At 40.6% G+C, this 288,358-nt stretch overlaps 7 protein-coding genes, 1 long non-coding RNA gene and 1 other non-coding gene across 15 annotated transcripts in view; 6 read left to right on the forward strand and 3 right to left on the reverse strand.

Annotated features, from left to right (window-relative positions):
• Window positions 1–1,396, forward strand: part of LOC120558908 (EBP cholestenol delta-isomerase) — a 1,859-nt gene extending 463 nt beyond the window's left edge. For 2 of the 4 annotated variants that reach the window (XM_039800260.1, XM_039800259.1), the window contains exons 2-5: window positions 12–318; window positions 415–451; window positions 535–665; window positions 778–1,396. In XM_039800260.1, the coding sequence (XP_039656194.1) occupies window positions 12–318; window positions 415–451; window positions 535–665; window positions 778–998 (696 nt within the window). In that variant the 3' untranslated portion in view covers window positions 999–1,396. Of the gene's footprint in view, window positions 319–414; window positions 452–534; window positions 666–777 lie in introns of all 4 variants that reach the window. The other 2 variants (XM_039800258.1, XM_039800257.1) reach the window with 1 other exon arrangement.
• A 1,065-nt stretch (window positions 1,397–2,461) lies between these two features.
• Window positions 2,462–2,534, forward strand: trnaf-gaa. Its single transcript has one exon. It is a non-coding gene; the product is annotated as a tRNA-Phe (tRNA).
• A 209-nt stretch (window positions 2,535–2,743) lies between these two features.
• On the reverse strand, window positions 2,744–5,632 carry fkbpl (FKBP prolyl isomerase like). Its single transcript, XM_039800238.1, has 4 exons — window positions 5,495–5,632; window positions 4,533–4,700; window positions 4,118–4,410; window positions 2,744–3,632 (listed from the first exon to the last, which is right to left on the reverse strand). Exons 2-4 carry the CDS (start codon window positions 4,696–4,698, stop codon window positions 2,967–2,969), a joined length of 1,125 nt encoding a protein of 374 aa, XP_039656172.1. The 5' UTR covers window positions 4,699–4,700; window positions 5,495–5,632; the 3' UTR covers window positions 2,744–2,966.
• Window positions 5,633–26,759: 21,127 nt separating this feature from the next.
• Window positions 26,760–45,741, forward strand: LOC120558898 (protein Wnt-2b-A). The gene is made up of 7 exons (XM_039800237.1): window positions 26,760–26,852; window positions 29,183–29,288; window positions 30,427–31,074; window positions 33,924–34,144; window positions 40,035–40,312; window positions 42,144–42,408; window positions 44,453–45,741. Exons 3-7 carry the CDS (start codon window positions 30,893–30,895, stop codon window positions 44,680–44,682), a joined length of 1,176 nt encoding a protein of 391 aa, XP_039656171.1. The 5' UTR covers window positions 26,760–26,852; window positions 29,183–29,288; window positions 30,427–30,892; the 3' UTR covers window positions 44,683–45,741.
• LOC120558923 lies at window positions 45,279–60,168 on the reverse strand. Of its 2 annotated transcripts, XR_005639206.1 has the most exons (5): window positions 59,964–60,168; window positions 54,381–54,632; window positions 53,523–53,568; window positions 52,665–52,775; window positions 45,279–45,368 (listed from the first exon to the last, which is right to left on the reverse strand). It is a non-coding gene; the product is annotated as an uncharacterized LOC120558923 (long non-coding RNA). The 2 variants fall into 2 exon arrangements; XR_005639207.1 differs by lacking the exon at window positions 52,665–52,775 and having other exon boundaries at window positions 45,289–45,368.
• LOC120558882 (putative helicase mov-10-B.1) lies at window positions 59,499–73,142 on the forward strand. 2 transcript variants are annotated; one of them, XM_039800210.1, is made up of 23 exons: window positions 59,499–59,522; window positions 59,667–59,706; window positions 60,570–60,787; window positions 64,699–64,792; window positions 65,077–65,224; window positions 65,684–65,906; window positions 66,335–66,421; window positions 66,833–66,992; window positions 67,088–67,242; window positions 67,491–67,658; window positions 67,849–67,955; window positions 68,100–68,299; window positions 68,599–68,702; window positions 69,288–69,385; window positions 69,475–69,570; window positions 69,777–69,882; window positions 70,691–70,808; window positions 70,900–71,091; window positions 72,015–72,083; window positions 72,185–72,310; window positions 72,547–72,635; window positions 72,729–72,833; window positions 72,947–73,142. In XM_039800210.1, the coding sequence occupies exons 2-23, from the start codon at window positions 59,689–59,691 to the stop codon at window positions 73,029–73,031; spliced, it is 2,766 nt and encodes a 921-aa protein (XP_039656144.1). In that variant the 5' UTR covers window positions 59,499–59,522; window positions 59,667–59,688; the 3' UTR covers window positions 73,032–73,142. The 2 variants fall into 2 exon arrangements, with proteins under 2 accessions (XP_039656144.1, XP_039656143.1); XM_039800209.1 differs by having other exon boundaries at window positions 59,516–59,706.
• A 1,490-nt stretch (window positions 73,143–74,632) lies between these two features.
• LOC120558879 (putative helicase mov-10-B.2) lies at window positions 74,633–86,647 on the forward strand. The gene is made up of 23 exons (XM_039800205.1): window positions 74,633–75,037; window positions 75,139–75,241; window positions 76,201–76,382; window positions 77,036–77,132; window positions 77,268–77,409; window positions 77,546–77,798; window positions 77,902–78,015; window positions 79,536–79,719; window positions 80,087–80,229; window positions 80,322–80,498; window positions 80,882–80,994; window positions 81,148–81,344; window positions 82,475–82,572; window positions 82,767–82,864; window positions 82,957–83,055; window positions 83,163–83,265; window positions 83,353–83,470; window positions 84,084–84,275; window positions 84,423–84,494; window positions 84,577–84,702; window positions 84,776–84,864; window positions 84,985–85,097; window positions 85,203–86,647. The coding sequence occupies exons 1-23, from the start codon at window positions 74,898–74,900 to the stop codon at window positions 85,262–85,264; spliced, it is 3,015 nt and encodes a 1,004-aa protein (XP_039656139.1). The 5' UTR covers window positions 74,633–74,897; the 3' UTR covers window positions 85,265–86,647.
• Window positions 86,648–86,829: 182 nt separating this feature from the next.
• Window positions 86,830–109,024, reverse strand: LOC120558914 (rho-related GTP-binding protein RhoA-D). Its single transcript, XM_039800269.1, has 5 exons — window positions 108,889–109,024; window positions 94,496–94,651; window positions 91,132–91,252; window positions 88,962–89,092; window positions 86,830–88,777 (listed from the first exon to the last, which is right to left on the reverse strand). The coding sequence occupies exons 2-5, from the start codon at window positions 94,649–94,651 to the stop codon at window positions 88,604–88,606; spliced, it is 582 nt and encodes a 193-aa protein (XP_039656203.1). The 5' UTR covers window positions 108,889–109,024; the 3' UTR covers window positions 86,830–88,603.
• A 14,239-nt stretch (window positions 109,025–123,263) lies between these two features.
• Window positions 123,264–209,798, forward strand: LOC120559772 (chemokine-like protein TAFA-2). 2 transcript variants are annotated; one of them, XM_039801769.1, is made up of 5 exons: window positions 123,468–124,030; window positions 168,036–168,136; window positions 198,630–198,779; window positions 204,057–204,181; window positions 208,875–209,798. In XM_039801769.1, the coding sequence occupies exons 2-5, from the start codon at window positions 168,037–168,039 to the stop codon at window positions 208,884–208,886; spliced, it is 387 nt and encodes a 128-aa protein (XP_039657703.1). In that variant the 5' UTR covers window positions 123,468–124,030; window position 168,036; the 3' UTR covers window positions 208,887–209,798. The 2 variants fall into 2 exon arrangements, with proteins under 2 accessions (XP_039657704.1, XP_039657703.1); XM_039801770.1 differs by lacking the exons at window positions 204,057–204,181; window positions 208,875–209,798 and adding an exon at window positions 202,059–203,626 and having other exon boundaries at window positions 123,264–124,030.
• The last annotated feature ends 78,560 nt before the right edge of the window (window positions 209,799–288,358 follow it).

The following is a 288,358-nucleotide window of genomic DNA, read 5'->3' on the forward strand; positions in this document are numbered from 1 at the left end:
TCTTGAAACAGATGATGGATTCAGCAACTGGAGTTCTTCATCCCTACTGGCCACGGGACCTTTTGATTCCCACGTATGTGGCCAATGACCGATCTATGTCAGAGATTCTGGCGTTCCTGTTTTCTGTGTCTGGGGTGTTTCTGCTTGTGACCTGGCTGATCACGGGCCAGAAAGGGACCACTGGCAGGGTGGGGACATGGAGGCGTCTGGCTGTGTGCTGGTTTGCCGTTTGTGGTTTCATCCATGGCGTCATTGAGGGATGGTTCTCACTGTACTATGATATTATTCCAGGAGACCAGAGCTTCCTGTCACAGCTGTGTGAGTACAAACAAGAAAAAACATGTTTAGAAAAGTGTATAAACTGTGATGGTGCAGTCTATAATAGTCATTATGTTTTATATTTTTCTCTTACAGGGAAAGAGTACTCAAAAGGAGACAGTCGATATGTAATGTGAGTTCATCTTTGCACAGAACTATGTTGAACATTTGCATAAAAAATAAAGATGTTACTAATTTGACCCTGCATATTTCTAGAGCGGATAACTTCACTGTCTGTATGGAGACTGTGACTGCATGGTTATGGGGACCTTTCAGCTTTTGGGCTGTGTTCGCCTTCTTAACTAACAAGCCCTACAGATTTGTTCTGCAGCTCATCATTTCATTAGGTACAGTAAAATGGTGTAATTACTACAAAAATCATCAGCAGGTTTTCAGAATCTAATAAATTGTTGTTTGTCATATTTACATAATGGGTCTTATTACATAATTTGATTCCAGGCCAGCTGTATGGAGCAGTGCTTTACTTCTACACAGAGCACAGAGATGGTTATGCTCACAGTGAGTTGGGACACCCAATCTACTTCTGGTTCTACTTTGTGTTCATGAACGTGCTGTGGATCATCATACCGCTGGTGCTCATTGTGGATGCATGGAGACAGCTGTCAGCAGCCCAGACACACACTGACAACACAAAGTCACACAAGTCTAAGAGGAACTGACAACAGGAAGAATTGTTGTTAAAAAAAACACTATGTTAAACCTGAATTGGGCCAAAAAAAGGTGCCCGTACCCTAATTCAGAAGTTGCATGACATGATCATGGCATGTGTCTTGGATATATTTATATTATATAATAAAAATTAGAAGTAGGGTACTCATTTGGACAAAAATCAGAAGTGCCGATGCTCAGTACTGGTGAGTACTGGCCCATTTCAGGCACGGATGTTAAAATTTGAGGCAATAGAAAGGATTAATTACATGTGTCATCAATGGTTTGTCATGTGGTAGGCCTACCTGTAAACTAAGAACTTCATTTTCAAGTGCAGCTTGTTCTTTGTGCATCTGGCTTTGTGGGGCCTGGTGAGAATAGCCAAATAAATCATCTTTTCTCAAAACCATCTTCATTTTCTTTTTTACATATTACATAACTACATAAATAACTTGAACACTGACTTAGGTGATATAAAGGACCTCTTTCACATGGAACCCATATTCAAGAATTAGGTTGAAGTATTTGTTTTTGTTGCTTACATGACAAAAACAAAGACGAAGACTGTCAAGATTCTCTTTTGTGCGTAGCCACCTTTATTTAATCCAATCAATTGGGTATGTTGTAATGTGTGTAAAAACTAACAACAGAGTGAAAAAATAAATTATTTCCCCATACAGGCTCAATAAAGTAAGCCTATCACTCTTAATCCACTTATAAAAATATAAAAGATCGTACATACGATCACGTTTATTTCATCCTATAATGTATAGAAAAAGACTATAGCATTGTAATGTGAAAATGTATTTTATATTTGTCTTTTGTGAAACTCAAAAAGAAAAATAATATAATAACTGTAGATCTAAATGCTTGTAGTTTAATTTGATACCAGCTCCAGAAAAGGAGAGAACCAAAGTAATGTTAGTCATGTGTGGTCGTTCCATCCTTTGTGCACTAGGCTACCATAAGTCCACAGATGGACACTCACCGTTACACTACTCAGTATACATAGGCGCGGGAAGTAGGGGTGCTGGAGGTAATCAGAATAAAATAAAAGTTGTTCACAAAAAATGAAGTCTCGTGATTGTGTGTTTTATAAGTCAGTATGATGACTGAACATGTAATGATTGGGAGAAGGCCGCATGCACTGTGTAGATTTGCTAATGGTAAAGGTGGGTGGGCATAGAGCAGGTTGTTTACATCGTACTGATTCAAGATCAGTTTTCTAAGAACGAGTTGAGATTGAAAGAGTGGAATTAATTTGTAACAGATCCCCGGTCAGATTGAGAAAACAACACTGATTTTATTGTATTTTACGTTATATTGGTACGTTTTAAACATGAACAAGATACCAAGCTCGGCGAGTTTCCGTCCTGTGAGGACATAACCACCACGTTGTCTACATAATTTGCACCACATGTAAAAGATGGATGGATCTTTTCTTTTACATGTTAATATATTTCAACTACGGTACGCCGAAATAGCTCAGTTGGGAGAGCGTTAGACTGAAGATCTAAAGGTCCCTGGTTCGATCCCGGGTTTCGGCATTTTGACTGAACACACTTGGTACCCGGGTACCGGTGTGGAAAGACCACTGACATTGTGGGGTTGACTGACAAAGCCTGACACCTACTGGTCGATTAGAAGAACTACATTTATATTTTTTTAGAGTTTATTTAATGTATTGCACAGAGAGAATACCACCGTGATCTCATGCACAACTTATTCCTAGAAAAGTTCACAAATTGCTCCAAAATAAGTTTTTGACATGTGGTTTTTACTTTGAAGTTACATTCAGGCATCTCATACACAAGCAGCATAGAGTTGGGAGAAAAACATGCATTCACTGATTAATGGCTTTACTTTTGAGCTCAGGTAGTGGCAGTAGATGTATTTCCATTTAACGGTGACTCATGTCATGAGAAGAAACATACCATTCTACAGATAACATTCTATAATAAACTGATAATATGTAATCTTCAGCTGAACATTTTGCTGAGTCTAAGTCCCAACTGTGCATTTCTCTCTTTCTCTTTACTTGCTATGTCTTTAAGTGCCTTCAAAGCAGCAGGGGATTCTGGCTGTAGCTCCAGCAGTTTCCTAAACGCCTGCCGTGCTTCCTCCAGCTCATTCAACATCTGGCAGGCTTGGCCCATCCGGTACCAGGCTTTAGCGCCACCCAGTTCCAGCTGAGTAGCTTTAGCCGCACTGGCCTTAGCCCGCTGTGGTTGTTTCAGTTTGAGCTGGCACAAGGACATGTTTGAGTAGAGCTCTGATTTAATGGTTTTAAACTCATTAGCTGAAGGAAGTTGTTTTGTTTCATCACCACTTTTTGTGTCTTTCAGCTCCTCTGCTTCTTCCTCTTTTTTCTCCACCTCTCTAACATGGCTATGGAGAGTGATGAGAAGTTTGAGGGCCCGGCTGTAGCTGTCTGCTGCTCCCCACACATCCCCACTCCTGAATCTTACTCCTCCCCTCACTTTGTGTGACTTCACCCACTGCCACTTGTCACCAGGAGACATCTCCCAGGATTCCTTGCCTGGTGTGAAAGATTTGAGTTCAATTGTGGCACATAAAGGCAGGTTTTCCTCATCGGGATGGGAAACTGAGACATCTGGTCCATTTCCCACAGGAGAAATCAGTACCTTAGAAGCAAAACAGGATGATTAGACTGGCTGTATACTTTCACATGCTGGAAAATATTTTTATAAAGTCTGGAATCCATATTCATATTTATGGTTTTAATGTTAGGGAGCACTGGCAAATTGGGACCCAATTTATATTTGACCTCATTAAAATATTAGTAATAATATTTCCAATGTTTTCATTTTCAGGCATTGAGGTGACCTGATAGCATAATCTGGCATGGCCATGTCATAAAAAGGCCTACTTAAAAGTTCACCCAACTTAGATCATTTACCCCAAACACTATTCAGGGGGAAAACCCTCATTCACCAGTGCATCTAATCTGTCGATATACTGTCACAATATTGCAAATGTCATATACTCTTTACATATGTAAACCAAAAACCATAATGATTATAGTGATGGATTTTGTCAGTTTTTACTCTAACCAAAAGTTGGCATGCAATGAATTGAATTATTATTCAAGGCCTCTCTTCACCCTTACCTCACATTTCTCTCTCGCTCTCATCCCCTCCACACATGCTTCTGTGATATCGCACTGACCCTCGCCTAGCCTCAGTGTTGTCCAGTCCCCCAGTGGGACCTGCAGCACAGAGTCCTGACACCTTGGGAAGGCTGTGGCCTCTGTAACCTCAGTCACTGATTGGTCAGGTTGGACTGGCAGCTTCTCATTTCTCTTTTCAGATGCTAAACTCTCTGCCTTATCCATGTTAGCTTTGAGCCGCACTCGGACTCGACACAGTGAACCCAACCTTGGACAGTAACTGGATGAACATGCTAGAAGAGACAAAGGGACATTATGTGAGCTATATTTCTAGATAATGCATTTCAATTGTACAAATATGGACTGAAAATTGATAATTTATATTAAGGAAGAAAGTAACAGAAACGCATCATACATGCATCATCTCCAGAATAAGAGACGGTCTGTCGACTCCCTTTGTGTGTCAGCTTTTGCTGGACTTTCCAGAGGCCTCTTGGACACACCGACACCCAGGAGGTGACCTCAACGCCATCATGATCACCGTTGCCGTGCAGTGTTTCAAAAGGGTGAACAGCATCCATTCCTGCAAACATAAAAATATTAAGACATAAATAAAAGATTATCATATTTTCTGTTCAGACATCTACTTGAATGCATTATCCTGAGGGAATGTACAACTCTGATACTTATAGTTGGTACATTTCACATACACAAGGCAAGATTCTCTTAGTCCTTCCCAAACCTTAACATTTTGGTTGAATTCAATTTGTACATGGATACATTAAGTCGTATGACAAATGAAAAAAGCGAACGCTTATTTAAAAAAATAAAAATTCTGTGGCCCACGATGATGGGATATTGACTCTATTGATGCTATTGTTTATTTATTATTTCTAGATAACCTGTTTGTTTTATTTAATTTATTTGCTTCTTCATATTTCATTTGATTGGTATCTACTTTTTTAACACACTGGAATCTTTAATTATATAAGAATGCCTGACCTGCGGAACGTCTGTCTGTTCACAATGTTCAATAAAAAGACAAGAAAAGTATAATCCAGGCTAGTCTGTTAGCACTCAGAGTTGAGTTACAACCATGTAGTTAGCTATTGTTACATTACCAAGCTAATGTTAGTTATTATTTCATATTAATTATTCAATAGAGAAAGTTAAGTAACTTGCAGTAAAACAATGGGTTGTTGGTAGTTTCAGCGTGACCGTAGCTACAACATTATAATAATAATAATAATAATAATAATAATAATAATAATAATAACGTTAGCTGGCAAGCCGCAACTGAATGTCCTTATTCTACATAACTTGAGCTGTAGTAACGTAGCTAGTTAAATACTCTACGTAATTAAAGGCTTATCTTACCTCATACACAAGTCTGACATGAAGTATTAGCTATCCCCTCAATCGGTAACAAATAAACTGTCAGATGGTCAGAAGATATACAAACGCTTTCGTCTTTTTCGCCTTCTCCTTCCTCTACTTCTTCGTCTGTGTAATGCATGGTGTAATGACGGCTGCGAGGCCAGCTCGTAGCATTACCGCCACCCACTGAACCGGAGTGTAAACCTCGTGTATTTTCCTATTAACGTTTTATGCATACGTAAAAATAGCTTTACCAGTTTGTCATCTAATTTCTTTCAAATAAATAGTACATCTCTACACATTTCCTTTCACCCATCTTATCGTCTGTCCTCAAGCTTGCTGCTCAGGAGACAAACATTATTTTGAAATGGTAGCAAATAAAGAGAAAGTTGCCTATACAGTAAAAACATCCTGAAACACAGACTGTTATTGGTCTTAACTCTTAGTGAAGTTGATTTCTGCCGCAAATAATGTTTTGTTTGGGTCACACATGTATTCCTTTTTTTTTTTTTTTTTTGGGGGCTTTTCCGCCTTTAATTTTTGACAGGACAGCTAGGTGAAAAAGTGGAGAGAGAGGGGGAAGACATACAGCAAATTGTCACAGGTTGGATTCGAACCTTAGACCTCTGCGTGGAGGCATAAACCTCTCAGTATATGTGTGCCTGCTCTACCACTGAGGCAACCCGGCCTACAGTAATAACATACAGTATATAGCCCACTCTTTTCTCAACACATGCAAAAATATCATGTCTGATTTTTTATATGCAACGTGAATGTAATCTAAATCTGTTTAGCGTTTTGTGTGTCAAATGATCTTTGAGCACATTCAGCACAGTCAACATTGTCAATACTTGAAGACTACAAGAATATGCTTAAAGGTGGTTTTTATTGATACTTGGTGAATTATGGGCCGACAATGTAGTGCAGGCGAGTCACCAACTAATCCGAGTCAAGCCTTGAGTCCCCAGTGTTCAAGTCCAAGTCTGAGTCATCAAAGAAGAGTCCGAGTCGAGTCACCAATACCTGAGCTCGAGTCACAAGTCCAGAGAATAGCGACTCAAGTCCAAGTCCAGGACTTGGGTTCTCCATCACTGCCTATTACATATAAAAGTAGTCAGAAACTTCATACTATTTCATGAAAGCTCGAGGCTGACTTCCTAAATCCTCGAGAAAATGGGTTGTGTAGCTCAATCTTTGACTCTCAAACACGCATGCACGCACACACACACACACACACACACACACACACACACACACACACACACACACGCACACACACAGTTTACATCTCTCTCTGTGTGTATTGACCTTTGACTTGGTCCACTCGTGTTTGAGGCCTGTGTGTTAATCTGTCCTGTCAGAATGAGTTAGGCCTCTATCTTTTGAACACTAGAGACCATTAGGTCTATCAGAGGAATACCCCACTGAGCAACCAACGTGTGTGTGTGTGTGTGTGTGTGTGTGTGTGTGTGTGTACAGGGGACAGACAGAAAGGAAGGTCATCTGAGATGCAATCTATCCTCTTATATGGGGCCTGTTTGACCCTTAATGGGTATGAGACGAGGTAATAAACTTGCTACACTAATGAGATTGCATCACTGGATAGCCATGCATATTTTAGTATTACGTATATAGAGGTGAATCTCATGGAAGGCTTCACAAAATCCTTTAAAAAGTTCCAAGTGTATCCTTACATCGTGAAACAATGAATTAAATAGATTTCCTTCCTTACACTGAAAGCCACCATGACAGAAATCTCATCAGGAAACTATATATGCTTGTAAAATGCTGGACAGAAAGTTATTGGCTTTGTATGACTGTTGAGTTGTTGTCAGTGTGTATTGCAGCTATATCAGTGTTGGTGTATATGTCACTCGATAAGTTACAAGACATCGCAGTACAGGAAAGACAAACGAGGTTGAGATCGTTTATAAAAATGTCTCTGTGATGCTCACAAAAAAGGGTTTTTATAAGTAAAAAATATATATTCATATATAGATTTGTCAAGTAATTATTTGATCTACATGAGACCTTTCTGTTTTTTTGTGTGACCACTACGTTTGTTTAGGTTGTCCATTTTCATGTCCTGCTGTATGTCAGTAGGTGGCAGTATTTAGCCATGATCTAAATTTGTTGATCTGACTCATAAAGCAAACTGAATAGAAATGACATGCCCAGAGGATGATGATGTTGTATGATCACAGCTTGCTAAATTATACTAAAAAGAATTATGTAGCCTATATGTGATGGGTTTTTTCTTCGCACTGTGTTGCAAAATAATCTGTTCAGTATTTATCTTGGTCACAATTTAAAACAAAAATCTAAGGGATGTTGTTACTGTGTGAGATGTTATGTATTTGTTTAAAACAATTTCTTTCAGCCCCTATAGTTATCTGAATTTTTAAACTCCCAAATATAGATCACTATTGGCCTAAAAAATCCGGTATCGGTCTGGCTTTAGTTCAGAATGTGCAGAAAACATTGTGATACTAAAATAAAACATATCTCATCTCTTCCCAGTAATATACACACGACATAACTTGGAAAGGTATACTTACATAGAGTGTGCAATGTAGTCAGTATCACTGGCTGGGTGATGTAACCCAAATGTTCATAAACTTTAGCAGATTTGCAGCATGTGCATCATAACGCTTGTAGCAAACAGTTACTCCCAAACGTACTGTGCACACATGCACTCAGCTCCAGCCACATATGGACAAAAAGAAAAGGAGAAAATGTGTTTTATCTGGAAGGAATAAGAGAGGATATAAGGCTGGTCCTCAACTGTGTCTAATCCTCTGGAATAAATTAATTTATAGAGATAACGCTGATGAAGAAAACTTTTTTTGAACACCTGATATTTTAACACTATTTATGTGAGGGATAGGCATAAAGTAGATATTTATGAAAAGAATGACTTTTTAGTTTTTAGTTTTTTAATTGAAATGAAAGTAAACATAATGCAAACCAAAATAAAAGTCTTGAAATATATATATATATATATATATATATATATATATATATATTTAAATTTAGGGTTAGGCTTAATGTTGAAAAAAAAATCTTTTGGCATTTTGTGTATTTAAATAAGAGCAAGGATAAGCATTTGTAACACACTTTAATTCAATTGACTGCACAAACTAGAGTCCAATCAACACCTTTCTCTCACAGTTTGACAATGACAGTATTTATTCCAGATCTTTTGTTTTGGATTGTAGATATTCAAATGTTTGGATTAAAACTGACTGTCTATGTTTTTAACATTGAGATTGGGCAAACATTTGTTGTTTTCTAGTTATCCTATTTGTAATATAACTCACAGTAGTTTTTCTGTTGTTTTTTCCAGTGAGAGCATATATTGCCATTTTTCAGTTGAGCACTTTCTCCACATACTAATGACTGGTGAGTGTATTAATGTAGTGTTACAACAAATACCCAAATCTTTGTATTAAGGAATGGCAAGCTTTCACATTCTAATGGCACTCCTAATTAGTGCTGAATTAAATGCAGGTGCACAGAAAAGGTAAGCCAATAAAGGACATGCTATATTAAAATAAATAGTATCAAATGCAAGATATGTTGACTGCTACAGGTGCTTAGTACAGTAATACTAGTTATACAGTAATTGTCACAATTTTTTTAAATTCACTCTTTCAAAATGTTTATTTTTTCTAATTGTACTACATTTGAAATTAATTTTCAATTAAGTCTCTAGAGCTTTAAAATACTTTTGACTGCCATTATACATTTATGAGAACAAAATGAAGCAAAGTGTATGCACCTCACAATCATCCTTCTAGAGTCTTCCCAACATTTCTCTCAATATGTGCATCCCATACACTCCCTCAATAATTGTATTTATGATATCAATATGTGGATGTCAGAGAACTTCCTACAACTAAATAAGGATAAAACAGAAATACTTATCTTTGATGCTAAGGCTCAGAGACAGAAAATTGCGGCTCATCTCAGTTCTCTGTCTCTGGAGAGCAAAAGCGAAGCCAGAAATCTGGGTGTAATATTAGACGGTGATTTAAACTTTAAGCGTCATATCAATCAAGTCACAAAATCAGCTTTCTACCATTTTAAAAATATTCCTAAATTAAGGGGCTTTCTGTCAAAAGCAGACTCTGAAAATTTGATTCACGCATTTATAACAAGTAGATTAGATTACTGTAACAGTCTGTTCACCGGCGTCTCGAAATCAGCTGTGCAGCGACTACAATTAATTCAAAATGTGGCTGCATGTGTTCTGACAGGAACAAAGACGTTTGAACATATTACACCTGTCATTAGACTTTGACTATGGCTCCCAGTCAAGGCTAGAATTTACTTTAAGATTCTGCTCCTAGTATATAAAGCTCTCAATGCACCTCAGTATATTAGAGACATGCTCGTTAGATATGAACCAGCGAGAACCCTCAGATCCACAGGCAGCGATCTCTTAATCACCCCTCGCTGTAACTCGAGAGCAGGGGAGGCTGCTCTCTGTGTCTATGCCCCAATGATATGGAACACCCTGCCAGTGGAACTGAGAGAAGCTTCCACAATGAACACTTTTAAAAAACGGCTAAAAACCTTACTTTTCACAAAAGTCTATGAATAATGAGTTTGTCGCTGTTCACTGTTGATCTTTGGTTTGTGTGTGTGTGTGTGTGTGTGTGTGCACGTGCGTGTTCGATATATGTTTTGTATATTTTACTCTGTATAATTGAACAAAGTATTATTTTATGTCGCTTTTGTACAAAGCACATTGTGTTACATTAACTTGTATGAAATGTGCTATAGACATAAAGTTTGATTGATTGATTAAATAACTGTCTCACACACAAACTAGAACCTTCACTTATTTAATTCTCTTCAATGTGTTACCCATATCATCTCTATCTCCTATCTTCTCCTCTCCTTCCACCCCCTTCACCTTCCTCTTGGCTCCCTCCGAGTTCCCAGCTGGCCTCTTGTGAAACATCCCAGTGGGTAAGTTCAGAAGCATATATCCCAGCGATGTTCGCCAGAAGGAATGGTGTTGCACCCTGCCAGAAGTTGGACCCAACATGCGTCATTCAGGGAAAAGGTGGAGTATGACAGGTGAACAAAATAGAGCAATGTTCCAGATAGAAGAAGAGGAGATAAAAGGGATGGATGGATGGAAGTGGATTTGGGTGGAGACTTTTCCCACGAGGATAAAGATGGACCGACCACCGGCATGATCACACAGCGGAACTAACTGAGAATGTAAAGCCCACCACAGAGACTATCAACACAATTTACTGGCTGAGAGGCAGAACGAGAGAGAAGGTGATACATTGATATACTTTCCTTTTAATTAATGATATGGTAGCCATCTTCTTAATAGGAATAGACAGCAGGCTACAAACCCATTCCACCCACCGCAAACACTAAACATTGAAGCTTTACTACCATTCTGCCTGTGTTGGTGTTTGTTTTTTCCTAATGAAAGAAGCTCGTCTGTAATCCCTCCATCACACATTCCCTAACACACACACACACACAACCTCCACGACCACACGACGGGGTGTTTATCCCTCACAGCGAGAGGGACCGCTCCACATAATGTTGTCCGTGCATGTAGGTGTGAGCGTGTCATGCACTTTAACTGTAGCTAGTTTTTCTCCCTCTGGGCTGTTTGTTGTTCATAGTTAGACACACTGACAACAGGGTCAGACTTCACTATGTAAACTCAGTATAACGGCAGAGGCTTTATTCTAAGTGGTTCCCTCACTCAGCATTTGTAGACTAGATAAAGTAAATTATCATTAAGACTCCTCCGCTGGACTGTGCTCAAAAATTAAATGTTGAATTTGAGCCAAACAAGCTCAAACCAAAACCTCAAACGACAGCATCTGACATCTGAATTACTCCACCATTTCCTGTTGTATTGTGAGGTGTATTTGGCCAAATGCTGTACTGTACCAATGAGCTGCCAGTCCAGAGGAGTTTGATTTATTGAGGTTTTCAGGTCAAGTGGGGATCAAGGCTGATCCTGAGGCTAATTAGAGCTACTGAAACGATAGGGTCAAGAGAGACAGCTCTAGGGAGGGTGAAAGTTATCACTCTACCACTTGTGGCACCAACACATGTGGCATATTGTATCAATCACTGTCATGTGAGTACTGCATTAAGGCCGATCAATAAAAAAGAAGAAAGCCTTTCTTGGTGCATGGCCTTGTAATTCAGACTGGTTTGCCAGCAAAGTTGCATAAGCAGTGAAGTATGAATTTTCTCTTCCATTAGCAGTGATGGAGCAGAGTCTGCCAGGTCAGGGCCATTCATCTATATTATAATGTCATGATGAGATTGCTCCAACTGCAAGGGGAAAAAAGAGGTTCTCAGTTCAACTCCCAGGGTAACAAGACATCATAGTATTGCATCATTATGTGTTAGATGCAGTGTAACATGCACAAAGGCATGTTACACTGCATCATGCACATTTAAGTCATGCTCTCCTAAAACTGTTAAGCCCATGATTAACTGTGAAATGGGGCTGCTATTAAAAACTATATGACTGATGTTTTTTGAGGACAGAGAGGGAGCATTAATGATGTTTCTGCAACATCAATGCTCAAGCTACCATGGGCAATAATTCTAACCTCCTTTATAGCTTTCTGGATGAACACAAGAGCACCTTCAGCAACAGACTGTTACCACTAAGGTGCACCACTGAATGCCACAGGAGATCCTTTCTCCTTGTGGCCACAAGTCTATACAACTCCTGTCTTATTGCTGGACAGTGACAAAGATTATTATCATGCATAGTTGTCAAATATCTCAAACTCAATCCCCCATTGTTAACTGCTATTCCTGCTGTTTTAATTGCATGTACTACTTTCCGGATGATGCACCTTTTAATAATGCTCATACTGCTTAATTTTGTCCTATTTCTTCTTAAATTATACTTTTTGCTTTCGAAAATAGTAATATTGTAACATACAGTACATAGATGTACCTTTCTGTACAGTGTTTTATTGCTTGTAATTTGTAACATAGTAGTCTCGCATTGCCAGATCCATAGCGCTGCAGAGGAAGGTCTGGCTAGTCCACACAACATTCTGGAATAGGAGAAAAACATGCTCTGGTTTATTGTCATTTCTTTAAACCAATAACAATTGTCGTTAAGCCATGTGACACATGGCCGGACGCAGGTACGGTGCCTCTGCAAAATAGCCTTGGGAAGGAAGGAAGGAAAAAGAGCTATCCTATATTGTCTGTTTTACCTGCAGCTTTTAATCACCAAAATATTGCTGTTAAAAAGTTTTAAAAAATAGAATTTGCCCCCAAAAGATGGTCTGTATTCTCACACCGTACATTAATAATAATAGTTATTTTTGTGACAAACCAAACAGAATCCCCTGGCCTCTCTTACTTTAGTGTGACCATATGACATGATTAAATCTGCTCCCTCCCACAGACACACAAACACACACAAAGGGTGCAGCTATTTTGCCATTACTGAACACATTTAAAACACAGCATGCTAATATGTGTGTGCCTACCAGCAATAAAGGGAATCTGGCATTAAGTGCGTTTAAATGTGTATTATCTGGAGCATAAACAGAGTCCTTAACTCCATTATGTTGTTTCTCTAGGGGCCAGTTGTACAGTCGGACCTGAGAAGCTTGAGTAGGAACCAACTGAGGGGAGGAGATGGCTATCGGAAGCCACAGGGCAGATGGGGGGGCCATTTTTATCGATGCACACGCTGTAATAAGGTCTTCCTGTGAGGGAGCCTGAGGAGTTTCTTTTGACAGAGCTTTCATGTGTTCTTTTGCTGTGTTGTGTATGTGATCAGAGAAAGTCACTGTGGGCCATTAGGCCTCCGCACGCATGCATACTAGCACACATCTGGATATGCTTCTCCTTGAACAGTCATACCTACATACAGTCTGGCAGTCCATGTGACCTTTTAATACCTCTTAGATAAAGCCAGTTAGCTGGTATATACCACCACCATTGAGTAACCGCCATAAGTACACACACACACACACACACACACACACACACACACACACACACACACACACACACATACACACACACACACCTGCTCATGTCATGTCAAACTGCTTGCACGCTATTATATCCACAAATTCCCATAGATGATAAATCTATGTGCTCGCTCTTGTCAGATATCTGCAGAAGATTATCCGAGAATATCAAGCAAGTAATCTCTGTGCAGCCGATCTACAATCAGCTGATGCAGCCTTTGAGCAGGTTTGATGTTAACGTTTGGTTGACATAGCCATAAAGATTTTACAGCTGTGTTTAGGAGAGACCTTGTATGTGAGGCTAGGAGGCTTAACCTAAGAGATGTATCAGCTGCTCAGAGTTAACTCTGCACAGGTGAGGCACACCCACACTCGCATCTTTCTTAAAATGTGAGTTAACTCACCGCGGGTTGAGAGGGAGCAGGAGAGGCAGAGATCGGGAGAAAGTGCGAGAGATAGGCAAGCGAGAGATCAGCTGGCCAGTGAAAAGAAACAAATGTCAGGAGTCAGAAATCGCCTGGCTGGCTGTGATTTATATATATATCTATTTATACATATAGGAGTTAGGTTTGGATCAGGGTCTGAGGTACATGGAGGGGGTGAGGGGCTTTAACTCAGACAAGCTTCCAGTCAAAGTAGCAGTTAGCAGCTCCTTGGTCTGTTAGCTGTCATGTGTGTCTGTCAATTACACTTGGTGGTTTCATGCAGCAATCTCAACAAGCTGCCTGTGGTGGGACAACCGCGTCCATCAGACAAGGGCCGTATTTGGGTGGAGGTAAGTTGCCCACTGGCCAGTGGCTCGAAGAAATAGCATACCAGCACTGGAATGTCTTGGATATAGTAAACCAGGATACTGACTTTTCTTATTTAATGTGGATATTGGCCACTAATGTCGTCCACCACAATATGAGGAAGGAGCTATTGAGCAAAGCCTAGTAAATTAAATGCATTGAATTGTATGTGCATATTCATATTCATTTAGACAGTTGTTAAATATTTTTTGTGAAGCCTGATGTAAGTATCCCAGAGACTTCCCTTCTGGTAGTACTCTGATGTGTCTACTACCTGTGGCCTAGGTCTCTGTTCCATACAGTAGAGTTGGAAGAACAACCTTTCTCACGTGTAAGTCCCAGGTCTCAAACACTCCTGAGTTTTGCAAAGGCCTCACCGGCACAGCTGACATGATGATGTATTTCTAAATCTCAGCTCTGGTGGGCGACATCTAGCTCACCCAGTAGAGTGTGCGCCCCATGTAGGCTGAGTCCTTCACGGTGGCTGTAGGTTCGAGTCTGACCCACCGCCCATTGCTGCACGTTGCCCCCCCCCTTCCATTTCCTGTCTTCGAGCAAAGGCTATAAAAGCCCAAAAACATAATCTTTAAAAAAAAAAAAAAGTCAGCTCTGGACAGAGGAAGCTGCCAAGGTAGGGATCCACGTTACAAGGCCAGTATTGTCAATGTGTATTACTGGAGGGGAATCAGTGGCATGCGGTGGCGGCTAATGGAGAACTTGTGTGTTCCTGATGTTCAGGGCCAGTCCAAGGAGCCTATATGCTTGAGCATATGCAGCAGGGATGCTGCAGATCTTCTTCTGAATGGGCAAAATGTGTTACGCTACCCAAGAGCAACTTAATTTCCTTAGTATGACTTTCATTGGGGAAGTATCAGTATCAATACCTTCCCTGAAAGTGCCGTTTCAGTTTCAGTATGCAAAGACTTGTCTGACCAAAGATATAGGGCAGTGTGAGGAGAGGGCTAAGGCAGAAAAGGGCAGCCCACCCATTGCAGTCCAACATGCGGAGGGCAGATGTACATGCGGGTGCACAGGGCTCCTTTCAGAGTACAAACGGTTGCTCTAAATAAGACCCAGCTGATGTTGCTGTTTTCTCCTCAGACCCAGCCCTCTCACTCTTTGGTCCTCCATCTCTTACTCATCTTTGTAGGCCTCTTTTACTAATCCTCTTGCACCGTTTGACCTTTGACTCTGTGCCCATACTTTTTCTCTCCCCCCTCTTTTGTTCTGCTCGGAGTGGGTGAATGTGTGGCAGATCTCAGGGGAGCAGGTAAAGTATAAATCTATAGTAGTTCTGACATCTCACAGTCTCTGGTTCCCATTTGGTCTGATGCCCTGCAATCAGTCACTCCTCCGCTCTCCTCCTTCCCTTTCTTTGCTGTTCATTGTTCTCATTCTGGAGACATTTATAAAAACCTTGTGAAATTCCTCATCTTGAAAACTGAATTCATATCATGTGCTTCACAAACACCCACGTCCAAATCAATGATATCTACTCTGATCATATCTCCTTTGTAATTTATTCTGCCTTGTAAGCAGCAGTGTTAAATTGGCATACAGTTTTAATGACAACATGAGCAGACTAAGCAAGTATTGTTACTGACAGCTCGCAGCAGCAGCACCGGGAGGGGGGGACAAGTTCCCGCTCCGTTCTTTCATCTCCAGTCATATCAGCTTGATCAGTGAAACCGCTTAATGTGGACATGTGTTTCCCCTGCTAACAGTCTGCTACAGGGCACAGATGCACACATACACACTGAAAGAGCAAGCAAGCGTCTGTTTCAAATTCCACAGAGAGCAGGTCGATAAGGCAGTCTGCAAGATTTACAAGACCTTTAATTTGTCGCTTATGCAACACCATGTAAATTCTGTCACAGTCTGTCATTTGGGCTATCTTGTAGTGCAAAAACTCCTCTTGTTGCTCAATCTGACTACATGAAGATGCCATAATATATGAAAAGGAAAACTCACAAAGTCCCTGGCCTGGCCAAGAAATAGTCCAACACATAACCCAGCGTAAGGCTACAACTTGTTGTGTTTATACTTCAGATTAATCAAACAAGATATATTTGAAATAGTGGACTTTAGAGATGCTGGTAGGCAGATTTGTTTTACCTCTGGACAGAGCCTGGCTAGCTGTAGAGCTGTAAAGATTAGTTGATTCATTGATTAGTCAATTGACAAAAAAAATGATCTGCAACTATTTCGATAAAGTTATTTCTTGGAAATAATAATTGAAAATTCTTTAATGTCTACTTCATTTCCTTGTAAAACGGCAGAACTATGTCTGTGGCTTGCATGTGAAAAAACTGCTAATATAAAGGGTACATTAAAACACATCATATAACATCCAGACAGGGCAAAATAAACAAAAATGCCATTTTGTCTTGTATGAAAGTAAATTCAATATATTTGCATTTTGGATGCAAATTACATATTTGGCTCTTTTGCTTCACTTGACATTTTCCTGATAAAATAATGAATCTATAAATCGAAAAAGTAATCAATAATGAAAATGACTTGTTAACTGCATCCTTAGCTAGCTGTTTCCAGTGGTGCCAAGAAAAGCTAACCAGCTGCTGGCCACAGGATTGTGTTCAACATATCGACAGAAGAGTTGTATTGATTAATCTAATTCTCAACAAGAAAGCAAATAAACATATTTCTCAAAGGTGTTTCTTTAGACAACTGCAATTTTGCAGAATAATGAACTATTATCACAAAAGCTGCTGTTTTAAACTGATGCACAATAACAGAGCTCATCCATGAGCAATGTTATATCTGGGAAGAAGAAAGGGATGAATTGTTGATGGTGCTGGGGTAGAGCTGGATGATCGAGTGAGTTTTGGGATGATGGTGGGGGTTAAGTGAAGGCGGCAGGATGCTAAGGGAGACTGAGTGAGAGAGCTGTAGGAGAACGGAGAGACAGAAGACCACCAAAGAGGACCTCAGAGTTGGATTAGAAGCACATGGTAAGACGCCCAGGCATTGCAACATTTGTGTGTGAGGATCAGGGTTGGTGGGGAAGGTCAGATGTAAACCAGGACACTCCCAGGGGAGTCCCCCTAACCCTAGCCCTATTTCCATTTAATGCTACTTTATACTTCAACTCCACAACATTTCAGAGGGAAATAGTGTACTTTTGACTACATATATTTGACATCTTAAATTACTAGTTACTTGTTAGATTAAGAATTTACATTAAAAACACATAAGATTATAAAATACAATGCACTGCAGAGCTAAAATGGCCAATTTTAATAAAACAAAAAAGCAGTGTCTTCTTAGGGCCACTTATCACCTTCAGATGTCTATAAGTTGTTAGCAGAGATATTTCCCCTCCAAACTTCTGCGATGGTTAGATCTGAAATATCTTTTGTGGCTCAAAGAGGTTGAATTATCCAACATTTCCCCCAAAAGCAAATAATAAAAAATATTTCAAACAAATTTGTGCAGCAGAACTTAATTTTTTCTTCTATTCTACCCCGTCAATCATGCAACCCTTCATATTTATCTTGGAACCCTTTGGAGTGGCTGACCCCTGAGTTGTGAACCAATGGACTTACAATATGTAAAATAGTTGAAATAGCTCCACCTCCACCAGTTACAACAGATGCATTATATGCATTGATGCATCAGTATTAACAATAATAATATAATATATACTACTATATATTTTCTGCTGAATGACTACTTTTACTTTACATATTTAAAACATTAGGCTGATAATACTTTTACTGTAGTTGGAATTTAAATGCAGGACTTTTACTTGTAATGGAGTATTTTTTACATTGTTTTATTGCCACTTTTTCTTACGTAAAGGATTTGAGTACTTCTTCCACCACTGCAACAGGGCGAAAGAAGGAAAACTCTCTGATCTTCACCATCTACTGAAACCTGGCAGCAACAAGCCAGGAGATGCTTCCAGGCCCTTAAAGCAGTCCAAAGGCTGATCTCAGCCTCAGTGTATCGCAGCGTAAGTTAGATCTCCAAAGACCACAAGAGGCCCGTCCATCACAGTCAGAGATAGTAGAGTTTACTGAGAGCTAACATAAGGGCAACATTTCACTCTGACAGTCCAGGACAAGTGCCAGCCTGCTGCCAAGGATATGCCAGCTTTTACTGGACTGCTTCAGTCGGCCACAACACAACTATTGTTAAAATATAGTGTGAAATCTGGTGTTCTTCACCAAGAAAATGTTTTCATTTGGATGCGGATAGTTTCTTGAAGCTTTTTTGACATGGGCTTGGCAATCACAAAGACTTATATGGAGCTGGTAAACTGGTGTCACTATTTCATGCAAGGCAGTGTGTGTGAAAAAGGCTTCAAATAATGCCATTGCTCAAACATTCAAGACAAAAGCTTTGAGTATGTTTGCGTACTGGTGGTATTACGCTGACATTTCACGCTAATATCGCCACAAAAGTTATTGAAGTGCTGTCCATCCCACCCAAGCTGAAATAAAGCTAGCTCTTCTGTCCAGGATTTAACATGGCAGGAAATTGAAGGCCAGAGACACACTCACAGTGCTGCAGAGTTTTTCAGACATGCCTGCTGGGCTTGGACGATCACACAGGATGAGCTGTCTTTGACCTCTATGACACGTAGACACAACCAGAACACCATAAAATTGTAGAAATGATGTTACACTTCAATCTCTAATGAGGAGAAAAGTGTGATAGTCTTAGACAAGAACTTACTTCTTCATTTGCTTGCCTGAAAACCACAAACAGTTTCTTCCTAATGATGTTGTCAACCAATACACTAATTACACACCAATTACAGACCCCACAGCACACGCTTCAAGTGTGTGTCAGCAATCTTAGAGAGCTCTTACCAGCAACCAGAGATGGGAAGTAACGAAGTACAAATACTTCGTTACTGTACTTAAAGTGATGGTTCGGAGTAATTTCATCCTAGGCTGCTTTGCACTTTGACCTCGAGCCAAACACCGCCCCATTAGCTTTTTCCCCTTGTTACAACGTAGGTCGAGTTAGCGTTTTCAGCTAGTTAGCTTAGTGCAGGCGCTAATGGATCCAAAGTTGTATCTCGTAAATAACCCCACTAATAATGCGCGGATTGATACCAAACGTCCACACTAGTACAAATATGTTATTTACTTTTAAAACGAGGCATTAGAAAGTTTGTAACTACACCAGAAGTATATTTAAATAACACTTGCCTGATAGATTCTCCTCACGGCTGCTATTGCGCGAGATCCCGCGAGATCCCGCGAGATCACGCACAGAGCACAACATATATTGAGCCTGAATATACAGACGAGGAACTACAAGTAATGGAGGAGAATCGGAGAGCTGCAGAAGAGGCGGCGGAGATCGCGGAGGTCCCAGACACACCTAACAGATGTGCAGGCGACTGGTGGTGTAGCTGTGGACAATGTCAGCCCATGGCTACAGAGGAAGAGTGTTTGTGTTGTCGGGAGTCGGACGTGTTTCGCCAATGCCTCGAAAACTCCGAGGCATGCTGTCTCACAGCAATGGATGACTATCCTGCACTAATAAACCCCGCTGTTGTACGGACATTTTTTAACGTACCCAAAATCAACTGGAAGAGAAGACCTGTTCCAGAGGGAAATGTCTGCTACAGACACGGTAGCGCTTCTTTTTTAGCGTCTCGAGTGGCGTTGTGATGTCCATTTTGAGAACGACAAGCCACTGTTGTAGAAGCTCCGGGTCTTTGTATCGAAACGGCAGATCATAGAACGACTCTGGATGGAACTTTTAGCTTTTAAACCGCAGCTAAGATATATACAACTGTGTGGCATCTTGTCCTATCGCCTCACGCTGCTGCAGTAGCTGCTTCTGCTGTTCGTGTTCACTCGCTTCTTGATTCTCCTTTAGCAGTAGTCTCTTCCGGCAATATATGTTGTGCTCTGTGCGTGATCTCGCGGGATCTCGCGGGATCTCGCGCAATAGCAGCCGTGAGGAGAATCTATCAGGCAAGTGTTATTTAAATATACTTCTGGTGTAGTTACAAACTTTCTAATGCCTCGTTTTATAAGTAAATAACATATTTGTACTAGTGTGGACGTTTGGTATCAATCCGCGCATTATTAGTGGGGTTATTTACGAGATACAACTTTGGATCCATTAGCGCCTGCACTAAGCTAACTAGCTGAAAACGCTAACTCGACCTACGTTGTAACAAGGGGAAAAAGCTAATGGGGCGGTGTTTGGCTCGAGGTCAAAGTGCAAAGCAGCCTAGGATGAAATTACTTCGAACCATCACTTTAAGTAGATTTTTCGGATATTTCTACTTTACTTTACTATTTTTTTTTGTGGCGACTTTTTACTTTTACTCCTTACATTTTAACACGAATATCGGTACTTTCTACTCCTTACATTTTAAAAATTGGCTCGTTACTTTAGTTTTGTACAAGAGGTTGTAATGTCGGAGAATAGCGCGGACACGCCACAGAAAAAAAAGTGAGAAAAAAAGAGAGACTGCTGTCCGGAGGATAATCAGTTGAGATGGTGTGTGTGCATCCTTGAGAACTCTAAGTCGTATAACTTATGTTGTCAGTTCATGTAAGCCTGTTGTTGTATTGGTCTATAGTTCCTGCACAGTTAAAGTAGGTTAGCTAGTGATTTAATTGTTTGTGTTCTTCACCTGTTAGCTAGGTTTCACGTTGCTACACGCAACGTCATTCCCAAGCATCAAAAGAGAGAAGTTGTCCGTGTTTTACAGACACACCTGGGGGGGTGGCGAAGTTTGAAACCAGCATCAGCTTTAAATACGGTCCTAATCTAGTCCTCACTAGCAAGTTTCTAATAATTTCACTGGAGTTACCGTTATTTTTCACGTGATCAATACCGAATTCAATCTAATTGGATGGGAATATACTGTAGGCTACGTTGCATGTAACGCACCACTACAAGACGACTCGACAGATTCGGCCGCATTCTGCATTCATTTGCGGCAAATAATTGCAGCTTGATGGTGGTAACGTTAGCACTATAGTATGGACGGCGACATGATTGAAAATGAAGAAAACAGAGATCCCAGAGATTAGGCAGACAAGCAGCAAGACATTCCCAATCATCCCTGGCCTTATCTGAGAGAGATGTTTGAGATAGGCTAGGAGGCATCAAGTATGACTCCTGGCCAATGTGCTGTGTAACTCTAAAAGTATGGGGAACTTTTTAATTAATCTATGTTTAGTAATTCATATTGTATCCTTTATTTTCTTTCAATATTTGAGCACACATACATGTAGATTCCTTTAAATGTTAAGGGGACGATTAAAAAAGAGAAACTGGATCTGTGAATTCTCACAGAATCACAATTGAATTCATATCTTGCTACTCAGTCAGAATCTTATTAAGCTGGAATCCCAGTCTCTGTCACAATAATCATATATGTGATGATTGGCAGACATCCATTTAAAATGTAGACAATGGCATATAAAGAGCCTGGTTTTTATGTCCACTGAAGTTTCTCATCTTACTCTAGTAACGTGTGTGGTCCAGGTAGCTTTGCATAAAAAGTGGTTGTCATTCGCAAGGCTACTTTTACTTTTATACTTTAAGTACATTTCAAAGCCTGTAATTTGTTACTTTTACTTAAGTAAAGAAGTTAAATCAGTACTTCTACTTTTACCAGAGTATTTTTTAACACAAGTATCTGTACTTCTACTTAAGTACGGGAAGTGAGTACTTTTGCCATCTCTGCCAGCAACGATGATGATGATGATGATGACTTTTGATTTGATTTTGATAAATGAGTCACAATTTCATTTTACAGCCATGTGTCACGTAGTGTACGCATATTTGTTTGGACATCTGGGGTGTGAAGCTATAGTCTGGTCACTTGTTTGTCTATGAGTATCTGTTTATGTCTCGTAAACGCTATCTTACATCCTGTTGATGAACTCATCTTAGCATCCTTGTTTTGAACAGTAGCATGCATTCACATTATTTCAGTGCTTGTTTTATTTGACCAAAACCCAAACATATTAATTTTGCTATCATATATGACAAAGAAAAGCTTACAATTCTGACATTGTAGAAGCTGCCTGGAACTAGAGAATATTAGATTTCTTTAGCCATGCTAGCAGAGTGGCTCTTGGGATATCGGTCCGTCCATCACTTTGGCCTAGACTGAAATATCTCAACATTTAGACAGAGTGCCATAAAAAGTATAGATATTCATGGTCCCCAGATGAGGAATCCTTTGGTAATCCCTTGATTTTTTTGTCTACCATCCCGCCAAATTTCATAGTGTCCAAAACTTTTGTTTATGAGACAAACTAACAACATTGTATCATCTTAAAATCAGCATGTTAGCATGCTGACGTCAGCCTTTTAGCTCCAAGCACAGCCTCACAGTGCCACTAGCATGGCTGTAGGAAATGCTTTGAAATGTGTTATGTTATGTTCACAGTTGCATGATACATTTTGTGGTGGTTATTTTTACTCTTTTTTCCGAATACAATTTGTTACTACAGACAGAACTATGAGACTTTTTTATAAGTCTTTCTATTATTGACACCCCCCACTCTCAGTCAGACATATTAGCAGGGGCCCGGCAGACAGGTATCCACAGGGTTTTATGGATTTAATATTTTGTGTAGAGTCTGTATATGGGTTGTTGTTACTATTTGTGCCAGTAGTACTAGTCCCTGTCTGAGTCCCTTGAGTCTGCTGAGTTCACTAGTGTTGGAACTGGAGAGACTGGGACTGGTGGGGGTGACCACCATGCCGGAGTCCTACCTCCCAGTGTGTGTGTGTATGTGTGTGTGTGTGTGTGTGTGTGTGTCTGTGTGTGTGTCTGTGTGTGTGCGTGTGTAGAACAGAATGCCTGGGACTAAACCGCATTTGATTTTTATACGCTAGTGGCTAACAGGAGCCAGATGTAGCTGCCTCCAGGGAGCTTAGCATCGAAAAAGCCATTTATTTCTCTTTTTCACTCTCTTTAATGAGATGTGGGCATGCCTGTACATACGTGTAGTGTGTGTGTGTGTGTGTGTGTGTGTGTGTGTGTGTGTGTGTGTGTGTGTGTGTGTGTGTGTGTGTGTGTGTGTTCAAATAAAAGCAGCCAATAAGCCACAACAAAATGTTCTGGTATGACTCAGCTTGCTTGTTTAGCAGTGTCAAAGACAGGATGTCTCCTGTTCTGATGACAGAGCATGAGAGTGAGAAGATCCCTGATTTCATCACATGAAGATAAATCAGAAACAATAGATCATGGTGTCAGAGCTATGAGGACTCGCAGTTCTTTGGATGCTCAACCTGGCCCTGAGACACAAGAAGATTCATGAGGCCTAAAGTGAGAGGTGAAGTAAGAACTGAGCACACACACTCACACAAAAACAGACAAACTAGATGGTCAGAATAGTCATTAACTAGTAACGTAAGTAATTACTGCAACACAGTTTTCAGACTGTTCCCTTCTGAACATTTACATAGATGAGTATTGAAAAAGAGAGCAGAAAGAAAAAAAAAAACATCGATCGAGAAAGAGGGGAGAGTGTTAATTGAAAGCGAATGTGTCTTTGCTGGCTGCTGGTCAGAGATGGGCCGGGGTCCCAGTTGGCTTCCACTTCAAAGGCCCTACCGGCCTGTCTCAAGCGCACCTGCAGCCGGTTAAACCCTGCTATCATCACTCAGGGCGTGGAGGGATCTCTCTTACAACTTCGAGCCCTCACCACAAAGCCTTCTGCCAAAAGGCCATAATGGCCGGCACTCAAGAATTCAACCTAAAACACCAGGTAGCCCATACAACTTTCACTACAGAGTTGCGAGTGAGAAAGCGAGTGCTCACAGAACATTCACAGCTTGGTTCCTGCAACCTCAACTACAAGCTCTATGCCATCTCCGTCACAGGTCACACAACCACCACAATACAGTCTGAACTGGGGGTTTCATGGACCTCCAAATATATACAAATTAGTAACAAAGAGAGCCATTAAGGAAGTACTTTTGCTCTGGTCTTGTTATGTTTAATAACAAATTTGTAGAACAACAAAAACTGTATGTGGACAAACGTTTGAGGGGAAAAAGTGTGCATCCACTGCAGACTGGTTTAGTTTTCACCTGCATTAAACATTTGGCTAACAATCTCTGATGACCATCAATGATTGTTTTTTACTTCTCTCACAATATGCAAAAAAATCACCTTCTGGACACAATCCAAACCCTTTTTTCTTTTCCTTTTTTGAACTGTTATACTGTAAAATGAATCTTGTTACCTTTGATTTAGTCTCACATTGCCAGACTTTACTATGCAGCGCTGCAGAGTAAGGTCTGGCCCCTCCACACATACACTCCTGGACAGTAGAAAAAAAACACTGGGTTGTTTGAATTTCTTTAAACCAATTAACAATTGTCTTGGGCGGCGCTAGACTCTGGTCGCAAAGACGGTAGCTCTGCAATATAGTCTTGGGAAGGAACTTGTTTTGGTGAAACATTTGCACATCGCAAAAGAAAACGCCACATACAATATTAAATTAACTGTTCACACAATACAGTAACATGAGCGGTTTAAATTAGCTGGATACATGGTTAGCGTAATTTGCTCTTACCAGTGTATCACCCTGTGGATTTTGTCCATAGCAAATCCCCGCCAATCGGTCCCAAAACATCCCAGTTACATTTTAAATGATGTAAACATTAAGGGTGTAAGAAAAAACCGATACACTTGAGTATCGCGCTATTTTATTTAGCAATACTGTATCGATTTTATTTATTTTTTTAAGTTTATGTGCAAAAATATTCATGTAAACCAGTGGTTCACGTTTATGTTGTGTTTAAACCCCCTACCGCTAGATGGCTATGCTGAGACACACCACTAATGTCCTTGCCTAACAGTGCCTAGCAGTGCCTGACTTTTTGCTAGAAGCTAACAATGTAGCTATGGCTGAACTTTGGCCTACTTTAGCATATAAAAATTAGCTCACTAAGACTTTGACTTTTATGCACATCATGTCTTTTTTAAATATTAGTTTTTCTAAAATTATACTTTAAAAAATATATCGCCTTACGCACAGTATCGAAATATATTGCAATATGTTGAATTGTGACCCATGTATCGTGATACGTATCGTATCGCCAGATTCTTGCCAATGCACAGCCCTAGTAAACATATTCTTTGTAAATCTTTACAACCATTCCCTGAAAGAACCAAGCAGGCCTGCCTTGTTGCACGATCCAAATTTTCCTCAGAACATGCCCATTTTTTAGCATGTAGCTTGCTAGCTCAAAGGTTATTTTTGTTTCCCGAACGAACGAAGTTTTGACAGATGTTCTAGCGATTATTCAGTAAATGAACTGTCATCAATCCAGACTACCTTTGGTTAAACCTGCATTCACAGATTTTTGACCACTTGATTGCAGCGCAACAAGCAGTTAACACAACAGTGACTTATACCTCATAAAGTGTTAAGAAAAAGTGGTCCATTTACACATTTACAGATTGTATAGAGCAGACATGGAGCAACATTAACATTCATTCTGAGTCATGTTTCTGGCCACCTGATGAATTAAAGTCCAACAATCACTCTCTTTTTAGCTCTGTTTTTGATCTCTGACAATTTATTAGGGAAATATCTGGCTCTTTAGCTGCTATTGTAAATACTACACTATGTTCACCAGCTAATCGCTAACTTTGTCTGCATTTGGTGCTGGGCAGGTGTTCAGTGGGTTTATCATAGCTTTTCTGCTGAGAACAGCTGCCTGAGCTGTAAGACTAAACCAAAACAGTGAAGGTGAAGGCCGTAAAACTAAAACAATGAGGAAAAAGACACTAGAGATGGGAGGAACTGCAGAGTCGGATGATAATTTTTGTCGCTACGAGCGTCCCCTTTCACAATGTAATAATTTGATTCATTGTTGATATGAAAATATTGAAAAGCAGCTTTAGCAATTTATTTTCACCTACATGCTTTGCCATTCAACTATTTTGAGTTTGAATGGGAAGATTGGGAAAGGCTAGAAAAACATTAAATTATTTTTTTGTAAAGAATAACGCCAGTAGAGCTGTTGTTAGTCTACAGTTTTTGACTGTATGGCATTATGAGAGTATTGTGCTGACAGACTGAAATGATTACAAGCAGCCACCCTGACAAAAACAACTCAAATATTTGCTTGCATTAGCACAAACTCAAAAACACTATTGCGCACACACAAGATCCTCACCTCATGACTTAATCCTAAAATAAATGGTTAACCTTGTGGGGATCCGCCTCCAACATGAGAAACATACCTGGCATGGACTAATTATAATGCTTTCATTACACTTTTTTCTCAACTCCTGCAAAAACATGGGTAGCTGATCTTGGTTTACACGGCAAATCACTTCTCATACTGTGTAAAAAGTAGAAAGGCGGGAAAAAAAATTCCCTTTTTCAGAGTTCAATTTACTGATTCACTGTTCACTGTGTTACCTCAGCTAGCCAACATGTGACCAGCTGCCCATGACCTGCAGTGTACGTCACACAGACAGTTCCCTACTCAAACAGGAAACCACTCAGCACAAACTCAGTTCCACTTAGAGGGAGCAAGGAGACACTGTTCTGTAAAAAATGACCAGCATCTATAAAGGTAAATTTCATTTCTCTATAAAATGTAAATATTCTAAGTGGAAAAAGGAATCAAAGCAGTCTGATAAAAGTTTATCTCAGTCTATCCAATCTAACATGAATGATGTATGCCTGATTATTTCTGTCTGTTGACCGATTCTCTGTGTGTCATTGTCCAAGTCTATGTATTGCCAGTGGAGCGTGCCTGTTTTCTCCTAAGAAGTGTCTGAGATGTGTTAAACGTCAAAGAGGCCATGCTACCCCAGATATCCCTTTGATGTCATCTGTATCACCTGCTCTTAAGCCAGTCTGTGTGTGTGTCTATGTGTGTGCGTTCATGTGTATGCATGCTCCAAATTTGTCCAGCATGACCGCATCCTCCAGCGACATACTAAACATTCTATTATAGAGTTATCACCATCACATCTACGGACACTTAGTGCGTTCACAGGAGCTATAAAATCTATTAATGACTACCCTGGGGATAAAGAAAGAAAGGGTCACAATTACGCAGATCTTAGCCCATAGAGGCCAACCATGATGGGTACATACTGTAGCAGCAGTTAAGGACGTTTTGCATCTGCTCAAGCACAAACTTTTCTCTCTACATGCCTTTCGTTGCACCCTTTGCATCAGGGGGAAATGGTTGACAACTGGCCCCGACACCATCTCTGAGAGCTAGCCAAACGCTTTAGAAGATTTTGGAGTTCCAGTGCCGCTGTGTTTGTTCAAGGCAGTTCATCTCTGTCGGCAGATCTAAATTTACAGGACAATAAATTATCACAGATCTGGTTCTCTGGCTTGCACGCATGCATGTGCGCAGACTTGTGCACATGCACATTGTGGCTTTTCTGTCCCTGGAGGACAATGTATTTTTAGGGTCTGTGTTGTATTCTGACCTTTCATTAGCTTTATAGATAATGCTACTGGATTCTCAGATGATTATTATCCAAAGAGCCAGGCCTGGTCCTTTTATCCTCACGGCTACTTAACACGCAGAAATTCAGAATTCAAGTCAACTTTATTTATATGGCCAAATATCAGATATCACACACTTGCTTCAAGGGGCTTTACACACCCAATCTTTCCTTAACTTGCTTCAGCTGATCTCCTTTTTGTCTCTTCCCTTGTTCATGTTCCCTGGGACCCACCCAGTGTTGAGTTTGCTACTGTGAGTCCCATCAGTATGGGGACTCTGCCAGGTCTGACGACAGGCTGTCCAACTCTGCACACAGCCTGCCAGGGGATGGGAATACATGCTGAGCTCATCCCTGGACTGCATGACTGGTGACAGCCCACAGCATAATCCCCACAGGGGACACATTACTGGGCCATTAGTCCAACTCTTCCACTTACAGCGCATGCCTCTTGCTTGCTCTTGGTTCATTCAACCCATTCCCTTTTCTTCCTGCAACTTTCCTTTCAGAAATAATCCTGAGTGATTATAATATCAACACAGAAATCAATTGGATTAGTCCAAAATCGCTGCCTCTATAAATCTCACCTTTATCCCTACTTCACCCCAGTGCAGCATTTAAACATAGCAACCCCTGTCAGTACTTTTCCTCTGAGAAGACGGTTGCCAGATTGGACCTCGTACATCAGGGCAAACTTTTCCTCCAACTGACAAGAAGGCGTTTGATTCTGTTATTGTTTATGAGGAGAAAGCTGGGGTCAAGTTCACAGGCTGAAAGAGAGAGAGAGAGAGAACGAAAGTCTGTCCCAGCTCCAGCCCCATGTGAGAGAGAGTATAGCTCAGCCGTGTTTGTGCTTTCCTAATTCCTTTTGATTTAGCAGAAAATTGTGAGCTAAGCTGCAGTGCACACATATTAACCAGAGCTGAGCTACTTTGCCTCACCTCGCGGCCTCCTACAAACCTGTACCCACTGTAGTCTGTGTGTTTGTGAATGTGCCTGTCCCTGAAAAAACTTTTAGAAGTGTGTGTGTGTGTGTGTGTGTCTGTGTGTGTCCCATTTTGACAGCAGCCTGCCTGCCGAGCTCTAAACAGAAATACAAATGTCTCTAAAAGGAGCTTAGCTTTAACAGCAGCTTTGGCATAAACACTAGAGCTGTTTTCTCAAGCTTTCGTTGAAATAGCAGTTTGCGACATCTATAGCTAATTCTAATAGTTTCAATTCCGACAGGGATTTTCCCGATTTGTTTACTTGTTTGTTAGCGTTACTGGGTCAGCTGAATCAACTGTGGTATTCTTAATCCAATATCACAAACTCCATGAAGAAGTTCAAGTCTACGCTAATATGTGTGAATTGGTGTCTGTGGACAAGTCAAGCAATCGTTTTTTGAGTTTGTGAAAGATCTTTGGATACTTAAAAGTAGGTTTTAATCTGTCAGGAGTCATTCAAGGACAAAGAGAAATATCAGAGATGTGATGATGGATGACAGCTCACTGCCAAGCATGAAGATAACCTAAAGATGCACACACGGATGGGAAAAAAAGGTAAGGATGGTTGCTCTCCAGGGACAATACTGTGTGTGTGTGTGTGTGTGTGTGTGTGTGTGTGTGTGTGTGTGTGTGTGTGTGCGCGCGCGCTATATTCAAGCGCTGTCTCAGCACTCTCTCTCTTACACATGTGGTTCATATTTAAGCCATAGTGCTGTTCCACTGGACGATTTGGCTCTGTTCTCCCAGTCCCACATTCCCTTTCCATTCCTTTTTTCTCTGACTTTCATTTCTTCTGTGCTTTAGGTGGTGTACAAATATTTAAATAATAATTTATTATTATTATTATTTAAACAATGTCATAGATTTACTTACTTTATATATTTATCAGGGACAGCACTCATTATTTAATATTAATATAAAATGTTTAGGTTTTGCCAAAAGACTTATTTTTATTCACCCAGATTTATGTTAACATTAAGATCTACAGTATGTTTTGCCATAATTATGTAAAAAGGTGTTGGCATGAGCATGAGTAGAAGTTTAGTTTATTATAGAATCCCCATTAGCTGTGCCCTTAAGCACACCTAGTCTTCCTGGGGTCCAGTAGAAGAAGTAAGTACGATCACATATCCAGGTAATATGATGTAGATCTACATCATATATCATATTGTTGTATGTTAGATAAAATAGCTGTGTGATTACCATATCCACATATCTGTGGCTGCAATTAACAATTGCATTTCCAACATACTGGTGCATGAAGGGCATTTGGTCTCTAGTTCTAAATGATTGCATTTTGCAGCATTTTACATTACGAATAAAAAACACCTTTTTGGAAATGTTAAAGAAATCCTTAAAATGGATTTTTTTTTAATTATAACAATTTCTGTCAGTAGTTACAGATGAACTAATCACATAAGGACCGTCTAGCCCTTAACAGCATCTTCACTCCTCACACGCGCGCGCGCGCGCACACACACACACACACACACACACACACACACACACACAGGAACCCCCCTTTCTCCATCCATCCCTCTTTAATATCTCCTTCTAGTCAAACTCTGTAACCCCTGCATCTGCCCAATGGGCGAGAGGAGCCGTTAGCAGCAAGCCCTCCCTCATCTCTCTCTCTCTCTCTCTCTCTCTCTCTCTCTCTCTCTCCCTCTCTCGGCTCTGACTCTGTCCACAGCGCACTGATAAAGGAGAGGTCTGGTGCGAGCATCCGACCCAGATACAGACTCACCCAGCTGACAGAACTGCAGCGAGTCTCACATCTGCCAACCTTTGGCTCCACCTGTGATTCGGATCATATCTCTGCATCTGAACTAAGCCAAAACTAGGATACGTGTTTGTGGAGCTGACCGGAGAGGTGAAATAACGGACACTTGTTGCTCATCTCGTTAGGTAAACCTCCTGTCGGCAGCCAGAAGTGCTCAGTGAAGAGTCTGGTGCGCACATGGCACCGAAAACGCGCTCTTCACACTCTTGACAGTCGCGCTATTAATATGGAGCCACACACTACATAATGAGGCCTACCTACTGAATGGGTGCTTAACCTACTTCACATCAAACCTTGTCTGTTAAAGCCGGGCTTTCCCCCCTGAAATTTGATATTTGTTTGGGAAATTTTGGTGCATGGTAAAAAGCGCAGAGCCATGCTGGGTTTAAACAGGATTCTGAGCCTCCGGGCTGCCCGGATTCGGAGCTGTGGTCCTCCGGGAGCCAAACTCTCACCCCGGTCTTCTTCATGCCAAAACCCCGGTGCCAGTTCGAGGATTTACTGTGCCTGTCTGTTGCTGCTACTACTGGTGACGCCTCGGGTGGACTCTTCGTGGTGGTGAGTACATTACACCTACAGGCTACCTGCCTGCCAATGAGATTAATGGGGTCCGATATTGAACATAGTTTTGGACGAAACAGTTAAGTAAATTGTTATTATTAGGCTATTAACTAAATTAAATCAAGGGTCTAACTTTAAAAGCGAGGTATAAGGAAATGGCACACGATCCGAACATTAATCATTGATCTAAATCATTTGAAACGGAGCTGGGACTTCTGCCTATAGCTTCAAGTCTTTCGTTAGAAACTTCAGGGATTCAAACTGCCAACGAATTTAACTTATGATGACCATTTTAATAACTCTTGCAAAAGCGAAAGCCGTTCCAATTAATTCAGAGCAGAGACTTTCCAACAGCAGACAGACAAGGCCATTATGAGGGTTTGTTGATTTATTATCGCGGACTCACTGTGTAGCCAACAGTTTCTCATCAATGTTGCTGCAACATTGATAAACTATATTTTTCTAGTTCTTATTAGTATATTTTTGCTGCAAAAAAATTTAAACGCATTTGAGTTTTTATAGGCTAATATTTGTCACAAATGAGTGCATTGCCTTGTCAATTTTATGGGGAAATGACTGCAAAGAGAAACAATTTATCGCTTAATTTAACTCAAAATTATTTGCTCCTGAAAAAAAGATTAGGAAAAAAGGAGCATTAATAGTGAAAATAACCTAAATTATGAGTTTGTGAGCGAGATTTCAAGCTTCTGTTTCTGAAATACATTTTCTCTTCGTGTCAGTTTGTTGGCCTGCCATATTGAGCAATAATAATAGAGCGATAAATGTAATTTATGTCGACGCTGATGGCTGAGCGCGTGTTCAGCTCAGCTGGGGCCTGCATTCAACAAGGCAGAGCAGTCATTAACTCACCAGGTACCACACACACACACACACACACACACACACACACACACACACACACACACACACACACACACACAACAACACACACACACACACACACACAAAACATCTCATTGCCTGCGCAAATACGTGAAAATGTCCATGGGTGTGAGTGTGTTTATAGGAGAAGTGTCTGTGTGTGGGCGGGTATGGGGGTGATGGAATGCCTAATAGTTTGTGTAGATTAAAAGCAGTTATGGGGAGTAGTGGGAAGAGTGTGTAGAGGCTTTGGCTGCGGGCATTATTGGCTTTGAGGGGAATTTATTGCAGCAGATACAGTATCTAATTGTTTATCACATTTCTGTGGGTGTACAGTAAGTGAGCATATGGACAGATCTGGGGCTTTAACGGGGAGGGGGGCAGGGGGGGAGGTCGCAAAAATGATTAGAAAAAAGCATGTATAGTGGAATACAAATACATTGTAATAAATGCATTATACAACCATGAAATTAGATTTTCTTTTGTAAAATATTAAGAGCACCCACCATTTCCAAGTATTTATCAAAGGTAATAGTCTGAACAGGAACAATTAGTGTGCATGTCTTTGCCAGGCAGCTGCAAGTTTGACTACTGGCGTAACAGAAAAGTGAAAAGACTTTGCTTATTTGCTGCATCTTTAGCACATTTTGCAGGAAAAACCAAGACTTAAGTGAAATGATTTTAAGTGATATGAGAAAATGATCAGGTTATTAGTCTTTTTTTTCAATAGGGCTTGAGAAGATGACAAGGCAGCATGAGGCCAATGTAATATCAGCTGTGTCATCATAAGTCAAAAGAAGCCTTCACTATTTGTGTCCTACTTGTCTTTCTCGATTCACAGTATAGTCGCAGGACTTTACAGCACTTTGTTTTAGACCTGTTGATAATGATTTACTATCCTATAAAATCCACAAATCCTCCTGACTCACAGAGAGAAAATTAAGTGTGAATTGCTGCTCTGGATCTTTCCTTTGATGAGCACTCTGTTCTTCTTCCTCCACTCTAATCCCACTCTGGGGAGCAGAGAGAATCCAGTCTCCATCCTCTCACCCAGCCTCGTAAAACACGACCACAAAAACTACACGCTCCCTGACCTCCATTCGCTGACCCGCCAAAATCCCTGCAGCCACCGCGCTGCAAAAGGTCTCATACACACGATTAGGTTTGGAGTATATTTTGGGTAAACTCAACGCACCATTTATCTTGATAGGATACTGTCGGAGTCTGTTTTATTAGGGCACAGAGAAAGATTGGAAGAGGCATGCAAGATAACTGTGAGTAAGATGAGCATGAGAGCGAACATGCAAAAGAAAGAAAGGAGTAAAGTGCGTAAATGGGGTCTTAGTTTGACAGGGTTATTGGAGGCCCCAGACTTCGTGCTCTGATTTGTGACAAGACGATTTCAACTATCCCATTGGGAACCATTTAAACACACATACACAAGCAGGTCTTGTGGGGAGAGGTTAAGTGCTTATTTATTTGGAGAGCGGAGTAAATGGTTTCCACTCCCCTCCTGCTTGCAAACCTTAAACTGTTAAGTGTAGTGAACTCTCACTCACAGAGGATGGTTACTGCAACTCTCCTAACTCGCCACCTTTGAGTATACTGCATGTATAGCCTATCCACGTGTATACACATACCATATGAGAGCGCCTATATGTGCTAATTAATTGCAATATCCCATCGGTCACTTCTGTACATTGTATTCCACATATGAATCCTTCTAAATGAAGTTGGTGTGGATTCAGTTCAAAACCTCCGAGATGTCGTGGCCAGGTTGGCTCAGTGGGTAGAGCAGGCGCACGTAGAGAGGTTTATGCCTCGACGCAGAGGTCTGGGGTTCGAATCTGACCTGTGATGATTTCCTGCATGTCTTCCCCTTCTCTCTTCCCTAGCTGTCCTGTAAAATTAAAGGCAGAAAAGCCCCCCAAAAAAACCCTCCTTTGTGTTTCTTGCATCTTTAGGTACATCGGTGCGCTGGGGGCCCGTGTGATCTGTGACAACATCCCAGGCTTGGTGAATAAGCAGCGGCAACTCTGCCAGCGCCACCCAGACATCATGCAGGCCATCGGCGAGGGCACCAAAGAGTGGATCAGAGAGTGCCAGCACCAGTTCAGACACCACCGCTGGAACTGCAGCACCCTGGACCGCGACCACACCGTGTTTGGACGTGTCTTGCTACGGAGTAAGTCCATGTGGGTGTCCACATGTGTGCCTGTCTGATTATTACTGACTATGTGGCCAAAGAGTAGAGATACTGATCCTGAATCTGAGCCCCATCTGCTACTATCTCACTCCTAATTCTAATCCGTCTTCTTCACTTTTACTGCCTTATCTCTCCTTTCTCCTCTCCGTCCTTCTCCCCTCGCTCTGTTCTTTCTCCGATCTTTCCATCTCATACTCACGTATGCTCGTGCTCCGTGTTTATAGTCGCTAATGGACTGTTGTAATGCCTTACGCCTCATCAATAAACACATGGGCTTTGAGACGCGGTCTTGTCGTTTTGTTTTTACACTCCTGCCAGACCTCTCTGACAGATTAATGCCCATACACATATGCACACAGGCACACATCCATGTTACAACATATGTATTTTTCTTCATACTGTATATGTATGAAGGGTTTTATAACAGCACAGTCTGAATCATGAATATTTATTGAATAACAGAGGGACAGTAGCTCTTCAGGTGTCTCGAGCCAGCTGGTTATTTTGCATGAAAGATTAAATGATGACTGTTGTATAAATTGACAATGCCGCATTATTTCGCAGTAATACTGCAGTACAACGGAATTCTGAATGCAGAGCATAGATGCAGTGATGCACCTGTAAGTCACTGTTGCATGCAGTGCAACAAATGCAAAATTGCAAAATTTTAGGAGTTATGGTTGTGGAGTATAATTTCTTTTGACTTTGTTGCTTTAGGAGTAAGGAATAATGGTAAATGCTTTACAGCAGTTCATTTTAGTGAATCTGGATTAAGGTTGCACAAAATAAGGTGCTAGTCTCCACCGACTTAGTATCTGACATGTTATGGTTGTAAAAAAATAGCAGATATGAGATACAGGCTGCATATGTGTGTCTGTGTGTGTGTGTATGTGGAGGACAGGAATAAACAGTAACGCAGATGTAAATATTTAGTGAGATATTCTCCCTGTCAGACAAAGCACAGGTTTGAATGATGACCAGCAATGCCCTTCTCTATCCTCCCCAACATACACCCCCTCAACAGTACCCAGTGCCCCCTTCTCCTCACCCCAGAGATGACATTCCAGTGAATACAGAGAAAGCAGGTTGGATCACGAAAAACTCCTCTGGCCCAAGCTGGTTCAGATAGGTCTGCAGAGTGAACCTTATTTTCAGATACAGAAGTGCTCCACCCTTAGTCTAATCAGTACTATATCAGTTAGTTTTGTGATGTAATTTTAAAGTGCTGGTACTTGACTATTTCCCATATGTAATAATAATAATAATGTAATACATTATTTATCCTAGCCTTCAGATTATGTTATACTTTGCTAAAGCATTTAAATACTTACAAATTGAGCTTGTGATCAAACTACAACAATTATGTGTTTGGGCATGGTTAGAAACAGAGAAAGTTTAATAGACAAAGAAAAACAAATGTACTATGCACCTTTTGATAACAGGTAACTGTAAGCGAACCTGATAAAAAACAAGATTATGTTTTTTTATTTTGTTATTTCCACATACAGAATAATCGAAAACGAAATATTTTCAAAAAGAGACCACGCTTTGCGTATAGTTACGCATGTGAAGCGCAGCCTGTCTAGACTGCCTGATTAAAATAGGAGCTAGGGCTGGCCGATGTGGCCTAAAAATGAAATTTCAATTCAAGCTTGGGGACGTCAAATGTGTAGGAGATGAATGACTGGACAAACACGGCTGAAACGTGTCCTTTGTAGATAAAGTCTAATAATGGGTTTTTAGAATTGACATTTCAGCCTGATTGTGGTGCTAAAGGAAAGCGCAAGTTGGGTTCCAAAAAAAAGTAAAAAATCTAGGGAGCATGAATGTGATCTTTATTAGATGTTGATGTTTCTTGTGTGCAAGTTAAAAATAAATTGGCTTGTTGGTGGCACAAGACAAAAACGTTGCATGGTCACCAAAAACATCAGGATTCATGCTCTGGGAACCAGAAATAGCAGCAAAAAAATAGAAACCGTGTTTGAGATGATTTGTCATGTTTTAAAGCATTGGTATCAGATGGTCATCAATGGGCCAGAGGGGTGATCATGAGGAGCCATTCAAATCTCTACCAAAGTCCATGGCTGATAGCCACTTAAATATCTTAACAGAAGTGTTGTGACCAGGGTCATAGAGACATGGACATTATGGGTGGGGTTTAAAAATGTATCCAGATATGAACTGCGATTCTTACCTTCTATGATTCTGAATCAACTCACAAAAGCAAAAAAAATGATTTATAATAAATAATAAAGTTGATGAAACAAAAAAACTAACGCAACTGCAAGAGCACAGTGCAGTGGCCGGCGATGGACAGCATCTACCTTTGCAAGATGAAAATGTAGTATTTTGTGGATACTTTGTAATAACAATGGCTTTACTCTGAGCTAGAGGCTGTTCTCCACTATCATCGATTATTAATAACAACGCAGTGGAGCTCTCAGCTACGTGTAGGATTCCCACCCCCTTGGGACATGCTTGCTTTTACTTTACAATAGTTTTTTCTTATACCGATACCAGTAACGGAAATACCTCAGATATTGCCTAAAATGCTGGTATTGGTAAGTAACCAGTGAGTAAGTGCAGCCTTCGATACTGTGAGCCATAACATCCTGCTCACCAGACTCAAAGACCTCGGTATCGAAGGTACTGCACTCAGCTGGCTCCACTCCTACCTTTCCAACAGATCCCATTTCATCTCTCTCCACAACCACACCTCTGCCACAGCCACAGTCACTCAAGGTGTTCCCCAAGGCTCCGTACTTGGCCCCCTCCTCTTCCTCATCTACATCCTCCCTCTTGGTCAGATACTCCACCACTTCAACCTGGACTTCCACTGCTATGCTGACGACACCCAGATCTACCTCAGCATCAAATCCCCCCACAATCCTCCCCTCTCCCACATCAACTCCTGTCTGTCAGCTATCAAAACCTGGATGCAACACAACTTCCTCAAACTCAACAGCGACAAAACAGAATTCCTTCTGATCGGCTCCAAATCCACACTCAGCAAAACCAATAACCCCACTATCACCATCGACGGCACCATTGTCTCCCCATCTCCCCAGGCCCGCAACCTTGGCGTTATCTTTGATTCCACCCTCTCCCTTGAGCCTCACATCCGTCAAGTCATTAAAACCTCCTTCTTTCACCTCCGCAACATCGCCAAAATCAGACCCTCTCTCACACCCCCCGCTGCTGAAAGACTCATTCACGCCTTCATCTCCTCCCGACTGGACTACTGCAACTCACTTCTCCTCGGCATCAGCTCTACCAACATCAACCGACTCCAACTGGTCCAGAACTCAGCCGCCCGCCTCATTACCTGCTCCAAATCCTGGCACCACATCACTCCAGTCCTAAAACAACTCCACTGGCTTCCCATTTCCCACCGGATCACCTACAAAATCCTGGTCCTCACCTATAAAGCCCTCCACCATCTGGCCCCCTCATACCTCACTGACCTCCTCTCCCCCTACCAACCCTCACGGTCCCTCAGATCCACCTCAGCCGGTCTCCTCTCCATCCAAAAGTCCAACCTGCGCTGTTTTGGGGACAGAGCCTTCTCCAGAGCAGCTCCCAGGCTCTGGAACTCCCTCCCCAAGAGATCCGCGCACCTCTGAGTCCCTCACCATCTTCCAGTCCCGCCTCAAGACCCATCTCTTCACCTCAGCCTACCCATAGTCCACCTGCCCCCTTCCCTTTTTCATCTGTATCTTGTTTTGTTCTACTTGTTTTGTTTGCTCGTTTTGTTTTGTTATGTTTTTATAATCTACCCTGCCCTGTAAAGCGACTTTGAGTCCATGAAAAGCGCTATATAAATTCAATTTATTATTATTATTATATTATTAACCGAGTCTATGCGCCGTTCCGATACCAAATCTTAGCCCTGAAAAAAAAATCTGTTATGACTGACTGCCACACTAGAAAATAAAAGATATTCTATGGCATTGATTCTCTGTATGTATTTGTTTACATTTCACAAAGGGTTTAACCTGAGCCAGGCCATACAACAATAGTCATGTTTCCATCAACGTATTTTTATGCGCATTTTGAAGTATCGCATTAGAAAATGTTGATGGAAACGGCAAAATAAGAAAAAAAAACATCCTCAAATTCACAAAAAAGTTGTTACGCTCACTTGATGTGGTTTTTGCCTTTTTCGAAAAACAGTTATTGCGCAAAATGGGAGATAGAAACAGCTTTGCCGAATAAGTTGTGACGTAGCGAACGTGTAACTCACATGACTATAGTCCCGGTGTCCATCGGATGGGGATCCAGTGCGCCGTACACTTGTGGCACAAGGTGCGTAGTGGAGTTAGCCTGTGCCTCAGTCACGTCGGGTAAATGGACCTTTTTCACAGCAGAGATTTTGACTTGTCATAGTAGGAAAAGCACAGCTGAAATTGATAACCTTAACAATCGCTCAATTCCATCAAGTGTCTCAGTAAGCTATTTCAGAGAGTCAGCATGCACAATACCAGGGCCTCTCCTAAGTGGAATGCAGCCATCATTAATGGTGTTTAATACATCTGTGCTTTTCCTACTATGACATGTCAACATGTCTGCCGTGAAAAAGGTCTATTGATGAATTGGTTCAACAGCTTAAATTGTATGGCCCTGCACACCGCGTATACACAGTGGTGAACGGTTGTCTCGCTGACACCAAATGTCTCTGCCACAACCCTGTATACTGCACAGGTGGCCAACTTGTACAATGCTACGTCTCTCCATTTAGCCAAAGAACTTAGCTCTTTGATTTAGCAAGCGGGTTTGTAATCTACAACAATGCATAATGTCAACTTGTGACAAAACTACGCTTTGCGTAGTCTAGTTTATTCGCTCTAAACCAGTTGATGGAAACGCTTCTAATTCGCATTTTCTTTTTTTTTCTTCTTTTTTGCGACATTTTAAAGTTTTATAAGTCGCTTGAAAATTAGATGGAAACATGACTAATGATAGCAAAAATGTCACTACCATACAGGTTTAGTAAAGAGGTTAAATAATAATAATAATTATAAATATATTTCAACATACTGGTATCGTCCAATACCAATACCGGCCAAGTTAAAGGAATTCAATTATTAAATTATTATTATTAAATTATCGGAATTGGTATTGGGAAGAAAAAAATGGTATAATGGTATTGAAAAATCTCTACTTTACATGGAGCTGATTCCATACAGCTGATTAATTTATACTCACTGGGGAAATTAGAATCTAATTTCAGGTGCATCATTTTCTCCTATCTGAAACAGCAAGCACGTTTTTTTTAACTTTAAGTATGGAGGCACCAAGTGAACACCATAGGCTGTGACTAAAGACAGACAAGTTCTTCTGCCTCTAGCTGTTGTCTTTTGAGGCTTCACTCCCACGGGTGCTGCAAAAAGCAACTGTGACTAAACACTATATCTAATTCTCTATGTCTTTGGCCACACAATAGATGAGTCATATTCTAAGGATCTAAAGAGAACAGAAAAGCACAGCAATGGTAAAAAATGCTGTCATGACATCTCCCTGGTGCTGATTAATGGGGTATCACTGTGTCTGTATTTAAACAATTTATGTGAGCAGAGGAGAGCCCCGCAGCTGGGATTATTTCCATGATAATATTTAAACAGAGCTGTCCTATACTTCACATCAGGCCTGATATGCCCCCGTCAGCTGCATCTTCATGTCCTGATGGCTCACGCCCAGGCCTGGTCATGGCATTATGTGTATCTGTGCTAGCATGTTAACATGTGGGCTGCACAGTTTTAAGTCTTTAGATTGTAGAGAATCTGTTTTATTGCATGATACGAGTAACTCAGTCTAAACTCTAAGTTTCTTTTTTGCTTATGTGCTTTCTCTCTCTGTCTCTCTTTCTTAGGCAGTCGTGAAGCAGCATTTGTCTACGCCATCTCCTCAGCAGGAGTGGTGTATGCGCTCACTCGCGCCTGCAGCCAGGGGGAGCTGAAGACGTGTAACTGTGACCCGCACAAGCGTGGACGGGCTAGTGATGAGAGAGGAGAGTTTGACTGGGGTGGCTGTAGTGATAATATCAACTATGGGATAAAGTTTGCCAGAGACTTCATAGATGCCAAAGAGAGGACTGTCCGAGATGCACGGGCACTCATGAACCTACACAACAACCGCTGTGGCAGAACAGTAAGTGTGCAATTACAGCAGAATCAATTTAGCCAAATTACAAAGCATTTTTCACCACTTTACCTTGCTGTCAAACAGCCCTCCACAAAGGGAACAGAAGCCGTTATAGCGCTCTCTTTAAAGCCACCAAACTCCTTACAGAAACCGTAATTTTACCTCGCAGAACACAGGAGACCTTTTAAAACACCAAAGTCATACAATAACACAAACATACTGACCAATCGAGCCAGCGTTAGACCAGCAACTCCTGGGTTCTGTGGGGTAAAATGACTGTTTGACACCAGACTCAAAGGAGTCTGGTGGCTTTGAAGAGAGCACTGATTTATGCAACGGCTTCAGTTTCCCGTCGGAAAGAGCTGTCTGACGGCAAAGTAAAGCAGTAAAAATATTCTAAACACTTAAACCGATTTTGATATTTTTAGGTGGTCCTTTTTTAGGTGGCTAAAATACGTTTTGCTAATGCCCCCTTTCGTGCCATTACTCCTGCCTGCTTCTCATGCAACCCCATCAAAAGATCAAAACTGTCCCTTTAATACAAAGTGTAAATGGTTTGGTATGGTGTCTGAGATTTATGTTAATTATTTTTTATGTTATTGGTGCTATCAGCGTGGGAAAACACATTAAGAGAATTAAACAGCAACATCGCTTTCCAGAAAGTGTCTCCATGTCACTGGGTAATCCAGAGACTTCACTGTCAAGTTTTAATCAGACTATCAGTAGTTTAGATGAAAACAGTTCACAGAGATCTGTGGATTATCCAGGAACGCATTTTAAATTTTTCAATGCTACAACAAAAATCCTTTCACCTTCATTGTATCGGAGTGGAGTCGGAAAAGTCAGAGGTGAATATCTATATTCAAATCTCGGCAGATGAAGCCAAAGATTATCTAGGAGACTACAAATAGATACCACAAGAGGTGCATTAATGCGGGGTACACACCACACGAGAATCAAGCTTATTTTGGGCCTGATTTTTGGATGGTTCTAAAGATTATCTTGCCAGATTTTCTTGTGGTGTGAGATATGTTACCAGTGTTTTTGACATCCTTACAGTCCATCCTGGCCACACCAATTTCAAATCACAAATTTTAAACATGTTCAGTATTTACGATCTGATATCCTGTTGTATGTGGGGAACGGCGAGGACAGCCTAGTACGCAGTCTAGACTTGTTTTACCCGGGCCGGGCTTCTGCGGGAGAGCCGTGCTCATACGGAGCTTATACAGCAGATCACAAAGGGAGAAAGAGGGTGGAGGGAATGGGGAGTGCTAACAGCGCTAACGGCTACACTGCAAACAGGGCATTAGTTAGCTCCATGGTTTGCTTACACTCACCTAGGCGACCTGACTTCCTGGGAAGATTTCATCATAAACCGTCCCGACTGGGGAGGCGGCGTTATCAGCGGGTAACCACCATATGAGCACCGATCTCCTGCAGAAGCCCAGCCCGGGCAGTGTGCTACTCTAAAGTCATGTTTGATCGAGGGAGACTTCCAGTTTTGAGGTTAGGGAATCTGGTTGTTAGTTTATGTGTGTGGTGTGCTGTTCTGGCCAAATCGTTGATCTCCACACACTATAGGAACCAAACGGTTCAATCTGTCATTACGTGTCGTGTGTAAGGACTGTTTTAACATTTGTTAAGATTGGAAAAACATCTTTTAGTGTGGGCCAGTGAGAAATATGTTTTCATGAAATTTAAACTAACCCTTTACCCCTTAAACCAACATTATGCCTTAGCTCAACATTTTCACATGTACAGGTACATGTAAAACCAAATGTCATGATGGCTATAACAACATACACACAACCCGCACTTCTCTCTATGTATTTAGGCAGTGAAGCGGTTCATGAAGCTGGAGTGTAAATGTCACGGTGTGAGCGGCTCTTGTACGCTGCGGACATGTTGGATGGCCATGGCAGATTTCAGGAAGACCGGTGACTTCCTGAGGAAGAAATACAACGGGGCCATCGAGGTGACGATGAATCAGGATGGGACAGGCTTCGCTGTAGCGAACAAAGCCTTCAGGAAGGCCACCAAGAATGACCTGGTCTACTTTGAGAACTCTCCGGATTACTGCCTACAAGACAAAACAGCAGGTAAGACGACAAAAAGGAGAGAAGAAGAATAACGTGGATTGAACTGAAAGACGGAGAGAGGCAGTTTCTCATGGGTGTTGATGGATTGCCCTGACTATGTTATGTTTTAGTGGTGTTATGTGTATGTTGTGCATATGTCCATGCATGACTAGTGTGTTTTTGTGTGTGAATGTCAGTGTGTGTGTAATGGTAGTCAGACAACACAGCAGGCCTCCCGTATGATGTCGGTGGAAGCTAATATCCTTGTACCTTGGGGACATGATGGTTTTGTGACCACCTGAACTCTATCAGTCTCTGTCAACACACACACACACACGCACACACACTCTCTCTCTCTCACACACACACACACACACACACACACACACACACACACAACCCCATGGTCAAAGGATGTGTTGATCAACCTTTACACAGTGCACCTAATTAGTTATGACTGTTTCTGATTGGCCGGTCAATGAATACAACATTGTCGGAAAAACTTTTACAATATTTGGCACACCTCCATCAGTCATAAGCTCTGTCCAGTTCCTCCTCGTCCTTGCTTCCTTTGTCTACCTCTCTCTTCGTCCCTTCATCTATCCTCCCCCTCTTTCTCACCTTCCCAGTGGAATCCACAGCCTAGGGACACAAGCATCTAATTTAAAAAAAAAAATCACTTCTTTCTGTCTGTCACAGTCTCTCCCTCTCTGTCTGTCTGAACTAAGCGTAGCTGGAGGGCAGAGTGGGCCTCAGAGTGTGAGAGCCTGTCTGTCTGTCACGCTCCACTGTCCATTTAACACACACACACACACACACACACACACACACACACACACACACACACACACACACACACACACACACACACACACACACACACACACACACACACACACACACACACACACAGTGGCTTCAAAGGGAGCAATGGCTTGGGAAAAGCAGTGTAACTATAGGCCACTCTACCAACACTGCATAGTTGTGTGTGTGGGTCTGTTGTTCTATGGGCAGCTTGTTGTGATAGGTAGCAGTTCAAACAGGGAGCTTCTCACACGAAACACCAGCACTAATCTCTGTGGGGATGACATTCACATAAGACACAACCAATATGCCACTGCATTAAGTAATAGCCAGATTGGTAAATACTACGATACACTTAACAACGGTGACTAGCATTCTACTGTGGATTAAACACTGAACCAGATTCACACACACTCCCAAGTCTGAATGCAGTATAAACATCACCAGTCAAAAGGTGGGCTATGAAAACGGACAGAAGGGCCAAATGGCGTAGCTGTTTTTCATACAGCAAAGGTTACAGTTAAAGTTGTTGAAAGATAACATTAGAAGAGAGTGCATCCATATCAGGAGGGATAAAGTTACAATGACATGTAAGAACACACACAGTGTCCACACTGGATACATTTCATGAAGGTTCAAATTGTAATTGCAAGTGATATAATAGATACCCATTAATGTTAGAATAGGATGGTAACTCATGAACACATTTCTTTTCAGGGAAAAAAAGTGAAAGTAACCCTCACTTAGAGATTGCATTGAGTTACAGACTCATGGGACAGCAGCTAGCCATGGTGTGATGTTAATACTAGGGCTGCAAATAAGGATTGTTAACCTGCCAATTCTTTTCTTGATTTATCGACGTATAGCCTAAAATGTCAGAAAATGGCAAAAGGTGTCCATCACAATTTCCTAAAGCCCAAGGTAACATCTTCAAATGACTTGCTGTGTCCAGCCAATAGTACAAAACCAAAGATATTCAGTTTCAGCAAATCCCCATAATTGAGAAGCTAAAACTAGGTAATGTCTGGCTTTTTGGTTTGAAAAAATTACCTAAACTATGAATCAATTATGAAAAGAGTTGCTAACTAGTTTGTTTGATCGACTAATCGATTAATCAAGTAATAATTTAAGGAATTATTTAAGGAAAGGCTCTCTATAGTCCCGCCAGTGGTTGTTTTCAGTAGAAGAATTGGCAGAGATATAACATAAAAGTAACATAAAACTAGTTTTAGTTAACCTCTATCTTTTGTGCTCTGTGCAGGCTCCCTGGGCACGGCTGGGCGGGTCTGCAATAAGACATCACGCGGCACAGATGGCTGTGAGGTAATGTGCTGTGGGCGGGGCTACGACACCACGAGAGTGAAGCAAATCACGAAGTGTGAGTGCAAGTTCAAATGGTGCTGCGCTGTGGAGTGTAAGGACTGTGAGGAAGCGGTGGACATACACACATGCAAAGCTCCCAAACGAGCTGAATGGTTGGACCAGACCTGAGGAAACGCCCCCTCTGCCCCCTGTTATGCAACCCCTACCCCTTTCCCCTTTCCAGGACATCCTGTGGAACATGGCATTCTGGGAAAGTTTGTCTGAAAGTGCTCTGCATCTCCGCCCTCCCCTGCCCCCAACTCGGTTCATCATTGCATGGCTTTTCTACCTGTCTCTCTGAAAGCACTAGAATTCTGTACCCATCAATATGAATTAACAACCATTAGCCCCTGTTTCTGAATGGCCCTGTGACTGAACTGCTGGGATCAGATAATGAACGGTGAAACCAGTGAACACTTTGGGGTTTGGGTGGATTGGGCTTCCATTTAAGATTCAGTCCAGGCAGCCTTTTTTCTAGCGTGTGGTTCTGGGTTAAAATGGTTTGCTGCTTTCCTGATGCTTTAAAGACACATTTTTACATTAACTGAGCCTACAAACGTATCCAGTATTATAACAACAACATCATACACTCACATAACTTTCTTTCTTTTTTTGAGGAAATACATTTTAACTACCAAAAACTTGGTTGGACTTTGGGAAGTAGCTTGACAAGTGCACTTTGAGAAGTGGACATCTGGGCGCAAGTTTGGCTCTGTGTGGCCAAACAGTAGTCCAAGCAGAGGACTACCAGAAGACAGGGAGATGGACACTAGATGAATAAATCGACAGATGCATCATTGGGACTTTGAATGCAACTGTAAAAAAAGAGAGAGAGAGAGAAAGAGAGAGAGAGAGAGAGAGAGAGAGAGAGATTTATTTAAATTGTAAAGTGTTGTTTCATTTCTCATCTGCGGATGAGACTGCACTACATTGGCTGAAAAAAGGTGAGAGAAAAGAACACTCCTACTATTATGATTATACAGTGTACTCTAGTTTTCTTTGTGTAAGACGACAAACTGCTGCTGAGAAAAAAAGAAGAAAAAGAAGATGGCCTCAATGGTCATTCAGTCACACATAACCACAACATCAGACAGATTTCAATTCTCTGCTCTCCAGCTTGCTTGTATAACATTGTGTATATTGCCTTATCTAAACAGATGTTCATATGAAATATATGGTGAATCAGTATGGAGGAATCTTTGTTTTTTGTTTAGACAGAACAGCATAGAGGTTGAAGGCAAGAAAGCGACTAGATGCAGACAGGGCACAAGTGATCAGTGTGACCGAGAAGGACAGTGAGTAAGTTCCCGTTGTACTGCTGTCATAACCTGCCATGTTATTCCCATGACACACACACACCATCGCTTCTCCTCACCAGCATGAGTTAAAAGACACTGGGGCAGTACTAATACAATCTATGTCGGTAACAAAAGGCTGATTCTGTGTGAGTTAGGGTGGGGTGTGTTATATCAGTCAAGGGGAGGAAAGTGTTTGATTAAAGGCCCAACCTAAACCCCCAACCCTTGCTGGCCTCATCCCACCCCTCGCTATGTGGAATTCCAGGTGGGTCCCAGGCTAATGACTAGATGGCTGTAATTACCCAGGGCTGTTGATAGCTGGTGATTGGACATGGTCGTGCCACAGAGGACCTAGTGTGGGCTCCTGCTGGGACCACATTTAATCAAAGGCTTCTTGGCCGGCTTATCAAAGCGAATACTTTCCAGCAATCTTCTCTGCCTCAGCCCCCTCTGCTCCCCAGACTCTCAGTCCAGTTCAGTCTCTGTTACATTCGAGCCCAGAGACTCCTGATAACGTGAATTTAAAGGGATATTGCACACAAGTGCAATCTTAAGACAAAAGTAGTGTGTATACACAACTGCATGGATGCCATAAGCATGTATTCATTGCCTTTTTACTCAGCAAGCCTGTACTGTCTTATGACACTTCTACATTTTTCTGTGTTGGTCAATGTGTCCCAATGATAAGATCACCACTCCTTGCCCAGGCTTGGGACAGGATGCAGCCATGTTCAGGCCTGACTGGACACACCGATGGCATGACACAGGAAATGCAAGGCATCTGCCCTGGAGATACATTGGGACACAGGAAGCAGACACAAACGCACATACAGCAGCTGAGATACTATAACAGAAAATACTAAACTGATCTTCTGAGTCCCTTCAATCAATACAATGTCTTTCATGTGATTCTGCTTAACAGTATAATGACTGTTTTTAATTGACTAATATCATGATTCCCCTTTCAGTCTATTAACTGCCCCAAAAGACCCCTTAGAACATCCTAGACAAGGTCTTTTAATAGCCAGCGGAGGCCCAAATCGTTAAATAAGATAAGCGTTATTTTTCCTCAGGGTAATATTATTAAGCAATTCCAGTCAATGAGACTATTCTAGTGCCAGCTTTCTGTGGTAGAGTCTATCTGTGTCCTGGATGCCAGGCTGAGAGCATTGCAGAGTTTCACAGGAAAACCATTAGTCTTCACAGCTGGCATGCAGCAGTAGGTTTAGCTATACATGTTATTGCCTTTGATAACATTGCATTCACAAAGGTAATTACTGGGATTTTGGAATGGGAGTGGCGATATTACTAAAAAGAAGTCAGACGATCATACGGGTTTTAAACAAACCCGTAGGTTAGACAAAGTTATTTTGAAGAGAAAATATAGGGCACACGTGGCATCCCTTTTTCAGATCTCAAAACAGAATTATCCTTTTAATTCCAGGCTAAGTAATCTGTCTGGGATCAAATCACAGGCACAAGAAGTTCAGATCAAACTCTAGTCAGGCTGAATTTAAATATTTGTCATTGAAATGAAAAAGTTGCCCAGTTGTATGATACTGGCCCTGTAGTGTTAAATGTCTGGTAGGGTCACACTGACATTACACTTCTGTCCCATTCACTTATATTGAAGCCTATACCTGCATCATAGCACAGTATCACATAATGTTTCCATATTTTGTTGAATGGAAACATTATGTGACCGTACCTTTACACTGACACGCACATTGTGACATTATCTTTAGATTGTTAGCCATGCAGGCAGCCCAATCATATATTTAACATCATCACAGTTATTCTCAACTGTGTCACCTGTTTTTAACACTTCTAATCTATATTCTCTCTCACTCTTGACTCCCCCTGTGCCTCGGTACTGACAGTTGTGTAGATTTATCAACCTTATGTCAAGGCTGTAATGCATGTCAGCCTGAGCTCTGGTTGCCAAATGGCAACAACCCTGAGAATAAAGGATAAACCGCATTCTGATTACATACACAAACATGCAAGTGCACGCACGCAACACACAAAAAAACACACACACGCACACACACACACACACACACACACACACACACACACACACACACACACACACACACACACACACAGAGCCTGGAGGTACATGGAGAGGACCAAGACTGTGTGTGAGTTGACTTTAACATCTAAAATCCATCTTGGACTGAGAGATGAGACTTGGACTGTGAGATGGTGAGATGGTGAGAAGGAGTCACATGGATGGATGAAGGGGAGAGAGAAATGTATAGGGTTACCTAGAAACCTGGCAGGCATGTTTATAAACAGATCTTAATCTGAGCAGAAAGAACCGCGTTCCTCATAATTCATCATCATTACTCGCCCCACCTGTCACATCCTTCTGACTGCCTCCCTCCTGCTTCTTGCCTCTGATACATGCTTCTGTCTGTGGGGATCTAGCTAGAGACCCCACCAACAATTGCCTTTTAACATTCACCTTGGGGTGGTCCGGGTGTCAGCCATGCGATCTGTTTCGCACACATATTCACATGTACATAGCTGCAAGCTAGGATCGGACCCCCTCAGTACCCCTGGGCTTACCTATCACCTGTCTGGTAAAACCCTCAGTATGTTAGCAAGCCTTTCTACTCTGTCACTCAATGTTAGTGACCAGAAGGTGCATGCAAACATACAAGTGTGTATGTGTGGTGGGATCAGTTTACCCCCCCAGGGCCAGTAGAACCTGGATAATTTTTTCCCTGGAGGTTGGACGGGAAGTCTGGTCGAGGTCAGGGGTCATAAAGTTTAGGTGTATCAACAAAGAACCTTCAGCACCATGAACGACCACCACAGATCCGTCGCCTGTTGACACCTCCTAAACAGAAACGGCTTGCTCATGTAGCTAAGTTCTTCTCTGGCTGGATAGCAAAGAGGTGAATTTATTTAAAAGAACACCTGCTCTGCTGGATTAAAATCTGGCCTACAGTGTAGCTCTGAGTTTTCGTTGTCCGGTAATTACCGAAAAAAAAACTAATTAAGAGGACTGAAAATTCTGATTCTCTCCAGTCAGAATGACCGGTGGGAATAATTCCCTCTGCACAATTGGAATTGTGTGCCATGGCGAAACAGGGAAATATTATGAATTACATTACAAAACCAAGCAGAAGACAGTCTAAGGAAGGTCTAAGGAATTGCCAGCATTGGAATTGGAGGCTTGACTTTCTCAATTGCCTGCGAAGTGCTTATTAGAGATTATGGTGAAATCTATCCGGAGTGGGTCAAACTGGCTGAGGTAGCCTGCGTAATTCGCATCTCCAGTGTGCCTGCAGAAATGCATCAAAACAGCGCAGCGAAGTCGCCTGGGGGACGGCAGAGGTCTAATGCACATCGTGAGTTGCAGAAAGACAATTGTTTAAAATTATTTTGATTCAAGTCGGCACTTTGTAATTTTATGAGCCAATTTGTTTGTACTGTAGTTTGTACTGTTTTATTTCCTCTGCCTAGCAATAGGCCTATTTTAATTCAGATCGGCACAATGTTATGTGCATTGATTTAATTTTTTTGGCCTCTCTGCCTGTAGCAACTGGCCTACATTTAAATAAAAATAGTATAAATCTACATCCCTTGATGATATTATTCCTTATATAGCCTGCCTATTAATCGTTTTAAGCGCAATAAACACGGAAAATATTTGACCAGAACTTTTCCAATTTGATCGGTAAAACAAAACCTCACAGGTCACATGACTGGCGCAATTTTTTTTCTAGCAGAAACACTGGTATAACTGCCTACAGTGTCAACTCTTCTATTGATCTTTCGCTCTGCCTCTATCATTGGGAGGGTGTCAGCCATTAGGTATTAGGTGGTGCAGCATTGTTGGTAACAGGTTTGGGTTGGGAGGCTGTGGGAGCAGTAGGAGGTGCAGATTTATTAGGGAGCACAGACTAATATTTACGTGACCTGCCAGGACCCAAGGGGTGTAGAGACAGAGAGGGAGAGAAAGTATGAGTATCAACTGCAGCGTCTGCATTAAGGGGAAAAGGGGATTACGACACAAAACAGTTATCTCCTGAGACCTACAGCAAAAAGTGCCCCCTTTGCCCTGTCATTTCCTATAATGGTTCAAAGCAACTCATTTTGATAGCAATCCCCCCTATAATACCACAGCAACAACTACAGTTCTATTTTCCAAGTAATTTAAAAATATTGGTCAACAGGCAACTGGTTGCCAAATCAATTATTTGATCTGGCAAGTTGCTGAGTAAAAGAATAAAACTGGAATTTTTCTAACAATTCCCCTTTATTGGCAGAGGAGTATTTCAGCACACACTAATCGTTGCATGTAAAATATTTCCAGCGCTTCTATAATTGGTCCAACAACTGACACATACAACCACAGGCAGGTTGACCTCAATAAATTTTCTGTGAGTAGAACGCTTGTGTGACTTGACACAGCACTAATTTGTCATCCCTAATTTATCTGTGATATAACTCACTCGATGGTAGGCCACAAGTCAAGCTTAGCATTGGATAGCAGAATATTCTGCAGGTTTCAGCTAACAAACCACCTCTATTAGGCCAAAGTATAAATAGTGGCAGTGCTTAGTCTTAGTCGGACATTTAAGTTAGTCGCGGTGAATTCTTCACCGTACAAGGTGTGGGCTGCAATGTGACGAGGTTTGTATACGCATGTAACAGTGTGAGTGTGTTTATCTTCCTCCTTGTGTGGGAATTTACAGACACACCTCGCAAGGCACAAACAACGGTGACCTGGAAAAATAGTCGAAATTCCACCAACATACCAGGGAATCTGGGGGTTTGGGCTGACAATACACACACACACACACACACACAATGGGAGACAGAGGTGTGGGAAACAGGAGAGATACAGGGTCAGGGTCAAATTGTGTAGGCCTCACAGACATAGATACCAGTGAGTGATACCAGCTGACACACACTGATGCTGACACTAACAGTGATACCATGGCTACCTGAGTGGCATTGATAGATATAGCGCTGAGCCATCCCAGCGTGCACACACAATCAAACCAAAACTCAGCTCATCCCTGTGACTTTTAATCAGCATATGCTGCACCAATGGGTTGTACGCTCTGTCTCTTCAAATCAGAAAATCAGTGTACCAGACGCAACTTTAAAGGGTCTAAAAATTGAAAATAAAAATAACATAAGACAAAGCTTCTTAAGTTGAAAGTGGGTAAAAGCTGAAAGCATCTACTGGAGTGTCTACCTGAACTCAAACATGTTCACAACTGTGTGTTTATTGTTGCTTAGAGTGGAGAATATGTGTTTACCACATCACTGGAGCCAACGACCCACTCCCTGTCTCCTAGAGTCCTCACCTTGAAAAACACAAACCACTAAAGATACACACAAATTCACTGGTATAACGAATCCCAAACTCACTTCACACAAACAAACACTCTCCATGTGGAATGTGGGAGACTGTCTTGTTTGTGTTTTGAGGTGCAGTTTTCCCCAATGTTCATTTTCCTGCTCATCTTCCCGGAATATACTGTATATTCTCGTTGGCACTTAAATTAGCCCAGGCATAGAATTACAGAAATTGTGGATTATCTTTAACTTCATATGTCTTTTTCACAATCAGTCGGTTGATGCCTACAGCCCAGTGCAACAGTAACAAGCCTCCACACTACCCCTGACTGGGCTTCACCTTCTACCAGCACTGAGACAGCCCATCGAGAGCAAGGACACAGTACAGTAGCCTCAGTCGCTCAGTAAACAGTGGTAAACAAAGCAAGCGCTCGGCATGAAATGGAGGAATACTGTGCACAAAACATTTACACAGAGCTGCCACGGGAACAATATCATTTCAGTTTTACAATAAAGTGCTGGTGTAACAAAAACAACAGAAGGAAACTCATCTGTCCCTCTCTCTGTTCAGGGTGACTTGCTTATGCTTCGGCCGCCCACTCTCTGTAAGGAGATAATTCAATCAAGTCTAATAGAGCTTTCACACAGGCTTAACCCAGCTTTGATACTAATGCTACAACACCCAAATCCGGAGTCTGAGCTCATATATCTAGAATTTTATTCTATTACATGTCAATAGATGACATGTTTTACTGTTACTGTTAATATCTGGACTTTGTTAACACATATTTTTATTCCAACTGGCTACTTCAAATTAGAGAAATTTGAAGTAGCCAGGGACAAACCACACCTTGTTTTGGCAATATCAGTAACTCCAGCTAACTACGGATAATGTTCTGATTCACCTCAGACTGGAAAACTGCTCCTCTCGAGCAGAGACTGTGGGGACAGGCAGCAGCACCAACTTCACTGTACTAGGTGTACATTATAGATCATACAACCAACACATGAACATATGTGACAGGACATACAGTACACACGCATGCACACTATATGCAAACAACCATTTACACCAGGTGCACACACATACATACAGAGGTTGTGAAAACATAAATCACTCTTTTATGTTGCATAGTCTAATGAAACCCCTTGCAGGAAAAAGCACACTTAAACTAGTGTGTGTGTGCTTGTGTGTACACTTGTGCATGTGTGTGTGTGAGTGTGTGTGTGTGTGTGTGTGTGTGTCAAGTACGCCGGGGCAGCATGATTTTAATCTCACAAGTCACAGTACCATAACGATGCACAAATCTTCATTATTGGCTTGGAGCTCTGTCTCTATCAAGTGTTTGAACCGGGATAGTCTAGGGGAGAGTAAACAACAGTCTAATGTGTTTATCGGACACTAAAGCACACACCAACAGCTGTTTACCACACAGAGAGCCAAGCCGCAGACAACAACACAAGTAATATGTAATCTGACGGACTTACATGCTGCAAGGAAAGGTGATGTTGAAGGGTTTCTTGGATTGGTTGGGGGAATCTGACTATATGGCCACCCTGAACAGGAGTAACCACCTGCCTGCAATGCACTCTCTCACCCTATAGTTTAGAGGCAAAGCGGGAGAGTGAGGGAGAGAGAAGGAAAGTTGTGTATGTTTGAAAAGCCTCCTACTCGTAGTGAACAAATCAATAAACATGATTCGACTTCACAACAATACACCACGCCAGACTAAACAACATGCAGATATACATTTAGGAAAACCTATAGAAACAATCATTATGAGTATGCATACCGTGCACACAAAAACCCACAGCAGATGTCATCACCAGGACTATCCATCACAGTAGCAGCCTCTACCCTTGAAATATCAGTGATTAACTGATTATCAGTTCATTAGGTTTTGTGATCTAGTCCTACAGTCCCTTTACAAATGATTAATGTTGGTAATGTTGCCTTTAAAAAGAGAGTTTAAGAAAGAGACTTTGTATGGATGAATTACTAAAAACAATGTAAAATACAAATACAAATGAGAGCTCAATTACCGGGATAATACATATACTATATACTTTACAGGAGGATGACAACAATATAAAGCAGCTACGCGTGAGGTCTTTGCCCATGGGACAAACACAAATAGATGAAATACTGCAACTTGCCTATTTGTCCTCACAAAGAAACAACAAGGAGCATCGCCAAATGTGGTCTGACGCACTTTGCATGCTACATTGGCTGGCTCTAGCATTAACTATTTAGGTTTGCACATCTTCAGTGTCAACATTGTTTGTGTGTCTTGGCCAAATGTATGCGTACATCAAAATTCCCTGGAATAGAAACTTTATCCTTACTTTATGCATCCTTGTGTCCACGTTCCTTTGTTCTCTGAGTCATGATCTGAAAATAAATAAAAATAGAAGATACAAAAAAAGAAAATAGTTAGACATGAGAATTAGATGAGACAGTTGATACCACTGTCATGCCCACGCAGTAAATATGAAGCTGCTGCCAGCAGCAGTCTGTTAGCTTAGCACAAAGACTGAAGGGGGAAACAGCTAGCCAGCTGTGCAAAGGTAACAAAATAAATCAACCTACCAGCACCTCTAAAGCTCAACAATTAACACCTTATATCTTGTTTGTTTAAAAAGTACAAAAAACGGAAGTGTAAAACGAGATGTTGTGGTTTTTGCGTGGGTTTACGTTCTTGGCTGGGCGCAGTAACCTCCTGGAGTCTCTGCTGGTTATGGAGACAACGAGACCCCACGTAAAACCATGTAACGTTTCTACACTTCGTTTTTTTTTAACAGATTAAACACACAAGATTAGTATAGAATAGCATTTCATGTGCTATTTAATCTCGTTTGTTTTATCTCATGTGCTACTTTTAGTGTTTGTTTATATTATGTGTGTGTCCATAGTGGAGCTGGACAGTTGCAGTATTTCAAACATCTATGTGTGTTTGTCCCTGGCAGACCTCACGCATTGCTGCTTGCAAATATATATATGTTTTTATCCTTATATAATGCTTTCATTGAACTCTCATTTGCATTTTAGATTGTTTTTAATCATTCAGAGCCATCTCTCCCTGATAGTGTCTTTAATGTCCACTCAGAATTAGCGGTATCTTTGGCGGTGGCATCAATAACTCTGTCAACATCATAACCATCACTATCAACTGTCCAGTCCGTCCTCACACACACGATCATTACCTTGAGTATCATGAAGCACTCTGCCAACTGTAAGGAAGATGTATAGTTGAGGGGGTCTAGTGTGGGACTGAGCCCAGAGGAGAGAGGCCTCTCTGGTGTGAGGAGGGCTGGATGAGTGTGACTCTCAGCCCTGTCTGGATCCAGGAAAGAGTGAGATGCGAGAAGGGATGGTAGGAGATAAGTCCACTTCAGCAAGCTCAATGTGACACTTCAGTACAGGCACAGCTCTCACCCTGAGCACTGTCTGTCTGCCTGTCATGACAGAGAGAGAAAGGGACTTTGATAAATTCAACTTAGATCAATATGCTTAATTGATTGATTGATTCATAAAGTACAATTGAAAAACTACTCACTTTAGCATAACTAAAGTGATGCATTTTTGGTCTGGCTAGTACAAAATACACAACAATGTGGCACTGATGCGATATCAGCATCTAACAAAGGTAACGTCACTGAGGCCAGTTCATCAATGTATGTGTGTCTGAGCATGTATGTGTGTGCGTGCAGGCTGCAGGCACAGTGACAGAGACAAGGTGAATTGGTGTCTGAAAAGCGAAAAAAAAAAAAAAACACACACACACACACACACACACACACACACACACACACACACACACACACACACACTCCTCCACTGGCATCCAACCAATCGTGTTGAGAAATAACTCGACCCTTAACATGGACAAATAGGTGTGGATAAGGCCTGCGTTGGGTCTGCTGAAAATTGCCGATTCATCACAGATTTCAAACAAACAGATTAGAAGAAGACTGTTGTGGTATTCAAATGGATTTATAGGATTTGCCCGTGTATACACTCCGCCGTGCTGTGTGAGATTCACAAGGGTATTGCGAGTACTAGAGTGTGTGAGGGTGCCAAAACAGTGACAGGCCATTCTTCTGCAAACAGCTTCTCAACAAACTCTTATCTCTCTTTGCTTTCTCTCTTCTCATCCATTCCCTTGTTTCTTCCTCTCCTGGAAGAAATGCCCTTTGATTACATTTCCATCACAAATAATGTATACGTGCTACATTTGTCAGAAAGGCAAAGTTATAATAGGACCTTTTAACTAGCTATCAACAGTGCATCACCAGAAAACTGGACACAGTTATGTGCTGATGCTTCTATGGAAAAGCAGTGCTATGAGTTTGAGTGTGTGTGCCAGTGTGTATGTGGGAGGGGTGGTCCTGTGTTTCCAAGTGACCTCAGTGGCCCAGGCTGCCTGTCTATTAGAGCAGGGGCTATTAGACCATCAGAAAGTGGGAGCATCCCCTCTCGCCATATTGATAAGATCAAGGCATTCCGATGGCCAGAGCAGTCATTACCCTGCTCTCTAGCCCATAATGTCCCTCCATTAAAACACCCTGTTGCCATGGAAATGCAGCTGCGGCCGTTTAAGTCATTTCTTGGCTCTGCTGTCTCTCTGGGTCATTGACACACAACACACAATGCATCGACATGTCGTCAGATAAACAGTTACACATGCACACACTGGGGTCATAGCCGCCAGGACAGTGAGATGATCACTGACACTGAGTCACTGTCGGCGCAGCAGGGCTGAGAGAGAGATGATCGTACAGTAAGACAATCTGGACGGCTGAGTCACCATGCACTCTGACAGCATTCAGCTTCAAACACAAACATGGGTAGGCAGACAGATAGGAGGCTGACAGAAACACACACACAAACAGACACATGCACACAGCACTAAAACTGATCAGGATAAACAAACACCTCTGGTTGTTCTGCAGATTTTGTGTCAAACAAACCCGACCCCCTGTTCCTCTAATCCTCATTTGGCCACTTACAAACTTTCTACAGTCATAAGTAGACACCTCCTACGCTCAGATACACATACACACAAACTAACCCTTCTTAAACTATGAAACTCCCAACCAGCATGATGACTTAACAAACCATCTAGTGTTGCTCCTGAGGAACTATTGTGTACGTTGTATAACACCTAATTTAGTCCCTGTACGTTGCTCTTTTTATACATATATATTTAATATTATGTCATTTTTATTTGTATGCACCTACTAACAGATTTCTGCACAGCACAGTTTGATTGTACTTTTGCAATGACAATAAAACATTCTTAAAATATATGTCATAATAACTATCATGGTAATTATCCTGTCCCCATGAAATCTTCCCTCTGGTTACTGTTTAATGTCAGAACATAAAACACATTAAATCTGATTTGACAGGTTACATAGGTCTTCTACTTTTTTTTAGTTACTGTATGAAGAGTGAAGAGACCAAATTGAATAAATTAACTTAACTTAATTTATATAGCACCTTTCAAGACTACAAACTAATTACCTGACAAATAAATTACCTAAAAATATTGTAGGCTACCATTATGTAGAGCTTGCTAAAGATGTAGACAGTCTACATTTTTGAAATGAAAGTAGGTCTACGGTAGACCTACTTTCAACCTACTTTAGCCAATAAAGTCTGCTTTAACACAGTGAGCAAAACTTTGACTGTGTTGCCCCCTAGTGGCCAAAGTTCAAATACAAACAAAAAACTAAACTAAACTAAAACATGAGTCAAACATAAACTAGCTGTTTAAGACTCATTCGCCATCACAGTTCCTTCCTTTAGTGCCATCAGGATCAGAATTCAAATGAGCTTTCTTGTGGTTTTTTACGCCCTATCTCATGGGTAGATGCAACCAATTGTTGCTGTGGTCCCTGCTGTGGCAATAGGTGTCTCTACAGATGGCCAATGTAATTATTGATAACAGACACAATAGGTAATCAGTGATTACTAATCCCCCTATAATAAATATTACAATATAAGAGAGGGAATTTTTTAACATATTTCCAAATATGGTATGCTCATGAATATTTAGATGAGCTGTGCGCTGATTGGTTTGAACAAACCACATAGAAACACATTGGAAACGAGACAGCAGGTCTCATATTTCAGACACTGCAAAGTTATACATTGTTTGTCTACTATTTCGTTATTAAATTCACTTCTGAGACTTTTTTATTCGAGAAATCAATTATATAAAGCTCAAATATGGGCCGTTATACAAAGATTTATGGCTAATTGCAAATTTGGACGTGTCGGACTTCAGGAGCTCCACACAGTCTGACGAGAAAGCGGCAACCTCCATACCCAGTGAAAGTCACCGTTTCTCGGTTACTTACTACCGGCTGCCAGTTGCCGGCATAACTAGAGTACATTTACAGTTAGAATTTTGTCACGCCACTTATATTACAGCTACCCCAAGGTCATATAAAGCTAACAATTGTGTCCGATTTCAATTTAATGCATTTTGTGAACGTGGGTTTCGATGGCTGCTAGTGTCCCTTCAATCCTATGTGTACAGATCGCGGCTAGTTAGCTACACTTTCGGCATCACTGGAGTATATTTGAATTTCGTCACGCCACTTATATAACAGCTCCCTAAGGTCTTAACAAAGCTAATTCAATTTCAATTTAATGCATTTTTGTGAATTTTAGGGATCTCCTTAGGAGGAGCTGCTAGCTATGCTATGTGTCCCATTTAATCCTATGGGAAAAGATCGTTGCTACACTTTCGGCATAACTATCATATATTTACAGTTTGAATTTCATCACGACATGTATATCACTTGCCTGGCTGACACCAGACCCTTCTCAGTTGTAACTGAGAGTGGGTCTGGGAAAGGTTCATTGACAGTTCATTTCCAAAGGGGCGTCACCAACGGACGCCGCTCAAATGCCTCTGGGTGCATTGGATAGTCCAACCAATCAGACCAACAATCCGGGTGAAGTTGCGCTTCGGTAGCCGTCATGTTGAATGTAAACAAAAAGCTGCTCGCCATCGCTGCGCTATCGTCGTCGCGTAAAGCCCGCCTCAACGGTTGTGATTGGTGCCTCGATTTTGGGGACATTGGAAATGGGTTCGATTTTGGGGACATTGGAAATGGGTTTGAATGGGCTCTTTGCCAGACTGACTTGCAGAGCAAATCTCAAATTTGCCTGAAGTTCGTCAGGGTTTACCCAGGCTAGTATATCACAGCTCCCTAAATCTTAACAAAGCTACTGATTTCCATTTAATGCATTTTTGTGAATTTTAGGGATCTCCTTAGGAGGAGCTGCTAGCTAGGCTATGTGTCCCATTTAATCCTATGGGAAAAGATCGTTGCTACACTTTCGGCATAACTATCTATATTTACAGTTTTAATTTCGTCACGATATGTATATCACAGCTCCTTAAGGTTAACAAAGCTAACATTTTTGTCCGATTTCAATTTAATGTATTTTTGTGAATTTTAGAGGTCTTGTTAGGAGGAGGCAAGCTAGATAGCGCTCATTGATAGAGCTCCATCCAGTTCACTCGCGGACAAGAGGCGTTTATTTCCCCGATCGTTTGTTTAAATAACTCAATACACATATCCATTATAAGATTAACTGGAACTTGTGGTAAGAGATTGCAGGAGTAACAAGCTCGCTGACCGCGCCCTCACTCACACAGACCGGCCATTTAACAGGAAGAGGGGAGCTGCAGGCCCTGGAGCTCTGTCAGGGCAGCGGTGTTTGGTAGTCCACTAACCCATAAATGGTGACTTTGCGTGAGTATCGAGCACCGTGGGCTGCCAGCCGTGACGGAGCTCCATCTACCTCACATCAGGCCGGTTTAGCCATAAATTTTCGTAAAACGGCACATATTTGACCTCTACATAGTTGTTTTCTCGCATAAAAAATTCTCAGAAGTGAATTTAGTGGTAAAACAGCAGATGAACAATTTCTGAGATCTGCGGGACCTATTCAGAAGACTAACTGACCTCAGATCAGATAGTGGCCTATGGAAATTTTGGGGCGTTACAAAGATAGAAGGTAGAGCCAAATAAGGAGGAGTTGAGAAGTTAGATATCCCTTACTTAAATATACTATCTCTTTATTTTAAGAAAGTTTCTCATTATTTTGAGATAATAAGTCATTATTTTAAGATGCAAACGTACAGCTAAGTAATTATTTTAAGAAAGTTTCTCAATATAGATAATGATGACTTAGCTAAAGGATCTTTTTTTTCCCCATCAAATTCGCAGAAATGGGATTCCATACATTTGCGACTCCTAACCGTTCTCTGACTTAATACATCCATCCTATGCTATGCTCCTAACCATAAACTAAAACTACTCGTAAGTAAACATCAACCACGACTTGGAAAACATACTTCAGCACACCTGTTGAAATTGTACAAGCTGCAGGTGCTAGGATACACTCAAACCGGAATTCTGTTTATCTTTAAATCAAATCTTTAACTTCAAATTACTTTTCCCCAGTCTCCCGTGGTGCTGCTACATTATGTTCTCCGCCAATAAAGTAAGTTACTATACCGATATAACGTTGTTTGCTACATAGTAACGCCATATTACCGCCGTTTTCTGTGGTTGAGGTCACTGTTAGCTGAAGTTGAAGTTGTTTAAGGGCTAACCTTAGTAGGCAAAGTTAACATGCTATTTATTTATAAATATGAACTAGGTAGCTAAGCTAGCTAGCTAGCTAAATGTTAAACTTACGTTACACTAAACTGTTGAAACTAAATCACTGACTAAACCTGGCAGTTAGCTTATACTTACCATACACCCAATTATTTTGTTTTGTTTATTAACACTAGCTTCACTCTTTCTGCCTCATCTGTGCCAAGCTCAAATTCCTTAAGTCAGCTTTCTTCCTGTGCCGCCTAGCGGAACGCGGATACATGTAGAAACTAGCCTAGCTAGCTAGGCAACTACCTAGCTAAAGTTACTTGACTTGAGAAATATTTGTAACGTAGCTACAATGAGAGTGAAGTATCACATTACGTTCAGGCTTGATACCACAACTTGCATTCATTCCCTAACTTTTTTTAAAAGTGGATGAATTTAAATGGATACATGTAGGCCTATGTTTATGCTAGTTAAGGCTAATACTATTTTTAAATCTATTTAATGCTATTATGTTCAGTCATTGTTTGTTTTCTGTTCTGGAGTAATGTGCAACATTATTTTTGGGGGTGCTCTAGTTAGGTATTTTGATGAAATGTTTAACATCACATATAACACAGGCCTATAAAAGCCAGAACCTAGGGGATCACATTACTGAAGGAATGGTAATGCCAGCACATAGGACTGAGTGATTTTGCTATAATCACAACTTATCGTTACCTCAGACAGTAGGTTAATGGTCCTTTCTGTTTCCCCCAGTACCATCAGGACCAAATTAGCTTACTCCACTGCAAATGCAGCAAGCAGCTGCAGATGTCGCCTGCAGCTGTCCATTCTGTCCAGAATGCAGGACCAGGAAAATCTGGTTACTTGAATGGGCCACAAAAGAAATTCAGTGAAGAAGAACAGATGGCTCAGCAGGCCCGCCAAAAGATTCAAGCTCGTCTGAAAATGGCAAAGCTATTTCAGCAATACAGGTGAGAAAACCTTCAATTGGAATTCTTAAGCTCAGACAGATTCAAAGCTGTAATTACTGATATTCAAATATTCAGCTTTCATGACATTATATGACCAACGTTTAAATAAATAAATAAAGTAAAGTTCAAATTATCTTTTTCTAAATGTATTTAAAGTGTGCACAGGCAGAATATGACAGCGCTGAAACCTGATTGTTGTGATGTGAATTTTTTTAATTTAAAATTTGACTATTTACATGTCCAGATGATGGATAGTGTTGGTTACAAGAAAAATATCAATAATAGAAACAATATGATCATTAGCTCTACAGTACCAAGCTTCTGGCTTTCTCACAGTGCAACACTTTGCCGCTTGCTTTCCGCTTTGCTTACATTCCTCTACTGATATCCTTGTGTTTTCTTTTGCTAAATGTTATGGACAGCAGATCCTGGATACTTATAAATCTGTGGGACATTAATTTATTAAAGACACAGAAGGCTACAACCATAATTTCATTTTATTTATTTTTTTGGGGCTTTTCCTCCTTTAATGGATAGGACAGCTAGATATGAAAGGGGAGAGAGAGAGAGGGAAGACACGCAGGAAATCGTCACAGGTCGGACTCGAACCCTGGACCCCTGCGCCGAGGCACAAACCTCTCAGCACATGCGCGCCCGCTCCACCAACTAAGCCAACCCAGGCACCTACAACCATCATTTTTATGAGAATGATACCTCTTTACCATGGACTCATACAGTTGACAAGAGAATGCTAACACACGGCTAACTAGCACCAACAAGACTATTAAGAAACAGGTGCAAGGTCTAAGAATTAGAGCTTAGATCGGGCCCAAAAAATCAAGCCCGACCCTACCCGAGCCCGTGCACGTTGTGTCCGAGCCCGACCCGACACATTAACTGTAATTATGAGCCCAAGCCCGATTTAAACCTGACAATTTTTTAATACGCGGGTTATAACTGACGTTCTCAACTACAATTCCGAGTTGTTTGAACTGCAGAAATCTGTTTAGAATTATCTTAATGAATAATGCAACAACGACGAAGCATGTAAACTGTGCTGTTTGTTTATTCAGAATGGAATGGATCGCAAATGGATCCGAATGAAGAAACGTAAAAAAAATAAAAATAAATAAATAACCTCGACCCTAGCTCCCTCAGCTGAATAGTGTGGGTAACAGATCAAGGCAGCAACATAATCAAAGCCCTGGAACCATATAGGAGACTTTCTTGTCTCGATCACCTAATTAATACTTTCTTTCGTCACGGTCTGCATGCTGACGCACTGGCCGACAACAGTGCTGCAGATGGGGGAGACACGATGTAGCACAGTTTACCTCAGTGCAGGACATTTAGCCTACCCAGAGCTACGGGAGAAGCTGGAGAGGCATAGCTTTCTCCCCAACGAATTAGGCTAATAAAGTAATGATTAAAAAAAACATAAATGCTTGATCAAGGGCCCGGCCCGGCCCGAGGATAGCAGCGGAAGTTCGGGCTCGGGCAGAGAATCTAAACTCTATTAAGAATAAATAATTTCCTGGTATTTGGGATGACAAATGACAGGAAGAGCCCAGTGCCCTGAGATTTGCGATGCTACTGGTTGGCCTGCACTGCCATCCAGGCAGGGCACCAACCCTTGTGCTTAGTAGGACACAGCTGTGGACAGATGCAAAAAGAATTGGCAACAAACCTCCCCAACAAGCAATGTACAACTTGAGAACAGATTTGCACCACTGTTGCAGGACCATGGATCTCCATCAGATGACATGTACGTATATCCTCTCATTCTCAGACAGCAGGGTGACAGTAATCCTTAAAGCAAAAGCCTACAGGGAAAGCTAATGGCTGGGCCTCAAACTCTGATTGTGGGTGACTTTGCTGTTTAACAGTATATGACAGAAAGAATCCCACATATTCTGGCTGCACATCCAACTGTGAAAAACATCATAGTGCACATTCTGTAGGGACCACTGAGAGTGTGAAAGAGCAATCAGAAGTACTAAAACAACTCTTTACTGATCAATCAAGTGATGACAAGAGCCAGCTCCCTAAATACTGAGGTGTTTATCAGTGGCCCTCTACCACCAGTCAGAAGAGGAGTTAAGAGATACAGCAAGTTGTTGACTCTGAACACCTGGCTATCAACTTTATGTACCGTCCATACAATGAGTGCACTTTATTGACAAATTAAAGTGTTTCTAGGATTATAGACATCTTTTAGGGCAGATGGTAACCTGAAATCAGAAGTAAAACAGTCTCCAAACAATTTGACTTCCTGCGTCACTAATCTGCTCCCTCCACCAAGGACAAGAGACAAGATGAATCAATACAATGACGAAGACATAACACGCCAGAAACCTTGAAGGGGAGCCCCCTTAGCCCTCACCTGAAGAGAGTTTAATCCCCCCTCCTCGACAGCTTCAGAATCATCCTCTGTCTCCCCAGCCTGATGAAAGCACAGCACGTCTGTTACCACAACTGATTGTGTGCAAAATACAGCAAACTCTTACTGATATCTGTTGAGTCCAGTCCACAAGGACGATGGCACTCGTAAATGTTCCCAGGACAAGCCAGGACCCAGTGTGCCACTAGCTTTTTCTATTCCTATCTTGATATGCAATAGAAAGTGAATGGTGCACCCTGCTCAGTCATCAAATCCAACTAATCTGTTAACATATTCCATGCCATGTTCAGTCTGCTCAACCTGGCTGTATAATAGTAGCTCCATTTCCACACCCAGTTCTCGTTAAGTCAGCCCCTCCAAACTTTTTTTATGAATGTTTTTCGGCCTGAAAGGAAAAGTGTTAGTGTTGCTGCTATATTTAAAGACAGCAGCAAGCAGTTATCATGTGGTGATTTTGCCTCCTTTGAATGCCTTTGCACTGTGTTGAATAGCACACTTAAAACCCTGCTGTGAAGAATTTACAGATATCCAAGGTCCTGTCAAAGTTTTGTTGACAATTTAACTGCCCTGTCTAAAAGACAAAATTGTAGGAATTATGTGGTCTTTTTTAAACTTTTCATCTGTTACTGCATGTAACACACAATACTTTTTTTATTAACATCTTTCCTGAAAGCACCTTTATGGTTTGTTATAAGCAGATATGAGTTATTTTCCACATGAAAAAGGAATTTAATAAAAATTCACTTCAAAGTAAAAATGTTCTAACAGCTCCCATCAACTGTTATGGCGTTTTTCCATTACATGGTACCTGCTCGACTCACCTCGACTCAACGCATTGTGCGTCCGTTTTCCATTGCAGATTTTAGTACCGCTTCAGCATGGCTGGTCATCATAGCGGCGCCGCAGTAAACTGCCGTGACTTAACACGATACACACAGAACGTCAAAGGTGTGTTGTTGTCACAGCCAGAAGACACATTTTGTTTCAAATGAAGCTGGAGGCAGCAAAAAAAAAAAAAAAAAAAAAAATTTGGCTAAACTATTTAAAAATGGCGGGTTTGTTCAGGACCCCCCTCTGTCGCTTTCACGTCACCTTTTGGTATCGCCTCAGCTCGCTTGGAACCTCGACTGAGTTGGTACTAAAAAAAGTACTTGTTGGCAAGTACCAGGCAAGTCGAGTCGAGGCGAGTCGAGCAGTTACCATGTAACGGAAAAGCGCCATTACACAGACATAAAGTACTGATGTGGTTAAGGGCTGTGAAGACTGAATGGTTTCTTTCTCAACCTTTATTGTGCGTCTGCTCCTCTACTGTGCTTGCTGGTGTTTACACTGATTCTACCTCTACCTTCTTTAGCTGATCTTGGTTTAGCACCCAAAGCAGTAGGGATAGTGGCCATACACCCTAAACCCTCAAGTGTAATCAAAGCTTTGCAACAGAAGTACTGTACGTGTTTGGCACGTCCACTTTATGTAAAATAGTTGTTGTATTACTTGTTGTTCAACATCACAGGGCTCAGCTGATCTCCAATAAACATGATGTCACCGTAACCTCAGACCCTCCGTCAAAGGAGGAGAAGATCTGCCTCACTGTGTATGAAAACAAGGTGAGACTAAGAGGACTAAGAAGCCGTGCTTTTTAATGACCAAGCTGAGAAACCTGTGAGATTATTTATTAATATGGTATTATTATGTTGTGGGTAGCAAGGAGTCGCGTGTGTGTGTGTGTGTGTGTGTGTGTGTGTGTGTGTGTGTGTGTGTGTGTGTGTGTGTGTGTGTGTGTGTGTGTGTGTGTGTGTGTGTGTGTGTGTGTGTGGATATGCATTTCCATTATGCTCATGGCTGCAGTGATAACACTGACAATTTGCATACAACATTTCCTGCCCAACAGAAAGTTGTGCCACTCACTGTGAAGAACTGTGGTGTCAAAACGGTCACTTTAACTTTTTGGGCTTTTGACCTCGTGAAGAACATTTTCACTGTCAGAGACTGTCATGGAGACCTTATCCAGACTACGAAGCAACTCCCTCTTGGACCAGGTATGACGAAAACACACACAATCATATGCCCCACGCAATTTTGCATAATTAATGGATGTGTCATTTTCTATCCAGTTGAGACAAGTCACTGTTAATATCTGTTCAATGCCTTTGCAAATGCCTCCAGTCATGTGTTAGGTTAGGCTCAGTACTATAGAAATATGACTATTATCGTGATTTCTTATCATCTAATAAATGGAAAAAGGCACATTTTTAGATTGTCTCCAGCTTTGAAATATCTAATTGTATTCATTACTGCATAATGTTAGCCTGGATGCCAGCCAAATTTAGCCCCGCCCACAACATTCGAGGTCGGGAAGTTCGGTCTGGACTTGCTCCCACATTCACATACTTGCTCACATTCTGACTAGAATCTGAGTATGACCATGTCAGGCTAGCATAATGTACCTGTTTATAACTAATTTCATCACCTTTTTTTTCCTCCTATGCTCTTTCTAGGAAAGTCATACAAAATCAAGGTCCATTTCGACTCTGAGCATGCAGGCTTCTATGAACAGTTACTGGTCTTTCAAATTGAATCACACCAGCAGTCCTCAGATAAATTAGAGATTATGCGTATCTTGGAAGTCATACATCGGACATCATTTAATGAAGAGCCCCTCCCTACAGCCACAACCTCAGTGAGCGACCTCCAAACAATGAATTGGACACCTGCTGAAGGGTATAACAAGTTATTATCATGTAATACTCATGTTATTTATGTTAGTATGTTGATTAAATTAGTGTATGAAATCATCCAGTAGAGTATATGTATTTATTTATTTATTACAGATTTGATAATTTTAAAGGTCCCATGACATGGTGCTCTTTGGATGCTTTTATATAGACCTTAGTGGTCCCCTAATACTGTATCTGAAGTCTCTTTCCCGAAATTCAGCCTTAGTGCAGAATTCTAGCCACTAGAGCCAGTCCCACAATGAGCTTTCCTTAGTATGTGCCATTTCTGTGTCTGTAGCTATTGAGGAGGAGGAGGGGGGAGCAAGGTGGAGGGTGGGAGTGTGGCCTTGCAATACGTATTGGTCAGTAGTATTATTATTAGTCATCTAAGTTATTACCATCCTGTGTTCTGTCTTTGGTTTTCCACTCCAGTGTTGGATTGACATGGCTTAAGCTTGTGGTGCCTTTGAAGGGTTATCCGATGCCCGATAATATGAAAGACCCCAAGAAAGCTGACATGTACGTATTTTCACGTGCACATACACCCTAAATTGGATGTGAACATAATTTGTACCAGATTTTATTTAGTGTATTAAGGTAAACCAATTAAAGTGTTCACCCAGCATTGTGGCAAATTGTAAATATTGAATATATGATCACTGTCTTTATTATTCAAGTAAAGGAAAAGGTGTCTATCATTAAATAATGACTCATATAGTAGTCTCAGTCCACCTTAAGCAAAGAGCTGGAAATGTTACATAAACAGTGGGTGGAAATACTACATCTCAAGCTAACTTGCCTAGGCTGATCTGTAGTAAGTAAAAGGCAACAGGAAATGCCACAATGAGCCATACGCTTTCAAGGCAGAAAACACGTCTGCTGTGCCTGTAGAAGTTATTCAATTTTGTATATCTCACTGGGATCTTTTAGGGACCTGGAAAAGATGCCTCTGAACTGGGGGACCTACTGCCGGAGGTTCCAAATGCTGCTGCATGTGGAGGAGCTCCAGTTGAAGACAGATATTGAGAAATTCAACCAGAATGCGACCATGTGTAGACACAAAAGCAACGCATTCCTTCTCATTCTGCAGGTGATGTGCCTCACACACACAATAAAACATAAAGACTGACAACTGCTATTGTTTTGGCCTTTTGGAACTACACATACATTTTTTTTTGTCACCAGCTTGCAGGTGTCTATAAGAACTCACCAATGAGGCTGTTGGGGAACAATGTGCTGGTGACTGCTTTAAACCAGCCAGGAGTTTTTGAAAATAAAATATACAATGGCTGGGTCCATCATGTGGATGCAGAGCATGTCTACCTGCAGTTCAGTGAAGCGTAAGAACAGTCACTTGTTTAAAAACAAGAATGGGTCAAATGGGATTCAATGATGAATCCCTGAAGACACTGCCACAAAGATTATTTTCATTGTTTGGTGGCGTATTTGTCCAATTAAGTCAAAATGCACACTCATCTTTGTATTGCTGTAGATTAAAATCAACTAAATAATGAGATAGACGTGTATAACTGCATGCTGCTCTAAGCACCTAACTACCACACATAATTACATGTAAATTTGAATGCAGGTTCCTGAATTGTTTCAAGGAGGGCACGAGGTACCAATTTAACTTCTATCTCGGCCGTATGCCCCTGCGTATCCAGCATAGAGCAGTGCAGCTGGCATACACGAGCAGACTGAAGGAGGTGCTGTTCCCTACTGGACGATTTTCTTCTCACCATTCACATCTACACAGGTCAGACTACCTTAAGGTCAAGAATCCAGGGAAAACATTGAAAACGTGATCAGACAAGGTCATACTTAAGTATTGTGTGCCTTTTATCCCATTGGTCCCTAAAATTCAGTTTTCCCTGTGCATGTAAACATACCTGCATGTTTCTCAGCTCTGAAATCATTCATTTGCACCTATTTCTCCCTGTCCTTAGACTGATAGAACTTGGGGACAACCCAGAGCAGCAAAAGGCGGTTCAACACATTGTAGCTGCTTCCGCAAAACCTGCCCCCTACCTGGTATTTGGTCCACCTGGCACAGGTACTGTGTGTGTGTGTGTGTGTGTGTGTGTGTGTGTGTGTGTGTGTGTGTGTGTGTGTGTGTGTGTGTGTGCATCCTGATGCTTAAGTATTGATTTGTATCTACAGTAATAATAAATAATGTATATTTACATGTATTGGTCAGGCAAAACAGTGACTTTGGTGGAAGCCATCAGGCGGATAGTGGAAACGCAGCCCTCATGCAACATCCTGGTTTGCGCTCCTTCCAACAGTGCAACTGATCATCTCTTTGAGAAGATTCTGGAAGGAAAGATAGGAGAGCACGAGGTGTATCGCTTGTTCGCCCTAAGCTGCCCTGTGAGAAATATTCCCCAAAATATAAAGGTCAGGATTCTTTTCATAAGAATACATCATACATAAACAAACCTGGACATTAGCCTAAAGACAACACACATATTTGGCTAGAAGTCACATTTACCACACTCTCAAACAAGGATGGTTTATGAAGATCCACAAAGACATATCAGTACATAGTAGTTCTCCACCCCCATCAAATATCATCATAATTTTTGTTACTATGTTTTTGAACTTTTAAGCAAGTAAATCCTGACTAATTTAATTTAGGCTCTGCATATCTATGTGTACTGTGTGTTTTTGTCTATATTAATGCGTATGTTTTCTAGTCTTGCTGCAACCTGAACCGCAAAACAAACACACTTATGATGCCCCCTAAAGAGGAGCTGATGAAGTATAAGATCATGGCCACCACCCTGCTAACTGCAGGAAGGTACAGTACATTCTTACATGTGTTATAATTCTCTTTAAATAGCCAATTTTTCACAACAGATACATATTTTGACATTTTACAGTGTTGCCTGTATCACCCTACTGGCTAACACAAGCAAAAGCTGAGCTATAGTTCAATTTAGCATTATAATGAATTGAATTTATATAGCGCTTTTCATGGACTCAAAGTCGCTTATTATGTTGAGTGTAATCTTTTATACATTGAATGTTTTTCAAACTACATCAATTCTAATTACTTCAGATCCACTCGAAGTACAATTGTCAATTTAATGCAACTTTCTGTGCAGTAAATATTTACTTAGCAAGCCTATTTCATGTGAACATGTCATTCCCTATTTAACACTTGTGCAGTTGTTCTTCGAGTGCTTTGTTTTGGGTCTGTTATGCTCACAGACACCTTACATTACATTCATACAAGTTCCAGTTTACCTTAAAGCCCAGTTCAGACTGCTAAAACTTAAGAAAGTTAGAGAACCCTTGTATCAATAACTGCAATTCCTTTACCTAAATATTAATTTTCTCTCTCTCTCTCTCTTTCTCTCTCTCTCTCTCTCTCTCTCTCTAGGCTAGTGACAGGAGGGATTCCTGTAGCTCATTACACTTATATATTTGTGGATGAGGCAGGCCAGGCTACAGAAACAGAGTGTATCGTCCCTATAGCAGGTGACGAGCAAGCTGAGCGTGTTTAACATTACAGTATTTAATATTCTGTATGAGAATTAATGCCCTTAATGTTTCTGTTTGCTCCAAAGGTTTACTGAAACAGAAATGCCAGTTAGTGCTAGCTGGAGACCCTAAACAGTTAGGCGCCATCATCACATCCAGAGTGGCAGAGAAACATGGCTTGGGTGAGCACTGTGTATACCTTTTTATATATACTGTAGGTCAAGTGTTTGATGTATCAAATGTTTATTTAATGCAAAATCAGAGAATAATAGCGAAAGTTGAAGCAACTAACTCAACAGATCCTGAACTAAGTGATCACTTGCTCACTTATGTACTATCCATTTAATGCCTGTACCTAAGGAAGTTTAAAGACATTTATTCTGTGCAGGTGTGTCCCTGTTGGAGCGTCTGATGAACGATATCAACCTTTACAGGTCACATGAGACACACGGGTTCAACAACCGTTTTGTAACCAAATTACTGAGGAACTACAGGTGTGGTAGTGGTGATGCTTACATTTGTTGCTTTTTCTTCTTGCAATTTTACTTTTAAATAGGGTTGGGTATTGTTTGGTTTTTTTCCGATACCGGTCCTAAAATGATACTTTTCAAACGGTGCCGGTGCCTAAACTTTGCGTTGATACTTTAAAATAAAGAAGAGCATGGCATGTGTATTGCTAATGCCATATGGTCCGATTTTAATTATTTATTTAAAATGTAATAACAATTACTTATACCAAAAACTTATTTCACCAGTCAACTGCATTTGACAAAAAGAACCACTAGATGACAAAAGGGTATTTTACATAACATTGAATGCACCACCAGCTTCCCAACTGTAATTGAACGTACCATTAAGGCCCGTCTGTGTTGTTTCTCCAACAAATCTGAGAGCATCACCAGTGTCTATGGTGCAGCTACTCTCCGGTGTTGGAATCCTTTCCAGTGAAATACTGCCACACTTTACACCGTTTTAACCATATTTAAGCCAGCTATTAGCTAACGGTAGGCTATCGTTACCTGCTGCGAAGTGTAATGTTAACTAGCGTCACATGCAGCGATGCTTCTGTGCACCAGAGCACCAGACCAGATAGCAGGGCAGGCATATAAGTGGCACAAAAATGAGGTACCGAAATCTGTGTTGCTATTTGGCCCAGTCGTTTAGGAAAGGGTTTCGGTACACAACCCCACTTTTAAACTCTCTCTGTGATACCTCCATTCACTTGTCCATGCATTGTCTAAACATGTCCCTGGTTCACTTTTATTTTTTTAATGAGCTTCTTTCCTCTTCACTCACTCTCAGGTCCCATCCTGCAATTCTGAAAATTCCCAATGAGCTCTTTTATAATGGAGAACTTCAGCCTTATGCTCATAAAGAGAAATGCAATTCATACCGCAAATGGGAACACCTGCCCAGAAAAGTAATGTCCACACACACACACACTTACACACACACACAAGGGGCAATCCTCTCTCTCCACCTCTCTTCTAATTTGTTTCTCCTTGTCTCAGGGTTTCCCTTTGATCTTCCATGGAGTGGCAGGTACCAATGAACGTGACGCCAGCAGCCCCTCTGTTTACAACATGGCAGAGGTGGAGGTGTTGAAGGAATACTTAAAAACTCTCGTTGATCATCTTAAAAGAAAGGGGGTGACCAAAATTCAACCGAGAGAGATTGGCATCATTGCCCCATACAGAAAACAAGTGAGTATGTTAATACAATAATCCATGGATATATTATTAGACCTGGATATGGCACTGCAAGTCAGAGGCCAAGTGCCATACAACACAAAAATAATCCCAGATGGCCCAAAGTACATTTTCCCTATAGACCTCAATTATGAAAACACATAGTTAAAACCGCTGACAGGACACCTGAAATGGCAAGCAATGTCAATTATTATTAATTATTACTCTTTGTATTATAAAACATTTATGTGTCATATTTGTAACACTTTTCCAGAGCCTCGAAAAGTTGTTTTTTTGTGATGATATCACCTCAGTATAAAGTCTATGAGACAAAGAGACTAAGGCTTTTTACCGTACGTGCAGTGCAACTTTACTACGCAATCTATGCAATTATTAATTTTAGCAATACAACACTGCTAAAGTGATAGTTGCATATGTCACGGCATAACCACAACCCTGGAAAAACTTGATAATATCGTTACGTCTAGTGGCTCCCAGATTTTTGGCTGCCTGTGCAATTGAATACTCGGCTTGCCAGCCACAGGTAAAGTGGATGGGCCTATCTGTCGTCCTTTGGCTCTGCTGCTCCGCTCCATTTACCCGACCAGCTCAGTTCTAGGTCTGGCGCTGATCAGCCTCGATGCTCCGTTTACTGTTAATTTGTAGACATTTAAGATGCGGACAAATAACATTAATGCAACTTAGGGGGGAAGAGGATTCCTTCCTCACGTCATTCAGAAACACATGTCCTTCCTCTCCGACTGTTCCTCCTACAGCTCTGTGATGCAGGTAAGCCACACCCACCTCAGCCTCGCAACCAATAGGTGGATTGTGCCTGGACATATGTAGGTTTGAGTTTGATCAAACCCTGTAATGACCAACACTTCATCTGGTGAGGGTAATCCTGTTAATATCATCCTATTTTTGTGTGCCGACAGGTGGAGAAAATCCAGAATGCCCTTAAGACAGACAAAGATCTCATGAAGATAAACTTGGAAAACGTATTGGTATGGAGATAGAAAGTGATTTGTGGTTTGTTGCGAAACATGTTTGAGAGACATTTTTGAACTGCATTAATAAACAGACCTTACATTTATATTTTTCATAGGTTGGTTCAGTGGAGCAGTTTCAGGGTAAAGAGTTCAACGTGATTCTGGTGTCTACGGTGCGCAGCAATCCCAAACTGACTGCACACAAGCAAAGATTCACTATAGGCTTTGTTGATAATGAGAAGGTGAGAAACATTACACAAACACGCAATAACTCAAGCAATATATGATGTTCATGCAAGATAGCCATAATAAATTAGATGCTCCTTTTAGAATTTTGAGCACCTTGCTACAAACACTTCCATATCAATGAGAAGAAATTAATTTCCATGAAACTACTAATGTCCACAATGGTCGAACCAGCAGATCAATTCACGGACTAACATTTATACACGCACGCTAACTGAAACTATCTCCTCAGAGGTTCAACGTGGCAATGACACGAGCACGAGCCTTGCTGATTGTGGTTGGAGACCCAAGAGTCTTGAAAACTGACAAAATCTGGAACAAGTAAGGCATCCGTCTAAATCTCTTTTAGTGGAGAAGGATGGTTTGGACAAAAACACATCTAACTCTGACTCATACACTGACTTCTCTTTTTAGATTCATCTATTACTGCTTCCAACAAGGGGCTTACCGTGGCATTATAGTCTCTGATGCAGAGGAAGAGGAAAGTCCATTGACTGATGTACACTCACCGAGCCTCTGGTAATATTCACACATACTCACACACACATTTGAGTCTTTCTTTTGTCCGAAAATTGTCTTGAAGATTAATGGATGTTTGGGTTGTCTTTCCACCTTTGATCTACACCCCACAGTGAAGAAGGACTCAACAGCAGCTGGACCCCTGTTGAAGGAACCAACAGACCTTGCACACTCATCTCTCTCAGCTCTAGTATTTAACATAAAAATAAAGTGGTTGAGAAATTGAGAACTAAGTGTGCAGTTTACTCAGGACAGAACTGTCTGTCTTAAAGCATATCTACAATTGTATTTTATTTAAATTCTACAAACATTTTTAATGGTACATAAATAGAATTAGAGTGATACGTTTCCTATTAGATTGACTTTGTAAGTATCTCCTATCTAACAAATCTAACAACATCATTAGAGAGTTATGTTAAACTGGGCTATAGATATCTTTAATCTTGTTCAGACTAACCTAAAATGAACAAGATTGCTTCACAAAAATATAGACTGACTAATTTTAAGACCAAAACGTTTGCAGGAAATTCTGCCGGATGCGTGTCTTTTCGCCAATGTCCGTTTCCTTCTGCTTTCTTTGTGTTGGAATTTTAAACTCTGCATAGGTGTGGTGGCATAATTATCCATGACGATGTACACTAGCGACGGTGTAGTCTATCCACACGTTAGAGTCACACAACAGTCTCCTTCGGTAGGTTATCCGTGGCACAATCCACTCGTCATACAAGGGGAAATTTGTCTTGGGCACAGTGCTTCACATAAAAAAACATCACAAAAACAACATGAAAACATAAGAGACATTTGACTATTTGAATTTGTGAGAATTGAGGGGTGAGAAGAGTCTGGATCTGATGAGTATGTTGACCAGTCAGGATTTAAAAAGTTCCCATTGGAAGGCTCTTTAGTTTCTTAACTGGTGAAACTGGCTCTTAGAGGTGAGTAATGATGTTCAATGATGATGATGGATCTTTCTCCAAGTGGCACTAACAGCTCACACTGGGGTGTGATCTGGTCTTTCCATCTTGATGGCTCTTAAGGGATCAAAGGTTGTTTAGGTCAGTGGTCTGCTTTTTGTGATGGTGTAGGAGAAAAGGGGTTCTTCTTATCTCGATCGTTGCTGTTTGCAGGATTTTGTAAATCTGTGATGTCATGTTGGCCAGTATTCCAGATGTGTTGAAGAAAGAGCTGTAGCTTAAAGGTTGTGCTTTACACTACTTTGCACTATTTGACATTGACAACATGGCAGCTTAAAAAAAAAAACTGTAAGAATGAATAAAGAACTTCTGAAGATGTATACGTTGCGTTTTGGGGTATTGATTACCAACTCTCATCACTAGATAAGAACAGATTTTTCCCTTTCCATGACAGATCACTATAGGACTGTTGTTTGGGACCATGCCCAAACAGAAGTACTGCATAAATGTGTAAACAGACAATAGAAACTGCTATAAGTTATGTCTTAACCTTCTCTTATATTGTGATGTTATGTTGAAAACATTCTGACCTTTCATCCATAATTCAAAGACCATGTGGGCTGGATATTTTATTATTATATTATTATTATTATCAGTAGCCAGCAATAATGTAATAGTAATGCACATCTCTGATGTTTGTTTACAGACTTAACGGAGGACATTATACAGGCTAAAATAACTAGTCACGTAAAATAAAACCGGAAGTTATTATTGCTGATCTGTTCGCTGGCTGACTCATTAAAACAAATGTTTTTATAGCTCTCTTGTGATCAGATGTTTTTGCAGTTTCGCTTTGCTCATGTGGCGTTACGGCATATCAACTCGTTAGGTTTCGTTTCCCCGGACTGGCAGGCTGTGTGGGTGCACCTGCTTTAGCCATCGGAGCTTGACCGCCTCCGTGTTGCAGCTCCATCAAACCGTGTTGCAGCGCCATAAAACGAGAAACACCGCCCGTGTGAACTGTCCGGGGATAGAAAGGGAACCGTACAACCTGAGCGATATATTATAACCTCTTTGGATATATTGTATCCATACTCAGTCCGGACGTTTTCTTGTTTGAACATTTGTTTGATCGAATCAATCTTCGATCATGGTTAGAAAGAGGTTATCTATAGGCATATGCTGCCAAATTGGAGTCGAATTCTTTGAGTTTCTAAAGGAGAGTGATAGAGCATCCATCACAGACAGATTGGAACTAAGAGACATTTACAACAATGAGTTCAGGAGCAGGTGCGTTGTTCTATGTTATGGGGATATTATAAGAGATCTGTGTGTACGTTTGAGAGCTTTTATGTTTCCGGAATTAAATGTTCTGTGTTTTTTTATTTTAGAAATCCAGGAACCAAAGATCCAAACTTCGGTAACGTCCTTCATGCCTTGAAGGTGTCCAACAAAATAACTAGACGAAGAGACACTATTCGCTTCAACTCCACGGTATGCACTTCCGCTTTACATTTTAGGCACCTATAAATCTTATAACTTACAATTTACAATTTAATTTACAGCTTTTGAAATGATAATGGAGTCAGTGTGCAATCTTTAGCTGTCATCAGCTGTTTAATCGAGATCAGTGTCACTTTAATGGCACACTCTATTTTACCCTTGATGGCATACTTTTTCACAACAATTACAGTTAATAATAATAGCCTAATTATATATGTATATTTGTTATCACTTTGTTTAAAGTCAATTTACCCTAGCAATAGCATTTTTCTAGCTGTGTTCAGATAAAGTGGAAATACAAAATTGTTTTATATTATCCGGCTCATGCTTTGGTTTAAGTTGGTGGCACACTGTGAAATACAGTATGCAGTATTATAATATAATTTAAAACCACTTAATTATATTACTAATAGTGTAATTGGTCTAAATTATGGGTCAAATCACACATCTGAGCACTCTAAATAGTAGGTCACATGCAACAGTGATGTCACTTTGCACCCAGGTCAGTGTTACAATGTAAAGTACAAACACAAATCTATCTTTTTCAAATCTTGGTTCTAATAAATATTTGAAGCCAAGTTTTCAAGGGCTTTAATGTTTGAAACCGACATCATCGATTTGTCAGTAAAGCAAGGGTTTTGCCTCATAGGCCCCAATGACAAAATCACTGTTTGTGTTACAGCAGGGCGGTGTCATTTTCTTTGAAACAGAGATTCTGGTCTAAGAAAAAGCCCTTTTGAATGTCTTGAGACAGAAAGAAAAGAAAGTTTGCTGTCACATTTATTTGCATTTATATATATATATATATATATATATATATATATATATATAATATTTATATGGTGATTAGGTGCCTAAGGATACCATTATGTCCACTACTAAAATCATAATGGAGGACACTCAGTGTTCCATCCGAAGACAAAATTGACATGAAGTGATCCTCTGCACAGGTAACAGCTCTTTTTATGGACCAGTGGCACTCACCAAGGAGCAGTCGGCCAGAACCAGTCCAGAGTGGAGCGGCCGGTCCCAGGACAGTTCAGACCTTCACCTCAGGAGATCAGGCAGAGACGGGAGTCCGCGCCCGGAGGAAACTGGCCAGTCTTCTGATGAACAGACTGAAGACAGACAAGTAACAGGCCCAAATAATGAGTCATGACACTCCTCTTTTGATAATCACGCCCCCAAAAGCCTTTTCTGTGAGCGTGTTTGTTTTTACCTCTGCTTATCATCACTAGAGTGCTGAAAGAGCTGCTTATCTTTACTGTTCTTTTATTAATTTTTTGACATCCTCTACTATTTCTTTCTACACCGCAATCCTCTCAAATCAAACATGTTCAATGATTTTTGTAGGCAATTCAATACAAGAGAAAACTGAAGTGTGTTATTGCTTTAGATTTATTGTTTTAAAAAAAAAAGTCTCAATCAACAAATAAATGGTCCTCTTTAAAATCCAGACCCACAACAACAGGCTTAATGTACTCATGTGGCGTGTAGCAAAAGCAGATAGCATATGAAAATAGCATGGGTAGGGTTGTAAGCATAAACTGCAGGAGCTAAGATGGTAGCAAGCTAATAACAGCAGTCCACAAAGTTGTCAATTATACAGCTTCTCGTCAAATGCTTTTCTTTCATCAACTTCTGTCACTGGCCCTGCATTCACCTTCTCTTCTGCCTTTATTAATTCTCCTAAGAGTACATTTGAAATTAGGCTCTGTGAAGTAACACACCACTACTCTGCCTTTTAATACAGCGTATCATCAGCTGCTCTTTGTGCCCCCACAGGGCTCAGTTCATCTCTGACAAACATGGCATCCGCATTGACTCCAAACATCAGTTTGAGAACGGGAAACTTTGCTTGCGCGTTGAAGACACTTGTGAGGTATTAATGTTATGAAACTGCAGCGTTCTCATGATGGTCTCATGATAATCATCTGCTGAAAACACATAAAGCCATTGTTTGTCGTGGTGATACTTTAAGACTCTACTATATATATCTGTTTTGTTTTTTAAACAGTGCGTGGTAAATCTGAATGTGGAAAACACTGGAAAAGAACCTGTGTATTTCACCTACTACACCCCACTGCACTGGCTCAGGGACATTATTCTGAAGGATGAGCACAACGTGACCAAGAAAAACCCTCTGTGTCTGCAGCCAGGTAATGCAGACATCACAAACAAGTATACTTTCATTTGAATTTATGATGCCATATTTTGCACCACTGAGAGAAAATGTATGCACACAACAAACCACTATGATTATACTAAACATCACCTGTTTTGTTCTACGCTCAGGTGACAGCTATGAAATCCAGGTTCACATCCGCTGCAGTTTGGTTGGTTTCTATCCAGCTACACTGGCCTTTGAATTCAAACCAGACCTGCAGCCCTCCTCCGCTGCTTTCCACATTGTGCGCTTCATTGAGGCTCAGTGTAGAACTGCCTTGGGACTGGAGCTGGCACCTATAGCGCCCTACAAACCCCGCTCCCTCCCTGCCTGGACCCCTGACGCTAATTTCACGATTGTGGATGGACAACGACCTGAAGGGTATCAGTGTTTACTCAGCACACTGTTAAATATACAGCAAATGTAACATTGAAATGATGTACTGTATGTCTCCAACCTTAACCATATTGTCCCCTCTTACCAGGCTGTCAATAATGCAGCTACAAAATGTGATTGAGCTAAAACAGTATCGAGTACCAGCATACATGAACCAGCTCATCCAGTTGCTGAAGCAGTCTACTTATTTCTGCGATAGAAGGTAAATTCTGTATAATTTTTATATAATTTCATTTCCAGCTATAGGTAAATATTTAAAGGATAACTGTTTCCACCAAAATGGCCAATCTTGCAATTCAATATCTGCTCATTGGGACTATCGCTTTATGAAACATATTATTATGTTAAGAGACTGGTTAGGGAAATATCGTGGTCTTTGCATTGACTTGAATACATACAACTTGATTATTAACATTCAACCAAAAACAAGCTCTTTCTCTAACCTTAACCAAAGACACAACACCATCAACCCAATCACACAGCAAACACTGGGCCTCGGAGCCCTTCTCTGTCATTGGATTAAGGACTTTCTCACTAACAGACCCCAGCACGTCAGGTTTGGCCACCACTGCTCCTCCACCATCACTCTCAGCACCCCAAGGCCCAGCCCTCTACTCTCTGTTCACACATGACTGCACCCATCCCACAATTCCAACATTCTCATAAAATTTGCAGATGACACAACCATAGTGGGACTAATAATTGACAAAAATGAGAGGTCTGGACACTGACAACCTGGTTGCAAACACAACAACAACCTCATCATCAACACAAAAACAAAAGAAATCATTATTGACTTAAGGAAAACCAACAACAACAAAAACCACCCCACAATGGCCTTTGCATAAATGGAGCGGAGGTGGAGAGGGTCACAAGCTTCAAGTTCCTGGTCTGGTCCCAGTCTACATCACGGAGGACATGACCTCGAGCCTGAACACCACCTGCATCATCAAGAGAGCCCAGCAGAGACGGTTCTTCCTGAGGACCCTGAGATGCAACAGGCTTCCCCAGACACTGCTGATTAGTTTCTACCGCTGCACAGTTGAAAGCATTTTACCATATTGCTGTACTGTGTGGTATTCTAGCTGCACTGCTGCGGACAAAAAAAGACCTGCAGAGGGTTGTGAAGACAACTAAGAAGATGAGGGAGTCGGTTCCCCCCAGCCAAACCTGTGCGACATCCACTCAAGCCGTCTCCTCACAAGCAACCCCTCACCCTGGAAACCCCTTCTTCACTACCCTCCCCTCAGGCAGACTGAGAGCCCCAATTGTCACCCCAGGCCTAATGCAATGATGGACTTTATGCATTAAAGACAAAAACTTTTGTATTCATTGCTTCCTATATTTCTATTATTATATTTGAGTATTTATATATATCAGCATACTAGAGTATTTATAGTATGGTTAATGTGTAAGTGGTCATGAGTGAGGTGTGTGGGTGTGAGCATATATTTTATATTGTATTTTAATGTTGCAAATTGCATTGCTCCAACTAAGTTTTGTTGTGTAAAGCAATGACAATAAAGATCTATCTATCTATTTATTTATCTAAAGTGGTTTTGTTGCTGAAACCCAACCATAGATTCAAGATGTGAACCCTGGTCTTCGGTGTCACAGTCCTGTGCTGTGTATGTCCACTATCGCCCTGATCATAGATATAACACAACAACCATTATATATACACTGCCATACAATTAGTTTCTTTTCCTTTGGTCTGTTTAGAAGGGCCTTGCTGGAAAGTCCCCTGAGCTGGGAGAACTACTCCGAGAGGTTTCAGCTGCTGCTGTATCTGGAGGAGCTTCAGATGGAGGTCGACATCAAGAGATACAACATCCCCAACAGTGAAAAAGAAGAACACGCCGTCATGGTCAGAGATCGGGTCAACAAGAAACTTCTCATTCTGAAGGTTAATATGTGCTCGCCGATTCACGGATAAAACAGACTAGTACATATAATAATGCATATAAATTACAGCAAAGTAGTTTTAGCCATATAAAGCTAGCTTTAGTAATGCAACGTCGTTGTGCAGATTTAATTTTTAAAAGACACCTATGTATACTGGCTCTGGTCTCCTTCATTGGATGTGCAGTTAACTGGCAAAAGTGTAATCACCATAGAAATAATGGATCGCTTATATTTCTATGGTAATCACACATTCCTGAGACCAGGTTGTGATATGCATTATGATAAGAAAACAATACAGTAAAAAGACAAATGATATCTTGCATTAATCTGCATATTCATGCCTTTTCTTGTTCTCATTTACCTGCCAGGTACCTGGTGTGTCTGAGAACCGCCCGTCCGTGCTACGAGGGGATTCACTGCTGGCCTATCCTGCAGGAGAAAAAGGGGAGAAGTACCGCGGCTACGTCCACAGTGTGCAGCTGGACAGCGTCAAACTCGGCTTCAGCTCAAAGTAAGATCAAAGACATTACCGTAACATACATACAATAAGTGAAAATATTGATTTATTTTACTCATTCACACAGTTTGTGAATCTGTTTACAGATTGCTGGATCGCTTTGTAGATAACATGAAGTTCAATGTTGAGTTTACTGTCAACCGCCTGACTGTGCGCGTTCAGCACAGAGCAGCAGAGCTGGCATCTACATTCAGACTGGGAGAGGTGTTGTTCCCTGCCGCACCTGCCGACTCCTCTCAGCAACCTGAGCTTCCTCAACTCAGGTTAGGCACGCTAGCATTTAGATTGTATTTATCTTGTACAATGTGCTAGCTGGCTATTTTACAGCACCAATGTCTGTAGTTTCCCTCCCTCTACATACTGTATGTATGAAACATATGATCACACTAGAAACTACTCAAAATCCATGCCAGTATAGAAGAAATGGCTGTGCAAACGTGTCCAACTGACCCTCGTGCCCATTCACCTTAGTGCATGTGGAAGAAGCTTTAAAAGATTGACAGTGTTATGCTAACAATGCTGGCCCAAAACCTTGTGTTACCTAGTCAGAGTATGTGATCCACTGTGCATTTAAACATGGCGGCTTACTCTCGCTGTTACTCAGCTCTGACGTCATACCTCTGTTCCTCTATCTTCCTGTCAACAGGCTGTTTGATTCAAAGCTGGAGAAAAACCCAGAGCAGTATCAGGCCGTACAACACATTGTGGCTGGCTCATCCAAACCTGCCCCTTACCTGGTGTTTGGCCCACCTGGAACAGGTACAACAAGTACCAGCATATTACTTTTTCTTGGTCTTCAATAGAGCTGCACTGTTTAAGCGATTTAGGTTTGATCTGTTATCCTGTAAGCTGCCCACAAAACCAGACATTCAATGCACTTGACTTGATTTTGATGGTTGTTTGTCTGTTGAGGCAAAACTGTGACTCTGGTGGAGGCGATCAAGCAGATAGAGAAGACCCAGGCCTCCTGCCACATCCTGGCCTGTGCTCCCTCCAACAGCGCTGCTGATCTGCTCTGCATGAAGATTCTGGAACACGTGGATGAGCATGAAGTGTTTCGCATGTACGCCAGCAGCCGAGACCCAGAACATGTCCCTGAAAAACTAAAGGTCAGTGCTGGTGCGTTCGATGCATAATAATAATAATAATAATAATAATAATAATAATAAATTTAATTTATATAGTGCTTTTCAAAGACTCAAAGTCGCTTTACAGGGGAGGTAGATTACAAAAACAGTACAAAACAAAACAAAACAAGATTCAGGTACAGATGAAAAGGGGACGGGGTGGGGCTAGGGATAGGCAGAGGTGAAGAGATGGGTCTTGAGGCGGGACTGGAAGATGGTGAGGGACTCACAGGTGTGGATCTCTTGGGGGAGGGAGTTCCAGAGCCTGGGAGCTGCCCTGGAGAATGCTCTGTCCCCAAAACTGCGGAGGTTGGACTTTTGGATGTAGAGGAGACCAGCTGAGGTGGCTCTGAGAGACCGTGAGGGTTGGTACGGGGAGAGGAGGTCAGTGAGGTATGAGGGGGCCAGATGGTGGAGGGCTTTGTAGGTGAGGACCAGGATTTTGTAGTCGATCAGGTGGGAGATGGAAAGCCAGTGGAGTTGTTTTAGGACTGGAGTGATGTGGTGCCAGGATTTGGAGCGGGTGATGAGTCGGGCGGCTGCGTTCTGGACCAGTTGGAGTCGGTCGATGTTGGTAGAGCTGATGCCGAGGAGAAGTGAGTTGCAGTAGTCCAGTCGGGAGGAGATGAAGGCGTGAATGAGTCTTTCAGCAGCAGGGGGTGTGAGAGAGGGTCTTAGTTTGGCGATGTGGAGGTGAAAGAAGGAGGTTTTAATGACTTGACGGATATGAGGCTCAAGGGAGAGGGTTGCAGGCCTGGGGAGATGGGGAGACAATGGTGCCGTCAATGGTGAGAGTGGGGTTATTGGTTTTGCTGAGTGTGGATTTGGAGCCTATGAGGAGGAAAATGGAGGAGGATGCATGACGTATGTTTTTCCATGTGAAGCATTTCTTTGATAAAGAAAGTAACTGACATCCATTCACACTCTCATTCAATTAGTCACAGTTAGATCTTCTACCCTCTAGTGGACTTTATGATGCATAGCCCTGTCTCTATACGACAGAACAATATTGCTGCACTTCCTGGTGCTTTATGCATTTGATACAGTTGTATTCCCTAAGTCTTTTTCTAGCCTCCAGGTTTGTGTACATATACATTGTGGTATTTTTACAGGCATGCTCTAACCTGGTAGGGGACTGTTACCTATTTCCTGCTAAAGAGAAGCTGATGGGGTATAGGATCATGGTCACCACCCTGTTAACCGCTGGAAGGTAGTGAATGACTGACCTTTGCTCACCTGCATGACACCATAATAAAAAAAGTTGCATTTCACTGTTGCATATTTCAGTTTTTCTCATCCTGTTTATATTCTCTGCCATCCAAAATACTAACAGTCAACTTGTTCTTGTCTACTGTTCTATGGGAGAAAGTTTTCCACCATGCGTGTACTCTCTGATCTCTGCAGGTTCGTCTCAGGAGACATTCCTGATGGTCATTTCACTCACATTTTTGTGGACGAGGCAGGACACGCTGTGGAGACCGAATGTTTAGTCCCATTGGCAGGTAAAGATAAACAAACAGCAGTGTGGTTTCTGTAATTGTATTGAACTTGTTTTATGTGTTGGTTGATTTTTTGATTGATCCGTGGGACAAAGGGCTGCTGGATGCAGAGTCTGGTCAGGTGGTTCTGGCTGGAGACCCCAAGCAGCTCGGACCCATTCTCAGATCCCCTTTTGCGCTGAAATACGGCATGGGTGAGTACAGGCACACTCACATATACACTGTCCTGTTTATAACACTGTAGTTTGGATAAATGAGGATACCTAGTTCTGGAGTTTTTAAAAGGCTCTGCTGTCTGCAGGAGTGTCCCTCTTGGAGCGCATGATGAATGATTTTGCTCTGTATCAGAAGGACGAAGGTGTGTTCAACAATCGCTTTGTCACCAAACTGCTGCGCAACTACAGGTGTGGTACTAGAGGTGGTTATAAGTCACTCTTTACAGAAATCATGTGTTTGATTTCAATTGATTTGATTTTGTTTATCCTTTTCAGGTCCCATCCTGCCATTCTCAAGGTTCCCAACGAGCTCTTCTATGACGAAGAGCTGCAGTGTTGCGCGGATGAAATGTTACGCAACTCCTACTGCAGATGGGAATACCTTAAGAAGGAGGTAATGCTTCTTCTTTTAGCACACGCTAATACTCTACAGTGCATGTGCGAACTGATCAAGCATTCAAAATGACCAACGATACGTCTTCAACTCAAGACTTAATTATACCTTTGTCATTTAATATATAATGGAGCCATTTCATTCTCATTCTAGAGCTGAAACAGTGAGTTTTATTTCGATTTATTAGTTGAAACATTGTTTTAGCAAAATGCAGAATATTTCCTGGTTCCAGCATCTCCACATTAAGAATTTGAGGATTTTCTTTTTATTATGTCAATTTAAGTTGCATTTGGTTTTTAACAGTTAGTTGGGTGGGGCGGGGGGGGAAGCAATTTGAAGATGAGAACTTGGGTTCTAAGAAATTATGTTGGGCAGTTTTTTCAACTATTTCCTAGTCTATGCCGTAGACTAAACAATCAAAATTAAAGAGAAAATAACTGGCATACTAAGAAATAAAGAAAATATTTGTTCTAACTTCGAACTAATACTCACTTTCAGGTGCGGTTTTCACCTTTTTGATAAAGGATTTTCATTGAAGGACAGTGCATTTAACATCTTGATTTTAATCATTTTCTTAAGAATTTATATAAAATATACCTCACATACCTCTCAGGGCTTCCCGGTGATCTTCAAAGGCGTGACCGGTGTAGACGAGCGCGAGGCCAGCAGTCCGTCATTCTTTAACATAGCAGAGGTGGAGGTGCTGATGGACTATGTGAAGAAACTGCTGCAGACACACGCCAAGAGAGGCCTGGCTACCATCTCACCCAGAGACATAGGCATCATCGCCCCCTACAGGAAACAGGTCCAAATGAGTTCAACACACAGAATACAACAATGTAGCTTCTTTATGTTGCAGATTACTTGAGGCCAAGTACAAATGAACAAACGTTGAAGTGGAAAGTCATAATTAGATTAAAAGCTGAAGCTGTTTTTTCTCTTTGTCACATAGGTGCAGAAAATCCGTAAGGCCCTCGAAAAAGTTGGGAAAGACTTTAAATTTAAGGACATGAACACCCTAAAGGTAACAAAATAATGAACTTACAGTAAGTAAGAAACAGTGTCTAAAGTGTGCATACATATGAATGTTTGTGTGTGTGTCTCAGGTTGGTTCGGTGGAGGAGTTCCAGGGTCAGGAGAGGAGAGTGATCATGGTGTCTACAGTTCGGAGCAGCCCCAATTACGTAGAGATAGACAAACAGTTCAACCTTGGCTTTGTCAAGAACGAGAAGGTATACAACACATGCACATGCACTGTGCATATACACACTAAACATGATTCTGACACGCTCTTTTCTTGTCCAGAGATTCAATGTGGCTGTGACTCGAGCTAAAGCCCTGCTGATCGTGGTGGGAAACCCCAGGGTGCTGAACACAGATCCTACCTGGGCCCGGTATGTGTCATATGGCTGCTTCAGATTACTGCTGTCAGCATACATATATTCACATTTACATTTAAATTCAAGAGATCAATCCCTGATAACATTATTCTCTCCCTCCCTGCTTATCTACAGGTTCATCCAGTACTGCCGAGATGAAGGAGGCTACGATGGTTACGAGCACGTAGAGGAGGACGAGGACGTGGTGGAGAGACTCTCTCTCCTCTACATCAACATTAATGTTCAAGGTGACAGACGCGCATTTTTTGTTTTCATTAGTATCCCCCTCAAAATGATTTATTTATGTTAAAATTGTCCACCTTGTTTTCTTTCTGTGAATCTTTTCATGCCAGTGGAGACTGCAGAGAGCGCCGTTCAGCAGCACCTGGACCCCGAGTGGAGGAGCGACCTGTGAGGGAAAGGAGAACACAAGCTTCCATCCGGATTCATATTTGCATCAAAGTTTTAAGACAAGGTCTCTAAATTGGTATTTAAATTCTCATAAAAAAGGGCTTAATGGCACCTTTCCATGTGATGTTATTGTCTTTTTAATGTGAGCTACTGTATTTATAAACTTGACCAAAGACCACAAAGCACAAGGAGCTGATTCATGTTAAGAGCAGACAGTTTCTCTCCGGCTACCTCAGTGGACTGCACTTACACCACTTGGCTTCAAACAGCTGCAAACGCTCCTTGTACATAGTTAAAATCACCGCTTATGATTTGGAGACTTGAAGCTTAAATTTTAAGCAAACAAGACCATCAGCAATAAGATTGGCCATCTCTATATAGTCATTCTTAATGCCTGTCCGATTCCCTGCATAATCAGATGAAACGATTTACAGCATGCACTTTCACTTTCCCAGTGAGTAGTACGTTGGCCAGTTAAAAGGAAGCAGAAGGAAAACATTTTTTTTTAAGTTGTATTTTGTGGCTGATACCCAGGCAAAAACACAAGTCAGCCACAGTCAGTCATTTAACAGATGGAGAGAATTTGAAAGGATTCTAAACCGATCCTGAATTGGCCATTTTCCTTTTGTACGTAATATGTCTCTATTATTTATGAAATACATTGGGAGACGAGTTTTTAATTAATGTTGGTGGCTAAATCAGTTTGGCCACAAATAGATACATTACCAAATCGCTATGCTTCCTGCAAACAGCCATTGCAAAAAGAAAAATAGTATAAAAATATGTTGCATCTTTCTTTCACTCACTTCCAAAAGGAAAGCCCGCGCTAGCCAGATCAAGATGAGGCGGTGGTGCTCATGGAGACACTGCCACTGTAGTCCAGGGGTTTCCAAAATCAATCCAAAATAATTTCACCAACCAAAACTGTCTCAGGGTTATTTCATTGAATCGCTGCTCTTTTAGACTCATGAAGTTGTATGTGTCGTTGGCCTGTAACAGTTCTTACATAATTGTCAAATGGTCTACATAATCGCGGTGTCTTCGTTTAACCACAATTAATTGCTAACATTAGCTAAGGTCTTAAGATGTATGACTGGTAATCGATTTTGTTTAGATATGCCAAAAGATGTATCCTGGAATTAATTCAAAACTTTCATTTATTTAAAAAAATACATATTTTTAAATTTGACGGAGACAATTATATTGTTAATCGCAATTATTTCTGAGACAATTAATTGTACAGCAAACTTTGGAATAGTTACAGCTCTACATTTGTACTGTTTGTCTATGTATCCACTTATTTTGAAATCACCATTACACAATGCAGGTTTTTAAATGATTAACCAATTTAAAAATGTCTATTTTTATGTTTTGCATTTTCTGAAAAATAAAAGCTATTTCAAAACAAGTCATTTTGCTTATGGTAAAGGTATACAAATATATAAGAATAGGATTGTAAATGCATTCATAAAAAGATTTTGCAAGATTTAGTTTTGATTAAAAAAAAATAAAACAAAAAAATGAAATGCAAGCTAAAGCAAAAGCTAAACCAAACGAGTTACGATTACATAGTAATTCAAAAATACTTTAATAACATGTTTCAACACATCCCACTCCTGTTTATAAAGCGTCATCACAATCAACATTTTCTCTTGAATTATGGTGTTTGACATACATACATAGAGGCACTGTCCAGAAATTAGCCAAAGCCCACCACATTCTGATCTCTATGGATCTGAATGTACTGGCTAAAAGGATTACCATAGTTGTAGCTTATGATGGTGGTAAGATCAATGCAGGGACCACTACATATACTAACAGTGTTCAGGGCTCTTTGTAAGTCATGTCTTTGCTCCAGCCATGATACAGAAGCACACACTAACTATATCAGAGGGCTGCCTGGAAGAAGATGAGGTGGTTTGAGGATTCCGTAACTTAGTGATGACAATACACATCTGGAGAAAGATTAATTATAATCATTGTAGTCACTGACAAAGTTGGATCTTACAATTTTCATCACAATTCTGTTGAAAAAATAAAATAAAAACCGTCTCAGCTCTGAGCCCAATCACACCACAGTTTATTAGTTGGCCCCACTTCAATGATCTTTAATGGCTGCTCAGGAGAAAAATGTTGACTGGGCTACGCTCTCAGATATAAAACATTCCAATCGCATTTCAAGGAATGTCCCTTGTGTGTAGTGTTAAATACAGGCCTTACACAACAACAAAGCCCCAATTTCAAATGGAGTAGCTTTCAAAGAGAGCTACTGAGCCAAACTGAGGAGATGGCACATTGGTAATGACAACCTTTAAACGGTCACGCAGGCAGCTGGAAATGTATTCAAACTTTTATGGACGGAATAGGCCTATAATCTGAATATTAAAATGGCTGTATACAGGAGTGCATCCATGAACCTGTAAATTCAGTACACAGCAATGCATAATGACTGTATACTGGAGCTGAATCAACAGTACAGAGTTCAGACAGGAGGGTGTTTTGGCAAGACGTTGGTGATAGACAGTGGTAGTGACAAGTCTTGTCGGAGCCAGTGTTGGCGTGACTGAGAGTATTGTGTCCATGACAATAGACCACTGTCTCCAGTGCCGGCTTAAGCTATCGCCATAGAAAAGAGACGGAGCAAGGTGCAGTCCAAAACCTCTCCATAAAATAGTCGTCGCAGCTTCAATTTATCTAGGTTTCAGTGGATTAATGCAGAGTGAACAGGCTCCTAATTTAGTCCTTTATGTCAGAATAGAAAGCTGGGGGGGGGGAGCTCTGCTGACTCAGCACATGCTCAAATAGGATGTTGAGGGTGTAAAATTATCAGTAATAGTGGTGTGACGTGGGTTTCCTGACAAACTGATTTATAAAAAGGACACTGAGGGGTGCATGCAGGTTGAATAGAAGCAAGTGCCATACTATTAAAGCAAATCTAAAAACTATCTTGCCATTCACTGGACATGTGACCTACAAGACCCTTCTCTGTAAACAATCATAACACAGACATGATATATTTGTAAAGTATATGCACATATAAATACAAACATACATTCATATAGGAGGAAGGGACAGGTCCTTCACACAAACTAGTAACTAGCTAGTGGAGGGAAACAGCAAACAGAAACAAAGTGAGTAGCAGAGAGTTTAAAAAATAAAAAAAAAAGCTGATTTGTTTTGCTTTTAAACAGGTGTGTCAGTCTTTTATATTCTCCTGTGGTATATCTGCATCTGTGAAGTAAGTATAGTCCACGGAAGCCATTGATTTAAGGTTTCTCTATAGTTTGCTCTGTGCGTAGGGAGTCCTCCCTCAGGTGCTGATTGGCCAACAAACTCCGTCCCCTCACAGTAGCTGGCAGCCTCCCCTCTTCTTGCGCTTGCGGACTTGTAGCGCTGCTCTGGTGGCCATCTCAAACACCTCCCGCACGCCATCCTTTGTCTTGGCGGAGCACTCCAAGTAGCCAAAGGCACTGATGCGGTTGGCCATGTCTCTGCCCTCCTCAGATTTGACAGGCTCCTGGAGGTTTAATGCAGACAGCGCGTTAAAATGACGCCACAGACAGACACACAGACACACAGACACACACACACACAGACACACACACACACAGACACACAGACACACAGACACACACACAGACACACAGACACACACACACACACACACACACACACACACACACACACACACAGACACACACCTGTTTCATCTTGGCCAGCTCCCTTCGTGTGTGTTCATCATTCCTCAGGTCCTTCTTGTTACCCACGAGAATGATCGGGACATTGGGACAGAAGTGTTTCACTTCAGGCGTCCATTTCTCGGGAATATTCTCTACAAGAATAAAAAAAAAAAAAGTCATGTCACTGCACAGCAATTCCCAGACGTTTTCCCTACAAGGACAGTTGGGAGATTGAGAGTCCTTGCCGTTTCCCTTGTGACTGTACAGACAAACATTGATACATGGTCGAGCCTGCAAGACAAAATCTGCACCCTCTAGAAGGAGATGCCATACTGTGATAGAGTAGGCGTGCGCCATCTGTCGCGTCAAATATCAAAAACACTGGGAGAAAGCCCCAGGGCTGAGGTCTTACTAAACAATACATTTTCTTCATCGGTTTCATTTGGTGTTTCGAGGGGGAAGAACACAATGTAGCCTGAAATACATGCGACACACTGTATTCTGCGTATGCTTCCAGAAAATGCAGTCATAATCTCGAACCCCACACAGCAACAGCTGCTAGGTTACGGTCTTCAAATTAGTTTGTTCATCTTGATCCCTTTTAATGTAAGCTGGCTGACACCAGACCCTTCTCAGTTGTAACTGAGAGTGGGTGTGGGCGAGGTTCATTCACAGCTCATTTCCAAATGGGGCGTCACCAACGGACACCGCTCAAATGCCTCTGGGTGCATTGGATAGTCCTTCAACCAATCGGACCAACGATCGCGGTGACATAGCAGCGACAGCGGCATCAAAGCGTTGCTGCGCTTCGGTGGCCATCATGTTGAATGTAAACAAAAGGCTGCTCACTGTCGCTGTGCTATCGTCATCATGTAAAGCCCGCCTCAACGGTTGTGATTGGTGCCTCGATTTGGAAAAATTGGAAATGGGCTTGAATGGGCTCTTGGCCAGACGGACTTGCAGAGCAAATCTCAAATTTGCCGGAAGTTCGTCAGGGTTTTCCCAGGCTACTTTGAATGTGAAAACTAAATTAAAACACATCTAATAAGTGCCTTTTAAGGCCGAGACACACCGACCAGACGGCCGACCCTCAGCAGAAAAGGCAGTTGGACTGATCAGTCTCCCCGAGTTGGTCAAAAAAGTGCCTCGGAAAACACCAAGCCGACGAGACGTAATACGTCTCCATAACAGCAGCGGCACTAATCTGTATTGTCACCCAAAAATGTAAACTGCTTAGTGTGTCTCGGGCTTTAAGTGCCAGTGTCTATTAAGGATGCATTGACCAGAAATAATATACAAAATATCAATATTGGATATTCTACTGTCTATAGGTTGTTTAATCAACTTCTAATGGACTTTAAAAATGCAATTTTGTACTGTATTTAAGTTCCAACTTCCCTTATGTGTTCAAATTGCTGTAGCTGAGAAACAGTCATGTCTAAATGTAGAATTACTAAATGTACTAACTAACCCAGAGCAGGAGAGCTGACTAAGGGCCAACTGTGATGCTCGTCTTGATGGCAGCAGCAGGATTAATTACAACACCTATAATTTAAATCATACTCATGTACACCATGTGAATATGCATTACGTTTTCATAAAATGGATCATTAATTGCATGACCTCTGCACAGAGGCAGCAAACAGGGAAATGTAATGGAAAATACATAAATTATTAAAAGGGTAAAACCTATAGAGAGGATCAGTGCGGATTTTACTGCACTGACAGATGAGCCCTCCTTGTAGTGGAAAATGTGGACATTTAATGGAGCATTTGCTTTCCTGTACAAAAAATAATTTCTTAGCCTTTTTTAATGCAAATAGTTCTCTACATTCAAAGGGAACCCCCTTACCAGGTATTATTTGCCTATATTGTGCATCAGTACAGCTCTGTATTTTCTTTGCATTTTCTTTTTTGTGGACTGAATCCACGAGTCAAGCTTCTTCTCAATTGCTTAAAAACTATTTAAATTCTGTATAAACTGAAGAAACATAACCAGCTGCCTTGACTCTCTGAGGTACCACGCCAGGTCAAAAATATTTCAGGTTCTTTCTGAATCACTGAAACCCTGCTGTGACATCATTATGCTGCCCTTTAATTCCAGATAAATTACTTTACCGGGATACAACAATTTAAAAACAAAAATGTTACTTGCGGTTTTGTGTGGGTAGCAATTTGTATGCAGCCTTACCTAAACTGTCGGGGCTATCTATGGAGAAGCACATGAGGATAACATCTGTGTCAGGGTAGGAGAGAGGCCTCAGTCGGTCATAGTCTTCCTGGCCTGCTGTATCCCACAACGCTAACTCCACCTGAGGAAAAGGAAGAAAAAGAACGTGTTGACGCAAGTGGCTGCCAGCAAAAAGTGCAATGTAAGTAACATTATTAAAATAAGGCAGGATATTCCCACTTCATCGACAGCAGGATGAAGAGGGGAAAGGAGATCAGAGACCAATAGAATATGGGCAACAAGAATAGAGGCAGAATAACTGGAGAGAGGAATTTAAAGCGGATTTAAAACAATTCAGGCCTAAAAAGCAACTCCTTAGAGAAGGGATGTCAAACTCATTTTCACTAAGGGCCACACTGGAAAAAGAGAATCACACCAAGGGCCAGACATGTAGTTTATTGACGTGCTTTTGCTACTGCATGTCACTTTTTAAAAAACATTTTGGTAGCTTTTTTCCTCATTTTTGTTCCGACTGTTTTGTGGCTTTCTTAGACATTTGTCACCTTTTTGTAAATTTGTTGATTTTTCCAACATTTTTGTACGCTTTGTTGCATTTTTGTTGACATGAAACCCTACAAAAGTCATCAAAAGAGTTCCTTAGCCATCATAGAATTTAGCAAATCAAGCAAAACAATGATACCTTTTTTTTTTCTTTTTTTTTTAAAAGCAACACTATGTAACTTTTCCCGCTTCGGTCCCCCTACAGGTTGTCTCATTGGAACTAGTAAAGTTACATATACAACCTTTCATATTCAACCTGTTTCACAGCCTGAATATGAAAACTCTCTGCTTCTGGGGGAATTCCTGAGACTCAGAGTTGGCAAATCTGCCATATTCTGCTCTGAATGTCAGGTAATTGCAGTTTAAAAAACACTTAAGTGTGTTTTTGGTTTTGCGCACAACTAGGCGGGCCAAAATGTATTGTGAACCCAAATTGATATACGGGCCCGATCTAAATCTGCAACACTGCCAGATTTGGCCTGCGGGCCTTGAGTTTGACACATGTGCCTTAGAGGTAGAGATGGTTCCCACAGGATTTTCTTAGGCTGTTAATCAAACTGTTAGCAGTCCCAGAGTGCCTGACCTGCTCTAGATAAAACAAATGCCCAGCTCAGCGAGGTCTGTAGCACATGCTAAAATGCAACCCCAAAATATCAGATAGGAACATCTTCTACACTGTAGCCTAGAAGTGTCATAGCATGCATCATGTGGCTTTTTTTGTGTGTGTGGCATTTTAGGCCTTTATTTGATAGGAGAGCTTAGACATTAAAAGGGGAGAGAGAGAGGGGAACGACATGCAGCAAAGGGCCGCAGGTCGGAATTGAACCTGCAGCTGCTGCAGCAAGGACCCACGCTCTACCAGGTGAGTCAACCAGGTGCCCCGCCATGTGGCTTTTGGCTGTATACGTCTCCTAAATGTCTGTGGTCTCTTAGCTTTGACTGTAATCTTGACATCCTGCAGTAACCTCACCCACATTACAGTCACAGCTGGAGAACTGTGCCTGATACAGCTGAGAACTGGAGAAAAAAAAAAAAAAAAAAAGAGAGTAACTGCAGTATGTTAGCACTCATTTCTTGCCAAGTCTTGCTTGTTGGCCGACAAACTACCAGACTGGCTGGCCACACTGTCTTCTGGCATTTTCCATAATATGAGACAGTGGGCTGAGCTGTACCACATCTTCTGTGTAGGAAAGTAGGCACCACCACACCATGACAAATCTGTGTCAATATCTGCTTTTGAGTTCCTTTACCACTAGGTGTCTCTCAGGAGTTGGCCTCATCTATTTCGTTTACCACCATGCTGTCTGTCTGAACTTGTCTTTTCTTGGTTGTTGTAACCACAATTAAATATAATCAAAGAATGATAAATAGGGGGCAGCTGTAAGGTCAACTGTGACACTGACTTTTTAAGTAATAATTCACTGAACTAAATGCATTTTTATCTTTTTTTTTTTTTAAATCTTTCTACCACATTTGGGAGGCTAGGGGTACAGTCAACTATGTATTACACCGCACAGGAAACAGGAAATGGGACATTAGTCATGATGAATGAGGGGGGGTTCCAACACTGAGCAGGAAGGGGGCACTGATCCATTTCCTGTTGTTGGCTGGATGTCTGCTGCTTTATAACAATGAAAAGAGCCAAGGATTTGCTTACAATCTGCACTTATCCACATCGGTCTTGAGGGCACGTGGTTCTTAACCAGCAGAGCCAACAGGGTCACATTTTAACATTACAGCGGCAGTTTTAGTCACACAACCCTGCTTTTTATGAGGAATGTCTTATTATCAAAATATATACTCACATCCTTAACTACAAGTAAAAGTCCATTATCAGCTAAATGTACTTACAGTATGAAAAGTATTAAGTACTCGTTGCAGTAAAATGGCCCATGTGACGGATATATTATCATATGTTACATTAAATTGTTATTACTGATGCAACAATGTGTGCGGTAAGCAGCATTGTAGCTGGCCGAGCTGCAACTAGTTTTAGCTCCTTTATTTTACAACCAGGTAGTGATGTCCAGTGGTATCCAACATATTTTATACAACCTAGGGGTTGGACCTCTAAAGGGTCACAAGACCGATTAATGTCATGAGGATTTTTCTGACTTTTCTCGTGAAATTGTGTTACAATTTACTTGAAGAACCAGATTTACAGCTCTTTAAATGTAAATGACCTCCCACATCAAGACTACATAAAATATATAGGCCTAACACCACCGTCATCAAACATTAAGCTCCGATAAGGTTGTGTGTGAAGCTCATTTTGTATGAAAACATGCAACCAATTAAGACACAGACATGACAAGAGTCCTTTTGCATAAGTAATGCAGGGGTGTTTACAAACCTCATCAAAATGTTTGGGGAGAAGCAGAGCATGCACCGCGGCTTGCTGTTGGTGTGTGGGATTAGGTGCCGGCCAGGGCGGACCGGGCCACCATGCTTTGACCGTGCGCTGGACAATAGATTACAGCTGTGCTTCTGTGTCAGGGGTGGCACAGTACACCGGCAACCAGTGTTACAATAATATAGTTATAGGCCTATATGCCACCCGCCAAAAGGGCTATTAAGAGTGACTGTGTTACCCGCCACTGCCTCTACCCCGACCCTCATTTGGGTAAATGGGTAGGCGGGTGCTAATGCCAAGCCCTGAATGTAATAGAGTAGAAAGCACAATATTTCTCTCTGAAATGAAAAGTATAGGCTACTTAACTTGTTACCTAAATACTGTACTTGAGCAAATGCACTTAACCAATTATTCATAATCAATCTAATCAAAATGAATAAAAAAAAGTTACATTTCAAATATAAAAAGTACCTGTTTCCCATCCACTTCAATGTCAGCGATGTAGTTCTCAAACACAGTGGGGACGTAGACCTCTGGGAACTGGTCCTTACTGAAGACGATGAGCAGACAGGTCTTCCCACATGCACCATCCCCAACTATCACCAACTTCTTCCTGATGGCTGCCATCTACAAACAGAATACACTTTGATTAGGCTATATATATTAAGTGAAATGCATGAGAATCAACCAGACAATAAGTCAACTGGTGAGAAGCAAGTCTCTTCAAAAGAGAGGAGGGACATGAAACAATACAACCAGAAATGGTAAGAGTGAGAGAGCGAGAAAAAAAACAAAGAGATGATCGAAGTCTGTTTCGGAGCCGCACCTTCTTCCCTTTCCTGTGTGTGAGGTGAAAAACAGAGTCGGGCTGAGGGATCAGCACTGGTCTGGAAAAGCAGTGGGAGGGAAGGGAACAGGAGGAGAGCCAGTGTTGGTAATGCTGCTGCCTCGGTGCTCTAACACACTACTGCACATGCACAGCCTCTGCCACAACCACATTAAAAACTATCCTTGATGTAACACTTCCACATCCCTGTGGCCTCGTGATCTACAGCTCTTACTGGTTTTTGTTGACACCTCAGTATTGCACAAAATCATTTCCCATTTACTTTGCTTGTATCCCTGAAAGGCAAGGCAAGGCAAGGCAATGAAAGGTAGGGGTGTGAATCTTTACTGGTCTCATGATTCAATTATGATCATCCTGTCAACGATTGGAATAGATATCCCGATGAATCACCTCCTCAATATTATTATTGCTAAACATGGTTTTCATCAACACATTCAAGCAGTCAGATATATACAAACTCCCCTTTTTATTGTATCTGCTCTTAAAAAAGGTCACTTCCTGAATATAGCAGAGTTTAAACACAGCAGACAAAAGGCAAAAAAAAAAAAAAAAGAAGCAGTGACCAGAAAATCAACAAGCAACATCAGTAGGCAATAATCGTTTATGGTCTGTCACCACATCGATGCAGAATCATCAAGGTCCGCATCGCGATGCATTGATGCAGTGATTCATTTCACCACCCCTACTGAAAGGTGTGTATGCTAGTGAAATGTGGCTTGCTAGAGAAAGATATGGCCACACCCCCTGACACACCACCCACCCCCCCACATCCACACACACAGAGAGATCAATAGCCATCTCCCACAAGCTGACAATAATGGAGAGAAGGCAGTAGGTGATGATGACAACGTACTGCCTGCCTGCCAGCAGCATCGGCTTTCACTGACCTAAGACTATCTGGACCAAAACAATCTACACCTCTGTCATCACACACACGCAAGGGACTAAATCACAGCTGATGAATAGTGGAGAAATACACCCTAATTATTTTAAGCTTAAGTTTTATATTAACAATTGATCATATGATTACTTGTATGTGAATGTAGTCATAAGCCCATAGAAAATGATCAACCGACTTTGCAGTTCTCCTCAGGTCTACAGAGCCTAATAGCATCTTTCAGCTCATTGTGTTGGTTTTACGACTTGCAACTTTGCAGGTTTTGATTCACCCGCACCACTCTCACAATGTCTTCGGCCACAGCAGGCAGCCGTTTTCAGCGAAAAGCTCTATAAAAAAAAAAAACTATAAAAAAAGAAAACTTACTGTGCGCTACCTGCCCAGCACCAAACAGCAGACAGACACACCTAGCGACTTGCTGGTGAACATAGTGGAGCATTTAGCAGCTAAAGAGTTCGTGAAGAGAAAACGGAGCTAAAAAAGGAGAGAGAATATTTACATTTGTCAGATGGCCATAAACACAACTCCAAATTATTGATAAACGTTGTTCTGTATAGATCTACTGGGTGTGTAAATAACCAACTGTTTGCTAATCAGTTTGCTATATCTCATAAAGTCATGTCAGTATTGTTTACAGCTTGTTTTCCCTGCAAAGTGCCCAAAAAGTCAGTTATTGCAGGTTTAAGAAAACAAGAATTGATCCAAAAAAGCAAACAATGTAGGCTAAGCACAAGCCGATCATACATAGATATACCAATAACTGTAATATATCCAAGAGTAATTTTATGCTATGAGATTGTAAACAGTGTTTGTTCCTCTAAAATGGTCAGTGGGTGGCCAGGGACGGTCCTGTTGATACCAAATATTCATAGAAACGGAAGCCAAATAAACTGGTTTTGTGTATGTTCAAGAATGTGTATCTCCATTGTTTGTTTCTCGCAGATTGCATTTTCACCAAAAGAATCAAAAAAGGCAATTGTTCAGTTTGCTTTTCTCTCACATTAAATCAGGCCAGGGTGCTTTTGTCTCTGGAGAGAGCCACCTGTTCTCTGTGATAGCAGGCTGCTTCTACTCCATACATCATACTGTCACTGCCAGAGGGAAGACGCAAACACATGTGACTGGTAGCTGCTGTGCAGCCCAGAAAGCTTCAGAAAATAGGGCTAGTGCTGCAGATTTTGTGCGGTGACAAAATAATGCAGCCCTACTGTATTGATGACAATAGCTCTCACAGCATGCTGCCTACTGCGCCAGTGGCAGCACATGGTGCTTAGTGGGATAATGGCCCCTTTCCTTTGCACTAATGTGTGTGCGCACTCCAGGCACTTCTTCCCTAAATAAGAACTGATGTTAAGGTGTGTTCCTAAAAAATGTGGTACAAAAACGATACGAGGTGGTGATGTAAACGTTTCCCAATATGGAATTTAGAATAAATCAATGAGTAAAAGAAAACAAACTAACAACTTGTACATTATATCAATTAATGAATGGACTTGTCAGACTTGAACTCACACCTCAGTGACGTTTAGATGTAAGAGAATAAAAAACATGGTGCAGTGAAGAGGTAAATTATTTTCTTTAAGTGTTATGGTTATTTATTATATATAATATATAATATATCGGTATTGATAGAGGTATTTGGTCAAAAATATCGTGATATTTAATTTTCTCCATATCGCCCAGCCCTACTCTACATGCACAGTTAACACTTCCTCTGGCAGCTCAAGTTCACCTAACAACAGAGGATTTGTTAGGTAAACATCTACAGATGCTTAATGTGCTTCATGAATCTTCCCTTGCCATTTGTTTCCTCATTCACCTTCCTCCCTTCCTTTCTTTAAGGGACTTCCTGGTGTGACATTAACGGTAGTGAGGGAGGAGAGAAAAAGAACAGGAAAGACATCTGGAATTAACCCATTTTGTCATGGCAGTTAAAATAAGCTTTATTATCACAAGGAGGAGCCCGACACAACCAATCCCTCCTCTTTTTTTTCCCCTTAAGTCAGTCAGCTCTGGACTCTGTGTGGGATAGTTACAGTGTGTGTGAGGATTCATGGAGAGCAGACACCCACATAAAGTCAAAACTAACTAGGACACTTTTATCTATGGTATTTAAGTGAGTTGAACTGAATCTTAAAATTATACCTAAATGTTAATATATTACTGAGACTACAAGTGAGTTTAACTGAATCTTAAGGCTCTGACACACCAACCCGACAGCCGAAAAGGCAGTCGGACTGATCATTCGGCTCCCGTCGGTCCAAAAAGTGCCTCGGAACACACAGAAGCGACGCCGTCTTACGACGTAATACGTCTCCATAACAGAAATGACGAACGCGTCACGTGGGTCTAGCTTCTCCCGAATTTCAAAGCCGACCATTATGGCGGCTTGTTCGGAATACGATACTCATATTTTTACAAAAATAGTTCACCGAAATGTGTTTCTGAAAACATTTTAAGCAAGAAATAGGCCATACAGTTGCTGAATCTGTGTGTTTTTTTGATTGACAAAAGGTCAGTTTGAAATGGTGAAAATATACCTGTGTGGTGTGCAACACTTGTAGAAGCAGCAGTGGATTGGACAGACAGAGCTGTAGACCAAGCCAGCTGCATTCATCTCAGTGTTACAAAGAACAATGAAAATGCACTAAAGCCATATTCTGAGTGGTGAACTATAGTACACATGCAGACATCCAGTACGCACACGCACACGCACGCACACACACACACACACACACACACACACACACAACTGTGCAGGAGACTGTGTGTTCACACGTAATTCAGGATGAAAGATTCCGTCTTGCATAATGTTTGTCCCTGCGTGGGGTAGCAAAGGACAAAGTTCTCATTCCACGCACATACAGCACAGACGCTCATTTCACCCCGGCAGGTTTCGATTCACCCCCGCAGTAGTAACACATTAGCCAGTCTTGTCCATTAGAAGTGGTAGGGGGTAACAGCAACAACCAAAAACATTCTAATCACATGGATCAGCAAACTCAAGGTATTTACACCAAAACTGCAGTTAGTAACCCGTTTGATTTGAAGTATGTACAAGCCATAAAACTCCCATTATCAAATGTCACGTAGGCTTTTACCGGTCCAACACAGGCAGAATCATCAAAGTACATCGATGTGTATTAGTGCGTTTTCACATCAAGAAGAGGGCAAAACTTCCGATGATAAAATGCCTTTAAGATCCAAATGAAGAAGCTTGAGGTGTGCACCCATAAAGTTTAGGTCTGATCTAACCGACTGTCTTTATGCTATTAGACTTATGTAAATGCTGAATGCACTCCAGAGTTCAAAAGATTAAAACCAACATTCACACAGTTACTGTATGTGTTCACTCATTGAATGCATTGTGATGACATTAAGCATGGGGATGATCCAGGCATTTATTGATGGATCCATGCGGACTATTTAAAGCCCCAATGCATGTTCTGCTGTGCCAGCTGTTGAAAAATGCCCCGTTGTGCTCCGTTAAAAACAGTGGAACCACACAGAGTTGTGAGTGAGGAACTACGTGTGGAGAACAGCAGTTTCATTCAATGATATGAGAAGCAGCAAGCCGTTTCAGTGGCATTTTGCAGGTGATACCACGCCTTTAAAATGCTGGCGATTGTTGACAGCTGCATTTGGACTTCAGTATTATGTTGTTGTGTGGGAAGCTATCCAACTTCCTGCCACCAACAATGAGAGACACTTCTCTCTTCACAGGCAGCCCTATTATACAAAACACTGCAGGACACTATAAACAATTATGGGAAATCACTTTTTTGCCTTAATGTTACATCTGGTCATCACATGACTCATTACTTGGCTTTGGCTGCGTTCAGACCAATTGTGTGTGTGTGTGTGTGTGTGTGTGTGTGTGTGTGTGTGTGTGTGTGTGTGTGTGTGTGTGTGTGTGTGTGTGTGTGTGTGTGTGTGTGTGTGGACATAGCCCCCTCATTCATGTCAAACAAATAAGTTTGACCTGGGTAAACTTTTACTTTTCGCATAGTGATATCATCTGACAGGGAACTGCTGTGTGACCATTTAAACACATGCAAGTGCACATTCCTGGTAGATTACTATGCAACATGAACAGCATATTTCTTTTATAGTTTAACTCGTGATCGAGTTGTAAAATCCTGTCTTAGAGTATTATAAACTGCTGTGCTGCGTTTTGGAGTCTGAGAAGCCTTCAAACTCATTGATCAGGAAACTGAACTTGCTGGAACATATTTCATGTCTCACCCGCTTATACATTTCCTACGGTGAAACCTAACGCAGGCATTGTCATGATACGTCGATGACTCTTAGCCACATGAACTGATGGAGGTCAGGAGGAGATCATGGAAAGAGTCAAATACAGGCCCTTGTGTGGCCAAGTCAAGCCTGGACTTGAACTCAAATGAAAAGACGGACCTAAAAAGGTGTCCCTTTACCTTTCCATCCAGTTTGACAGAGCAAGGAAAATAGGGAGAAACTGCGTTGTGGTGACTTCTGTACCGTACTGAATAAAAGGGTCTGGATAAATAGATGGGTAAAGGAGTTCCGGTTCCCTTAAATTCTCCAACTTCAATTTTTTTTCCCCCTATTTAAGTTCAGTAAATATAACATCTCTGACCTTAGCTAAAGATGTTGCCTGACGTTACTGAATGAGGACAGAGAAATGTATATAGAATTACGAGAAGATACGGAATTCCAGCTGCTCCGCAGACATTTATCTCACCACAAATGGATAAATATGTCCTCCCTGATTTCCTTGGAAAACGACAGAAGCAGCTCTGACTGGACAGCCCAGTCAAATGTAAACTAACTGTACACTTGCAGGTGACGTATTGAACAAAGAGTTTGAATTGTTACAGACACAGTATCTGAGTGTTAACAGTTCAGGTATTGACACAGATTGGTCAAAGCTGCAAAATGCATTCCACATGATGATTAGTAACAGGTCACTAAATGCTTAACCACACAATGCTGTCCGACTGTGTAAAAATGTGGGAGGACGTAAGCTATGAGGAATGTCTCACCCACTTTCAACACCCTTTTTTTCTAAACACGCAACATCCCTCCCCCCACCAGTATCTCTTCCTCTTTCTCCTGGTTGAAATGTTGAGGACTAGGCCTGTCACAATAGTCAATAAATCAATTAATCGCACGATAAAAAAAATGAGCTCGATAATTTTTTCCTCGTCTCTCTCTACCAAAGAGACTGGAGGACCACTCTTGGTTCCTTAGCGTAACGAGGAGTGAACCCTCTTGTCAGGCGCATGGTCTTTGTGTGGGGGCGGGACTCCAGGCGGAGAGAGACAGAAAACGCTAGTTGAGAGTTGGAGCAGGGTTTCCGCCAGCACTTTGCAGTTAAGGCGCCGTCAAAAAAAGAAAATATATGAGCAATATCAACCGTGTTACTCGTCCCGTTTTCTCCCTTTCATTCCAAACCACACAGCTGACAACGGGGGGCAGGCTCGGACATACACGCCACTGTGGACTCGTCAGTCTCGCAAGTGGTTTCAGGAAAGTGGCTGCATGTGTCCGACAATGCACAGAACATTAACGGTACAAGCCTACACTGTCCGCGGACATGGAGTTTGGAAAGTATATTAGAGTTGCACCAGTGTGTGTGTGTGTGTGTGTGTGTGTGTGTGTTCGGCCCGCCCCCACGAAGCTCCGACCTGCTGAGGAGCAGAAGCCGCACCTTTGCCAAAATGAAGACTGAAAAACAGAACTATTTTCGTACAAACATTTACTCGCCATGTGGCAGATAGCCATATAGATAGATTTAATTTATTAATTATTTAAATTTAATAATATTTAGTGTTACATAATTGTAAAATGTAGTACAGAGTCTGTAGTCTGAGAACATGCGTGTCACAAACGGCAATTCCACAACTGTACATCAGCGTGAAAGACGACATACTAAAAGGAGCTCAAAGACATATTGTGGATATTTAAAATGTCTTCCAGTTCCAGTGTTAAATATTCTTTAGAAATAAAAGTGTATTGATCTTTGAAAAGGTGTACCTGCATTATTATGGCATTATCATTATATTAGATGCAAATGGTCTGACAACGACAATATTATCGTTTATCGCAATAATTTCTGGGACAATTTATCATCCAGCAAAATTTGTTATCATGACAGGCCTATTGAGGACTGGATTATACATGAAGAGCAACATCGGTAAAAGATTTGAGGCAAAGCTGCAGCAACTACAGTTTTAACTGTAAACAGGTGGAGCGACTCGTCAGGCGTTCCACCGGTTTTAAGTGTTGCTGTTTGTTGAAGTCTGCATTTCAGCAAAGAGGTTATAATAATAATAATAATAATAATAATAATAACAACAACAACAACCGACACTAGGGCTGAATGATTTTGGAAAATAATCTAATTGCGATTTTTTCACCAATATTTCGATTTAAAATGCAATTATCTTTTAAGCTCATTATCTGCTGCATTATTTAACAAAAGACAAAAAAAAATGATTGTATGACTATGATCATGATGCTTGAATTTATATGAATGACATTTATTTATAAACTACTTTAATCACAGTTACTGATTTGTAGAAGGGGTGATAGAATGCAAAACCGATTTTACCCTGTCATAGTTGAATAACGACAGTTCGGTGGGTAAATAGGACATACATAGAAGCTCAAAATCCCATTGACTATGAAAATCTCATATTTTGATATATATTTGAATGGGACTCGCGGACAAGCGGCGTTTATTTCCCCAATCGTTTGTTTAAATAACTCAACACATTATAATTACACACATTAATAAAATAGCATTCGGGCAATTTTCAGCCCAACCAATGTTACATACCCTATTATGAGACCTTAAGGAACAGTGTAAAATACCCTATATAATCATTCTATCACCCCTTTGAACGTCGAGCCTTGTAATACCATGACGTGTAATAATTACCATGACAACATAAAGCACTGACCAATAAGTCTGGTGTTAACATTAATATTAAAGTCAGTATGAAATCACATTTTCAATTCACAAGGTCCTGATTCCATTACATTTTTGATTTGATTCTATATCAATTAGGTTACGGAAATTTCAGTTCCAATACAAATTTTGCTTGGATATAAAAGAGATTCTCAGAGAAAGGCTCAGAATGGGCCTTCGGGGGACACATTTTGAGTGTCAAAGACTTCATTTCCTGCATTGTAATACATTGTTAGGCACAAATTGATGGCGCAAATGTCTTTGTCACAGAAAACACAAAACTCTGTAACTTTTTTTCCCCACGGAGCACATTTTTCTCCTTAGTTGAAAAATGTAGGAGTGACTACATCAACATGTATTTTAAAAGATCTACACACACATTACAAAATAAACTAATAAAAGAATGTACTATATAATGTAAAACTTAATTCAAACACTGTAGACCTCTCCCTTTCTCTCTGGAGTGTGCAGGAGGCAGGACATGAGGACACCACAATCACGTATCCAGTTTGTAATTTGGTCATAAATAAACTCTTGCCGTTCCATGAATTTCTTCGTTTTCGGCATCGCCCCTTACTGACAGAAGTTCCTAAATAGTATTGTCATTGTCTCTCCCATTAGACATTTTCGTTGCCGTCTTTGTGGCGTTTGTTTACTTCCATTAGTGTCAGCCGCACGATGTAGACCTACTTAAGGCTAAGTATTGAACAGTAGAGCTGTATAAGGTAGAGAAAAAAGGATGTACCTAGAAAATACTGCTGCGTTTCATCTTCTTTTTCTTCTCTCCTTACAGAACACAACCTTTTGCATGAGGTTGGATAAGATAAATTATTGTAGAGAAGTTGAAGCCAAGCTCAAATTGTGAAGGTTGAATCAAACTTGAGATCAGAAGCTGCTCAGAATCCAGGCCAGGGAAAAAGCTAAAGTCAGAGAAACCTAGCTGGAGCCCAAAATAGGACAGAGCCATTGAGACTCCCCCAGCCCAATTTATCACAGTGCACACAGCTTAGCTCAGAGGACGAAAGAGAGAAATATCACACAGAATTATTCTTTCATCTGCCCCTGAACCTACGCTTGCAGTACAGACAGACAGTCAGACAGACAGATGGAGGGAAGGAAGGAGAGGTGGTCAAAACTAGAACTTGAGCGTGTTGTAGCACAAGCAACAGATATGGAGAAACTTCAAACATACCAAAGTGTAGTAAGTCTTGATTAATATTCCATGAGTACGACATAAATAAATAGATGATTTAGTCATAGAGTGGATTGAGAACAGAGCTAATCAGGATTGGGTAAGAAATCTTGAATGTATTATGTATTGTATACGTTTTCTTTTCTTGATTTCACCCAGTTTCTTACTCTCCGATTTGTTCCTTTAGCTCCCTTCTCCAGTCTCTTGTTCTCACATTGTCCTCGTCTCATCCATCTCTCTCTCCCTCTCTCTCTCTCTCACAGTGTTGCAGTGTGATGTCACCATCAGGGAGCTAATGTTCCGTATCCTTAGGGTGCTGCATTCCTCCTTTCCTTTCCGACACAGAACAGACGAAAGCCAAAGCTGCCATGCATGTACGCAGCCTGGATGGAGCCACCCCCCAGCACCACAACAGTTTCTCTCATCCGTCCAGCACATCTGTGACCTGCAGCCATCTGTAGTGTTCGATCGCATTTTATCAAATCCGATTCCTTTCAAACCCCTTATCAAATCTCATTAGGTTTGCCTTTCAACATTTGCACATAACTAAAAAGGCTAAAATAAACTGCGACTCAAAAACATCTAATCATCTTTTGTTGGCTGAAAAGGAAGAAAAAAAAATAGACTTCAGTTTGTAATGTTCACAATCTGTCCCTACAACCTGGCAATGAGAGGAGCAGCATAATAAATATAAATGGTAAACGTGTCGGACACATTCAATTAACAGCTGTAGCCTAGTTCAAACACTGAAGGCCCTGATTCAGAACGATTCAATTGATGAGATTACAATGTTGATAAGAACAAAGGTTTTAAGATTCTTAAATTGGCTTGAGGTGATGAGCTTGATCATTTCTCCAGGGAAGAGTCACCACTCTGTTGGTCCCTGCTGTACTACAAAAACACAGTAATCGTACAGCGGCGTACCAGAGTTATGTTATACCGTTACAGAATTAACATTACAGCTGATTAGTGATGTTTGTCATTTGTCACATTCGGCTACAAATATGAAGCCTGCTGTCTAGGTTTTCCACTGCTCTTGGCTAATCAAAGAATGAGGAGAGATAAAAGATAAGAGATTCATAAACATCTCAGCTTAACTAATCTTGTTTTTTTTGCCAACCGGGAACAGAGTCCAAAATGGAACCAGCTATGAGAACCCATCCCTAAGGGCTACAGTGTTATGTAATGATACTCAGCAGAAATGCTCAGCTTTCCTAATTGTCCTTTTAGGGACTTCCTGAAACTGCAAGCACCAAGATCTAAACAGGAAACTCTCCCAGAGATACATTTTGTTCCCCCAGAGGATTTTCTCATACGCATGCTGTCTGTAAGTGATACACCACCAGCCTACATACATCCTATTCAATGCAGACATGTTTGTCGACCACCGTCAGATGATTAGAAATCAGATAAGAGCTCAGCATTTCCCTCTGTTCTGTGTCATAGACACTGCAGTCAAACTCTTTTTCAGTATGACACTGGCTTCCTTGGAAAATACGGTGGTTGGAAAGTTGCCCTGACTAATCTAAGACAGGATACTGTGGAACATTGTGTTTAAACACCTCGACTGAAAAGCACCCATAGCTTAACAATGTACAAACCAGCAGTTCCCAATAGAATATGAGTATCAGCTGGAAGGATGGAAAAACTCCCATATTTTATATGTTGGGCAATCCCCTTCTGTCCACGCTAGAGGTGCAAGATATATCGACTCAATATCGTTATCGCAATATATCGAAAGTGTCGCAATAAGTATGCAATATTTTGTGGAGCGCTGCGTCCCGTCCGTTGGCTGTGTGGCTTAGTTGTGTTTGATTTAGAACCCGCTTGAAACGCTATAATGATCATCATTTTATTGGCCAGTTACCGTGTCACTTGCACATGTTAGTGCACGTCAGCGCACTGGTCCATTACGTGACAAACCCTATGTAGCGTACCACGTGTGTGCATATTTCAACAGAGTGACAGTGAAAGTGAAGAAATTGATAGAGATAAAACGGAACAAATCAGAAAAGCGAAGGAAAAGTTGTGTCCTGTTTTCTTTATTTATATATTTTATACTGTACAACCAGTAAAACATGTCCTGTTCTGTAGACATGGTCGTTATTTATTTATTTATTTATTCATGTTGTACCAGTCCAATATGACTGGTCAGTTGAAATAAATAAACCTTGTGTTGTAAGAAAACTTGTTATCAGAGGTGTCAAGTAAGGAAGTACAAATACTTTGTTACCTTACTTAAGTATAAATTTGGGGTATTTATACTTTACTGGAGTAATTATTTTACAGCAGACTTTTTACTTCTACTCCTTACATTTTCACGCAGTTATCTGTACTTTCTACTCCTTACATTTTAAAAATAGCCTCGTTACTCCTATTTCAGTTTGGCTCGTTTTCATTCTGGCTTGTCATCGTTAAAAACAAAACAAAAAAAACCTATCCAGATAAATCACGCCATCCGGAGTGAATTTGATTGTGGTTGGATGAGAAGTATAAACATATACCATTCCGACACTATTGGTTTGTATGTGATCCACCGCACCTGCACATGACACAAATCACGTCACACTGCAGCAAGGAAATAGCAGACGTATGTAGCCTAGTACGAAGATGTCCGTGGCAGAGACTCAAGAGAAGTCGAGTGAAATGTCCCAACCAAGCACCAGCGAGGAGGTTGGTAGCCAAGAAGCCCCGCCAACCCTTACATCCCTGGCCGTACCTGGAAGAATTTTTCAAAATGGTCGGATGCAAAAACAACTCCTTTCGAATGCGCTGCAAGCTCTGCGCACCCAAGTACCACGAGCTAATTGTTTCCAAAACTCGCCATCTAATATAAAAAAGCATATTGATATTATATTTTTTCCCCTTACATTACTTTTACACTTTAAATAGTTTTGAAACCAGTATTTTTACACTTTTACTTGAGTCAAAAGCTTGAATTGATACTTCAACTTCTACAGAAGTATTTTTAAACCCTAGTATCCATACTTCTACCTGAGTAATGAATGTGAATACTTTTGACACCTTTGATTGTTATGAATCTATTTTGATGCGTTTTCCCAGAACTTTTGTAATTTTACATAGGTTTAAAAATTTCGAAATTAATATCGATATTGCAATATTCATAATCGCTATCGCAACATCACATTTTGTCAATATCGTAAAGAATAAGAGCTCACATGCTGGAGAGGTCAATTCTGTCAACATGACACACCATGGCTTGTGATTTTAATTTGAAATGTAGGATATAGGTCATTTGTAGGGATGTCCCGATCAAGTGTTTTTGGCCCGATCACGATCCTTTAACATTGGGTATCTTCCAATACCAACTTTGATCCAACACTTATATTTACCTAAATGTTGACTAAATGTGTGTCTGACACATCTGACTTTTCTTGATACACACACTGAAGGGCTCGGATTCAAAACTGTAAGCTTAAATTATTGGTATGATTTGAATGAATTACATTAAATTTGGGATTTCTTGTTAATGCACTACACGCCTAGAAAACATTGCAAAACATTTAATTACTCAATGTTGAGATATACAAATTTATCATTTCTCTAATTAGCTACATTTTTGCAAGGATTCCTCCGTGTGTACGAATTTTCTTTTCAGCATACTAGTATATCCAACCATCTATTTGTAATTTACATGTATTTGTAGGTGCAAATAATACCACTAAAACTACTACTTTTAACTCCCACTTGAGCGGCTCTGGATTACATCACTTGGTAGAGTGACAGTCAAAACCACACTGTGATGACAACAGCCAACATTATGACTTCTGCTTATACATTATTGTAGTCTAGATTGGGGATTTCCCCAACATTTCCATCAACTGCCTTGGCACTGATTTGTGTTGTGTGTGTCACTTCCACTTCTGACCACTACCTGCAAACAGCTTGGTCAGCAGTCAGCTGTTCAGCGACAATGACATCATACTTTCTCCTGTAGTAGCCACACACACACACACACACACACACACACACACACACACACACACACACACACACACACACACACGTATGGTAGTAAGATGACGTATTAAGATATTTTTAAGCATTATTCTGCTGTGTAGGTCTGCCCTTTAACAACCTGTGTCTGACATTGTAGAAACACAAATGGAAGTAGTCCAGTTGATGCGTGACATGTGTTTTGCAGGGCTCAGATATATAGGGGGCGTTTTTTTTATGGTAGCCTATACACGCCGAGACAAGGGAATAAGCCTGTGAGAGATATGAGGATCTGCGCTAAAGTAGCCGAGCAGCACAACAAGGGTGTGGTGACTGGGAGAGAGGGATTTCCTCGGGAAGGACAAAATGTTTTAACATGAACGTTATTTAAAACAGGCGAGGAGGAGAGACTTTTTGACCACACACGCAAACCAAAAACTTCACTCACTCCGTACCCTAAAGTATTTATGTTTTTACCTACCAATAGTTATTCCAGTTCGGGGAGCCGATCCACCCACTCCCCTTTACTCACAAAACAGGTTTCGAAAAGAGAAAGAGGCAATAAAGTTTTTTACAGCGAGTAGCTAACTTAAAAGATCCTCTCTGCCTGCCTCCACATCTGAAGTAGTTAAATTAATTAATGAAGTAACGTTATATTATGGGCCAGGTTTGTCGTGTGGGAATGCTGATATGATCCATATCCCCGCCTTGAGATAACAAACAGGTGTGTCCTCTAGTAATAGTGACACTTTTTCTTTATAATCCTATCAACTAGCTAGCTAGCTAAACGTCGAAACACTTCCGCCATTTGGCTGGAAAACTTCTAAATAAGTAACAGGTTTCAACTCACCGAGCTGATGCTGCTGCTGGTGGTAACGTTAGTATCTCGGTTCATTAACGTGTCTTCTGAAGCTACTTTTCCTTCAAACCTCAAAATCGCTTTATTAACTCAATGTGCTAGTCGGAAATTGCAAAAATAACTGAGTATGACAAAAAGGAAAAAATATTCTCTTACCTTTCCCAGAGTGTGCTTTCAAATATCAAAGACCTCCGTGTGTCCCTTCCTGCCGTCTTCCGTCCCTTGAAGCAGCAGCTATAGCCTACTCACTCAAAGTAAAGCGACCAACCCGATACTCACAAGACCCTCCCATGATGCTGCATTCAGGGTTCCCCGGAAACTTAAACTCCCCATTTGCGTATCATTTGGCTCGGAAGTTAAATGGTAATAGGGTTGCAACTAACTATTATTTGAATTGTTGATTCATCTGGTGAATGTTTACCCAAATAATTGATTATTTGTTTTGTATATAGCCTATAATGTCAAATTATGGTTCTTGTAAATATAGGCTACTTCTGTAGGCTAATTGTTGTGCACACGACGGAACCTGAAAACATTTTCAAGCTATTATTTGCACCCATATTTCTTAAATGTCCTTAAAATGTATGATTGGGTTACTATATTCTCCAAAATTGATCCCTGGTATCAAACAAATTCATTCTAGCCTACTTTGTGTCCCAAATCCATACTAAATTTGTAATACCATGAAGTAGGCTAGCTTGTGACAGTGCACTATGCTGATACGGATACTGACGTCAAACCAATTGTGACTCTGGTACAGCCAGTTTCACATGTGAAAACATCAAAAATAGTATGTTTTTAGCTGATACTTCTGTACCTGATGAAGAGCTAGGTTTTAGCTTTTTTTTATGAAAATAGAACATTTTAAGGGAGCATTCAACAGTGTTCTTGAGTACTTGACAGGCATGAATCATTAGAGTTTTTCAACACCTAGACAAAAAGGATGTGTGTTTTCAACAGTCAGAGTGTCTTTCTAAGAATCAATAAATTTATTTCTTATTTTTGTGAGCTGTTTCCAGACCTGGCACACAACCATCAACATCTGTTTCAGCTGTGAAAGGCTTATTGTAGCATCCTATGACAAAAATTGTCCATCAACACCACACTCAAAGAATGACTGACTTTCTATTGTCATTTTACAAATAGCATTGAAATACCTGTTGAAAAACACAGAATTGATACATGTGGGACAGAGCATCAGATGCATACCACATTCTCATTCAGAGCATTACATTTGTGATTAGAAGATCTGTATGCACATGAATGCAACACGGTGTCTTCAATATTTGAGATTCCAGCGCCTTCACGCTATTGGCTTAAATGATTCAACCGTTACAAGGTCCCCTCCCATTTACGGTTAGAGAATAATGACATCATGCATATAAAGAGGTGTTTTGTCATTTAAATTGTCACCATAAATTGCGTTTTCCGTTATCTCACAAGCAAGGTTTCAATGTTATTCAGTGTTTTGTAAAATCGGAGATAAATTCATCTTCTTCTTCTTCTTCTTCTTCTTCTTCTTCTTCTTCTTCTTCTTCTTCTTCTTACATTGTGTAAGGAGATGGACTTTGACTTTGACCCGAGTGATTTTCTCCCACAGTGCATCAGGAAAACACACAACAGGCATTTGAGCTTTTTAACCTCTCATGAGGTTGTAAGTTCATTCGCCCTCGAGAACAGTAGGCTACAAGTAAAACCCCAGCAGCTTCAGGGTAAGAAGAACATTTCATGGCATACAGTAGGCATATTATTAACTCACAGTAGCCTATTATGAACACTCTATTTCTAGTGGTTTTCCTTCTCATCAGGGGGAAAAAATCACAAGCCTCAACAATAAACTGAATTTATCTGACTTCTCTGTATTCTGGCTCTTTGACAATAATTTGGACAGCTCTCTGCAGTTTCCATGGTAATACCCACAGACTGTATATTAAGATAAAACGATGCACAGTGGCACCTCCCAATCCGATAGAATGCTGATGCTATTTCTGTAAGTTGTCTGCGAGGGGGAGCTGCTAGCTGATGTGTGTATGGAGAAAGATTAAGGTTTGAAATGCAGCTGCAGTTCAGAGAGAACATAGCCCTGTGTATGCATTTACAACACCCCTGTACTCCATTATTTTCCCTCTGCCCCTTCCTAAACTGCTGTTTTCACACTATATGCTACGTACATGGTGCATCAGATGATTCTATACATTTAAATGGTTGGATTGTTTGGACTGGATACATCTATTTGGGAACTTTTAATATTTTCTTGGGTCAGTGCACACAGAGTCTAAATTATTCAAACTTTTGAGTTTCTCAGTCTTCAAGTCTAAGAGCACCAGCATTTATAACTTGAAATTTCAGGCTAAAATCAATTGATAAACTTCCACATGTAAATTCATGCTGTTGAGTGTTGACCAATGATAAATCATCTTGACAGTGCACGTTTTGGAGGGAATGGAGAGACCTGGTCCAATATAGAGAGAAAGCTATTATATTAGCACCATCCAATCTAAAACACTTTGCAAACACAAAAGAGACATAGCATGGTTTGTAGTCAATTGTAGGAGTGGATGGTAGAAATACAATCCTTTGAATCAACCATAGACTGTAAATATTAAACAGTCTATGGAATTAACTGTCAGCAACCAAGAGCCAAAGTAGTTTCTACACAACCAAGCTTCCAGCGCCACCTTTCACTTAATTTTCAACATAATATATTTTAACATGTTAACATTAACTATTTGCCTAACAGCAGCAAGGACCAAGATGAGTGGTATTTCCAGCATTTAGCACCAATCAATCGTCCAATCACAATCGTCCTGGGCGGACGCAGTGACGGTGGCTCGGCAAGGGATAAGCCTCCAAGTATATGTGCGCCTGCTCTACCCACTGAGCCAACCCAGCCACAGAAGGAACTTGTTTTGGTGAAACATTTGCACGCTGCAAAAGAAAATGCCACTTCAAATATTAAATGAAGTTAACTGTTAACACCATACAGTAACATGAGCTATTTACATTTAGCTGGATAGATGGTTAAATGTAATTTGCTCTTACCAGTGTATCACGGTTTGTACTTTGTCCATACCAATCCTCTCCAGTCACAAAACATCCATGTGTCACATGGAAGAATAAGTGAGGAGGAAAGCCATGCATAGATCACTAGATAAGATTATTAAACTGTGAAAATGTATTCCAAAACTATACATACAAACCTGCATGGGCAATGTGACACATTCTTTGCGTTATCGATCAAATATGAATTATAGAGTTGTACAGTAGACTCTTGTATCAACATGTCCCCATTAGACAGAGTTCTTCTGGGTTTAAAGGCTGTACTTTTATTCTTACACCATACAGTTGAGATGGTAGTATTAGGATAGAGTACAGGTCATCCGTTCATATTCCATTGTTGTGATTTTGTTATCATAAATACATTATGGGGCATACCGTATCACACAGATATTACCACAGACTATGCTGACATTGCATCACAGTTTCCAGTGTGGCATATAAACCTTTAGAAATGATAAACTGTTGATCAACACACAAAAAAAGTATCACTTTAATAGGACTGCTTGTGCATTAAAAGTGGCACATATATGACTTTAGCCTTTCATTGAGTTTTAAATAATTCATTATTGGGGTCACACTGTACCTTTGCCCTCAGGGCACAACACCAAAAAATCAATTATGTCTCTGTGAAACCCATTTCTGGCCTTTCTCATCTTTTCCCCCCACTGGTCATTATAGATCAGTGAACACAGAAAACAAGAGAACAAACTCGAGGCTGCAGTGAACTACTGACTCCCCCATCATGTCCCCGAGGACGTTTACTCATGAGAGAGGAGATGGACCAAAGATATCCTCACTTCACCCTTACGGCACTAACACAGCTAAAATGTGAGGACACAGCGACACTTAGTGGTGTAACACACATTGTACAACCTGCATGCATATCACTGTTTGGGCAAGATAATCTTGCAGGAAATTTGAGTAATACTGATGACAAGGAGCAGAAGAAAATTCATGTCATTGATCTCGTTTGGACAAAAACATGGAAATGGCATCTGGACTCTTTTGCATTTCAGATGCTTTGAAACAAAAGGTCCCGCACACTGTCAGCACTTTATTTTAAAAATGGCAAAGACTTACGGGTTCCAGCTTCTCAAGTGTAAATATTGTCTTCGTCTTTTATGAAAGTAAACTGATTATATTTGGGTTTTGGACTGTTGATCAGACAAAGCACAATATATGAAAGTGTCACCGTGTACTGTGGGAACATGGGGATTTTCCTAATTTGCTGGAAATTTCAGACCAAACAATTAATCAGTTAATTAAGAAAACAATCAAAAGATGAATCAATACCGTGTTTGAAATGTCATTGTCAACCTGGGCTTTAGATAAAAGATGTGCTGATGAAGGTTCATGACCAAAACATGATTTTATCATAACAAAAACTTTAAATAACCATAATATTCATCTGTGAGAATGTAAATTAACCGGGTTCTAGGAGAGTAACATTTTAGGCAAGGCAAGGCAGCTTTGTTTATATAGCACATTTCAGCAACAGGGCAATTCAAAGTGCTTTACATAAAACATGAAAGAGCATTCAGAAAACAATTTAAAACAATTTAAAAACATTCAAAGTCAAGAATAAAATGTACAGTGCAGTATAAGAATAAAAAAAAAAAAAAAAAAACTGAGAGAAACATAAAAGACAAGAATAAAATTTACAATGCAGTTTAAGCACTGTTAGATAGGCACTGCTATGCACTGTTCGGCACTGTTCTAGGTACTATTAAGCCCTGTTAGGCAATATTAGGTACTGTTAGGTAAAACATTAAAACAGTAAAACTTTTAAAAGCAGATAAAATAGGTTATTTAAAGAAAGGCAAGATCTTTGTTCCAGATATGTGGAGCATAAAAACTGAACGCTGCTTCCCCCTGTTTAGTTCTTACTCTGGGGACAACAAGTAGACCTGTCCCAGACGACCTGAGAGGTCTGGGTGGCTCATAGTGTAGGAGCAGATCAGAAATGTAACATTTACTGTTCAATCAACATACAACTTTTGGTAAGAAAGCAGACGTGACCACTAGAGGGCCCTGAAATCACACAAATAGTCAAAAGTTAACGCAACTCCTCCTGTATGCTTTTCTTTCTTTATTGTTGCCTACTAATTCATTTTCTTTACATATGGTGTTTTAAGAGACTAATTTTACCAGCATTGACATCCCATGTACCACCCTTGCTTACTGTTCATGCTCGTTCACCCATTCAGAAGATACATTAAGGATTTTGAAACTAGGCCAAAACCAAATTAAAAGAATCATATTTCTCCACAAGATGACATTTATAACCAACAACCTAGTCTGCCTATTCCTACTCATGCTCGGAGCTGATTCTTCTTCAAAATAGTGCTGTTAGTAGCAGTGAATGTGGGCTCACTGGTTTTCTCCTCTCCAAAGTGTCTTTCATCTTGGCTCCCTCTGGTGTCTTTTTCCTCAGTAAGCTGGAGTCAGTTGAGTAAAAGACACAACTGGGAACACAGAAAGAGTGAGTGAAAAGTCTCCCTGCTGCCTCTCATATAAAATGCTTCCAAATCGCAGTCAATGGCCAGCATGGATTATCATTAATCATTTGTAGGTGTTGTCATCAGATGGAAATGAGGAGGTCGGAGGAGAGAAGTGAAGGGGTAAGGGGGAAGCAGGTGGGAAAGGAGGGTTGAGGGAGGGGAAAGACGGATGAATGAATGCAGTGTAGTCCCACTGGCAGCGTTTACAAACAGACTGAATTGCTTTCAGTGGCCGTGCTTTGCACAGTGATGCCTCTATGGGGTTATAGACACACATCTGTATGGATGGGATGTTGTCTTACTATCAGGCAATTTAAACCTACATTAATGTGAATCTAGGCTGGACAGACTTTTGTTCAGCAGACCATGTTCACAAGGAGTTTAAAAACAATTGCCTCCTTCTTGTCAGGCTTTACAGGGATGAGCAAGCCATACACACATAAAAACCAGGAATTGAAGAGACAGTAAAAGTTTAATCCCATTTCACTTGGGCCAAATATTCAGCTGTGCTGTTCAAATATGTAAAGCTAAAGGCGTGCATACGTGCTTGTGTTTGTGTCAGACCCTCTAATCCAGTTTATGTACACTGAGCCACAGTGTAGCAGGGTGGTGGATGCAGGGATGGGTTAAGGGCACAATATCTACTAATACTTTTCAATGCAAGTGGAAGAACAGTGTCTAAACCATAAGAAACGATATGCTCTCTGCCTCTCTCTCTCTTAACTGTACTATAGTACAGTATAAATCTGACAAATGCATTTGCAGAAAACTTTAGCCTCCAAATAGAGCCTTTCCTGTCTGATTCCATTCTGATAAGAACTAAAGCTGTTTACCAGATTTAGAGACAGAAAAAGAGAGAGAGACTGAGAGTGACAGAGGATTAAAAGAAGAAAGACAGAAGGAGAGACAGAACCCTGAACCGGTAGCGCAGAACAACATAATCCCAGATTTTTATGGCTGTTGTTTTTCCTGAAAAGATTTTGGATTATGAGTGGCTGTTGCATTAAAACGCCTGTATCTCATTGTGCTCAGGAGATTATAAAACGGGACCCAAGACCCTGCTGCTCAGATGAATCGAGCTGAGAGGTCAAAACACAAGGCAAGGAAAGGAGATTGTTTTTTTTTCTCTTACATATATTTTCTCTGTTACTTTCTATTTCTCTCCAGTAATTGTAAAAACCATTAAGAAGTAGAGCTTTTATTTGCACTGCCTCGTGAACCTGTTTCACCACTTCACCACTGAATATTTTAAAAAGCCATGGAAACAAGTATCTCGTTGCACTGAAAGAGCTCTCCAGCTGGTGTGCATATCATCCTCCATGTATGGGATAACTGACTCCCATCACACATGGATATCTGATAAGTTAAAGGATCATCACTCTGGGTCCTCTACTTGTTACAGAGCAGCCCATGTGTGACAAAACCGGCATCACTGCATTCCTAATCAACACATGAGTATTTTCTATTCTACTTACGTAAATGTATGTATCACATCACACTAGTTCCAGGTTTGGCACTGAATGCAAACATTGGTCAAATAGCCTATAAGGACCTAAGAAACTATGTAGGTTTATGCTAGTGTCCCTTGTGCACTCCTGTTGTAGCTATGTTCGTGTAAATAATGACGAAGCGTAAAGGAGTGACATTTTGGGAACACAGCAGAACAGAACATCAAGTAATGACACGATGCTCTTCATTTCCTCCTTGCTGTGCCTATCAAAGTCAATGTGAGGAAGCTTGTCCAGCATGTCCTCGTGTGTGAGCGTACTGAGTTTATATTTAAAAAAGATTTGTGAAGTTGTTGCCACTTAGTCCTTTGACATCATTAGTGTGGATACTAGGGGAAGATAAGGGAAGCAATTACATCATCACATCATCACATGAATTGTATTGTATAGGATTGTACTTTTATTGTACAATTTAAGCGAGAAATAGGCCATCCAGTTGCTGAATCCATTTCAGATCGACAAAGGTCAGTTTAAAAGATTTTCGTCAGATTTTGAGAGGCGTTAGTCAGGCTCATCCCGCTCATCATTTCCGGGTTAGCGCTCCACCAATCAGATTGGCCATTGAGTCCGACTGTCCGCCTTCCAATTCAACATGTCAAATCGGTCCAAATGAAGGCCGACAGCTCCTCCGACTGACGACTGCACGGAACACACCAAACAGACTCGAGTCACTGACCTCGCCAGACTGTCCGACGGGCAACAATCGGGTTGGTGTGTCAGGGCCTTTAGTCTGACCATCTGAATAAAAGTGGGGCTATCCTGCCTCTTCTTTGGTGCAATGAGATAATTCAGCTTATTTCCATGTACTGTAAATTACATTTAAAGTGAAAGAATTAGACTGAAAGGGGATCCGTATAAGGTGTGTCTAGGTTGTCTGTAATGTAATTTTTATGCAGCTAACTCTAGTGTAGTTACCGCTAAAAAGAGTCTCAAGCAAAGCTCATGTAGCTTTCAAGCTGCGATGCAAGGCCATCAATTAGCAATGAGGGCGGAGACTGGTCTTTCATGCTCATCGGAGCTTTGAAGGAATTAGTCTGTTTGAACATTTACATCTTTGAGTGAGAGAAAGAGAGAAAGACAAGAGGAGAGAGATTTCAGTTGGTACGTTGCACCCTGCTGCTATCTGAGATAAAGTGTTCTTTGCCAAGGGCGGCTCTGTCTTTCAACTCAACTTACAGCTTGTGATAAGTGATCTACTGTAACTTCTTTTTTTTTTACAACGTAACTCGCATTCTTCTGAGAAGCACTGCTTGAGTGAAAAAAAAGAAGAAAAAAAAAGCTTGTTCAGCAGTTTAAATCTTACAAATGAATGGAGAGATTTCTAAGGGGAACTTTTCAGAAATAAGTTTTAGGATTTCCAGAAAGTCAGCATATGTTTGAGTTTTGACCAAGAAAAATTACACAAAATATGATAAACAATGCATGTTTACGTAATTTTTGTCCAAGCTGTCTGTAATGAGGGTCTACGCTTCATAAATATATTAACTGTATGTCCCTTCCCCTGAGGGATTTGATTAGTCATATGTACATGGAGGAGGAAAAAAGCATGACTGACAGACAGACAGAAGGAGACACACAGAAAGACAGGAGGGAGTGCAACAGCGAAACGTTAGCAAGGCAAGGGTTAGCAAGAACAGAGGAGCTGCCATCCAAGTGGATAACACAACAAGCAACAGCAACAGTGACAGCTACACCTTCCAGCTGCTGTCTTTCATATGCTAATGGTGGTATTACTGCCTGCCAATGCAACACAGAACACAAAGTGTGTGTGTGTTTTTGTGTTTATTCCAAATGAAGCGATGCACTCAGCTCTCTGTGCCACATATTTTAGTATTGGTAATAAGAGTCATCTGGCAAGGCTTTGAAATGCATGCACATGTACACACATGATACTGTATAAAAAATGTTAATCTTTACTTTGATGTTTTTACATGAAAATGAAATGTTACGCAGTATTATCCTGGGCACGTTTGTCCATCCATCCAACTTCATCCGCTTATCCGGTGTCGGTTCGCGGGGGGAGCAGCTCCAGAAGGGGACCCCAAACTTCCCTTTCCGAAGCCACATTAACCAGCTCCGACTGGGGGATCCCGAGGCGTTCCCAGGCCAGGTTGGAGATATAATCCCTCCACCTAGTCCTGGGTCTTCCCCGAGGCCTCCTCCCAGCTGGACGTGCCTGGAACACCTCCCTAGGGAGGCGCCCAGGGGGCATCCTTACCAGATGCCCGAACCACCTCAACTGGCTCCTTTTGACGCTGGCGGAGCAGCGGCTCTACTCCGAGCTCCTCACGGATGACTGAGCTTCTCACCCTATCTCTAAGGGAGACGCCAGCCACCCTCCTGAGGAAACCCATTTCGGCCGCTTGTACCCTGGATCTCGTTCTTTCGGTCATGACCCAGCCTTCATGACCATAGGTGAGGGTAGGAACGAAAACTGACCGGTAGATCGAGAGCTTTGCCTTCTGGCTCAGCTCTCTTTTCGTCACAACGGTGTGATAAATTGAAGGTAATACCGCACCCGCTGCGTAGGGGTGGTACGGTTCACAAAACCCACGGTTCGGTTTGTATCACGGTTTTAGGGTCACGGTTTTCGGTTCTGTACGGTTCTTGTTATTTTTTCTTTTAATCTTTAACACTCCAGAATATACTTCAGCATATGATATATAGCTAAAATTAGCATATTGAATGCATGTTGCACAAAACATGCACACAGTGGCAGTTCTATATATTGTTTTATTTCATCATAGGTACCATGAAATCCAAAATGTTCCCACACACCAGACTATAAACGACGCTGGCGCATCCTACAGCTCTGGGCAGCCTCTCTCCCACTTGACATTTCTGCATGTGACGTGATGTGACCTGCAGCGGCACCCCACTCCACTTGAGGAGCGGTCGGCTCGGTGTCTCTCAAAATCTGACGAAAATCTTTTAAACTGACCTTTGTCGATCTGAAATGAAGACAGATTCAGCAACTGCATGGCCTATTTCTCGCTTAAAATGTTTTCAGAAACACGTTTCGGTGAACTATTTTAGTACAATATGAGATCGTACTCTGAACGAGCCGCCATGACAGTCTGTTTTGAAATTAGGGACCAGCCAGACCCATGTGACGCGATCGTCCAATCAGCTGCCATGGGTTGCGTTTGTCACGCCCATCCCGCTCGTCATTTCCAGTAAGTGTTTTAACATAGGTGTATAAAGTGGGCACTACGGCAGTAAGAGGTTAGTGCAGCTTAACAGTGTACTGACGAACCGTGCGGTACACACATGCTCCGAACCGAGACTAGCGAACCGAGCGGTTCGGGTGTTTTTTCATGAACCGTACCATCCCTACCGCTGCGCCGATTCTCCGACCAACTCCCGCGCCATTATCCCCTCACTCGCGAACAAAACCCCAAGGTACTTAAACTCCTTCACTTGGGGTAAGGACTCATTCCCTACCTGGAGTAGGCACTCCATCGTTTTCCTGCTGGCACGTTTGTGATGCCAGTATATATTGTAACAGATGGCGGCCATGGAAAATGGCATTTTTATTAAAGTGCTCATATTATGCTTTTTATCTTTTTTGTGCATGTTATAGGTTTACAAAGTGAAAAAGCCCAAAGTCCACCCCAAAGGGACTTACCATCTCCAAAAGAAAACACTGTTCACAAACTGCTCCAAACAGCTCTATTGTAGTCCAGCCTTTACTTCCGTGACAAACGTGCGTCACTTTGTAACACACGTTATAATGCTCGCCTAACTGCTAGCATGGCACTCCCTCATACTCTGCTTCTTAATGGCTAGTTGTCCTTACCTAGTTACTGCGCATGTGCGACTCCCAACAAAGATTGAACAGAAGTGAGATGCCTCACTCTGTAGCTAAAACAGAGAGCTCAACACACAGGGTGAACAGAGGTAGCTGCAGCAATGTGCAGTACAACAAAAATATAGTGTTTTTTGAAAATTAAACCATGTAAACCTATTCTGGTACAAACTCTTAATACAATTAAAGCTGCAAGCAGCGCTGGACGGGCCCTTGCGCCTCTGCTTGCGTCGGGGTTACTGGGTTAAAATAGAACTCCCTGCTGAGTTCAATGATACCTCACACAAGACTCTACATCATACAGTTCATTAACTGTGAAAGGGGGCGTGGCCAAAGCATAGGGGTCGAGGCAAGCCTTTAACAATAAAAAAAGATGTCTCTGCTGAGTTCATTGATACCTCACATAAAAGCTGGGACACATCAGCCAGATGGCTGACCGTCGACAGAAAAGCCAGTCGAGATGATCAGTCGGGTCCCCGAGGTCTAAAAAACTGCCTGAGGACACACTGAGGCGACACGACTTGAGAAACGTAATATGTCTCCATAGCAGCAGGCGGCGCTACTCTGTATTGTTGCCCAAGAAATGAAAACCGGCAGCTGATTGGACGAACGCGTCACATGGGTTTGTTTTCTCCGGAAATTCAAAGCCAGACTGTCATGGCGGCTCGTTCAGAATACGATCTCATATTGTACTAAAATAGTTCACTGAAACATGTTTCTGAAAACATTTTAAGCGAGAAATAGGCCGCCACGCCCACACCGTTGGACAAAAAGTTTTGCTTTTAATAACTTTTCACCGTTAAGGTCTGTGTCTTAAGATGACAGACCGAATTTGAAGTAGATCTCTAGGAGGAGTTCGTTTAAAGTTTAGCACCTTGACTTTTAGGTCTACTTCATGTTGCCACTAGGGGGCGCTATAACTTTGAGCCAATATCGGCCTGCAGATGTCATCAGGGTTGGACTCTTACGAATCCTGAAAAGTTTTGAGCCCGTTGGACAATGTACACTCAAGTTACACCCACTTCCTGTTTCAATGGCGAAACTCACAAAATGGCCGCCCTGCCACGGCCATGCCCTATGACGAAATTTTTTTCTTTTAATAACTTTTCATCTTTAATGTCTTACGATGGCACAGACCAAATTTGAAGTTGATCGGATGAAATCTCTAGGAGGAGTTGGTTAAAGTACAACGTGTGGAAATGGCCAAAATCGCACAAATTTTGAACTTTCAATAAAAAATGGACTTCCTGTTGGGTTTAAGATATGGCTCCAATGAGCTTTTTTGTACGTCTTGACATGCTACATATGTATATGTAACTGGCAACAAATCCCATGAAAACACCAAAACTAACAATTAACTGATCCATACTAACAAGTATTGCCTGTGAAGCCAATGCCTGATATACAGTAGCTTATTCCTTTGTACCTTAGATCTTCATTGCTGTCCAAAAACTATTTAAAATAAACTTAAATTAGCCACAAAATTGCACTGGGTGATATGTTCCTTCATTGCAATGGATATGACCATTGCAGATTATTTTGACTCAATCCCACACATTCCATCCTGGGGCTATAAATACTTAGTCTGTTATTATAAAAATATTGATAATAGCTGTGTTAAAGATTTACTTTTTTAGTAGAAACCAATGGGCTTAGGGCTGAGAGCCACAGACAGTTGTAGTATTTTGAGAGATGAACAAACACACTGCTGGTTTTGAACTTTTCGTGGGCTTTATGGCTCATCCTTTGAAACAAATTTTTTCTCTATGAGGTTTTGCATGTGACAGCTGGACCATGTCGACACTCATTAACAGCTCTGATTATTATAAGTACATGCAGGGCCATGTGGCAAACTCCTCATGCCTGTAAGGATTATCTCATAGTTCGGCATCCATTTGTCACCATTTCAGTTGTTTCGTTGAGCTGATTTCACTTCAGTGAAATGTGTGACAAATTAATGATTACATTATTTTGAGCTGCTCTATTAATATGTCCGCGTGGCTGTGTTTGTTTGTGCGCTACTCCATATACACACAACATGCCTCATCAAGGCTGTTATGTGATCTGTAAAGCTTCTCTGTGGGAATTGACTATCTATTCTGTGACAGAAATACACCAAGGGCTCTGATTGGCACATGTTAAATCCCTCTCTGTGTCATTGGGAGGCCACCAACTGGAGTGCGTGCATGTGTGTGCGTATACGTGTGTGGGTGAGGATGTATGTATGTGTGCAAATGCCACAGATCCCAAAGTAATTAGGTTGATTTTTGAGGGCTTCCAAGCAGCCCTGGGATCTTGCATGCATGTGTCCCTATTTGTTATCTTGCAGTCCACATGCTGAGTTTAACTGTGCTGCCAAAGAACGGTGCAGAAGACAAATCCTAGGTTATGCGTGATTCACCCGTATTACTTGAAGAGAAAGAGAAAGCAATGGAGAGACAAACAAAGAGAGAAGGAGAATGCTTTAGGATATTACAGTAAGAAGATAATATGGAGAGATCAAAGAATGACAAATGAAAACAGAGGGTGAAAAAAAGAGAGTAAAAGTGTAAAAGAGAAGAGTGTTGAAGGCTCGAGAAAGGGGACGGAAAGGAAGGATAGATCAGTAATTTGAACTCTTTGTCAGAGTAACAGATTAGCTCACTGGGTGAAATGATATATGACTGGCACTGGGGCTCCTCACATGCACACGCGCCCAATCACAACCCCCACTATGGATCAATTACTCTGTCATCCATGTGAGCAACCATACATCATTACCTCGATTACATCTCACACCCACACACAAACACTGGCACTTGCATGCTGACTCCCATATATACTACACACACACCGCTAGAACTTCAACTGTACTTTGTTTCATCGAGTGAAAGTGTGTGTGTGTGTGTGTGTGGGTGGATAGTGTTTTAGGACAAGTTTCTCTATTGCCTGACTTCTGTGGCCCTAATACCTATTCCTTTTACCTGTTTCTCTTGCAGTCAGATGAGACACATACACGTGGATCCACACACACACACACACACACACACACACACACACACACACACACACACACACACACACACACACACACACACACACACACACACACACACAGTTACACCTCAGAGCCAGTGGGGCTGCTTCCTTAAAATGAACTGCAGAGTGACAGAGTGTGGACAAAGTCATTTGTTGTGAGTAAACTTCTTTGGGCTGCTCAGGTCAATTCAGGCAGTGGAAGACTGCACGCACGCTCGCTCGCTCGCACGCGCGCGCACACACACACACACACACACACACACACACACACAACACAAACAGGTCTGTTTGGTTGGGCACGGTGTCGATCACCCCTCTGCTCCTGTTGGTCTAGTCTGCGGGGAAATGCCCATAGCTCAGCTAAAGTGAGTTCAATTTAATTTGAACTTCACACAGCTGAGAGAGAGAGAGAGAGAGAGAGAGAGAGAGAGAGAGAGAGAGAGAGAGAGAGAGAGAGAGAGAAAGAGAGAGAGAGAGATGAGGGGGAAGGGAGTGAAAGATCCAACGATGTTTTGTCCTTCTGGAAGTGACAAAACAAGTCATTTCAGACTTGCCCCATGTCCAGCATCCAGCCCCCTGAGAGCCATGGCTGACGCATTTGGAGTTGTGTGACTGAGTGTGTGCTTGTGTGTTATTGTGCTGATACATTAGTACATGCCACGTTCTGTTTGTCTGCCAGTCTATGCTGACAAGAGAGGGCAAATATCATATATCCAACAGGTCTTGGCGCAGCCCATATGGTCTTCTTCACATTACTGTACAGTATCATTTACATGTATTGCATGCGCCTCTCTAGTCAGGTTTTCCCTCCTCAGGCCGCTAGGGAGCGCTGCTCCACTTCACAGCTGACAATGAAGCCAGCGCTCTCCGTCTTCCAGGCGGACAGACGGGAGCGCACCAGCAGTCTGCCTGACTCCCCGACCGCATCGCACCTCTGTCCCGCCACACTCGGCTACTTTCTCGTCGCTTCCACCTAAAGAGGATAAAGAGGGAATTATCGATGCAAAGCAAAAGAAAAGCCCAATTCAGGAGGTTTAAGTTGGATATTTATTCCATGTTGGTATGGCTTAATAACAAAGTTTCCTGTCTTACCCTGTGAAAAAGAGGAGGAGAGGAGCGGAACTTTCAGGGGACATTTTCTTGCACCGGAGTAACTGCTGGTTTTAACCCCGGAGGTCACATCTGCCATCGACTCCGTTTCTCTCTAGTCTGGCTGCGGAGGTGGATGGTATGGTATAACTTTTACGCTCCAGTCGAACCTGAGCGGCCAGTGTGAGAGAGGAGCCGTTTTATAGTACCGGAGAGGGGATGCGAGCCTCTCCTCCGTCTCGGATAGCGGAGCGGCTATGAGGAGAGAGGATCACCTGCTGGGCTAACAGAACAAGACCACACCGCACTAACAGGTAATGATCACTGACTGTACACGTGCACAGAACAGCCTGGTGCAATTATGTGCTTTCTGTTAACTGTGTGCAGAGTGTGCGTGATAAAAAGTGAAGTGGCACACTTGCCACGCATATGCATGTATAACAGTGGTTATATCGTCTTTGAAACCCATTTACGCACAGAATGGATTACGCTTCATCTCTTCCCCTTTAGGGAATATACAATGATTTGATTTCATGAAGGCATAAGAGTTATGCAAAAAGATTGCCTCGTGGTACTATCCCATCAGCCTGCTCTGGTTTGCTATGTTTTATTATCACGGGGGTGATTTTTATAGCAAAGACAAATGATTGCGGTTGTTTCAGGTGTTGCACAGCCCATATAAGGTTGTCTCTCTCTCTCTCTCTCTCTGACATCCCCCCCCACACACACACACAGGGGTCTTAGCTGTGCGTATTGGGGCATATGATGGTTCAGCGCTCTATTTAATGCAGAGCTGGTGTTTAGTGGGGGCAAACAGCTGCTTACTTCTTGTTGACTGATTCTATAAGCTGTGGTGTGTCCAGAGGTGCTATATGATAAGTATGTTGTCACCTTATTTCATGGAGAAAGAGCACATAAGGTGCCGCAACGTTTCCGGTGGCTGCTTCGCACTATTACTTGTTTCAAAAATAGTTGCGCTCAGTCTATAGGCTATATACATTAAAAACATGAAGATGTGTGTGGAGCATGTAGGGAAACTCATCACCCTGAAACTAGTGGTGGCCAGTCTTCTGCGCAGGGATCACCTGATGTACTGTAGATGGTGATTCATAAGATGACCTTTATTGGTGACAGTAGCTATAATGCATCCATAGCAGGCTAGAGTCTGTGAGGTGTTGTAGTGGCTACTTTTAGCTCTGGATATGTTAACATACACTGTTAGAGGTAACAAGGGAACGTTTGTGTCTCCTGATCATCTAATCTTATGGCTGTTTCTGGCCTTTTCATGACCTTGAATTGTTTATTGATCCTTATGTGTGCATTCAAGCTGGTTTGATTTAAACAAATATGGTCATCCAAACTGTAAATATATTTTTGACATCCTACTGATCCATCTGTCTCTTACTCTCCCTCTGTTTAATGTGGCTCTGTGAGGAACATACTGTAAGAGACGAGGCAGAGGAGTGGAGTGAGGGAGTTACAAAATACAGAGGAAGCATCGGACACTGAGGCATGATTGACAGGAAAGTAAAGATGCAGTAAATATTCTGTGTTGGGGTTTATGGGGAAATATGTAAAAAGAAACAAATAAATGTGCTGCCACTGACTAGTTGCTCATAGAATGGTTCTGAAATGTATTAAAGGATACCATCATGAAATGTTACATCACCAGTTCATTCAATAAACACTTTGGGTTTTTCTGCTCACATTACTTATCCAAGGTACATAGATGTGACAAAGCGAGGAGATGGAGAGTTAGAAATGGAGAGAATGACAGAGGAAGGAAGACTAGGAATGGCGTTCAAGTGAGCAGGAGATAATGTTGTTTAGATCTTCATTTTTTACAGTAATAAAACTGAAACATGTTGCATTTATATCAAATTTACTTTTGTGCCATGTCATTCAGGAAAAAGTTAGTGTTGCAGCCTCTTTCTTGTGACAGGCTGCTTATCTTTCATGTGTTACTTCTTAAATTTGAATTACTGTGTTTGCTGAATCACATTATATCACTTTCAAAACCAGGCAAACAATTGAACTGAAACTAGAAGGGCACTCGGAGAGCGCAGACCTCCGCCAAAGCCATGCCCTACTGTATCTCACATGTTAACGAAAGAGAAAAATAATTTGTAATAATATGAGAGATGGAGAGGGTGACATGGTAAAGAAGATCTACCTTTGTGAGATTTTAGACTTTTAGATTGAGGACATTTTTGAAAAGTGAGTTTGAGGATTGGTTTAGGTTAAATTAAGTTTTGGTTAAGGTTTACGTTATGGGCTGCATTTTGTCAAAGGAGGTCTCGACTCTCCACTAGAAAATAAATACAAAGGTATGTGTGTACTTGATTGATCATGTGTGTACCTATGTCTGCGAGCAAAACAATGCAAAAAGTCATACTGTGTGTATATAAATCTTTTTTTTTTTCTCAACTTTTTTGGGGCGTTTTATGAATGAATGTTTATTGGTTGTAACCAAAGGGTAGGGTCAGAAGCTTCAGCTTATATAAGGCCCCCCCTTGTCACATTATTTAAATAACAAAGTCATTTTCAAGGTGATAAAATCAACAAGACAAAAAAAGGAAATGAGGGAGAAAGAGATGCAACAAATGTCATGATGGGCGTCTTAATCCCTGGACCACATGGACATCCCAGTGTGTTTGGTTTTTGAAAATCAATGGCTGCATGTGATAATAAACAGCTTTGCAAGCCAGTAGAGTACTTAAATTACATTTTTACCAATTGTAATGTTATTACATTTTGAAATTTGATTGTTGTTATCACACACACAGTGCACCCTTACCATTTGGGGCATTCTGCAGGAGACTTCAGGCCACAGGACCTGTTCTAATTGGACCATTTTACCCTGCCTCCCTATGGCAACATGATCAAAAGCATACACACACACACACACACACACACACACACACACACACACACACACACACACACACACACACACACACACACACACACACACACACACACACACACACACACACAGTCATTCTAAGAAATACAGCAAGCGTTCATGTTTCCATATAACACAACTTCTTTATGTCTCCCTGTGCACTTTTAACACAAAAACTCCCTCTTCCTGTATTTCTCTCTCTTACTTCTTCTGCCAATTAGCCCTCTGGGTCATGTGAATAATGTCAAAGCTGATGTCCAGAGAGAGAGAGAGAGAGAGAGAGAGAGAGAGAGAGAGAGAGAGAGAGAGAGAGAGAGAGAGAGAGAGAGATACAAGACAAGCAGAGCAACCAGGAAGGCTATAAAAGGTTTAGTTTAGTATGTGTAAAAGGTGATCTTGTTTACATTTGCATGATTAGAAGAGAAAAGAAGATAATGAAAAAAAGAATGAGAAACAGGAATGAGTGACAGAGACCTAGAGAAAGAGAGCGAGAGAGAGAGAGGGAAAAAAGGAAAGAAAGCTACAGGGGATAAATAAAAATAAATAAAAAGCATGTGTCCTATAAAAGATGTTCTGTATTTCATTGGCCATCTCCAGTAGCTGTGTGAGGTGTGCCGAGGCCCAGGGGGGACGAGTAGCCACTCTAAATGTGTGTAACCACATAAAGAAATTGTTTCTGGGAGATCGGGCCCCGTAAATTTCATTCCTGGCCGCCAGCCCTGTTCTTATCCCACCTCCCAAAGGTGAGCTATTACATCCAAACACATATTTTTTAGATTCGCACCCACACGCACACGCCACGCACACACACACACACACACACACACACACACACACACACACACACACACACACACACACACACACACACACATCCAGACACCTTCCCTCTTTCACAACTTTATCTGTATGCAATACACACGTTTTTTGTGACACACACTTTTTTTTGTGGGAAAATACACATTCATACAAACACGTAGATACATTGCTTTGCTCCCAAATGGCTTGTGTGGGACAGTAACGGTGACAGCTACAACAGCATCAGTACCTGCTGTGGAACAGAACAGCGTCAGATGGAAACTGCAGCAGATGCTGCGCTCACAGCTCCAGGATTACCTTAGCCTGAACAAACTCCATTACTGCCTCTATTACCCAGGTATACACAGCCCGGGAAAAAGCACTTTGCAGAACCACTGTTTACCCAGCCCCTCTGTGCCCCACACACTGTTTCCCTTGACTGCAGAGCAAGGAAGGGGTGAAGACCAGAGGGAGAGGAAGAAAGAGAAGAGAGAAGCTTATCTTTCAGGGACTGTTTTTGTCCAGTGCCAGTGTAGAGCTGTAGTTGGTTTATTTAGTAGTGAAATGAGAGAAAACTAATTATTAATCAACTAGTTATTTGTTTGTCAGAAATTGAATGGCAACTATTTTTATTTTCAACCCATCCATATACAAGTACACAGTAGGGAAAACATTTAGTTTCTCTGGGGCCAATGGTGCTACATTTAACATTTAAGGAGTGTAAAGTCAGCATAAGGTGGAAAAGGACAACAAGACAAAACAATAAAAGAGCAAAAGACCAGACACAGTCAGTGCAATAATTAAAAATGTATGGGCCATTTTTAAACATAAAAGGCTTAAAAATGTCTGGTTCTTGCTTCTCAAATATGAGAAGGTGCTGCTTTTCTATACTTAACCGTAATGTCACAGCTGAGCCACATGTGCAAAACTTTAACCACAGTCTGCACAGCAGCAGTTCATGTGGACCAAACTCTAGTTCGCTTTTCATCGCTTGAACAGTCTACACACTTATCCCATGGCTTTAACCACAACCTGCACAACACTGTGGATTTACAACACTTTGTTCAAATGCAAACGCTCTGCTGTTACTGTTAACCACACATTCAAAACCGAATGGATTTCAGCCTGGTGCATTTTTAAACACTGCTCATTGCAATTTTAGCTGAAAGCCTATGCAGGTGTCTTGTTATGAATACATACTGTATATACAAGGAAAGCTTTAAAAAAAATAAAGAAACCAAGTAAGAATGAAACAGTCATGCACTGTACCGTTTGAGAGAAACAGTAAACAGGTAAAAGAGCAAAGATACCAATATACAAAATAAAAAATATTAAAAATATGAAAAACACTAGCTTTACTACAGTTAAACTGTTCACTTTCCGAAAGGAATGGATGTGGAAGCAATGGAAACCCCACATTAATTTGTATTTAGGTGTAGATGATGAAAACTTGTGAACCTGATGCTGGAGAGAGGCAGGATTAGCCCCACAATTCTTTGTTACTATGACGTACCTTTAGTTTGTAACTTTCTTTCCAGTAATTACATAAATTACTACAGACAAAATAAGAATATATATCTATTGTAAGAAACTGCTGATTTTCATTCCTTCATGTGAAAGAATTGCATTATTTTCTTTAAAGAAAATATTGATTTGTGTGAAGTCACTCAAATTATTCAAACTGTAAAGATGAAAAGTTTCTAATTTCTGTATTGGTGTTTGATAGTAGTGTTTTTACTCTCAGTGTGTTCTAAATTCTAAGTGTGTGTTTTCTCAGTGAGGATTATTCATATTGTTTTTAGATGTGTGAAGAGTTGTGATGTTTGGAATGAGTTTTGCAGGTGATGTGAACTGTTTAGCTCAGGTGACTGTTGGTAATGCAGACTGTGGTTAGAGTTTTGCATAATGTGCTTCAGTTGTATCGTTTAGCAATCGAAAAAAAAACTAACAAACTTCTGGCGGTTACTGCCATATTGTATTTATTTGAATGTGTTTTGGATTTATTTTGTGGGTTGGACAAAATGCTATGCTAATGAATTAATACATTTACAGAAAAGATAAGATGGTAATAGATAATGATAATTATTTGTGACAAAGAGACAGAGAAGACTGTGACACTGCTTTCCTTCTTTAACTAATGAGGGTATGTAATAAATAGGGCAACGGTGAGTGATGCTCTGTCTGTGTGTGTGTGTGTGTGTGTGTGTGTGTGTGTGTGTGTACTATACATGAATGTTTTCCAAAGCTGTATATGATTGCAGTGCCAGCAATACAATTCTAAATAGTGTAAGTGGATGTGCAGAAGGTTAATAAGGGAGAGAATGAGAGAGAGGATGAGTGAGCATGTGATTCTGTGTTTGTGTGTGTGTGTATGTGTGAGTGTTTATGTCTGCGGTGAGTAATGATCTGCCATGTATTTGAGTTGAAAGCCATCCATCAACCTCATCAGTGACTCTGGGGTCCTGTCATTACATGTTTCCCTTCATTTACACTGTTAATGGCCATCCCTCTTGACCAAACTCTCTGCTGTGCTGTCTCACTTTCGGTCTCTCACTCTCAAATTTTCTTTTTAGGATAGAGGTGGATTAGTTCAGTTCAGTTCACTTTTTCCCCCCAAAGCTAAGCAATCAAATGCACTTCAGTGTGTCCATCAGTAAGTGAATGCATCACTTCTTTTCTTTCATCAGGAAGTAAGGTATACTGAGTTGTCCCCACTGCTATAAACTACTGATTCAGTCAGTGACAATAGTGATTCAGTATAGTCAGTTTACTTTACTTTTACAACTCTGTTGTCAAGTTTGCTTCATTGGCATGACTATAATCAAGAACAGTACTGCTAAGGCAGGTTGTACAATGTTGATGATGTAAGTATAACAATTTGCACATCTTTCTGAAAAGACGACAAGTGGTTTCAACATTACTACATAGTGCACTATAATAAAAGAAAAGCTAATCATTGAAAGCAATTCACAAAAAACAAAAAAGATAGTATTTAGTTTCTTAATTGAATGTAATGTCTCTCTTTCACACTCAGCTACACTTAGAGATGGATAACAGCATGAATGCATGTTATTATGGCAATGCTCTCTGCACCTCTGTCACTATACTAAATACACCCTCATGCTTTCTACCTTGATGACGCTCAGAGTAATTGAAATCCCCTCCTAAATATCAATAAATTACATTGTGTTGAAGCTGTGTTTTAGATTGCAAAGCAAAGAATTTGCCTTCTAAGCATTTGTTTGACATCAGTTTTGTGTTGCAGAACTGTAAAATCTGCAGGCTTATTGAGGTATAATTGAAAATATTTCAGAATCATTAGATTGTGGTGGATGCTGCGGTACCATGGCAGCTAAAATTATGGTATGATTATATTATATTATATTAGATTCAACTTTATTGTCATTGTGCAGAGTACAAGTACAAAGACAACAAAATGTAGTTTGTGTCTAACCAGAAGTGCAAAAAAGCAGAAAAGTGCAATGTGATATACAAAGCATAGAGAGGTGGTGCATAGGCAGGACAAGAAAAATATTGCAGTGTTATAAGAGCAGAATAAATATGGCTATGTAATATGAACAATGTATGAACAACATGTACAGATATGTGCAATGTAGTAGCAGTGACATTATAATAGTAGTAAGAATAATATAGATATATGCAGTGTAATAGCAGAATATATAATAAGAAAAACCCTCTGCAGTGCTTTCCAGTCATGGGCAGAGCAGTTGCCATACCAAACTATGACACGGTTGGTGAGAATGCTCTTGATGGTGCAGTGGTAGAAGCTCACCAGGATCTGAGGAGACAAGTGGACCTTCTTGAGGTATGCAGGTTAACTATGGTTGCTATTGTAGTAGCCAACTTTGCTGCAACACGTTGCAGCTTATTAAGAAAGCAATTTGATTTGTTGATTTTGGCGCAGCTATAGCTTCTGCTAATGAGTCTGCGGTGACAGGGTTCTCCACCAGTGTGTGGGCTGGGGATGTACTATCCCTTTCAGCAGTGGTAATAAACGGACCGACACAGACACTGTAGCTTTGGCAGCGTCACGGCTGACTCATTATGGCTGACGGCAAAGAGGAGCCGTTAAACAGAAGTCAGAGCTACGCCACACACACACAACCCTCCGGCAGCTTTCTACATCAACAACAACTACACAGCAATCACTGTGGTCATTAGAACAGCACAGTTAGGCCTGGCCTTGCGTGTTTGTCTTGCCTCAGTCATTCCTTTGGCGATGGTGAAGGAAAGGTTGGAAACAAATGACCTCCTAAAAGGCTGAAACATGGGAACCACAGAGACACTCACAGTCACTGGTGAACTGAGCCACTGTTGACAGTGTATAATGAAAGTTGTAAACTCACTCACTCACTCACTTACTCACTTCTTTCCTTTAATAATTTCTACTCTTTTTTTGTGTCTGTGTGTAGCTCGGGGCCTATGCTACTGGCTGCCTGTGTTTGTCTGTGTATGCCCTTTTATCTTGTAGTCTTTCATTATGTTCTTATAAGTGGAACCACTAGCTATTTTATAGCTACCTCATTAAGTTGTCAGGCAAGCCCACAGCACATGTAATTATATCTAATTACCCAATTATGAATTCAGTATGAAGCTTTAAATGGATATGTTTGAGCTGGCGCACGTTCACAGCAGTAATTACTGCAGTTTTGTGGGTTGTGTAAGTAACTGGTCTCTAGTTTGAATCCCATTAATGGCAGAGACCAAGAAGGTGATGAGACCGTGTTGTGGAGAAATATACAGTGTTGGCGAACACACAAACTTTGTGTCCATTATCAACCAGTGGCAGATGGTGTTTATTTACTGTACCTGGGTGCTTCTGCTTACACACTAGCAATGTTATTTAGCTTGGTGCACTAAGCTTTGACTCCAACTACAGAAGAATGTTACTTTTACTCAAAAATTGAATCAGACAAGTAAACACGCTCTATCAAACAGATAATCTTGGCTACTAAATTAATTTAGACTCTTTTGTCACTAAGCATACAAAAACAAAAGAAAACCTTGGACTTTGAAAATTAAAATTTTCATTCCAGTTTTTCGATCTTGACCTGGTTGTCATATTCGGGGCATTCAGATCAAAAAAAGTGATCCGGTGATTTGCAAAACCATAGCACAAAACACACCGACAAGTCTGATTGTTGGTGGGCTCCTGGATAGCTCAGTTGGTAGAGCGGGTACCCATATATAGAGGTTTACTCCTTGACACAGCGAGCCAGGGTTCGACTCCGACCTATGCAGGCTGTCTGAACGCAGCCTAATGCTTAAACAGCCTACAGTTTAGCCTACCATGCTATCTTGCCATTGGCAGCTTTTTCTTGTTGCATTGCTGCCATCTGACCTGACCAATTGAGCTGGAAATGGATGATATTGTGGTAATAGCTATATATAGGTGGGTTCAATAGAGGTTTATCGGTGTTTTAAGCACCCAACGTCTCCTTCCAGGCAGCGCTGCCTGGACGGCACTAGGATTAGGCAATGGTTATGGTTATGGTTATGGTTATGGTTATGGTTAGGGTTATGGTTAAGGTTAGGGTTGCCTTGAAGTCAACGGTTGCAGCGCTGCCTGGAAGGAGACGTTGGGGGCTTAAAACACCATCGAGCTCAATAGAGGCTGTTGACACTGATAAAGCTTTATGGCTGGTAGGGCGCTGCATGTGCGCCCTCCTCCACTAGCTGGCTGTCACTGGTATCAACAGTGCATTTTCAGAAACACAACATTACGTAAGTAATACACTTTAGTCACTGAGAAATTTGTCACTTTGGCTCCAACTGTAAATGACACTCTGTCTGTCCAGTAAGCGGGAACTTCTTCTAGTTCTCCTTTTCCACATGCTTCAACCTTTCAAAACAGCTAGAGCATTTCTGTTTTTATACAAGACAGGTTTCACACCAGCACTCCAATAGATGAGATGAAAAAAAAAAACAGTGGAAGAGAGAAATGAGCTACAGTAGGTGGTGCGCTTCAGTGTGTCATGTTTCTTTAAAGCTCCTATTGAGGAAAGCAGGCGAGGCTGCTATGCTCCCAGTGTGTGTGCGAGACAGTGCGGACAGTAATACAAGCAGTATCTGACACCCCCTCCCAGGGATCACATCCTTAAGACGGTTTCTCTTACTAATCCCCTCCTAATATGACTAATATTATGATACTGCCATTACCCAGAGCACTCTGCGGGCACACACAGGGAGAAAACTATAGCCATGCACATATGCATGCACACAAACAGTGGCGTTTGGGTCGGTTTTAGGTATTGATCTGCAATGTTTAATACAATTAAACATCTGTTTTAATGCCCTGTTTATTATCTATCTATCTAGCTTTTACATTTTAAATTTTAAACATCCAGTGCTGGTTTGGTTGTTTCTGGAGAAAACCATTTGTGTCAGTGCCGACAAAAACACAATATATAATCAACAAATGGCGTGATGAAAAACAATAGCGACTACAAAATGATGATATCTACTGTAGGAAATGGAACATCAGCAACGTCTGTTTAGCACCAAAGATCATGTTACAATAATAAAAAAAGGTTTTTACTCATAACCACTTTAAGATCATTTAGAATTGTATTATTCTTTTTCTGTTTACGTTTTTGTGCAATTAAAGTAACAAAGTCAGTAGATAACACAACATTCCCTCAGTTTGAGTCAGGATAAGACTTGGGCTGTGTTAGAGAGACAGAGAGAGGCTCTGAATGCAGAACAAGAATTCTAATTTTAAAGCCATGAATTACCAAAAGACTGCTTTCAATTTGATTGAATCCAACTTTATTAGCATTCCGCCTGCCTTTATGTGATGAGGCTGAGCCGGCCTTGTGTCCTCGCCGGGGCTGCAGCTGTGGCAGGGAAGAGCACAAAGAGGAGCTTAAGTTTTGATGTTGATGGCTTTAGGATTTACGGTCACAAAGAATTACATTGTCAATTATTTTCTGTCAATATGTTTTCTACATGTTTTGTTGCTCTTATCTCACATAGAAATTATTTCGCTTTGACCTATTAAACACGTTTGTACTACTATGTGAAAATGAGACAGCAACAAGTTCAATTTGTAGCCACACAAGCAGTATGGCTGTATAGATTGTAGAGTTGGTCTGTTGGTTGGTCTGTTGGTCCACCACTTTGGTCTAGACTGGAATATCTCCACAACTATAAGATGAATTGCCACAAAAGACATTCATGATTCCCAGATCATGAATCCTAATGACTTTTGTGATCCCCTGAATTTTTCTCTAGCATAGGGCTGGCCGATATATCGATATTATATCGATATCGTGATATGAGACCAAATATTGTCTTAGATTTTGGATAAAGTAATGTCATAATATGGTAAGTGTGGTCATTTCCTGGTTTTCAAGGCTACATTACAGTAAAGTGATGTCATTTTCTTAACTTACCAGACTGTTCTAGCTGTAGGCCTTTACCCACTTAGTCATTATATCCACATTACTGATGATTATTTATGTAGTTCTTTTATCTAATATTTTGTAAAAGCACCAATTGTCAACCCTACAATATCGTCACAATATTAACATTGAGGTATTTGGCCAAGAATATCGTGATACCTGATTTTCTCCATATTGCCAAGCAGCACTACTCTAGCACTACTATGATGTTGACATTTTTGGTTTTGAGAAAAATGTCTTCACAACCACGAGACAGATTGCCATGAAATTTGGCAAATACATTAATATCCCCCTCAGGATAAATTGTAATAACTTGATCTCCTTACTTTCCATCTAGCACCATCATAAGGTAAAGCATTTAATTTGTCTTATACTTTGATTTATGACCTATACCAACTAATGACATTAGCCTCAGCTATACTGTTTGGCACTAATTAGAAAAACATGCTAAAATGCTAAAAACTAAGATGGTGAACATGATAAGGATTATACCTGCTAAACATCAGCATGTTAGCATTGTTATTGTTAGCATGGTGGCATTAGGATTTAACTGTGTGTGCCGCTGTGCCTGAGTACATCCTGACAGAGCTGCAAGTATTGCTGTCGTGTCCAGTCTTGTTTCTCTGATTTGATTCTGACTCTGCATGTTTTGTTTTGCTTTTAATGGAGCAACGAAAAATATGGATGACTGCGACATTCATTTTACATAAAAGAGATTACAGCAGTGCAGTACAACAGTGTGTTAGGAGAGTAGCTTAGACTGAGAATGCCAGGTGCGTCATATGAGTGACATAAATGAGTGACTGAGCGAGGAAACGAAAGCGAGCGTCAGTGGTGTCGGTGAGAGTAGTCTATATCCACGAAGTTCGGGATTGCTCCGGTGCCGCAGGAAATTCCGCTGGATGCATGTCTTTTCGCCGATGTCCGTTTCCTTCTGCTTTCTTTCTGTTGGAATTTTAAACTCCGGTTAATTTATGAGGACGATAGTTAACCTCTCCTCAGATCTCTGCAAGGTAAATTGAGACCAGAGGTGTCAAGTAAGGAAGTACAAATACTTTGTTACCTTACTTAAGTATAAATTTGGGGTATTTATACTTTACTGGAGTAATTATTTTACAGCAGACTTTTTACTTCTACTCCTTTCATTTTCACGCAGTTATCTGTACTTTCTACTCTAAAAATAGCCTCGTTACTCCTATTTCAGTTTGGCTTGTTTTCATTCCGGCTTGTCCTAGTTAAAAAAAAAAAAAATACCTATCCAGATAAATCACGCCATCCGGAGTGAATTTGATTGTGGTTGGATGAGAAGTATAAACATATACCATTCTGACACTCTATTGGTTTGTATGTGATCCACCGCACCTGCACATGACACAAATCACGTCACACTGCAGCAAGGAAATAGCAGACGTATGTAGCCTAGTACGAAGATGTCCGTGGCAGAGACTCAAGAGAAGTCGAGTGAAATGTCCCAACCAAGCACCAGCGAGGAGGTTGGTAGCCAGGAAGCCCAGCCAACCCTTCTACATCCCTGGCCGTACCTGGAAGAATTTTTCAAAATGGTCGGATGCAAAAACAACTCCTTTCGAATGTGCTGCAAGCTCTGCGCACCCAAGTACCACGAGCTAATTGTTTCCAAAACTCACCGTCTAATATGAAAAAGCATATGGATATTATTTTTTTTCCCCTTACATTACTTTTACTTTTATACTTTAAGTAGTTTTGAAACTAGTACTTTTACACTTTTACTTGAGTAAAAAGCTTGAGTTGATACTTCAACTTCTACCGAAGTATTTTTAAACCCTAGTATCTATACTTCTCCCTGAGTAATGAATGTGAATACTTTTGACACCTTTGATTGAGACAGCTAGCTAGACTATGCCTCCAATCCAATCTGTGTTTTCTCTCGCATGAGTAAAACAACTTTTGAACGTACACGTTCCACCAAAGCAAGTTCAATCCCGTTCAATCCAGAGTATCAAAGCAAAGCGAGACCACGGTGAGAGTAACTTAGCGTACGAGTGAAAGTAGTGCGAGAGGAAAGGGAGTTAGCAAGAAAGTGAGCCTACAGTTAATAATAAACAACAATCTTCTCAAGACACGGCGGCTTCATCTGTTCTTTATTCTGCCGGTTAAAGTGAAGGGTGTTACCCCCGAAAGCATCGGCCTTGGAGGGAAATTCTCCCCTGTGCTTCCCGACTACGGTCTGGGAACCCGAAACAGGAAAGGTGTAACAAGTGGATAAGCTAGGGATAGAGTTGAAATTATGATAATTAAGTGTTTATCAGTTAAATCTCATCACGAACATGCCACGTGATGATCAGGTAAGATTTCACCATCCATGTTGTATGCTGCAGGAATTAGTCAGACTGAGCTGTCAGTTTTCCTCATGTGGTCTGCTTAAAGGTGGGAATATTCTGCACAATCTTCATTCCCCTGACTACAGTAATGAGGCTCCCTTGCAGGGACAACAACCAGGAAACAAACATGTTAACAGTGGTCGCTGTAACCCACTTGGTATGCAGGACATAAAATCATCAGATCACAATTATTTCTCACTGTGAATTTTGTCACTCTTCAAAATTCTGGCCCCCTACATGATGATGACAGTGCTGCCCCGTGCTGTCCGAGGCAGAGGTGGGGGTGCTCTGCTGCATTAAGGACAGATTTGTTCACAGTTACGACTTCCCAGCATGGGGAGATGGTGATCTTAAGAATCTCCTTGACATTGCCTGGTCCTTCTCACCCCCGAAGGTGTTTGGAAAAGAGGAGTTAATGCAATGAGGCATGGAGTAGAGAAAATCTATCCGACGTGGAGTTGTTTGTTCGTGGGGAGAAAGAGGAGAGGGTAGGGCAGCAGGTCGCTGCAAAGGAAGAACAGCTGCTGAAAAAACAATAGATAAACAATAGATGGAGTTTTGGAGCTTTGTGTGCTTTCACTTTGAGTTTCATGCAGTATAATTACCTGTAGAATGCATAAGCCTTAAATAGTTTTTTTGGGGAGGAACTCAGAATCTCCTTGTGCTAACCTAGTTCAATTTCAACTTTAAAGCATCCGGTTTAAATATTAAACGACCCCTCTCCAATTCTGTCTCTCTCTCTCTCTGTGAATGTGTGTTTGCTAGTGTAAGTGAGTGTATATGTGCATATATGCGCATGCACGTGTCAACTTGCACGTCATTAATAGATGATAACCCCGGCTGGACAGAGCTGTGCTAATGCACTTGCTGTTCATCCCTCTTTTTCTTGTCTTTCCATGTCCATCTCTCTCAAATCAACCACAGCTGCTATGGATTTGGGAGAACTGTGACGACTGAAATGGGAGTTGGGATAGGGTTGATATAAGGATCCTGTGTGTGCGTACGTGTGTGGGTGTGTGCTTGTGTGTGTGAGCAGGGTAAGCCTGAGGGGTAAGCTTTTAGAGGTCTGAGCAGAAGGGTGTGAGTGAGAAGGAGAAGACAGATTTGAGCAGTTATCTCTCCCAGCAGGCCTCCTGTCCTGCCTGCACACATATTCACAAACACACATACATACACAGACACACACACAAACATACATCATTCCCATCCGTAATCATGTTTAGCATGGCTCTCTCACACACATACACAGTCCAGCCCAAATGCACAATCACATCCAGCTCAAACTGAATGCGTATGTGGACCGAGTCTGGCTGCTCTGTATTTGTTGTGCAGCAACAGCAAAATCTCTCCACTGTACCTCCTATTGCTCACCAGAAACAAGCCCTGAGCTGCAAGCAGACAGAACATTGCCCGGGATTGTGGGGTTGATGCTATTTTTACAGCCAGTGAGATGAGGGATGTGCTGAAAGAAAGCTTGGCTCTCTTCTCCTCCCAGATACTTTAATTAGAATGGCTGCAGTTCTTGCTGTCTCACCTGTCTCTTTGTTACCAGAAAAATGAATACATGTTAGGGAGATACACTTAAATGGATAAATGGATGGATAAATTGAGTGAGAATACAATTTGCAGTTGCTTTGTTTCCTGCAAAGGCAGATTTGCACAGGGAGTCAGCGACTGTATATGCATGTGTGTGTGTGTGTGTGTGTGCTCACGTGCATGGCACAGAGTGGAAATCAATGCAGAGAATATAGTGGCAATTACCACAGCAGCCTGCAAGTGAACCTAGTGGAACAAACTAACTAATACATGAATAAATAAGCACAGTGAAATAGAGATGTGTATCTGTGTGTGTATCTGTGTGTTGGTGTACGTGTGTGTGTGTGTGTGTGTGTGTGTGCGCGCGCGTGTGCGCGCAGACTGGCCTGTAGATCTTAGACAATCCTTCTCTGTGCCAGCCAATTAACGAAGTGTGTAAACTGAGCTCATTAAAGAAACACAGCATGGTGCCACACACACACACACACACACACACACACACACACACACACACACACACACACACACACACACACACACACACACACACACACACACACACACACACACACACACAGTCTCTCAGTATCAAGCCAGACTCTCCTATGTCCCTCCTATTTCAAGCATACCATGCATAGGAAGTGACTCAGGTCTACTACTAAGTGTCCACTTGTTTGTGGTTGCTACTGTGTGTATGTCCTTTTTGTGCCCGTGTGTACATGTCTGTGTGAGTCTGTTTGGACAAGCTGTAAAAGATTGATTTAGAGTTTGTTGCTTTGAACTAACTGCCAAGTGCTGCCTCACTAACCCTCCGTGTTCAGAGAACAAAAGCTTTTCAAGGTCCCCACCTACAAACCATTCCTCTCTCTTTCTCTGTCTGTCTTCCTCTCTCCATGACTCGGTGCCTCTTGGCTTCTTTTTGTTTTGCCTTGCACTCATCTATTTCAATCTGGGTTCTCCATTTTTCAGACTCTGCCCTTCTGTTTTCAAGTAGGGGCTGAGTTTAATTTGCTTAACTGCTTATAATGTCGAGTCATGGACATGCTGTTTTGTTAGTATTGTGAGCGAGTGCTCAGCGTCAGTGTCTCACTGCGTAATTAGACTGTGAAAAATAAGAAGCCAAGAGACTATAGGTGAATATATTTTCCCTTACTGTGCTTAATAACTGTGATTCATGGAACTGTGTGGACTAGCATTATACACCCAAATGAGGGAAACAGAATACAGTGGGAACACAAGAGTGTGACTAGATCAGATGATGCGTTTTGTGTTATTCCTTTGAGGTTTGGGTGCTGAAAGACATGCCTGTCTCTCCTGTTTCTGCCCAGCATGTGTCTTAATTTAAATCAACTCAATTTACTTTAATTTAGGTCAGTGGAGTTTATTGGCATGAATGTGAATGAAGAGTGTTTCCAATGCTTCAAAATAAAATCGTAGTTATAGATGATATGCATTGAAAATTACATTTTGAACACTGAATCATAGCCATTTTTAGCTATGCATATATATTCAGCATATATATATATATATATGTAAAAAAAAGAATATATATATATATATATATTCTTTTTCTTTTTTTGACTCTGTTGCCTAAAAAAAATGGGGGCATAGTGTGGGTCTGTGTGCATGTCTTTGTTTATATACAAAGGATGATAATGTGCTCAGTTGAGGATTTGGAGGATAGCGAGGTGAAGCTGCTGTGTCCAAAATGTGTCTACAGATTCTGGTCTGTTATGCAATCCAGTGCAGCCAGTTATCCCTTCGATGCTAAATGCTGTTTGATCCTCTTTATTATTCTAAGACAACATTAAGACAAGCATTTCTTTGAAATTCATCAGCCTCCTTTCGGAGCTAAGCCCTACCTCCCACTACATTCAGAGGCGTAAAACAGCAGCTCAAATTTACTGTACGACAAAGACGTGGACAGCCAAGTCAAAATGCTAAGTCCAACATCCAACAGATGGGAGTTTTAAGTACAAGCAACATCCTATATTGCTAAAGGGGAATCTAAGAATTGTGTCATTTTGAAAAGCCTGACTGCAAACTGGTAATGAAAGACCCAAGAGCAAATCCTCCCCTGAGGCAAACATTCATGTATTCACATACACTTATGCGGCAGTATAGCCTGCGGGCCACCCATGGCTCCAACTGTACCCAGCACACAGCAAGACTGATCGGGGAAATATAGATGATGAGTTCGAACAGTTTTCTTTAAGATATGGAGGTTCAAATATAGGCTGCATGCCCTGCCTGTACTTATGTGATCCCTCCATCCATCCATCCATCCATTTCCTCTTCACTTCCTGTTGTACCCTCTGCAACATGACAGTAGGAGTTGCCAGATTGGAGGGCTGCAGGGCTTGGTGAGATGCCAGTAGAGCCAGGTGGTGGGAATCTGTTGGAGATTAAACCTCTTTGTGACCAGCTACCCGGCTCACCCTGGCCCTAACAGACGTGGCACCCCTGGCTGATTGACCTGTGTGGCAGGTGTCATGGGTACGGGTGGCAGGTCAAAGCCTGCCCTCATCTCCCTTCTCCTGGCTGGGGAAAGCTGTGGATGTGGGAGGTCGTTTGGTGATGCTGCCGGATGATTACCACTCGCCATAATGCCATGCCATGTCAAAGCAACTTTCCCAGACTATAGTCTTATTGCAATCCTATTTGTAGAGATGAGGACATTGGACAATTTGGCATAATCCTGGATTTTGACACTCAATGCCAAAAAACAATTTCATTTTTAATTTATACAATACCCATGCATGGCAACTGCAGTGGGGTTAAGGTATAATTGAAGATATAGTTTAAGATTTTTTAATATTAGCTTATTTGCTTTCTGACACAGAGTTAGATGACGATATATATGCCACTCTAATGGTCAAAAAGTAAATATGAAGCTACAGCCAGCAGGGTAAGCTTAGCACAAAGACAGGAAATGGGGAAAAGGTAAAAAAATTTGCCTCCAGCACTCTAAAGCTCACTATTCACAAGTGTAAACACAAAAAGTTGTGGTTTTCCCGGAGGGTAATGTGCCGGTAGCTTTGCCAACACCAGTGCTCGAAGTGGGCCGGTACTCAGCGGTACACAGTACCGGCACTTCTACATTTTACTCTTAAGCGTACCTACGCTTTTTCTTGCGTACCGCTGTAGAAATCTCAATTGTCATAATGATTTGCCAATGCAAGAGAGTACTGGCACCTTTTTTTTTACACTTCAAGCACTGGCCAACACTGGACATAAATTGCATGTGCTGCACTGACGAATTGTCCAATACGAACGTATCTCATAGGAATACTGGGCTGTTTATATTCACTATGATGCTGTGTCAATGATGCAATCCCATGCTTTTTGTTGTGAATGTGTTTTAAATGGGGCTTTGATTAGGGAAATATATTGTATGAATATAAATTCAAACCAGAGATACACAGAATAGTCCAGTGAATATGCTGATACTCAGAGAGCCTCATACCATTTCAAGCTTTTGCTAAGATCGTCTCATGGGCACAAAGCTTTATTGAGAAAAATAGGAATCTGAATGAGTGATCTTGAAAAGAAAGAGGAAGGGATCTATGTTTCTTTGTAGCTAATAGCTAGTAATATTCTCAATTTGTCCGTGCTCTATCTCTTTCCTCTCTCTCTTTCTCACTCGCTTTTGCTCTTCAGTGCAGTATCAAATCTATGCAAGTCACTGGGGAGCTGTAGACCTTTACCTGCTCTGTGTTAAAGGTCAGATATGAGAGGATCCCACACACTGGTCTCAGATGTCAACATTGCCCACTTCCCACAGCTTGGATTAAGAGGCAAGGAGACGATGGCTGCCAGGAAATCACTTGTCCTCCGGCCTGTCAGTAACAGTCTGTATCTCTGTCAGGGGTGGAGAGAGTGTGTGTGTGTGTGTGTGTGTGTGTGTGAGAGAGAGAGAGAGAGAGAGAGAGAGAGAGAGAGAGAGAGAGAGAGAGAGAGAGAGAGAGAGAGATTGAGCAGGTGTATACATGTGTGTTTGTAATATCAATATCCCACTGATCCTCTTTTTCCCTGCTGTATGTGTTTCTGAACATCTCTGATTGCCAGATGTGTGTGGGTTACGACCAGGTGTAGCCTATGTCGAAGTCTCTCCGCTTGCAGTGAGAGATCTCTGTGTTGACAGGGCTGATGCTGTTTATTTTGGCAATATGCTGTCAGGGGCAGTGGGACATTGGCTGTTTATATGTGTGTGTGTGTGTGGGTGTGTGTGTGTGTGTGTGTGTGTGCAGAAGGGGTTTTGCTGCCGTGGGAAAGCGTGTGTGCCGAGCTGTACTACATCTGAGTTGCTGTCACATCCAGAAGACAGCAGTCTGTAATCACAACCGGTAATCAGGCATAATCAGTTGGTGTAAATGGACATGCTTACATATACTGTTTGTGTATATGTGTTATTCTGGAGAAGCTCAACAGGAATCAGGTGTATTATGGACCCGTCCATCTCTCTCTCTCTCTCTCTCTCTCTCTCTCTCTCTCTCTCTCTCTCTTTATGGTAAGTTGTGTACAAATCTGCATCCAAACATTTGAACAGACTGCTCTTGCAATTCATATTCCTCTGTGACCACTTAATTGTTTGTCTTTCAAACAATTAAGTTTGAAAGACAAACTTAATTTGTTGTTTTTGATGTAGCCTTTTACTGTTAGATAGCACCCTACAGCTAACTACAGCTGCTAGATAGTAAAACCAGTGAAGGAAGAAATACAACACTATCATTTATTGGCACCACCAATTCCTTTAGGTGTCTGGTGTCCAACTTGGGTCCTTAGGCCCAAACACAACACATATGGTGTTATAGAAAAAAGAAAAAACACGATTTCTCTCTTTAACTCTTTAACAACCACCCTTAATTGTTTGGGGGAATGGTCTGCCTAATTTAAAACAAATTGACTATTTGTGATTATCAGACTGCAATAATACTGGCAAAAAGTGTGTGAATGTCCTGTGAATGTGTGTAACGTCCAATCACTGATCCCCATTATTTGTCCAGTTGACTTGTCTTATGATGTATGTCCTTGACTATTCACAAGAGTGAGTTTATTTCAGTGTCTGGATCCTCTCTATTCATGATACTTCGGTTCCACACAACAGCCTTCATTTAAAGATTTTGAAATTGGAGGTAGATTTAGATGCATGTTGATGAGATGGTGGCAGCTTGACAAATAATAATAACTAATGATCAAGCTAGTTGTCTAGTTTTTTACTATTTTTTTTAAACTTTCTTACTTTGTATGTAATCTAGCCACATCTTGTGACTTTTTCGAGCAGGCTTTAGCTACTTTCCATTAAAAATAGTTGGCAACACTGTCCAGAAAATAGCCAGAGCCTTGCACCCTGAGTCCAACACTGACAAACGCTCTCACCTTCTCCTGCCTACTCAGCTTCTATATATTACCAAACAAACTGAAATTACACAAGTACAGCAGGTTGGCTAAAGGTTGAATGCATTTTCTCTTTTATATATCCCAGGATTCCCCGTTTCAGGGATTCACTGAACTAAAGATAAGGTTTTCATCAGTTTTTACTTTGTGTTCACTGATGATCCATTCTCTCTTTCCAATTTGCTTTCTTTCTATTCTCTATTTATGTAACACACATCTGCATGCACCAGATAATTTCAAAGGTTTTTTAACCTGGCTTGAACAATTTATCGTATTCCGCCTCCGAGTAAAACAGCTTATATGAATGACTAAAAATGAACTGTTTGAAGTCTGCCTCAAAATGTAGGGCTGTTTGACACTGATGCTCACAGCTGTAAGTCTTTGATGAAACATAACTGTGACCTGCAACAAAAACTGAGAAATAACTAGTTGCTTGAATTACCACACATATCACAACGATACAATGTTAAACTGTGACGCAATTGTGTCTCTGTCTTTAAACGGATTGATGAGCTTTCCATAGGCGAGAGAATCAATGCTTTAAACATTCTAAAAATCAATCCATGCAAATTTGATTAAAAGGATGTGAAAACAAATATTTGAATAAGAGGGGTTGTATATGGCAAGCGTGAAGATGAAAAACATGAATACATTACAGATCTGGGGATTAGTGCGTTTCAAATAGCCTGTGATGTTTGAGAATGAAAGATTTATTTGTTCATCCAATTTGCAGATGCAGAGGTGACAGCTCAGTCACTTACAAAAGGTGTCATACTGACTTGTGCTAATGTATTCAGTGACTGAACATTACCTCATATCATAGGTGTGGGTGTGTGTGTGTGTGTGTGCATGAATGCGTGTGTGTGAGAAAGCACAAATGTATCGCATTACTATTACATTACATTTAAATTGTTTTTGGGAAAAGTACTTTGTCGTTTTGTGTATTATTTGCACCAAATGTGTGTGTGTTTGGGTTCACAACTTGACAGTCTGCGTGTGAGTGACACACGTCCAACGTCTAAACCCTGGAGAGAAGAATGGAGAGGAATGCAGAAGGGACGGGAGAAGGGATAGAGGGATGTAGTGAAGGTAGGAAGAAAGAAACATATAGGGTCAGAAATCCCATGTGAGAAAGCAGCCTGTTCATTAGCAGCAATACATGTGTGTGAGTGTGTGTGTGTGTGTGTGTGTGTGTGTGTGTGTACACTGAGGAGAAAGATGCTAACTAGGACACATTTCCCAGAATGAAGCAAAGCCAGATTTTGAACAAGATTCTTCTTATCTCAGTATTTTCTTGTCATTTTTTTTTTTTTTTTTTTACCTCTGCATGAACTGCTGTGTGTGATGCATTACTCAGCATATCATATCAGCATGCAGATCTTCCTCACTGCTATTGAAGTGCTGTGTTGCTTTTAAGTGAATACACAGCTTTTGCACTTTGAGTTACTCTAGTACATCACTGGCTTGCCAATAAGACCATTTCTTAATAAAAGCAAGTGTTTCAATCTCAGCAAATGTGCAGGGTGAAAGAGGCTAACTGAAATACAACCTGGCAGCCATTTGCTTGTTGCTTTTTTTTACCCTCTCTTCATCCCACCAGTCCTCAAAATGTCGACCTCTTTACTTTTCCCACTGAATATTACATGTCTTCTTCTCCTTTGTACTTTGTATCTGGCGAAGCATTCTTTTCTTTGTTTTCAATTTTCTAAGCCAGCAATTGTTTTATCCGTCCCCAGGCTGAATGCCTCCGCTGGTTCTGAGCAGGACTTCCAAAGGAAAAAATGCTTATATATTCATAACACAGACATGCTCACCTCAGATTGTTCCATATTGCATTCATGTTCTTGGCTACGTGTGTTTCGGCAACGGGTTATAAGTTGAATAAGACTTAGACTCAAGGAAGAAATCACGAACAGAAACACATAGGGATGACTGTGTGTCTGTGTGTGTGTGTGTGTGTGATGTGAGGGAGGGATGTGTTCCATTTGAGGAGACCAGTTTCCTGTGATCACAACTCTGATAAGAATTGTGGGAAACCACACTCACAACAAGCCACCCTGGAATACCAACTAGACACACATACTCTCTCTCTCTCTCTCTCTCTCTCTCGTCTGTCTTTCTTACACACACACACACACACACACATACAGATGCACACGCTCAGACACACACTCGAAGGCACACACACACACACACACACACACACACACACACACACACGCACACGCACATGGCAGTGAATGTGTATCCATGTTTCCTCTTCCACCAGATGCAGCTCTGAATTTGATTAGGTGTCTTGCCTCGACAATGTAAATTTTTTCATATTGCGCATATAACGCATAAATGGAAACCTAGATATGTGAGTGTGTGTCTTGCAGGCACATGTGCATGAGGCCAAGCAGTACAGATGATTTACTCAACTTACAGTGACAGTGCAGGAAAATGTCGGCCTAGATTAGCAGGATGTAGAAAACTAAATCACTCGAAATCTCAGGCGCAGTCTAAATCTCTCTATACTGGCTTGTTTCTGCCTCTAATACAGATATGTTGGTATATAGCAGAGCTTAGAGCGCTATATTCAATATTTTTATAAAAATGTATTAAGGACAATGTGATAGAGATCAGTCATTGTGATGAAGCTAAGCTTTATTACGAGTTTCAGCTCATTGTTTAGTGCTCCAGCCTGCAACTTTACTGTTTTGGTTCACTCTCACCGCGTTGTTTTCAGCCGCAGCAGACAGCTGTTTTCAGTGAAAAAGCTTTAAAAAACACACTGTACACTACCTGCTCAGCACCAAACAACATACAGACACTGTTAGCAACTAATTGGTAAACAAAGTGGAGCATTTAGCAGCTAAAGAGACAGACATCTCCCTCAGAAGTTGGTAGAAACCCAAAAAAGAGCTAAAAGAAGAGTGAATGTTGGACTTATATTGATCAGGTGGACAGAAACCCAACTCCAAACAAATGATAATGTTGCTCCATAACTGCCAGCTGTGTAAATAAGCAACTGTTTGCTAACAAGTTCACCATATCAACCTAAAAATATCTGATATGTCAATGTTGTCTTCACAACTTGTTTCCACTGTCCCCGAGTGGCCAAAAAAAATCAATGACTGCAGGTTTAAAGGTCTTCTGCACAAACAGTCTCCCGCTTGAGCATGTGCACCTCTTGTCCGGACTCGCACAGATGATTAGTGTGCATGTGCAAGCTTCTCAGAGGAGCAGGAGAAGTATTGTAAACAGTTATGTTTTGCAACAATGCATGTGTTATAAAAATACGGAAATACTGGAACGTGCACAAGTTGTGTGACAGTTTGTAAATGGATGTTTTGATATAGTTTGATATAGTTTGATGTTTTGATATAGTTTTGCTGTTAAACGTGGAACTATTACTTCAATGCATCATGAATTCAAGCAACACTCATTGAGTAATTTATATGAAAATGGTCATTTTGAGGGTGAAGTACTGCTTTAAGAAAAAACGTCTATTAGTAGATAAAAGCCTTACATTAGTCTGAGACCTAAACTTTGACTTATGTGAATAAATTCTAATTCTAATATAATACTCAAAAGTAGACTGGACCAGTTTCAAGAGCTTTTTTTCTGTCTCTTTCCTCTCCATAAGTGAGACAGAAATAAAAAGAGACATAATTTCACCCACCAGAAAAAAATAAACTCTCTGTTTGTCCGTCTGTCTGCCTGTGATTCTTGCCAGCCCAGCTGCTGATCTGCCTGCCCCAGTGGCTTCAGCTCTCCATTATCATGTCTGGTGGAGGGATGTGTGTAGAAGTCAATAGCTCACCCTGATCTGTTGGCATTAACTTGTGATGGGAGTTGTTTTGTGTGTGTGTGTGTGTGTGTGTGTGTGTGTGTGTGTGTGTGTGTGTGTGTGTGTGTGTGTGTGTGTGTGTGTGTGTGTGTGTGTGTGTGTGTGTGTGTGTGCCAAAACTCCACATCTGCCAGACTTACTGGCCTGGTCCTGCTGAGTTGAATCTGTTAAGACAGGATGTATTGTGGTTAAGTGTTTAGATACTAACCTGTCTGTTCCCATTTGAGCCTGTACAGCTCCCCATTCAAATATACAGACACATGTACAGTTATATATATTCTAACATTTTCTTTATGTTACTTCAGACTATGATAAATGATACGTGAGACAGAGGTTTTGCATGCCCATGTGTGGATGTGCATGTGTGTGTGTGTGTGTGTGTGTGTGTGTGTGTGTAACTGGCCCATCTGTTGTTGTGTATGCTGATATGGCAACTGCATCTGTGGGGAGCTGACTAGCACATTTGGAAAGAACACACACACACACACACACACACACACACACACACACACAAACACACACACAGAACATGCGCATGCTGGACAGCTAACAGTTCATTTGACACTGTAATTACAGCCAGTGATCATGGATCTATTCATCAACCCTCTTCCTCAAGGCGTCAACTGACCTCGAACAATATCACCATGAGACGGAGGGAGGGAGGAGAAGAGGAGGGATGAAGGGTGGAGGGAAAAGATTAGCAGGGGTGGAGAAATGGAGAGAAAGAAAAAGGACAGGCGAATAAAATAATGGGTTGCAGGTAAATGTGGGTGTGGGTTGTGGGAGTGATATAGAGATTGGCAGGGTATGTTTATGGGCCTAGAAGTAAGTTTGTTCGGAATTGATTCATTCATGAGTCTGTCCGTATGTGTGTGTGTGCGTGTGCGCATTTGTGTGTGTGTGTGTGTGTGAGATGTGGCAGTCTACTTCACCTTCCACCACTGTCTCTTGTGTTGACCTTACCTGCTGCTTCACTGTTGCATCATTATGATGAGTTATACACCATTACTGCTCTGCTGTCTATGGCTGCTGGTTGCAAAAACAACACACACACACACACACACACACACGCACACGCACACACGCACACATGCGCGTGTCCACACACACACACACACACATACGCACATACGCGCGCACGCGCACATGCGCGCGCACACACACACACACACCAAATCATGGGAACCTGTATGAAACAGCATGCATAAAATAGGAAAGCAATGAGGAGGGATCTGGGAAGGAAAGACAAACAAAAATAAAGGGATGACATTTGTGTAATACATGAGAGTCTGCTTTTTTGTGTTTGTTGCTTTGTGTTATCAAGAAATGTAGTGAACATTCCTGTAAGACTTTTTTTGTAAGACGTAATTATAATAAATACATGTATTTGCGCATCCATGCACACACAAACAAGCATCTAACACCCTGAATTACTGATATTGCTTAGTTATGAAGCTACATACTGTAGCGACAACTAATCATTTTGAAATGATTAACTGTAGTTATTTTTATGTTTTAACATACTATATGAAATTGAATAGTCAGTGCGTAGTGTTTAGAATAAAACAGACCTGCTTTAATCATGCTTTTTACTTCCCCAGAGCCAGTTTTGTATTGATGTGTTCACACTGTAATTCTGTTGTCATGCCAATACACCAGAGGCCCGTTCCAGAAAGCAGGTTTAGTGAAAACTCTGAGTTGGTTAACCCTGAGATGAGGGAAACTCTGGGTTTTCCATTCCAGAAAGAGAGGTAACTTAACCTCGGAGTCAGTTACCATGGTAACTGAGTCTGTGAACCTAACCTGGTCGGGAGCAGGTTTTCTTCAAGAAACCTCGAGTTTCTCTCAGTCTCCTCCCACTGAGAGGGAGGAGAAACTCATTTCCTCATTCATTCTGTATCAGGCACATTTTAATGCAGTTTTATCTGCATGAATAAAAAAATGTATTGGTTTATATTTGGAAGATTATAAAACTTTTTTTTCTCAAACATGTCACGTCCTTTTGTCGACGATCCCATTGATGAAAAAGCTGTATTAATTCACAGAGAGTTTACGTCGGTATTGAGTCCCGACTATAGATTTATTTTCATTTCCACATAACCGATTTGAGAGGTATTTTTTATCACAGTCCATTAGATATGTAGATACCTTATCCATCCTCATATCACTAACATCAACCATCGTGGACAGGCTTTAACATCCCAGCATATTCTTTGTATCGCATTACGTTTTTTGCAAACAGCAGTTTTCTTAACAACAGTGTAGCGGATCATACTGTAGGCTAATAGGCTAAGCCACTGTATGCAGAGCAATCAGAAAAGTGTGACTCGCTCTGAAACGTTTTTTAAACTTTTTTGTAGTGTTCCCTGGACAGTAGAGCCATTAAAAAGAAATACATCATTATACATTATAGTTCTGTGAATGATCATGGTGCTGCAGCCTCAGAATGGGATTAGTATAGTTTACTTTTTCGCCCGCAGGATTGCACCTAAATGAAATTATAGGTGTAGGCCTAATACAATTCCAGTTTTCACCAGTAATATTATAAGTTAACTGTGATTAAATATGAAATTAATACACTGTGAATGTGTAGCTACGCATTGACTCGAGCAGCAATTTTCTCCCACACCAATTCTCTCTCTTTTGCAGCAGCAGCCGCTGTCTTGCTTTTTTAACGAAACACATCGCTGTTTGTGCGCATGAGTATTTCCGCCGACCCGTTTGTTTGTGGTTGTTACCATGGTGAATCGTAGAATCATGCTTCATTCATACTGCCTTTTGTGCACGCGCGTAACCCTGAGTGAACATACTCCGAGTTGATTGAACCAACTCATATCAGCTGTTCTGGAACCGAAAACTCAGAGTTTCCCATCTCACGGTAGGTTTCCACACAACGAAATTTCGCTTTGCTCTCATTGAGGTTGAATGGAGACGAAATTCGCCCTGATTGAGCGAGATGAGAGCGAATCGCCGAGGGGAGCGAAATAAAGTTGACGAAAGTTTAACTTTATTCAAATGAGGACCACTCGAGAACCAATCAGGTCCGTGTGTTTGTGTTTGGAGGCGGGAGTTACAAAAAAAGTCTGACAAAGATGGCGGAGGTTATCAGCGCCGTATCATGAAAAGTTTTATGTGATTAAGATGTTTCTACACAAACATCGGTACTTCTATCAACACAAATTGTGTTTTATATGACACACGAACTTAGTTAGGGCACATACACCACTAAATAGATCACTGTATATGTTAGTTTAAACACTCAAACTTTTCAGCTAGCCGACAGGCTAATCGCTAGCATGTTCGGACATTGGATTTCATTGTAGCCTAGCCAGGCAGCTAGCTAGCTAGCCTACTTGTGCATTTGTTTGATTACATGTTTTGTTGGCGAATATTGACACTTGTAGCAACACGGATTGTTGTTTATATGTCACACAAACTTAAACAGGGCAAACACACCACCAAATAGACCACTGTAAATAGTTTAAACACTCAAAATGATTCAGCTAGCCGACAGGTCAACCGCTTGCATTTTCGGACATTGCATTTCATTGTAAGCATAGCAAGGCAGCTAGGCTACATAGCCAGGTTACCAGAGCATTTATGAGCTAACATTTTACCGATGGTTTGCTGCTGTGCATTTTTACCGCCCCTGTCTTCTGACAGCCCGGGACATTTAAAAAAATGTTGCGGACTTGCGTGTTGTTTTCACAACCACGCCCCCGAGGCAAACTTTCGTTGGCCGAAATTCGCGAGGTATTTCGCTGTGTGGAACCCTACCGTTAGGGTAAATCAACTCAGACATCAGGGTTAGACTCAGAGTTTGTTAAACCTCCTACCTGGAACGGACCCCAAGAGTTATGTTACCATAGAAACGCTGATGTCATGCCAACAGAGATTTTGTGTACATACTGTTATGACCCCACCTCTGCAGTGCAGGGGAGGTTCCTCCTACAGGCAGAGGGTCGTTAGTGATTGGAATCACCTGGGCTCAGCGTATTTAAGCTGTTGCTAACCACTCTGTTTTCTCTCTCTGCTCCTCCAGGAATGAACCTGTTTTCGTTTGTTCCTTTATAGTTTTACTTAGTTTCTACTCAGTCATTTACACCCATACAGATTCACTCATCCATGCACTTTACATACACCTTACATTATGACATTCTCACACCTCATTCCCTTTTTCTTTGTTTAAAGTTAATAGTTTTGATTTACAATAAAGTATCTTTTTGGTGTCCCCTCATTTTCTTTGCCACAGGCCATGAGCTGGTTTGTGACAATTCATATTGACAACTCCTTCTTTGCTTTTCTCTGCAGTATTTCCATTTTATTATTTAAGATTAAGACATACTTTATTGATCCTTTATTGAAGGGGAAATTACATTTTTTCACTATGTTTTGTTATGGGTTAGGGTTAGGCCCAGGACCTATACATGCACTAATGGAGAAATGTCAGAGTGAGAGGTGTAAGGAATTATATCTAAAATAAGGCCCTAAGGCCTGTCAAATCTGACTCCATAATTTATCAATTCCCACGTCTTCTTTCATCGGATTTACATTTGCCAGAACACAAGGATTAATCTGAGACTAAGAGTTCAGTTAAGCAAGTTTACTCTACAGTCCAGCATTTAAGTTACAACTCTGTCAAATTATGAACCACGTATTAACATTTCCCTCATGTTTTATATCTTTCTTGAAGAGGCGTCATCCTTCTCTCTCAGTCCCGTCCCCTGGCAGATCCTCCAGCCCTCACACGCACACCATCCCTCCGCATGCTCAAAAGCTCATACATGCATAGAAAAAGGAAGAAAAACCTGACATCCTTGGATACGTACATGTAAACAAAATTATATAGTACACACAGAGGCACACATACCTATAGCCACAAGCACACACAGTTCTGTTTTACTAATAGTGTGGCCAGTGATCTAACCATTCCTTATGAGGCCTGTCTAGTGCAAATTATTCTGAGCTGTAGAATGAGACACACAAAATCCTTTCCCAAGTCTATACATGGTGCAAGGAATACATCTTTAGTACTGAAATAACACATCTAGTTTATAAAAATATTTCTACAGGGGGCTGCCCATGACCCCGAGCAGTTACGGGTTTGGTTCCTTGATCAAGGGCACCTTGGCAGTGCCCAGGACGTGAACTGGCACCTCTCTAGCTATCAGAACACACTCCGTACTTGGTCCGCACGGAGACTTGAACCGGGGACCCTACAGTCGCTACAGATTGATGTACTGCCACCCCCGAATTTGTCTCAAAGCATCCAGTTTATTGTTTTATCTGTGCGGCTTCAGTACCAGACACAGAACAGAAGTGCTCTTGATAAAGGCCTGTCCTAAATACAGAATTTGTTTCAGTTCACACAGCAACCCACCTTTTTATTGTCATGATTCATCACCTCTGCAGTAATCTGCATCTGTTCTCACATTTTATATTATATTTTTTGCACACATCCCACTGCTTCTTGTTATTGCCTCAGTAACGTTTAACAAACTTGCACAGCTGAAACATTAACGTATGAAGACAGTTGCCATTTCCCTTCCTAGATACTTCCTAGGTGCTATGGGGACTGTTAGCATAGCTATTTTTGAGTGATGAGCGTGTGGGTGTGTCTGTGTGTGTGTGTGTGTGTCAGCCTCTTACACATGGGCCTACTGGGACCACCCTAGCAGATGCTTCATGTACAAAATTATGCATTTAGGGCAGAGAAATAGGTCTGAACCAGGGGAGTTTAGGAGAATTACAAAATGAGACCAGAAAGGACTAAAGCCATCAGTGAGACGCTCCGTTGTGATCTCTCACTAAACTCCTGGCCTGTATGTTAATCTGTCAAAGAAGAAGAGATGAAAAAAGAAAGGAAAGAAAGGAAGGAAGGAAGGAAGGGAGAGAAGATGCACCAATGCCCTTTTACCATCTCCCTTTCACTTTTCCCTTCTTTAAAGGGAAACTTCACCGATTAGCATTAAGCTTTGTATCAGTAGAAACCTGGTAGTATTTTTGAATGACCATGCTTTCCTCCCTCATGTCCCCCTGAGAGGGGAGATCTCTGTATTGTGGGTCTGGAAAAAAGCCTCAGATGACGCAAAATGACGATTTTTGCGTCATCTGAGTTTTTTTTGCCCAGAGGCAAAAGACTACAGCCTGTATTAGGAGCCACTTCCGCATAGCCCAAAGGGGTTGGACTGTCGGCTTTTTCCGGAGATTGCCGAGGAAAAAACGAGTGTCAGCCATCTTGAATCCTCGCTTAGCTTCTCAGCAGGAGCAGAAACTGTTCATCCCGACGGAAATTTTAGAACAACAATTATGTGCATTCAAACTACCACACACGTGTACCATCGGGATACATTGGAACACATCAGAGAATATGCAGGACACTTTATTACAGACGCAATACTCGACACACTACGCGAGCTTTGCCTGCACGGAGACCAGCGGTGGTGCTCGATTCCTGTGGCCGGTAAAGTGACCTCATCAGCGGGGAGCGTTGAACGAATGTGCCGGTGGAAAGCTAACGCTAGCCAGCCATCTGTTCACCAATCCTGCTTGCAAGTGTCCGCTCATTAAACAAACTGGACTACATCCAACTTCAACGAAACTCCCAACGTGAGTTCAGAGACTGCTGTGCTGTGTTTTTGTTGTTGTGGAAATATTGCTGTGGACAATCCAGCCTGTTGCTCTGTCACCGGGTAAGACTACTAGTGGAGGTGGGCTGTGTTACCCCGGACTGCCTGTTGCAGAAATGGGGTGATTTGTATCCAACTAACTGCTAACTGCTGGTGGAGTTTGTGACTGTAAAATGCCGACAATTCTAGCTACATCACACGCAAATGTACGGCTGTGTTTATACTCGATGTTTATACCACAGCCCACCAAGAGCTAATGCTAGTAGCTATGTGTTAGCCTTCTTTTATTACATGGCTTGGTTGAATTCTATTGTAGAATGCGGTCTGTTATTTCTTGATAACAGACCGTTGCTAAGGATAACACACCGTTGCCATGCATAGCAGAGCGTTGCCATGGACACAGTTCTGTTCACTCTGGAGCTATCAATCAATCTGCTGAAAGAAGTCCGGATAATGTATCAGCTGTGGCCAAAAAAAAGCATGTTTTAAATGTGTAACACCACTTGAGCCACGGTGAAACGTTTTTTCGTGTATATGGTTGAAATGACAATAAAACACACTTGTTGAGTTGATCGTCTCACTGTCTGTCTGTAAAGGGTAGGCGTGGCTTGGGAGTGGCCTCATACAGCAGCAAAGCAAGTGCATTCTGAGATTTGGTGTCTTTCATCCATATGAGCGAAAAACACATTTTCTGGCTTATCTCGGCCTAGAAGGCACCAATTTCAATTTTCTTTTCACATTTCTACTACATAGTGACCCAATTTAAAGATATATTCAGCTTTCCAGCGGTGAAATTTCCCTTTAAGTATTCATTAAACTGAGGCAGAAATTTCTAAGGGCAGCTTGGACAGTAATCATTACCTCCTGCCTCTTATCTACTTACATCACTGATAATTAGGGGTGTGCAAAAAAATGTATTTACATTTGAATCGCGATTCAAGCTCTACTGATTCAAAATTGATTCATAGAATTCCATTTTTTTTATTTATTATATTTATTAATTGTATGTCTACTGCAATCACATGGGAAAAGTAACTACATTTACATACTGTGAATCGTTTTTTTAATCAAGAATTGTTTTTGAATTGAAAATTGATTTTGAATTGAATCTTGAGCCTGAAAATCGATATTGAATCGAATCGTGACATTTTCTGAATCGTGCACCCCTACTGATAATCATCTCTTTCTTTCTAAAATGAAAAAACAACAGGAAAAGTGGATTGTTGACTCCCTTAATACACTTTTAACCTGCTCCATCGCTTTCTCTCTCTCAACCACATTTTTTCTTCATAAACTATAACCAGCAGCGTTGGCAGCCCTCCACTGACACACATGGACGAATCCAGTTCTGGATGAAGTTTTTCATGCTCAGAGTGAACATTCTTGAGGTTCCCACATGGCAGCAGCTCGTGGTATAACCCAACATGATTTGAAACAAAATATTGCGTGCGAGTTTGCCACACTGAGTCCTCTCTATGTGCTTTTGAGTGTGTGTTTTCTCCAGTGGCAGGTGTTGGTTTCAAAGTGTCTAAGAGTGCTGTCCTGCAGGGATGAACTCTAAATGATCTCTAAGTCTGTGTGTGTGTGTGTGTGTGTGTGTGTGTGTGTGTGTGTGTGTGTGTGTGTGTGTGTGTGTGTATATGTTCTTATAGGCCACTTCAATTCGTAATCTCCAATGAGTAACATGAGAGATGTCCTCTAAGCAGGCTGTGTGTTTTTGTGTGTGTGTTTAACCTGGCACCTGATTGAAGCATTTCATCAAAAATCACATTGCAAATGCAAATAGGAATAACCTGCTGACTCTATGACAACATCATATTTCATGTGTACATCACTCGACAGGAATGATCCAAAGATACTCACCACTGGGCATCTGGATAGCTCAGTTGGTAGAGCAGGCGCCCATATATAGAGGTTTACTCGACGCAGCGGACCCAGGTTCGACTCGAACCTGCGGCCCTTTGCTGCATTTCATTCCCCCCTTTCTCTCCCCTTTCATTTCTTCAGCTGTCCTGTCATTAAAGGCCTAAAAATGCCTAAAAAATAATCTTTAAAAAAAAGATACTTATCACTATTGGAATCTAGAAACGATAAATACGATAAAAAAAACGTTCCCGGAACTGCAGCGTACTTCTCACATGCCAAATTGAGGCCTTTCTAAAAAACAACAACGTATTTTCTAACTTACAATAACAACATATTACCTGTTACCATACCATTACCTAATAGCTATTACCATACCCCTGCCAGGCCAGACAAATATTTTCTTATGCCAAGAATAACGCCAAATATCCACTGTGTTTCCCCTATATTTCCAGGTCTTAATCAATTAATTCAAAATCTAAGGATATTCAATTTATAATGTACAATTATAATTAAAATATACAAGTTAAATCAGAGAAAAAACAGCAAATCCTCACATTTAAGAAGCTGGAACCAGAGAATGTTTTTGCTTAATTTCATTTTCAAAGAATATTAATTCATTAACTAATCATGAGTCTAATATGAAGATACATGTAGGGAAATTGACCAGCAAAGCATTCCTGTCAATGATTAGGAAAGTAATGAGTGGAAGCAGAAGAGAGAAAGAGAGAGAGAGAGAGAGAGAGAGAGAGAGAGAGAGAGAGAGAGAGAGAGAGAGAGAGAGAGAGAGAGAGAGAAATGGACGGGGAGCAGAGACAGAATCTAAATATACCAGCTGAGGGCGGTGGAGAGGAGAAAAAGCACCAGTCCTCTGAAAATCACAGTTTGATGAAAAATTAAGTTAGGAGGCACGGGAGAGAGGAAAGCAGAGAAAGAAAGAAAGAGGAGAGGAAGGGAGAGAGAGGGAAAGTGCTTTTACCGCCGGTCACTTTTACCTGCCTGTCTGGGAGATGGACAGATGAAATCAGACTCCTATTAAAGTGTGCTGGAAAAGTAGAACCTGCATTCTTCCTCTGTCAGTGAGTTCAGAAACAAGGAAGCTTAGCTGCACCCTTTTTCCTTCACAGTCCAGGAATATATCCTAAAGCATCTGAGCATCTACTGTTTTTATACTCTTTGATGAGACTTTTACTGAACTGCCTCAATTCCTAATGTTGCTTGCTCAGCAACATCATCAGAAAAAATGTTTTACTTTTAACGGTTGTTCTTATTCTCTGCAGAACAACCATTATATTTGTCAACAAAAGCTTATAGCATTGGGATGGATTTCCACTTTGCTAGCAGTTAGATAATCCCAGCCAAAAGGCTACGAAAGTTAAAAAACTGGATTGCAATTGAATTAAAGAAGCCATTTCTTCCCCCCTGGATTATTTTTTCGTCGGTGCTCTCCCATGCCTGACGCTACCCTCTCTCCCCGCGTCAGGGACCACATAGTGGAAGCCATTTGCATTTCTCTTTAATATAATTCTAACGCTTCAAGAGATCCCTACTTTGCATTTGTTTATTTAGTTCAAAGTGTTTTTTGTCATTGCCCAAAAACCTTGCAGAAAATTGAAGTGTATTCAAAATGTGATAGATAAATATGAGAGTGGTGTGCTGTGTATTCTATGGAGAGGGGACATTGATGTTATTTTTGCAGTCTTAAGCCAGTTTATAGCTATCGTGTAGCTCGCGCCTGTAGGTGAGGGTTGGCAATTCTCTTTTTCTTTTATTGTCTGATGCTGTTGGACTTGTGGGTGATAGAAAGGCTCAGACAACATAACTGCGTTTACCACCTGGATCTGGACTGTCAGCAGATGCACTCTGCAGTTGTTTCTGTATGTGTGTGTGTGTGTGTCTTTGTGTGTGTTTGACCTGGGGATGTTTTAGGGGTGGCTGTGTCGTGTGTGGACGATGGATCTGTAGTGACATCAGGATTTTTTTCGCGGTACAGTGGTTCTCCAGGTTAGCACAGAGAGCGGCAGACAGACAGAGCAAAGAGGAAGGGAGATAGATGGAGTGTGACACCCTTGGGTCGAATCAAGCTTTAGGGATGTGTTGGGGACACACATGTAGCAAACAAAAGCTGATTTGAAAGATGGGAATGTCAAATTTGGGATGTGCACTCTGCCGAAGTTTTAGAATACAGTTAACAAGTGAAAAAGTGATAAGAGGCTGAGGATTGTTGGAGGAGAGGGACAAAAGCGCTTCCCACTCCTTATTTTCTCTCCCTTTTCTTTCCAACCTTCTCCCTATTTCCCCGCAACTCACACATACACCCCCACCCACCAACCCACACCCAGACACAGTTTGTGCAATGCTTGTTAAATTGGAGGCTTAATTTGGAGCCTCTGGCTTTCTCCACAGGTCACATGGAGTGAGTTTATCCACAAAGGCCAAACTGTGGATTTCATTAATGAAACACACATGAGACACACTCTCATGTACATACACACACATACGCTCCCGGCAGGATCAGGGAGGCCTAATCAAGCCAAAACCTCCCGAGGTTGCAATTAGGTTTGGAGAGCCACAGTTCTAACTCAAGCTACAAAACAAACCCATCCATTAAGTCACAAGAATACACAGATTTACTCTGACAAATCATCATGCTGTTGTGTTCCATCCATTCACATTCATCCACTGCTGTGTGCCAATTTAGCCACTACACCTTTATTGTACCACTGCAGAAATTAAGTACAGGTGAAAGAAACACACATACACACACCTGCAACTTTTCATGGCTTATTTTCTTCTAGTATAGCAAGTATAGTGTCCTCTTATTCAAGTTACCTGAGGTTTTGACCTTTAAAGTTGACCTGTTTGGCACAAATAAGTATGTGTGTGTGTGTGTGTGTGTGTGTGTGTGTGTGTGTGTGTGCGCGTTCGTGCGTGCGTGCGTGCGTGCGTGCATGCGTGCCTGCGTGCCTGCGTGTGTGTGCAAGTGTTTGTCTCACCCAGTTTGAGCAAAATTTAAGTTTACTTATAAACATATAGAAATATCAGCTATTTGTGTAACTTTCTGAAACCATCGATCAGACATTCACACTCACTTCATGCTGTGATTGGTCAGCTGTGTGGAGTTGAGAAAAGAGTCAGGGTTTGAACTTCTCTCTCTAGCTCTCTTTTTTGCATTATTGACACAACTATTTCACTTTTCATGTGAACAACCGAGTGCAACACTTGCACTTTTCCGGGGGAGACTGTCTCAAAATGAGCACCTGGACTAAAGCGGGGTTGTGACTGACCACCAAATGAAGCTCAGCGCAAATTCTTTCAGGAAGACGTCATTACCCCAGTCACTACTCCATTCTTAAATCAAATCAGCTGTTCAAGAAGTGACGTGTCAGTTAAACCAATCAGACTCGACAACGAGATTCAAGGGCCAATCACAGCCTTACAACTCTGCTTTAAATCTGTTCTCTCCTTGTGCTGTCAGCTGTCGTTTCAGGCAAAGCGCCGCCCTCCCCTCCCCTGCCTCCTCCGGTGGTAGTTGTGTTTCTCCCGGCTGACCGCTCCGTTGCCTCTTCGGTCCAGTCTCTGGTCTCTTCAACGCCGCCACCAGTGTCTGGCCTCCATCGGGGGTTATGTTCCTATTCCCTACCCCTTTAAGAAGATTAATTCGATGGAGTCCAATCTCCAAAAGACTTTGTACATTCAATATCATACAGTTGTACAATAAATATTTTTGCATATCTGCAAACGAAGTCTCTCCTGATTGAACTGACAGACTCACGTTGCCATCCCGAGAGCCATGCAGCTTTAGCGTATAGCTAAAAGCAACTAACAGTTAGTTAGACTAACCATCTGGTTGGGTTTTCTCCAGCTCCAGTACATTCACAAGATGTAATCTATTAATTGATGGGGAAAAAGTAACAAGCTGTAAAATATTTGGAACTACCAACCAATGTGCCAGCCAAGTAATAGCTGAGTCTCGATACCAACTGACACAAAACTCCTTTTGTGGCCTTATTGAGAACCTTTGTTTCCTTTCCTCTCCTCCATCCTTGTACCGTTCTCTTTGGTTCTTCACTTTCCTTCTATGCACTTGTCCCCTTTCATCTTTCCTTTCTACCTTCTCCGTCACCTTTCAGTTCCTTTCTGCTACCCTCTTGACAATATCAGACAATATCTTCCATTTTCTTTTGATACCACTACGTTGAATAGCACAGCAAGCTACGGTGAGTATCCTGATGACCTTAGCCACAGTGCCAGTTGGTCAGAGATAGTTTTCTCTCTGTTGAATTCTTAGGATTAATAAGTTCCATATATATTGTTGCTAATTCATAGTGATACAAATGTTCATCTCATGCACAAAGACAGAGAAACATACACAAACACGGTAACAGCTTGTAGGGATCAACGGCTTCACCACTAATTGGTAGAGAAGTCTTTTCTCACATTTAATGATAAAATTACACCCAACACAATATAACACAATATAGCACTGGAAACATTTTAGAGTGCTTTCACACCTTTAGTGAAATTTGGAAAGGAAACAACTTAAACATTGTTATCTTTTAGTTCTGGTCCAGGAGGTCATGTTTTTACAAACCAACCAAGAGTAGTACACATGAAGTTATAGAGTCTTACATGTACGACAGGGTGGTTTTATTGATTGCCATCCTGCATCATCAGGACCATCTGTGGTATAAATCAAATTTGATTATGAGCATTATTAGTATTATGCAAATCGACCGCAAGTTATAAATAATGACTCAGAGGTAGAAGCAGGATGAAAAAGAGGCGTCTTGTACAGCAATATGGGGTCACTATTAGGGATGCACCAAATCCAGATTTTTGGGGTTCGGCCGAATACCGAATCCACTGGTTAAGATTCTGCCGAAACCGAATACCGAATCCTACTCCCATCCTCAGTCCATTAACACAGTAAGCACATTAATGAAGTAAATAACATCCACAGCCTCTAAAATAGTTAAATGTAACAACTTAATGTTGAATTCACATGCTCTTTTCACATCATAGGAAAGCACATCGCTATCGCCAGATGAGTGACAATTTAGTTTGGCAAATTTTCGCTAACCAGTGTATGATGAAGGCATGTTGGGTGGGTGAAATTAGAAAGCTAACATTAGCTAACGAGCAGAAGCCGGCCGTTCGGTCGCTCCGCTCCCACTGTAGGGAGACTCATTTGCCAAGAGAACAGCTGACAGCCCAGGAGAGGCACTGTCTGGTTAACACAAGTTTTTAGCTGTGACTGTCCTTCCTTTGCCGTACCTGGGGTTGCTGCGTTTTGGCTCCTGTCTGTGGATTCCTTCATGCACGGCTCGTATTCTTTCGGATGTTTCACGTGCAGGTGTTTTGGCAGCAGCGATGTTGTGTGTTGTTTGGGGTCCTTGCCGCCAAGGAACAGGTCGGCACAGCGTGTTGGCCGTGTGGCTTGGCTTGGGTCGCCTTCTTTTGGCTGGGGGTGCTGCCCGGTGGTGCTTTTTGTGCTCGCGAGTTCCATTTTCACTTTCTCACAGCCTACTGCAAAATTACTTACAGAAGGCCCCAAACCAGTTAATATGCATCTCCACTGTATAGCCTACTACTGACTTACAGTGTAGGCTACGTCTACATCAGAGGAAGACATTATGCTACTATATTTACCTGACAGAAAGCTGCAGATTCACAAAATATCTATATATATATATATATATATATATATATATATAATGGACTCATGGCAGTGTGCTACTCAACTGGCCCGTTGAGAGCTAATCAGCACCTATCTGCGTTCATCAACTACCAGAACCGGACCGTGTGTGTGTGTGTGTTTGTGTGTGTGTGCGTGCGGCAAGAGAGAGGGAGAGAGAGAGAGAGAGAGAAACGTTGTCTTGTGTCGAATGATTGTTGGATGGATTTGATTATTATTATATATATATATAATATATATTCGGTATTTTGGCGACGGTAATGTTATTAGTGTTGTAAGTTAGCAGTAGATTTAATTAACCCAGGGTGAGTCTGATGAAAGCTGATTTAGCTACCCGTTTCGGCTCTGAGATTTTCTCGCATTGCACAGCGCTGTGAAGGAATAATCTCCAAGATTACATTATGTTCTGCCAGCTCACAGCAATTTAATACAATAGCAGGAAAAGAGTCCCCCCCCCGCTGTTGTAAAGTGTTCTGCATGTGCCGTCTGGGTGTGATGTGCAGGTTACCTTCCCCCCAAACACGCCCCCAAACACGGACACACATATACAGATACGTCTCGCTGCCACTTGTTGTCTGTGGTTGTGCTTTGCACTTCTGAAGCGAGTCATCCAGTGGAGATTGACCGGCAGGTAAACGCAGACCTCTAGATACTGCCGCCATTCTGCATAAACGGCAGTACAGAAAATCATACTTTCCCTCAAATTACCAGCTAACACTTGGTTGGCATAATGCTGAACAATACATTTTAGGCAAATCCAATTTTCAAGCTATTTTAATATACACAGTGCCATGGATATGCATTGTTAAGCCTGACAGGTCTTGACAGGTTCCCACGCCTCTAAAGCATCCGCTGCTTTATCGTCAATTTTTAAATAAATGGGACTATAATTTACAAAATGAACATCATGCTGTATTGGAGATGACTTGAAATTAGCAATAAAGGCCATGCACTCATTATGAAAATGTTTACTGAGGTAATAAATCAAGTGAGAAGAAGACTTCTATAGAAACTGAGGTTTTATTTGCAACCAGTGGAGTCATCCCCTTATGGAAATTAGATAGAATGCAGAACGGTGCTAGCCTGGAAATTCAGACCCAAATCCGAAAGATTAAGGGTCTGGCAATGAGTAATGAAAATGGCCCAACTCGAGGGGCAGCACCAAGCATGCATTTGAAAATCTCACTGCACGCAATTGGATAACGCTACGACCAATCACAACAATACACAAGGTGACGTATCCATACACTTAGCTACCAGCGGAGCTAACTGGTAGATTAAACTCTTGCCGTATCCGGTCGGCAAAACAGCAAATACATCCTTCTTGCACAGAAACAATTTGAGCGCCGTCTTCTGTTCCTCTTTTAGATAAAAAGCCAAGTCTAACTCGTTCATTGTAGCGGCCAAAGCCGTTTCAAACAACTAGTGTTCATCCATAGCCATCTTGTAATGTTTACTAATGACTTTGACGTCGCAGCGCTGTCGTCATCTGTTTAGCTTGCCTCTGGCCCGCCTATATCAGATACACCGATGTGATTGGTGCAGCTCAGCTAGAACTCTCGCGAGAACTCTGGATTTCCAGGGTAGAATGGTGCAGGTGCAGGTTTTGAAAGCTTTCAAACCAGACCAATTGAACACAGAGCACTAAATGCACTAGCGTTTGTTTTAACCAAACCAAACAAATACTGTAAAGTGTGAAAGTACCCTCAAAGTGGTTTATACTCTAGCGGTGCAACCTGCTGCCTCAAAACAATTTACTCTCTCTCACAAATTGCTTCACTGACACAGATTGAAACCATTTCTCAATATTAAAAAACACAGATTCAGGTAATAATATGGTCACACTATACATCTTCTGACAGCAAACCCACTTCATGTCAATTGCCACAGAAACTGATAGAGAGAGAACAGGCATCCCATTTTCCAAATGGCGCATATGTCATGGAATGGAAACTCCTTGAATATTAATGCATTTCCACTACATTTTTCTCATCGACCGTTGGGAGATCAACCAGAGCTCATATGCCCGTGAGATGTCTGTCCGGCTTTAGCTGAGATGCATTCAAACACGCGCACACGCACACAAATACAGACTGGCGATATAGAGGAGAAGCTGATCAGCAGCATAGTGCGGGGAAGGCATTCCAATGGGACTAATTAAAGGGATGGAACAGACTGCAGAACTCATCGGAGACCACCACTCTTTCTCCAACTCTATTGCTTTCTCCTCTAGCTCTTCCTTTCTCTCTTGCTCCTGTGTTCGGTTAATGAAAGCTATATTATCAAGGGTTACAGGATCCAATGCTGCTATCTATCTACCTTTTCATATCAGCGTATATGCTCCAAGTAGTTGACATCTACAGTACCTGAAGGGGCTGCATGCAGACATTTTCTCAACATGTATGCATGGGAACAGCATGCAGACAGATGTAATCAAGTGTGAACACAATTGTTCTCAAGTAGTTAGCATGCAATCAGTTTTCAAATAGTTATTTTGTTTTATCAAAAAAAGTGTCTGTTTGTGAGTTTGTGCAGATATGTGTGTGTGTGTGTGTGTGTGTGTGTGTGTGTGTGTGTGTGTGTGTGTGTGTGTGTGTGGCGTGCGTGCACAAGTCACCATCGGTTGCTGAGTTTGATACTGATGGAGAGTCAAGCTGTTAAGATGCTATTGATCAGAACCCTGTGTTCCTGAGCAGGCAGACAGACAGACAGACACACACACACACACACACACACACACACACACACACACACACACACACACACACACACACACACTCACTCCCCCCTCCTTTTTCTCTCTCTTTTTTCCTGCTCCTTTCTGAATCCATTTCTATATCGCACACCCACTCATTTCTGCGGCAGACAGACCAAACAACCAGCCAAAATAAAGTGGCACTGCATCATCACAAACACTGCTGTGTGTCTAAATGAGCTGGAGAGAAAGCAGGCCGCGTCTCTGCTTTGTCTCCTAATTATTTACTACTAGCAGAGCATAGGTGTGGACAGGAGGAAGAGGAGGAGGGAGGGTGGGAGGAGAGGATATAGGAGTGAGGATGAATGCGAGAAAAGACAAAAACCGACAATAACGCGTGTATGTGTATGATTCTCTGTGTGTTTGATGCCCTCTAACCAGAGAAAGCCTTGGCTCAGCTGTCTGGCTTTGCAGCTTCTCCTCGCTCTAGAAATGCATGGCTGCATAGTCAGATGACTCACACACCCAGAACTCAAGCCGGGCTTGACACACACACACACACACACACACACACACACACACACACGAACACATGCACAAATAAACAGAGCAGCACATACTGAGACCCAACCAGGCATGTGTATAATCTCATCTGCACTGAGTTAATCTGCACAGACTCTCACACAAACCTGGAAAGTTTGTTTTGTGTTACTTACATCATCACATATCTGCTCAAAAGTATTTCACACTTTTTTTTTTCCTTTGCCACACCTTTGCTGGCTCACTGGAAAAGTAAATCAACCACCATAAAAAGTATTGAAAGAGTGACGTCACATTAAATCCACTTTTTGAGTTATTATATCACACTTCCCAGTCTAGTGTGCATTGTAATGACAGCCTTATGTTTTTCTAGAAAAAAATGACTAATGTTGCAAAAATAAAAAAATTAATGAAGTACAAGGCAACATCATGTTCACTCCAATCTGGGCTTCACATCAAGAAATCTAAAGGCAAAAATCCACTCTTGGAGGTGCAAAGACATCAATACACAATACAGAGTAGTTGTTCCCCTGCAAATCTACATCCTACCGATTACTCAGATGTACCCACTTCCTGTTTATTTTCATGTTGACATGGTGTGTTCAAGCTAAAAAGGGTTGTAAAGTTTCTCTTAATTTTGTATCTTAGTCTCACATGTTTGCTTTTGCTTCGAGAGCCTCCTGCAGTTATGTATTCACACACTTGCTTGAATGCCTTCCAATATTCCATCCAGATTCTGTGTAGTAATAATATTTAAAATGTGCATTATTCCATCTATCTTCTCTCTCCAAGGATCATCTCTCTCTCCTGCCAACACACACACACACACACACACACACACACACACACACACACACACACACACACACACACACACACACACACAGACACACACAAACACACACTGCACTTCATTCCCTCAAAGGAGTAAATAGGATGGTATTGAGACATTAGTTAGAGTTATGGGGGGCACCTCGCCACTGCAGCAAAATGTTATAGGGCCCATAGGCTGATGATACCACTGTCTCCCTATCTGTGATACAGTCCTGGACACAGACACGCACAAACACAAACACAAACACACACACACACACACACACACACACACACACACACACACACACACTTGCTTATTGACAAAAAACAGTTTCCGTGGTGGAGAAAGCGAGTGTGTTTGTCTGTTGTGCAAGTTTCCGTCCTACTCGGTGCTCAGAATACAAAGTGCTTTAATCATATGCATCCCTGCTCACCACTTCGATGCAAACACCTGCCAGCATTTGCACAAAGAGAGGGACACGATCAAAAGATTGTGTGTATTTGAGTGTTTCTTCATCATTGTTTGCATCCTATTCCTAGAGTAATATAATGAACAAATAAAATCCATTATTAAAATTACATTGCTGACTAATAATAAAACTGAATTCTGGGTTGGTTTAGTTTTTTTTATTAGACTGTTTTTATTAGCCTTTTGTTCTTTTATTATAAAAATGCATTATTGTTTTCATTAAAAGCTTTATTGTCTTGTTTGTGAGTTTTTGTGTGCATCAGACAGACATTTGTCAGACCTGAGAAGGGTTGTAAAAGCTTTTCACTGCTTTGGTTTGGATTACAGTACTCTTTACTCTCAACATATGCTATCTATTTGTAACCATCCAAATATACAAACACATACACAGTAGTTAATCACTGGACAGCAATGATGTAGACCATATCAACAGAACTTGGCTCATCTTTGTTTTTGACATTGTTTTCCTGTTTGCTGCCAAGATAGAGAATTAAACAGAGTTTCCAAACCTACAAGTAATGATAGTTTCCTAACTTCATCCTTCATCCCTCTGTTTCTCTTTCCTTGTCTCTCCCTCTCTCTCTGAGTTACCATCTCCCTTTCTGTTTTGAATGTATTTGCAGTAAATAATATTTTTTTCGGGTTTATTATTCTTTTCTGTATTGTAGGGTATGTGTGAATGTCTATATGTTTTTATCTTAGACAGTTGTCTAAGGTTTAAACATTTGTGCTTTAACAAGACGAAAGAGTCTACAGCCGTGCTATTGGCTCTGTGAGATTGGTGATGCTCACAATGACAATGCTAACATAATGTTTACTATGTTAACAGTCTTAGTTCAGCTTGTTATCATGCTAACATTAGCACTAAACACAACATACAGCTGAGGCTGGTGGGAATGTTATTAGTTTTGCATGTCATTAAACAAAGAATTTTGACCTGATGATGGCGCTATATAAAAAGTCAGAGAATCACCAACATTATTACAATTTGATTTGGAGGGAACATGAATGAATCCATCCAATAGTCGAGATATTTCACTCAAAGCCACAAATGTCAAGCTCCCTGTGGCGCTAGAGGAAAAGTCAGGGGTCGCTTAAATTATTAGAATTCATTGTCTGGGAATCACAAATGTCTGTACAAAATACAAAATTTTGTTCCAATCAATGAAGGAGATGTAGAGATATTGCACTGTCAACGGATCACCAGTCATTAGGATTTATCTTGCTAGCATGACTAAAAAAGCTGTAATAGGGAACATATCTGCATTTACATAGGCCTAACACCAACAGTTGACAAAAGTCATGCAATGTACAATGTACTCTTTTGTTTATGTGTGTTTTTGTTTCTCTCTGGCAGAATGCGGGAACGGGGTCCTAGCATTTGCGGAGTAGGTGTGTGGAGCCTACTGCTGTCCCTCTGTCTGGCCTCCCTCACACAGGCACACAGGAGCCACACAGGTAGGTAGATGTATGTCCAATCATGTGTGTGTTTGTTTGTGTGTGTGTACAGTACATATTCCTGTCACTTGGTCAGTGTATGTGGGCAGCATTCATGGTATTGTATATATAATGCATTACCACTGCAGACAATTTCTTTTCACGTGTTGTAAAGTTGGAATGAATAGGCCATGTGCCACCCGAAGGAATGCAGAGGTCGGATTCACAATAAAATATGAGACACACAGAGGCTGGTTGCCAAAAAGAACACACAAAAAGTTATTTAATAAAAGGAAGGGGAATATGAGTAATCCAACAAGAAAGGTCTTTTCAGTTCAGGGGCTTTCACGTCTTTGCAGTCCCCATCAGAGTGGGGTGTCTTTCCAAAATGCCGGTAGGTTACAGCACACATAGCGAGCAGTAAGCCTGATTAGAAATCCCTGGCTGCGTGATACCCCTCCCATGTGAGCCAAGTGGCTGAGTCACTAGCATGATTGAGCCCAGAGGCCTTTTACTGCTTTCCAGTTCATTTCTCATGTGAAGGTTGGGTATCTTTGCCTCTCGGCTTTACAATGATCACCTGTGTGTGACACTGAAAATTACCTTCCTTTGAGAAAAAAAGCTTTCATAGAGAGCATACGTACCTGCTACCTGTATACGAATACAAGCCTTTTATGTGCTGGAGGTCGTGTTGTTTACTTACATACAGTCCTGGGTGGAAGTATGAATATGAACGCCTCTGTGTATCTATGTGAAGCTTTTAATTTTTAGAATATGTTGAAAATGTGTCAGAGGTCAAACTACATGTTAATTATTTTTTGGCTGTATGTCATGCATTTCATTATCATGTGATAATTTTGTTGCAGTAACTGTATATAAACAATAGAGTAAATTGACAGTAAGTAAGGTACACCTCGCTACAACCAATGCTATCCAATACAATAAACCTAGAATAAATGCAATCTTCATGAAACTTACACTCAGTGGCCACTTTATTAGGTATACCTTTATACAGTACATTCAAATACAACTGAAGTTTTAATTAAATATTCCATCCATCCATCCATCTTCTTCTGCTTATCCGGTGTTGGGTCGCGGGGGGAGCAGCTCCAGCAGGGGACCCCAAACTTCCCTTTCCCGAGCCACATTAACCAGCTCTGACTGGGGGATCCCAAGGCGTTCCCAGGCCAGGTTGGAGATATAATCCCTCCACCTAGTCCTGGGTCTTCCCCGAGGCCTCCTCCCAGCTGGACGTGCCTGGAACACCTCCCTAGGGAGGCGCCCAGGGGGCATCCTTACCAGATGCCCAAACCACCTCAACTGGCTCCTTTCGACGTGAATAATTAAATATTGTTTTTAATTAAATATTTTAACATTAAGGTTATGGCTGGTGATGGTATTGTACTGGACTGCATTATATTCAGAGGTGTTTTTAATATTCTGCCCCTCTCTTGTATGTAAATATGGAGGACAAAAAAAACCCACCTCTCATTCATTGTAGTTGTAAATGAACAAAAGGAGTTTGAAATGAATCTGTTGTGGGACAGGGAGCCAGTGGAGGTGTCATTACATTATACTGTACTAAAAGATATTTCAAATATTTTATCCAACCATATTACGCCAATGGCGGTGGATAAAATCAATCTGTCTGTCTTCTGATTAATAAAAACAAAAACCCATGTGTTGATTACATCAGCCGAAATTGCACCTGAAGCCATGTGGTCCTCCTCCAAGTCACTTTTGCAACAAAGATGCAGAAATGTTACAGACATGGTCAATAAGCCAGTAAATGATTGAACCCTGCTCCTTCATACTTGTGGAGCAAAAAGAAGACAGAACCAGGGATGTGACTAACATGCTAAAAAACATATCTGACCAAAATAAGTAATGGACAATGACAAATCACCTAAGGATACGACCAAGAAGTGATGATAGTAGATCTTGTCTTTGGTTTAACTACATATGAAAGGCAGTGATGGCCTGAAAATGTTAAGCTCCGCCTTTGGCTTTCATGTTGTGATAAAGTGGCGTACACCAGCTTCCCTTCATCTGAACTGGTTGTCTTTGTCATTGTTGATACAGTGTGTCTAACGTCACTGATGCCAAAGATATTTATACTACAGTCAGTGTATTGTGTGTCTCAACATCTGCCTTGGACGGTTGTTCCATTAGTGGATGACTCAAAGGGAAAATGATTGATGAGTTTGAGTCTCTTCTTTAATTCTTTAGAAACAACGCAGCGTCTCAGACGGATCATGAGGGTCGTTTTTGTGTGTGTGTGTGTACAGTATGCGTGTCCTTGCTGAAATGCGAGTACCTACAACCACGTCTTTGTATGTGTGTGTGTGTTCTTTCTGTTTGTGTCTAAGATTGTCTCTGCTGTTGTCTTACTGCCAGGCATTATTTCCTCCTCTCAGAGAGAGATTTTTGACAAGGCAAGGACAAACATTTTCATAAATGAAAGGATGGTGAAAAAACATGGAGAAAGGACGGAGATGCTCTCTTATTGTGGTGCATCACCGGGCTTTTAGTGAAGTGCTGAGGTCTGCACAAAGCAACGAAAACACTGAAACCACCGGGTGAGAGACATGAATGGCAAAGTCACAAGATTAGAAAAAGTTTAGCAGTTTTGCCTTTGTGTCATTGAAGATTGTGTCATGGTTATTTTATCATACTATCCTCTGAAATAGTGGCAGTAATCTTGGTGTCGGTATTTTAGTTTGACACAGTTTTGTGTGTGTGATTGGGCATGTGTTCCGTCTGTGTGCTCCCGTTAATGGGTGATTGATTGTAGAATAAGTTGTAATTAGGGAGTTACAGCATTATCCAGTTGCAAGTTGTCTGAGTTGGAAAAAACAGACGAGTAATCAGATAATTACTAAATACGATCCCTTAGGTCACTCCAAGGTTGACGCTCATACACACGCATGCATGCATGCACGCATTCAAGCACACACACGGCATGTAAATAAAACTTAATTGTAATATAATTGGGCTGAGGGAGTGACTTAAGTCATTAAATTCAGCTCTGATGAAAATGGTAGCCTACTGCATGATGGTTGCTGACATTACATTCTCCTCTCCTCCTTTCCTTTCTATAACTTAACTCTATTTGTAGCTGTGTTTATACCAAAGATAGTGATGTATGTACGTTAGGGCTGGGTGATATATTGAATTCATTCAGTTGAATATTATATTTGTTTTTGCACAATTTGTTAAATGTCTACATCTTGAAAATCAAGTTATTATTAAGATGCACAAAAATGTTAGTTTTAGTCAAAAAGTAATGTAGATGATAGCGGTCTTCATTGTTTGTCCTGAGTCACTAGAGTCTGTGAAGTGAATAGTTACAATACGTGTGCATCTGCTGCAGATTATGAGACTCCAGGTGTCTAATTGACAGGAATAGACTGAAAAAAGACACTGATCTGAGCTCAGTTTGCGTGTTATCGCTTGATAAGAGGTAAAGCCAAACAGCTGACTGCAGATATCCTGATTTTAAGAAACCCAAACAGCAAGAGCAAATTAATTGTGTGCAGATTTTAATGCTCCGTCTGTGCTAAAACTGATAATTAATGCCCATGCTAATTTAACTGACAGCCAATAGCTGTATATTAACCTGCATTTCTTTTATATTATTATTATTATTATTATTATTATTATTATTATTATTATTATTATTATATTATTCTTGCTCGACTGTAGTCCTAAAAAGATATTTTTCAATCATGTTTTAGTTTTCCTGCATTTTGCAGGGAAAAATGAATTACCCATCATCATTTCATTATTTTGTGTGTGTGTGTGTGTGTGTGTGTGTGTGTGTGTGTGTGTGTGTGTGTGTGTGCGTGCGTGCGATCTTGCCACCAGCTCAATAGGTAAGTGCTGACAAGACAGCTGTGGCGACCTCAGGAGGAAAGTCGAGGGGGCTGAGAAGTGGCAAAAGAAGTCTCAGCATGCGTATGTGTGTGTGTACGTGCCTGCCTAGCTTCTGCTCACCTTTTCTTCAGATTTTTATCTCTCAAGCCAGAACAGAAAAAGATGCCTCTCCTTTGCCATCCGTGCCTCTCCATCTGTTAAACCATCCATTCTCCTGTCTTTTTCTCTTATTCACATGATTTTTCACTACAGAACTGTTTGAAAATTACAGGCTTTATACCCAGACCACAGAGCTCTGACACTCTTAGTGGACTACAGATCTCCTGCAATGAAGAGATCTTATTTGTAGATAATGTCTTGGACCATGGTTAAACGTCTCAGTGGATTTGCCAATAGTCTTGGAAAAACAGCTTGGCTTGGATTTTGAATTAACAGCGATTATGCTGATCACTTTACCACACACTGTTGAGTCATTGATTCTCAGTCTATAGGCTGCAATTCCCATACATCGACACTGATTAGAGGCTGGTAAGAATTGAACTTACTCTGAAAGGCTTTCTCTCTGCCAAGCAGTAGAAACTGAGATGTAAGGACAAATATGTTTAGGTATGCTAAGATGCATGTGCTAAACCACTCTCACACAAGCTCAGAGGGACATGTGCAGTCAGTCAGGCACACACACAGGCTTTCAGTAAATGCACACAGTATGACACACACAAACACGCTTACATGCGTGCCCACTCAAAGAGGCTCTCTAGTGTGATGTGCAGAGACAGGCTGTCTGCTTTCCTTAAAGGCTACTCCACAGTGCACTCCATGTTTGGTGTACAACACGGCTCCATATGGTGAAATTTGTCATGCTGACAAGCATTCCCTACCACTTTTAATTCACCGGTCAAGAGATGCAGAGAGCGTGTTTATGTTCATGTATGTGAAAAAGAGAAAGAGAGGCCACATTAATGAAATCAACTAACTATTAGGAGTTAGACAGATAATCAAAATAGTAAATTTTTGTCACTCAGTTTTGCAATTCTTCTTGGAAAAACCACCACAACATACAGAGGAATTACGTTCATATTGCACCTCACGATTTACGTCGAATTAATGTTGAGTGTTAATGCAGGAAGTAGTAAGGGTGTTGAGATCGGGGTGGTGGACAGGAGGTACATCCAACTTTTATTCAGGAGACTGGAGTTAATGTTCACCTTTTTATTAATAGTAACCACCATCTTTCCAGATGTAGTTTCCAATATTGAATAAAGCGACAATTGTAAAAACTTTGGCATTGGATGTAAAGAAACGTTGCCAAACGTAAACCGGGGTTTGCAGAATATCGATGTGCTTGTCTGATGATAGGGATGAGATGAAGTGTGTTGTTCTGTGGTGCTGAAGAGGAGAGGTTTCCCTTTTTTACTGCAGACATTTGAATTGTGCTGCTGTTTTGGCAATTCAGCGTTTTGCCAGTTCATGGCTGTGACATTTGAATGATGAGTTTGTGTGTGTGTAAAGAATGCTCAGACTCCGTGCACATTGGTACTACACACTGTGTTGTGTGTATAATATACTCTTTCAAGCTCTTCCACCTACAGCAAATACATATGGTATGTCATTTGTTACTTTAAAAAAGCAATGTTCAAAAACGAGAGATACTAAAATCCAGCTACTCTTGCCTTGCGGCAATATAAAGATAAGCTTTTGCTATTCACACAATAAAGCAGTTCATATAAACAAATAGAAAAGAAATTGCCTTCATTGAGTGTCATGAACCTCCATACAATATAAGGAGCATGACAGGAGATAAGAATTACAACTAGGGTGTGAAAGTAACAGTAAAATGGCAGTAAGGGCATGTGAGTGGTGTAGAATTTAGAAAGGGATTTGATTTGATCACTCAAAAGTGAGTGTGACTTTTACAGCATGGAGTCTCTTGGGAACCACATGTGTCATGGCATACTACGTGCTATACTGCTATGAGGACTGTTTGCCTTCATCCACACCTCCCGTACCTGTGGTGCCAGATCAGGTGACGGGGGCCGAGGGAGAAATTTATAAATTAGACTGTAAACCCGCAATCTTAGCAATGTTTTTGCCAATTCATAGTAAACACACACCTTAGACCCATACTATTGTTCTGGTAGCTACTACTGTACAACTCACCAGCTAATAAAGTCAAGTGCAGCTTTACAACAAGAGAACAGAGATTTTTGAAACAGTATATACCCCCAAATTAGTTTTATAATACAAATAAGACATATTTTTGACTGAACCAAAAGATAGCGAAAATAATACAGGGATAGAAGAAAAGAACTAAAAAAATAATCTTCATTTCACTGTTTATTTAAAATGTATTGTAGCTTATCCCAAAGTGCATGCCTCAAGAAACCCCAGGGCAAGATCATATCATCTTATTAATAAAACAGGTGACATTAACTACAATTAATGTAAATATGATACATACAGTTACATTGTAAACAAAAGAAAAAAGACAATAACAAAATTGCCATTTTAAAAACCCAGTTAACTACACAAACACGGCACCCCTTCTGCCATGCAGTACATATACTCAATTACTGTATTACTGTACTGTACTGAGGTACTTGTATTTTACTTGAGTATTTATCCTATTTGTGCTACTGTATACTTTTACTCCACTACATTTCCAAGGAAAATATTGTACTTTTCACTCCACTGTCATTTTACAGCTATAGTTACTGGTTACTTTGCAGATTACAATTCTACATTCAAAACACATGATGATAAGTTGTATTGTTAAAGATTAAACCAGTGGTTCCAGTGGGGGGGTATCTGTAGCAGGAAAAGTTAACCCTCTCCTTGATTTTATGTTGTTTATGGAGAACGAGAAACAGGAAATGAGTAGGGGGAAATGCAACGCTACCAAGTCACAGCTGAGCAACGTGTGTCGGCGCAACATGTAGTTAAATTTTTCGAGAGGTGCATGTCAGGCTATGGCGTAGGGTCCGTGTCTCCACATACGTAGCCACGGATTGTTATGTTTGAGATGTCAATGTTGTTCGGAGCAGTTCAACCAATAAGACATTTTCCCTAACAATCTCTCAGATGGTTTCATCTAAATAAGATGCCAAAAGATGTCCAATTATCCAATATTTCACAAAAAAAGAAAAGTTTAGCTGAAAGTCCCAAAAACAGATTTGTGTACCCTTTGGAGGGGCCTGATCCTCAGGTTTGGAACCACTGGACCTACCTAACTACCTATACGTATTTAGTTAAAACTTTAGTAGTAATATAATCACCATACCAACAACAAACCCATGCATCTGTATTCTTTTGTTTGAGCTGATGGGCCATTTAAACGTCATCAGTCTCCATCTCTATAGTGCTGCCTTCCATGTCTATAGCAGCAAAGACACACATACATATACGCATCCCCCCACACACCATACACAGCCAGGTAGCCTATCTAATAGCTTGAACCCACACAAAACTGGTATACTCTTAGCAATGCTACTTTTTTATATTTAAAATATATTTATTTTCACGCTGCCACTCTATGTGCTGTATGTAACTTAGTTCAGTACACACTAAGTCATGGAGGTTATTGTGAGCAACTGATATTTTACACATATGAAAGGATGAATACTGTCGGCCTACATATCTTAGCGTGATTAAGTGATTTTAAGTGTATGTGAGTGAATATTGGCATGCAAATAAGTTTCTGTGTCCCATTCATTGTCTTGATGCATGGTACGGCCATCATGGAAATGCATCAATTTGGCTGCGGGGAGAGGCAGAGGAGAGTATAGACGGGAATTAGCGCTTCTCCTAGCGACTAAAAGGGGTGATTTTTTTGTGAAAAAAACATCTATTTAGTTTTCTAAATGTTTTACTATCATTATGACAATAAAGTAATGTGCAGAATAGAAATTTAGGAAAAGTTAAGGCAGGAGGGAAACATTTGTTTTAAACCACTGCCGCTGTGGTTTAAATCATTTTTTTAAGCACTATTATGTTGTACACTTGAAGGTAAATTTTTCAAAGTAATTCACAACAATACAGGTACACTGTGGTATGAGAAAAACAATGTAACAGACACAATAATGGAAATTTTCCCTTAGCCATGAGGAACTAAGGACCAGAGGTGTATAAAGTACTAGAGACCCATACTTGAGTAAAAGTACAAGTGCTCAATCAAAAAAGTGACTTGAGTAGAAGTAGAAGTGCTCTTTAAGCACAACCCTTAAGTGGAAGTACTAAAGTATTCAACATTTTTTGTACTTAAGTATTGCAAGTAGTTTATTTAAAAATATACTACTCAAGTACTAAAAGTAAAAGTACAAGTAGTGTGTTATTTAGTTATTAAAGAAAGCAGTCAAATTTTGAATATCATATTGTTGGAGTTCAACTTTTTACTTGGTAGTAAGGCAGTCACAAGCTGTACATTGCTGGATATGAAGGAAGTTTCTGAAATAAACCCTAAAAGGTACGTTAATGTCACAGCTGTTATAACTACTATTATCTGATATAACAGTGGGTTATTAATCACGTATTAACAAATACTGAAATAAAATGTGTGATGTACAGTGTAAAGTTAGCAAGCTAGCAAAATACAGATAAACTAGCAGCTTCACATCACAGGGTCAAACGGTTAACATTCAGGACTCACTGCAGACTGAAACAACTCAGGAATAGCTTCATCTGCTGCAACAATAACTAAATAGAAAGAGTACAAACTTACATCGTCTCTGACTTCTGAATGGGCAACCGTAATTAAAAGAAACACGACACGATCTCTGGGATTTTTTACGTAACTTACATAATTAGCGTAGTCGTAACTACACACACTGTAACCTACACAGTCTCCGTAGCGTGAGGAATTCACAACAGTAACGAGTAACGATGCAGCACATAAAAAAATTATCGGAGTAAAAGTATTAAACTCATCAAAAATGTGTACTCAAGTAAAAGTGGAAGTAGGAGAAAAAAATAATACTCCAGTATAAATAAAATTGACTTGACTTGATTGAGATTGAAAGTAGTTTCATGTGGTCCAAAGATTCCATGGCATGTTTAGAAATTACCATTTTGCTCATAGCAAAACTTTGCTCATTATCAGAAAACAATTACATACATTGTGTCACACTGGTTTCACTGAAGACGCCATGATCTTTGTCCCATTGCCTTACAGCAACCAAGATACCTGTTAATTACGATCTCCCCATTTGTTCATCATTATGGGTGTTATATAGCCCCTGGCTTTCTCTCTCTCTCGCTCTCTTCTTGTCTCCCTCGCTCCACTTCAATTGGTGTTGACAAATTCCAAGGAACTCAATTTGCATAACCTCACCTTCGCCAATCAGTGTGTCCTTGGTAACGCATGTCTTGTTTTAATCATGATGTATTCAAGTATTAGGTGCCAGGAGTGTATTTGAAAACTGGCTAGAAGCACTCTGACCTTTTATAGTCTATCACAGGATAATCATCTTTGTTTATTCTTAGTCAGACATGTTGCCATTGCATATTCAAGGGATGTGGACATGAGAAATATATTCTCTTATGTCTGTCAAGCAGATTGCCTGTTTGCTGAAATATTGAACAAGAGGGTCACAAAGCAGCCAAAATGTCTTTTCTACAAGGTGAAAGTGTGTTTATAGTTGATATTTTCCACCAAGTGCAGAATATGAATATCTATGAAAGTAGAAAGGTGATGCCAGACAGCGAGATGCACTCTTCTTGGAGTCAGTATGATTCATGGCTTATGCCTGAAGAATCAGGTCGACAGATAAACAAAAGCGGACTGTGAGGGTGTGATTGAGTTACTAAGGACTAGCCATGTGCTGTGAATATATCTTTGTATATGTGTCTTCTGCATTAGCCATTCATGTGTGTAATTCACTGTTTTGGGCAGTGTGATTCTAGATGATACATAGGTTCATGAGATCAAAAGGTAGAAGTGTATCGTTCATTTAGATGTCCTATACCTCAAAGTTCAAGAATTTAAGAATGTAATATAGTGCAATGGAAATATGCATTTTTTTAATGTTCAGGAATCCATTATCACATAAAAGATAATGATAAACCGCATCAGATATTTAGCAGGTATCATTATTCACTACTTAGATTGGCTTGTTAGGATGCTAATATTAGTTTGACAGTTTTTTTTTTGCCATGCACAAATTACATTTTTGAGCTGACAATCTTAGAAAGATCTTGAAGAAGATGCAGAAGAGGGGATTCACACCATGTACTCACACAAAATGTCGAATCCTCAAGAGTTAACAATAAAAGCATTTACAGTATATGGGTGCTTTGGCCACAGTTTGCACTAATTGGTGTAAATGGAGAGTTTCCTCTGGCTACACAGTGAGATTATCTCATTGGGGCCTTCTCATTGCATTCATTAGTGCTAATCGTTACCTGTTAGCTCACCAGCCAACCCCGCATAGACCCAGCCTGGTACATCTGTTTGGTTTATTAACACTTGAGCTTTTATTGACTCTCTGCCTTTGGTTAAGCCAGTACGTGGAACTAGGATAGTTACAACAGTAGTGTGGATTAACATGTTGGCAGAGAACTACAGGGAGACACATTTAAAACAGTAATGACTAATTGGCCTTGATTGCAGTTTTTACAAGTCATAAAGTAATTCACGTTCCGTTAAATCCATGTATCTTTTGGTCTTTGATTTTCAAAGTGTCTTTCCATCCTCATTCCACTACCACTTCATTCCTCTCTTTTGCCCTCGGTTTCATATTCTCTCTTTCCTCCTCTTCTCAACTTTACTTTATTTCACAGCTATTAAACCAGGAAATTTCAATCAGGTAGCACAGCATGAATTTCTGCAGGGGCAGGAGAGGAAGAGTGAACTTTTATTTAATGCAGCCGCTCTTTCTTTTCTCCTTTCCACCTCCACCATCGACTCTTTTCTTCCGCAGCTGAACTCAACCTTGGTGCTTTATAGTTTATGATTCAATTTCCAATTTGTCCTCCAGAGGTATTTGCCTGGTGGGTGGCGCAGCGTTTTTGTTCTTATGTGTTTGTACAATACTAGCCTTTGGTATTCATTGGAACACAGTCTTATGGATACATGCATTTGAATTTAAGATTCCATGTCTGCAATTCTTTTGGCATTATTTCACATGAAAGTCAAATTGAGATGGGAATCGCTCTTTCAGGTAAGCTCTTGGCAAGCAAGGAGAGAACCTCTGAAATATGTATAACCAATACATTCCATTTCCTTTTATTAGAGTCAAGGATGACCAGAAGAGCTTACTTTGGGACTTGGAGGTTGTTGGTTCATCGCTGTGAAAGAATTTTCCTTCTTTAGGCTAAAAATAATATGCCACAGAGTTTCCCTAGGTCACATTCGAGTAATTCGTAAACCTAAAAGCAAAAGGTCATGGCCTGTCTCTTTCAGAGCAACAGTTCAACTCTCGGTCTCCTAGGGATGGTCGGTGCAGGTGGTAAGGCTGGGCTGTTTCTGTCTCTTAGGATACCAAGGTTGTAGGAGAAAGGCTGCTGTTTAGGGTCTAGATGGATTTAGGATTTCAATACTTTCCACCAGCAAGTAACCTTTAGAATTGGGTGGCATTACACAGCGGCTCACTTGTACTGCCGATTTCTATCCTCCTTGATCGCACTTCAACAAATGTTTCAGTGCAACTCGTTAAGGTCTCCTGAAACTTCTTCAATCATGAGTTCAAGATTTCCTTCTTAATCGCACCCCTCAGACAGAAAGTTATAGTGTTGTCTTTAATATACAGAGTGTAAATTACAGTGGGTTTAAACCACCACAGAAGAACAATTTGTTTTATATTTTACCAAAACTGTGAGCCATATCATCTGCTAACTATTGAGATCATTTATCACTGTTAAATGCTTTTTGACTGGAATACATGTTGCTTGGTTGTAAATGTACTGTACTGTAGTTCTCTACAGTAGGCCAGCTCTGTGGTCACTTGCCTTGCCTGTGTTTCTTTGACATTAGGAGAATAATAAAAATAGTGAGAGGTATTTTGTTTTCTTTCTGTATTGATCAGTATTATCTAAGTAAACTGAAAATTGTTTCATATTTGCCTCAAGGGGTTTAACAATCTGTGCAGGGCAAGAGGCAGAATGCATTACAACACATACGATGTACATTTATGCTCACATTCACACCTACAGGCAATTTTATATTCTAATTCAGCTAATCTCCATGGATTTGGACTGTGAGAAGAAACCAGAGTACCAAAGAGCATTCTACAAAGACAATTTGTAGATGTATATAATTATAATTGAGTGAGTTATTGTTCATTATTTGTATAGTTCAACATTTGCATTTATAAACATGACTCCCTGGATGTTATTGCATAATTTGCATAAGCACATCAAAGTCTTTTGCTCTGGCACCTTGGGGGCCATTTGACCCCGTTTCCCTCCCCTTTCATTCCCCATGTACAGTTTCTGATTCACAATCTCAGGAGATTCTGCAAGTGACCAGATGTTTGGCGAGGAAACCAATGGCTGGATGTTACCTTTTGAACCATTGAAGATATTTGAGACAGGCTTTCAGGAGAGGCATCCATCCAAAGCTTTTGTTTTCCTGGCCATGTGTATATTTGTACCCAAGAATCATTTGGATGGATTAGTGCCATTACTGTATATTGTGTACATCATAACCCAGCAACATCATTTTTTTTTTTACCTATCTTGACCTTCTTTTCCGTCCGTTACATGTTTGTGGCTCCCAAGTGTCGCTTGCCTTCTGTTGGCTAGATCTAAGGAAGAATAGCCTCTTTCCAGAGTTTTCCCAGTAGAGTTGGCACGCTTGAAGCTATGTGAATAATGAATGGAACACACTTATCCTATATAGGAGCTTCATATATACAGTATGTCGGCAGGAAAAAATCTAGCCAAGGTCATACTTTCATTTTCCAAAACAATCCATTAGAAGCAAACCTTCAGGAGTGTTTCCATTAGTCTCATGCAGAGATAATGGTCCATCACTGTTAGCAAATAGCCACCGATGCAGGAGAAATCCGTGAAATAGAAAAGGTTGGTGTTTGAGCATGTGCTGAAAATTCAATAAAGTTACCAAATGTGGACCAAAAGAGGGCTGAATACACAGTTCAATATAAAATTGGCACCAGTCGTGATTGCTTCACAAAAAATATGATTGTGGAACATTTTTGCTATTTGGTTAAGCATTGTGAACAATACCACAGAGTGTGGTCTCAAATGTAGCAGTATTTTAGTGGATTAGCAGTGCCTCTATTGTGGTTGGTTTAATGCTAATGTTGATATAGTAAACTATATGTATATGATTGTGTTGTGCGTGCACTGTGGAGAGCAGCTTTAGTATTCTTTACAGCAGCTCCAGAGCCATGCACTGATGGATAGGGTGCTCTTTACTTTACTGATGTACTCTGATCAATGCTGATGCAAGGGAAGAGTGTGGGAGAGAGAGAGGCAGATGAAGAGAGGGAGAGAGAGGTAATATGCTGCCTCCGCACATCTCTCTCTCTCACTGTCTCCCCCTCTCTGCCAGTCTTTTTGCATTAATCCTCTCCTCTCTCGGTGAGTTTCCCACTCCTGCCAGTATCTGCATATGCTGCACTCTCACCAACATCATCGCCTTAACTGATATGACACAGTGGTTCCTTGCATAGCATATGCTGCACAGGACAATTTTCATCAGATTACTAGATTAAAGATTAAGCACAGAAAGTTGAGTGTGTGAGAAAGTGTGTGGGTTGATGCAAATCTGTTTCCGGCACAGGTCTTTTAAGAGGACACAAACATGTTTGTCTAACTGTCCAGCCTGTCCTCTCATGTTGCCTAATGTGGTTAAGAGGCTTTTATTTTTAGTCTTTTGCTGTTGTGAGTTAAATAAAACAGCAGTAATGCAGCTTCACTAATCCTCTCACACAACTAATCCTAGCAGAACAACACTGTAAATACTCTGTGGGCTGCTTTAAAGCACAAATCACTCAATCCCTCACTGAGCATTTTATGCTTATTTTGGTTCAGATTAATAGAAATTCTTCTATTTTTCATCTACGAGAGAGATGTCCCGGAAATAACTGGACTTCTTCTGGGACTTGTGATATTTTGTGTGTGGCTTTTGTGTGTGTGTGTGTGTGTGTGTGTGTGTGTGTGTGTGTGTGTGTGTGTGTGTGTGTGTGTGTGTGTGTGTATTTTTAAAGTATCTTCGTACTGAAGTGTGCTTTAGCCAGCACATGAAGTACTCACTGTGTGAATAAATACAGGCTCTAAATAAAGACTCTGGGCTAGATTTATCAAGCCGTTTGCGCCTGTTTCCAGGGGCTATTTACAAACAGGGCACACTTGGGTAAAATCGCAGATTGCCTGCCACATGAGCGAGAAGAGACAAGTTGCGCTTTCAATTTGCATTTGTGGGAGGGTCATGGGGAAAGTGGGAGTTCCACCCAAAAAGGTGGGAGGATACGTGTTAAGTGTGCCTAATTATATATTCCACGGTATTTACAAAGACTGCCAGAGCATGCCGCTATTCTGCGGGGAAAATTCTCCGCCTCTTAAAAGCAGGTCTAAACCACCGGCAAGCGGGTTTCCTCGTATATGCCTCCTGGGGAAATGGCAGCAGTAATCCGAGCAAGACGAAGATAGGCCAAGCTGAAAAGATTTTTGCCACAAGGATCACACTTTTTCAGTGGAGTGAACACAAAATCATTAAGCGTTACAGAGTAAGCAGCCATGCAATATTAGAGTTACTGGAAGAAATCAAAGATGACAATGAATATCCGACTCAGCATTCACATTCCATTCCAGCAGTTGTTAAACTCCTCGCTACAAATATTATTTATCAAATATTGGCATCAGGATCATTTTAAACAGTCATAGCATCAGCAGTGGGAATATCGCAGTCTGCACTCAGCCGTATCACACCAGTACTGCTTTGCTACAGCACAATTTACGGTATAGTGGGCGGAGAAAGGCGCTGATTACTCAATGAACTGGATGTTTGGTAAATACGACGTAAACTGAAGTATCACAGCGTGCGCTTTCTGCGGGTTGGCCATGGCGCTGATAATGCTACCTTCGCAAATGTACATAGATCTGGCCCTCTGTGTGCTTGAGAGATATAGTCACAGAAATTGATTTGAGACAAGCTGTATGGTTACTTGAATTAAACTGTACACTGGCCTCTCTCTCTACCTACAAGTGTTCTCCATCGTTATACTACTATAACTACAAGTTATAGTATATAGGGTTGTGTGCCAACTGTGTACAAAAATGTAATTACAGATACCACTTCAAATGATTACAAAATCAAAAGAACCTGCCAACATTTGTTGTTTTTGCTTTTAAATGTTGCTTAAAAATAACCAAGATCCCACAACATTGACCTTCTTGTATGTGTGAATAAGATGTGGCTTGGAGAGGCGAGGGGTAAAGATGAATATACAGTCACTTGCACACACACATAAATATGTAAGCAATGTAGCCCACAGCTTTCCTTGGATCCCCTGAAGCTGTTTGCAGTTTTTACCTTACAGAAAAATAATACAAATGCTGTAGTAAATAAAACTGAAGAAACGGTTAAATATGTATCAAATAAATAAGTGCTTTTGTATTTATTTTTTTCTCAAAAAGAAACTCTGCCACTGAGTTCTATCTCCCCTTGCAGGTCTGAAGAGAATTATACGAGCTGCCTGAAGCAAATACAAGATATTTGCTGCGCTGCAACAGCTCTGGTGTGATTTCCTTCAACAAAAAATGAAATGTTTCCATCCTCCGATTAATGGCCGTTCTAAGCCTCTGATGTTGTGATGATGTGAAAGCCAAAAGGGATAGGCAAAAACAGAAAGTCATTTGGGCAATGCCCTCCCTCTTGTAAAGGCTGTGCACACCCTGCTCAGGCTGATTACTGAGCAGGGTGGATAGGCTGGAGTTACAAAGTTGTCTCATGTTGAAGTGCCACAGAAGAGTCAGGAAGAGAACGGTCAAGCACCATAAATGCGCACACAGTGCTGAGGAGACATCTAATCAGGCACAGGTAAGTGAAAAAGGTGTGGGTGTAAAATGGGCATATACTGTAGGTCCTTTAACTGTCCTGCACACCTTCACAGGTGTTTTCAATTACACTTGACCAATTAGACCTATAATTAGACAAAATCTACATCCTGATAAAGCTGTGAGTTATCCTTCCCAAATCAAGGCAGACACGTTGACTTGTCATAGCAGGAAAAGCAGCTGAGATAAATTTGGTAACGGTGGCTCAGTTCCATTAAGTGTCCCAGTAGGCCGTGCCATTGAGATAGCTGGAGCTGGCTCACTGGCACAGTTGTTTTAATTTTATCACCTGTGCTTGACATGACATGTCAAAATGTCTGCTGTGAAAAGGTGCAACAAACAAAATCAACTGGAGAATGAGAAAGATGTAAACCAAGTTTAATTTGTACAGTCCTAAGAAGAGGTCTACTCAGGGAACATACAGTAGGTGATAACACCTGTGTGGGTGGATTGTGGGTGTGAGGAGGTTTCAGGAGTTGTGTGTAAAAGTTCAATCTGACTGAACTCATAGTGAACAAGGCAGGCCAATTCGCGACCAGAAGCAAATCTGTGGCACTGAAAAGATTGTGTGAAGCACAATCTGGGCTGGCTGCATCTTAATAAGAGGTCTATTTAAGCAAAATAAGAGAAAATACCTGTGTGGGTGTTATGCAAATCACATGCTTTTGGACAGTAATTACAACACTGATGACAACATTCACAACGTGAATGTGGAGACAAATATGCAAACATTTTTACTTCTGTAATTGACAATGACCCTCTAATAAAGTCAATAAAACATCTTGTCAGTGTAACCAGGATAGCTGAATGAAAATAGAATATAAGAATTTTCAATCAAAAGCTGAACACGCATTATGCAGAACACAGATGCCCAACTAAATTGTACAAAATGGCACTGATGCTCAGTAGGGGCTTCTCTCAACTCACTGTTTTCAGTATGATTTTGAATGTTGCAGCAGACACTTAGAGCTTAAGTTTTACCCTGCTGCGTACTAATAGCCCAACTATGGTGGTTCTTCAGTTTCCTTCCCACAGAGCCCTAACAGAGACTAACCATCCCTCCAACACAAACTATTCTCTCATACCATTTACAGTCAGAGCAGGCTGTGTTTTTTTCTTTCCCCTCTCTTTTCTCATCCCTTCTTTTTGCCTTCATTTCTGCTCCCTCTCTCTTCTCATCTTTCCACCTCTGGCTCTGCTGCCAGCCAGCTTCAGTCACACCAGGGTTTCCCTTTCATTTGGTAGTGAGGGATGGGATGAGAGACTGAGAGAGGCAAGAGAGGAGAGGAGTAGAAGGATGTAATGATTTGTCCTGATGAATGCAGTTAGAGAGAAAGTGCTGACGCAATGGAAGAGAGGCCTTAAGAATAGATGGGCTAAATGCACCAATCACAGAGCTCATCAGCTCACCTGTCAAAGTTCCATGGCCAATGAAGGTGTTTGAAATATGAACTAAGCAGCTACATCAAAGAAATCCATTGAGTAATAATAATCCAACATAATTTAGTTGTTTGTTGCTCCTGTCAGGTATTAAGCATATACGTTTAAAGGTCCCATGGCATGAACATTTCACTTTATGAGGTTTTTTAATATTAATATGAGTTCCCCCAGCCTGCCTATGGTCCCCCAGTGGCTAGAAATGGTGATAGGTGTAAACTGAGCCCTGGGTATCCTGCACTGCCTTTGAGAAAATTAAAGCACAGATGGGCCAATCTGGAATCTCCATGAGGTCATAAGGAGCAAGGTTACCTCTCCTTTCTCTGCATTGCCCGCCCAGAGAATTTGGCCCGCCCATGAGAAAAAGAGAGACATCATGGCTTGCAAGCAAGCAAAGTGGCAGTTGGTTAAGGCCACACCCCCACCCTCCACGTTGCCCCCCCTCTCTCCTCCTCAACAACATTTAAAGCTACAGACACAGAAATGGCACATACTACGGAAAGCTCATTGTGGGACTGGCTCTAGTGGCTATAATTCTGCACCAAGGCTGAATTTCGGGAAAGAGACTTCATATGCAGTGTTATGGGACCACTAAGGCTTATATAAAAGCATGCAAAAAGCAGCAGGTCATGGGACCTTTAAGCACTTGTCTTAAAAGAGAATAATACTGTACAATGTTGCCTGTGTATTGTATCTACAAAGGAAGCTTACATTCATTTTATTAATGCCAAATGTGCTCAATCTTTATAATACTGGAAAAACATTAGGGGCAGAAAATGGCAGGGACCTCAATATACAATACTACTCTTTATGGATTCTTAAGGTGCAAAACAATTTATTTAATATTGCGATTTTAACCCTGACCAGGTACAATATATCTTTAAGGAAAGAGTGACACAACTTTTTCTCCTGTAAGAAGCCAATACGGGTGTTGTACTCTTTTAGGTCATATACTGTACTTATTTAAATAGAATAAGTCAAACATGAGAAAAAGACAAAATTAAAAAAAAATACACTATTAACTAAGTTGTCAATGAGTAATCAGTGATTAATTTATCACTGTCAAAAACACCACTGATGACACGCAGAGTTCAACCTGGTTTAAGGATTAAGACGACGACCATGGATTGCGACCCTGGGTTTAAATCGGACTGGGGAAAAAAATTGGCAGCAGCTGTAGCTACCGAGACATGGGTTCCATCTTTGAGTGTGTTGTCAACAACTGGCTAGCTTCCAAAAGTGATCTGCCATATTTTTATCTTTCCGGAGTAAGTGCTCTGCCTTTCATGCATCCTCATGAAATTGGTTATGCTGAAAGCTTGGTGACAGCTTGTGGGGTGTGCAGAGGCTACTGTTGGTCATGGCTAGTTTTGTTCATGGCAAAATGGATACAAAGAAGAAAGCTCTATTGGCATTGCTTTTCATTTGACAGTGCAGGGTTATAGAAAATTTTATAATGCAACATGGCTAATATGATAGCATCTCTCTGAATTGGGCTTTTCCAGTTTGCTCTGTTCCCTCAAAGGTCAGAACTATGAAGATTTGCAATTGGTCAACGGTGCAAATTTGCAAGTCAAAGTTCACCACATTTGAATTTTACCCAAGCAGCAAGCACATTTATTTCACCTCAGCAAGCACATCCATTAATTACAGTGATACAATTGAAATTAGGGCTGCAAGATTAATCTAACCGCAATCGTGATGTCACTCTGTGCAATTACATAACCGCAAAAATTGCGTGATTTAATTGAAAAAAAACATGTGCTGTGTGCGTGACACTCTGCGTGCACTGCAGTCTCCACGTTGTAACAACAGTCACTTCACCGACAGTATTATCAACAAATGAACACACCGTGTCTTAAGAAGCTTGGTGTTCTCTGTTAACTCACTTTACGTCGTCTTAGCTGTCTCTTTTTTCTCTCGCTTTCCCCCTCACACAGCCACTACGCTAAAGTCCGACACCGCTCACCGATGGTCGCTGAGGCAACCCATTCCATTTTCAGCCTCCAGAATGATTCATCTCTAGGCATAACATATATTCAGTGAAATGTGCCTGTATGTTGGTGGATTACCACAAAATTAGACTTAGTCTTCAACCTTTTAAAATCCTCACCGGTGTATTATCTTCTTTCGTCCTACGTGCCCACACTCAACAAAGTCTATTTCTATCTATTGTTTCAGCGCCACACTTTATGCATCGTTTCACTTATTGATTACAGTTTAAAAAACATGCCTAAAATGTCCAAAGTAGCTATAAAAATTGCTAACACTAGAGGTTTACAGATAACAGCAGCATTGTGTGCTCTGAATCGACTGGTGGCGTGTGGTGTAACATATGGGATTGTCCAGTCTTTCACCGAGTAAACAGGGTGGTAGAAAGCTATTTATCTAGATCTGGGAAACGATACCTGTACAACAGAGTGACATAAACAACAACCATAACTCACACACATGTGCAGTCACACACACAAACGCACGCCGACCTGTTAAAGTGAAATACGCAGATCTTGACATTTACAAGTGTCTGTCCTTATTCCTTTGACAGGCAGAGAATTTAGACAGAATGAAATCATCATCAACATGGCTGCGATGCTATCGATCTCTCCTCTCCGTTTGCTGACTGACAAGGAGAAAACCGTAGGAGGGGGATGTTTGGACTGAACTCAATCATTGTGTTTATGTGTCTATACTGGTTTGCCAGAATGACACAGAGAAGGAGAAAAGGAGCTGAGAGGCAGAGACACCAGCTTCAGTCAGAGAAATGAAAAGAGGCTGGCACGGCTCTGAGCTCCCCAACAACTATGCACATTAGAAACTATAGGAGGGGAAAGAAGATGCAAATGCTCTGTGTGCTGGATGGGTTTTTTAAATTCAGTGAGAGAGTAAGCAGGGAAGGAGGGAAACAGAACTACAGATGAGTGAGGAGACCTGGACATGCCCCAAGGGCTTGTGAAATGTCACCTCCAGTCAGCAGTTAACAATTAACACAGGGGCTTAAAACACTGGGGCCTCATGCACGCACGCACGCACGCGCGCGCACGCACACACACACACACACACACACACACACACACACGACACGCACACGCACACGCACACGCACACGCACACACACACACACACACGCACACACACACACACACACACACACACACACACACACACACACACACACACACACACACACACACACACACACACACACAGGTTAATGGCTGAGTGATAATGCTATGTTAATACATCTGAGCATATTAACAATTTATACCCAATTCACTGCCCTAATATCTTTTGCCTGAAGCACAAATTAGTACAAATTGTCTGCTGTGGGGTGGTAGGAATGGTGGCGGTGGGGTTTCTGGTATGTCAGGACACGCCATGTGTCACCAGGCCCGCTCTGTCGCATGAGCTAATAACTTGTATGATGTAGCAGGAGAGTTGGTGGTGGTGTGGGAGAGATAATTCACTTGTCAGTGCTGCATTAAAACTGCGTGGAGAACAGTGACGGAGAACCAGAGGCGTGGTTTTGAGGGGTGGGAGACAATCAGGCAGAAGCTGGTCTCATATCAGTGAGGATGATTAGTACAGGGATGGCTGGTGGTGGATGAAGCCTGTTACAGATGGCGTGGTTCAGCAGGCGGCTCGTCACATTCCTAATGAAACAATTTTCACTTTGTTAAGGTGAATGAGAGGCAACAGCAATGACAGAGGAATAAATGCAGTTAGAAAAAGATGCTATGAGTATTTGAGGCTTGCTTTTGTTTTTTGTGCAGGATCTAAATGGGTTGGGTTCTTTGACAGAGATGATCTCCTCTTTGTGGACTTCTAGGGTATTTTATTTTTTCTTTCAAATCTCAATTTTGATGAGCTTCGTGTTTCTTCCTCTCTCTTTCACTGTGAAGAGCAAACAGTTTCCAATTGTGGTCAGTCACTAGTTCAGGGTCGCTGAGTTTAGGGATGGTGTGCTATAGGACCGTGTGTGTGAATGTGCTGTGTGGAGCAGCCTCGGCCTGCAGTCTGCACTCCACCTGCTGTTTTTCTAAGCAGAGGCAGTTTTGTGGCTGATGTTTTAGTTTTGATTGACTTCCTCAATTCTTTCGGTACACAAATGCTTGATATCACATGAATTAGTTACTCCAGCTCTCATTCAAATATCTATGCAATACTTCTTACTGCTTTGTTTGCGTGAAGAAATCATCTTGGTACTGAAACAGGAGACCTTCCAGTTTCCTCCTTTTTAAGCATGACCCCTTAACCTTGACCAAGTAGCTTTTATTTTAACCATGATAAATATGTATATAGTAAAATGTATCAAATGACAATGCATTTATAAGGGCATGGAGAAAAAAGATGAACGGAGACACCAACTGTGCGGTCACTTTTCATGTCACACGAAGCAGATGAATGATTTTTTCCTCTGCAGTGACAGCGGAGGCCACTAAAAGCACTGTGGCCATTGTGCCATCACAATTATTGGGCTTTTTAAAACTTCACTCAGTTGCCATGATATCAGGAACATCTGTTGATCTCTGGCATCTCCGGTCGAGCTTCCGTTGCAGAGCGGGCGCAGCTACACCGCGTTCCGGCTGTGAGGTCGGCCGCCGGAGTTTACAGTTTACAGATTGCCTCATGTTTGTTTCATTGGACAAAATATGGAAAATAAAAAGTCTGAGAAAAAAATGATAAACTCCTGCTCTGTTTAACTGACAACCTGCTTTGATAGTTTCAGTTGTTGTCATTTGTAACAGTTCTCTGGGCTGCCCAAGTGGCTTAAATATTTATAATAAAAAAATAGTAAGTTAAAAAGTAGATCATTTTTGTCGACATATTGCTCAGTACATTCTTAGCTGCACTGAGCTTGGAATAAACCATGGACCTAAATATGCGTAAATATGTGTGTCGTGGTTCTGGACGTGTGCTAGTTATGTAAACATCAACACACACAAAACTAAAGGTCTGCCAGCTTGAGTACCTTTACTTATATCTCAAAAAGAGAGAGAAATATTTATCTTGTTATGTACCCTAACCTTTTTGACATTTGAGTAATAACTATTATGTAGAAATAGTGTGGCAGTAGATGAGATGAGAGGTTGGATGGAGTTGTAGACATGCAGAACGCTTTCAGAGAGATTAGAAAAAGAGGGAAAGAGAAGACAGTAGTGGTCGAGTGTGCGTGCCTCCCTTTCTCTCAATGCTAATTTTCTTGGCAGGCTTTTAAACAGAATTTTAATTTGCTCTGTGTTTATGATTCATAACGAATGGTGCCATCTCAGAGGCCAATGTAATCTAATTATTAACACAAATGCATGGACGTACATGCACCGATGGGCACCCACACATGCACTGAGAAACGTATATTGTAATCTAATTAACTTGGCAAGCAGTCGGAACTGAATTTCCATTTCAAAATATGCTCTTAGTGAAAAGAACAAGATGGGCCTTGGGGAAATGCTTTTGCTGTGATATTAATACTAATGTCAATGATGTAGAGCTTAGAATGCAGTCTTTCAATGAACATTGCTCCATGTTGCTGGACAGCCAGGGCTGCTTACGTTGCTAACTTAATTTCTTCTTCAAAAATAAATTCTTAGATTTTGTTTGATACTATTAATAACTCACTGCCGCTTTCTACATTACCATGTTTCACAACAGATGATTGTAACAAGTTCCTTAACTTCTTTGTTGATAAGGTAACACGTAAAATCAGAAATGAATGAATGAATTATTGAAGTACCTTTAGCAAACACAAAAGAGAAAAGGGCTTAGATACACCAAGAACAATATGAATAAATATCATTACAAAGAAAATTGGGTGGACTGACTGAATGTGTGAATATATGAATAATGTTCTTATGAATACTCTCTTTATCTGTTAGTATATTTGCCACAGTCAGTTCCAAAGTAATTACATGTTTAGCATGTAAGTATTAGCTATATATATATATATATATATATATATATATATATATATATATATATATATATATATATATATATATATATATATATATATTTCCACTCACCCAATAGGCAAACATTTTTTTGACTAGAGGGCACTCGGAGAGCACAGATCTCTGCCAAGGCATACCTTATCTCACAATGTTATTACAGTGTGAAATTTCCCAGTCAGGAACTAATATTTCTGATTGTTACACCAGATGAATGCAGCACAAATGCCCTATTTTGCAATGTTAACGAAAGCAAAAAATAATGTGTATTCACCTCATGTTTCGGATCTGCTCCAAAATTGAATGGGTTCTTCCTTGGCCCATGCAACACCCTTCCACCAAGTTTAATGAAAATCGGGCCAGTTGTTTTTCCGTAATCCAGACAGACAAACCAACAAACACACGGATAAACCGACCCGAAAACATAACCTCCCTGGCGGATGTAAATATACCATCTAAAAATGCCTGAATGACAAATAAAATCTTAAACAAGTGATTTTTCTCAATTCATTTCAAACATATTTAAAAACAATTGTATTTTTCAGCTTCAAAAGGGCTTTTCCTGTAATCAGCGCATATGTTTAACCAGCGCTTACAAAAAATAAACAAAAACCAGAGGGTGCGTTTATCTCACTAGCTAGTCCAATTATACATCATGCCAGTACTTTAATCAGACCTGATGAGGGATTGTCTGCTTCGTAGCTGCTTTTCCAGCATACTCTCTTGGCATTGAATGTGCGTCTACGTTTTTTTTTTTAAACAAACAATTTAAACTGCACAGCTTGGAAAATGTCAACACACCATTCAATCAGTACAGAATTCATTCATTGTCTACAATCTGATGATACTGTCACCTCCACAATAGCTGCTTTTGTTTCCATAGGAGTACTTTTAGGTACTGGGCTAGCTGCTTTATACGCTCAACATGAATCACACAAATTAAGATAGCAATATCTTAATATGACTCTTTGTGGCTTTACATGTGTATTATATCAAAAACATCAATGGTTTGAGATAATTCAAAGAGTCATTTGAGTCATTACTGAGATCCAAACATAGGCTTAGTACCTGGTCAGACCAGCACTGCTAAATTCGTATGCACATCCTCACAAAATAAGTGGCACTGGAAGCTTGGTGACATAGTGAATACTGTTTGTCCAATGATCTGCCATTGGTTGTGCCATTTGGCAGAAGAGGGTCACATACTGTAAAGGTGGATGGTGCAACAGGTGTGTGTCTGTCTGTCTGTCTGTCTGTCTGTCTGTGTGTGTGTGTGTGAGAGAGTGTGTGAGAGTGTTTGTGAGAGAGAGACAGAGAGAGAGAGAGAGAGAAAGAGAGAGAGAGAGAGAGAGAGGCCCCCAGTGGTAGGAATGACATTTGAGAGAAGTACCCCGCTGGAACCAAGAGAGCTTTGTGTGTGTCAGCGCACGCACGCACGCACGCACGCACGCACGCACGCACGCACGCACGCACGCACGCACACACACACACACACACACACACACACACACACACACACACACACACACCTGGTTGTTCAGAGTCCGGGCAATCTGTCCATCTGTTAGTTTGTCAGTAGCACGTCATCCTTAGTAAATGGGGTTAACAGCCACTGCTGTGTTAAGAGAGGCAGGGATAACAAGTCCTCATGCCATGGACAGAGATGACAGGGGGCTTATAGAGGGAGAGATACATTGACAGTGTGAGAAAGAGACAGGGTGAGAGAGGGAGAACACATTATAGAAAGTGTAAAAATCTTCTGATTTAGGGCCTGTGATTGAGGATAATGGTTCGCTACCCTGCTGAGTTTGCTGTGCAGACCTAAGAGCAGGAGAAAGAGAAGGAAAAATTGTGTGCTGGAGTGGCTAAGAGAGATTGAGAAAAGGAGGGGTCATTTATGAAATAGCAGTATAAGACGAGGTGAGATAGATGAAGAAGATGAGGATAAGGAGAAGGGAGGAGAGCAGAAATAGATAGATGTAGTGTGAAAGAGATTACAAAGAAAAATAGGCGCCATTTATGAAATAGAAAAGACAGCTGCAGTCTCACCTAGTTGCTTTTTTTAGTGTACTTTAACATCATTAGTCTTCACACACGCACGCACGCACGCACGCACGCACGCACGCACGCATGCACGCACTCACAAAGTGTGATGATGATCTACATCATCATCTAGACCACACTTTGCACCAACCGTATATTGACTCTTTACTACATCTCAACATGTTATAGGCTATCTATTCATGCATATTGTGTCATTTCTGATCTACATCACTACCTAGTCCACTATTTGCACTAACTGTATATCGACTCTTCACTACATTTCAGCATGTACATAGACTGCCTATTCATATATATTGCGTTATAACTGATTCAACACCACTATCTAGATCATAATTTGCACTAACTGTTCTTGTTTTATTTTGTTTGGCTCTACACTACATCTCAGCAGTGTTACAGACTGTCTATTCATGTATATTGTGTTATTACCATATCACTTTTGCATATCCTTTGTCTTACTTACACCTCACTTTGCATCGGCTTTGTAATGCCTACTTAATCTGCACTTCATGTAGCCTATTGTATTCTGTATTCCTGTCTTGTATTGAATGTGAAACTGTATGTTGTCCTGCACACTTATGCTTTTCTTGGCCAGGTCGCCGTTGCAAATGAGAACCTGTTCTCAATGGCCTACCTGGTTAATTAAAGGTTAAATAAAAAATAAATAAAAACACAGACCTTGAGGCAGTCCATGGCGGAAATGTATATCTCTGGAGACTGTAACACCGAGTGTTTACATCTGCTATTTATTTTAGCAGTGCATACACAGAAAAAAAATAAGTTATTGTGAGTGTGTATATTGTATGTGTATGTTTGTGTGTATCCTTCTGTCATGTGGTAAGTAATGCCTAATTTAGCTGAATATTTATTTAGTTTAGTTTATTGGAATCTCTCACCCCCTGCCTGACTCACTATCTGTCAGATTGGTAATTATTAACATCTTAGCACAACACAGACTCAAACTGTTGAAATCTCCGGCTGTATTACGGTACAAAGCTAGAGAGCACACCAAACATTGTACGTACAAATGCCATTGCAGTGCTGGTTACTTGTGAGTATTGATCAACTGCTTATCATTATACAGTATATTTTACCCCCAAATCCCTTGTTGCTCAATGTAAAAAAGTGAATGAAAAAGTGCATGAATCATATATAAAAATGCTTTCCAATAGAAATCATATGATGGATGATTTTGGGGGCAATCCGGCCAACACCTGCCATCATTTAAAGCCTGCAGGTCCACCAAGCTAATCAACAAGCAGCAGTAGTTTACTCCAACACTGCCACCATCAGTAGCAGCTCTCTACACTGCAAGAAGCTCAGACATGTATCGCATCCTGATCATAGCATGATGCTGGTAAAAACATGTCCTTCCTGTTTTTTCACTTTGTCTGTAAGTGAGAATGATGGAGGAGGCAAATGATTGTTAACAAAAGAATCAAAAGAAAATATCAAGGTCCATGTTTTCGGCCTTTGTCCTGCTTACTTTTTAACTCCAAATTTAAATTTAAAATATCTCAAACACAGAAAAGACAGTTACAGACTGGAATTATGGGCTGTCTCCATTATGCCCTCCGTTTTGTTATAGCATACAAGAGAGGTCTGAGACAAATATCCCAGCTCCATAGCTCCTAAGCAAAAATCCACCGGAACTGTTGCTGCAACAATGTTGCAAAGGGGAAAATATTGAGATTAATGCTGAGGGAAAGTAAACCTCTACATGATCTCACACTATGAGCCTGAACAAGAGTGAATACTGCCAGTTTCTATTTTATCAAATGTGAAATCAGTACTGTTAATACAGCCTTTTGTGACATATTGAGTACAGCATCCTTTTAAAAATATGGTTGTTCCCAGAATGTGTTTTACCAGTCTTCACATATTAAAGGTTGATTTGGAGGATAAAAACCACAACCAGACCTCAGGCAGAATGATTACCACTGTCTGCATTTTGTAAAAACCATGAATAGCAGCAATCAAAACAATTATGCTAATCAAACAGTTTTGGTCAGTCACTGCTCAGTTTCTCATGTCTTCATAGTTTTCTTGTTAGAGCAACTACATAGTCTATGATTTTAACTGCCAGCTGGCAGTTTTAATGGTATAAAAGTTGACATATGAACAAATGAACTGATTTAGCTGCCAAGTAGAGTATGCATAAAATTTAAGTCTTAAGTATCACGTATCAAGCAGTGCCAAAATAATCACTCAACCGTTCTGTCATATGGCTCCAGCTCATATTCATTTCACCATGTGGTCCATATTGAAGAAATGTACCGTCATCTATTAACATTAATTTGTCTAATCAAGCTTCAATGAACTTTTACATTCCTCCAGTAAAATCCTCACACCCCTCTCCTCATTACTCCTCTATGCTCAGCTTAGTGCACCACCGCTTTTACTAATGCTGAGTCAATTACTACTGCAGGTGCTGAGCCTCAAAATGGACCAGGGGGTGTACGTGCCAGTGGGGATTTGGTTAAGGTGTTTACTCTGTGTGGGTGTTGATTTTCCTGAGCTCAGTGTTAGTCAACAAGGTTGTCAAGCAAGTCAATTAGGGTGGTGCATACTGTATAGATAGATAGATAGATAGATAGATAGATAGATAGATAGATAGATAGATAGATAGATAGATAGATAGATAGATAGATAGATAGATAGATAGATAGATAGATAGATAGATAGATAGATAGATAGATAGATAGATAGATAGATAGGCAGGCAGACAGACAGAGAGGCAAAATGAGAGGTATTAGTATCAAACAAAACTTAAACTCTAAAGCCCACCAGCAATCGGTAGAGGCTGCAAGGCTCATTTCAGCCCAGGGCATGAAAGTTTTCAATGGAATAAATGATTTACTGTTGATTTGGATATTCTCAGCCTTGCGACGAAAGGTGATAAAGTGAAGTCAAGAAATCTCCAAAAAAGGTTCTCTCCTCTGTCAAAAGTGCAACAGTTAGCAGGTTAGATTATCACATATCTTTCTGCAAGAAGATTTTTTGGTTTAAGAGTGGCACGAAGAAAAAGCCACAGTATCAGCAAAGTCAATATACTCCATCCTCTGGGGGAGAGAAACAAATCGAGACATGTCATGGCAAACTAGCCATTAATCTGTCATTAGTAGAAACTTGATAATTTGGCCTGAAGTCGGCTATTGAGTAAAGGTCACGCAACAACCAAAATGGACAAAGATCTTGTGGGGATCATAAAAGTGTGGCTGATTTGTGGAAAAGAGGTTCAAGCAGGTCACAAAGGTCAGAAAAAACATTACTATGAAGAGCTCATGATGTGACCTGAGGCTCTTTTCTTATATACAAATGAAACTCTGTCTGATGATGATGATAAAGCAAAGGTCAGGCGATCACCAAAATCACTTGCAATCATTCTCTGGGGGCCATAAATATTGACACCAAATTTAGTGGCAATCTGTAGTGGATGAAATATATTTCTGTGGACCAAAGTGTTGGATTGATAGAAGAACAGATGGACAGATCAGTCAATCAACATCACTAGAGGAAAAAAGGGAAATCAGAGGACATGAAAGAACGGTGAGAGGCAGGCACACAGTGGGTGAGATATTAGACTGTGCTTTTCACAGAGATATTAATTGGACTGGGCTTTGCAGGATTGCTGCTTTGTCTTTTTCTCATTGACGGAGCAAATTAAGAACTTTTCAAATCTCTGTTAGTTAGCCTGTTTAACATATTTATACTCTGTCTTTCAGTTTGGCTTGCTTCACTTTTAAATACTCTTTTTGGACAGAGTAGAGTTATTGTTTGCTGCTTTAGTTTTCATTGCCACGCAGTGTGCACCCTTTGTTGTACTGTGGGCGGACTCTTTTGTAATGGAAATAGCAGTAACTTCCAACAACTGTGTACAAAGTCGCACACACCAGACTACGTGACTATACAGACATGCACACGTACACTCACAAACACACACAACATGCAAAGTCAAGCATAGCTGAAGACATGAACAGTATACATTGTAGGTACAGTCTCTCTCTCACTCTCACACTCACACTCACACACACACACACACACACACACACACACACACACACACACACACACACACACACACACACACACACAGAGCTTTTGACAAGGCTTATTGTTTGTCCTTGACATTTTCATGTATTTGATGAAAGGATGGTATGAAAGGACCATGTGTTGACATCTCAAATCTTCAAATGTAGAGTGATTTCTTTGTTCCCTCTCTCTTAGCTGACTCAAGGGACTTCTGTGCTCGGGGTGGACCTGTTCTTAATTAACCACACAGCTGTCTGATTGAAGTGTGTGTGTATATACATGTGCACACAAAGTGGTAGCCATAGAAGAAGTGAAGGGGCTTCATACATCTACCCTTCATTACTATTAAAGCTAATTCTCATTTGGAATTGCTATTCCATACAATCAAATAAGTATGACTATATTCTTATACAAACATTGGTTGTTTTTCTCACTTTCAATTACAGTTTTTCAATTACCATTTTATTCCCTTAGACTTAACTTGCATTTTCTAAACAGATCCTCTTAGTGAAGTAGCAGCTGTTGATCAGCAGCCATACAGTAAGAAACTGGGACTTCCGATTTGCTATAATCGTGAGTCGCTATGTGTGAGTGACTGAGTCTGTAAGCCAAATATGTATTTTTACGTGGGTGCATGGTTTTGTTTTGTGCACACATCTGTGCATAAATAAAGAATCTTAATTTGATCATTCTGATTATAAACTGCTCTTTTGTAGCTCATGGTTATCTGACAATAGTCTCATGATCACATTGAACTGCCCTTTCATTTCACTTCATTATTCAGTCTGACATTGCCATTTGTAGTTTGGCATTTGTAGGGTTGGAGTTTTGGTTCGAGCCCTTTGGCAGTGACTGGCACATCTCTTCTATCAAGGTTAATTTAAATGTTATTAATTCTGTAGGTTTTATCAGAACAACCTGTATAACTGCATTATTGTTTTCAACAGCATAAACAACCGATAGCGAGCAAAACACCAGACCTATTTAAAAAGCTGAAAAAAATGTGAGACTTGGGCAGCGATTCATTGGTCTGGAACCAGACAAGTCTGACAACAAAATGTCTTTCTCTCTGTTAGATCACATGTAGGATTAAACATCAGTGTAAATGAGCCTGGTATACTGAACACAGTGTGTCTCTCTCTGTTTCACAGTGCATGTGAAGGCAGGGACGTGTGAGGTGATCGCTGCCCATCGCTGCTGCAACAAGAACAAGATCGAGGAGAGATCTCAGACTGTCAAATGTTCCTGCTTCCCCGGACAGGTCGCTGGCACCACCCGGGCCATGCCCTCCTGTGTTGATGGTATGTACCACTGTTTGTGTGCACATTTTGTAAGTATCTGCATGCTCCCACTGTCAGAACCACACCTGGTTTTAGTATTTTAAAATGCCTTTTAGGGTTTTCAATGTTTTCATGTTGATTATACTTTTTCTGTGTATGATAATGGAGTACAGCGTTAGTTCAGGCAGAGTACTAAAGGTGTACTTGCATTACCCGATTGGTGCCTACTAGGGGGGATTAACCGTTATGTATTGTAAAAGAGTCAGAGATTTGGTTGCAACGATACAGAACCACAGATCTGACCCAAATTCTGCATGAAATTCTGGAAAAATTGGGTCACTGTGTGTGCAATATTGTTTAAATAAGGGAATAACGGAAAACATTTTCAGACTGTCTCTGCTAGAATCCTCTAATAGTGCTCACATGAAAAGTGGAAGAAAAAGTTACGTCAACAATGGAAAAACAGAGCCAGAGAGAGATGTTCAAACCCTGTTCCCTTTTCTCACCTCCACAACAGCTGCCCAATCATGGTGTTAAGTGTGGGTGTGAATGTCAGATTGTCAGTTTCGTACAGTTACAGAAATTATCAGGCACAGCCCCCACTAAGCAGACATCAGAAAAACGTGGGGGAGGGGGTTTACGATCAAACAATCCAACAAGCAGTTCTGATGCAGGTGCCGAGCACGGCCATTATGACCCGATTCTTTTCACTATTAATCTCCTGATCCACAACAGAAATATTTGCTTAGATGTGCTCCCACCAACACCCCAACCTCCTTAAGTGCTAAATTTTTTGGTTCTCCTGATTTAACTAAGATCTAATGTACACGTATGTGTTGGTGAGGAAACAGAGGGATTAGTTCTCCCAATAAAAGCCTTGTTGCGGCTGAAATTCTTTTAGAGCTCCCTCAAAAAGCAGAGCATTTTCTGCCAAATCTAACACAACAACCATTTGCTTTAAATGGCCAACTCCCAAAGTGTCTCTGACTGAAAAATCATTTATACTCTCTGACCGGTCCTGACGCAGTAATCCTCTCACATGTGGCACTCCAACACATAGCAAGTGTTTTTTTGTGTCCCAGAGTGAAATATTTCATTGCATTATAATGCATACATCTGTACATTTTAAACATGTATATATTATATTACATGATATTAAAAATGATATATGCCTGAAGTAAACTTTGATTTGACAGTGAAGACATAGATCTATGTCTTCAGTATACTATGTCAATACTCTCTTGGCAGTGTCCTTGTAGCCTCTGAACAGAAGTGCATGGCATAAAACCAGATTCTCTAACTGTCCCTGCTTTCCTGTTGTTTCCTGCTTTGTCAATTATATTTCTGTGATGAGTTCAGAGGAATTACAAAGATGATGGATGCCGGCATGTGGGACATTGCGCACACAAGCAATCAAAAAATAATGACATGCCTACTACCGTTATTATACAGATAAACGGTAAAGGTAAAAGAAGCAGAAATCTAAACTATTCTGAACAGTAAAACTAACATAGTGCTTCACATCCAAGCAAATAACACACAATTGAATATAACAAAATCCAATATAACATAATGGCTTCTTAACTGAGAGGCAGAATATGGTAAATGCTTCATGAGGAGGAATTCAGGTGTTCCTGCTATTATATTGAGCACTTTAGTCAATGCCATGTGAACACAAAGGGACTCCCAACATGAATCATTCTAGCAAATATTATAATCTGCAGAAAGTGTTATCTTTCTGGAGCTGCTTTGTTGACATTGAATGAAATGTTGATTCTGGGCTTTTACACATAAATGAGCTTTGTTTCACAGTAGTACTGACAATTCCAGGCTAGAAAATGTACCCATATACCCGGAAAATCCCCCTGGCTACCATTCCTGTGTCCACAAAATCAGTAGCCTGCACCACCTGCAGCTATGAAGATTGGCACTTGATGAAACCACAGACTGTTGTCCCTGCGGCTCTGTTTTTTCTTGCCTTTGCAGTTCATGTTAAAACTGTAAATCTATAAACAGGTATATAAAGTGAACAAATGAGGAAGTACAACTTTAATTACAGATTAGATTTTTAGAATTCACAGTTGAATTACTTAAGCACGACACATGTTCCTCACCAGCTGAACGAACACAGTAACCATGTGTGTGAGCACTATTGATTGCCAAAGGTCAACAACAATTTTGACTCTAATTCATTCAATTTAAAACACTTTATTTGTCTCCAGGTGGCAATTTGCAGAGACACGTATAGTAGTACAGTTAGAATATAATATAATATAATATATATAATTTATTATTATTATTATTATTATTATTATTATTATTATTATTATTATTATTATTATTATCATCATCATCAGTGGTGGAAGAAGTATTCAAATAATTTATTAAAGTACAAGTAGTGATTCCATCATATAGAAGTCTTTTACAAGTAAAAGTCCTGCATTCAAAATTTCACTTAAAGGTTCAGTTTGTAACTTTTATATATATATATAAAAAAAAAGAAATTGTCATATTTGCTCAAACTGTCACTTTATCCTGACTACAACATGAAACAGATAATGAAAGTGAAAAAAATCACATTCCTCTGTCTCCTCCTGATGCTCCTAATGGCATTTGCAAGATTCCACAGCACCCAAAGGAAAACAACCAATCAGAGCTGAGTAACTGAGTAACAATCACTGCTCTTGAACTGTGGTCAAACTGTCAAACTAGGCAGCGCTGATCAAATATGAATCAAGATTCTGTTACTGCACTGCCTATTTCTCACCTCACGTTTTCAGAAACTTATTTTAGTGTACTGTTAAGCTTTAAAATGAGAACATTTGTGACCTAGCCGGTGGGTGGTGCTTGGTTTTGGCTTGGTTTTTAATCTGGATCCACGATGGTTCATTTACCGGATAGTTTACCGCCAGAAGTTCCGCCGGATGTCCCTCACTTTCGGCTTTCTTTGTGTTTACTTTAAACTCCGGTTGCATCGAGGAACATTAACCGGAAACTCTGAGCAACGTTACACGCTGAAAATGGCAAATTTTAAGGAAAATTTGGATCGTGCAACAAGGCAGGCCTGCTTGGTTCATTTTGGAAATGATTGTAAAGATTTACAAGGAATATGTTTACGGCATTTACTCTCTAACTGGGACATTTTTGGACTGATTGGCGGGGATTTGCTATGGACGAAATACACACAGTGATACGCTGGTACGAGCAAATGATGTTTAACCATGTATCCAGTCAATTTATATAGCTTACGTTACTGTATTAAACTTTATTTTATATTGTATGTGGCGTTTTCTTTTGCAGGGTGCAAATGTTCCACCAAAACAAGTTCCTTCATGAGACCATTTTGCAGAGCCACCGTTGCTGCATACGGAGCCTAGTGCTGCCCAAGACAATTGCGATTGGTTTAAAGAAATGCAAACAACCCAGAGTGTTTTTTCTCCTATTCCACAATGTACTGTATGTGTGGTGTACTGCAGCCAGACCTTACTCCACAGTGCTGTCTGGCAATGCGAGACTAGCATGGAAGTATTTAAGTTGGAGTGGCATCTATTTAAATACGTTCATGCTAAACATGTAATTACTTGGTAACTGACTGTGGCAAATATAGTAACAGATAAAGAAAGAGTATTCATAAGAACATTATTCATATATTCACACATTCAGTCAGTCCACTTTTACTGTGGTGAGTTCTTTTGTTACAATTTTCTTTGTAATTATATTTATTTATCTTGTTCTTGGTGTATCTGGTCTTTCTAAGCCCTTTTCTCTTTTGTTTGCTAAGGTACTTCAACAATTCATTTACTTCTGATTTGACATGTTGACAAAATATCGCAGGTATCTTACGCATATCTTCCCTCCAGTTTTGTCCTTTCTTCTTACACGAATTGAAAATGTAAATGATCCCTTATGTGCTGATTAAATTCATATGATTGTAGTGCCTGCATACAGTTATAATCTGCATTTTTGAAAAGCTGCATAACCTGTTTTTTTTACCTATGAAAAATATTTCAAGAATTATCTTGATATTGATGTTTAACAATATTAAGTATTCAAAATCATATTATAAACTGCCATGTATTAAAACTCATGATGCCCCACTGTGTCAAATCTTTTTTTAGTCACAGGGAAGCATTCTGGAAATCTAAATGGAAGACACTAGTAAAGAGCCATTTTTGTTAGGAAAACAATGGGAAAGTTGTGGATGTTAACCACTGATTGACAATCGTACAGAACAATGTAGTGAAATTCAATCTCTGCATTTAACCCATCCTAAGCATTAGGAGCAGTGGAAAGCCACATACAGCGACACATTGGACTGTACATAAGGAAACCGGTAACAACCTCAGACACAAGGCAAGATAGCTGAAAATAATATGTGAATAAAGCACGGTGTACTAGAGCAGAATTGTGCTTTAATTGTGATGCACTTGAATTGAAGCTCACACTGTTCTGCAAATTGTTTGTGCATCCTCAAATATACACATCCTTTATAGTTTGTGCCAGGTTCTGTGTGGTCAGGATAATAATGTGGTTAGTGAAACTACATTTATATCAGGAAGTGTGTTTGCATTCACATTTTTCAATAAAGCTCATAAAAAATTTGAAAAGAAAAAAAGTTGAAAATATTGCAAAATTTGGTTACTCTTGGCTGAGGTGGTAAAGTTAGTGTATTGATAAAAGCAAAGTGTGACAATGTGCAATGGAAACAGACTGGGTGAATAAATCATGGCGTATATGAAGCAGGTGCTGAAGCTTCTGCTTTAGGAGAAGAAAAGTGTGGCAGATTAAAACAGAAATACCATATTTCATCATGTTTTCGTTTATTTGAGACTTGATTATTTTTTTTTTAAGATAATTTTTTGAGCAATTTTAGGCCTTTATTGACAGGACAGCTGAAAGGGGAGAGGGGGGTAATGACATGCAGCAAAATCCCACAGGTCAGAGTCGAACCCGGGCCCGCTGCGTCGAGGAGTAAACCTCCTCTAAACATGGGATCCCGCTCTACCAACTGAGCTAGCCAGGCGCCCTGAAGTTAGACTTTTAATGACATCATCTCATTGCGCCCTCTTCTTCTGCGATGGTTTCATGGCACCCAACTGAAGAATAAGTGCTCCCAACTGTCTTGATGCGCACAGCTCCTAATATTCTCATAATGATTACAAATTGAATGGAAATGAAAATTCCCAAATACATGGTCTGGAGACACATTAAGGCACTAAATAAAAACACACCTACAAACACTGAATCAAGTCTTTACCAAGCTAAATATTTTCCGCCCTCTACTCTCTTCCCTCCCAGCCTCAATTGTAGCCCAGAAGTGGTGGTGTCAGATGCAGCCGTGTATGGATGGTGAGGAGTGTAAGGTTCTCCCAGACCTCACAGGATGGAGCTGCAGCACAGGCAACAAAGTCAAGACCACAAAGGTTGGTGTTCACACAATCTCTATCTCTGTAATATCTGTATTTCCCTCTCTCTCTCTCACACACACAGACACTCTTCTCTCTCATCCACATGCATGCGCACACACACACACACACACACACACACACACACACACACACACACACACACACACACACACACACACACACACATATAGACACATGGTCAGACCCACCACCGACTGACTCACTTCCACCTCCGTCATGTTATATCTCTGTCCTCTCTCTTTCTCCATTTTTTTCCATTTGTCTCCGTGCCCTACTAGTTTCTCTTTTTCCCTCTATATCATTATTTTTCTTACCCAATTTCTCTCTCTTTACTTTCTCTTTCCGCCCATCTTGAATCTAACATCAAACAGTTTCTGAAGAAAAACAAGGCCAACAGGAACAAGGCAAATAACCCCCCTCCCCCCACACACACACACACACACACACACACACACACACACACACACACACACACACACACACACACACACACACACACAAAAAACACACACAAAAAAAAAAGAAACACACACACACACACACACACACACACACACACAGAAAAAGAGAACATCACAATTCCCTTCACTACCACTTGCCCTGCTTGCCTGTCTCTGACTGATGCAAAAGCTTTACGCTATGGCTCACCCATAATACAGTATGTGCGGTTTGTTTTGTTTTTTTTGTTTTGTTTTTTCTCAATTTTCATGTACTGTCCATTTGTCTACCTTTATGTGTGGGTGTGGATGTATATTATATATATATATATATATATATATATATATATATATATATATATATATATATATATATATATATATATATATATATATATATGGCACCTGTTGGCTTTCCTTCAGTGGCATGGCCTGAGCAGACTCTTAGCTGTCTGTCTTAGGAGGGGATTTGTGTGAGACTCACCTCTTGTCACTGTATGCTTCTGTTTCTAACCTCCATCCTTCTCTCTGCATTCTCATCTTCCATTATTCATGGCTGGGTGCAGACCTTTGTTTTCTGCCTAAATAATTGATTGAAGGCGTGGTCAAAGGAGGGAGAGTGCATCTCCTCGGGAAAAAGAGAGGGATAAGTAAAGCTTAAGACACAAGTGTGCTCCTCTCTCTTTTCCACTCCCTCTATCTTTAAAACACTCTGACACTGTCTCCTATACACCTGGTTGATTAAGAATTCTATCCCTACTTTTTCCTCTGCTCACCTCTCACTTAGCAACGTGGATCTCAGCCCCTCAAGTTACACTCTTTCCTTCTTAACAGCCCTTCCTCTTATTCTCACCCTGAAGTTTTCTGCTGTGCTGGCCCTCTGATTTGTGTAAAGCGGTTAATAAGTGTTACTGGACTTTTCAAGTTAACTGCTCGCATCACAGCAAGATAAAGAGACAAGGAGATGTAAATAGATAATGACAGAGTGGTATTGGAGTATGTATCGGGCATAATTAAAGAGAGAGATGCACAAGGGTTGATCAGATATGAAGATGATGTAATTTCTCAATATGTGAGCGCCATTCAGAAGTTGATTCATATATCTGATCTCATGCATTTAGTTTTATCAAACCCAAAGAGCGCATTTATAATTTCCTGAACAAGATGAAAGCAAACTAGTTTCAGCCATGCATCGCTTTATCATTGACTCTGTCGTAGTTTGAAAGAGCACAAATATCTGCTGTCTCTTGCATTCAGGTCTTTGATCAATGATCTGTGTGTGTGTGTGTGTGTGTGCGTGTGTGCGCATGTACACTTTGTGTGTTAGCTGATGTGTTTACATGATGATGAAAAGAGTGATTTTTTTCTCTCATCTGGTATGGTACGTTGAGGTCAAGACGTGCAGGCATCCAGATCAATAGCATCGAACGTTCTCTTATAGTCCCATTAAGACCCGCTCGTAAACTGAAATTGACGATGGAGAGAGAGAGCAGCAAAAAGAAAGAAAGAAGCAGGGGGAGATGGATGAGAAAGAAAAAATAACAAGTGGAAAGTGGAGAGGAAAGGCTGAAGCCAGAGGTGATAGGTAGATAAAAGAATAAAGAAAACACTTGAAAACAAGAATATTGGAACTGGTCAGCTGACAAGGAGCTTATGCTTGTGTCTGGGTACACAAAGCAGGCAAGAACACAAAAGAAGGTTTGGCACTCTCCATCCTTCCCTCCATCCATCCCTGGCTGGGAGCAGAGAAAAGGAGGAGAGGAGGAGGGCAGAGGGAGGAGAGAGGGAGGGGATGGAAGACAGCTAGATCAATGCCAAATAATATCATATGGATGAGCAGACAGACACGGCCGGGCTGCCAAGCCACTGAGCTGTCATACACTGCTAGGCAAGCGTGTGTGTGTGTGTGTGTGTGTGTGTGTGTGTGTGTGTGTGTGTGTGTGTGTGTGTGTGTATTTGTGTACAGTATATGCACATGCAGCCATATACACACATTAACAAACAAATGACAAGGTGTATGTTATACTTTTAAGCTTACATCAACACTAAACCGAGGAGGCAGTCTGCAAGCACCATTAACCTCTTAATACCAAATACACATGCCGTGTCTCTAACCGCCTGGAAACTGGGAGCGGAGTTAAAGTGGGGGCAGAGTTAGGTTGTGCCTGACGTTGCTAAGCGACCATAACCAGCTAACCGTGTCATTGACATCTAACATCTCCATCTTAACCTAAAATAGCATAGCCTACTTACCAGAGTTTCAGAGTTCAGAGTTGCTTTTCTAAGCCCTGTTTTTTAAGTGTATATTAAAATATTGTCTGTGGGACAGATCGTAAAGCTCTGGGTAGCCCTGCACTGTGATATTTACGGAAGAAAAATATCTGCCGTGAATGAAAGATATCTGCCGGCTGTGATTGATTATTCCTCATCACGTGACATGCAGTGTGTGTTGTTGCGTTTCAAAACTATGTTTATCTGAAACATGAAAAACAGAGTCACTCTTGCTTTTGAGCATGCCTTTTGCACATCTACATTAACAACAATGGATTTGAAAGTGCAAAAAACGTGGCATGTGTCCGGGCCCTTAGGCAACATATTCTGAGAGCACCTGTCTCTTTGATAGAAACAAGAGAAGCAGTGAATCAATAGCCTGGCTCCGCCCTCGTACGTACTACCGCTCAATTTTCATTTTCCTTCAGTACTCCATCTGGGTTTGCGGTATATTCTTGGATTTTCTCCAGTCAAATCTTTACCGGTCCAAACAGCTAACAGAGGGAGTGGCTGAGAACGATGACCTTGAGGTCGTGAGCTAGTTTGAGTTATAGTTCCGTAATGGCGGTGGAGAAGGATGCGAGTGAAGCCATTCGGTCCGTTGTGGCAACGCTGCCGAATATCCAGAAGTTAAAGTCCGAGCAAGAACAATCTTTGCTGAGTTTTGTTTGGGGCCATGATGTTGTGGCCCTCCTCCCCACGGGGTTTGGGAATAATAATCTTTTAGATTATCAAAGAATAAGAAAAACCAAATCAAGATCAAACTATTTAAATAGTGTGAGTCATAACAAGTGTGTATAATGTAGTAGTTAAGGGGAAATCTGCCTTGTGGCCATCTGAGCAGCCACTAGTGTAGACAGTTAAAGCTTGTTGAATAAGAAATAGAATCTGTGGCACTTGTGGCCCTAAAAAAGCCCATAGAGATGACACTTGAGCACTACTTGTGTTCTTTGTAAATTGAGATCCAACTACCTAAATTCACTTTCTAATTGGGCACAGAAACTGTCACCTACAGGCATTTTTAAACAGGAAAGGGGATGAACACCTAAAGGGAATTTGATGCACATTAAGGCAGAGCAGGCACAGAGATGCAGCGGTGCACGTGTATATTGAACTGGCATGACAACAAACGCCTGCAGACTGTTTGATCAGGCACAGGAGTAGATGCCTGAGGGCAATGGGAGTCGGCCCAAGAAGGGTGGCCTGGAGCCATAGAGAGCAGATACAGTATAACAGTTTCAGCTGCCACCCTGGAGGAAATGCTCCTCTGAGCTCTCTCAGTGATGACTGGCCTTCACACTTTGTTAGCTGGCACCTGGGTCGAACAAAAGGCAGACTCCCTCAAGAAGAACTACAGAGGGGACAGCATGTGTTGGGGCTAAGAGGAGAAGCCACTGGGAAACACAATAAGAGAGAATGACATGCGGGACAACAGAAGAATAGACTTAGGGAGTCTGGTCTATTACACGTCCAAGCACTGGCAGTTATACAGCAATTTGTGTCTGTTTGGGTTAGGGTTGGTCATTGGCTTGTTGAAAATGTCTCCTAATAGATGAAATAAACCAAAAGTGAGTCCATGAGCAGAGAAAATGGAAAGATGGATAGACGAGATAAAGAGACCATGTGATTAGAGCAGCATCTCGACAAACAGACAAAATGACATGGCAGTGGCCCAGGCGATGAGAGTGAGGCATTGTGGGCCGACTGCCATAATTCAAACTGTGTCTTGTTTAGTTTCTTGCCAGGAGAGACAGAGACTGTTCTCACCACGTTGTCGGTGCTCCACCAACAAGAATCACTTCCCATTATTTCCAAATAGCGGATTGTGTAGCAAGGCACTGCATCATTTCAAAGCTTCAGTTGACATGTCTTTCCAGAATTGGCTTCGAACTGTGTCCTGTGACCTTTACAGTTTCAAGTTTCATTCTTATTTTTTAGGGACTATTTCAGTGACCCACTTTCTTTTCTCCCTGTTTCAGGTGACTCGATAGTCCTGCCCGTCTCAAGAAGAGCAGAAATGATGGTGGAGTTACTTACACAGCACAATGGACCTATAGTGAGGAAACACACTCAGACAGACTTCTATGAGGAACTAGTAATTGTTTCATTTTCCTGAGGATATCCAAGATGTGGAGGCTGAAGAGACAGGACTCTAACACGTCTTCCATCACCTTAAACACAACTGAGTGTCCGTGATTCGTTAGAAGCCTGCATCACCCACAATCCTTTACTGCTACTACAAACAACAACAAAAAAACGTGAACTATGACCTATGACCTAAACAGCGCTTGATTAGAGGACAAAAAAAACTTTCTTTACAACAATCTGTATTCTTCATCTCTCTTCTATGGCTTGGTTGTGTTCCATACGCATACAGGAAATAAAGGGGATCTGGATTTTAGACAGCTATTCTGCATTACAAACATCACTACAAAAAAAGGGCGGGGAGTGGATCCAGAATGGCTGTCTCATGTGGTTTGGACGACACATTTAAAATTAACTGTACCACATATGACACACTTGATGCTGTCAAAATATTTCTCAGATCTGAATCCGAACCTTTTCTTTTTTCAGATTTCACCTCCATAAGAATATTTTACCTTGAATAGTTTGTGGCTTACCACATGCCACTTTTTAAAATGGGGAGACAGTTTGTCTCACCCCAGTCTTTTTTTTTGACAATGGACAAAATCATTTCAGGGGTGAGGTTAGACTAATACCAAGTAGATGTTATGGTATATTGAAACATGTAAACGTGTAAAAAATAGTCCATGGAATCAACAGGGCTAAAAATAAATTGACGCTCTAATGGTTTTAATATCTGTGTTTTTAAACGCCTGTTAACCGCTATTGAGTACATGTGTCAGTATTATATGAAATGAATAAAACCTTTCAAAAGAAAAGACGAATCTCTGCATTTTGATTCTGCCCTGCAATTTATTAATTAAGATTCAACCGAACTGAAGGGTCCAAAGAACTGTCACTGCATTGTTTCACAATGGATGCTTGGAGCTATCAGCATTATTGATAATTTTGATTACTTGATAACATGATGAATCTGTTACTACTGGTGTTATTGTGTTGGCACCAAGAAATGTCATCAATAACTAGTAATTGCATTTCTGTTATTTTTTAAATTGAATTGTATTATCTTTATTTCCTGCTTCAAACAAACAGCTCTGAACACTGTCAACTGTTCGTAATTGACAGAAAAAGCTCTAACTATAGAATACTGTTTTTCCTTGACCGTTTGCTGACCTCTATGTAGTCAACATTGGAGGGACTATTACAGGAGAAACCTGTAGGCTACATTTGGCTGGAGTTTTCACCACAGAAATCTCAAGCAGGTGAGGAAGGAAAAGGATATTTGTATGCAGCACATTTAAGCCAGGACTCAGAAAACACTTGGCTGGTAAACAACATTTAGTGCAGGATGCTGTGGCTCTATTTTTGGCATTTGTGGTGCTCAGGTGAGTTTTAAATATTTAAATTTTGATTGTGAAATTAACAACACACATTATACTGTTACAGCCAAAGCTTTAGGCTGGCGTGTTAATGTTAAACAGCTGTTGGCATTACTAGGTTAACGTGTCTGCCATCTTGTTCTGTGGTGGACTGACTTTGTTATTTAGGTGGCATATAACAGGTGACAGTGTTTCTGTTTGTTTTTTCTTCCAGAAAAGTCCAAATAAACCATTTTCAGTTACTTTTATTAATATTTTATGTTTTGTGTATGTTTAGATGCTTTCCACAGTACATCACCTGTATACTCAAGCCCATATTAACAATTCAATTCAGTTTTTATGAAAGGGGACAGTGCAAATTAATAAAACTCATGATTTTACATGGGTTAAAAATGCCAGAATTAGCCAAAAGGCTATTTTTCATCTGTAGTATCCTGCCCTCGATGTTAAAAAAGGTTTTTTAAAATACAAAAAAACAAAATGACAAAAAAACAAACGCAGAACTTAGCACAAGACAAGACACAACACAGAAGCAGAAATATATACAATAAAGCAAAGCAATAGAGTATAGGGTAAAATGATTAGACCAGACACAGCTGTTAAGAACAATTAAAGCAGTAGTAAACTAGGAGGAAACAATAAGTAAAATTCATACAGTACATGTTGACAACAGCCGATTAAAGCCAGGTATATATATAGTATTGAGGTATACGTCAGGCCGATAAGATATTTTGAGATAATTTATAAAGTGTTGGCATCACATATCAGTTTCCCCCATGACATTAATTAGCAGTGGTGATAAGCCTTATATTATATTTGATAAAATGTTATAATTTCAATGTTGATGTTGGCACTCTTATTTTAGGCAAAGCAGGGCACCTTCCACTGTAGAAGTGCAAATCAAAAGTAAAAATCCTTTAATAATCAAATTTTAGAAATCCTTTTCAAAAGTGTTTATGCTGTTTGTTTATGTAAATCTTCTATTTATTTTTATATTTTATTTTGAGTGATTTTTTTACACTTTCAAATATTGATACTGTATCTGCCTAAAAAATGCAGCATTGTTGAGTGTGTAACGCATACCTTTATATAGATTGAGTAAAAAAGAGCATGTTTCTTGTAGCTGTAACACGGGCCTATGACAACCTCATGGTTCTGCATCTTTGTCATATTACATCAAATAAATATGGCTCTATGTCAGAGGAAATTTTCTCACATCCACTTCAACTGGACCAAGTAGCGATGCACAGAAAACTGATGCAAATGCTAAGACTGTACCACAGCTCTCAGTCACAGACAACAGAACGATGGCTCAACATCAAATAATCACAGGAACATGCCTACCAAGACGTACTGAGTCAAATACATTATGTACTGTACTTCCACTCAGGTTATGTGTATGTTATATATCCTGCCCATATTTCTCAATTTCCCATTCCTACTTTCTGTGCAAGTAGATGAGAAATTCCACTAAATCACAACCCAGACAGGAAGTACTGTCATTTAGTATTACAGTAAGATGAGGTTAATGTAGGTTTAAATATAGAACCGTTACAAGAAAGTACAATATGATGAAATGATGAAAAATGTAATCAAAACAGCAGGATGTACTGTACTGTCAGCATGCAACTGCAAGTGTTAGATGTTGATGCTGAGTGGCAGGATGCCACTGTTGTAAACCTGATGAAGGGAAACCATAGGGCCCAGACTGAAAACATTGCAAACAAAATGTTGGGTTTAAAGCTGTGGCCATCTATCTGTTCTCTCCACACATACACTATCTGTGTTATGTTGCATTTAAGCTGCCTTTCTCTAAAACGCTTTTCTGATTTGGCTAATCTCCCAGTGGATCCTCTCAGGGGCTGCGACCTTCCACTGAGCCTCAGTCAATCTGCGTGTGTGTGTGTTTCATGGCCTGGGCTCTTTCTGAGCCTCAACGCACCATTAGTGCATGTCATTAAAAGATTACAAAGAGTAAACCCACATACACATTCTCACACATAAACGCACAAGAGACGTGAAACAGGAACTGAGCATGAAACAGACTGCTATAATCACAGAGTGAAAAATGTGTAAAAGGGATTTGACATTAGAATGACAGCCATCATTTTTTAGTATTGTTGTTAACTACTCGCATGGTGTTTCTCAAGCTGCACATGAATCTAATCATGAGTACTGCGTAGTTAGAAAAAATATTTAACACTGGTGCTGAAGCGAGGTCTCAGTTGTTGCTCTAACAGTCTCGTCCTATCTGATCATCGACACTGCTGATAAGCATTAATCTACAGTAGTTATTTGTGGCTTTACTCTGAATATCCAGATGATGGTGAGATTAGTCAGTGTGCTGCCTAGTTAGCGATGCTAATAACAGATGCCAGAGCAGATGCTACTTTCAGCCAAAGATGAGATTGGCTATCCTAGATGCTGACACGTCCCTTCTAGAATAATGATTAGAGGAAGGTGACACATCGAGGGTGTTGAATATGCACAAACATGCCTAATCATGTCTATATGTTTCATAGAGAGCGAAAGTGAAACTAGAACTTTGGGGCTATCTTATCAATATGTTGCATGGCTTGCTCCATATGTCTATATAAGACAGTCCTTTTTGGAAAAACTATCTAACATTGTTTTTTTTATTTCTTTCTTAAAATCTTTAGTGCATAACTTTTTTACATTAATGAACGTCCGTTACATTCAAGCCATTGCCAAATGAGTTGATACAAAGCTAATTAAAGCTCACAAAACTCTCTCTGTATTTCTCAGCATGGCTATGTTTAGAAAATGGTGTCTTCCGGCGACTTTCGCGCACTGAAGCTTGAGTTACGATAATTACCTCTTCTGAAGATTCCATTATGTTTTTTTTAATCCTCCATGTCCTCCTTGGCTATGGTGGTGCGCAGTCATGGAAGGCTTGTATCATGTGGATGCGCCGACAGTTCTGTTATCATTACTTAGTATTCCTCATGGGGGAGACAGAAACTACACACTAGTCATTTATAATGGTAAAACTTGAGATATGACGATACTTTTGTCAGCTCAGGCTAGTTGTTAGTTTAACTCATTTACATAGTGGGCACAGCATCGAGCATTCAGGGTCCTCTTACCGTTACAAGATTCTCTATTTTGGCTTTTCTTTGCACATGTCCTACTAACACCATTTCTTCTTTCAGTCCACATATAAAGTGGACACCACCAACATATTCATGTAAATGTGACGAACCTGAAGCCCTAGTGGGTCGTACTGGTCTAAAAAGTTGGGTTCTCTGTGCTTTCAGATATCTATGTAGATCTCCTCTTCTGGGGTTTTTGGAAGAACTCTGCCTCCTGCATCGTCTATGCTGACTTGTCCAACCACCTATTCAGGCACACTCCAGCCCCACACCAACAAGCTCCTCTTGGTATTGGCTCTTGGCTTCTCATGATACTAATTACTTATTTTTAACTTTCATTCTGACTATTCAGTGGAAGTATCTTATGGAACCTATTCTTAGATCTTTCTCACTGAGGACATTTTGACTTGTCAAACACAAGTAAACCTGATTCATTAACAGTGGCTGCATTTCAGTTAGGTCTGCTTGTTAAATCTGCATAATTTGAGACAATTAGAAGGACAGGCATGTAATTTAGTAAATAAAAATATGTTGATAACTTGATATGTTTGACAAGCATGAATATTAAGCCCAATGATTTATTTCACGTGTGATGCATCATGTGCCAACAGTGTTGCCATTCACAGTATACAGCACAGTGCCAGTTGACACAGATGCCTAAATGAACAGCTGCAATTGTTCCAACATGAATCAAGCTGTCTTTCCCAAACTGTAATGATGTTTCCCTCTGCTTTTCCGCTATCTCCAGGACAACTTTGAAAGAAAGTAAGCCTGTAAATATTAGAGTTGATATTTAGCTATTGTTTACTTACCTCAGTGCTAGTTATCATAGCTGACCTTGACAACACGTTGGTAAGGAGACCTAGAACAGTGTTTCCCACAGAATTAGAGTCTATTTGTGGTGGTGGCTGACGGGGGTTAGAAATGCAAAAAAGTTATGAAGTGACAATGTTTTTTTTAATTTATGTCAGGTTTTTCTTATAAAGTTGGTGAGAAACAATAACAGCTATTGAGCGTGGCAGGATAATGAGTCTCCATGCTATGCTTGTCAAAGAAATGAGGGCTAGTAGTGAGTATACACACATCTTTTTGTGGGTAAGACAGCACAGGTGACCTGGAAAAATATAATGAGCAACAGCAATTTCAAATCATTAATATATAGTCTATGTACACAACTTTACTCTATTAAGGCCCAAGTCTTGACAACAGCCATGTCACATCTCACATGTAAACAGAACGAGAAAGTGAAGAGGTATGTATGTCCGATAAGCCTATATGTCTTGTGTCAGACTGATCTCATGAAGTAGTGTATGTATGACACGCCAATTCGTATGCCATTATTGGCGTGTTATCAAGACGCATACTCGCTTTTTAGCGTAGGGAGGTTGGTTGGGGTGGTGGATGGGTCAAACACAAGACTTTCACCCAGGAGACCGGTGATCGTGTCCCGCGTGTCACATTTCCTAAACTCGTCGCTTTCTTCTTTTCCTAAACCTAACTTCGTTCTTCTTTTCCTAAACCCAACCCCGTTCTTTTTTTCCTAAACCCAACCCGCGTGTCACGTTTCCTAAACCCAACCATAGCTTTCTTCTTTTACTAAACCCAACCGGTTCTTCTTTTCCTAAACCCAACCCGTCCACTGTATACGGCGCTCAAAATGCAAATTAACTTAACAGATCAGCGTGACATATAATTCAACTGATTGTGTGCGTCTTTGTGTGTGCAAGGTGGATAGCATGCGAGAAAGCTTTCCTCAAACACACTTCCTGACACATACACACACACGCACACACAACCCTGACTGTGTCATTCATGTCAAGGCAAGTATGAAAGGAGGTGCATTCCCTTTTATTCTCTAGGAGTCACTCCTGAATGAGCATTAAATATGAGTCACAGTGATTAAGGTTGTACTGATGACTCACACAGATGAGATGACCTCTCATCTTGCTGCATAATGTGTGTGCTCTGTATGTGTGGTCTTGTGGTATTCATTGCCATGACATTGAGACTAGCAGGCTGTTGACACATTCTGTCCACAGAGACACAAACACAGCCAACCCACACATTGTTTATTGGGGTCAGGCAAAGCTCAAGGGGCATTTCCAAGAGACAGGCAACTCTCACCTGTGCTGTACGATAGATGACTGGCAAGTGCTCTGCTTCACTGACACATCAGTATGAACTACAGCTGGGTATTGTTTAAAAAATTACGATACGATTACCAATACCAGTACCCTTAAAGTTATACAGATACCAGTAGAGTACTTTATTTGATACCTTTTTTTTTATAATGTATCTGTGCATGTTGAACTAATAGTACCAACTCCATCAAATACACAGCGCTCGACCACCATGGGGAAAAATGTCAATCACTGTTTTCCAATCAGTGTGTTCACAGTCATGGAGGAGTCAAGAAACTAGAAAATATTCACATTTAAGAAGCTGTAATCACTTTTCTTTAACAAAAAGGACTCAAACCGTTAATTGATTATCAAAATAGTTGCCGATTAATTTAATAGTTGACAACTAATCGATTAATCTTTGCGAGCAAAACCACATACAAATAGTGTTTTTTTTCTAGATCTGGCTACAAAAAGGCTCTAATGTAGGTATTTTTGATTCGCGAAGTTTTGATACAACTGGGTTTTTCTGTACTTGAGTACTGATACCCAGGCATAGTACATTATGAGCCATACCTACATCTGCAGAATGCACCTCCACCTAGGATGTCATTAGTCAACTTGGTGACTGTTGTTATGGAAAAACTCAGCAGCAGTTCGACTTTGGATACGTGAAGAAGGTTCTGGAGACTTTGATGACTTACACAAAATGAAATGTCGATCGAGGAGAATTAGGATTAAACAGTACAGTTCAACCACAATGTGGTTATGTGTAGTGTCATCCTAACTCTAAAATCTGGTCTTTCTAAAGGTGTAGTTAAACTCATGCTGGAGGTGTTCAATGTAAATAAATATATTACTGGGGTTCATAAGGGTGTCAGGCCACAGATATACTGCTGGTCATAGTTTGGTCACCCCATATTTCTGTTGCCTTCTTAGATTGAGTCTGGCAGGCCCTTGTGCTGTATGCCTCAAGATAGCTCAGCAGTACACCACTGGATTCCCTGCTGGGCGTTGTCTTGCTGTGTCAGCTTGTAAGATAAATTATGATGTTACCTACTATGGTGGGCTTAAAAAAGGGTTACTGGTCATGCTGAGAATCATAGATGGGAAAAGTAGTTGGTAGGTCTTCTTTTTTCTTTATTAATATGTGCAATATCTGTGCCATTATTTGTCTCACCATTTTCCTTTCACTCCCTTTCTCTCTCCCTTTGCAAATTTGCAATTCTGCATGTATTTTGTGTCTAAATGTAGACAGAATGTAGAACTCTAGTTTTACACTTTAAAGCTCAAACAATTGAGACTGAGGAATTATATAATGCTGTTGAGAGAAAATATGCTGTAAGTACCGAAATTAGGTAAACAAGGAGAAAAAGCACTGAGCTCTTTGATTCACAAGGAGGGTGGAGAAGCAGACTATTGCCGGAAATTACTACTCTAATATTGGTAATTGGTAATATTCAAATATGCTGCTAATCAGTCTGTGGAGGGAGAGAGAGAGAAAAAAGAATCCCCTCTCTTGGATGAGTGTTATAGAGAGACAGAGGGAAGGGGTGTCAGCAATGTGATTAATATTCAGTTGTTGACATTTAATGTGGATGGGATGATGCCAAGTTAAATAAGAGCATTACAGAACATGGAAGAGATAGGGGAATGATGAGAAGTAGAGGAGATTAGGGGGAGACACGGACACCAATTCAGAAATATATCACACACTCACTCACACACACACACACACACACACACACACACACACACACACACACACACACACACACACACACACACACACACACACACACACACACACACACACACACACACACACACAGGGGAGTTCGTTTGGGTCGATTTTGAGAATGGAGACCATAAGTGTTGCCACTGTAATTAATGAGAATTGTTGTTGATGATTGTTACTGTCAGTTTGGTTTTTGTATGCAGCTTAGAGACAGTCTCGAAACTAGATCTGGGTCACACTGCCATAGTCTACTCATTAAACCTATTCAGCTCCCTTGCTGTGCCATCAGCTGTTTATTCAGCAATTGAGATAGTGCGGATGTTTTCTTCTCTTGACTTCAGACGCTCCTCTCAAATTCAGACGCTCATCACCAAGACTGAAAGACCCCTATGTTGAATTGGGAGAGGGATAACGGTAGGGAGCTAATAGATAGAGAAACAGAGAGAATGAACTAAGAGAGACAGAAAAGGAAGGGGGGATGCAAGGAAACTGTGTCTTTGTGCTGTTGTTTACAAACACTGTTTATTAAGTTAATGACCTCTTTTGCATAATTACAGTCACATACCGTTTGTGCTGAATCCAAAACTCAGGAGAGTTTCTGTTCTAAACATAGGCTCAACCAAAGAATGTGTCTGTGTTTGTCACTGAGAGAATGCACAAGTTTTATGGAGTGAAATAATTAAGGTTGCAGACAGATGTGCACAGCTGAATCCATGTGTGATAGGAGGTTACGGCATTGCATCGCAGCTAACGCACTTTGGCTTTGTCGTGCTGCAGGTTTCCCAAAGCTTACATGCACCACCTCAAAAATGTAAAAAGGGGCAACATAGATACCATGTGGCGACCACAAGATCTATGATTTCTCAACTTGGGCTGCTTATGTTTTCGCATACAGTACATGTTACCGAAGCTGGTATTGTCATAGTATCTAGCAGAGCAATATCATGGGTAAGAGGTTTGTGTTTGGATCTCAGTTAAAGCTTTGTTTACATTTCAGTAGAATGTGGTTAAGGTCCAATTTATTAATTTCTACCTTCTCCTCTTCCTCATCTAACAACACACTTGATGGAAGTGTGGCTGGTATCTCTCTACAGCTCCGTATTGTCCTTTTAGTCGCACGATCCAATAAAATCAGAAGACTCTGATTTCATTCCTCTTCGTAAGTATACCCCACCCACATAATTAATTTCAATTGTAAATATGTCACATTAGGTAACCTAAAGACACTGACATTTTACTGTGACTTTAAAGAGTTAACTCTGAACAAGAAAGTACACATACAGACAGGTGTACACATCCACATCCACACACACCTTGTTGAATATATTGCACGCTTGCGCCTACAAAAAAAGGAGCATGCAAAATCATACACACTTGAGTACCCCTAAATGAACACTCGTAGCTCTCCATGCAGACTAATGAATACATTCCACAACACTTTAGAGTCACTGCAGATAATGAAGTCTATTTGTATAATTAAAGGGGATGAATCAAAAGTCAATTTACAGTACCCTCTTGTCCCCTGCTAAAACGTAGGATGAAAAGAAGGAAGGGAAGGAGGGTGGGAGGTGCTGCATACACTTAGGTCCTCACCCCGGGGAGCCTTTTTGAAGTCGTAAGCAAGGTGGGTTTTTTTAAACAGGCATTAGTAGAAAATGAACCTTTGTACCTCCGCATGTCACACTTAATATCGATGGCATCACCCTAGGAGTATTGTCTCTCTCTCTCTCTCTCTCACACACGCGCACACACACACGCACACACGCACACACACACACAAAGACACACATACAAAACTCTGTGGAAGCAGGGGGCACAATTCTTCAAACGCATGAACACAAAAACAGTTCACCATTTTTTCCTTCAATCAATTTTCCGACCTTACCACCTACCTCTTCCCTCATTTCTCTCTCCATCCATCCATTTCTCCATCCATCCCCCTCCAAAGCCTCCAGTCAGCAGTCAGCTACAGAATTCCATTACAGTCTAGTGATGCAGCACTTCAAAGGAGGGAGAGCTGCATGTGTGTGTAACTATGGGAGTGTGTACATGTGCAATACAGTGTAAGTGAGAGATTCTTTTTTGCTATGTGCAGGGAATCTCATCATCAGGCACACAGCAGTGATGTCCCCAGCCAATATTTATCCTGCAGTGTGTGCAAACTGTTTCTTTTCTTTTTTGAAATCTGGAATGTGCTGTAAGCAACTTGGGTTTTGCTCAATAGTGTGATATCCTGCGACAGTGTTTGTTAGCAGCAGCAGTAGGAATATCTCCATCCAAATATTTGCAAATTGTAGTTAAATTACCAATTAAATTACCAAAGATAACCGATTGCCTGTACCTCTGCTGCATTCTATAATGTAGCATTTGTCAGCTTTTCCTCCATGTGCTTTGTGCTTTTTTTTTTTTTTATTATTTGGGCTTGGCATCAGTGTGGTGAAGCAGCATCCATGCCGGAAATAGAACAAAAAGAACAAGGGGACCACCTCCCACTAGTCATTGTTTAACACTCTTGCTTCCAAGGTGTGAAAATGTATATAGAATACATCTCCCTCTTTATCCTTTAACTTGCACCAGTGTTAATTGGCCAGATGTTAACTGTGAGTTAGACAACATTTGCCTCGCACTGCTTCAGACTGTGTTAGTGATACAAACAGCCTATGAAGCAGACACATACTTACTGAAACTACAAATTTAACGGTAGCATTCCGAAATGTTACTCACAGAGGAAAGTCATTAACGTTGTAGTAATTGCGGACAGCTGCAGACAACGAGCTTAGAGAATACAAAACGGCACAGACAACGGCAACAGAATCTAACCGCATCAACTGAAAAGCATTCATCTTATAAGAAATAAAAAAGCAAAGTTTCATCTCCAATGGAGTTCCCTTCTCTTCAATTAGATTGGTCCTGCATTTCCACTGGTAAATAATTCACAGGCAGAACCATCAACAGACAGGCATGGCAGTATAAATGTTTTAGTGTGTGCGTGGGGAGGGAAATGAGTGACGTTGGAGATGATGGTGTGGAGTCTAATGATGGAAACAGTTTTTAGCTATGTTTCCTGTGCTCTTAAACATCCCCTGCTCCATCTGTCGTCTTTTTTCTCCCTGTGATGGACTAAATGAGGTAGATGAGGTTGTCTTTCCATGTTTTCCAGAATGTAAATGGCAGAACTCAGTTCCAATGCATGTCAACTAAAAAGAGCAGAAAACAGGCGGTCAAAAATAGCTGCATTGTGAGTTTGACATCTGTTTTCTTTACATTTTCACAGACCTTATGTCAGAAGTAGCTTTGTTGTATGTGTGTGTGTAAGCAGATGTTGGCGAGAGACAAGATGGCCTGATTTATTGACTTACTGGAGCGTTACGGTATTAGGGATCCCACACAACTTCTAGGCAAGTCCCGCCTTAGGCATTGACCTTGAGTAGTTAAGGTTAGGATAGCCGACTGGTCAGGGGTCAGGAACTGAACAAATACAGTATAATACACTGTATATCATGATATGAATGAAGTCGCTCTCTATAGCTTTAGACTATCCAAAGCTTAAAATCCCCTACTAAGAGACAAAAAAAGAGCTGTAAATGGGAAAAAGCATCCTGTCTTTGTTGCCACAGCTTTTCAGCTTTGTTAGCGGTACACATCACATCTGTTTTGAGTCGGACACTAAGTAGCAGAACCCTGTGGACACAAAACAGACTCATGTCTCTCCTTTTCTTTGTATTTTGAATTTTAGTTTTGATTAATTTTGTGCTGTCAGATTAGTTGTGTGAATGTCAAATTGAACAAATTAGTGGTAAAAAAAAAAATGAACTAAATTATCAAAAATTGATAGAATATCAGTCCAAAACAATTTAATTGCTAAAGTCATTTATCAAGCAAAAATGCTGAACAGTTCCAGCTTATTTCCTAATTATGAATGTTTCTTGATCGGGAACATTTTATAAACAAAACAGTTCATCGATCAATTGAAAAAGTAATTTAAGTATCAATCAATCATGAAAATGATCATATGCTGCAGCCCTAGATCAAATCATATTCAAGCAGACAAAAGTCTTTCATCATTAATGCATCATGCTTCAGTCAAGCAGCACAAAACACAGAGAACTAGGAGATAGTGAGAAAGTGAAATCGTAAACAGGGTCTGATTCATGCATTGACAGGAACAACATTAGCCGACACCATTCTTGTCGTCTGTAGCCATAGGAACCTCACAAGGGGAAGTTTTCTGAAGTTTGCAAGGAAACACAGATGTAGGTTTGGCAACTAGATGACTAGATCTGCACAGACACCACGGTGTAGGAAAATAAACGGATTCTTCTGTACTGTTTAAAATCACTACCTCAGAATTATTATTTGCTACAGCTCTGATTACAGTACTCGTAAGCTCCATATATTTCAGCTCTCTATCACAGTGAAGGAAAACAATGTAAATATGGCAACCTTGCACAGCATAGTATCATATTCAGACATTAAACAAGACAAACCTTCCCATCTTTGTTCATATCACAGAATGAAGGAAGTAATATAAATACAGTTACTGTGGGTAGCCTGCTCCTCAGATCTGCTTGAGGCTATCAGCTAAAGGCTAAATTAGTTGCTACTAGCATAACACTCCCCAACCCCGGACGAACTTTCTGCTTTTGAGTTGCATTGTGGGTAAAGTAGGCGCCAGATTTTGACAAGGAAATAAAATGGAATGGAATTAACAAGAAATATGATATCTCTGGTTCTGTTCCATCAATATTCATCGTGAGCACAATGACGTTATAGGAGTGCAGTGCTAATCGGTGGAGTACTTGTTCAAAGCATGATAGGGCCTTATCAAGTACGATACATCCATCTAGTGGAACACGGGTACTATCTGCAGGAAAAATCATGACCTGAACTACCAATGAAAAAAACCTATGCCATAGGTATCTACGGTGGGACTCCTGTTAACTCCTTGCATTAACCATGAATCTGGCTTTACATCAAAACATTTGTCCCACCATCCACTCAAAATGAAGAGTGGTGCATATGAGGAAAAATGGGTAGAATTAGGGGTTGGAACATTATCTAAAATAGCTTAGTATGTAAAAAATTATGAATTTACTGAATATGGATGATGGATGCAATATACAGTATAGTTTATAGAGTTTATACTTTGACTCAGAATTACTGCAACATGTAATTGCAGAACCCAAAGTAAAACTGGATAGATACATTACTGGATAGAAAAGTGTACAACCAATGTACTGCATGAACATTACATGATGTGTGTATATTGCTGGTAAAATGAGTGTGTCATTTTACTTTGGATTGACTTTGTACCCAACCATGATCAATATCTGTGCTCTGCAGCCTGACTGACACCTGCCCAGTGCTCTGGCTGTTTGAGACACGGCTATTTGTTTCAGCTGACAGGAGCCCAGGGTAGCGGAGACAGAGAGAAAAAAGAGAAAGGAAATAGAACAGAAAGTGAAAAGACAAAGGACAGAGAGGAAGTGAGAAAAGGACAGGGAGATTTCACTCACATCAGACACAAAATTCACACATTGACCCATGATTCGTGCAAAGTGAGGTTGACTAAAATAATCTAGAAAGAAAATTGTATCAGCCTGCTACAAAAGTGTGCAGCGATACCACATTTTTAACTCCACTCTGTCGTAGCTCTTTTTCTTTATCACAGAGCACAACCAGACCCTCAGACAGGCAGATAGTAAAGTCAGTCTGTGTATCGATGCAGTGTAATTAGAACAGACAGTTAACGGGCTAGAGTTTGATTAGTCAGAAGGATGAGATGGAGGCACAAATGGCTGCAATTTCCCATTTTCTCCCCAGGAATTCAACATCTTTATGCCTGGTATTAAAAGAATAACACTATAACAGGCTTTGAAAAAGATTTTAGTCATTTTTAACTGCATTGCCGCAAGTTATAATTATGGCTACCTACCATAGCTTTTTAAGATTTAAAGCGGGATGTGTTTAAAGTGAATTTTCCAAACATTAATTGTGACAGATGGTTGATTCAGTTTAGACAGTATGAGCTTAATTGCATTTTTTTTCTTCATGTAAAAAACACAGCAGTTCATCATGAAGGATAGGTCCTCGAGTTAGTTAGTTACGGTCAGTGTGTGTAGATCGAAGACATTGATCGGAGCAGCTATCTCACCTCGCTGCACGTCAGCTGCCTGTCAAATGGAGATAGAAGGTATCTGATACAGTGCTGAATGAATGAGACCAGTTTAACACAGAGACACACACACACACACACACACACACACACACACACACACACACACACACACGTACATGCTCAAGAGACAAAAGGACGCTCAGTCGTGCACACTTCTTCAATCACCTCTTGCGCCTACTTCTCATCTTTCACATGTAATTATTTTCTACAGAGGACACACACAACAGTGCTGTTTACCTCCTGTGTATTTATGTCCTATAACACTGTATGTGTGTGGTTGCTGCCTTTATCTTTGTTCCTTATTGGCCTCATCCTCATCTTGTTGACATCTCATTTTCACCCATCAGTTTTCCCCTCGCTGATTGAACACAGCTGTCAGACTCAACGTTTTACACAAACATTTGTCCTTCAAATGTTGCCTATGTGAGTGCAGCAACCTCGAGATGGGCTGAATTTGTCCCCGTCCACTGACAGCTGAAGAACTTTCTGTCCTTTCCTACTCACACAAACCATCCACAGACACAGTCGCACGCACAAACACATACACACAAACACAAACTCACAAGCATCTGTCTGCCTTCTCCCTCTCAACTTGTGATGTGTGCTTAAACCCTGGGGGTGGTAGGTGAGGTGTCAGCAGTGATCTGATAGCGCTGAGGTGGTCCAAATGCATGATTCCTCTTAAGCCTGATCCTCTCACTGCATCCAACTTGAAAATTCCTCCCTGTGTTGTCCCTGCAGCTGAGGAGGATGAGCATTTAGTCTCCAGGCCAGGGACTTAAATTCATTATGATATTTTTTTTTTTTACAATTAAGTAATTTAAGAATTTGTGGCTAGCTGGCATAACTTTACACTTTAAAATACAGTAGTTGAACTGGAGGACCTTGTTGAAATAAGTTTAAAAAACTTCAAGTAATTCTAATTATCATTCTCGCTGGGACATTATTGCCCAGGTTGGCCAGAGTCTGCGGGCATTTAGGCTTAAAGAATGCTTAAGATGTTACTACTGGGAACAGAGAGGTAGCCTGTCAGGCAAAGCCCGAGATGCCGCAGCAGCAAGTTTTAATGAAGAGGTAATCATGCAGAAATTACAGATGAGTAATCACTGATTAATAACTACATGTTTTACAAGGAGGTCAGAGATTGGTGAGGCTACAGTGGATCCCTCAGATTAACTGCTTTGATTGGTTCGGTAAAAACCTGGCCGGCCGAGTGTGCAATGACTGGAGTTAGATAAATGGGCTCATAACTTCCCTGAAGTTCCTTTTTTCTCCACCCTCCCAACCCCTTTTCTTCATTTGTATGCAAAGTCCAATCCCTTAGGCTCCCTTTCCTTCTCTTTAATTTTCAGCCATCTTTTTTTAATCAATTTTCTTTTATCTCGGGGAAGTTATTTTAATACTCCTACATCTTATTTCATTCTCAGCAAGACTGTGTGGGGATATCAATTATTCAATGGAGTGGGAGCTGAGGAATATGTTAATATTGATTAAGCTTTCGCCACACCTAAGAAGATTACACTCTCTTATCACTATGCTAGAGTGCTGCATTAGCCAGGCAAATTAAAGGACACATAGATACACTGTTAGAAATGCAGTGATGTAAGAACATTTGTATGTCTTACATGTTTGGATCAGAGATTAAAAGCCTATTTACGCTACACGACAAGCAGTCAAAAGAAGACATGTCCTGCATTTGTAATGACTTATACAATGCTTTGATGCTTAACCCCTTAATTGCACCAAAGACATAAATTTACAGATTAGCCTCGGGGCCAAAGGAAGTTAAATACGTTGCACCAAAAAGAAAAAATAGATTTAAGGCGGTCCTGTACACCATCCAGTTCTGCTGTGTGTCTTGGTTGACCATGTATTGTGTTGTTTCATCCCAACCATTGTGGTGTCTGTGTCCTAGCAGGTGTTTTATTGCCACGGGCTACAGCATTGGTTTTGGGCAGTGATACCGCAGATACTGTGGCATTTGTATCTCGTTTCCCCAGAGTCCTGTAGGGCAGCCAGGAGCTGTATATCTGTCAGGATACAAAGCAGCCAGTCAGAGGGCCAAGGGAAAAGGGAATAGAACAGAGGTGGGCGTTAAGGGGACAGGATGTCATTGTGTGTTCCAACAGGGCTGTGAGATATGCAAGTGTACAGCTGAAGGAGGCTTTATAATTCAAAGAGCCGTTTGTGATTCATATAAGCAGGCATACATGTACGAGCGTTTCCATCCACACCGACGTACAATATGTTCACACAGCACACACTCCAACATGAATGTAAATATGTTTATCCTTCAGCACTTTGCATCAACCCCTTCTGCTGAACCTTTTCCTACTCACTCTCCCTTCATTCTGAACAGATTTGTTCAGCCTGCACCATTTTATTTATTTAGCCCAACATGCTCTCTGTAGAGAACTTTAATTTGTTCTTTTTCTCCTGACCACGCACACACTTATAAAGACACACACTTCGTGCATAGTGGATATTTGACTGCTCTGCTGCAGGGTAGCCTCTCTTCCAGCGTGTTTCTCCGGGCATTAGTCTGCTTAGTCATTAAATGTGTGTGCATGTGTGTATTCATTTCTGTGTGTGCGCTAAATGAAGAAGCACCTGTTTTTTTCCCCTTTATGGTTATTACACTAGAGATGTGGTATTTGATGTAAATTCAAGATTTAGGGATTATTGCTGACAGCATCAGTCTCCTGGCCGTGTTTCACCAGACTGTCTGAAGACTGGCTGCAGGTATTGGTCTGTTGTTTTCCACAAAAAGAAACAAGAGAGAAAAGACATGAGGGGAGGAGAAGGACATGAGAGAGACAGATAAGTAAAGATTGAGGCAGGAGGAGGCAGAGGGGAGGAGAGCCCCCTGCTCTGCATTAATTCTCTGTTTGCCAGTCAGAGCATGCTTTTTTCCTATGAGATTAGACTGATAAAAATGCATGCGTGTGTCCACACACACTCCTCTGTGTGCATGCATGCATATATGTGTGTGTGTGTATGTGTGTGTGTATGTGTGTGTTTATCTGTGTGTGTGAGAGTGTGTGCCTGTGCATACACACTCACACCCTCCCATGTGAGATTAGGCTGATTTGTCAGTGATGCAGGAGTTCATCCATGATTAATAGCCCAGCGTGCTGGAAACAATGTTATTCTGGATTAGCTACCTGTGGGACACCCCGTACAACTGCATCTGTATTTCGGTGTATGAGCGTGAAACAGCATGAATATCAATGCCTACATCTTGTTTAAGACGTGTTGATGTTGTAAGTATGTTTGTACACAAGTCAACTAAGTCTCAGTGCTGCTGTGTATTGTGTACTGTACAACCTTACTGGTGTGTATTATTCATCCCACCATCCAGCTATGTGACTCTGACAAACCTCTAGGAAAACCAGAGAACATCAAAACTGTATGCCCATCATCTTTCAGTGAATATTGGTTTGATTTGTATCCTGCTGAGGTCACTAGATTACCATTTTCTTCACACTATTATTTAATATGTTTGCCACCGGGCTATGCTACTCTGTACTGATGTGCAGGTGGACCCACAACCCTCAGGTCAGGACAGGGGGGGTTCAGGTAAGCTTAATAAAAAATACCACGGGTTGCGGTGGGCGGGTCAAAAACTGATAGAGCAGCGGTTTGACAAAAACATGTAGCCCCTATGGGACAAGCTAATATTTCGGGGGTTCTGGTGTGGCCAAGACCTCCTCTTCCATGCACTGGTCATTGTTTACAGTTTGATTAGCAACTTGAAAAAAGACAGATGGGGTTGGAGTTGAGAGACGACAAAGTGATATCTGCATACGAATGCATGTAAATTAAACTAATAAAAAACTAATAAAAAGTCATCGTCAGATGAAGGGATCCCAGGTTGCATTTGGCCAACGGGTTCCACCTGCATCCAACCAAAGCCCGCTCAAACGTGATTGGTATATAATACTTGGACTACAAATGGACCACAAACAAAAACCAGAACGCATTGATATCACCGTCTTGTCCCATTGCCTACAGATTCTGCATTCATGTGCAGATATCTGTTTGCAGATATTAGTCTGTAACAAACTCTGCCCAATTTTATTTCCTAAATTACATAAGACTTCATAAAGGCACTATTTAAAAGTTTGTGTTGTCCAGAGTGTGTGCATGCATGTGTGTGTGGCCAACTGATAGAGACACCAGCAGTAGATGGGATAACTATGGGAAGCAGAGTCTGTGAAGCCAAGGAAAGAGAATCAATACAAAATGTACTTTGTTGAGACAGAGCTGAGAAACTCTGCAGCCAATTATATAGAAAGATCAGAGAGAGAGAGAGAGAGAGAGAGAGAAAGAGAGTTGTAGTAGTAGAGTAGTAGAGCAGTAACACTATTGTTACTGTGTGTGTGTGTGTGTGTGTGTGTGTGTGTGTGTGCGTGTGCATGCATGCATATTGAACTTGTCAGTCTTATCAACCAGTAGGTCAAATATAACAGAGCTCATCTCTCAATTATTCTTGTGCTAGTAATAGAAAGTCTTCAAGTCTTTAGATTTCTCATTCATTCATTTCATTCTCTGAGGAGTCTCAAATTTAATTCTTTGAGCCTGCTTTACTTGCACTTAAAATGGCACAATGTTACCTTGATTTTCTCACATACACATTCAATGCACTCACACACGCAAACATACAGTAGACACACAATGACACGCTACTGCCAAAGCGAGTCATCACATCATCCACATTTCCTGAAGCAACGGCTTGACTCAAAGCCCTTTGTCAATTTTATCATGAGAGAGTATCTATCAAAACGACTAACTTCTCTCTTCAACTTCTGCTCCTTTTGGCAGAAGCATTCATTTTTCAGAGCTGGGCATGAATATTTCAGGGCTGAGTGACAGATCCAGTGAAGAATGAAAAGAGAGAAGGAGTAGGGGGGATGGTGGGTGGGGGGAGTCTAGGGAGGTATGGGAAATCACATTTGGTTTTGCAGATCTCATAAATGACTTAAGCCCCCCAGATTTCAATCAGACTACCTAAGTCTTCGTCATCTTCATCGATTTTCCATCTGTGATTACTTTCTGCATTTTCCTCTCCCCTCTTGTCGGTATAATTATGATGAACCAAAAAAACTTTGATATTGGTTGGGCCCAACTTTACTGTGCCCCGGTGGGTGTGCGTGGTCAGGAATTAGTGTTGTCAAAAATATAGATTTTTATCGATGCGTTTTTTTTGGGGGGGGGGGGCTAGTGACAACACTAGGCTGGCCCTAATTTTACTGTGCCCCAGTGGGTGTGCATGGGTAGGAAGTCCAAGATCTTTTATCCAACAGCTCCCATTTTATCAGCAAACTGGGATCAGCACTTCCAAACTTTCCGTGACAAGTGAAGGCATGCGAAATTGAACTTCCCTCCAGTAACTTATCAGTCTAAATGCAAATGATATACTGTATTACTTAACTTAATGTTGGGAGATTGGGTTCAAAGAGAGTGATAACCAATCATAAAAGATCTGGGAACAAGGTTAAAAAACAATCTATTTTCAAAAGTGGTAGGAAACATGTTCATGTTTCTGCCTTTGCACTTTAATTGATTTATTCCATTGCAGATATACCAGCTGTAACAGGAAAAGCATGTTCCCAAGGCAGGCAGGTGGGAAATCTGAGGAGTTGTAACCTATATTGTTGAGCTTTAACAAATACAGTCAAGGAGATAAGAGAAATACCCCCTGTCTTCTTGGAAATGGAGGTCTGATTTACAAACACACAGCTGATATAAAATCCATTTCCCTGGAAATAGAGGGAATAATCTCTCCCCTTTAATGCTGCAATGAAGGAAGCTGTGTCTGGGGGAAAGCAAATAGAATTGTTTGTAGGCTGTTGTGTAATGGTTGTGTGCGTATTTGTTAGTATTTGTGGATACGATTGTGGGGCACCGGAGAGTTTAAGAGATATTTGGCCCTGCAGAATCCCATAGAAGAAAACCTACTACACATACAATTTATGTTTTAGTCAAGTCTTATGGGTCTGTGTTAACCACAGGCAGTGCCAGTGCTCCACTTTACTAGACATAAAACAGCATGAACTTCAGGGAATCATTGCATACATCTAAAGTTAACTTGGTCTAAACTACCTTTCATCAATAAATTTTATGTAGCCAATACAGCGACATGGCTCTAAGGATGGCTAAGTCAGTCTGATAGTATGTATCTCAACTATTGGATGAACTGCTATTCAATTTTGTAAAGACATGTATGGTCCCCACTGGATGACTTTGGTGATCCCCTGACTTTCTGATTTTGGTAACATATAATAAAGTAAACACATAATTTCTCGTGATTTTGACTTTTTCAAGGGTTCCCAATCTTTCCCTCATCTTTAACAAGTGCTGTGAGCAGACAAGGACATACGTAGACAACACAGTCATATATAAACAGAATTTTCAGGATACAGTACATTAAAGTTTAGTTATTGGGGCGGCTGTGGCTAAGTGGTAGAGAGGTCGCCTGCCAATCGGAAGGTTGGTGGTTCGATCCCTAGCCCTGCAGTTCCATGCCGAAGTGTCCTTGGGCAAGACACTGAACCCAGAGTTGCCCCCGATGCTGCGCCATCGGAGTGTAAATGTGTGTGAATGTTTATCTGATGAGCAGGTGGCACCTTGTACGGCAGCCTCGGCCACAGTGTGTGAATGGTTCCTGTACTATGTTAAAGCACTTTGAGTAGTCGACTAGACTAGTAGACTAGAAAAGCGCTATATAAAAACAGTCCAGTTACATTTATTGTGTGTGTTTGACCTTTTTATCTTATGAGGTAGTCTGCATTTAAAAATAGTATTATAATTGTTGTGGTTGTTGTTAGTAATAGTAGTAGTAGTAGTAGTAGTACTGTAGGTCATTGTTATTGTAGTTGTTGTTGTCCGTGACATGATCATACTGTCTAAGTAACATCAACAGTCAAGGCAGTGTAATTACAATGCAATTATATTGTGCATGTTGATGATGACTCATACTGTACTTTAGTCAGCCATTCTTACATGTGACATGCTAGAAACTGCCTGTAATCAGTTTATTAACTGATTAGTATTTAGCAACTCACCACCATAACAAAGTATTTCCTACTACAGTAGGATTAGAAATTCAATGTGATCTATCAAGCCAATTGTACAAACAGCACTAAGCCTGCAGAACTATTCAAAGATCCTATTTTCTCTGCAAAACCGATCTCATGTTTCCACGCAGCATTATAATTATCACTGTTATTCAGTTCTTGTCCTTTGATAGGAATGAAAGATCTGAGTGAAAAGCTTACAAATCAAATTAAATATCAGATGAAAGGTCCTCACTTTGTCATGTCACAGCTCTAATATCTGAAAGCATGTATTGCTGAGCATTGAGCACTTCAATTTAGATAAGAAAATATTTTGGTGGTTTGGATAGCTTTTCCAGTCTGCTCATTTTAAAAGATTGCTACTTTCAATGTCCACTTTTAATGAGTTCCTTGTCTAGTAATTGTATTAAATCTAAAATGTGAGCTTACTCTCTTTTTGATTTAAACTGTCAAATGCCCATGAATAGCTTATCTTTTAAAATTCTCCAGGGATGTGTACGAACATGAACTTGCATACTAGTATAGTCAAGTTCAGATCATATCTTCTGCCTTCATTATGTATGTAGTTGCACATAAGTCTGTAACAATTATTGCATAACTGTCAATTTCTTTTTAAATAATCACGGTTTCTTTGTTTAACCGCAATTAATTGCTAACATAAGCTAAGGTCTTAAGGCGTGGGACTGGTAATTGCTGATTTTGTATACACGTTAATAGCAACAAAAATGACAAAAGAGGTATACAGTTAGAAAAAAATGTTTTATGGTAATAAAGAGGTGTTGTTCACTTCATAGGCTGTGTATTTGTGTTATTATATTATCTGGGTCACATGACAGCAATATAACCAATAGATGTATCTTGGGATTCATTCAAAACTTTAATTTGTTTAAAAAGTAATAAATAAATAAATATTTTTGATCTTCATTGAAAGAGACAATTATATTGTTAATTGCAATTATTTCTGAGACAATTTATTGTACAGCAAAATTTGGAATTGCTACAGCTCTAGATGCACAGCTATGCAAGCTTAACACACTTCCAGTAAAGGTTGAAGACAGCAGATTGCTTTTGAACATTTTAATTTAATTCAATTCAATTCAATTTATTTATAGTATCAAATCATAACAACAGTTATCTCGAGACACTTTACAGATAGAGTAGGTCTACACTCTATAATTTCCAAAGCCCCAACAATTACAGTAATTTCCTCAAGAGCAAGCATTAGCAGTGGCTGTTGCGACAGTGGCAAGGAAAACTCCCTTTTAGGAAGAAACCTCGGCAGACCCAGGCTCTTGGTAGGCGGTGTCTGACGGGCCGGTTGGGGGTGTGATGAACAGTGGCGATAATAGTCACATTAAAGATAGTGGAACAGTGACTTTGAAGGTAGTTGTTGTAGTTCATGTCATAGCAGGGCACATCGTGGCATACTGAGTAGTGCAGTCTCCTATACCGGATCCTGACTACTCTGTGTGTATGAACATTGCAGCAGGGCATTGCGGGATGTAACGTGGCGCTGCAGAGCACGGGTGGATGCAGCGGACGCAGCAGGACGCGGCTGGGCATTGCAGGGAATCGCAGAGCATAGCTCTGCGAAGAAGACACATAAGGACTCCGGGTAGTCAACTCCCCAGAGCTAGGTTAGTAACAAGCAGTTCTGGGACAGGATGCATACAAAAGGAAACAAGTGAAAACAGAGATGAGAGAGCAGCTCAGTGTCTCATAGGAAGGAAGGAACTTCCCCGGTAGTCTAGAATTATAATAGCATAACTAAAAGAGGCAGGTTAGCTTAGAGAGAGGTGCCGGATCGGGAAAAAAAAGTACTGGACCAGTTGTTTAATAGTGATTACAAATAATAAATAAATAAAAAATAAAAGAAGCAATTCTGATTTTGAATATATCTGAAACTTGGAGTTGCAACTGATGTCTGCTTTAACGCTGAAGATCAATTATCAACATGAAACAATAGAGCTCAACAGTGACCGCCCACTTTTTAAAGTTTTTTCAGTTTTTTTCCCCCATTCAATTGTTTTATTGACATTTCGAAAATTGCTTATATATAGAGTTTTAAGTATGGAACCAAGCCAACCAGCTACGAGATGAATAGTGAGCATAAAACATTTCATTCGGTGCAAAAAAATCATTTTGAAAACGGCAAAAAAGGCAAAGGTATACGACTATCATAGACTTCAATGGGAGAAGCTCGCTCTAGCCGCTCGCAGGTACGGTAAACGTTTCTATGGTAACAGTGAGTTGGACCAATCAGAGACGTTGCTGTTGCGCTTAGGATTGTGGGTACTGTAGTTTTTCTCCATAAGATCAGGGATAAAACATGTTTTTCTTAAAACAAGGTTGATTTCATACAGACTTCTAGATTCTACAGGAGCAGAAACATTCGTTTCACAACCACGTAGCTCGTGGTCAGTCTACCTCGGATGGTTTAGACATTATGGCTGATAATCTAAATCCTAATGGAGAAAATAAATGCCATTTTTACTTCCGTAAACACACTGTTGAGTTCTATTGAGATAGTGCCTAAACATTTAAAATGCCTTTCACTTGAAGAGCAATTTGCAAGAGGGACCAAATCAATGTAGATAACATTGATAACAGTGGCAGAGCTGTCAAGAATTACCAGTGCTGTCTCCATGGCAACTGCTGAGTGGAGCCGGCAGTGTTTTCACCGACCAAAGACCTGCCTTTGACATCATGCCCTATGTAGTTAACCTTTGATCTTAGAAACACACAGAGGCACATTTGGATGTATAATCACACACACCCCCACACACATGCGAGCCCACGTGCACACACAGTCCATGCACATTCCCACTGTGGAGGCTGAGTTTAGCTGGACTGTGAGCCATCATTAGGACTCTGACATGTAGCATACAGCACTAGCATCCCCCAAGGCCCTGACTCAGGTTAACCAGGCTTTTCACACTCAGCCTTCCACTTACAGAGAAAAGTAAAAGAAAACTCCAGTGGTCCAGAAACACATGCTTTGACCACATTCAATGTAGAATGAGAAAAGTCCTTCTCTGGAGATTTCCAGAGGATTGTCTCATTAGCTGAAGTGCCATTGAAATGCACACAAATATAAACCTGAATACTACTCACTCTTTACCGGTTTCAAAATCTCACTGAGGATGTTCTCACCTTTACACATTTAGAGCTTGTGGTGGAAAAAACATCAAGTGTACACAGCGGGAGCTGTTTCGAAGGCTGAATATGTGTCTCTGTGCATATCTTCTCTGAAAAGACTTTTATCCTGAGCTGCAGTGGCTGAGTGATGAGAGAAGGGTTACCTCCAGCCTTTTGTTCTAGCTGAGCGCGTTGGCTAAAAGTGGCGTGTAAATTCAGAGTGGATTAGCATATATTAGCATGTGGTTAGGGACTTGACCAGGGATTGGTGGAGACGGAGTGTAGAGGGAGAGGGATCCAACTTGGTACTGTATGACAGGTGATGTACGCCAACAGTATGTATTTCTACTCTGCTGTTGTCCTCTCGGATGTCAGGAGTCCAGAGTGATATTTATTTAAAATAGTTAAGTAAGTCAAGTATTTGTTAGATGTCAAGACATCAAGAGCAAGATTAAATTGCTGCAGTTGTGACAATGAACATTTGTTTACTTTTGCTTCCGTCATCTACTAATTTATAACAGTAACAGTACATAATATGCAAAAGCACCAAACAGATTGTGTTGTCATGGTAATTCGATTTCACTGTTGTCTTCCAGCTGTTGCCGTGGTCATATAAAATGCGGTTAGTTATTTCCATGTATTATACTTCATCGACTTCAGAGTTTGTAAATGTTGTCCACAATTAGATGTAGATCAAAAGTTTTTAGTCTTCAATATAGTTAGCGTTTCTGATTTACAAGAACTGTGTTATGAGTATCAGAATATAATATGTAGAATACAAGGGTGTATGCATGGGTATTTGTGTGTTTTAAAACCACTAAGGTTGCTATAAAGCTCATATAGTCATACATGTACAGAAAACGACAGTCAATCCTCTGCATGATAGATCAAATTGCACACCCCCTGCAATAAGCTAAGCCTCTGGGCTCACTCTAAAAATCAGACTGATCTACCACCTTTTCTATCAGTAAAAAGGTCTCTAAAACAGTTTATAGCATCACCCTCTTCCCTCTCTCTCTCAACATCCCTCACATATTTAGACACGCTGTCAGGGAAAATTTTAGTCAAACTCTATCTTCACGTCAACACTATTAGGTGTTAGAGGGCTGATGACCCATTAATAATGTCTCACTACTCCAGTGAAATCTATGGTGGAATTTGCTGTATTACTGTATACTGTGGGCATAGAAGCCAGTAGGGCTGTCAAAATTGAACAAAAAATTTCCTTAAACAAAACATGTATTTTAAAAGATCTACATACCTACACATTAGAATATATATCTGAATATAGAATATATGTTGACAGCCCTAGATGCCAGTCAGGCTAGCTGCTGTTTTGGGCTAATCCATAGGGGAATTCAGCTGGAGCACAACTGAGCTAAAGAACTACAGTCAAGCAACTCAAGTGCCTCTGACTCCCAGCATCCCCCAAGGCATTCCAAGGGGAATATGAGCCAAGATTGTCTGGGGAAGATGAGGACTACTGTACTTCTCTCCTTTACTTTCTCTCTGTCTCATTCTCTACCATTAGTAATCTGCATTCAGGGGAAGGTCAGCCAGACAGAGCACCCTGTCTGTGTGTCTGTGTTAAATTGCAGGGACATTATTATTTCTATTTTTTCTTTTGACTGGTAAAGTGCAAGGCACAGTACACAGTGTGCTGCAACTACAATAAACCAAGCAGAAGACTAATATTTTGTCCTGATCTGGGTTTACAGGAGAGGAGAGGAGAGGAGAGAGAGGGAGAGGAGAGGAGAGGAGAGGAGAGGAGAGGAGAGGAGAGGAGGCACCACAGTTGGCCTTACAAACTGGTGGAATAATTACTAAATAAATAAAAGATAGCTCTAAATGTATCTGCACTCTTTCAGGCTATTTACTGCATATTAATCTACCACATGCTATAACTGTAACTGTTAAATTATTATAATCACCATAAACTCTGACCCACATGCAGAGACTCAGCCTGTGGTTAAAAAACTCCATATACCACCCTACTATGCTACCCATAAAAGACTTAATTTGTAGGACCACACACAAACACACAGCTTTTATGCGGTGAGCATCCATCATTGGCAGTTTCACCACTACTGAGCAGTCCAGACATCCAGGGAGGAGGCCATTAACCTGGAACTTTCCCCACTGAGAGAGCAAGTCTGGGGCAGAATGGTGTAAATGTGTGGTTAAGAATGTGGGTCACAGAGGTTGGATTAGTGCATCTGTACCTGTTCAAATGTGTAGGGAGAAAAACCCCTGAGTATTTGTAGAGCAGAGACATCTCTCAAAAGCTGTAAATCAGAAAGAAGGTGTAAAAAAGAAAAGAAAAAGTTGTGCATTTAACGTCTGTCAGTCAACAGGCCTTCACGTGGCAAGAATACCCAAAGTAAATGTCATGACCAAGCCACAAGGCAAAACACACACACACACACACACACACACACACACACACACACACACACACACACACTTGTATAAAATGGAGTAAATTCTCTCTGGGTGGGTAATATTCAGCTGACAACTTTATCACTGCACAACCTCTGATGATGGGCTTATAATTCTGAAAAAAAGCCAAGACACCAAAAACTCCCACAACGCCCTCTTATTAAAGGGAGTTACTCAAAAGCCTCATAAAAGCAGTAGACATCAGCATGGTGGTCGACAAACGCACACACACACACACACACACACACACACACACACACACACACACACACACACACACACACACACACACACACACACACACACACAGAGGATAAGGCTGAAAATGAAGCTGCATTGCCAAGTTCAACAAGAAAAACTGCTGGTCTCGGTTTGTCTCTACATGCGCAAAATGTAAAATCTTAATGTATTTTGAGAACTATTTTTCCCCCCAGAGTGCAACCACAGTACTTTATTTAGACCCAGCTTTGTGCAAGTGAGCGCGTGCATGTGTGTGCAATTGTTTCTTCCAGCCATCAGCATTGTTTCTGCAAGTCATCTGTCGGCCTTAGATAGCCAACTCTTTATTGGGTCAGCAGTTTAGCACCCTGTTATCAGCCACAATTCTGAAAGGATTTTAAAAGGTCTGTTTCACTGTTAAAAAGATTTATTTAATCACATGCATCAGGCTTCCTTCCGCCAGCGGTAAAAACAAGAAAACATCTTGAAATTAATGGAACTGAACTCTGTCCATCTCTGCACATACAGTATGTTAAGTCATTGAAACAAATAAACCGATGGGAAAGTACCAAAAAAAGTAATGTTGAGTACCGGAACCGAAATCCAGGTACCGGTATCGGTAGTGGTATTGGTTCAGATGCGAAAGGTACCCAACCCTAAAGATGACATTCGGTTTATTTGTATAAATTTACACCATTCTGCCCCAGAGACTTGCTCTCTCAGTGGGGAAAGTTCCAGGTTTAATATTAGTATATATAATTCCAAACCTATTTACTTTCAACATTATGTTATTTATTTAGAATATTTTACACTGACAGAAATTAAACAAAAATAAAACCCCTCCCTCTCTCTTACCAAACCTGTCCCTACAACCTATTAAATTGAATAATTATACATTTCTTACTCACTGTAACTTTTATTGTTGTATTTGTATAATATTATATTTTAGTCTGTTTTATTTTAATCATGACCGTTTTTAATTGCTCTTTAATGTTTCATGTAAAGCACTTTGAATTGCCTTGTTGCTGAAAGGTGCTGTAGAAATAAAGTTGCCTTGCCTTTCAACCTCAGCCTGTCAGTCAGTCCCCAGGACATTGAAACCACTGTTGAGCCTGCTCATGTCATAGCAATTGTAACGTCAACAGCAACGCGACCGCTTTCGGCTCGCCATTAATATCATATCACGGTGAAAGGTGTCTGCATGAAGTTTTGAAAAACTGTAACCACACTTGAAACCACTTTATTGGCATTGCCGTGACTCTCTGTGACTTCAAAAAACTGCAGAGCCGACGTTGCTCCGTCCGCACCTCTGCGCGCGGGCACGTCGGACCTCTGCTCAACGTGCAAAGAGGACAGATAAGCTTGCGCTTACTCTCAGGTACCGAAATTTGGCACCGTTTGATTTCACGTGAACCAATACTCGGTAGTACCGACGTGATTCGGTCGGTACCGGTAAAAGTACCGGGTTCGGTACCCAACCCTAGTCATCTTCTATGGCAGGGGTCATCGACTATATTTTTTCAAGGGACAGAATTTTTCTAAGCAGACACTCCGGGGGCCGGACTTTTAAATAAATAAAATAAAATGTTTGTGCTTTCCCTGCTGCGAAATGCTTGATACCAGATCGCATTTATGTCACATTTTCTGAATTAATTTTTATTCTGCGGGCCAGACTGAAAGCTTTGGCGGGCCGGATGTGGCCTGCGGGCCGCCAGTTAACAATCACTGTTTTATGTAAAGACAGGTTAAATCAGCAGTGAAACACAGCATTTATAGCTGCAAATGCTAGAGAGCATTACTATTTAATTCATTTAATCAATAACAGAGGATGTCAAGACGTGATTACTGATTAAGTATATGTCAACCATCGTATGGATCTTCCTGTACCTGATGATCCTATCCCCTTCAGTCTTAGGGACTGTTCGTTATTTATTTAAGGGGCCACCGGAGGAGTTTTGGGACCTTTAGCTAAAAAAGACATGACCCTGCCCTCACCACTAAAAAAAATTCTATAACCCTCCAAAACAATTCGGAAAAAAGGCAAACCCTCCCCCAACAATTTACCAATACGTTCTGCACTGGTTTGCGCTTGGCAAATATATACAGATTCCCATTGTTTTTTTTACAGCCATGACATATGTGACTAAACCTCTGCATTCTCATCTGACGCATCACACTCCTCTGTTATGGTGTGGTGGCCATTTCAGTAGATTTACTCACTAACGTTGTGGAAACACAATAAGCATGGAAACTAAATGCACACTTCCTGCATTACTACATTACTTCAAATACTAAGTTACTCCTCTAGTAATCTAGTATTCACATAATAAACAAATAAAACAATAAAACATTGAGACCATTCAGCAAGGCACTCTGGGTAACATCAACACACAAACTGGTTGCTATGGACTTGTCACTAGGCTTCCTCCACTTCGCCGTTTAAACAAAGTGGAATAAACGCAAGTCCAAATCTGACATCAAATGTGGCATTTAGGAAACCTTTATTGTAACCTTGGCATGGTAAGATGTCCAGACTAGTAACATTCATTTTCGGGAGAATGTGCGGTCCTCCACGAGAACTCTGACCCATGTGTACGCACATTTTGGAGACAAAATAGGAATTGGCGATGCAGATGGTGAGGTGGTGAACTGAAGTCAGACTGCAGAGAGTAAATGGGAATAAGATTACTCTTAATATGTTGAAGTATTAATGCATCACGCACATTTCTTCACACCATATCATGAAGATTAAATCCAGCAGTGTTATTTGCGCTTGTAACGAGATCATTATTTCATAAACACCTCCAACTCAAATCTTAAATCAAAACTTGTTCTTAATATTTAATCGGCGCTGTCTCGCCGTAACATTGTCCGCTACGGAGCACAGGAGGAGGAGATGGCCCAACTGCATGGAATACAGGATAGCATCAAATACCCTAGCATTAGATAACGGCAGAACACAGTGTAAATAACTAAATATCTGTCTTTAAAACTGTGCATATATCATCAAATGTCAAAGTCTGGAAATACAGCCATTAAGCGCTCGCGCAATCGTTACACTTAATGTCCTCGTTATCAGTCCGAACTTTAATACTGTTGATAACAAAACCTGCATGAAGAAAAGTGTGTTTGCCTATTACATTTTGATTTCAAATTGTATCTCGGGGTGGGGGATACCACTAGTTGTCTGTGATTTTAGCAAGGTGTTAACAATCACTAACTGTTGTAGGCTAAACATATAAATACTGCGGTGAACCCATGCGTAATGCTGAATGATGGCACTGCTGGCCCTGCAGGAGGACTGGAATGGAAGAATCAGGAGAGAAAGAGACTTCAGGAACCATGACGATGACTGGCTAATATGCCAATTTAAATTCCCTAATATAGCTGTAATAGTAATATAGCTGCGCTCTTGGATCTATGTACTGAATTGAGTTCAAGAGAGAGGGCAACGCGCCGGAACCGTGCCATCCCAGTCCAAATACAGGTCCTCGCCACTCTGGGTGAAACCGGCTGTTTCCAGAGGGAAATAATATTAATAATATTTTAAATAAATATTATATAATCTTCAACTTCATCACTAAGGCTTGTTTGGATATAATATATAGTTCTGTTAAATCTTATTATATACATCTGGTATATCGAAGCTGTCCCCAACTGCCGTAATGCCTGCCGTTTTGGAAGATTTTATTAATAAAGGTAGTCTATATATCTGGTTTCCCTACACTGTGCGACAACAGGTCGAAATTATAAATCAATTGGCAGCAATTCCCGAGCTTTTTTTTTTTTCTCTGCCAGTCGGCATGATTCGGCATGATTCGGTGTAACGAAAGACTAACAACTGCCAGGGTCATTAACATACTTATCAGCATTCACGAGGTGCTTTGTATTGAATATTTATGGTTAAAAATGGGCGTGTACAGGGCGGGATAAGAGGCTGATCCACGTACGCACGCTTGTAGGTAATCTCTTATTTATAAAGGGAACATTGCTTACAGGTGTGCATACACACGGTTTTATAAATCTGACTTTTTTTTGGCGTACGCCATTTGGGCTTTTGGGCGCACATACACTTATAGTAAGGATCCTACGCACAGTTTTATAAATGAGACCCCTGGTCATGTCAGACATAATTATTCCACTTTTAAACAATGCAATTATCCGTTTGCAGCTCCCCCTGCCCCCAGCAAACTCATGGGCCGAGACTAAGAGCTACATGTAAAAATATGCACCAAACAAGCCACTTTGAAATTTTGCTGTTTCATGAATACAAAAGTTGGGACTGAAAAATTTCGGATGACCCTCCCCTCAACAAAGAATAAAAAGACATGATCCTCCCCTATTTTCCTCCGGTGGTCCATTCCATAAATACCGAACGGTCCCTTAGAGAAGTTCAAACAGCATGTCAACTCAGTCATGTCTCCATTCAATCAAACTGTCAAAAGATGTCCTGTTTTTGGTCTGCTGACGTTTTTTGAGGAAATTGTTGCTGTATTGTCCTTTATTTGATCTGTTTTGATGCAAGTTTGATTTCAGAGCAGAAACTGCACCATACCTGAAGCCTGTACGATGTACACTAACTCCACAGATTGTAAAAGCGCTCTGTGTACTTTTTCAAGATTTCTTTAAAATATCGTCAAGATGGATTCAGGCTTGATGTAAATTCCATGGACTGGCAAAGAGCTAAATGATCAACCAAAGCTTCTGGCGCTGTGTGCATTTATAGTGAACTCCTCCAGTGTCGGGAACCATGTTCTGCACTGCTGAGTCACAGCTCTGGGACACATATGAAGAACAGCAGAAGGTAAAATATGCATGTGTGTAGACTGTGGCAGTCAGACCACATACAGTATGACAGGAAGTATTCAAACAGCAGCTGGCCCTGAGGCTGACGGCAAAGAAAGGTGACAAAACTGTACTGTTCCCTCTCTACCTGTGGGGGAATTGACTTGATACTTTAAATGATTTTGCTAGCTTCTTCCATCTGTTCATTTTGAGACAAAGGCAGCACATACTGTACAGTACCCTTCCACTGTAGACACACTCACACATAGACAAAATGGATTAGAGAGTCTGCAATAGCTGTATAAAATCTTAAATATTTCTAGGATTGTGATTGCAGCAATTACTCTCAATTAATAAAATAGCATACGCATTGCTTTAAAAATAGTCAAATGTTACTGCAGGTCTATAGGCAGTAGGCGATTTGTTCATTTTTAACAGGGGGGACGGGCCAGGTTCGTTTCGTCCACCCGCGACTAGCAAACCTGCCAGATGAAGATTGTTTATATAAGCCTGAAGGGTCAAACTTTACAGTATTTCTCAAAAAATTATGTAAAGATTCGAGAAAAGTCCAAAAAATAAACATTTTCTGTAGCAGAATTTTCTTTTTCTTTCTTATTTTTTACATAGGTGCTCAACTTGCGATCCCTAGATTCTACAGTACAAACCCAAACTAGGATCCGCCGGCATAAGAATCATGAAAGCTGGACCTCTGCCCAACAGACAGCAATATGATCTATTGTAATGAGTCCTCTTTCACTCTCACATATGGAGAAAAACAAATTCCTCCAATCTAGAATGAGAGTTGCCAATCATATGCTGTTGGATGCTGTCATATAATGTGCATTCATCTACTGAGAGTCACTCCATCTATTGATTGCACTGTGTAGTCAGAACAGTCAAGGAGCTCATTGCACAGGGAGAGAGGCTCTCTGTAGAGCAAACACTGCAGCCTCATAATGTCCCTGTATTTAAAAGGTAACATACATACCTCTATACACAGTTAAGAGTAATTTCAGAGTGCCTTATGAACACTAGCATGAAGGGAAATGTCTTCAGTGGGCTCCCAAATCAGCCTATCAACTATTAGTCTCGTATTGCCATACCTACCTCCACAGCGCTGCAGAGGAGGTTCTGGCTAGTCCACGCAGCCTCGGGAAGGAACTCATTTTGGTGGAACATGTGTACGTTCAAAGGTTGTTTTAGTCAAACAAAAAACTCTGAACAGTAGTCTAGCTAGCTGTCTCGATTTACCCTGCAGAGATCTGAGGAGCAGTTAACCATAGTCGTCATAAATCCACCGGAGTTTAAAATTCCAACAAAAAGAAAGCAAAGGTAAAGGACATCCGGCCGAAAAGAATGACATCCGGTGGAATATCCAACGGCACTCTAGCAATCCCAGAAGTGGAACGTTGTGGATATAGACTAGTGTGCTATTAATATACTGTGTCAAGGGAGGTTAAATGGAAGAAACAAACAGAGAGATAGGTGAGACTGTAAAAACAGTGCTGTTTATGCTGTGCTTCAGTTATAAAAGATGTTTTGGAGGTAATTCAGTGCTGCTTGTCTGTCTAAATGACTAATTGCAGCAAGCTTTATTGTAACTAAGGATTGTCAGCCGGTGGTTTGGATTTAGGTGCCCCTGTAAGATCTTGATGCTTAAAATGAATCACACCATACCACACACACATTATCAGAAATGAGAAAAATGAAAAAAGTGGGAAGCAGGAATCTATATTATGATATTGAACATCCTTATAACACACACACATTGTCAATGTGTAGGTTTGTTCGTGTGTACAGTACTGCATGTGTGTCTTTGTGAAGCCTCCAAACAATTTTAGTTTTTTATGTTTTTTATGAGCAGCTGCTCTCAATGCCATGCTGTTTGTACTCTCCTTATCAATCACATGTTGCTGCGGGCACGCAGAGAGGAGAAGAGGGTGATGAAAGGCAAAGAAAGATGAGGTGGTGATGAAAAGAAGAGTGTGAAGAGGAGAAGATTATCACCATCCTGCCTCGCTCCCTCAATGCAGCTGTGTGATGACTTTTTATTTTTTTTACTCAAGGATGCACATAGATGAATACATACACCCGCTATCTACTAATGACATTCTGGACAAAGGAAGTGTTGGGGGGGATGATGAATTTAAGCGGGATATAAAGTACTATACTGATTGCAAGAAGAAGGGAACATTTTCATATCCAATTAGAAAAACTGTGCCAGCAAGACATACTGTACATAATAATGACGTACCAACACATGTAGTAATCACTCTCAGATACATACTTGGGGCTATAGTGCTGAGATTTGACCACCCACTGAAACAAGAGAGGGAAGAAGAGACAAGAATGACCTTTTTCATAACATAAATGTGTGTGTGTGTGTGTGTGTGTGTGTGTGTGTGTGTGTGTGTGTGTGTGTGTGTGTGTGTGTGTGTCCATGTGTGCGAGTGTCTGTACTGTATGTGTGTGCGACTGTGTTTGTTTTGTAAGTGAGGCTTCTTACCATCAGTTAGCTGCCTGGTGCTGACAGTGCTCAACAGCTGAGCCACAGCAGAGCGATCTGGGACCTGCTTTGACATTTTCAACTTGATTCATTAATTTATGGTTGGCAGCTCTGGTGACATGCTCCCTTAAACGTGCTTTACACCCTGCCTGTGCAGCCACTTGAGCATGGTTTGTGTTATATTAACTTCTTTACAAAGGCTGAGTGTATACTCTGGTCCATGATGCCAAGCTTCTACTCCTCTTTTTATCCCTCCTCATAGGAGATTACTTACGTTGAGACCACGTTATTGAGACGCTCAGACAATCTTTCATAATCTTAAATGAAAAAATAAATCCTTCTGCAAATGAATGTGATTGAGACAAGCGTTTGCTTCTTGTGTTGTTATTCCTGGGGCAGCCATGTTTGTGCTAAATCCAGATTTGTCCTAGGGAGGTAGGTGTGTGTGTGTGTGTGTGTGTGTGTGGAGTGGGAGGGGGGGGTTCCTTGAGGATAACTCCTAATGCTCCTCTGTTTACAATAGTATTATGAGAGTCTGTATACAGTGCATGTGTATTTTTCCTCCTTATGTATAAATGTATATTATCTTCTTTTCTTTATTTATTTTTTGGATATTGTTGTATGTTGTCTGCATCTTTTTATACTGTATAGTAGCATATCCTTTTCCATTTTGTTTTGTTTGTTTTTTGTCTTCTATACTCCAACTGGTCTGCACAAACTGTCTTGATTGTTTTAAAAATAAATAAAAATTTGAACACAAAAATATTAATCAACTTGATTATTAAGGAAAATGCAGAAAATAAGCTACTAAACTTTTTAAATGTGTATTTTTAACTTGAACATGCACAGTTAAATGAGCATAAGAATAAATATATAAACAAAAATGTGCAATACTTTTTAACTTAATATTTTACAAAATTAAATAACAAAAATAAATATTTTGTATGCCCTTATAATCGATGACATTTAAGATGGGTATAATAGAATAAGTAGTGTTTAAGTTACAAAATATATTTTTTACAACCTCTTCTTAAAGTCTGCATGCTCTGAAACCCCTCTACACTGATACTCACGTGACCGTACACGACACACCATATACACACGCCAGAGATTTTCTTTTGCTGGTGCTATGGGGTTGCTCGACGTTTCAGTGAGGGTGCTCTGAAATTTAGAGTTTCCCTTGACACACATAGCCTGACGTTACACAAACACGCGCACATATGCACCCACATCCGCCATGGTTTACTAAGTGAGTGAATGAGAAGGATAGAGAGATTGATTTATGATTTTATGCACTAAAGTTGCCGATACAACAGCACCATAAAACTCTGATTAGCCCACCGAACTCAAACTCACCGTTTAAATATAGCAGCCTAAATTCAATTCTTAAATCAGCCTAGTGATGGCATCAGATAAGACAGCTATTAGGCAGTAAGGTTGTGCTGCTGTTAAAATTGCATTCACATTTTGTATTTTAAATATAAATTTAGCACAAAAAGTAAGGAAATTTGTGTTTGGTAGATTATTTCTCTGTGGTAACAATGCTTTTTGGCAATAAATCTTATACCGTTGGAATGTCTGTTTAGTTCCCTTTGCATTTGTGGGATGAGCAGCAGCACTGAGTATGTGGGTTGCGGCCATGAAAGATTTGTCAAATCTTCTCTGCCATTGGCAAGTTTGGTAGCAAATCAAATCAAATCAAGTTTGGTAGCAAATCTATGCATAATTCCATGGTAAACCAGAGTTATTGCATTAGTTATGTTTTCCAGATTCTTGTCATTATTGTACATGCTACCCTATATTTTCCAGTTTTCAGCTCAGCAACCTCAGTTTTGCATATTCTAAGCTAGCCGTAAACCCCCACTTGGCTGCTACATTCCCAGTGTTAGCAAATGCTAGCTAGTCCGTTAACATGAATATATAAGCACAGATGTCACACTTTAAATCCTACCTGTTGCCTTTCACCATCCACTTATTTAACTGCTGTCACATTGCTTGATATTTTCCCTCTTTCTTTTTCTATTTTTAGCCCCCGACAGCTGTTTTGCTTTATCCATCTTTTTCCATAGACATTCTCTTAATACATCCATGCTCACTACTTGTACCTGCTTGCTCAGCGCTCACGGCGCCCACCTGTCCCCCGCTCTTCGCCACCCGCTCCCTCTTCTATGTCAACATTCTATGATGGATGGAATCTTATGAGACAGGGTGCCTACTCTAGCCTGTTTATATAATAACATTGAGAAATGCAAAAATGATTTAGAAACACACAACAGCAGCTACATATAGAAAATACCAAACAAATATTTTTTGTTATTTTTTACCATCGCTTTGGCGCCCCCCATGGTGCTGCGCCCCTATGCGCCACATATAACGCATACCCACTTTTTGCGCCACTGGCAGTGAGTGACGTCAGTGCCTGAGAGCGACCACCGGTGAGCAGTGTCGGACTTTAACGTAGCGGCTGTGTGAGGGGAAAAGCGAGAGGAAAAAGAGACAGCAAAGACGATGTAATGTGACTTAACAGAGAACACCAAGCTTTTTAAGACATGGTGGCTTCATCTGTTGTTAATACTGTCGGTGAACAGTGTTGGGAAGGATACTTTTAAAACGTATTCCGTTACAGAATACATGCCCAAAAACGTAACGTATTCCGTTACGTTACTCAATCTGAGTAAAGTATTCTGAATACTTGGATTACTTCCACATCGAATTGCATTTTATAAGTGTAGGAATGCGGCCATCACATACAGCTTACTAAACAGGCCTATTCTGGTGTGTTCTTATACTATGAATACAATTTAATTCTTCTGTTCCAACTAGCTGAATGTGTACCTGAACAAGCAGATAGATTTTTGTATTTGTAGTCCCGAACTGCATACTACAAAAATCGAACCGCAGCTAATTTTAGCTAATGTTAGCTAGCATGTCAAACGGGGCAAGTCAGACTTTCAACGGCTCTAGGTCTAGTGAAATCAGCATGTATGAGAATGTAAAGTTGCACGTCAACTATAAAATAGCAAGGTGACCAGTAAAACTACAGCAGATGACTACCTTTGGCTAATTAAAAAAAATAACTTACTTTAAGATGCTTCTTCGGGTTGGAGGTGAAGTAATTTGGATGCTGAAAGGAGGTTGGTTGCTGGCAAGCAGAGTTGCACTTCACAGTTATATTTCGTTCTCCCTGTTCTTTCTTTAATGTGAAATGCTGTTTGAATTTCCAAGATAGAAACGCAATCCTGCCCTGTCTCTGTTGTGCTAGTTCCGGCTCCATCTCTACCTCTATCAGTGATCACGTAAATAGCTAATTATTTTGTTTTCATATCGGGGCTTCTGGGAAATGCATGGCGTTGCCTTAATTTATTCAGAGAGTGAATAAACTCGTGAAAAAGATAAGTATTGTCATGTAATCCATTGATTGCAACAATGTAACTGTATTCTAAATACCAACTATTTAAATTGTAACTGTAACGGAATACAGTTACTCATAATTTGTATTCTGAATAAGTAACGCCGGTACATGTATTCCGTTACTCCCCAACACTATCGGTGAAGTGATTGTTGTTATAACGTGGAGACTGCAGTGCACACAGAATTTCACGCACACATCACAACGTTTTGTTTACTTAAATCGCACAATTTTTGCGATTATGTTATTTCACAGAGTGACATCGTGGTTGCGATTAGATTAATCGTGCAGCCCTACCAGAGATCCAAACAGTGTTGCCTGTGTGACGTCAGTTTCTTTGGATTTGCACTTGTTTTAGAAGTCACAAAGTCTGTAGTGTAGTCATTGCCTTTTTCTTTTTGTTCGGCCATAATAACTGTTTACTCACAACGCTAGCAGAGACCGGTAAAAACAGTATGCAGCTTCACACACAAGTGAGTTGAAGAGCAAGTGTGTTGCGTTAGCTCCGACTACTAGGTGATGAAAAACGGTTACTGTGGTCCACTTGTGATTTTTCCCAGGAATGTCACCACAGACCCCCAGTTCGTAAGTAATTGCAAGAGCTTTCATCAGTGGGCCATAGGCTCAATCCCTATTGTATTACCAAATTCGGCGATAGACAGTGACTTGTCAAACATTTATTTATTTGAAATTCTAATCTGAGATTATTACTTTAACTTCATGAAGGTAGGATTTATTGCAGTACTGTTGTAGACTGCATTGGGTTTAGCTAGGTGTACTTAATAAACTGGTAACTATCATAACATAGTTGCAAAGAAATACATTATATTACCTACTTCAAGACACTCCAAGAACTCTGATTGTGAAATAGTGCAATCACACTACACAGAGGAAAAATATCTCTTCACTCTTACATCCATCACTTAGTATTCATACAGTATTTCCTGATTTCCTCCTATCTCAATTTGGGTGCATTATGTGCAGTTCAATATATTATGTGCATGTATCATTCTGATGATTTGAGGACACATACAGCCTATCTGCCCGCAGCATCACACACACTTTTTGTGTGGTGCTCAACAGCGTTTTGAATCCAAAAGTGATTGTGGAGACAAGAGTGATAAATCTATGTCCCCTGGGTCCACATCAAAGACAGATATATAACCACAGGCCGTTACATTATATGTGTGTATATCTGTGTGTTCCGTTGTACTTTTTTATACAGTATAAGAAAGAAAATGGAAATATATACAGCTCAGCTTTATCTCTGTACGCTCTCACTTATCCAGACAGCTCCATAATAATAACGAAGGCAAGTTCTCAATGACTGAGTGGGTCCCATCTCTATTCTAGCCGCAGGAGGCTGACATGCTTCTCCTATGAATGTTGGGAAGACAGGCAATGATGATTACATAAATTATAGTGAGTGTTTGTGTGTGTGTTAGCGTGTGTGGGAAGAGTGGACACCTTCAGGTGGAAAAAGTGAGTGAGAACTTGGAGACAACATGTGTTCATGCATGCATAAATGCAAAAAAATCTTCTAGTCGGGTATTTTTATCATCTCTCAACAGACTAATGCATTCCCTCCATTCTCATTTATTCCTATTCACTTGGTTGGCTAATTGACTAAGAGGATGGACATGATGTAGCCAAATGTCACCTCGGTGCTGCTTCCAATCCCATCAAATGAAGGAAGTGATTAAGCAATGCTCCCTCCACCATTAGCCAGTTACCTCATTGGCCGTCAGTAATCGGGAAGTTACCCTCCAGCAGTACACAGTCCATAAGGGTGACAGCCCTCAGTGACATGTATATGGCTCTGAGATACAAAGTGGTTACAACGCTAATAACAGCTTTCAGCTTTATATAAGACAGTATATGTGTGTGGAGGTCATCTGGCAGGGCCTGTGTCAAAACAAGATGAACAGAGCTTCTCGAGTCACCTTAATAACTATGAAGAGACACTATAGCAAAGCAGAGTCAGTTCTGCACGACATAGACACAGTAATTCAGGACCATGGATAGAGCTCTTTGTCCATGTTGTTTTTACAATTGAGACAATAGAGTCAGACTTTCAAAGACTATCCAGGGCCGTGAGAAAAAGGTGAATTTTAGAAGGTACTATTTAGTAGGGCTGCAGCTATCGATTATTTTAGTAATCGAGTATTCTACCAATTATTCCATCGATTAATCGAGTAATCGGATAAGAAACACTTTTGTTTTATTGAAGAGCAACAATATACAATAGTTTGGTTTAATTTTCGGAAAAGCAACATTTTTATTGCCTACATTGCTTACAATATCATCTCTCAAAAAACTAAACATATTAATTGCATTTAAGTGCCATATTACAATGTTTTTAAAGAAAACTTTCTGAAATGCAATAACAACCTCAAACTAAGGCATACATAAACATTACCTTAAGATGTGCAACTTAACTTTCAAAACTACAAGTTTAAACCTGAGACTGATCTGTATATAGGCCTATATGTAAATATTAGATATACTCAATCTATTTTCATTCATATATTTGATTACAATGCTACACAACTCTGTTACACTTATGCTAGTAGATCATTGATCAGCTGTTTCTCTGTGAAGAGAGAGAGTGAGAGAAAATGTTACGCAACAATCAGCTGTTTTCCGAAGGGATAGCCAACAAGTCGGTTCTTTAAAGATTATTTTTTGGGCTTTTCCGCCTCTAATTTTTGACAGGACAGCTAGGTGAGAAAGGGGAGAGAGAAGACATGCAGGAAATTGTCACAGGTCGGATTCTAACCCTGGACCTCTGCGTCAAGGCATAAACCTCTCAGTATATGTGCGCCTGCTCTACCACTGAACCAACCCGGCCACGACAAGTCGGCTCTTTAGATCAAACTGTGGTCACCACTACGTATTTTCTTGTCTTTGTTTTTGGTAGTTGTTGTGTTTGGTGTAGTTTCATCGTCTATACGACGACTCTGTGATTTACTTTTGTCGGTTCCGCTTTGTGGAATCAGAGCTGTATAGTAACAAAGTAGAACTACTTCACTACTCTACTTAAGTACTAAAAGGCTGTATCTGTACTCTACTGGAGTATTATTTTTTTCTCCTACTTCCATTTTTCTTGAGTACATATTTTCGATGAATGAAATACTTTTACTCCAATAGATTTTTTATGTGCTGCATCGTTACTCGTTACTATTGTGAATTCCTCACGCTACAGAGACTGTGTAGGTTACAGTGTGTGTACGTTAGTTACGTACGCTAACTACGTAATTTACGTAATAAATCCCCGAGATCACGTCGTGTTTCTTTTCATTACGGTTGCCCATTCAGAAGTCAGAGACAATGTTAAGTTTGTACTCTTTCTATTTAGTTATTGTTGCAGCAGATTAAGCTAGTCCTGAGATGTTTCAGTCTGCAATGAGTGCTGAATGTTAACAGTTTGACCCTGTGATGTGAAGCTGCTAGTTTATTTGTATTTTGCTAGCTTGCTAACTTTCCTGTTCATCACACGTTACTAGCTATCCATCCATCCATCCATCCATCTTCGTCCGCTTATCCGGTGTCGGGTCGCGGGGGGAGCAGCTCCAGCAGGGGACCCCAAACTTCCCTTTCCCGAGCAACATTAACCAGCTCCGACTGGGGGATCCCGAGGCGTTCCCAGGCCAGGTTGGAGATATAATCCCTCCACCTAGTCCTAGGTCTTCCCCGAGGCCTCCTCCCAGCTGGACGTGCCTGGAACACCTCCCTAGGGAGGCGCCCAGGGGGCATCCTCACCAGATGCCCGAACCACCTCAACTGGCTCCTTTCGACGCAAAGGAGCAGTGGCTCTACTCCGAGCTCCTCACGTATGACTGAGCTTCTCACCCTATCTCTAAGGGAGACGCCAGCCACCCTCCTGAGGAAACCCATTTCGGCCGCTTGCACCCTGGATCTCGTTCTTTGGTTCATGACCCAGCCTTCATGACCATAGGTGAGGGTAGGAACGAAAACTGACCGGTAGATCGAGAGCTTTGCCTTCTGGCTCAGCTCTCTTTTCGTCCACCGCGGTGCGATAGATGGAATGTAATACCGCACCCGCTCGCCCGATTCTCCGACCAATCTCCCGCTCCATTGTCCCTCACTTGCGAACAAAACCCCAAGGTACTTGAACTCCTTCACTTGGGGTAAGGACTCATTCCCTACCTGGAGAAGGCATTCCATCGGTTTCCTGCTGAGAACCATGGCCTCCGATTTAGAGGTGCTGATCCTCATCCCAACCGCTTCACACTCGGCTGCGAACCGATCCAGCGAGTGCTGAAGGTCGCAGGCCGATGATGCCATCAGGACCACATCATCTGCAAAAAGCAGCGATGAGATCCCCAGCCCACCGAACCGCAACCCCTCCCCACCCCGACTACGCCTCGATATCCTGTCCATAAATATTACAAACAGGATTGGTGACAAAGCGCAGCCCTGGCGGAGGCCAACCCTCACCTGAAACGAAGTCCGACTTACTGCGAACCCGGACAACAGCTCTCACTTTGGTCGTACAGAGATTGGATGGCCCTGAGTAGAGACCCCCTCACCCCATACTCCCGCAGCACCTCCCACAGTATCTCCCGGGGGACCCGGTCATACGCCTTCTCCAAATCCACAAAACACATGTAGACCGGTTGGGCATACTCCCAGGCCCCCTCCAGGATCCTTGCAAGAGTGAAGAGCTGGTCCGTTGTTCCACGACCAGGACGGAAATCCGCATTGTTCCTCCTCAACCTGAGGTTCGACTACTACGTTACTAGCTAGTGTGTGATAAATTTTTTGGGGCTTTAATCGTTACTGTGCTGGAGAGGATGTTTATTTTACTTGCACAGTGTGATAATTGTACATTTTATTTCAGTATTTGTTATTTTTAATATAATATATTTATATTTGTTAATTCCTTTAGCTACAGCCTTAGGCTAAACATTTGACATAATATAAACAATATGGTATTCAAACTTTTGACTGCTTTCTTTAATAACTAAATAACACAATACTTGTACTTTTACTTTCAGTACTTGAGTAGTACATTTTAAAATAAACTACTTGCAATACTTAAGTACAAACAATGTTGAATACTTTAGTACTTCTACTTAAGTGTTGTGCTTAAAGAGCACTTCTACTTCTACTCAAGTCACCTTTTTGATAGAGCACTTGTACTTTTACTCAAGTATGGGTCTCTAGTACTTTATACACCTCTGTGTGGAATGGAGGATTAAGTTAGACTCAACGTTTTTGGTTGAGATGCTGAAGCATTGACGTCGTGCTATTATTGTGGTAAGCTAGTTCGATTTTGCAGTAGACACACTGTACAGAGTTTTCGTTTTAATTACGTTTGAACTGATTCCAAACTTTGGACACTTTCTGTTGTTTTCTCCAGCCTGTCTCTTCTCTTAGTCTCTACCTATTTACGCTCACTTTCTTCATTTTGTAATCTGCGCCATGAGTCTTCGTGGCATGTGTCACCAGCAGCGTCAGCCCGGTGTGCGACAGTAATAATCATCCATGCGGAAACACTGTCAGTGATACAACGTTGGTAACATTGATTAAACGAAGCTTCGAGGCAAATCATTTTGCATCAAGGCTTTTTTAGTAATCAACTTATTCGAGTTACTCAAGGAATCGTTTCAGCCCTACTATTTAGTATTAATTAATGTCAAACTGGATGATTTCTTTGATACTGTACTGTTTTTTCCTTTTTACGGACATGCTGTTTTCATTCCGATCACTGTTTCATTTATCCTGACTGATGTTAGGCTACCGTGAATGCAACCCAACACTTCCAGCAGATTTTTCACTCTAAACGTTTTCCAGGCTCCCTGTTAGGTTTTTCATGTGAAAAATCTTTGATTTTTTTTCCTTTGTTCCAAGTACAATAAAAGCACTTAATTTTCACTGAACCTTGACTGCACTGCTCAGTAGCACTTTGTCATGGCTTCCATTTCAATAGTTTGATACTTTTAACGAAAAATTAAAAAAAATTATTTGGTTGTTTTTCTGTAACTGATGTAATAAATGTCCAGGTAATTTCAGCCTGCTCAATGTGTTTGTTTATTTGTTTTTACCCAGACTGTCTTACCCATCATGCTCCAGACACTAGACTCAACAGTAGATGAGATTCAACGTTATTGTCATTGCACACAGTAAGTACCTGTACCAAATAATACAGTGCAGCATCTAACCAGCGCAAACAGAAACAGAAGACATTTATCATTTTTATCCCTTACTTATTACTGATAACAATGAGTCAGCATCTATTCCTGAGTACTCTGTTCTCCCGTTTCTCTTTCTGAGATCTCTAGCCCTGTAATCATTTACTTCCATCTTCATCTCGCCAAACTAAACGTGTGAAAGTGTCAGTCAGAGGAGTTCTTCAATAATGTTGTGGAAGTCGAGTGCAGCATCTAATCATCCCGATCTAATTTCTATGTGTTTGCCATCTCCATCTCTATCTTTAACCAGACCTCCAGGCCACTCACACAGCCTGCACAGGAAACTGAGCAGGGAACACAAAAATCAAGGCCCTCCCATTCACTGCTGATATGTGTCGGTGGCAGCAGGAGTTTTTTTTTTTTTAATAATCTGAGCCTTTTTCATTACTGTGCAAGCTGTCACTGAGGGAGAACTTGTGCCCTTTGGATCACATAATCAGATAGATGATGGCAGGAGAATAAGATTTAAGAATCACCCTGCTGACAGACACACACACAAACACTGATGCATGCACAAATGTATGCACACTCAAGGACACATGCACATACTTCATAAAGCCTTATAAAAGCATTGGTGTAACGTAACTAAGTACATTCACTCAATCACTGTACTTAAGTACTATTTTAGGATACTTGTATTTTACTTGAGTATTTCCATTTTTACTACTATTTAATTCTAGTACACTACAATTCAGAGGGAAATAATGTACTTTTTACTCCACTACATTAATTTAAATATCTGTAGTTACTTTGCAGATTTACATTTAACATTTGACTGTGTAGGTTACAGTGTGTGTACATTACATACATACGACGACTCTGTGATTTACTTTTGTCGGTTCCGCTTTGTGGAATCAGAGCTGTATAGTAACGAAGTAGAACTACTTCACTACTCTACTTAAGTACTAAAAGGCTGTATCTGTACTCTACTGGAGTATTATTTTTTTCTCCTACTTCCATTTTTCTTGAGTACATATTTTCGATGAATGAAATACTTTTACTCCAATAGATTTTTTATGTGCTGCATCGTTACTCGTTACTATTGTGAATTCCTCACGCTACAGAGACTGTGTAGGTTACAGTGTGTGTACGTTAGTTACGTACGCTAACTACGTAATTTACGTAATAAATCCCCGAGATCACTTCGTGTTTCTTTTCATTACGGTTGCCCATTCAGAAGTCAGAGACGATGTTAAGTTTGTACTCTTTCTATTTAGTTATTGTTGCAGCAGATTAAGCTAGTCCTGAGAGTTTCAGTCTGCAATGAGTGCTGAATGTTAACAGTTTGACCCTGTGATGTGAAGCTGCTAGTTTATTTGTATTTTGCTAGCTTGCTAACTTTCCTGTTCATCACACGTTACTAGCTAGTGTGTGATACATTTTTTGGGGCTTTAATCGTTACTGTGCTGGAGAGGATGTTTATTTTACTTGCACAGTGTGATAATTGTACATTTTATTTCACTATTTGTCATTTTTTATATAATATATTTACAGATTTACATTTAACAATTCAAAATATAATGAACAAATACATTATCATGTATTATTAGTGGTTAAGAAAAGACAGGGGTGAATTCACAAGCTACCTAGTAGTACATTAAGTAATTCAAAGCTGCAACGTCAAAGTGATTTACACACATAATTAATGCATCAATAATTAGAATCCAATCATCCAAATGAGACTTTCTGCATAACTTTTACTTTTGATACTTTAAGTATATTTAGATGTTAATATGTTTAAAATATGCAGAACTTTAACTTGTATCAGAGTATTTCTAAAAAGTGGTATTGCTACTTTTACTTCAGTAAAAGATCTCAATACTTTCTCCACCACCGATAAAAAGAACTCCCAGGTTAAACAAGCGTACACACACACACACACACACACACACACACACACACACACACACACACACACACACACACACACACACACCAATGATCTAGAGACCCCCCACACACACACACACACACAACAACCTGACAGGGAAATGTAATAAAAGAATAGAGCCAGATGAAGGAGGAATGCCTTAATAAAGGAAAAAAAATGTCTAGCTCAATAATGTAGTCTGCAGAATGGAAGAATGGAGACTGCTTGGGCTAGCAGAGGGATGCTTGGCAATAATTACAGGAGTATGAGCACAAATACACACTTAGTCAAAGACACACACACACACACACACACACACACACACACACACATACACACACACACACACACAGCATTAATGGGCAGGCCTCCTGTTCAATGAAAAGCAGCAGTATTAAAAGGCGAAGAGGAGAGACAATATCTGGCTCACAGTAGCTATGCCAGATCTAGATTTGATGGCTAAGGTTACAGGTAGCTGCACTTCCTGTCTACCCATATTTTAAAAAGTTTGATAAGGGAAAGAGCGAGGCAAAAACTGGAAAGAGGTCAGCTCTCGGTTGCCAGCAGGTTCCTGCATTAATTAGACAGGGTTGTGTGTATGTATGTGAGAGAGACAAAAAAGAGAAAGAGTGGCAGAGAAAGAAAGTGTTATTGTGATTATGTGTGCAAGTGTTTATGTGAGTATGCAAGCTAATAGGGGTGAGGGAAAAAATCGATACAGCATAGTATCGCAATATTTTCCATGGCAATCAATACACGGACGCCAGGTATCAATCTTTGATTATATATGTGTTGCTCAGTTTGTCTGCTTGACACTCCCATTGTGCAGCAATAAAAGTTAAGTGAGATGAGCATACAGATTTATCTTTATTATTTATCTTTTTAGATAGAACTGATGTTGACAAAGTTTTCCATTGGGGGCATAATTTGAAGTTGGAAAAAAGGTAATAAATTGCAATATATCACAGAATATTGCAATATATTTAAAATCGTGATAATATCGTATCGTGACATAAGCAGCGTGATAATATTGTATCGTGACATAAGCAGTGTGATAATATTGTATTGTGGGGCCTCTGATGATTCTCACCCCTACAAGCTAAAGTGTGTAGTTAATTGGACAAGGAAGCAATGTATGCAGAGGACAGAATGAGGCCCTCTCCTCCTCGTATATATCCCCTCTCTGCCAGACGATTGTCATAAATCCAGATAAGGGTTTACTTGACAACAGCAACTGACCTTTTCTTACATTTAGTCCATACCATATCACAGCTGAATACTGAAAGGAACTCAAAGGTAACCAGCTATAAAGACAGATTGACAAAAGTAGCTGTGTGTGTGTGTGTGTGTGTGTGTGTGTGTGTGTGTGTGCGTGCGTGCGTGCGTGCGTGCGACAGACAGACAGAAAGAGAGACAGACGTATTAAGCACAGGGTCTGGCAATATGACAATATCTTGCTCGATCATTTTAAAGGACAACATGTAGGTTATTAAGAAACCATTACAACCTGTTGGTGTAATTATCACAATTACAGTTTTACAACAAATATTTACTATATACACTGTGCTATGCTAGTCTCCTGTGCGTCTTTAGCTGCAGACTTTCTTCTTCCTGTTTTCTTTCTTCCTTTCCAGTGAAATGCAGCCACACCGTTTAGCTGTCAGCATTTTTAAGCCAGCTAACGTTACTAGCTAATGGTAGGCTAAGGTTACCTGCTGTATGTTAATTAGCGTCAGGCCCTAGACTCTTGCATCGCGATAAATTTTTTATCTCAACCGGTTGTAATCTTTACACATTTAAATTGATTTTTAACAGATTCACGATGCATCGTTACATACCTACTAATAAGCCACATTTGAAGAACAGGCCAATGGTGTGAGGTGGTCACGTGTTTCATGCACTTCATGTTTGATACCAACATGTAACATGTAATAAATTATTTAAAAAATGTAATAAATGTAATAAATTATAAAAAAAAAATGACATAAATTATTTAAAAAATGACAAATCACTGAAAAAATGCCCAACTGTTGTGCGTTTGGTTGCAATGAAAGACAGGGAAGCAGCAAAAGATTTCACAAGTCCACCCGTGAACCAAAAAGGCAAAAAGTATGGGAGCTGTTCATTATTGTGTGAGGTAAATGTCAATTTCTCTTTTTGATATGATATCAAATTACATAGGACAAATATAGTAATACCATCGTTAGGGCTGGGCGATATGGCTGAAAACTGTATCACGATATAAGTGTTTCATATCGGTCGATATCGATAATTATTGATATTTTTTATGACCTATTTAAAATAAGGACCAGGAGAAAAATATATTAAATTTAAACATTTTTATTTTAAACTTAACCTTCCTCTGATTATAATCCCCTCAGTTATAAAAGCAGAAATGTCAACACAACCATGGAAATCACTCAAATAATTAAAATGTAAACGTCTGTAAAAAGACGTTTTAAAAAAATGTAAAAAGTATAAAATCACGGAGAAGAAAGAATAAGTAAGAACTGCTTAATAAGGTGTAATAAAATGGTGCAAAGTGTTAAATATAAACATAGAGAAACCTGAAAAGAACTATTTTCTGCAGGTTTAGTGCTAGGTTGGTAACCTGGCTTCTGGACAGTGCTCAGCACGTCTGCCTCCGTTATTTCTTTGTAGCGTTTAGTAAGGCGCTGATGCAGAGTACCTCTCCATGGCGGTCTGCTGCTTGTGCGGTGTAGCAGCTGCAGATGTTGTTGGACGTTGCTGACGAATACGGCTGTGCTCCAAAGTGTGAGCGCGGCTAAGGTGGTAAAACAAGTTTGTGGTAGTGTTGGTAGGGACGACGGTCAGACTTATAAAATCCCCAAAACTGCCATACTGACTTTTCCTGTTTTATCAACAATTTCCTCGCTCGCTGCGGCACTCACTTTCCACTTATCTCTACACGCCGCCGGTTCTGTTATTGTAGAATCCAACACGAGACAGCGATGTGGCGCAACCAAACATGATACTGTTACATGATTGGCTGTTAGAGTGTCACTCCCTACGTTGCTAGGTTACCAGAGAGTGAGTGCCTTTGTTCATGCATCCAAACTTGCTTTGCAACTTCTGGTTTCTTCCGAAGAAGAAAAACAAATTATCGAACGTTTTATCGACCGCATTTTCTATTGATATTGATTACGTGTCTATCGCGATACATATCGTTATTGTTTTATCGCCCAGCCCTAACCATCGTTAATGTGTACCATTCTGTCAAAAAAGTTCTAACACTGCTTTAGAAATGAATGAAGTTTGAAGTTAGCGTTATGCTAGCCTTAGCTTTTTCGCTAGCACTCCATGTACCCAAATGCTTGTGATCTTGCCATAGTCCTATGGCTTTTGGTCTCGACCGAGTCCAGGTATCTTTATTACTTTATAACGTTAGCGCAACAGCGTTAGCCTAGCCTGCTAGGCAAATATTACGAATGCCTTTGGAGTTTCCTATATTTGCGTCCACATTGTAAACAAAAGACCTGTGGCATTAGTGCTCCTTTTGTGCCATAATTTTATTGAATGAAATATTGAGCTTCGCTCCTCTGAGATGGGTGGGTTTGTGTTGTTACACACAAAGCTAGCTATAGTTAGCCTGTATGCTAGCGGACATTAGAAAGGTAAACACTGCTCAGAGACTTATAAGGCGGCGTGGTCACTCACTACAATGGGCATTTTTTTTAGGCCCATTTACAATATAGAAGGTATATACACTGGAATATTTTCGTAAGGGCCTTTTACATATTGACAAACGTTGATAATAACATGTATATGCCTGTTTATGTTGAAAATAAGAGATTTATTTCAAGATAGCATATTCGCCCCATAGGGTTGCACTGTAGAGTCATCTGACGTTGGTATCCAATATGGCGCCCATGATTTGAGTTGGCCACACTCTCTAAATAAAGGGCACTAGTGTTGACTAGAAGGATAGTCTCTTCAAGTAACATGCTAACCCCAGTAACCAGCTGAAAACACAGCCTCCGTGTTAGCATGGTTTGTTTTTTACTTGTGAAACATTTCAGCACACAACATGCCACCAAAAAACTTTCAGTTTCTCAAATAGTGCAAGAACATGTCACAGAAAGTTAAAAGAAAAGTGGAGGGAAGGAAATTGGTACTCATGCTACTGTCATTAGGCCTGTCGCGATAGTCAATCAATCGAGTTATCGCATGATAAGAAAAAATGAGCTCGATAATTTTTCCGGCCGCGATAATTTCCGTTTGCATGCTTGTTTATTTTCCTCGTTTCTCCCTCTCTCTCTCTCTACCAAAGAGACTGGAGGAACCCTCTTGTCAGGCGCATGGTCTTTGTGTGGGCGGTAGGCTACTCCAGGCGGAGAGAGCGAGAGAGTTGGAGCAGGGTTTCCTGCAGCACTTTGCAGTTAAGGCGCCGTCAAAAAAAGAAAGTATATGAGCGATATCCACCGTGTTACTCGGCGTCCCGTTTTCTCCGTTTCATTCCAAACCACACAGCTGACAACCTGCAGGTGGAGACTGTGGAGACGGGCTCGGACATACACGCCGCTGTGGACTCTTCAGTCTCGCAAGCGGTTTCAGCAAAGTGGCTCCATGTGTCCGACAATGCACCGAACATTAACGGTACAAGCCTACAGCTGTCCGCGGACACGGAGTGTGGAAAGTGTGTGTGTGTGTGTGTGTGTGTGTGTGTGTGTGTGTGTGTGTGTGTGGTTGTCGGCCCGGCCCCACGACGCTCCGACCTGCAGAGGAGTAGAAGCCGCGCCCGCCCAAAATGAAGGCTGAAAAACAGAACTATTTTGGTACATTTACTCGCCACGTGGCAGCTAGCCATACATTTAGATTTTATTTTTTTATTATATATTATTTAAATGTAATATTTAGTGTTAAATAATTGTAAAATGTAGTACAGAGTCTCTAGTCTGAGAACTTACGTGTCACAAACGGCAATTCCACAACTGTAGCCTACATCAGCGTGAAAGACGACATACCAAAGGAGATCAAAGACATATTGTGGATATTTAAAATGTCTTCCAGTTCCAGTGTTAAATATTCTTTAGAAATAAAAGTGTATTGATCTTTGAAAAGGTGTACCTGTAGTAGTAGTAGTAGTAGTAGTAGTAGTATTATTAGTATTAGGCCTATTATTTGGACATTATCATTATATTAGATGCAAATGGTCTCTCGATGACAATATTATCGTTTATCGCAATAATTTCTGGGACAATTTATCGTCCAGCAAAATTTGTTATCGTGACAGGCCTAACTGTCATGCATTTTACAAGCACTTATCTCTCCCATGTGTTTGAGATGTCTACAAAGCTATGCATGAGCAAAACACCAACTGGCAGTGCTCTAAACATATGAATGTGTGAATATAGACCCTTTGCAAACATGTGACCACGACCACGCGACAACGCCATGATGGACGGCAAAATCACCGGCAATAACAAGCTAAACAGTGTAGTAGACGAGCGGAAAATTTCATAGTTTCAATCAGTTTGAAATACATAACACTAAGGGACCCTTCGGTATTTATGGAATGGACCACCGGAAGAAAATAGGGGAGGGTAATGTCTTTTTATTCTTTGCTGGGGGGAGGGTCATCCAACATTTTTTACTCTGGGAGGGGGGGGGGGTCACCCAACTTTTGCATTCATGAAAAGAGCAACATTTAAAAGTGGCTTGTTTGGTGCATATTTTTCCATGTAGCTCTCAGTCTCGGACCCCCCATCAGCACCCTAGCAGATGGGTCTGACCGCATATGTGGAGTTTGCTGGGGGCAAGAGGAGCACTGCCCCCCCCCCTGGTGGCTGAAACGGGTAATTGCGTTGTTTAAAAAATGAGTGGAATAATTTCAAGTTTGGCATGACCAGACATTTTAGAAATATTTTAAATAACACAAAACAACTAAATGGTGGTAGGTAATACATCTGATTTCATATCCTGCTTTAGTAAAAAAAATATTACCTGGCTGACGATGGGAGCAGCAGGACATAAACGAAAATTACGGTTGCACTATGGCTGGACATCTTGCCGTGCCAACGTTACAATAAAGGTTTCCTAAATGCCATGTATATAAATTTGATGTCAGCTTGATTGCGTGTTTTGTGTAGATTTGGACTTTTATACGTTTATTCCACTTTGTTTAAACAGCGAAGTGGAGAGGCCTCGTTCACTTGTTTAGAGCTGGCTGGTGAATGTGACATGCGGCGAAGGGAGGGTCTTTTTTGACGAAACGTCCCAAAACTCCTCCGGTGGCCCCTGAAATAAATAACGAACAGTCCCTAAATAAACTGTATTTATGGCTTTATGACTTCTTCTATTGAACAACAAATTGTCGTGGTAGGGCATCTGATAGATGCTCACAAAGAGCGGTATTTGGAGAAGGTGAAGATAGCAGGATTGGATACCGACCCTTAATTCTTCCTCCCTCTGTTTTCACAGACCTCATTAAATCGCAGAGTCTTCCCGACTTCAGTCCCCACGATCTGTACCACTATGTGGTAAACGGGTTATCCCCATATACTGGTGCTGATCTCAAAGCTTTTAAAAGTCTGGATGATTACCAGTTGATTAACAGTAGCTGGCTGGGTTACAGGTACGCGATGCTACACTAACGGTAGGGGTGGGGGAAAAAATCGATACAGCATAGTATCGCAATATTTTTCGTGGCAATACTGTATCGATACACAGACGCCAAGTATCGATCTTTTATGTTATATGTTTTGGTCAGTCTGTCTGCTTGACAATACCATTTTGCAGCAATAAAATTGAAGTGAGATGAACAGACAGAGAAATTTATCTTTTTAGATAAAACAGATGTTGACAAAATTTTCCTTTGGGGACATCATTTGAAGTTGGGAAGAATTTGAAGTTGGAAAAAAGGTAATACCAGGGCTCCAGACTGCCACCAAATGGTCGCATTTTGCGACCAAAATTTTAGAGTGTGTGTGACCAGTAAATTTGCCCCCTTTTAAAACGTTAAACGTGGAAATTTCGGTACCTGAGAGCGTGTAAGCACAAAGCTTATCTGTCCTCTCCTAATATATCCATGGTCCTCTCTGCATAGTGACAGAGAGCGGAGCTCCGGCGCGCACACACACACGTGCAAAGGTGCGGACGAAGCAGACTCGTCGGCTCTGCAGTTTTGTTGAAGTCACAGTTAGTCACGGAAATGCCGATAAAGTGGTTGCAAGTGTGGTTACATTTTTTCAAAACTTCACACAGACGCGCGTTTGCTGCGATATTATATTAATATCGAGGCGAAAGAGGTCGCGGGGCTGTTGACGTTACACTTCCTCTGAGTCAAGCAGGCACAACGTTGGTTTATCTGCCCTGGGGACTGACTGACAGGCTGAAGGCAGCTTGATTTCTACAGCACCTCTCAGCAATAAGGCAATTCAAAGTGCTTTACATTAATTAAAGAGCAATTAAAAGCGCGTCATGATGAAAAATAAAACAGGCTAAAAAAAAATAATATAAATACAAGAATAAAAGTTACAGTGAGTAAGAAATTAATAATTATTCAATTCAAGGTTGTAGGGCAGGTTTGGGAGGAGAGAGGGAGGGGTTTATTATTATATAGTTTAGTAGCCTAAACAATCTATGTTTAATTTTAAGTTGAATTCATTGTAATTGTAGACTGGAGACTAGAGCTGGTATATTTTTTAAATATTTGTACTGTCATGACAGCGATGGTGCTGTAGGTTTACCTTCTATGTTGCATCTTCAAAAGTGCAAAATAAAATGTGAAACTAAATTTGAAACAGCACATTGTAATTTCTGCATCTATTATCAAAGTGTTTATTAGTAATAAATAGTGGAAATTAGTATAAATGTGAATATTTGGTTAGCATGTTGATTTACGGTGTGTGCCCCTAAATTTTGTGGTTGCGCCCCTAAAATTTTCAGTTGGGGGCCACTGTGCTCCTAGTGAAAAAAGTTAGTCTGGAGCCCTGAATACATTGCATTATATTGCAGAATATTGCAATATGTTTAAAATCGCAATAATATCATATCGTGACATAAGTATCGTGATGATATCGTATCATGAGGCCTCTGGTGATTCCCACCCCTAACTAACGGCGAGGGGAGGTACCCCATAGTGGCAAATGTAAGGCATCAATCTAGGGTTTATTTTGTATTAACATCTATTCTTTACTTAAGTAAAGTTTTATATAACACGTAGCCCATGTTTTTAGAGGACATGGTCGGTCATGGCTATTCACATACCATTGTCCACAGGGTGTGCCAATGCAACTTTCTAATGGTTGCCTGAACGCATCCCAACTCTAGGAAGTGCAGTCATTAATTATCTATCACACGTTAATCCATGCAGTAAATCACGGAGTGTCTATGATCAGTGTAACCACACGTAATTGTAACATCTAGCCATCTTCTTATCTGTGATTCTATTCACTGTGTAGCCTATGTTAAGATTTGACCAGTGGATATTACGACGTGATGGGCAGCAGCTAGCGAGCAGTCCAAAGCTAGCTGCAGCTAGCTCATCTGCGCCGCAGACCCACATTTAACTTGTTTTTTTGTCCTTTTTGAAGCTAGTTTCCGTGCCATGTCATCTTTAATTTAACCAATATTTTTTGTATGTGTGTTAAGTTAAATGATCAAGGGAATGGCTTTCTTTTTTGGATATGAAGGTCAGTGAATAACCAATATTAGCTATGTGGGTCATCATCAGGTTGGACCGGTCAGCAGGAACAGCTGGTTAGCACGGCAGCTAGCTAGCTGGTTGAGGATCATTTTATTCATCACTCATTTAAAACAGAAAGGAAATACATACACATTCTTGTGTTGGTGAGGATTACTCTGCATGCTTGTGTTGGTGAGGATTACTCTGCAGATTGTGAATGTAAGAACACAAATACGAACGGAAACGTACACGTTTAGCTTGCCGTCCGCCTACAGCATAGCTCTTCCGCCGTCCGTCATGGCATTTACAATTTGCGCGAGTGGAGTGTGACGTCATGTTCAAAAGGTCTATAGATGATGTGCACAGTAACAAAATACACTATGACAAATCAAGGGCTTTTAATTTAAGAATTTGTGAAAATCTTTTGCTAACTCGGGCAAACAAATCAACTTTGTATAGTTGCTCACATTAACAGCGAGTCAGTGTGAATGTGTGCAGATGGAAAATGAGGGGTAGCATAGTGAGTATTTATCTAGTCACAGAGCTGGAGTTGTGTTTACCTTCACAAGAGCTGACGCAGATATGCATATACACTGGAGATGTACTGGGACAAAGAACCACATATCCTACCCACCTCTGCTCTCGGCATGAAAGCCTTGTGTGTGTGTGTGTGTAGTGTGTGAGAGAGACAGAGAGAGAGAGAGAGAGAGAGAGAGAGAGAGAGAGAGAGAGAGAGAGAGAGAGAGAGAGAGAGAGAGAGAGAGAAGAAAAAAAAAAAAAAAAAAAAAAAAAAAAAAAAAAAAAAAAAAAAAAAAAAAAAAAAAAAAAAAAAAAAAAAAAAAGAGAAGCTGGCAGGGAGCATCTGGCACCGGTTTCTCGACCAGCTTCAAATTAATCTGATTTTATAGACCTCATTACACTGCCTATCATTGATAATCAAAACCAGTATGATATGTTACACATACAGTATACGCGCCGTGCATGAACACACGCATACGCGGTAGTAAAGGTGTAAGGAGATGGATCATCAAATGAGAAAACAGAAACAAGATGATTTTCACCCATCTCAATTATTGTTTGACAAGCTGGTCCCAGGCCAACCACAGCACTCTGAATCCACTCAAATCACTATACAAACAAGCCATAAAAACTTTAGATAAAAAAACTAAGCGTTTCCATCACTGTTTAATTTTAAAGAAGTACCAACTTTCAAGCTGGGAAGACCTAATGAAATATGTAAACGTATGCTTGGTATATAAAGTCACTCACAACCTAGCTCCACCGCCACTTGTTGCCTATGTCAGCAGAAGATCAGATACTGTTGGAGTCACAAGGGGATCCTCAAGAGGAGACTGTGTTATTATGCTGCGGAAAAGTTCTTTTAGTCAGTCAGCCTGGTCCATCAGAGGGTCAAGAGAGTGGAATTCAATCCCAAACCACATCAGACAGTTGAACACATATATGTCTTTTATTAAGCAGTTAAAACACTGGATGGTCAATACATATACATGTCAGCACTAACACTATTTATAATACATTTATTCTGTTAGTTTGTAAAGTCAACATATATGAATTTTACTTATTGTTTCCTCCTAGTTTTCATACTGCTTTTATTGTTCTTAATGGCTGTGTCTGTTCTTATTTTAATTTTTTCACTTTATACCCTGTTGCTTTGCTTTGTTGTATATCTTTCTGCTTCTGTGCTTGTCTTGTGCTAAGTTCTGTGTTGTGCTTTGTTTTGTTTTCTGTTTCTGTGATGTTTTATGCTAAGTTTTGTTTTGCTTGTGTTGTCTTTTTGTTTCTTCGTATTTTAAAAAGCAGGGCAGGGTACTACAGATGAAAAATAGCCTTTTGGCTAATTCTGGCTTTTTTAACCCATGGGAAATCATGTGTTTTATTAATTTGCACTGTCCCCTTTCATAAAATAAACTGAACTGAAGAGTTTGAACAAAATAAACCACCTGTATTTCCTCAGTGTTTGCAACATCATTAATCTAAGTAATTTACGATTGTCAGCTTCTCATAGAAAGTGTGTATTAATGTAAAGTGTGTGTGTGTGTTTGTATGTGTGTGTGTGTGTGCGTCCGGTCCCAGACACCGCTGCCATTACCGAGTCCCATCAGTGCTTGAATGCCTTCCAATATTCCATCCAGATTCTGCATAGTAATGATATTCAAAACATGCATTATTCCATCTATCTTCTCTCCCCAAGGATCATCTCTCTCTCCTGCCAACACACCACACACACACACACACACACCCACCAACCTCATAGCAGTAAATAGGATGGTATCGAGACATTAGTTAGAGTTATTGGGGGGCACCTGGCCACTGCAGCAAAATGTTATAGGGCCCATAGGCTGATGATACCACTGTCTCCCTATCTGTGATACAGTCCTGGACACTCTCTCTCACACACACACACACACACACACACACACACACACACACACACACACACACACACACACACACACACACACACACACAAAATAGGACCATTAGCCCTTGCTGCATCACCTCACTAAGCAAAGAGCGGAAACGAATGGCAGACCATTAGACTTTCATTATAGGGAGTTGGCTCAAGTGGAAGGTGGAATAGAGTGAAAAGGGAGGGGGGAGAAAGAGACAGAAAGAAAGAAATAAAGAAAAAAACCTGAGGAGAAGAGGGGAAGAGAGGGAAAATGAGTGTGTTTGTGAAACAAGAGAGAGACAGAGGGAAAGTGAGAGGATCGAGAGCTATTTAGAATGGCATGGGATCTGTGGATATGATAGTTGTTGTCCATGACCTCCTCTCCTTATTTGCAGAACAACATTCAATTCTGTTGCCTACAGCTGTTTTAATATGTCCCACCTGCTTACACACAAACATACACACACACACACACACACACACACACACACACACACACACACACACACAAGTCTGTATTACTATCTTTGTGGGGACATATCATTGACATAATGCATTCCCTAGCCCCTTACCCTAACCTTAACCATCCCAACTGAATGCCTAACCTTAACCCTTACCCTCACCCTAGCCATAACCTAATTCTAAACCCTAGTCCTAAAACCAAGTCTTAACCCTCAAACAGCCCTTTAAACTCGTGGGGACCAGCATTTTGGTCCCCGGCACAGCTGCTGAACCGCACAAGTATACTGTAGTCCCCGGTTTTTGGACCCCACGAATATAGTAAAATAGGTACACACACACACACACACACACACACACACACACACACACACACACACACACACACACACACACACACACACACACACACACACACACACACACACACACACACACACACACACTTCCAAGGTTAATAGTAGCTGTCATGGGCAGGGTGAGCAGTAATGGAACATACAAATGCCCCTGGGAGAAAGCAGTCTGTGGATAGACCGAATGTGGGAATGATGAGGAGGACTAAGAGGAGGAAGAGAGGATGAAGGTGGGGCAGAGGAGGGAGGTGTAAAAGTACAGAGGGATGAGGTGGAGTGGAAAACTATTCCCGTGAATCAATTACCCCCCAATGCAAAAAAGGAGATTATTTATCCCTCCATTAGCACTAAATTATTCACACTCTCCCTGTGTTTGTGTGTATTTGTGTGCTGTCGGCAAATTGAACAACATGCTATTTACATCTTTCATCAGCCATGCTTGTTCCTCATTAGTTAACACTTTTAAATCAATATGCCACCCACTCTCTCACTCCCCTCGTAGTGACTTTCTCACTACCTTCGCAGTGATCTTCATTTTCTCTCGCACCTCTATTTTTGAGTGTCGTCACAGTCAGTGGGGATTTCTGTATTTAGGCACAAAACGAGACAGAACGAGAACATCATGGACGGCAACTCAGGACCAAAGAAAGCATAGCCGTCTCAGGCTGCCTGAGTGCAATGATGTATGTCAATAAAGCAAACACTGGCGTGGATCTTGTTTGGGTCCCATTCATTACTACTACACAAGTATGCAACAGTTGCACTTTTTCTGTAAATGAGAAGGCACAAGGAATGTTCTGAAAACAACTGGCATGATTTGTAAATTGTCAAGCCTTTGAAGGAAGAAGTTGTTGTGCTGCTATAAAGAATTACAGAAAGAACGGTTGTAGGATATGCAGATAAATGGGACTTTGTTGAGAAAGTACCTCATATCCCCAGCTCCATCATCATTTGTCTCTGATCTAAAAGTAGTCTTTCTGCACTTTCTCTGCCTTCTGCGTCTGTATTTACACGTCTGACTGTGGTTGTCAATGCCAGTCTCACCTTTCCTTGCATGCATTCTACCGTTGAAAGCCAGGCCTCACTATTATATAAACTGCTGTTTATGTTGACTTTTAAATGAGTCTGTTTCTAAGGTTAAAAATGACATTTAGGTAAATAGTAACTTTTTTAGTTTACACAGTCTCTACTGTGCAACACTTTTTTTTGTCTCACTGTGAGTGTGATTATGTATGAAGGAAAAGGAGAAAGAATAAAATGGTAATACAAAATGGCAGGAAAGAGAATGGTAAGTGTATTTAATAGGCTGTGAAGAAGTAATGTGCGTGTCTAAAGGTGGTTGTGCATATGTTTGAGTTGGGTATAGGCAAGGACTGTTATAAATGTAGCTGTGTGGGTCTGTCTTTCTACAGATGTAATGTAGGAGGGGAGGATGAGGCAGCAGATGAGCAGGCTACAAAGAAGTGATATTTGTGTGTTTGTGTCAGATAAAATTTCCGTATATATTTTAGAGTTACTAGTATACTTTACATGCCCACATGTTTAAAACATAGATGGAAAAAGTGACATTTCCCCAACAATAAACTCCAATTGACAACTTTTTAGGAAAGAAAGACAACAACTTAAAAGGGAACTTTGGGAAGGGCCTCCACACAGAGGAATGCCTCTTCCAGATCAGGTCAGGCCTGCTAAGTGTGGGCAAAGATTGACTGTTGATGACAAGATGGAACAAAAAGCACCAAGGTCTAGCCGAGTTGTGATGTGACTACTGTGTCTAACAATGATTTCATTGCAGCTTTTCTGGTAGTTAAGAAGATACATCCCACTCACAAATTATCCATTTCGTACTGTGGCCTTAGCTTTACGGTTAACATTTTTTAATTATAGTTTACGTTTAGGGTTAAGGTTTAAAGAATGACTTTAGTGAATTAAGTGTATTTTCATTCCATGCATGTGCATAAACCTGCTTGTGTCTGTTTATATCATCATCTGTTCGGTTTGTCAGGCACTGTCCCTGTGAAGTATTCCTATGCAGCCCACAGCTAGGGCTGTCACTACCACATGCTGCTCTCCTTATCCTTTGAACATTTACAAACATTCACCCAATGCCAATTTAACAACAGATCATTATCATTTTCACGGGCCTGCAAAGGGCGCATAACAAAACGGATTATATGGGTAAAATGATGAACGTGATAATGACAATGAAAAATAAAATATAAATATCCTGTTCAACAAAAAAGAGGTGGGGGGCACAGAGAGAAATAAATAGAAAGAGAGAGAGAGAGATCAAAACAGAGATATTAAGGAAGCAGTGGATAGAGTAGCTGAATCAAGAGGTACTGTCTTCCAGGCATCACAGGAATAATGTTTCACTACATCCTGAACATCAGACACTGTGCTTTTGATATGCAAAATGAAAAACATGCCTCTCAACCCAAATGAAAGAAAGCAAAGCACCGATGGAGCCAACAACACCCTAGCAATCAATTTCTTCGATCACCATATTTTATCACAAACATTGCACTGGGTTTCACTTCTCTTTTTGTCCCTTCAGGTGGTAGAATAATATGCCTCAAAATTATAAAATACCAAAATATTATATGCCTCAAAGTGATAATGCCAAAAAGTGGTCAAACTCTGACCCTTCTACTGACTGTGATGGTACAGATTTTGTTTATGCCTAATGTGTAACCTTATACCTCTCTCATATAAGTCCTCTTTCTAGTACCTCATACAGTAAAGCATGCTAACTTTAATGTATCAGCATTATCAGAGACTAGTAAAAAGACATTTAACAAGGATATATAAATAAATAAGGACTCCTTGGAATTTTATGGAAAGGAAGTGACAGTAAAGATAAAATATGAAGGGTTAGCCAACACCGTCCTCTGTTTGTACAGTAGTGCTGCTATGGAGGGAGACAAAGTATGGCAAAGGAGGAGGGACATGGTGCACAAAATATTCAACTTAAATTCAGGTATAGTTAATTGCTTAATGTTTTGGGAAGATGACATTTCGTCATAGTGGTCAATGACATTTCGTCATAGTGGTCAATGACATTTCGTCATAGTGGTCAATGACAACATTCACGTAGCATCCATAAAGGTCCTTTGTCATGGCGGCCTGGTAGAGCTTATGCCCATATATAGAGGTTTACTCCTCGACGCAGCGGCTGTGGATTCGACTTCAACCTGTGGCCCTTTGCTGCATGTCATTCCCCCTCTCTCTCCCCTTTCATCTCTCCATCTGTCCTATAAAAATAAAGGCCTAAAATGCCCAAAAAAATCATCTTAAAAAAAAAAAGGTCCTCTGTCATGTTAGCTGTCAATACTTCCTTGTTGTTGGGCTTGGAAACTGTGAGCTACACTACAAGAGCCTTTCTTCTTTATATTATCATTGGCTACAGCCCACACAGTAGTCCTTTTATGGTTCACAACAGAGCTGTTGTGGAATACAATAATCACTATATAGCCTATTCCTGTTTGAGATCTGAAATCTAACCTGTTAATTCTGCCAGCAGTATTTGTGCTTTCACAACCATAAACAGAGGGCTTCATCCTGAGTTTTTAAAAGCAAAAATCTCCTGTTGGGTAGCCAAATATCTTAATGCTCTCAAAGCTGTATTAAAACATTAATTATGACAGCAATTGCACTGACCCGCCTTCTAGGCAGTGGCCAACAGACAACCTGTGACTTTAATGACAATGTGTTCGGGCTTGCAGTATTCGCAAAGTGTGCCAAAGCTATTTTCAGCCAAGTAAGGCAAGTCTAGCTAATTGATGCTCTGTGACAATGCTAACTACTAGTAATCATGCAATTATTTCATGCACTTAGTTTGTATACATTTTATTAATTGAGTAGTTTTTGTTATAGCCAAATCTGTGCTGAGTGCACGCAAGAGTAGGAGGAAGGGAAGGAGTTGGGTCTTTTGAGGCAAATTTGTGATTTTGGACTATATCATTAAAATTCACTTGACTTGAGGCAAAGGTGTAGCCTGAAGCAGTGTCTGTCCAATGCACAAGATACATTTTAAGTTTTAAGTATGCGTCTGGTCCAATGCCAAACTCTTGCAGCAGTGATATTTCCCTTTAGGTCTGGTACTATAGCTGAAATCGGATCCTAACCTTTTTCCAAAATATCACAGTGGTGAAGTAGGAAATTTATATTACAAGTTAACTTGCTCCGCCTGTGTACATACAGTAGCAGTTGCACCAACCCTTACAGAAAGGTAAAATGTGTAGGGCATGTGTTGCATGAACCTGCCATCCCCCATTCCATTGGACTAAGGACATGAGTGTATGGTATGGTGATCAGTTTTTTTTCTTCTATTTATTGAATCAAGAATTGGTTTTGGACCGAGATTCACTTCTTACTGAAATCGTGACACCAAGACTGATCCAACCCCTACCAAAAACATGCCATATTACTGTATTTGCCCTTAAAATGTAGCAGTCCTGACTTCTCGTCGGCTATTTTCCTCATTGCATTGCATTGCATTCTGCCCTTACTGGAGTCCAAAGAAAATTAAGAGCAACAAAATGCCCAGAGCTACACATTAGCTGTAATGTAAAATTTTGTGTAAAGTCAAATGAGAATCAGAGTTGGACACAATGTTAACATGAATCTTGTAACTTGTCACCTAAACATAATTTAATCTGTGCTATGGCATTAAATGGGCTAGCACGTGTTGTGAACACATACACAGTCCCACATGCACACACCGTACGCCGCACGCACATGCACACACACACACACACACACACACACACACACACACACACACACACACACACACACACACACACACACACACACACACATTTCAGACTGCAGAAAGTAAACAGACTTAATGGGGAACCAGGGACCTGATCTAAACAAAGGTTGAACTGAGGAAGCGTTTGCTTGTGCAGCAGGAGAGCGGTCGGCCTGTGCTCATCCCTATAGCTCACAATGCTCTGCTAATCCACAGTGGAAATACAGTCCTCTCTCTCCTGCATCATTATCGTAGAATTGCAACTTTACAGGCCACTGGGGCACAGTGATAACGCTAATAAAACACATTTGATGTTTTGATATTTAAAAACTGCCTATTTCACGTGAAATATGGCATTCATGTTTTAAAGGCTAAGATATATTTTAGCTGAGAATGCCATGTTTGACAGAGTTTTGGTGGTGTTTGTCCTTCCTGGATAATGAAGATCTTCTGTTACCCAGGACATGTCCTCCGTTATCCAGATTGGACATGTTAATGAAAATAGTTTTTTTATTAGTATTTGTCACTTTTCAAGCATTGGGTTGCTATTGTTAGATTATATTAATAATATAGTATGTATTTCTTTAATCTTTTATGGCATTTGTGTTCTATATTTTGATTTCATTATAGCAACACAGGTCATGATCATTGTCCAGATAATGAATAATCTAATATTATAGATATAATTTAATATTTAATTGTTAGTTGATCATATAATAATAATGTGTGTGTTTGTGTGTGTGTGTGTGTGTGTGTGTGTGTGTGTGTGCATGCATGAGTGCCTGCCTGCTTTTTTCAAAAGTTTTCAAGTTTCATTGTCACATCTGTCCTTCCAGATGACGCTTATAAAGAGAGGCACAACAAAGATTGACACAGTGGTTGTCACCGACAAATTTTGTTTTATTGGCCTTTTTGAGATGTTTTAATAGTTTCTCGGATTCCTTAGGTGACCCTGCAAGTGTTGCTGGCTTTTTATTGTATGTATGACTGTTGAAAAAGCGAGTCTTTAGCGAAATACTTGCAGTATGTCACTCCTGGCTAACGGGATGTCATCCCGAGTAACAATGACACAGTCAAGTAATTTCACTCAGATTTTAATGGTATATTACACAATCATGTTTTCCTGAGTTGAGTATACAATAAAAAAACTGATTACCTTTACTGTAAAGCATTTTAAGACATCTTTCATATTTCTTCTGTTTTTGGCATGGAATATTGTGTAACCAAAACCAAAATCAAACGATGAGCCCATTGAATTATAAATACCCAAATATATCATATTAACTGTGTTAAAAATTTAGTTTTTTTGAGCAGTGCGTGTTTGGTTAGCTGTATATGCATAAACATTTATATGCTAAAAAGGCAGAAATTTAAATAATTTTTAAATCCATTCCCATTACCCAGGAATAATAAATAATAATAAAAATATAAAGTGCTTGAATTGGCATTTTTTTGACACACAAATTTTAAATCCTTATTTGACCCAGGTGCAGTATGGAGTTATATTCCTATCTTTAATCAAGAGCGCATTCTTTCAATTTGAGAGCATTTCTCACTGATATTACGTTCAGATTTTGTAATAATTTCCCTCAAAACCTTGCTCTCACACTCAAATAGTCACTGCTCGCGCTTGGATTTGCTCTGCTTGTGCTCAAAGTTTGTGCTTCGCGGATTTGCTCTGCTTGTGCTCAAAGTTTGTGCTCGGCTTGGATTTGCTCTGCTTGCACTCAAACTTTCTGCTTGGACTCAGATATGTTGTTGTTTGGACAGATTTCCTGCTCTCAGCTTTGAACCTTCTCCCGCACTCAGGCTGATTCTGCTCACTTGCAAAGTTTCTGCTCGCGATTTCCTCCTGCGCGCTTGGATTTTTTGTGTGTTATAACCCTATCAAAAGTCAACAACCAATAGAATGCCAGCTGTAGTGTTGACCAATGAAATGATCCCAACCCCGTTGAGGGTGCCGCACTTTACTTTAGAACGTCTGTTGAGGGCCGCTGCACTGTAACCTGACTGTAACCAAGTTTATATATCCCCGCGCCGTTTATAGCTTTATTATAAGTATATGTCAACATTGTGCACAGAATGGTCGACGCACTTTCACCTGCACCCGTCAGGAAACGGGAGAAAGCTTTGAAGTGGGACGTATGAAGTTATGTCCACAACTACGAGGGTGAGTAACATAACTTAAGCACCTAGCTAGCTAGCTAGCTAGCATATGGTGCTAGCATATAGCCTAGCTTGATGTCCAGAAACAAATATATGTTCTTTATTGTATAGCTAGCTAGATTGAACGACATATGACGGACAGTATGTGTATATGTGATGACCCTACTTTGTATTTTTTCCTCGTTTGGTTAACCATGTTCCTGGGATTTGGCTAATTTCATGTTAGAGCCAGTAGTAAAACCTAAACTGTAATATAACTGAAAGAACACAAGAAACGGGATTGTTTGTGTCAGTTTTTGCATCACTGTTGTGTGTTGTTCATCAGAATTTAGTCTTCATTCCTTCATATAACATTAGTTTGAAAATAGATTCATAGCAATCTGTATAAAACGTAATGTTAAGTTCAATTTTATCACTATAATAAAAACAGATCTAGAAATGATATGGTTTCTTATTTGCTCCTTAAATAGCAGTTATTTGTTTAATTAATACAAAGCAAACTGAACTGAAAAAACAAGTATTTTGTTTTACTTTTTTTTCATCCAGGTGGGGCTGAGGGGTTTGACCCCTGTTGATCTGTGTGTGTCATATCACCAACCCATGACAGCTAGAATTCACCCTGCTACTCCAGATCTACCTGCTGTACGGCTGGCTACAGACTACAACCATCTGCTCCAGATCTACCTACTGTATGACTGGCTACAGACTACAACCATCTGCAAGTTTTGTTTGTAGTGAACATCATCAACAGCTGCACTTAAAGTCTCTTGGGTTCATATGGGACTTGGTTGTTCTCCATACTGCATCAAACACTGTATTATTTTTTTGTGTTATATTAGTACAGACAACAGTAAGTATCATTACTTAATCACAGTATATATTGTTCTGGTGTACACTGTTGACTTGACTCCATGCTATTGACTATACTTTAGCTTGCCACCTCATAACTTTACCTTAATTGCTCTTGTATAGTTAATTTATCTTCTGCTAGTTGTACATACCTCCTATTTAATTGAATTATTCTTAATTTGTGTTGCCATACCTGAATCATCCCTCTTGTGAACACTAGGCCTACCTTATCTTTATTCATAACCCTGCTCACAAACTCACCTGAACCTGGGTCATCTGTTTGCCAATATCAATGTTCCTGCTACAGTAAATCCTATAGGCACATTGTACTGCTTCACACGTAGTATGAACCATACACTTTTAAGGTTTCGTGTCAAATATTGTGCAATTTGTTATGAATTACTCATTGTTTTGACAAGGTAAATTAAAGCTATTTACCAAGTGTCAGCTCTGGTAAATTTAATTGTACTTTTTTTTTTTTTATAAATGTTATGGAACATGAAAAACAATTTGCCTTGATCAGGGTTTTAATTTGTTGCAAATGTGAACATGGTTTTAATAATCTGTATCTTATTGCTCTGAAAAACTACAATGATTTAAGAAATAGCAGTGATACTTATCAACATTTATTGAATTGATTGAATATATGGGCAGACATTACAGGCACCTATTCATGTCAACAGAGAAAACAATAATTTGTTCTCTCTTTTATCACTTTGATTATACGCGGTTGGTGCAGAGAAGGGTGAAGTCCTTGTAGATGGCACTTTGAGGACAGACCCATCCAGGAACTCTCCACTGTTGTCTTTGTATAGTATGCTCCTATTAAAGACAGATTCATAGACATCAACACGTAATATATTAGGTGTACATAGCTTGCTTTAACATCATTACTATCTTACCTTACCTTCTCTGATTTGGTTTTGTGGACATCAGTAATTTTCTCTCCCAGGCCTGGTTGTGCAGCCTGTGAATTTAAGCAAGAAACATAAGTGTATGTAACATGATTTTGCTATTATATTATTATTTTTACAATTGCATTATTATCAGACTTGCCAACCTTCTTGGTTTGTGCTACTGCTGCCTGTCCTCTGCACACAGGTGAGTGATGTGCTGACTGGCACAGGTCCATGCACATAGTGCAGCTGTGATGCAGCTCAACGGGTACTTAAGTCACACCTGGAAGAAGAGAAACAAACCAACAAAATACTTGTTCTTTCTGCTCAGTTTGCTTTGTATTAATTAAAAAATTACATTTAAGTTGCAAATAAAGCATATCATCTCTAGATCTGTTTTATTAGTGGTGAAATTGTACTTAACAGACCGGGTCCGTGTACTTTTCGTTCATTTGATTTTCATTTCATAAACAGGTATTAAAAACAAATGGTTATTTGATTTTCGTTTTTAAATCATGGGGATCAGACCTCCGGTGCTGGGTCTAATATTCTAATATTAGCTGCTGCAGCTAGCTGCAGTTAGCTACCAGCCCTGTGAGCTTGGTCCCCGCGGTTCGCCTCCCGGGTGCTGACTGACTCTGGTCCGTCTGCAGAGCTGCGTTATCCGCTTAGCTGACCTGGGAATCTACCGCCGTGATTTATTCATATTTTATTTACTTTGCAGTGATATGCTATGCACTGATGTCAGCGCAGGCTTGCTGCTGCTTTAAGTCTGAGCCTGTGAGATAACTAAACTTCCTTTGAATATAACGTGCATATAAATAGACGGAATAAATAAAAGTCCCCGGAAATAAATATAAGTAAAACATATGTATTTAGGCTATTGAACTATAATGACTAATGCCTATATATGTATTGCCTCATTTATGTATTTCATGTTCCATTTCATAGCCATATTTATTATGTAAAGGGGCAAAAATGGACGATCAGTCGCTCAGGAAGTTATAGACTACAGTTTCCCTCAACAGCAGCCGGACATTCTAACGCTTTAACGTGAAAAGCTTAACGTGGTAACTTAATGTACCTAAACAATGATCAATCAGATATCAATCAGTTATCAGTCACATAATGTCCATAATAATTGGACTTTGGGTTAGATTTCTTTGACAGTTTTCAGTGGTTATGAGGAGCAATATGAGAGAGAAATTTGGTAATCATTGATCATTGTTTAGGTACATTAAACCACCTCTATTTGTTTCTGGACATCAAGCTAGGCCATATGCTAGCTAGCTAGGTGCTTAAGTTATGTTACTCACCCTCGTAGTTGTGGACATAACTTCATACGTCCCACTTCAAAGCTTTCTCCCGTTTCCTGATCGGTGCAGGTGAAAGCGCCGACCATTCTGTGCACATTGTTGACATATACTTATAATAAAGCTATAAACGGCGCGGGGATATATAAACTTGGTTACAGTCAGGTTACAGTGCAGCCGCCCTCAACAGACGTTCTAAAGTAAAGTGAACGCACCCTCAACGGGGTTGGGATCATTTCATTGGTCAACACTACAGCTGGCATTCTATTGGTTGTTGACTTTTGATAGGGTTATAACACACAAAAAATCCAAGCGCGCAGGAGAAATCCGAGAGCAGAAACTTTGCAAGTGAGCAGAATCAGCCTGAGTGCGAGGAGAAGGTTCAAAGCTGAGAGCAGGAAATCTGTCCAAACAACAACATATCTGAGTCCAAGCAGAAAGTTTGAGTGCAAGCAGAGCAAATCCAAGCGCGAGCACAAACTTTGAGCACAAGCAGAGCAAATCCAAGCGCGAGCACAAACTTTGAGCTCAAGCAGAGCAAATCCAAGCGCGAGCAGTGACTATTTGAGTGTGAGAGCAAGGTTTTGAGGGAAATTATTACAAAATCTGAACGTAATATCAGTGAGAAATGCTCTCAAATTGAAAGAATGCGCTCTTGATTAAAGATAGGAATATAACTCCATAGTGCAGGTGTTACTAAACATTAGCTGTGACATGGAGAACCTTTCTGCAAAGGTAAATCAGAGACCGAAAGTTTGCAGTGTCTTGCAGCAAAAATCAAACTGAAAGGGGGAAGAATGAAACTGCTTTTAACACAGAATGAGTATATTACAATGTATGCACACTGTACTTTTACTGAATAAAACCACCAGTGTACTGAGTGCATGGCTTCCTCAGAGACTTCAGGAAGATAAGCATATGTGGAAAAAAGAGCACTGTTATGTAGTATTTTAGGTGCAAACATGGCCAGTGGTAGCCTGACAAGCCAGACCCACGTCAAGAAGTTGGGTCTGGGAACTCACCATTGACAGGGCTCAATCCGAGGGGCGGGATAAACGGTTGTCTTTCAAATTCCCTCTGCACGCAATAGGATAGCGCTACAACCAGGCAGAGCAACGAAGAAGATAGCGAAGCTAGTTGATAGATTAAACTTTTGCCGTATCTGGTCGGCAAAACTCCGAACACATCTTCCTTTTTTAAGAATGTTTTCAGTGCCGTTCTTTGTTCTTTTCTCAAAGAAAAGCTTAACTCCAAGTCTTCCAGAAGACCGCTGTTCCCAGCAGCAGCAGCCATAAGCCCGCCCACCGACTCTATACACGATGTGATTGGCCTGACTAGAGTTTGCTTTTTCCAGCTCGCAAGCCAGCAGAGAGTGCCTAGACCCCCCTGGCTGCAAAATGAATTTGCTGCCGCTAGGGTGCGTCTAGATTTCTAGGCTAGGCCAGTGGGGTTCGGTGGGAATCTTCTCTCGAGCTGTGGAAATAGAGCAGTAGCATTATGGCTCTGTGCTTTTTGCCTAGCAAGGAGATGACTTTATCGGCTTGTCTGTTCGTTTTAGAATCTGGAGTGGCAATAGATAGAAGACATGGAAGGGTTAAAGAGCCTTGCAGCGTAACATTAGTTTAAACAAGGTTTTTCAGGGTCTCAGGGTGGAACTGTAGGTCACAGCAAGGCCAAGCACAAAGATTACTATGCAGCACTGAAACGAAGCAGCGGAAGTCTGTAGCAAACACAGCTCTTTTTCCACATGGCTGCTCAGGCTGTCAGGGAGGGTGGGAAGGCATGCTCTGCTTTACTTGCTTTTGCAAAAGGCCTGCTTGAAGACACACAGCCTTCCCAGCCGGAGTGAAAGCATGCTGTTCACTCGACCAGTGGTTTCCAAAGTCAGATGCAGAGGCCCTTCAGGGGTCTGCGTCACAGGGGAATTGTTTAATTTCACGCTTTTTTCACATGCTTGAGGTCAGCACAATGAGAGAATGCATAAACTAGGGCTGTGAATCACAGGGTAACTCCCGATGTGGACATTAATAATGATTTTAACACCGCAAAGGCAACATATGCTATAGTGCCATATTACCATTTACGTACAATAATAACATCTTATAACAGACATTGGCTATATCATATATATTATGTGATAGAAAAGAAAACAACAGAATCATGTTATTCAGAAGTGGCGCTGTTATAGAGCCACAAAGTCCACAAGAGGTTGGGGTGGTTGGATGGGTCGAACTTTGATACAGGAGACTACCGTTTGCTTTCTGTTTCCTACCAACAGTCAACAACAGTCTTCTACAATGACCACAATCACTACTTAACCTGATGTATTGATGTATTTAGTTGTTACATTTGGAAGACTTGTTGTTGATACGTCTTCTTCACTCACCCAGCCACCCTTCTCTCATTTGGTTTCTTCTTCTGCCTTCATTTGTTTATTTGCCTGTTAATTTCTTCCTTCTTTCCCTTCAATATTCTATGATGAGAATTGTCGGGAGCCGCCACTGCTAAGTCCTTTTCTCCCCTCCCTAATACTCCCATAACCCTACATAACCCTGCAGCTTGACAGAGAGAGAGCAGGAAATCCTGCCTGTGCTTACCCTGAGCCCACAGACTTTCACCCTTCCCTAAACCGGCTCAGACAGAGGTCTTTATCACGGAGGAGTGGGCTCTGAAAAGAGAAGAAGAATGAATGAAGAGGTGGAGGTGACATCTTTTTGACCTGAGCTGATTGTACAGGTTTTAAGAACCTATGCTGTGTCAATTAACAACATGCCAACCACACTAGCCAAAGCACTAAACTGAAACCTAATGAAGTTAAAGGTGCAGTAGGTAAGACTTATAAAACTAACTTTCTGTCATATTTGCTGAAACAGACCCTATGTTCGAGCAGAACTACATGAAGCAGGTAATACAAAAACAAAATCCGGCTCCTCTGGCACCACCTGTAGCCTGTAGTGCGATTTGCAAAAATCCACAGCTTCCTATTCAGATGCACCAATCAGGGCCAGGGGGGTTGTCTAACTGAATGTCAATCACTGCTCATCCACACGCATTCATTCTCCCTTGTGGGGGGAGGGGCTTAGGAGAATGTTTTGGGCTTTAGCAGAATGGGGGGAGGGACTGAGAAGTTGTTGATGTTTACATTTTTTGGCTAAGTGCTGGATCTTCCCAATCCTACCTATAGCACCTTTAAATGTTCTCTGTTGCAGATAGACACTGTATGTGATCACCTCATAAGGTTCCTTTCTCACAAAAGTGCATATCGAAGCTTTGTTTTTTCATCCAGCAGATGGTTTCTTTCTTTCTTTTTAAATTGCATTTTGTTTTCAATCTCAGGCAGTTTGGAGTTTCAGTAAATCACTGCAAAGTGACTGCACTAAGGCGCAAAGAGAGATAAGTGGATTGTCAGCAGTGATAAAGCGACAGTTTCTGGTTTGCTCTTTGTCTAATATCCGGGAACCATCTTTAACACTGGGCACTCTAAAGACCAGAGCAACAGGATAAGCAGGAGTGTTTTACAAAGCTAATTTAAAACAAGGGAACATATTCTCAGTATACTGCATATGGAGAGAAGGGAAAGCAGTGCTTTAAACAGGACTGATAATAAGTCCCACAACCCCTACTGCAAAATGTTGTGTATGTGCAAAAAAAGTAGCAACACAGGAAAGTCTAGAAGATTAAGATGCTGACCATATAATACCATAATCGTAAAGTTCACAGTTCAGGTCCAGGGGTCCTGTGTCACCCTCTCCCATTATTTTTTAGTCAGTTCTCAACTCTATCCTATCTAATAAAGGCAACACATACCCATTAACATAGTTAATAAGTTAATAAGAGGTACACTCTTGTGGCTCACACACTAGGGAATTTATTTTTGGTACAGTGGAGGAGGAATATGCACCACATTTTTAGTTTGACATCTTTAAAAATTTATTTGAATGGCTTGTTGAAAGCTCGGTAGATGTTACAAAAGAAAAATAGTATTAGATTGTTATTGTATTGGCAGATACTGAGTGTGTTTTTTACTGATAGTGAACAGTGCACCATCAGGTTTTTCCCCATGTAATGGTTTAGCTGTGGCGGTAAGCCCCCTCCATCCTGATGATCAATTTAGTTAGTAGAAGATTTACTATATTAAATGTATATATAAATTAAATATTATATATATATATATATATTATTTTTTTAAGTTATGAAAAATAGAAGCAGTTTATGTAAAATATAAGTTAATTCATGGAAACCAATTTGAACAAATATGCTTTGATTTTAAAATGTCTCTATGAAGTTATTGTGTCTGTAGGTGGTGTACTGGGTTGCAGTATAGAAAAATGCTACCGAGCCATGTGTATTTCATTAACACCAAACATGTGCTTGACCTGATTTATGTAAAACATTTTTATTACCTATACACTTATGTTTTGCACTGCCATTGCCTCCTGGTGTAATTACTTAATTTCCTAACAGCAATCATCCCATCTAATCTAATAAATGCCTCGTTTGTGTGACAAATCTTCAGACATCTCAAGCACACACATATACCCATGTCAGTAATCCAGCAGAGTACCCTGGTTTGCTTAAGAAGCCAACTAAAAACCAAGATGGAAATTCAGCAATGCTTAACCTCGTAACACAGCAAATCATCTTCTCGTGAGAAGCCCCAGCAGCTCAGAATGAGGAGAGGTTTGTGATGGAGAAAGGAGTCGCAATAAAGTGAGAAGTGAGCGAGCTCATGTAATGACCGCTGGCATAATTTTTTGTACCACCTACAGGATCTTATGCCTCTACTGAATTCCTCGGCACGGATGTGATCAGTAGAGAGATAAATGGTAATCTCAGTAGGCATTCCCACACATGCAAGCACATGAATAAGTATATATACACACACACACACACACACAAACACAATCTCATGCATACACACAAACAGAATCATAGTTTGATGATAATCCTGAATGCATATGAAAGGGCACGCAAGCAGTAAAATGGAAAATAGGTACCAGGGTAGAGAAGAGGGAATGGGGAAAAAAAGAGAGGACGGGAGAAAGTAGAGATGGAGTGAGAGGTAGAGGAAGGAGCCAGGCTTTATTTAATCTCAGCAGAAGTGTCGATAGAGCAGAAAGTTCAGCAAGCTGGATCGGTGGTTAAGCCTTGAGTTTTACTTTAACTGTTCAGCTCTTCTGGCAGAACAGTGTGTGTGTGTGTGTGTGTGTGTGTGTGTGTGTGTGTGTGTGTGTGTGTGTGTGTGTGTGTGTGTGTGTGTGTGTGTGTGTGTGTGAAAGACTGTGTTGAAGACATTACACAAGCAAGCAAGAACTGGGTGCTGCTGGAAGAAATGTATTTAATCAAGTCAGAACAAAGGAGTTGTGTAATTTTCTCCTGAGGGCAGAGAGAACACTTGCTCCCTCTAACAGAGTATAGTCGACTTTACCCCAGCACAATGGTGGTTTATTGCATAATAGAGACGTTTTTCTGATCACTTGACAGTATTTTTCATTTTTGTTGTTTTCTTCCCCTCTTTTTTTTGGTCTATGATGAGAATTTAGCAAAGCCATACTGATTATGTTGAACATCCACCTGAGTCCCATTTTAAAAGACATTTATCATCGCAAAGGCAACTAATGATATCACACAGGGGTATTGCATATAACACACACCCCATGAGAGATGTTCATTTTATTTTAAATTATTTTATCTTTATTCATAAAGGATAGGTTGATTAAGTGTAAATGTTCACGTACAGAAACGTTAGCATTTACATTGACGATGAAAGAATGTCACGAGAACAGAAACAAACAGAAATGATCTAAGGCAGAGTGCAGTTAAGTTTGGACTGTGTTCTAGAAAAGCAAAGATGTGATGTTCGATGATAATACAGAAGGGAATTATTATTAGGATACAATCAGGTACAATCGATTAACCTTAAAGTGATGGTTCGGAGTAATTTCACCCTAGGGTCCTTTGCACCATGATCTCGAGCCAAACACCCCTTAGAAGCTTTTTCACCTGGGTGAACATTGAGGAGGAAGCGTGAAGCATTAGCTGAATAGCTTATGCGCAGGTTAATGGATCCGGTAGTTATCTACCTTAACATTCCCCCACCAATAATGCCCGAAATGATACCAAACGTCTACAGTAGTACAAATAGGTTATGCACTCATAAAACGATGGATTGTAAAATTTTATAAGAAAGTTTATGTAAATAACACTTGCCTGCTAGCTTCTGCTCTCTGCTGCTGCTGCTTGCGTTACTACCGGGCGTAAGAATGCTTAGGGAATCTACAAATTATAACCGCCAAAAGAGATGCAACAAAAATATTTATTAATTTAATGATTAAATAAGGTAATGTCTCCAAACTTACCTCAATTATTACTTGTCTCCTGCTAGTTATACTACAGCACTTACTTTAAAAAATTAAGTTAAATTAAAAATATTTTGTTGCATCTCTCTTTCGTTTTGTAATTTTGTAGATGTCCCTAAGCACTCGTCTTACAGCAGCAACAACAACAGCAGAGAGCAGAAGCCAGCAGGCAAGTGTTATTTACATAACCTTCTGGTGTACTTACAAACTTTACAATCCATCGTTTTCTGAGTGCATAACCTATATATACTAGTGTAGACCTTTGTATCATTTCGGGCATTATTAGTGGGTAATGCTAAGAGACACTTCGATCCATTAGCCGCCCTTTGCGCGTAAGCTACAGCTGCCTACGCTTAACGCGACGACTGTCCTTCAAAGGTTAACCTCAGAAAAAAGCTTTGGGGTTTGTTTGGGTGCAAGGACCCTAGGGTGAAATTACTCCAAACCATCACTTTAACATATAGGACGCAGTGGTGAGTATTGTAATCACGCTAAAATGAGAATGCTTCTGATAACACACCAATAATGGCATATGAATTACATACGCCACCTCATGAGATCAGTCTGCCCATCGGACAGAAGAGAAAAGGTCGCTCTGATGGTGATTTTTTGAGTGTTGAATGTTTTCAACTTGAGGTGCTCCTGTAAAGCTGCAAGGCTCCCCACATAAGCAGTAGGGGTGTAAATCCCGCGTTTAATCACGATACAATATTATATTGATTCTTTGAACAACGATACAATATTAACTAATATCACAAAGTCTGCCACGATACGATTTTGATTCGATTCAATTAAATTCAGGGGCCTGTGACCGATACAAGACGATACACAAGTCCATTTAACATAATCAGTTACATTTATATTTGTTTACAAAAAGCAACTAAAACTGAGCTCTTCCAGACATTTAAATTAAAAATAAACTCTTTTTAATAAAAAGAATAAATATAAAATGGGAATTTAAAAAAGGCGCATTTTATAAATGACAATATGTATCGATATTTTCACTTTGTAGCGATAATATTGTATCGTTGAGGATTGAATCGACATATTGATCCAGATCGATGTATCGTTAAGGAGTGGCTTCCCCTGTGAGATATAAAGTACATCCAGTTATTTCTATTTAAAAGTTCATCTTTTACCGATATATTTATATTCTGTGGCCCTCACAATATCAAGAGCAGTTACAGTGGATATATGTAAATTGCTATAATCTACACTCTCTGGTCCTTAATAACAGCATTCAGTTTATTTTATTTATATTAACTACCAATTTAGGGTTAATGGGAGCATTTGGAGTGCATTAAAAGAGAGTTGTAATTTCTCATTGGCTAACTGAACAGAATCGAAGATGAACTTACTCTTGCCTATAGCACATGACGTATGTACTTAGTGTCAGGAAATTAATCATGAGACTTTTGAAAAGGTAAATCCACACTCACTTTATTTATCGTTCATCTTTCTCTTTAAAACTATACATTCTTATTAATTACAATAAACTGGGACAGAAGCTTAAAAAAGGACTCTGCTCTTCCGGTTCTATCCATTCACAGGTAAGATCCAATGTGAGGTGAGTGAAGACTAGTACAGTTTCTTTGTAGGAGCTGCACTTTCATTATTTTCTTTTACAACCAACATGACTGTTATTAGTGAAAGCACATATACAACTATAAACATTGTCAATGAATTTATTTATTCATTAAGAGTTATTTTGAGGGGACAGCACATTTACACTCTTATACAAGCTGTCCACGCAATACTTTACATTGTAGCAAAGTGTAATTTCTTCAATGTTGTCCCATTAAAAGATATAATGAAATGTTTACTAAAATGTGAGGGGTGTACTTACTTTTGTGAGATAGTGTATGTATGTATGTATGTATGTATGTATGTATGTATGTATGTATGTGTGTGTGTGTGTGTGTGTGTGTGTGTGTGTGTGTGTGTGTGTGTGTGTGTGTGTGTGTGTGTGTGTGTGTGTGTATGCATGTGTATAAATCTAAATATGAGACAGAGTGAGAGGCAGAGAAAGGAGTAAACAAACAGAACAGTTGAAGTGACAACTTGTCTCGGTGCATCACCGTCCTATTATCTGTGTGCTTTCTGTTGGTATATGTAACTGAAGCTGAAGGCCCAAATATACTCTCAGGTCAAGTTCAGACAATGCGTTGTCAGCCTCATCCAAAGTTGCACATACTGCATTTTCAACTACAGTATGGTTGTCATCTTGAGGAAATTACAAAGCAGAAATAGAATAACGTGTTAACAGGTAACACCCATAGCTTCATTTCCTGGTGTGTATTGAGCACTTGCACCTGTATTTCTGTCTTTGCTGTTGTTCAGAACGTGATGCCACTTTTCTTTGCACTCTGCCCATCTGTTCTCTGAGTGCACACCGCTTGACGTCAGTGCCAACACATTAGTGACCCGTGCAGTCCAGAAGTAAACACAAACAGAAGTAGACTTATGAAGGGCTTGGAGCTCTGCTCATTTTTCACACCTATGTGCATCTGGCCAATCACCGTAAAAGGGGATGTAACTGTTGGATTGTTGGTTTTAGAATGTGTAAAAAATTGGGAGAATGATCCCCTCATCTGAAGGAGCTTTTAACCACTTTCAGACTGGCCAGAGAACATTTGTGAGACATTAAACCGTATAAATGGCCTTTAGACAATGGGGATGATACCAGATCTATGAGACTTTTAGAAGTAAATAATTACCATCGACAAGTAGCAGAGCTACCTTCATGGATATAAACTGTTCTTTTAGAGGTGCCTTGGTGTATAAAGGAATGACCCCCACTGATCACAGTTCGAAATTGTGTTATAATGCCCCTGTGAAGCATTACATTAATCAATTATTCGATCAACAAAAAATGTATCTAGTAACTATTTTCATAAATAATCAATTGTATTAGTATTTTTTTTTTAAACTGAATATCTTTAGGTTTTGGACTGTTGGTCATAAAAAAACAAAATAGTTGGACTCTGGGAATATGGGACATTTTTTACTTTTTTATGTTTTATAGACTAAATGATTAAGTGATTAACTACTAAAATGACTGGCAGATTAAAACAGTCCATTGTTCTATCTTCTATGAAGGCTTTTCCTGTCATTTTTGTCAATATATCTCACAGCAGTATCATTGTTTTATTTGTACTGTGAATGGGAAAAAGGAAGAAGAGGCAGAGGCAGAGAAAGATAAAGAAAGAAAGCAGGAGAGAGGCCAAACCAGGGTGAGAGGCTTAGAGAAGTACTTTAGCCATAGGGGAGACTGGATATTGACTTGACAAGCCTTTCTTTATTCTCACTGCACTGTCTCTCTTTTCTACATTTCTTACCTCTTCTTTCTCTTACCTTCCCTACCGCTACATATTTTTAAAATCACCTCCCTAAAACACATACCGTAACATACAAAAATCCATTCAAGCTTGCTTTTGCATTCACCAAAATATGAACACAAACCCACACATGCCTTCTCTCGCTTCTTGCTTAGTTCCTCTCAAAAGAATCACCAAAAGCCCTGACCTCTTCGAAGAGCTTTCTAATGCTTTTTCACTATATTGCACTTTCACTATATTCAGCCTCTTTCTGCCTCTCCCTTTTACACGCATTACCACCAAACACTCTCTGTATAACTTTCATTAGAACAGCTTGTATTACATTATTGAATGGCTGCCCTTGACAGTGATTCCTGTTAGTAAAAGTCAAATGCTGCTGAATACAAAATAGATATCGAATACTGAATGTTTCTTTCCTAATTAACAGGCTCCCAAAAGGGCCTATATTGTTTTGTACTGACTGATAGATTAATTGATTAATAAAAGACACAGCTATCCACCACGGAATAAATAAAATAGCACAATAACATATTTAACAGGATGTTGAAGCAACAGAGAACCTCACTAATGGCCACCTGAGTAGAAATGAGTCTACTTAATTATCAACATATCAACTCTACAACAAGCCACAAAGAGGTCAAATCTAGTCATTCTGTTTTGAATGCCTTCATGTGCAGGTTTATTAGGATGAAGTTGGCAGGCATTACTATGAGCATTTTTCTGCAGCAATGAAAGGAAGAACACATGCAGTTGTGAAATGTCCTAGCAGAGTCAGTCAATGTATGGTCAATTCAAGTTCTGAACAGTAAACATTTGAATGTAAGATATGCCCACTCAACCGAGAGGACGAAAGGTGTAAAACAGCAGAGAGAGAAAATTAAAGTCCCATTCAAATATTTCACCAAGTCCAGTGTTTCCCCAACAATCCCTACAAACTATCATGGAACATGACTTGTGCATTTGCTTTACTATTGGAGCTGTAATTACATCTGCCGCTATTATCTAATGCAAACCAAACACTTGTTGCTGCTGCTTTAAACTAAAAGTATTTCAGCAGCGAGCCCCTGGAGGACTGCTTTGTAACTTATACTGGCAGTGAAACAGCTAAAGGAAGTGTAGCATCAGTCACCAAGGTTTGCAACTGTGCAAACTCATCGTCATCAATATATGGACATTGTTCAGTGTTTCTCTCAATCGATCATCTTATTGCCAGGGAGTAAAGATGCAAAGGATGCTGATACAGTGAACTGGATACATGGAACCTCCAACTCCTCATAAAATTAAGCTAGACTTTTAGCCATGCAGTAATGTGGAAAAACTCTGGTAATTGATGCGTATGATTTGGCATAGCACAGGTATCCCAAATACAGCGCAAACAATTAGTTGATTGATCTATTTTTCGACTCAACGAAAATTAATCACCAACCATTTTGATAATTGATTAATCGTTACAGTTCTTTAATTGAGCAAAACTGGCAAATATTCTCTGGTTACATTTGCTGCTTTTCTATATTATTATTATTATTATTATTATTATTGAGATATATTTGGGTTTTGGACAAAACAGACATCTGATGACATGATATTTTTTATGGGCATTTTACTTAGATGTTTTTTTCTACATTTCATAGACTAAAT

The sequence above is a fragment of the Perca fluviatilis genome, chromosome 5, assembly GCF_010015445.1.
Source record: "Perca fluviatilis chromosome 5, GENO_Pfluv_1.0, whole genome shotgun sequence".
NCBI lineage: Eukaryota > Metazoa > Chordata > Actinopteri > Perciformes > Percidae > Perca > Perca fluviatilis.

Bases quoted from the DNA above. Each gene is read 5' to 3' on its own strand.
- fkbpl (XM_039800238.1), bottom strand. From the start codon at position 4,698: ATGGATGCTGTTCACCCTTTTGAAACACTGCACGGCAACGGTGATCAT. The intron at 4,411-4,532 runs GTATGATGCGTT...TGTCTCTTCTAG, and splicing joins TTATTCTGGAGATGATGCAT to CATGTTCATCCAGTTACTGT. The intron at 3,633-4,117 runs GTAAGGGTGAAG...TTTGCTTCTAAG, and splicing joins GAGCGAGAGAGAAATGTGAG to GTACTGATTTCTCCTGTGGG.
- LOC120558898 (XM_039800237.1), top strand. From the start codon at position 30,893: ATGCTGGGTTTAAACAGGATTCTGAGCCTCCGGGCTGCCCGGATTCGG. The intron at 34,145-40,034 runs GTAAGTCCATGT...TCTCTTTCTTAG, and splicing joins TGGACGTGTCTTGCTACGGA to GCAGTCGTGAAGCAGCATTT. The intron at 40,313-42,143 runs GTAAGTGTGCAA...CTATGTATTTAG, and splicing joins ACAACCGCTGTGGCAGAACA to GCAGTGAAGCGGTTCATGAA.
- LOC120558882 (XM_039800210.1), top strand. The intron at 72,084-72,184 runs GTATGGAGATAG...TATTTTTCATAG, and splicing joins TAAACTTGGAAAACGTATTG to GTTGGTTCAGTGGAGCAGTT. The intron at 72,834-72,946 runs GTAATATTCACA...TACACCCCACAG, and splicing joins GTACACTCACCGAGCCTCTG to TGAAGAAGGACTCAACAGCA.
- LOC120558879 (XM_039800205.1), top strand. From the start codon at position 74,898: ATGGTTAGAAAGAGGTTATCTATAGGCATATGCTGCCAAATTGGAGTC. The intron at 80,499-80,881 runs GTTAGGCACGCT...TCCTGTCAACAG, and splicing joins CCTGAGCTTCCTCAACTCAG to GCTGTTTGATTCAAAGCTGG. The intron at 85,098-85,202 runs GTGACAGACGCG...TTTTCATGCCAG, and splicing joins CATCAACATTAATGTTCAAG to TGGAGACTGCAGAGAGCGCC.
- LOC120558914 (XM_039800269.1), bottom strand. From the start codon at position 94,651: ATGGCAGCCATCAGGAAGAAGTTGGTGATAGTTGGGGATGGTGCATGT. The intron at 91,253-94,495 runs GTACTTTTTATA...CCTTTTCCTCAG, and splicing joins TTGAAGTGGATGGGAAACAG to GTGGAGTTAGCGTTGTGGGA. The intron at 89,093-91,131 runs GTAAGGCTGCAT...TTATTCTTGTAG, and splicing joins AGATAGCCCCGACAGTTTAG to AGAATATTCCCGAGAAATGG.
- LOC120559772 (XM_039801769.1), top strand. From the start codon at position 168,037: ATGCGGGAACGGGGTCCTAGCATTTGCGGAGTAGGTGTGTGGAGCCTA. The intron at 168,137-198,629 runs GTAGGTAGATGT...TCTGTTTCACAG, and splicing joins GGCACACAGGAGCCACACAG to TGCATGTGAAGGCAGGGACG. The intron at 198,780-204,056 runs GTATGTACCACT...CTTCCCTCCCAG, and splicing joins CATGCCCTCCTGTGTTGATG to CCTCAATTGTAGCCCAGAAG.